The sequence below is a fragment of the Vicugna pacos genome, chromosome 1, assembly GCF_048564905.1.
Source record: "Vicugna pacos chromosome 1, VicPac4, whole genome shotgun sequence".
NCBI lineage: Eukaryota > Metazoa > Chordata > Mammalia > Artiodactyla > Camelidae > Vicugna > Vicugna pacos.
In genome coordinates, this window is record NC_132987.1 from 7371102 (window position 1) to 7657362 (window position 286261).

Below are 286261 nucleotides of genomic sequence, written 5' to 3' on the forward strand. Positions count from 1 at the left end.
TAATCCCCAGTACCTCCATTTGAAAAAAAAGTAGAATGAGGAGCTCTGCTCAAAGAGAGAAAAGTGCTAGGCAGGCCATGATGGGTATTCTGAATGACCTGAGCTATAAGCCAGTGGGGATTGTCAAATCTGCCAAAGTCAACAATGGACACCTAGTTAAGAAAAGTAAGAATCATGGAGCCGAGGGCAAAGTCAAGAGGTCAACGTGATGATTATACTAATTGATGAAGAACAAGGGGGTACTTACAAGTGGGTGGGATGAGCTATGACCTATTCTAGGCCTTCTGATATTTTCTGAGCTAAAACGGTGCAAGGTACTCACCTGCCTACTATCTCCATAACCATCGAAACCACCTTACAAGCTGAGGAGGAGGCCCTTGTTGCTTCTTTGTCAGTAAGAACACAGCACAGCTTCGTAAGGTTAGGTGTCTTTCCCAAAGTCACAGATGCAGTGAATGACAGATTTATTTTTCATGTCTAATGCTCCCAATTTGCTCCTCAGAAGGGATCTGATTGATGAACCAAAATTGCTAAGCCTTGTAACTCTCCGCAGTCAGACTTAGTAAAGCACAAGGTCCTGCAGACTGTGTCATCCTAGGGACTGTGGTTCCTGCAGGTGGGAATCAAGAAGCCAGCACCCCACATCTGATGCAATACAGCTTAGGAAAAGGGTGTCATTGTAGCAAAAAGCAGCTGTTTGACTCCAGGGGTCTGTGTGGGGCCACACAGCTGGGTTCACAGGAGGGCCGCTCGCTCCCTGCTGAGCCCTGCGTGATTCACAGGCTAAAGGCTGCTTCTTCAGTCACAGGACCATGTACGCAAATGGCATCAAGCAAACAGCAGAGATGCTGGCCTTAACTGCAGATACACTAGACAGTTTCCAATTGCTCATATGTGGGGGGGGGGGGACTTTATTATAAAGCCACAAGGAGGCCTTGGTGACACCACAAGCTGGGGAGGTGTCTCAGCCAGGCTTCTGTAACCAGCAGAGGTGGCTTCAGGGTGCAACCTGCTGCTCCTTGACTGCCTTTCAGTTAGAACATGAGTCTGCTTGTTAGTGGCAGTGACCTCAGCTTATGGCAGATTGCCAAGACCCAGTAAGCAGCCACTAAGGCAAGGATTCAGTCCTGGAAAAGGGTCTTTCCATGTACATTTTTAGGCATTAGGAGATGAAACTTTTAAATGGTAAGTCATTCAGATGCCTTTTTGCCACAGAGCTTGGGAAGAGATTTTAAACAGGGCTCACACAGATAGGCGTCACCAGGTCCCTGGTCCCAAAGCCACCCTCCATCAGCCTCACCTGGACTCGTGTGGTTCAAGGGTCACCCCCACTGTATACCCCGTGACTCTAGACTGTTTAATTCATTGAAGGAAAAAGCCTTCACAGGAGGTAGGTTTCTGAACCGTAAGCAATTCCAATGCACAAAGCAATGGAAGCAGCTCGTGGGAACAGCACTGAACAGGCCCCCTCACAAAGGCTATGGTGTAGCAGCGCCCACACACAGCTCAGGCCCCCAAGGCTTGGACGGCATCCGCAGTCATGAAGCTTAAAGGCAGAAAAGTTGTTTCAGATTAATGGAAACTAAAGAGACATGACAACTAAATGCAGCCTGTGTTTGTAAGTTGGATCCTACCTAGGTCAAGAAGAGTATTTTTCAATATAAAGGATTATTGGAGAGATTTGCATAAAGTCTGTAGATCGGATAATAATGCTACAGTAATGACAGTTTCTTGGTATTGAAAATTGCACTGTGATTGGGTAACAGAATGTCCATGTTTTCAGGAAACATAAACCATAGTATTTAGAAATAAAGTCATGTACACATATGTGAGTGGGTGAGTAGGTGGATGGAAGGATAAATGAATGGATAGATATGTTAACATTTAAAACAAAAAAATGCAGAGGGGAAGAGTATAGCTCAGTGGTAGAGCGTCTGCTTAGCATGCACAGGGTCCTGGGTTCAATCCCCAGTACCCCATTAAATATGTATATGTGTGTGTATGTGTGTATATAAAATTACTTTCCCCTCCCCCCCAAAAAGGTAAGCAATTTATCCAGCAAAATCATGTTTATTTGGCAATAGGAGAGGAATTGCAATTCTGGACATGCAAACTATCGCAAACCTTAGGCAAGTCTAGAGAATACAAGAGAAGAACGTTCATCTATAGAGGAAAAGGAGAAAGTTGGGAGGGACTGTTTTGAGCAAAATGTCATTGGAGGAGAGTGAGAATTCGTGGTTGTGGCAACTTCTCATTGGCTGGGTTGTTGCTGGGCAAGGAGAAAACCTCCCTTCTTCCTGCTGGGGCACGCGAGGCAAGCTGCAAAGAGCGGGATGTTCATGAGCATTCCCCCTTCAGAGCTTCCTGAGTCCATTTTGAAGGAGGATGTTCATGAGCGTTCCCCCTTCAGAGCTTCCTGAGTCCATTTTGAAGGAGGTTTTCCTTTATTCATTGTTACAGATAGATGGATGGACGGATGGATGGAGTTAAAGAAGACAGAGCTGGACATTTGTTAAAACAACAAAAGACAGATGCAATAGGGGGAACAAGACCTCAGTATAGAACTGGGCTCATTTTTTAGTACAACAAGGGAAAAGGGGATTGGTAGCCAAGGGAGGTCGCTGGATGGAAAATTATTAAGCAGAGACATCAAGGTAGGAGGAATGCTCCTAAGCTTATGTAACAGTAGTTCTTGCTAAAAGCTGGTCAACATTTAATACATCCAAGATGAGGGATGAGGAATTTGATTGGCTATGGAGGGTAATGAGGTGTCATCAGTGGGAGGAGTCTCTGCAGAATGACACAGCGAGATTCTTGCTCTAACTGGGCAGTGCAAGCCCAGGAAGGACAGACAGAAGCCCAAGGTCAGGGGCCGACTGAGAAGAGGGTTCTGAAGAGCCTAACCAAAGTTTGGTCAAGGAGCCTGTCCTTGTCAACAGATGGATGAATAGATAGATGATGTGGATGGATGGAGGGATGGATGGGATGGATGGATGGATGGATGGATAGATAGATGGATAGATAAATAGAGGTATAGATGTAGATGTGCTTGTAAATGTTTAACAACTGGCTCTTTGGGGAGGGGGGATCCTTAATCTGTAGCATTTGTTGGTTTCCTTAGTGTACATACTCCCACTATAACTGGTTTCAAAGCATCCATCTATTGATTGATGGTTTCAAACCACCAGTGTGGGGTCACGGATGCAGTGCTGGGAAGAAAGGCCCACAGTTGACCTGAGTGGACAGCAAGAGTAGCCTCCAACCTACCCCTGCATAATTCTTTGTGCTAATTGTGCAAATCTTCTGTAAGTCTGGAATCATTGCATAATAAAAAGTTAAAATTTTTAATATAAATTACCTATAAGATAAATAGATTATAAATTTTTTCTAGGGTTTGAGTAAAGCAATTTTTTAAACCTTAGTAATTTTTTTCTTTTAAGTAATAGTAGACTACGGCATAACCCAATATCTGAGTTAAAGAGTAATTTTTTATAGTAATAGGCAAACAAACAAACAAAAGGTCAAGGTCTATCACAGAGAAATACTGGTAAGATAAATGTTATTGATCATTCAGTTAATCATGTGATATTACTGAGAAAGCTTTGGTCATGGATTCAACCCACACTGGTCCTCTTCATTACACAGAACACATGGGGTTGGGGTCACCCCCCCAACTGTCCCCATCTCATCCTGGCCCGGGCATCACATTTGTTTGTCAAAGAGCCAGGGCTAGAGAGAAGGAATGATTCAGCACAGTTTGCTACTAATAACTCTCGAAAGCTCCATCTAACGGTGTGGGCAGCTGTGTCCTCTTCAGACACTACAAGGAAATACGCTTTTCTGGCCATAGAAGGATGTTAAAAGCTACCAGCAGTTACGTCGTTGTTGGAACTCCAGTTTCTGCTCTCTAAACTCCGCTCCTTGTGATTAAATCCGTTTTCCTCAGAGGATGATAGACTAAAAAGCCCTTCAAATGTACGCTGTGTCATAGTGACACCTAAAGAGAAACATGACAAAGTGCTGAAGGCAAAATTTTGTGAACCTGATATCACAAGCCATACTTCAAATTTCAGGCAGCGAACTAAAATAAAATGCGTGGAATTCTTAAGCACACGGAACATGACAAACTTCTAGTAGCATTCTGAACTGTGCCTTTGGTGAGGTTAAAGGTTAACTCCAAGCGCCAAGTTGTCAACTTCTTTGGTGTTTTATAGGAAACAATAAAATAAATTTTAAAATCCAAAATCTGTAATTTATTAGCAAACCATCCAGGCATATGAGCCCTCCCATGGTGATTGCTGAATTATAACATAATATCGAAAACCAGAATGAACTGAACATTTTAGATGAACACGGATTTGTTTTGTGTAAATGCAGGAACTCCAAAAAGTTCACGTGGCTGTTTTGCACTTGGTCCGGTCTGCATGCAGTAGCTCATCCAGAGCATTTCTGATGTTCTCAACACAAACTTCTCCTCTGTGATGTTTTTTTGATGCAAGATTCCATACATTTTCAAATTCGTCATCAGAAAGCTTGACCCCAATGTTACAAAGTATCTCGGCAATCTAGAGAAAAAAAACTTTGAAAGTCAGACTAATATTTATGGGTTTTTAAGTTTGTATTTTTGACTATCTTTATAATATCTAAGAATATGAACATTTATCCCCCCCAAAAAAGGTGTGTGTGTGTGTGTGTGCACTTACTACATATGGTAAGCAGATATCAAAATTCCAGTACTTTCAGTTTAGGAATCATTTTGTTAATATGAATGAATATGACGGTGTTCATCTATACTAGCCTATGTATAAAATTACTTTCAACTCTAAGTATTTCTGGTTATTTTAAAGGGAAGCAGCCAAATTCAAGGAGAAAGAGTAGAAGAGTTACAGATGGAGGACTTGCTGGATTTGGGTTCCAACCCAGTCACCTCTCAAGTGCATTCTCTAAACCCCCTGCATGTCGTCTCTGCTTCTTCAAAATAAGAACATTTGTGAAATGTCTGTAGCTGGCCTGTTGCAAACTTTAACTATAGTTGTGGGTGTGCAAATGTCAGAGAGAGAGTGCATGCGTGAGCAAGGAAGCAGACGGAAATCTGAGCAGACTGAACTTGGCTTATTAATAATCTCCCCACAGTGGTAATTATTAAAAGGGTCAAGGGGGGGCATATTTTTATGTCCCAGGGAAAATTTAAGAAAGGAAAGATAAAACCAAGTAGTGGGAAGAAATATGAGCATGAGTAGAGGGAATAAAAGATTTGAAAAAAAAATTTAAAGAGGAAAAACATTAACTATGAACCACATAGGAAGAAAGAAAAGAAGGAAATAGAAAAGTTAGACAGTGATAAGAAAGCCAGAAAGTTAGATAGTTGCAGAATACATCTATAAAACAGAATCGCAACAGTTAAAAGATGCCCGGGATAGGATATGCCTTGTGGGAAATTAACAGTATAATCAGATACACCTGAGATGCTGAAGTGCCGTCCTTGGGCGTAGTCGCTAGTTTCCTGCACACAGTGGCAGGTAAAGAACGGCCCTGCAGTGTGAACCCACCACGTGGTCCGAGTCGGTCTCAGGCATCCCAGACCGTCTCCCCTGCCTCCCCTCCCACACCTCGGGGGGCATTCTACCCTAATTCAGCATTCCGGCCTTGGGTATCGATTAGCTAACACTTTTTCAGAAACCCATCTCTTCTCAAAATAATGTTAATACTCCAGCCAGGCCTCTGGGGTCTCACTTTCTCCATAGAACTGTGAGAAAAAGGATGCCTTCCTAGTTAAAAGAATTTTAGGCATCAGGAAACAAGCAGGAAATTTTTGTTTCTTTTGGCAGCCGTGAAGCCCTGCTTCATAGGCCCTTTAGAGTGATTGAAGGAAGAGAAAATGCAGTCTGCAAAGGGCTCTGCTCTGCTCTGGTCCTGGGTTCTTGCTTTGGGGGCAGCCAGCAGGCGTAGTCCTCTCTCCCCGAGTTCAGTGGGAATAATCTTTCAGGGGGTGAATCTGTGACTAAGTCTGCAAGTTTTCAAGGCATCAACCCTTCATCTGAAGTCCCAGAAAACATCATGTATCTATTCATATAATTTCTAGCTTTGGATTTGAAAGTTCAAAGAAGCCATTGCTCCCTCCATCACACCCTGCTCTCCACATGGCAGATCTAGACAGACTGGTCTGACCATACCCTGCTGTTACTCTGCAGCCCTCAGGACCCCAGTGGCCATCCTGACCTACCATGCCGCTCCTGCTTTATAACCAACCTAGTTAGACAATCACCTGGGATATGAGGACCACGTTTCTGAGTGAACAGACAAGATGTGCAGGCTAACATGCGATGTGGCAACAGGACGGAAGGTTTTCAGTCAGTGCTTGTTGCAGAGAGTCTGAGACGTATGCTAGCAGCACACGAGGAGGATGACAGAGTGGCCCTTCTCATGCCTCCTCTCTGGTTTTGGAGACTCACGACCATAAGGATACTTACACAAGGTTGGGGTTGGTCCTCTTTGCTTGTTCTCAACCAAGCATAGTGCTGAATGCCTTAGGAAAACACTTTTCCTCTTATACATAGGTCATAGTGAGTGTATGACACGAGTGTGATGCTTCTTACCAGAGTAAATTCTGCTTCAAGAATTATACCAAGGGAAGAGGGTGCAGCTCAGTGGTAGAGCCCATGCTTAGGATGCACGAGGTCCTGGTTCAATCCCCAGTACCTCCATTAAAAATAAATAAACAAACCTTGTTTAAAAAAAAAAGAATTGTACCAAATATGACAGCTAAATTGAACATTATCTTCATTATGGGGATCCTAATGACATCTGTGATACAAAGCTCAAGTTTTTTGAAGTTTAAAATTAAATCATTGTTGACAAACATTTCCAACTTTGTTTGGGTAAAGTTGGCCTTTCTTTCAACTCTTTTGAAATAACAATGCTGTACCTCTTTCTTTGATCTGGTCTTGAAGAAGTCTCTTTCAAACACTCCCTTCTGGCTGAAGATAGTAGGGTGTAGTAATGAATAGGCATTTCCATCTTCGCCATAATTAGTTCTGTCACTGATGCGGCGAATTCGGGGGGCAGGGATATCGGACCGAATGGTTGGGATGCCGTAGATGGGATGACCTGGGACACCGACGGGGAGGAAAACAGACATTCTAGATAAAACAGTTACCAGCCACAGGTGGCTATTGAGCACATGAGTTAGGGCTAGTGCCAATTCAGGTGTGCTGTGAGCATAAAATACACAATTTCAAAGATTCAGTACCCAAAAGAGAATGTGAAATATTTAATTAATCATTTTATATGGAGTACTTGTTGAAATGATAACATTTTGGAGATATATATATATATTTATTACATATATACTATTAGAATTAATCTCACCTATTTCTTTTTCTTAATGTGGCTACTAAAATTCTAAAACTACATGTGACACCAATTATATTTCTATTGGACAGCACTATTCCAAAGAGAATAGCAAGACCTCATTGCACAGAATGTACAGCGTGTCTATAAAATCCAGTTAAGAAAAATCTGTAAATCCTTAATCATGTCCTTAGTCCAAGAAAATGATCTTGACCAACATAAAAGAGTCTTTCTAAATAACAATATTCGTCATGCTTGATATTGAGATGTGGGGTGTTATGAGTTGAATTGTATCCTTCCCAGACTCATAGGTTGAAGTCCTAACTCCTAGTAGCTCAGAATGTGATCTTATTTGCAGACAGGGTCATTGCAGATGTAATTAAGTTAAGAAGAGGCCTTACTGGAGTAGGGTGGACCTTTAATCCAGTGTGACTGGAGTCCTTATCAAAGAGGGACATGGGGACGCAGACACTCGCACAGGAGAACACCATGTGAAGGTGAAGGCAGAGATCCGGGCACAGAAGTCGAGTAGTGCCAGAGCCTGCCAGGCAACCCCCAGAAGCCAGGAGAGGGCCAGGGACAGATGCCCCCTCACAGCCCTCATTAGGAAGCCACCCTGCCACTCCTTGAGCTTGGACTTCTAGCCACCTTGAGATGATCAGTTTCTGTTGATTAGCCATCCAGTGTGTGGTACTTGTTATGACACCCCTAGCAGACAGGGAACAGACAGGGAGTGAGGGTGTAAGGGATCGTCTCTCAAGAGCTCTTCAAGTATTGGAAGGCAGATCTGTTTGGAGCTAAGAATCACTTGGTTTAAAAGTCTCCTAACCCTTGATGAGGTCTGAATTATGACAGTGTAATTCAGTGTTCTGAGCTCTGAGCTATGCTGGTTTCAGTTTCATTAACACAGAGAGAATCATTTCACTTGGGTCACCATTAACAATTGTTCAATTTAGCCCCCATTTCTTGAGACCTGACCCCCCTGGGTGCTTAGAATACAGAGTTGAATGAAAGGCCGTGGGCTTGGAGAAACTTGGAGTCTAAGAGAGGCTGGGGACAATGCAAGGACAGACAGAGGGACACTCTGTTCTGTGTTTGCTGATCCTTTTTAAAACTCAGCAAATAATGGGACATACTCACAAGTAGAAGGAACAGCTCCTACCACCGCGCTGATCTCCGAAGAGGTTGTCTTGTAGTGATTAGAAACTTTATCGCTTGGCCTCAGAAGTGTCCGGACAGTCTTTTCTGAGCTCCCTGGTTCTCTGAAGACAATATCTTCAGGTTTTATCAGGAGAGCTGGTTCAGATTCTTCTGCATTAGCCTCAGCAGGGTTTGCACAATCTGACTTTCTACCTTTAAGCAGAGGGAAAGGGGAAAATATATATATAGGAAGAAGTTACTACCTGATGCTCGCTGCCCTGTAACAAGACGAGTTTTCCCAACTAGTCTCTCCTTGCTGGTGGAAACGGAGGCTGGACTGGTATGAACCCTCCGCTGACACCAGCACCCACTGTGGAAACCCAAGTTCAGGACAACGGACAATGTCGTACACCAGGAAATCTGAACAAGGTCTGATGTTTCTGTTCACCACTTGGTTCACTTCAGTCTGGAATAAAGCTTCTGAATCTGAAAGACCAAATGAAAACAGAGAATCTATTTTTTTTTTATTTCCTCCTTTTTAAAATTAAAGCTTATTTTCACGTTTCACTTGAACTACAGGATTACCAGAGTTGTTCCAGGACTGTGCCCTGGGGAGGGATAAGAGAAGGTATCTCTGGAGTTGTAAATTCCACACATACCCAATCCTGGTGCGGGGAGCCCCGTGGATTGCAACATTTGGAGAGGCGGTGAGAACTCGCTGTGAGCGCAGGAATCCATCGTGTAAATGACGCCCTTCAAATCAGTGTATAAAAGGAAACCCTGAGGTGGAACTACGATTGTAAGATTCTGTCCACTTTTGCAGATTTGTTTTGCTGAGTCAGTTCTCAAGTTTAGGAGGGAATAAATTCCTGGCATCTTTTTCACAGAGCTGGTAGGCACACAGCTAGCACTAGAGGGCGCTGTGGTCTTTCCAGCTCTAGAGGAACTCAAGGTGCCGAGGAAGGCCAAGCTCTGGTCGCAAAGGCAAATGGTGCCCCAGTGTCAGACTAGGGTGGTCAACCAGCAAAGACATGCCGTCTGATGTCAGCAAGCCTCCCTCAGCTCCCGCCAGTCGTCGTGGTGACAATGCTCAGGCCCGGCGTTCCGGATCCTCTGATCCCCTCCCTGCACCCCGCCCGCCCCCAAAAAGGGCAGAACTCTGGGCAAAGTATGAAAGACAGTTTCTCAGAAAACTGTTCGAAAGCCGTTGTCTTAAAGGACTCACCCCCTTTGCTCCAGATGTCAACAACAGTAAGATGGAATTCCATATAAGAAAATTCCTGGCCGAACGCCCCTGCACCCTTTCTGACTGATCCACTGGCCACTCACTACCTTAGAAGATGATGAAAACCTCAGGAACTCCATGGAAAATGGCTGATGAAGTCAGGCCCCCAAAACTGGGAACAGTTTGAAGAACCATCTGGTTTGAAAGCAGGCTTCTGCTTTCCCCACTACCTCATGAGCTGTGCCAAGAAGGAGAATCCTCTGTCATCCTCTCCTTTTTTGTGAGAGGATGAGGATCGAGCTGTTTTCTATAAAAAGCTTCATTAGGATGAGAAACTCCTCCTGCTTTCCTAGTGGACAGAAAAAAAAAGGCCGTCCCAGAACCTGGTAAGGGCTGCATCATCCAGAGAGCCCAAAATGTGATAACTAGCTTTGCAGGAATAAAAGTGAACACAGCAGGATCTTCACTTTTTCAGAAGAGAGATATTCCAAGAGCAGATAAAAATGTAAACAACCTTTTAAAAGTTAATGCTCTCTAATAATCAAGATTTGAAAATTAAAGCAAACGAGGTATCATTATATAACAGCTAAATTACAAGAATGTTTGAAATAACAGTGGTGGCAAGATTGGAGAAGAACCTTCTCACAGCCTTGACTGCTAAAATTGCCAATTGGTACAATCATTTAAAAAAGCAAAAAGAACAGAGAGAGAGAGAGTTACTTCTGGGACAATAATAACATTCGTAGGAGATGAGATATAATTAGAAACAGAAAGCTTTCTGAGAGATGATAATGATTATATTGTCACCTGTATGACTTTTAAAATACCTGGAAATAACCTAAATTTTAAAGAGTGAGGAAATAGTTTAGTAATTCATAATACATCAGCATGAGGGAAATGAAAATGAAGTTTACAGAAGCCATGAAAGTATTTCTTCGTTCCACAGAAATTTGAGAGCTAAATTTTTAAAAGCCAAATAAAAAGGGTACATTCACTGTGACTTTAGCTATTTTAAAATATTTCCATGCCCACACATGTAGGTATATATGTGTATCTATGTATAGTTTTAGTGATTCAGGAAGATAATGTATAACATGAAAATACTTGAATAAAGGTAAAGGTGATGTTTTTCCTTTTCTTAGAAAAATTTGAAAGATCGAGTTTTCTTACGTCAAATTCTATTTTACAAATTGACTTTTCCTGGGGGAGGGGAGCTAATTTCTCTGAGAAAATGGCTTTCAAACAGCTTTCTGAGGAACTCTCATATTTTTGGTTCCAGGTAAATTGTTTTGCATTTAATTTTTTTCTTTTGAATGAGTAATACACAGTTCCACACTCAAAAGATACAAAAACACAGATTAAAAACTGAATCTTGCTGCTACAAAAACAGATTAAAAAGTGATTCTTGCTGCCACCTTGTCCCTCAGCAACCCAGTTTCCCCTCCTTGGAAAGAATAAATGTTACAAAATTCTTTCCTTATGCATGATAGTCTATGTGTAATAAAATAAAATAAATGCATATATATGTGCATATTTTAAAATATATAATAATAAATTTGACAAGAGTTGAACTCCTAAAAAATATAAAAGTCCACTTAAGAATTTAGCAGACCTTCAAAAAATTAAATACCTTTAATAATGACCCTCTCTTCATACTCTTTAAGGGGGGTTTTATCTTTCCAGGTGAGAAAATTTGCAAATTCTAGGTAATTAATCAGCCCATCATTATCCACATCACAGTACTCAAATAGCTGGTCCAGGAGCTTCTCATCCAAGTGCAAGCTGGCCTGGTCACAAGCTTCCCGAAGTTCAGCTTTATCTATCGCCCCATCTCCTTTCTGTTGGACACAAAGAAAAAAAAAAAAAGTGAGCACTGCCTTCAAGAGCAGAGCATGCAACATCTGTTATTTCCTTAGGAAAAAAGAAAGAGCTCTATCACATAAATTCAAAGTATCCTTCTTATTTTTCACATAAGGTATAAAATCAAATACTGAGCCTTGAGTCAAATATTGGTCCTTATTGTGTCCATCTGAAATGTGCACAGCCATTTCAACCCTGGTTGGAGGGATGTGGCTCATAATCTTTGTTCATTTTAAAGTGTTTTTCATGGAAGTACTGGGGATTGAACCCAGGCTCTACCAGTGAGCTATACCCTCCCTTCAATGCTTTTTTCTTTAAATCATGCATGCTTACACTGCAGTAGAACGGGCATCACCATAATTCACGCTTGACATTTCATTTGACCAACATTGTGTACTTTTGACAGCTCTCTCCAAAGTTTCTAATACTTCTGGTGTTCCAACTGGGCAGTAAATGTCCCCCACTCCATTGCCTGGTGAAGAGGAGAAACTGGGCAAGTGGTTGCAGGCCAAAGACAGAGAGGTGAATTCAAGGACAGCTGCCTCTGGCTGTGAACACTCCTGTAGGCAAGAGGATTCGTTCACTAAGATTCATCCTGGTAGTAAGAAAGGAAGGGAAGTTTCCACCCCTTTCAGACAACAGGAGGGAAATTTAGGAAGACTCTGGGAAGAACCTGGCAGATTCACTTGGGCTTTGAAGGGGTGGAAGGCGTGATGCTTGTTAAGGAAGAATGGCTAGAGCTGGACGTCTCACCACTCGGCCCTGCTGCAGTCTGTCAGGCCAGCCTGAAATCCATCGGTGATGACAGTGAAAGGTCTGAGTGGGTCCCTGCTGCTAGAAGAGAGCTTTGGCCTCCCAGAGAGACTTCCCCGACACAGATGAACTCCCAAGGGAAGGCATTAAAGACTCATCGACTAGGAGTCAGCTCCTGCGCCCAGACCTGGCTTCACAGTGCTGTTGAGGGTCATCTCCTGGAGAGTGAAAAACTGAGCTGGTGAGCTCTGGGTAAGTTCCTGCAGTCAGACCCATAGGCCTGGGGAACGTCCCTAACCCTTCTGTTGAAACAGAACGAGAATTTGAAATATGTTATCTTGACATGGAGCTGCACGTGCCCTGGATTCAGGTAAACTGACTCATTGATGAACATCTCTGCTCGCAAGCCCAAGTCCACCAAAAATGCAACCTCCCTGCACCTAAGTCAGAAGCCATGTGGGATGTGGCTGCTGAATCGAGGGTCCTCAAAACTGAAATACGCGGTGGCAGTGATGACTCTGCTGCCATGGGCCTCGTGTGGATTGAAAGCATAAGTGACTTATTTCAGTGAGCTGCGTGCCACCCCCATACTGCTCAAAACCCAAAGTAAATGTTTCTTAAGGACTTAAGGAAATACCAGCCATCACTGTTTTGCCCATTTTTCGATATGTGTGCACATTTTGAAATCTTTTAATGACAGTAAAGTTACATGTCACTAACATCTTAACTCCAAACATCTGATCTGCAGTGTGTACGTCAGCAGCTCTCACCACACAATTATTAAGATGTATTTTTCTTCTTAGGAACCAGCAGCTTATGTTTTGTGTTTATTTTTCTGAAGTAAGAACTACTTCTTCTCTGGTAACTGGCTCATTTATCACTTTTCAGAAACTAAAAGGTGGGGGAGGAAATGTGATGGATTTTTAAAAATTATTTTTTAATGAGTAAGAAGCATTTACCACTCCCGGCCTCCGCACCCTTGATTTTTCCCTCCCACAGCCCCACCCTCAGCTGTTCTAAGGAGGATGATAACTGATATGGGACACCGTCTCCCTGTCCCCAAGGGGATCACAGGCCACAAGTATCTGTCCAAGAATGCTGTGGAGCTTCAGGGGGTGGAGACCCAAACTGCTTCGGCTTTGTTGGATATGGGTACCAAAGTCATCATCCTGCTCTGTCTGTAGGGAGAAGAGATGTCAGGATTCAGCTACGGGGGTCTGGGCAGGGTCGGTTCAAAGTGGAGAAGGAATGCTAACAATGTATTACTTCTGTGGCTTCTACTGCTGGATGTCTAATTGGTACTAATGCTCTCTGTACCTGTATTGGGAGTGTTCAGACACTTATGCCCAAGAGAAGCCACACGTGGAGAATGCTAGTAACCTAGGGGCCCCTCTTTGAGCTACAAGTCTCTACGAATAATGATTTCACCACGCAGAGCCTCTGGGCCCGGTTCACTGACCTGAAACCCAGTGGTGCTCACTGATCTGCTGTGGCTTCCAACCTCAGCGAGGGCTGTGAAGGACCAAACATGGGCATAGTCACTCTACTCCGTGGGCAGAACTCAAGGTTATTCTCACAGCTTTGGCCAATACGGCCCTGGATGAATCTGTTACATTTTTACTGACTTTTGGACTGTGGCCAATGGCCTGCCCATTTGGTTGCCACTTGGAAAACTAGAAACTGGAATATTCAAGACACTTCTTTTTGAGACTGAAAGCTAGGGAAACAAATCATGGCTGCTAATTGAACCATCCAGGTGATTCATAGATGCCCAGGATAAGGGCCCAGCCTCTGATGCGGATGACAAGAGTCAAGCTTCAGGCTGAGCCTGAACCACTGATGGCCACCGTCACTGCCTGGATCCACGGCGGCACCAGACACGGCGATACACCCACCGTCTGACCGGGCGCAGAGTAAAGTGGTCCACTTTTCTGAGGCACGGGCTGCCACCACATGCCAAACTTGTGACTCCTGCCACAAGCTGACTCATCTGCCTCATGGTCAGGGAGGACACTTCACACACGAGGCATCACATGCTCCTGGCACTCGGACTCCGTGGAACCTCTGTCCCCTCTCAGAACTGCTGGTGGTGCATCCCAGTGTTGACGCACTTTCAGGTGATGGAACTGCTCTTCCAGTCCAATCAGTCACAAGAGTATATGGCCTGCGAAATGAATCCGAGTCATGTGTTTTGCTTTCCGGACCGTTTTCAGTCTGACAGCGCCCGGTAGCACAGAGGTTCCCCCACAGTGAGCTGTTAGTCAGAGTATTCAGTGAAGCTCTCCTGCTCCCAGCCGTCCAGCGCCATCTGGTTTTACTGAGCTTTGGAAGAGCCTTCTCAAAAACTGCCTGCCTTCCTCACCAAGCCCCCGGCTCACGTGTCATTGTCAGCCAGTTCTGTCATTGAATTCAGCTGTCCCCAAAAAGGAACCATTGCCTCTCAGCTACTTCCTGGATAATTAGTATAAAAGGAGCTGGAATTATATATACCTATTTTAAAAAGTTGAGACTCTGCTGTGACCATTCTTGGACACGATGAGTCTTTTTTGTTTTTCCTCCCCTCTAGATTTTAAGTCCCCTACGTGGAAAGCCGACACATTGTCTGGAATAATGTTCAGTGTATTATGAGTGTTCAACAAATAACAGAATTAATCCTGTAAGCCAAGAAGATTCATTTAGGAAACCACAGTTTATTTGTTCTGCTTTGTTTTGCTTTTCAATTAAATTAAATCTGGGCATTCAACAATGTAAGATTCAAATCATCAAAAACCCTCCTACAGCTGTACTAGGAAGGCCCACGTCTTATTACCCTCTCAGAAAAAAACCTCCTCAAAGACACTGAGCACTACATTGTGCATATTAAAAGTTAACTGTTTAAGAGGTTTATCAGCATTAAATAATTCTCTGTAATTTCCTCCCTGCTTAATTTAATTTTATCGTAAGGAATGTGCCTGGTGGTTCACTAAGATAATCAACAGCTATTAAGATGATCGTCTTGCCTTTAATTACATTTAAAATGAAGAATTTTTAAAAAGCAGCGCTCCATGCATCGTGCTGGGTTCTCTGTGTCAGCTTCCCTGATGTCATCTTTGTAGCTACTTGGATCTGAGCAAAGTTTAAAATGTATGTTTTAGCTTATGTATTTCAATTCTGAAGAGTAACTTTAAAATTACCTGTAAAGAGCAATCAGTCTCTATTAAAAACCAGAGAAACAGTCAAATACTTACATTTTCTTTAAACACAGCTTTGTGAGAAATGTCGTCGATGACTGATTGGCGTTTGTCCCTACGTAATTAGTCCCAACTTAAATGGGATATTTAACCCACTTTTTGTTCATCATTACAACACAGGCACACAGGCCCTAATCTAAAACCAAGTAAAATGAATGGGCTTAAAATGAGTTAGCCAATGAGTGATCAAGATTTTTTTTTATAAGATAAAAAATGTGAAGTGTAACTTTCCTAAAACTGTACTTAACATTAGAATGGGTTAAGAATATTATATTTTCCTTTGGAGATAAACTAAAATTATCCTGCTCTTTTTTTTTTTTCTTCTCATACCAAGATTATGATGGACTACATCCTCACCAGTTTATTTACAAGCTTTTATTTGTTTACATCAGACTCATTCTAAAATGATTTTAAGGCCACTTAGAAAAATAAGTACAAGTAGAGGCAAGAAAAAAAAAAGTGAGGAAATCAGGGTAAAGAGAAAACAAAGTTGGAATAAAATAAGATGAAACCTGAAATAAAAAGAGCGCACAAAACATGCTATAAGATCATGTTCACAAACTAGATGTGTTTCTCCAAATTGGCTCTAAGCTTCCTGGCAGCCAAGTCAAAACATGTGCACAATCTGTGCAAAATTCATGCTTTTCATGAGGTAAAGACAACCTAGATACTTAGATGAAGCACAGTTATTTCCTTTAGAAGGACTGGGTTTCCTTAGAAAGAGGATGACAAAAGTAAACAAAAGCTGCATGGGTGTACTAATAAAAAATATGCCACATTTCACCGGCAGTTTGTATTACAGCATTCCTTGGTGTAACCTAAGGCTGTGCAGCTGGGTAAAAGCAACCCTTGGATGGCCTAAAATGATGCAGCCCCAGGTTAATCTAACTTGCTCAAAGAATAAACTTTAGAGAGGCTTGAAAACTGAACGAGCACGCTCTCTCAAAACTGAAGTATACACCTGCTCCCCCGGGGAGAGCATTGTAGACTTGACTTAGATCAGACTGACGGCACTCTGTGTACAGACTCAGAGTTGAGTGTAGGTCATCCGTCCCCCAGGCTCCCAGCACACGACAGTCACTGGTCTACAACAGTGGTTCTCAGACTTGAACGTGCGTCAGAATCACTGAAGGGCTTGTTAGAACACAATTGCTAGACTCATAGATACAAAGAACAAACAAGTGGGGAGAGGGGAGGGGCAGTAAAGGGGTGGGGGAGTGGGAGGTACAATCTACCGGGTGTAAGACAGGCTCAGGGAGGTGTCGTACAGCAGAGAGGAATATGGCCAATATTTTGGAATAACTGTAAAAGGAAAGTAACCTTTAAAATTGTATGAAAATTTTTAAAATTTGTTTCTTTTTTTCCCTTTTTAATTTTTTATTGAAGTATAGTCAGTTGACAATATTGTGTCAATTTCTGGTGTACAGCATCATGTTTCAGTCATACATATACATACATTTATTCCTTTTCATATTCTTTTTCCGTATAGGTTAGTACAAGATATTGAATATAGTTCTCTGTGCTGTACAGTAGAAACTTGTTTAAAAATAAAATTTTTTTTTAAAAAATCCACAATTGTGAGACCCCCCAACCCGAGCTCCTGATTCAGTAGGTCTGGGGTGGGCCTTAGAAGGTGCATTTCTAGTATGTTCCCAGGTGATACTGATGGTGGTGAAAGAACCACAGTTTGACAAAACTGATCTACTCAGGGGTCAGCAAATTTTTCCATCAAGGGCCAAAATGTAAATGGCATAGGTGTTACAGGCCATTCATTCTCACTGCTCTGCGTGTGGATAGACACATGCTACAGGCAGTGCTTAGAACAAATGGGCATGTGCAACTATTGACAAAAACAGGTGGTGGGCTGGATTTGTCCCGTAATCGGCTGACTCCTGATCCACACCAGCCTGTAAGCCCACGCACAGACCAAACACCTCCGCTTTGCTACTCACCTTGTCGTAGTGCCTGAAGGCGGCCAGCAAAGTGTCAAAGTTTTGGTAGTTAACTTTCTTCAAGTGATGTCTCACTGCCGCGACCAGGGCTCGCTGTCTGTCCTTGCCTCGGAGATACTCGCCGGGAAGTCTTCTGTGGATGAGATCACCAGCTCCTATTGGGGGGGGGGGTGCGGAGCAGTCTTTTATCTGAATTTAAAGTCTGTCACTATTATTCCCATCCTGAGAGAGAGAGAGAGAGATCTAGCAACTTCTGTGAATGAAAAAAAAAATCCTAACTCCAATACTATACATGGAATGACAGAAAATCCTTTTGTATACAAATACATATATACACAGTGATTGATAAAAATGAATTCTTCTCCTTTATGTGACCTCTCTGCTCAATGAAAAAATGAATTTTATGGGGGAATCATCAGCCTGCTCAGCTGTCAAGTCCTTTCCTGAGACAGCGAAGCCCTTGCCTGTCTGCGTTTTAGCTGAAATTTGTCTACAAGGCTGAGGGTCTGAAAACCAGGGGTGATTCCATGTGAGGGCCACTCTGTGCCTCAGGGTTGACTAAACCTTTGGGAAACCTTGTAAAAAATGACACAAATTCCCTGTCCCTCCCTAACATTTCCAGTCTGCTTTCAGTCTGCATATTCCAGTCCCCATTTCTCCTCCTGCTTCCCCTGTTCCATCACCAGCACAGGAGACCTGCCTCCATCCACTCCATCAGCTGAGTCCTGATGCGCAACCCCCTATAATGACCTCTCCAGTCCCCATGCTACAGCCCCCAGGCCTGGCCCACGCTTTCACTTTTCTTTCATGACTTAAAGGAACTTCCCTAAATTTGGACACACAGAAAGCACGTACACACACACACACACACACAAATACACACACACACACTGCCTATAAACCCCGTTCCTGGGATGTTAATGGTGACAGACCAGAGTTGACTATGTTGCTTCAGATGTGGTAGCCTGGTAGATGTCACCAGAAGAAACCTTCTGCCTCTGTTCTTTTTGCCCTGTGCTATACCCCTCCCTTCCTGCTTTCCTGGAGCAGGGTCATGCTGGCAGTTGGCTGTGATGTTTCAGGTAGATTAATTTACATTGCAACGTTGGTTGTAATTCAAGATAACTAATATTTACACCTACTCTGTACAAGGTCCTACATTAGGCTCTGTCAAGGTTCTCTTTTTTTTTTTTTTAATTGGTGTATAGTTGGTTTACAATGTTGTGTTAATTTCTGGTGTACAGCACAGTGATTCAGTTACACATTTTATATATATGTATATATATTCCTTTTCATATTTTTTTCATTATAGGCTATTACAAGATATTGAATATAGTTCCCTGTGCTCTACAGTAGGACCTTGTTGGTTATCTGTTTTATATATACTAGTGTGTATCTGCAAATCCCCAACTCCCAATATATCCCTCCGCCCACCCCTCTTCCCCCCTGGCAACCATAGGTTTGTTTTCTATGAAGGGTCTCTTTAATAAGTCCTTGTAGCACCTCTAAGTGTATTATAAAATCAGGAGCTAATCCTGCACATCCTGATAAAAGTCTCCTTTCTAAGGGTAGACCCTGAGGCTAGGTGAAAAGCCCACAGCCAGTGGTGCTTCCAGGAACGGGGCAGGTGCCTCAGAACAAAATCATGTGAGATGAGGTCAGCTACCGTCAGACCATCCTAAAGCGGGTTCTGCGAGAGGAGGTCAAAATGATGAGGGGTGAGTTTTTGTGGTTTTTTTTTAATCTGCGTGCTATTTTATTTCCATTAGAAAAATACTATCTATATAAAATTTTGGTCCAGTAGGGGTGATTTTTGAAAACTAAGTGTGATTTCCTTTTCTCCTCCACATCCCTTCCCTGTATAAACCCTTTAGGGGCTGCTCTGTATAAGGGAGGCCCTGCCTCCGCCACAGGATGGCTCTTGGTTGAGTTTTTTATCTTGAGAGATCTTCCCTCTCCATTAACATACAAAAATAACCATTTGAATGGTTGTATCTCCAACTCCCCGCTGGTTTTCCCACCACACGCCCCCCCCAGGTAAAACTGCCCGATGGGTGAGATAGACAAACGCTGACACCTTCTTCTGGCCTCGCCCCGAAAGAATATTTGTGAAGCTCATGTCAGATCACTGACAGTTACTCAAAAGCCATCTCTACAGAGTAAAATCAGGAGTACAAGCTCTGGCCCTAAGAGACAGACCCATGACTTCACTACCACAGCAGGGACATCAGAAAAGCCACTCTACCTGCAGCCAGTTCCCGTGATGCACCACTGCCCACCTGTCCTGGACTCCCTGTCAGGCCACCTCTGCCTTGGTGCATTCTGGGAGCTGGCACAGCCCTTACAGTCTTCCTAGAGGAATCTCAACATAACCAACAACCCCAGGGCCCCGGGATGAGGTGTTCTTTGTGCAGCTGCCTCATTTCCCTAAGTAAGGGTAATGGAGTAATCTAGGCCCAGTAAAGAAACCAATATGTCCTGTGAAGCAGGCCGACCCTGAATCTTTCCACGGAGTAGACGCTGTTAGTTAACCCCGATAGTTGTCACAGAAGGCAGCTAGAGTTCGTCTGTGTCTGTCCATGGGCTCCAGAAAAGACCTAGAGGGGACTTCCAGGCCCCTTTCACAGTTACACTGTGCAGTACCAAGGCTGATACTGATCATATTTTTTCAACTATTAATGTCAGTGTCCTTCCTTTTCATTTTATAGCACTATCTTATCATTCAATTTATAAAGATAAAATAGCTCAACTCTTAGGAAATTTGTCAATGTTGTCTAATTGTCAACATGATAAACTATGTGTTGGATTCAGCAATTCATGCTATAAATACCAGTGAAAACAATGTCCTGTGTGCTAGACCCCAGGAATCCAACAGACAGCAAGATGGGTCACCCACCAGCCTAAACCTGCCCTCAACTAGGCAGCTGACCGTGACTACCTACTTGTTTTTCAGGCTAACTGATGGGTTTCCTAAGTCATCCTTTACCTACCCCTAGGTGTATGAAGAGCCTCTCAGATGGGCAGGCATCCATTAAACATACAACAGTTTATCTAAAAACAGAACCAAAATATGATCTCCTAATGTGGTGATTCACGGTGCTCTAAAACACTGAGTTGCATAAGCTCGATAAACCTTTAATTTGTCAGGGAGTGGACTTTAGCTGACACATTTTCAATAGTGGTCCTTAAACTAACGTACATGAGAGCCTACTGAATCAGAATATCTGGACACGAGTCCCAGGAACCTGCGTATTTAATAAATTCCCTGGATGATTTTAACACAGGTAGACGGCAGACAGTATTTTGACAACCACTAATATGCAGTCCAATCCTGATAAGCTTTGGCATAGTTTTCCCTTTGAAGGGCTGCTGTGTAGCTTAGCACTGAAGACAAAATCCTGAGAAGTTTCTTTTGCTGATTTGTAGATTGATTAATTGATGGAATGATGGGTGAGAAGAGTGATTTATAATTACGTGATCATAGAGTACAGTGCTTTCTCGACTTTGAACATCCATCCAGTTCATCTGGGAATGTTGTTAAAATGCAGTTTCAGATTCAGTAGATCTGGGGTGGAGCCTGAGGTTCTGGATTCCAAGAACTTGCAGGAGATGCCAACACGGCCAGTCTGCAACCACATTTTGAGTCACAATGGCCTGGTACAATATTTGAATTCATTAAAAAGCTGCCTCACTTCACTTTGGCATGTATAATACACACTATATTTATTTTCTGAATAAATTCTGAGCCTTAACTACACGTAAGGAATTCATTACAAGGGCTTTAAACTGTACCTATCTCAAATGTTATGTGAACATTTTGTTTCCTTCATGTGCTACAAATTGTTCTCATTACAGTTAACATAATATTTTAAGCCTTTAAAATTGGAAGCTTTGAGAGGAGGAGATGGTGAACTCTGGGGGGATTTTGCTGTCGTCATTTGTTTTTTAAGAAGGGAATTCGTACACTTACCATACTCGTCCGGATGGAGACAAGCCCCAAATGTGTGGTCTGGGGGAACGTTCATTGTTTCTGCAATGCTATCAAAGAAAACAAATCCCTTAGTGAAAATACCCACCACATGGCATCCCTAGAATTTAAAATATGTTTGCCACATGTTTTTAATCGGCTAAGTTTTCTCCTACAACCAAACTATGAAGATCAAACAGAAGTTCTCCAACAGAGCTTTTGTGTAATCTTCCACTTGTATCAGCAATAGCTGAATGGTTTCACTGGCTTTCAGTAGCCCAGACTGAAAACGAAAAAACAGAACATACTCAAAGCAGAATTATGCAAGTATATATATATATAGAGAGAGAGAGAGAGAGAGAAAGGGAGAGAGAGGAATGTAGCACAATAGGTTAAATTTCTGATAGCCCAGAAATAAAGCTTTCCACAAAATTCTTCCTCCCTCTTCTCCAAATGCCCTCTCCATCTGAGAGGACTCAGCACTTTCCTGGAACCCCAAGCTCTGTAGAAGCTAATCGAGTTCCCTGAGTGACACAAAAGGATGATTCTTATTGAGAAGGTAGAATCTAATAGAACCCAAACCAAAATTCCGCAAGAGTACTTTTTAAATTTGAGCCGAAAAAAGTATCAATTCTAACTTAATTGTCGACTTACGGATCTAAAACTCTTCCAAGCTTATGCTGAAACTTTTCTTTGAAATCATCAACTCTCTTGGATACGATCTTAGCTCCTCTTTTCCTGTAAGATGAGAAAATTGTCAGGTATCTGTATTACCTAAAGTATTCTTGGCTACCTAATACACATATATGTGAGGACTACCACCGTATCATTTGGGCCATCAAAAAATAATTCCAGTTTTGGGGGGAGGGTGTAGCTCAGGGGTAGAGTGCACTGCTCAGTGTGCACAAGGTCCTGGGTTCAAGCCCCAGTATCCCCTTTAAAAAATAATAGTAACAAGAATAAATAAATGAACATAATTACCCCCCCAAAAAATAGTAATAGTAATTCCAGTTTCAAAAGAAGCTATATGCTAAAAAGAAAGCTTTATGTGTTTAGTGTAAAGATAAGTTTATAATAGAGTGTAAAATTATGATTAAAGAATAAGACAAGCAGACAAAAATATTTTTGGGGAAACAAAACCGAAGTGTTAATATCATTCTTCTAAGTGTAACTCCTAAAATTGCTAGAAGAAAAGTAAGCATCAAATAAATAACCAAAGGATATGAACAAATAACTCACATCTAGTAAACAAATATATGGAGAAATTACAATACTCTTCAGTAATAAGAGAAACTTGAAATAAAATACTTTTAAATGTAAAATAAAGTGCCACTTTTAACATAAGTAAATAGAGAGACTATCTAAGATTGGCAAAAAGTTTGGTAAGACACTTGTAGATTGCTAGTGCAATTGCTATAATCCTTTTGGAAATAAATTAGTAATATGATTCAGTGAGGATAAAAATCTTCATCCTCTCTTATGTACATCTGGAAACCAATCATAAGGAGATAATCCACATAATTAAAAGTGTGAAGAAGTTGTATTCATAAAAATGCTTGTAGCCTCATTGACTATAATGAAAAAAAAGCAAAGAATCTAAATGTTCAATCACGGAGGATGATTAAATTACATCACATTAACAGGAATACACTTTTTGCATTTTAAATGTTGGTTATTAAGAATAACACAGCAATATAAAATTATTTTATGTTAAGTGGAAAAGCAGGATATAAAATGAGGTTGCACTCTGATTAAAGCTATGCAGAAATCTACACAGGAAGCCACACTAGAAAGAAATAGATTAAAAAGATAATAATGGTTGAATGAAGGTGACAGGATTATGGGTGATTTTATTTTGCCAATTTTCTGTAATATAATTTCATTACTTCCATCACTGTGATTAAAAGAGTGTAATTTCTTTTGAGAACTGTGGAATTATACCACCGCTATTTAATAACATTAAAATTAATAAATTCTCTATTGTTTTGCTCAAACTAAAAACAATGAACATTAAATTCTTGAACTCCATTTGCTTTTAAAACTATTTCTTGTACTGTAGAATATGGAGCTGAATAAATTTCTGGAGAAGAGTGACACTCTGTGGAGAAACAAAAGATGAAATAAGTAATTCATCTCTTATGTCTTCGTTTACTTCCCCTTAGTTCAGAAAGGGGAAAAAGAACAATATGGGTAAAGTCAGAATAAATCAATGGCAGTTTAAAGGCTGTAATTTGAACAAATCTAAGTGTAAGGATCCCAAATCATGGATGCTACACTTTTCAGCCTAAAAGGGCTTGAATTATGTTTCTGGGAGAATCAGGAAGTATTTGTGAACAGCCATGTATGTCAGAATATCAGTAACTGTAACATCAGTACACACCTCGCAGCATTCCCCAGCCAACTCAGAGTAAAGTCTTTTGCATGCCAGTGAATTTTTTCACACACACACACACACATACACACATACACCACCTACCGTTTCAAGATTCTAAATGATTCTTCAGACCAAAAGTCACAAACAGAATATAGATAGAGATAGTTTTATGGAAGAAATACATCCCTTCATAGTTAAGGGTAAATGAAATAAAATGGTGCATGTCAAATTGAGAGGTAAATAAACACGCTTAGCTCCAAGTTTATAATAGAAATCACATTGAAGAATGAAATAGTAAGTTCTTTTTAAAATCCAGCAAACCAGGAGAATAATCTCTATTGTTTCAGCAGCAGTTTTCCAACTAAGTTTTGAAATACAGAAAGTATGATCAAATAAAACATTGTTCCATCAATGATGTTTCCTTGGGGATAGAGACAAATTGGAGGGAAATGTATCTTACATACTGCCTGCTTTTATAAATTCAGTGTGTTTTTCTATGACTACGCCAAGTCATTGATAAATATGTCCTTGTTCATGACCCAAAGGCTCTGCTCTTAGGACTTTCTTAAGGACTACATTGTCATTGTGTTTATTTCATATCTTTTATAAATTGATAGCAGGTTTATATTTCTAAGCTTTCAGAAATGGGTAAACCATATTTGTTATCTCCCTTTAAATATCAATTTCGACATTCTATTGAATTATAAATATCTACAGTCAAATATTTTAATTGTTTCTTCATGTTTTCCTTTACATATGGTTTAACCACTCTAATCATGATAAATTAATGAATATTTGTTTTATGAGCTCTTCTGTACCCTAAAGAAAACTGGGTTTACTTTTATTTTTTAATATATAAACATTTTTTTATTGAGTTATAGTCATTGTATAATGTTGTGTCTGGGTTTACTTTTCATGTGGGTTTACTATAATATTTTAAGAATTTCTCCTGTGTTTGTGTTTTACCATTATTGTTTTGAATAATTCAAGTATTAGAAACTCATATAATAAAGGAGTAGAAGGAGACTGGAAATCAATATTTGAGGCCTGTGATCACAGGGTCAAGTGCCTATAAAGCCGGTGTACGGGTTAGGGGCGGCCTCTGGAAACACACTGCCAGGTTGCATTCCTCCTCCAGTACTTCTTAGCTGCATGATCTTGGGCAGATGATTTAACTTCTCTTACCTCAGTTTCTTCATCTGTAAAATAGAAGGGATAAAAAGTATAGTACACCTACCCCGTCGAGTTGTTGGTAGGATGAAATTGATAATATATAAAGTACTTAGCACTTTGCCTCTGTAACCAGGAGCTGTTTCCACAGCGACCACACAGGCAAATGAGCAAAGCAGGCCAGGTGCCCGAGGGAACGCAAAGTCCGCGTGCACACAGGGGCCTGTGGAAACTTGGAGGGCTGGTGCATCCTTTAAAGAGAGCAGAGGGCAAAAGTAATCCACTCCCACCACTGATGTATAGAAATGCAGGCCCGGTATATTCATTTCCTGTGGTTGCTAGAACAAATTACCACAAACATGTGGCTTGACGCAAGAGAAAGGTGAGTTCTCTCACAGTACTGGAGACTGAGTCTGATTGAGATCAGGCTGCACTTCCCCCAGAGGCTCGGGGGGAGAATCTGTTCATTGCTTCTTCCAGCATCTGGAGGCTGTGGGCATCCTTTGGACTTCCTTGGCTTGATGCCACATCATCGCAGTCTCCTCTGTCTTCACAGCGTCTTCTCCCCCGTACGTCTCTCTTCTGTCTCCAGTCTCCCTCTGCCTTTTCCTTATAAGGACACCTGTCACTGGACTCAGGGCCCACCCACATAACCCAGAGTGGTCTCTTCAGCTCAGAATCTTTAACTTAGTTGCATTTACAAAGACCCTATATAAGATAACATTCATAGGTTCTGGGAATTAGAATATGGATACATCTTTCGGGGCCACTGTTCGGTATTTTCAGTCTTCTGATTTTTTAAGCATAGTAGGAAATACGGGTTTTGTGAGTAATCTCCCAATATTTGTTGATTTAGATATAAAATATAAGACAAGAAGTGAAAAACTAAGAAATTTTATTTTAATTTCTTAGGAAAGTGGTCATATATGGAATGCAGGCGTAAAGAGGTCACAGTTTGCAAGAGTTAAGTCAGATACTCAGGTGCTCAAATCTCTATTAAACAAAGCTGAACGACAGATGACAGGTCAGTTACATGTGACATGTTTGTAGAGATTTGAAAGCCCACCATCTTTAAGAAACATAACAGGGTTGATCCCATAGATTAAAAACATTCGTGTATGTAGAAAACAATCTTGTGGTTACCAGGGGGAAAGAGAGGTGGAAAGGGATAAATTGGGAGTTCGAGATTTGCAGATACTACTATCTATAAATAGATAAACAAATTTCTACTGTATGTAGTACAGGGAACTTTATTCAATATCTTGTAGTAACCTATAATGAAAAAGAATATGAAAAGAAATATATGTATGTGTATGCATGACTGAAACATTATGCTGTCCACCAAAGATTGACACATTGTCAACTGACTATACCTCAGTTAAAAAAAAGTCATGTATGTCTTCAGACCTGCTGAAAAGGCATAAAGTAACTTTAGAATCACACATACACAACATACACTCAAACACACACACACAAAACAGTATCATAGTTATCTTTGGGGGAACTAGATAGTTTGGAAGACATATCACTGTACGTCTTTTTCTGTTATTTTTATGTTTGAACCACGTCAGTGCATTACCTCTTCAGAAAATAAATTTAATAAATAAACTTTTCTTTATGTCCATATACCATGTATCTCACACTTGTTCCAAGACACAATATACTTGAACTTACATTTGTAGTTCCTGAAGCCAATATAACGTTTTTGCCATGTTTCGTCCATCATTAAAATGTGGCGTTGGGACCCCATACAAGTTAAACCTATGAAAACTTGATGGGTTATACTTTCGGTTCTTTGCTTCTCCTGTGAAAAGTAAAAGGGGAGGAGGGGAGACTTCTGACTTAAGCAACACAACTAACCTTATCTTGCATGAAGCACATTATGTTCTCATTGACAATGAAAATGAGAGTGAGACAAAGAATGAAGTTGTAACAGCGCAGGAGATTGCAAGCATTTGGGCATAGACGATAGAGGCCTTCTCCCACGTGAGGGGGGAAGACTGGTGGGACAAGAATTCCTTGTGTTAATATTTGGAAAGTGAATGGAAACATGATGTAGGAGAAAGATAAATATAAATGATGAAAAGATTTTACCTAGCATCAACACGTCAACAATTAAATTGTAGGCTACAGCACTTAAACATCCATTGCCTTTTAGTTATGCTACAGAATAATTCTAGTAATAGGCTACTTCAAGTCAAGATCAAGTAATAATAGTAATAACAGCTAATAGTTATTGAGCCCTTGCTATGTTCCAGGCATTATGCCAAGCATTTTTCAGGCACTCATTTAATCCTCACAGTATTATTATTCCTACTAAATAAATTAAAATGGATTGTGATAAGTAAAAAATTCAAAGTCTAAAAGATAATAAATGGACAAGCTAGGACTTGAATCTGATTGGATTCAAAAATTTCCTCACTTGATCATTATCTAACATTCCTCCTATAAAGCACTTCGAGTAACCCTGATATTTGAATAAGAGTGGTATTTTTTAAGCCTGAAGCCACTAAAACAAGATTAGACTAACGTTTAATCTTTCTTAGCTGTTTTATCATTTTGGTGATACATATTTTTCTGCATTTTATGCACAAAATGCATAGGTGTATGTGTTCCCAGCTATCAGGACTTATAACCTCATAAATAGTACGTTATTTTTATTGATCACCTATATATGCCAGGCTTTTAACTTTAAGCCCATTATCTCCTCTATTTGTGTTCACATCCCTGAGAGTCTCATGTGCTCAGACCTGTTTCACACACGAAGACACTTACCTACATAATAATCATTGTGAGAAACAATATACAGGTCATGTCCTTCCTGTCCTTCTTCAAATACTTCTTTATAGGATTTTGGTGGATTCACCACATCTCTAGCGGATAATCCTGAAGGAAGAATTAATGAAATCACTTTTAAGGTATTTTTGCCCGTATTTTTTTCTCTTTTTAAAAAATTTTATTTTTTTAATTGAAGTACAGTTAATTTACAATGTTAGTTTCAGGTGTACAGCAAAGCAATTCAGTTATACATATACATACTTTTTTTTTTCAAATTCTTTTAAAACTTTTTTTAATTGAAGTATAGGCAGTTTACAATGTGTCCATTTCTGGTGTACAGCATAATGTTTCAGTCATATGTATACAGACAGATACTCCTTTTCATATTCTTTTTCATTGTAGGTTACCCCAAGATATTGAATATAGTTCCCCGTGCTATATATGGTAGGTCCTTGTAGCTTATCTATTTTATATATAGTAACATGTATCTGTTGTAACAGATTATCTGTTTATAACATTTAAATCAACTAGAGCAAATGACAAACTAGGTATGCTGATTGCATAAGCTACATGGGCACAAAGCCAGCACAAAGATTTATCAAGAAAGACAGGAATAGCCCAGGCATTGCTGTCTTTGGGACCCACGCTCGAACAGGCTCACTCCCTAGAATTCTGAAGAATGTCAGAACTCTGTATCAGTTAACCACTTTAGTTGTCCTGAGCCATATTCCAAGCCCAATTTGGAATCTCTGGACAATTTTTATTTTAGTTTGCTCCAGACTTCCCAAGATGCTCTAGGCAAATTTGAATCACAAGTCAGTTTCAGAAACCCGGATACCCTGTTGAGAAAACTTGATGCAAATTTTACCAGCTGTAGACTGGAGCACACACCCTTAATCTGTTTTGATGTGAATATCCATCTTCAAAGTAACTGAAAGTGCCAGAGTAATCACTGGAATCAGGAAAAAATTCTTCTTCTACCAGTTCCAAACCTGGAGCAGGTGGAACAGTTGCTCTCCCAAGACTGGTGGTCCTGGGGATTTTATATCCAGTGAATTATTTTATTTTTATTGTTTTATGTAATGATTTTTCAATATAATTCCATTTACAATTTCACTCTTCTCTTTCAACCTAACGACATATATTAAGATGTTTTCTTTCTATTGACTTTCTCCCAAGAATTGGGGTCTGTAAGCAAACATTTAAGAATACCAAAAGGTTTTCTGACTCAGAATAATCCTGTAAATCAGTGCTTCTTTATGATACATGAACCATTACACCTGTTGATACACATATACACGTAACATTTTGGAACATTCCTTCTATTGCACATTTAAATGAGGTACATCTGGACAGTACTTTCCATATTAAATGAACTAATCCCAGATAGCCATTATGATATAATTAGTGAAATACTGTAATGCCACGTCTGCTTAAATACAATTCTTAATCCCACTTAAAAGAAAAACAGATATTTTACCCATTCTAAAATACATTTTTCCTGTTCCAAAGTTTAACAAATGTTAACTTTAGATCTAATACAATAAAGTCTTACTGCAGATTTTTCATCCCAAGAGAAAGGCATCATTTATCTCCAGAATATATGTCACTATGTTAAGGAAAATAATCTAATGGACCTTTTGGTGAAAAAAAAAAAATGATACAGTTCCTGGAACAGAGCCTTAATGGATGCAGAAAGACAAAGAGAGAAGTGAATTCCTCTGCAGGATGAAAAAGAAAAATGGAATTTTTTTTTTTATCTGAAGGGAAGGATGAGGGACCTGAAGAAGCTAGGAGAACTGGGTAAACGTGAAAAAAAAGGTGTCAAGGAGAGCACCCAACAACGTGGCAAGAGCTGCGTTCAGAAGAAATAATGACCTGTGACCAGTTCTATTCTAAGTCCTTTATTGAAAGATGTGCTCTACTCCCTCTCAAAATGAAAGGGGGATCTACCTGTTTGGTTAATATGCAGGTAGATATCATGAATCTGCATGAATGAGGAAGTATGCAGAATTTACCAAACTTCGTGGTCTGTTGTATGAAACAGCGGTTCACGAAGAGTTAACAGTTATGGGGGAGGGTAATAGCTCAGTGGTAGAGCACCTGCTTAGCATACACGAGGTCCTGGGTTCAATCCCCAGTACCTCCATTAAAAAAAAAAAAGGGTTAAGACTTATGAACACATCAGGGGCATTGGTGTGTAATAAATCACACAAATAGATGGGGGGTGGTAGCAGGTAACAGTCCTCACAGTTGGCCCCAGCGTCCACTTCCCTGGGTCTTTTTCCTGCCTTTATACCACCTCTACTCTGCCCCATGAGTCACCTCTCCAAACCCTGACATTTCACTGCCTTGACACACGTAAACCCTAAGGCTTCTGGGTCTGAGAGTAACTTTCTTGCTCCGACCCCATCTTTCATTCTTGGATCATAATTTACACCTGCACTGAACACCATCCCAAAGGGATATATAATCCCATTTTCTAAGAAAACTTCTTTCATCACCACCACCCCACCCCTTACTTTTTCGCTACCTCTGACGACTGCTGTCCCAAACGTCGTATTGAGTGTATCCAGGCCTTTGGGTAATCCCGGCGTCTGATCGTGAGATTTTCCCAGCGGTGCTCGTCGACTGCTAAAATATACTGATTCCTTTTTGTCTTTAATTTTCTGTTGAAATGTTGTAATTGGCTGTGGGTTTATCAATACCTTTGCCTAAAGAAATCATATAAAGCAAAGATGCCACAACAACAACAAAAAGGTAAAAATCTGAAAACTGAAACTCTAATCAGTACCCGGGGAGAAGAGAACAGGATTGTGGGAAAACATTTCCTTAGCGTTGCCTTTGCTCACCTTCAAATGAGCTGTCAGAACTGGGACTATGCAGCTTAAACATGTCAAAACATGGCTTTGCAATGGGGCTAAAAGGTTTATGAGGCCAGCTCGCTGGTTACTCAACTCAAATCTTCCAGAAAAGTGGGAATGACAAGCACAAGAATCCCATGATTCCCACAAGTGCCCTCCAGAGATGAAATCAGGGCTTCTGACCCTGGACTGTCCATTCAGTCACTGATTCAACGCCGAGACCCTGCACGCACTCAGTGCATGTACAAGCATGCGCAGTGCCTCTAGGCATCGCCCAGCCTTTGTCCGCACTGTTCTGTAATAAACCTTGACAGCAGCTCTCACTACTGTGAGAAAATGAAGTGCAACTCAGCTTTTATTATCTGAAGGGAGAATGTATAATTTGTGGCTCAAACCATTGATTTTTCTACACTCTCTTGGCTGCCATTGCTTGGGGTTTTTTTTCACTGCCCAGGATTAAGAGTGGGAAAGAGATTGGAACCGATGATTTCACTAACACCTCGTTTTGCATTTTCACCTTAGTAAATTATTAAGGTACAGGGAATAATAGAAAGGAAGTTACCGGTATTGAAATTTTAGATCTTATGCCATGTGTCAAATAAGGTGCGATTTGAGGATCATTTGCTCTGCCGTGAAATACTCTTTCGGCTCCAGCAGGTGGATATCTGAAGTTGAAAAATTTTTTTGCCTCAGGTGGGGTCACTGGCTACAAACAGTGAGACAAAAAAATAGGATTATCAAGTACAGTTGTTTCGATCTTAGCAAGACTGATCTATACCAATCAGTGAACACCTTTCTTTATATGAGTGTAGTAAGTACATGGGGAACCACAGTCCCAAATAATGAAACATCCTAAATTTTCTTTTGTAGTGAAAATAAACAACATATTTTAGAAGTCGTATTCAGAAAACAGTCAGTATCCAGGTTAGGAAGCATACCATAAATAATTTTCCTATCAAAAATAAATGGAATCTCCACTAATTTTAGTAGAGCTGGAGATTGTAAGCCTGGAATTTTCACTTGCTTGGACAAACTCAATAGAGGGCCTCAAAATACAGTTTAAAAAAAAATCCAAATTGATCACATTAAATTTACACAGCTTTCACAAGAAATGTTGAAAGTCATTTCTCTTATGTTCACACAGATGCATTTTGAAAACACTCACCCTGGGAAGTTTTTCAGTCAAGCAGCTTGCAACTCTGTACCCAATCGGAAGAACTTTTCCTGCCTAAGAGAAAAATAAGCAATAGTTGGTCATTGTCAGAGTAGAGGGGGAGAGTTTTGAAGAATGGAATGTATTTCACATTTGGTCTATGATTCTGATGCTACAAAGTTACTTTCAACTACTTAACAATTAAGAAAAATAGCACAAATAGCAAATTGAAAGCAATCCTCATGTAGAATATAAACATTAGATGCTGCATATATTCAAATACTTTTTTTTTTTACAGTGCATTCTCAGTGATCCATCCAATTACAGGACCTCTGTGACATGCTGAGGAATTCAACTTTCAGAAATAATCTTATCATCGTTCACAGGTTAATTATCGGCTGTCCTGTGCTCATCAGTACAGTGAGAGTAGGCTGAAGTCAAGCTAAATTCTAGATAAAGTGTTAGATATTTCTGAGCGCGTGTGGGTGCGTTTGCCTGGGGGTTACATTTCCACCAAGGCTCTTAACTTTTGGCACTTGGCAAACATCACCCCTGGCCAAGCTCCTTCCGTAAATGGCCCAAATCTCACTTGGCTTTGTTCATTTGATTGTAACTTGAGTCTTATCTGTCCTTCCTTTGCCCAAGCAAAGATAATAACTCTTCATTCCCAGCAATGTACCTCTTAACTATTTCCCCTTATCATTTCAAGGCAGCTGATAGTTATTTCTGCAAAGCATAAGCTTCTCTTTAAAAACTGAAAGAAAGAAACTTCCTGTAAAGAGTGTTCGAGGTCTCTGGAGGGGGATGGGGCAGAATGGGTGAGGACAGAGACAAGCAGAGAGGTTGAGTGAGAGTTGGGTGGATGGATGAATGTGTAGGTGTCAGCACGTGGGTGGACAGATTAGCTAAATGGAGGGATGGCTGGATGACAATATGGACAGATGGATATAGATGGGCAGATGAACTTCTTTATTACATTGAATATCAAGTGCAGAATTACTCTTAGAGGGAGAGCCATCAAGGATTATGAGAGTATCTTGATGACATCTCTGAATATCAAAGAGGAAGCCCACAGACATGGTCAGACAGAGAGGTTAATTGCATTGCTAAAAAAATGGGAGAAAATATAAACTATTGTTGGGATAGACCAAGGAAGGAAGAAGGAGAATGACAGATAGATTGAGAAAAGGTGTGAGAAGAGCAAGATCCAGCAACAATGTGAGAGGCCAGGAAGCCCAAGATGAGAAACTGGCCAGGGACGAGCAGCCCAGCCTTAATGCCAAATCTTGGGTAAATTCTACTTACATAGCTATGTGATAGAAGGAGAACCTGGTGTCAAGAAGGAAAGGGGCTGTATTCTAACTTGGTCTGAAGCAGGTCAGGAAAAAGGGAGGAGAAATACAATTTTTTTTTTGCATTCTTTTTTATTGAAGTATAGTCAGTTTACGATCAATTGTGTCAATTTTGGATGTACAGCATAATGTTTCAGTCATACATATAAGTACATATATTTGTTTTCATATTCTTTTTCATTATAGGTTACTACAAGATATTGAATATAGTTCCCTGCGCTATACAGTATAACCATGTTATCTGTTTTATATATGACAGTTAGTATCTGCAAATCTCAAACTCCCAATTTATCCTTTCCCACCTCCTTTACCCCTTGGTAAGTTTGTTTTCTATGTCTGCAAGTCTGTTTCTGTTTTGTAAATAAGTTCATTTGTGTCTTTTTTTAGATTCCACATATAAGCAATATATGGCATTTTTCTTTTTCTTTCTGACTTATTTCACTTAGAATGACAATCTCCAGGTCCATCCATGTTGCTGCAAATAGCATTATTTTTCTTTTTATGGCTGAGTAGTATTCCATTGTATGTATGTACCACTTATTTTTTATCCATTCATCTGTAAATGGACATTTAAGTTGTTTCCATGTCTTGGTTATTGTAAATAGTGCTGCTATGAACATTGAGGTGCATGTGTCTGTTCAAATTAGAGTTCTCTCTGGATAGATACCCAGTAGTGGGCTTGCTGGATCATATGGTAAGTCTATTTTTAGTTTTTTAAGGAAGCTCCATACTGACCTTCATAGTGGCTGCACCAATTTACATTCCCACCAGCAGTGTAGGAGGGCTCCTTTTTCTCCACACCCTCTCCAGCATTTATTACTTGTAGACTTTTTAATCATAGCCATTCTGACTGGTGTGAGGTGATACTTCATTGTAGTTTTGATTTGCATTTCTCTAATAATTAGTGATGTTAAACATCTTTTCATGTGCCTGTTGGACATCTGGATGTCATCTGTGGGGAGATGTCTATTTAGGTCTTCTGTTCATTTTTTTATTGGGTTATTTTTTCTTTGTTTATTTGTTTTGTTTGTTTGTTTTGATATTAGGCTGTGTGAGCTGTTTGTATATTTTGGAAATTAGTCCCTTGTTGGTCGCATCATTTGCAAATATTTTCTCCCATTCTGTAGGTTGTCTTATCATTTTGTTAGTAGTATCCTTAGCTGTGCAAAACCTTTTAAGTTTAATTAGGTCTCATTTGTTTATTTTTGCTTTTATTTCCATTACTCTGGGAGCTGGTTCAAAAAGATATTGCTGCCATTTATGTTGAAGAGTGTTCTGCCTATGTTTTCCTCTAGGATTTTTATAGTATCTGGTCTTACATTTAGGTCTTTATCCATTTTGAGTTTATTTTTGTATATGGTGTTAGAGAATGTTCTAATTTCATTCTTTTACAGGTAGCTGTCCAGTTTTCCCAGCACCACATATTGAGAAGACTTTTTTCCATTGTATATTCTTGCCTCCTTTGTCATAGATTAATTGACTATAAGTGTGTAGATTTATTTCTGGACTTTCTATCCTGTTCCATTGATCTATGTGTCTATTTTTGTGCTGGTACCATACTGTTTTGATCATTGTAGCTTTGTAGTATAGTCTGAAGCCAGGGAGTGTGATTCTTCCAGTTCCATTCTTCTTTCTCAAGACTGTTTTGGCTATTCAGGGTCTTTTGTGTTTCCATACAAATTTTAACATTTTTTGTTCCAGTTCTGTGAAGAATGTAATTCGTAATTTCATGGGGATTGCATTGAATCTATATATTGCCTTGGGTAGTATGGCCATTTTAATTATATTGATTCTTCCAATTCAAGAACACAATATATCTTTCCATCTATTTTGTGTCATCTTTCAATTTTTTCATCAGTGTCTTATAGTTTTTGGCATACAGGTCCTTTGTTTCCTTAGGTAGATTTATTTCTAGGTGTTTTTGTTTTTTGGGTTTTTTTTTTGATGCAATAGTAAATGGGATTGTTTCCTTAACTTCTTTTTCTGATATTTTGTTGTTAGTGTATAGAAATGCAACTGGTTTCCATGTATTAATTTGTATCCTGAAACTACCAAATTCATTAATGAGCTCTAATAGTTTTCTGGTAGTGTCTTTAGGATGTTCTATGTATAGTATCATGTCATCTGTAAACAATGACAGTTTTACTTCATGTTTTTCCCATTTGGATTTTTTAAATTTCTTTTTCTTCTCTGATTGCTGTAGCTGGGACTTCCAAAACTATGTTGAATGAAAGTGGCGAGAGTGGGATTTCCTGTCTCGTTCCTGATCTTAGAGGAAATGCTTTCACCTTTTCAACACTGAGTACGATGTTAGCTGTGGGTTTGTCATATATGGCCTTTGTTATGTTGAGGTATGTTCTGTCTTTGCCCACTTTCTGGAGAGGTTTTATCATAAATGGATGTTGAATTTTATCGAAAACTTTTTTTATGGACCTATTGAGATGATCATACGGTTTTTATTTTTCATTTTATTAATGTGGTGTATCACATTGATTGATTTGCAGATATTGAAAAATCCTTGCATCCCTGGGATAAATCCCATTTGATCATAGTATATGATCCTTTTCATGTATTGTTGGATACAGTTTGCTAATATTTTGCTGAGGATTTTTGCATCTATGTTCATCAGTGATATGGGCCTGTAATTTTCTTTTTTTGTGATATTTTTTGTCTCATTTTGGTATCAGGGTGATGGTGGCATCATAGAATGAGTTTGGAAGTGTTCCTTCCTCTGCAGTTTTTTGGAATAGTTTCAGAAGGATAGGTGTTAACTTTTCTCTAAATGTTTGGTAGAATTTGCCTGTGAAGCCCTCTGGTCCTGGACTTTTGTTTGTTGTGATTTTTTAAGTTACTGATTTGATTTCAGTACTGGTAATTACAAGTGATTTTTTAATTCAGCTGGAAATGATAAATGTCAGAGATATCAGGGAACATAAAGTCTCTTTTGCTATTCATGTTATAGAATCTCCAGCCATTCTTTTATTTTTATTTTTATTTTTTTGAGTGTTTTTAAAATTAAGATATAGTCAACTTACAATGTTGTGTTAGTTTCTGGTGTACAGCCTAGTGATTCAGTTATACATAAGTAAATGTTCTTTTTCATTATAGGCTATTAAAAGCTATTAATTCTAGTTCCCTGTGCTATACAGTAGGACATTGTTGTTTATCTATTTTATACATAGTAGTTAGTATCTGTAAATCTTGAACCCCCAATTTATCCCTTCCTTCCCTCTTTCCCCTCTGGTAACCATAAGTTTGTTTTGTATGTCTGTGAGTCTGTTTGGTAAATAAGTTTATTTGTGTCTTTTTTTTTTTTTAAGATTCCACATATAAGTGATATCATATGGTATTTTTCTTTTTCTTTCTGGCTTACTTCACTTACTTCACTTACTTGGATGGACTGATGGACCAATCAGTCCATGGCCTGATAGATAACTTTACTTGTCCCTCATCTGCTTCCCTTCCAAGTGTTTGACAGTGGGTATTCTAGGTTTCTACCATTATAAACATTCTATTGGACAGAAATGCCCTTGGTTATTCTTTATAGAGTTGCCCACTGGAAAAGTAATTTGATTGCAAATTAGGGTCTGTAATCAGGTTTTGATGTCCTCAGGCCATTTGACTGGGACACAAAAATGGAAGCCATTGTGTCTGTTTCCTGTCTGCAGTGTCATAATATGTGTGATGTCTCCCCATCTCCTTCAGTCATGGATCTCTTTTTATTTCGGTTGTTCTTAAGGATGCCTGTTCATCAGTTTGAGGTGTGAAGGGGAGCAGAATTTGCCACCCAAAATATGCCTCCTTGAGATAAGGATCGTTTTGAACCAATTATTTTAAGAAACAGCAGACATGAGAAAAGCTCTGAAAACAGAGTTGAAATTACCCTTTTCTAAGGAACATTTACATTTCACAAAGGAAATCATTTATAAAGGTGTCTCTCTGTACCAGAAAGAGAATGTTGATTCTAAGTGGCCAGAAACTTTTATCAGTAGAGAAGGCACTGATTTAACCTACATAAGAAATCTTACCCTTGTTTACCATGCTTTCCCTGGTAACCTCCCATAGCTGGCCCTACTTTTGCCCCAACATCTTATTTTTTTGTCTTTGGCTAAAGATGGTATTTAAAGTGGTGGCTTGGGCTATCTTGGGGATTACTCAGTTTTCCTGGGTATCTCCCATGTATACATGAGGTCTCCATGTTAATAAATGTGTTTGTTTTCCTCTTATTAACCTGTCTTTTGTCTCAGGAAGTCTCAGCCAAGAACTCAGAAGGTGAGGGGAAATTATTTTTACTCCCCTATAGTTTCTCCACCAAGCTCCACAACATAAACATACTCAATTCTTTATAGTCTGCACTTTGAACCTGGCCATTGTCGACTGAAATAAATGCATAGCCTAAAAGTTGAAAGTTATGTTTTATTTGGCGGGAGGACTTGAGCCAGGATGACAGCCTCTCAGATCGCTCTGAGGGACTGCTCCAAAGAGGTAGGGAAGGAGCTAAGATACATAGGAGTTTTACAACAAAGACCAGGTAGTTGGAATATTAAAAGATTACTTGTTAACTGAAGAAAACCAGGCATCTCAAGTTAAAGAATTTAGCCCTTTTCTATGTGTGGGAGGGAGCAAACATTTGGGCTCATTGAATTCATTCCTTTGACAAGCACCTAGCTATCTAGGGCCAGTATCCTGTCCTTTCTTATTCTGAGTCCCCTCAGAGGGCACCACTGTGACTGGCTGCAGAGGCCAGGCTGCAGGCTTGTCTTCACTGTGGGGGGGGGGGGGGGCGGTGGCAGCCGCTGATGACTTGGTGACTTCCGCATTCTTTGTTTACTGATATGGTTTGCAGTATTTTTCATTCACACCAAGCATACTCTCCAAGTTTGGTGAAAATCTGCTGTGTCATTTTTCATGTGGTCCAGTAAGAGACAAACAGAAGGGACTTATGTTTTATTTATATAAATATAAACATACTAAATATACAACAATAGGCAAATGGTTAAATAAAATATGGTACCTTCAAGTGATAGGTACACTAGAAATAAGAGAATCAATTGTGTGCAGAGCCAGGACAGAACTTAGGAGCAGTTTTAACAGCCACCTTGAGTTGATCCTAGTGACCCCCTAACCTGAGAAAGGGGACAATGATCTTCTATGAGACTTCCGTCTGCCTCAAGGGCATTTGTTTTAATGTCTAGGAAATGTCTTTGACTTCATTCTGCAATCCTCTGTTGAATTTTTATTTAGCCTGTCACACTTAAGTTCTAAAATGTTCTATCTCCTTCTTTGGCTGTTCTTGTAAAAGTTCCAATCTTGTCTTCTGGATGCAGCCTCTTTTATCTCTCAGGTTACTTTTCTGTGTGCTTACATCTTCCCTGTCCCCTCTGGGTTTTCTGTCAGCTTGTTTCAGCCTCTCCCTTCCAGCTGGCGTCGGATCAACAGATCAAAGTTAGGCTCCACGGGGACTATGTAGCTCCGTGTGCACAGGGCTTGTTGACTCTTGGGGCTTTCCTATAAGATGATCAGATGATGAGGCAGTCTTTATTTTGGTAGGGTCCCTAATGTCCTTTGTTTTTCCCTCTAGGCTATTCAGAATTTCCAAAAGATAGTAATGATGGTAATAATAGCTAATGATTATAAAGCACATAGGATATGCTGGACACTGTTTTAAGGGCTTTGTATTAATTCTTTAATACTCATAATGATTTCCGTGAGGTAGGTACTATTAGCCTCCCCACTGTAACAGGGTTACACTGCTCATATATGGGCAGATCTCTGAACCCAAGCAGGCTGGCTTCCAAATCTCTGCTCTTATTCCCAATGCTCTCCTGCCTCTCTCTGCACTGCCAACTGATGGAAGAGCTGGCTTTACACTGGCTACTTGCCCTCTAGGGGCCTATTGGGAGAGGAAGCTAAGGAAATTACACCACAGAAAGTACATTTTACAATGCCCCATTTTCAGCCTGGAGCTGCCCCTCTGCTTTTCCTTGGGCTTGGTGTCTTTTGACTCCAAAAACCCTGTTGGAAAAATAAATCCAGTTCTAGTAGAAGGGAGCAGGAGCTGGTGCAAAGAGGTAGGGAATCAGGTAGCATAGGATGGAGGGGAACCAGAAACCCAGCTACGCTGAATTCAGACTTTGAGCCAGTCCTTCAGTTTTCAGCTCCAAGCTTTACTACATCTTCTTCCAAGGGCTGATCCAGGCAAACTGGATCATTTCTGGTGGAAATTTCTACCTGGTTTCCGTCAGATTTCATTTTCTTCTGCAAAATCAGTTGCTGTAACTCCCTATTTTCTTCTGTTTTCTAAAGTGTATTGAAAATCTTCCTATTTTCTAAAGTATATTGAGAATTTTAAACTGTTGTCTCTTCTATTTTCTTTTATTTCTATTATCTTAAAAAAACAACCACTACAGGCCACAAAAATCAGGAAATTAGCATGGATATAATAGTAGTATCTAATGTAAGGACCCCTTTCAGATATCACCAGTTACCCTAATACTGTCTTTTATCGTAAAAGGAGCAAATCCATGGGTCACAGTGTGATTGTGTGTTTCCTTTGAGAAGCAGACACCATGATTAGCCATACAAGAGACTTAGGAAGGGAAACACCTGTGACAGATGAGGGCAGTGTAGGCAGGGGGAGATTTCAGACCATGACACCTTTGAAAGGAGAGCAGGAAGGCAGTATTAAGAAGGAAGGGCTTCAGAACACAGCATGGTTCTGAGAACACTTTGGCCAGGTCAATGTGTGGTCTCTGAAACTGTATTTCCCATTTAAGGAGTCTGTGTTGGGTAAACAGGTTCAGTTCTAGAGTCCCTGCTGAGCTCCATCACTGAGAGCGTGGCCGGCTAGTTACCACGGCCGTAGGTCCCTGAGGGCAGCAGGTAGAGGCTGTCAACTGGCTACACGCCCCGGAGCAGGTCCTCTTGAAGGGAGTCAGGATCCAGGCACCTGGGCAGCCAGCACCCACACACAGCATTTAGTCCTCATGTCTCTTCTGTCTCCTTTAGTCAGTTCCTAATGTTTTCTTGTCTTTTATGATCTTGACATTTTTTAGTATAGGCTAGTTATTTTGTTAAATGTGCCCCAGTTTGGGTGTGATTAGAGTTAAAGTTACACATTTTTGTCAGCGATATCACAGAAACGATGCTGTATTCTTCCATCAGGGAGGACGTGCTGTCAACTTGTCCTATGACTGGTAGGGTTAACTTTGATCACTCATTGAAGGTAAAGCCTGCTGGGATTCTCTGCTGTAAAATTTGTCATGAATCATTATTCTGTGTAAATATCAGTTCCTCACTAAACTTTTACCTGCTGTTTTAATATCCATTGATGATTTTTGCCTAAACCATTACTACTATGATAGTCACCAAATGATGACTTTCTAATTCCATCATTCCATCTACATTATTAATTGGCATTATACTGCAAAGAAACTTTCTTTTCTTGCTATTTATTCAATCGTTGATATATTATATCAGTATGGAGTCATGGATTTCTATCTTATTCAATGGTAATTTTTTAAAAATTGAAATATAGTTGATTTACAATATTATGTTAGTTTCAGGTATACAGCAAAGTGATTTGGATATATATATATATATATACACACACACATTTTTTTATTCTTTTCTGCTTATAGGTTATTACAAGATATTGAATGCAGTTCCCTGTGCTATACAGTAAGTCTTTGTTGTTTATCTATTTTACATATGATAGTGTGTATCTGTCAATCCCATACTCCTAATTTATCCCTCTCCCCTTCCCCTTATAGTCAAAGATGATTTTATTCAGTCCTCAAAGTATAACAGTTTGGGCCATTGGGGGCCCCTTCAAGCTTGTTTCTGCACCTCCTTTGCCATATCTGCATTATTCTTTGAGAATTTTCTTACTTTTTGGCTCTCTAAGGTGTTCCAAGTACATACTGTACTACACCAGCCCTAGAGTCAGCCATTCCTCCAAAGGGTCCTGATTCCTTTTAATAGAAAATAATATTTAGAAATCGAGATCTGGGTTCTAGTGTGCTCATTGCTACCAGATAAACATTGTTTCTTTTAGGTCCTCTTACAGGACAGAGCTAGGAAATGTGTGTGTATACTGCCCCCCCTTGTATCTGTATCAATTCTGTAATATTCTGTTCAGTTAAATGTGTCTAGTTTAGATACACAGATGTGGATTTTGACATGGTTTCCACCAGTACCTCCAATTACAATCCAACACAACAGGATTCCTTCTACCCTTCTCCTTTTTGTATTTGTAACTTGTTTCTCTACCAGTAAGAAACCTGGCTTCTATTGTCCTCAGTATATTTACTTATCTGCCTCTGGATGTTACCAGCTCCCAGCTTCACTGACCACCTCCCTCAGCCACCTCCTTCCTCAGTTCCCAACTACACCAGTGCCACCTCACTTGGCCACCTACTCAGCCCCCAGTATTACAGTTTTCAGTGACCAAGTACCTTTTTTTATTTGTCACAAGATTGGTTACCATGGTTCAAGTCAACTCAGGAAGGTTGATACCAGCCCATTTTCAGCTGCTGAAGACGCACTGACCCATAATCATCATGTCACCTTCCACTCTCCAAACTCAGTATGGGCTAGGACAGTGGTCCTATCTCTCCCACTGTGCCTTGGTCAAGATCACTCTGTTTTCCTGGTAGATATCCCTAACTCTGAATATCTCAGCAAAAAAGTTAGGCATGATAGCATCAATCTTTCTGCCCAGAAGGCCCTGAACCCGTTATGCAGTTGAAACCACCCACTTCTCAGAATTCTGCAGAGAATAGCTCTTTGCGAATTCAGACAAAATGAATTGTTGTGCCTTTTTTGTTTCAAAACAGGGTTTGTATGACTGTCTAGTTTTCACAAGATTTACAAATGGGTGACCCCTTCGCCTCTACCCATCCCCACATAGCCATCAGGTTCTCTGGGTGCACAACAGGAAAAAAATTAAGGCATCCCTTTGCATGACATTTACCATATTGTGAAATCATTTGTCTATTGGGCTCAAGTCTCTAGACTGTAAGTTTTTTGAAAGCAGATACTGTATCATTTTTCATCTTTGCAGCCCTAGCGCCTGACATACTATCTAGTCATTGTAGACAAAATAACTTTTTTAAAACTTTCTTTGAATCTTTCCTTCCTTCTTCCTCTTGGTACTTCAGGGCTCAATACCATTTACCAATGCACTTTGTAAAGTTCAGTTGTTTTGTCTTAATAACCCCAAGGTTTCTGTTACAGTCAGTGCATTAATGGTGATCAAGGGATGGCTTGATGGAAGACTTGTCAATTCTATTCATGTACTAGCATTACCCTAATACCAAACTCAAAGAAAACACAAAAAGGAAAACTACTGTCCAATATTACATGGGGTCATAGATGCAAAACTCCTAGTGAAAAACTGGAAGTCAAATCCAAGAATACATTATAATAATAATATGACAACCAAGTAGGGCTTAGCCCCAAAATATGAAGATAGTTCACTATTAGAAAATTAATCATGTTAATTCAGAAAAGATGTATTTCAACAAATATGGAGAAAGCTCTTCATGGTTCAAGCTCTATTCCTGATTTTTAAACATTCTTAGCAAACTAAGAATGGATATGGGTGTCCTTAACTTGATAGACCAAAAATCTTCAGCAAAAATAATACTTAACAATGAACCATTAGAATCATTCCCATTAAAGTTTGAAAAGAGACCTTTCAATATTATCTTATTTATCATAGGCAATGCAATGAGATAGGAAATTGAAATGAGAGCTATGTATACTAAAGAGGGAAAGACAGAAGTGTCAATATGATTGTCTACCTAGAAAATCCAAAAGAAATAATGGTAAGCAATTACCTCACACCAGTCAGAATGGCCATCATTCAAAAGTCCACAAATGACAAATGCTGGAGAGGCTGTGGAGAAAAGGGAACCTTCCTACACTGCTGGTAGGAATGCAGTTTGGTGCAGCCACTGTGGAAAACAGTATGGAGAGTCCTCAAAAGGCTAGGAATAGACTTAACATATGACCCAGGAATCCCGCTCCTGGGCATATATCCAGAAGGAACCCTACTTCAGAATGACACCTGCACCCCAATGTTCATAGCAGCACTATTTACAATAGCCAAGACATGGAAACAGCCTAGATGTCCATCAACAGATGACTGGATAAAGAAGATGTGGTACATTTATATGATGGAATACTGTTCAGCCATAAAAACTGACAACATAACGCCATTTGCAGCAACATGGATGTTCCTGGAGAATGTCATTCTAAGTGAAGTAAGCCAGAAAAAGAAAGAAAAATACCATATGAGATTGCTCATATGCGGAATCTAAAAAAAAAAAAAAAACCAAAAAACCTAAATACAAAACAGAAACAGACTCATAGACATAGAATACAAACTTGTGGTTGCCCGGGGGATGGGGGTGGGAAGGGACAGACTGGGATTTCAAAATGTAGGCTAGATAAACAAGATTGTACTGTGTAGCACAGGGAAGTATATACAGGATCTTGTGGTGGCTCACAGTGAAAGAGAATGTGACAGTGAATGTATGTATGTTCATGTATAACTGAAAAACTGTGCTCTACACTGGAATTTGACACAACATTGTAAAGTGACTATAACTCAATTAAAAAAAGTTTAAAAGAAAAAAAAAGATTGATCAGAGTTCAGCAAGATGACCAGCTATAAAAACTAAAAACAAAACAATTTTCAATCTTATTATAAATCAAATAAATGTGAATTAAAACAGTGTCTTGCAAATCATTAATTTTTCTCTTTCCTTCTTTTTTTTTTTTTTTTTTTTTGCAGGGGGGATGTAATTAGGTTTACTTACTTATTTGATTTTTCAGTGGAGGTACTGGGGATTGAACCCAGGACCTCAGGCATGCTAGGCATGTGCTCTACCACTTGAGCTATACCCTCCCCACAAATCATTAATTTTTAAACTTTAGTAGTACAATCTTTTAGGAAGGGATTTGGCAACAAGAATTAGAAAATAATCCATCCTTTGGCTTCTGCTGAAACTCTATGCTAAGGAAATATTCTAAGACATGTGCATAAAGAAGTTCATAGACTATTTTTACACAAAAATATGGGAAAAAATTAATATCCAACAAGAGGAAGTGAGTTAACTAAAGAAGTATATATTGGCTTAAAGAAATCTTATCCTTATTTAATCACTAAAAGATCTTTTAAGTTCTCTGTAATAACATCAAAAAAATATTAAATAATAGTAAGTGAAAAATCAAGACAATTCTTATGCTTGCTGTATAAGCTACATAAAAGTGAAATTGGAGGGAAGTGTCAGGAAGTGCAGTGCAGTTAAGAACTCAGCCTCTTGAATTGGAAATGGTGACTTCAAATCCTGGGGCTACCACTTCTTAGCTGTAAGACTTTGGCCAGATTATTTAATTTGCCTCAGTTTCCTCACCTGTAAAGAGCTCATGAGTAGTGATGTTGAAATAGCAAAGCCACCAATAACTGTTAACTAACGTGAATGCTGCAAAGTGCTAGTAGGCAAAGCGTTACGGTGATGAGATTAGGGGTGTTTTCATTCCTGTTTTCTAAATTTTCTATAATGGTATCTTCATTTTATAGTAAAAGTAGACAGTTTAATATTTAAAAAATTATTTTTAAAAGGGCCTCGTTTCTAGCCAAGGCTAATCTCTCCTCTGGCCTGTGATCCTATTTCCATACCCTCCTAGGTATCTGGAATCTAGTTATGGCCATTATCTCCTTTGCATTATCTCAAACTCCTCTACTGATTGGCTAAACAAATAAAAATACCTTTAAAAACTAAAAACAGACTTACCCTGTGATCCAGCAATCCCACATCTATCTGGAAGAAACTCTAATTCGAAAAGATACATGCACCCCAGTGTTCGTAGCAGCACTATTCACAACAGCCCAGACATGGAAGCCACCTAAATGTCCATCAACAGATGACTGGATAAAGATGATGTGGTATAGATATAATGGAATACTACTCAACCATAAAAAATAATGAAGCAATGCCATTTGCAGCAACAGGAATGGATCTGGAGATTGTTATACTAAGTGAAGTAAGCCAGAAAGAGAAAGACATATCATTTATATGTGGAATCTTTAAAAAATGACACAAATATTATTTACCAAACAGAAACAAACTCACAGACATAGAAAACAAACTTATGGTTACCAGGGGGAAAGAATAAATTGGGAGTTTGAGATTTGCAGATACTAAAACTACTATGTACAGAATAGAAAAACAACAAGGTCCTACTGTCTAGCACAGGGAACTGTATTCAATATCTTGTAATAACCTATAATGAAAAAGAATATGAAAGGGAAAATATATATATATATATGTATAACTGAAACACTATGCTGTACACCAAAAATTAACACATTATAAACCGATTATACTTCAATATAAAAAATTTAACTAAAAATTAAAAATATTCCTGAATAGAATCTTTACTCTGTTCTCTTCACTGCCACACTTCTTAAGGGAAAAAAAAAATTCACAGGAGTTTTCTTCAACTCTAATTTCACTCTTCAGTGTATTGGAATCTGAAATGTCCCTCCATCATGCCATTTTAACAATGTTTCTAATTCCCTTAAAGGCCAAAGTGAATGCATCTTTATTCTATGTATCTATCAGAGATATTTTAACACTGCTGGTCACTTTCTCCTTGAAACTCTCTTCCCTGTTGGATCACATTTAAAAGGAGGGTGTGAGGGGCAGGAGGAAGCAGAGGTTTTAGAATTGCCTGTATGGGGAAACTGGACACCTGTATCAGCTTCTGTGTGAGATCAAGTCTGAAGCCATAGACTGGAGAACCAATCGAGAAAGGGAAGCAGTCGTAGTCAAGTGAGAAGAGAGTGGCTGGGGAAATCCAATAAGGGAACCAGAAAGCAAAGTGGGTCAGATTTTTAAAAAAGAAAAAAGAAAACACCCGGAATCCCAAGGGGAAGAGAAGTCTGCAGATGCAGAAAAAATTCTGCAGAATCCCTGTGACCACTTCAGCTGAATTGTGTTCTCAAATCTCATTGTGTGGAATCCTTCATTCCCAGAATACTTAAATGTTGCTCAATACCACCGTCTCAGACTCACCTCTTTCTTCTCTGACTGTTCTTTCTCCCATTTAATCATCCAGCCTGCCTTCCTTTGATCAAACGTACATTTACTGAATGACCACTGTCTGCCATCTGCCAAGCATGGTAATAGGCCATGACACTACAGGATAAATAAGAGAAAATCCTTGTCCTCAAGAACTCACCTTGTTGACATTTCTTTCTCTGACCATCTCATATGTTTCTGAAGGTCCTTGCCTAGACCTTCTTCTCCCATCCCCACTCGTGGCTCCAGCTGTCTCCTATTACTGATGGTCTCCCTGGCTTTTTCATCTGATATCCTGTAGCTATCTCAAACTCAGGACAGCCAACACCAGATGCTCATTTGCCACCAAACAGGAAGAGATCTCATTATCAACCTAGAAACTCCTAAGTCACCCGTCAACTTCCCTCTTTCACCACATAGATGGACAACTGGATGACAAGTCTTCACAGCACCATCTCCTAAAAAGCTCCCAGAAATGCCCTCTTCTCTCTATTTTTTCTAACTCTACACTAATTTAAGGTCATCATTATGTTGGAGTAGCCTTCTAACTTTTCCCTGTTATCCAGGATCTCCTCCTTCGAGTCCACCATTTTTATCACTATCAGAATTACCTTTCCAAAAGGCGTATTTTACTTATTTCTTCCCTCATAAAAATCTACTATTGCTTCTGTTTTACCCCCACGTTCTGAACCTTTTGATTTCTTCTTCTTCATGTATTATCATCATGTTGGCTAAACAGAAGTACTTACACGTCTCAAACACAAGAAGCTTTGGGTATGCTCTTTGCCATTCTTTGCCCAAGATGCTCCAACCCTTTTTCCCATCTGACAAATACTGATACTTTTCTAAATTAGATCAAACATTATTTGCTCTGTAAAGGCTTTCCCATCGCCTCCAAACAGAACTGTCCAAACGTCATTGAGCTCCATGACTAAAGTGTACTTCTATTAAGGAAGAATCACACTTGTTGCTATTCATTTAGATGTCTGTATAATATTTGTTTTGTTATTGTTTCCAACACTGGCATGAGAGCCTAAACCCATAGGATAGGGATCATGGGCTTTTCATTTTATAGTGCCCTGTACCCAGCATAATGGCCTCCACAAGTCTTTGCTGGAAAGAATAAGTAACTCACAGAACAGTGAATGAAAAAAAAAGTTTCTGAAAAATGTACATGAACATTAAGGATAAAACATGTATTTCAGTAAGAGGGTTGAAAAAATGCAGACTGAGGAATGAAATGTAGATCAAAGGAGAAAGGAGAGAGAAATCAAGAGGAACCACTTATGTGCACAGAAAACAAAGCTGTCATCTAGGAAGGGAGGCAGAGTGTCAGAGGCGATCGGACAGAGGAACAGCTGGAAAGAGTCCAATGGGACAAGGAATATCAGAATCTCAACAAATTCTTTGCGATGTGACGCCACACATCCAAACCAGTCTCTCTAGTTTATCATCTCGATAAAGACATGGCTATACATTGTTCACAGGGAAAGTACTGGGGAAAAAACTTACACTTGGCCAACAAGGCATCCGATCAAAAAACTTGCCAGAGTATATGGGTCTGATGCGATCTGGAGGTTCGACTCCTGGTTCAATATTCACAGCCTCTTTTTGTTCTTCAGGTTGCTGGGCACACTGGCACTCAGGAGGTTCTATCACCAAGCCCATTTGGGGCTCTGTAGTCTTAGCGTCATCTGGCTCCTCTGGTCGGGGAAGCCCCGTGTCCACCTCCACAGGAGGCTCCATCTCTGCGCTGGGCTTCGTCACCACACAGGTGGACTCTCTTTCCAGTTCCTGTCTGGGTTCCATAGCCGGAGCAGGCTGCTTCCCCACGGGAGCCTCTGACCCTTCCGGGTCACCAGCCACAGGACGTCTCTTGCTTCCTAGAGTCTGTGGACTTTCACACACCCTGCCCAGTGAAGGCTGTGTTACCCTTCCAGGAGAACACCCTACCAGCAAACACTCACCTTCTAAACCCACTCTTCCTGGCAACATTCTCAGAGAAGGTTTTGTTTCCTGTGAGCCTAAGACCCTGCTGACTCCTAAATTACTCCTCTCCATGAAGGTCCCAGAAATATTCTGTCTTTTTAATCCTATTTCAAGCTTCTTGCTTGATGGAGATTTTGTTTTCAGTGATGCCATCCTGTCCTCATATTTATTACTACATGGGGAGCCTTCTCTTCCTAATCCCACTCTGAGCCCCAACTCTGTGGGAGAGTTTGTTCCCACGAAGACCCTCCTCTCTCCTAAGACATCCTTTCCTTCCTGGGCGAGCCCCACCTCCATGCTCAGGGGAGAATTCCTCTCAGACACCCTCATTCCTCCAGGGGCACCCCTCTCTAAGGGGTAAGCTGTACCTGGCTCGGGGGAAGATCCCAATCCCTTGGAAGGCCCCAACCCTTTGGAGGACCCTACTCGCACGAAAGAGCACATCTCCACTCGGACTTCCTGCTCTCTGCTTCCTGCCTATCACTTAACAGCTGGCGGAGTTCACTGGGAAAAGGCAGATGGTCTGTTTACCCGGTTACCTGGGAAGCGGGGGCGTGGCTTGGAGCGCAATTCTTTCTCGGGCAGGGCCCCGCCCATCTCTCTTCCTCTCTGTCAGGATCCTCTCCCTCATTACCTCCTCCTCCTCTCTTACTCCCTCTCTCTTTTTTCCCCTTCTTTACTAGATCTAGAGGGCAGGAAAACTTGAAGGATGAGGTCTTAGGTACTAGAGCAAATGATCACCAGCTTCTCTTTGCTTTCCCAAGCAGTGCAGTTTCCTTAGGATGGGTTCAGCCAGGGGCTTCCTCCTGGCCGTGGGCCTAGTAATCTCACTGGTGATCAGGGAATAAACAACCGCTTTCTGGTGGTGACCACCAGTTTTAGGTCCTTCCTTGTGAAAGTACATGCACACTGCTTGTGGTTCTTTCAGAGCTTAAGAACTTCAAAAATTCCGTTAAGTTTTATTTGGCCCCTATGGTAAGAAACATCTCAGTCTTTGAGAACATCTACACTTCAATAATTGGGCTTTAAATAGCATTTCAAGTATATATATTAAAGTTTAAGATGCATTATGCAATAATGCATTATTGAATCTTTAAAATAATGTGGCAAATTCAAACTTTTTAAGTATGAGATTTTCTTTAAATTCTCTTTAAACCCTTTCAGGTTTTAATGAATGTGTATTTGGTGAATATTATGTTCTACACATATAGGGGATATAGAGCACCTTGCCTAGAATTTGAATGAAATTTGTAAGATTCCACTTTTTTAACTGCCCTATGATAAACTTGTAAAATCCAAAAAATTTTTAAGTGATTAGGGGAACCTATTTCACATTTGTAAAAACTATGTACTGTAATTTTCTAGATAGTTAATATAAATATTCTTTTCCCCCAACCACTTTAAATGACTTGATAATATGTAAATCAAGGTATGTCTGTATAAGGGTTCATTCAGTTCTTTTGTTTACAATTATCTGTCGAGTCTCCACTTTGTGTCAGTCCTGGGAATTCAATGGAATATAAACCAAGCCCTGTCTCATAGACTATATTCTAGTGGGGATAGATAACCATCAAGTGCACCAATAAATAAGATCATTTCACCTGGTAACTGATGAGTGTTGTGAAGTAAACAGAACACGTTGGTATGGAGGGAAGCGACTTTAGAATTGGTGGGCTTAGAAATCCCTTCGGTAGGAGACATTTGTGCTGAGGCTTGCATGATGCCCTGCAAAGACACCAGCTTTTTGAACTTAACTAGCTCAGGTTTTCATTGCCTTTTCCTCACTGCCTTGCCACCATGCCTACAACTCCTTACATTAGAATGACCTTTTGGTTTGTCTCCCAGTTAACAGTCCCAGTTAGAAGTAAATGTTACCATTCATTACCATCTCTGCCAAGAGTCATTCTTCAACCACACAAGGGAAGAGAAATTTCCTGGAGGAGAAGGTAGAAGATATGGGGGAGCTGGAGGTGATGAGAGATGCAAGGTGCTGGGAATTAGTGACTCAGTGTTTAGGTTTGACAGCAAAGGCAGCACTAAGGGCAGTGTGCAAGTCTGTATGACTTTATTTAGGCTCCATCTATTTTGTAGCTTCCTTAACAAATTTTATCAACTAGTAGGATCACACATTTGATACTAAAATGTATCCAACTATCGGTCCTCTTCAGTTATCTGGGGTTAGGGAAAAAACACAGGCATACTGTGAGTGGCAGTACAGGAACAAAGCTTTACTGTGGTGTTTCAACCTCCCCAAAATTACCACTGGATCTTAGAACTACTAGCCACTGGCACAGCACTCCCCTAAGCAAACATTATGACTATGCTATAAATACCATGGAAGGCACTCCTGAAGGAGGTGCATTAAAAGACAAAACTGGTAGAAGTAAATGAATGAGGAAGCAATGTCCCAGAACAACAATGAAGTTCCTGAGAATTTACAAATTTCAGCATCCTTGTGTTATTTGTGAGGTCTTCTTAAATGTTCACCATTCTAAATGTAATTAAGCTCACAAATATTTTTGGGGTCCCTATCATATCAAAGTTCCTCTGGGAGGAATTGAAATGATGAATACATTATGATCCTGGCCCTTAAGAACTTTAAAAATCTGAATGTGAATAAAACTCTGAGGAGAAAAGGCTAGGCATTCTCTTACTGCAAAATAAAGCAAATAGATATTAGAACTCTTATGAGTAAAGTACATGAAACTACAGGAAAAAAGATAACTAAATCCAGTAGAAGTATCTTCAGATGCCATCCGGAGGAGCTGGCATCCTGAACAAGGTGAGTCCTGCAGCGATGGGCGGTAATGGTGTCGCCGGGGGACAGAGCAAAGTGCCAAGATGAGAACACACAGGCAGCTCTCTGGGAACACAGAGTAGACTGGCGTATGATGAGGGCATGAAGCAAGAGCTTGAGGAGAAGGTGGCTATAGAAACAGAATGAAAAAAACATGGATTGGGACTAGAGTTAAAGAAATTTGTACTCTAGCAATTGAACATTTTTGAGTAGGCGAGTGATGGGCTGAAGTGTAAAGAATGGATTGAAAAGGCATGAGTGTGTGTTAATTCCAGTTTCTATGAATACTGCCTTGGCCCAGGCACTGGGATTAGAGCTCAGATCTGGGGAGTAGAGGATTTGGGATGACAGAATGGACAAGAGTTGAAGATGATTCTGCTCTTTCAAGTCCAGGTGACTGGGAGGCTGTTAATACCAGTCACCAAGCAGAAGCAGGTTTGAGATGGAACAGGTTTGGTTTCCAACATACTGTTGACATGCCAAAACTGATGTAACACATCCTGTTTCCCGATTCTTCCTGGGATTGTCAGAGATACACTACCATGACTAACATACCATATTGGAACAAGCCACTTGGGATAAAGTGCCACAGATCCCATTTGCACATGACGCATAATGCTCTTCCGCTTAGTAACTGGGGAGTTGATCAGAAAGACTGGCTGTTCAAGGGTCCAAGGCATCTTCATTGCAAAATGTTGACTGAGCACCACAGGATACCTTACCCCAAGCACACATCTAGACAATCAATACTGATGTCCTCACAACAGGGCTATAAATAGTAAACAGCAAACTGAAAAAGCAGCTCTCATCCTGAGGGAAAATCGATTTAACATTCTACCAAATTCCGGGGGGTGGAGGGTGGGAAGGGATAGACTGGGATTTTAAAATTGTAGAATAGATAAACAAGATTACACTGTATAGCACAGGGAAATATACACAAAATGTTATGATAACTCACAGAGAAAAAAATGTGACAATGAGTGTGTATATGTCCATGAATGACTGAAAAATTGTGCTGAACACTGAAATTTGACACAACATTGTAAAATGATTATAAATCAATAAAAAATGTTAAAAAAAAAAGATGGGGGAAAATCATATAGCAGGCCCACTGTGCTTCCATTTTTATACCTTCTATTTCCGTTTAGGAGCCAAGTTGTATTTGCTTTTTCAAGGTATACCTACAATTCTAAGCATACCATTTGTTGAACAGGAAAAGGTTATTTCAGCATGAGAAATGTTAACTTCCTTGCATGACTGGGACATTGTGCTGTACACCAGAAATTGACACATTGTAATTGTACTTCAATAAAAAGTAAATTAAAAAAAAAAAACGAAAAACATTCTACCAAACTCCGAAAGGAATTTTGTTCTGTTTTATTTCAGATGCCAGCAAAAGGCTGTCTATTGTGCGAGATTTAACCAAAACAGCCTGTCTTAAGTAGGTCTGCAGTGGACGGTAATGCATATCTTGAGTTCTTTTTACTTGGAATAGTGCCTAAGAACGCGGGTCCTGGAGCCAGCCTGCAGGTTAGGACACAGTTTCGTCACCAACACCGCGGTCATGCTGAACAAGTTACACAATCTCTGTGCCTCAAATTGTTTACCTGTAAAACAGGCACGCCACATTCATTAATTCCACAAACATGACCCAAGACACCTGGCTGCCAGGCACTGTGCCTGACAGACAGCGTGGACCATTTTGGGGAGGTAATACTCAACGTAGTAGGGCAGACGATAAAGCCAGTTTCGAGCGAATGCCTCATATTGTACGAATTAAATGGGATAATTCCTGTAAAGCGCTTAGTACAGTAACTGGCGATAGAAAACTCTGTATAAAAGTTACCTATTATTTTAGAATGTGCCTCTCCCCACCCAAAACAGGTAAGCTGTTTTCTGTTTTCTCCAGAAAAGGAAGTTACTGTTGAGGATTTCCCCGCCTAAATACAACTCTGTGGGGGTGGGGGTGATCTCATCCTCCTCCCTGCAGTATATACCACTTACCAGCCTTTACCTACCCACCTACCCCCAGGGACGTGTTGGGAGGCTCTCTTGTGCTAGAAAAGTCGCCCCAAGAAAGGCCCTTAGCCGAGTTGGCAGAGTCGGAGTGTTGCGGAGTAAGGAAAGGGGGACTGTGAGCGCACAGCCATAGAGGGAACTTCACCGCCCACACTGGCTGGGAGCAACAAACCCAGGTCTCCCCGGCAGGTCAGTCAAGGAGTCCCCTGCACCCGCCCTGCGCCGCCGGGAGTCCGGGACCGCCGCCCAGATAACAATGGCGCCGGCGAGGGCGGGGCCGCCCTCGCCCCGGGGGGGTGGGGGAGAGGGGCAGGCGGTGGGCCCCGTGGCTCGCGGAGGCCACGTGACGTGCGAGGAGGGCTCTGAGAGGGGGCGGGGGAGCGGATGGAGCGGGCGGACTGGTGACGACCGGAAGTGACGAAGGGCCGTAGTTTACGACGTGCAGCGACGTGGCGGCGAGGCCGGCGCCGGGCGGCGGAAGTGGCTCCCGCGCTGGGACTGGAGTGTTTGTGTTTTGGTTTGCAAAGGAGCCGGCGGCCCGCCTGAGGGGAGGAGGGAGGAGGAGGCAGAATTAGTGGGAACTCGAGCGCCGGCGGCGGCGGAGGAGGAGAAAGGAAAGAGGAAGGCGGAGCGGAGAGAGGCGGGGACCGAGCCCGACAGGGGCGGCACCGCGGCACCAGCTCCGCACCGTCCAGTCTGAGGGGAGCGGCGCAAGGAGGAGACGCGCCGCCGCCGCCGCCGCCTCCTCGGCCTCCTCGGCCTCCTCTTGGGCTACGCCTGGGATCTGCCGCCAGGAAGCTTCGGGGCCGCGGCTCCGCGCGCTGCGGGCTCAGGTAACCGAGCCGGCCCCCCTCCGCCCGCCCGGAGCGGGTCAGGACCCGGGTGGTCTGCGGGCCGCTGCTGGCAGGGAGTCCCCCGCCCTCCCCTTTTCTTGCCGGGGCGCTGGAAGCTGCCGAACCCGGCGTCCCGTCCTGCAGGCCCCGGTGACTCATCCTTCAAGGGGCTCCGGAGGCCAGGATTTGGGGACCGGCCGAGGGAGCGACGGGTGTCACCCTCTTCCCTTCTCAAGATGGCGCCGCGAAGGAGGCCCGGAGGCCGCGGTTCCGCCTGCCCGGTCCTGGCGGTGCGGGGTGGGGGAGGTCCCCAGCTAGAGCCCGACCGGAATCCGGGGAGGCGGATGGGAGAGATGGTCCAGGAGCCCGGCGGGGCCTGCCCTTTCGGGAGATCCGGAGTTTGGTGTCAGTGACCCAGGTGCTCTCCGAGGAGGAACCGGGGCCTCCAGCAGGTGTGAATTTGGGGGAGCTCCGCCTACCTTCGACTTCCCGAGCTGGTAATGAAGGGAGGCGGCGGCTCGGGAAGACAGACTGTCTAGGGATTCTTGTCGTATCATTTCTGGAAGGTGGTGAACCGCAGGTTTAAAGAACTCGAGACAACTAGGCCGCTGAACACCATCAGAGGGTAGAGCCCTCTGAACGTGCTCTGCTGTCCGCCTCCCTGCATGCTGGTGAACGTCATAATTCACATACTTGGGTTTTGTCTTTTGCCAAAGTGGAGCCAAAGTGTTGAATTAGTTGTCTTTTACATAATTAGCAGGAAAAAACACCATGGACACCAGTGAGATATTTCAGGACAGCTCAGAAACTTTAGTCTTAATGTAAAATGGGAATAATAATAAGATCTTAAGAGGGTTGCTGTAAGCGTAATTGGTAGTATAGCGCTTGGCCCAAAATAAAGTGCCCAGTAAATGTTAGCTGCTGCCATTAATACAGTTTTGACCAAAGAGCACCTAGAAGACTATATAGAATACTAGTTGTTTTCAAAAGATTTAAAATATATTTTATGCGAACTCTGGTTTTGCAAAACAAGTTTAAGTAGTGAATACAAATGAATGCAAAAAGTACAAAATGTGATTTTTAACCTTAATGTTATGCTAGCTGTACATTTATAATTAGTTTTAGTTATTTTTTTCTTTAAGATCCTTAGCGGGGAACCGTAACCCAGAGCTTTAAACCTTAAAAGTCAAAGCTAAATCATACTTTTTTTTAATGGGCATTTGATGTTTTCCCTGAAATTGTGGAAACACCATGGAAATTCGGAGCATGTTGTCCTTGATGCATAATTCAATTTGCTGTTTTGTAGGTAATCAGACTCAGACCGTTGGGAAGTGTTTCAGTTGTTACTGTGTGTAATATCTGAAGGTGTGTTGGTGCATTTTCAGTCTACATGACGTTCTGTTGATATTTGGTCATTTCATTAAAGGAGCACTTTACCAGTTTTCAATCCCTACTATGTGTTGGCCACTGTGCTAGAGACTTTTCGCATATATATTCTCTTATTCTCACAGCAGCTGTGTAAATTAGGTATTCCGGAAATAGAGGCTTTGAAATGAAAGAACTTGCCCCTGCAGAAATTGGTATAGCCAATCAGGACTAGATCCCCAAATCTAGTATGTTTTTAGGGCAGTGAGAAGGTAGATGTGGGGTTGGAGCGGTTTTTTTTTTCTTACAAAAAGTATTGTAAATGTACAGAAGTAGGGAGAATAGTATAATGAACCCATCACCTACCTTCAGTTATCTTATGGCAAGTCTTGTTTTATCTACACCCCCATTGTTTGGAAGCAACTCAGACCTATTTCATTTGTAAGTGTTTCAGTATGTATTACTTAAAGATAAGGACTCTTCAAAGCTGTGTTTAGGTGAGGCAGAGGTGATTTTATTGTCTCGAGAATGTTAAGTCTTGTCGATACGTTTGTTAATGAGTTCATTGTCAAGAGGGATTCTTGTATAAACTCATTTCATGGGTAAGGCAAGTTTCTTATAAAGTACCTAAGTGAAATAAAACAGTGATTCGAGAAGGGGAATCATCAGATTTAATGTTACTAGCACATGATCAGATTTTGATTAAAGATGAAAGAAAACTGTTAACGATTGATTTGTGAGGAGATTGGAAGAGTTCTTTAAAAGTTCATAAATTCCTTTGAGATTGAATATTAGCATCATTAGATAATAAGAGAAGACACAGAAGTTACCCTTCTCTGACCAGTCTTTTCTAAATGTGTTAAATAGAAAATAATGACACATTTAATTGTTAGCTCAGAAACTACAGAAAAGTATAAGTAAATAAGACACTAATTAGCTCACTACATAGAGGACCACTGTTAACACTTCCATGTATGATGTACTGGAACACAGGAGAAAGCAGTTTTAAGTCTTTTAGCCACTAGACGCACAACCTGAGAGACTTAAAATATTTGTTGCTCCAAAGTTACCATAAATTAAAAAATATGTACCATTTAACAGGAGACTTTAAATAATAATGACCAACATTAATTGAGATCTTACTATGTTCTAAGAGCTTTCCATTTATAAACTTAAATTTACTCAAAACTGTTTTAACCTAAGTAGTCTGTTTCCAGAACCTTAAGTCTTGAGTCACCTCTCAGGTTGCCTGGGTTTGAAACAGCTCTGTTGAAGCTCAGTCAGAGTAAACTATGTGACCTCAATCAAGTTACTTAACCTCTCTGTGCCTGTTTCCTCATTTTCAAGGATTGTAATAGTCAGCATTATAGGATTGAGTGGCTGTGTGAAGTACTTAAAACCCCTGGCACAAAGTTGAGTCTTTAATAAATGTTAGCTTTAAAAATTTTAGGAAGCCTTGAAAATTACAGCATGATTTTAGGCTCAGTTCTCACTGAGTTTATATTACTTTCTTAATGAAGGTAGTGATTTAAACTGAATGGCATTCAGTGTCCAGTAGACGTTACAATTGTTATACAATAAATGTTAGAGGCAAAATTTATTAAAGTGATTAGTATTAGGGGATTTGCTTTGTTTTTCGGATTTGTATACTTAATTCAAATTTGTTTCTTTACAGGTTTCTTTGCCTTTAGAAAGAAAAAAATTGACACCTTGCATCCTGGAAGTTCATTTAAGAGACTGAAATTAGGGACTTCTTTCAAATTTGGACATGGCTAATCGAGGAGCAACAAGACCCAACGGGCCAAATACTGGAAATAAAATTTGCCAGTTCAAACTAGTACTTCTGGGAGAGTCTGCTGTTGGCAAATCAAGCCTAGTGCTTCGTTTTGTGAAGGGCCAATTTCATGAATTTCAAGAGAGTACCATCGGGGGTGAGAGTTTCTTTTATCCTTTCTTTGTTTAATTGAATCAGACATAGACAAGTAAGATTTTGCAGTTCCGATTGTATGATGAAGAATGCCGAAACAGGTCATAGAGTGGAGACAAGAGCTGTTCAGCAGACCTCAAACTTTATAGCTTGATTTTTGTTAAGATAACATTCTTTAATATTTTGATTTCCTGGTTATCCCCAGGATTGTTGTATGGAAGCTAAAATACAGGTGCAAATTGAATAGAATCAGTGTCCCAAGAATAAGATTTGATCTGGTATCTTTCTTGATAATGATTAGAAATTTCTTCAAATTAAAGAAGCTGAATTATATTGGCTGTATGTTTGTGCTGAGTTATATTGGCTTTAGAATGAATAGGTAAAATAATAAAAGTAAATAGTAAAAGAGTTAACCTTAAAATTCTAATTCTAAATAATGACTGTTTATAAATTACACCGATTTGTAAAATTAATTAAATTTTATTAAACCTGTTTAAAAATGCTCCTAGGGTGAGGGAAGAGAAAAAGTGAGTGATTAGCAGAGAGGAACATGAAAGGGGAATGGGCCCTGGAGAAAAAGATGAAAGAAGAGGGGAAAGAAGAGGAGTTAAGCACTGCATGCAGTGGTTGTCGGAGGACTGAGGTGAGGGCAAGATGAGGTGCCAGACAGAGAGGAGACAGCTAACAGTGCAGTGTTGTGAATAGAAGGCAAGAGATCAGCTAACTGAATTTAGCTAGAGAAATCCACAGCTGTGTACAGCAGCAGGGTTAAACAGCCTTTTTTGGGCCTGTTTCATCTGTCAAATGAAGCTTTTGAATTAGATAATGTCAGAGGAACCACACAGCTTTTAGATTCACAGTATTTTGCAAGGGGTGTATAATTAAGCAGTACTGTATTTTTCCAGGTACTCTTGAATGTATTTTTAACCTCGTATGTTTTAAAGTCAAACTCTTGAAAGGCATAAGACAGATAGCCGTTAGCATGTGTCAACTTCTTGGAGTCCACCTTTCAGAAGCATAACTTTATGCTGTGCATTGATTGTATGTTCTCCAGTACACTTGAGAAGTTTATTTGTTGTTTCAGATCTTTCTGATAAGATAAATTACAGAACTCTACTGTCTCCTGGCTTTTCCCTACATAGAGGAGATAAGCTGGATAAGTGGTATTTCCACTTTAATAGGCTCAGCAATATAACACTGATTGTCAGCCCTCTGCGTTTATGTATCTTGTGCAGTGTAGTCCCATTTTAGTTTAGTATTTTCTGTTTTTTTATAATGGATGAGCATCAGAAATATAGCCCATATAGTGTGCTTTTATTTTGATTCAGAAATCTTGGTATTTTTTAAAACTTTAATGCACATTATTTGTAGTTTCTTTGTTAATGCATTTGTGTGTGTGTGTATATGTATATCTGACTTAGTAATGAAATGTTACCTCTCAAGCTTTAGCCTCCTCCAGAAAGCAAATTGAGCCAAAGCTAACTAGTCACATGGTAGGAAGAGCTGTAAAGACTTAAAGGTTATGTTTACCCACCTTCAACTGGTGCAGAGAGTAGTTATAACTGCTTCTTGGCAAGTGATTGTCAATTGCAGCATTTTCCAAAGTACATATGCTTTGTAGGCTAAATACCTGGGCCCAGAGATGTTTGGGACTTGTTACATGCTTACTCTCCCTGCCTTCACAGTTGTATTGAAATAACAAAAGCACTGAAGCACTATAGTAAAGAACTTAATTCCTAGGAAATTTTAAAAGAGCCTAAGACTAGAATTTTTATTTTTGCTTTGAATACTTCCAGTTATTTTCTACGTATATTTTTCCCTAATGACATTTCAAGAAGGACATTTAAAAGAAAAGTTTAACCCCATATCAGCACATCATCATAAATATACATATCCTCTGATATGTGTGTGTGTGTGTATGTGTATATATATATATATATATATATATAAAATCTTCATTTCCATTTAATACCAATTAGATTGTCTACATTTCATTAATGAGATTATCAGAAGGGTTTCATTCTAACACATAGAACTTCCTTAATGTTTTCTGCTTGTACAGATTCAGTCTGACTCAATCTGGCTTTTTAAACCAACATTAGAAGGAATTTACATCCAAATTTCTGTGTTAATGGTTATTGGATACCTTTCACTGTGTTGACCACATATTAGTATCTTCAGGAGGTATGACAGTGCCCTTATGATATGGCTGTGAGCCGTGGCTTTTTGTTTTTTTTTGAGATATAATTGACATACAGTGTTGTGTAAGTTTAAGGTGTTAGGCATATTGATTTGTTTACAGAGTGAGCACTGTTCCTTTATGCCCTTTGCTAGCAGCTCATACCCTTAAGGACTAGAGTAGGTTTAAGGATTTCAGGGATTTTCAAAGATTTCAAAGTTTGAGCTGTGTAAGGATCAGTAGGTAATATGTATTTTTGTTTTGGCTGAGGTGTGGTAGGAGTTACCAAAAAATGAACCTGGCCAGATATTTTACATTTCATCTGTTCCTTATTTTTTACTTAACTGTTTATATCTTTTAACATTAGTTATGGTTTGAAGAGCTCACTTAAAATTTTCATCTCTGTTTGATTGTGTTGTAAGGTGGAAATCACGTACTGCACTCTTGAATTTGTATATTCGAGAACCTTATATTCATCAAGAATATCAAGGTTTCTTCTGTAGTTTTTGTGGTTCTTCCTAAACATGATAGCTTGATTTAAGAATCCCATGTTGTCCTACTGTACCGCACACCCCTGCCCCTTGACTCCACAACGTTCATAATGAGATTAGGTAGTTAGGGGTGGGTTTAGCACTTTAGGGAATTCTGGCTTATTTGTAAGAGTTTAAAGTGTACATGACATTTATATTCCTATTGGTTTGTCTAAGATCAGCCCAGGTTAGCAGGGAGCGTTAGCTCCAGAAGGTTGTCGTCCTTTTGTTACCTCATCTGGGGGCTCAGTAGCTCTTGAGTAAGTCCTTGTTGATGATAGGATAGGGCTGACCATCTTTCACTTAACATCTTCAACACCTAAAGACTTTAAACATTTCTAGTGAGTTTCTCTTGTCAAAAACAAAAACAAAAACTTGTTTAATATATAATGAAAAAGCATGCAATCATCCAGCCCTTTTTTTCTTTTGAAAGATAAATGTTTGATATTGCCGTCTAATTTTATATGTAGTAATCATCAAAGAAATATCTTACTCTAAAGTTCAGGTTACAGAACTCTTCATGAGAATAACAGCATTACTCTTGCTCGTACTCTAGTTTCTAAGTGTTATTTTAGAGCACATGTTCTCAAAGAGGGTTCCTGTTCCAGAAACATCTGCATTTCATTGGAACTTGGTAAAAATGCATACTCCTATATTGAGTCAAAATACTGGGGCACAGCCAGTAATCTGAAGTTTTAACAAGTTTAACACGTGATTCTAATACGTGCCAAAGTGTGAGAACCTCTGCTTTCTGTTTTCTGAGCAGTCAGTATACATTTACACTGCACATTTAAGTTCTCCCACAAATGGAACAGGTGCTTTTCTTTCTTTAAACTGTGATTTTTTTGAAGGATTGTTAAAAAACATATTGTTCATCTAACTACTCCAGTCTGAGAATTACAAGTATTGTGTGCTGATTACATTACATATTACCCCTGTCCCTTTGTATGGAAACCCCTTCCTGTTAACCTGCTGGGCCTCTTTGAAAGAGAGCGTGACTCCTTTGTCCCATCAAGGATACTCTGCCTTGTCTCTACTTACTTACGGGAGTTAAGAGTATCCATAGTTTTCAGTCATCTGTACCAATGCTGCTTCCTTTCATTGCCACAAATAATCAGGAACTGGTTATACATGAAATTAATTCAGTAAATAAGTGCCTTCTTTTTTTAAGCTATTTTCAGCAATTATTAACTCTAAGTAGAGTATCTAAAACAATTCAGAGTGGTTTTTACTGGAAGAACAAAGTTTATTCTGTATTTAACATCCGTTCAGTTTCCTCTAAGGGGCTAGCAAGACTTGTTTTTCTATTCAGATTCAAAAACATCTAATGAGGAAAAGAGTATTAAAATTACGAAAAACAAGATTAGTTTCAAAGTTATTAACAGTCTTTTACCTTATCAATTCATGGCCAGGACATTAAGAGTTAAGCATTGTGGTTAAGGAGGACTTTGGGGGACAGTGGACAAACTCTGTATTCACACTGTTTAATTTAAAATTCTAGTTCCGAAGGAAAATACCATATAATACCACTTATGTGTGGAATCTTTAAAAAAAAAAAACGCAAATGAACTTATCTACAAAACAGGAAGACTCACAGACATAGAGAACAAACTTTTGGTTACCAGAGGGTAAAGGGGGTGGGAAGGGATAAATTGGGAATTTGAAATTTTCACCACTTGGGGAGTGATGGAAATGTTAGCTGTCTTGGTTGTGGTGGTGGTGGTTTCATTGGTGTATACATTTGTCAAAATTCATCAAATTGTACCTATGAAATATGTGTAGTCTACTGTACAGGAACCATACCACAATAAAGGTGTTCAAAAATAAATAAATAAAATAAAAAAGTAAAGTAAAATTCTAGCTCCACAGCTACATAATCTTAGGCAAGTCATACTCAGCTTTATTTTCCTCTTATATTAAATGGCAATAATAGTAACTAACTTGAAAGGTTTTTTGTAAGGATGAAATGAAAGTACATGTACATTTCTTGGCACAGTGCCCAGTACAGAGTAAAATGCTTATTAAATGTTAGCTGTTACCCCTACCATCATGTGACACCATTACTTTCTGCTGAGTCATTTTTATCATTGTTGATATTTTTGTTGTATTGTCATGACATGCCATTATTTTAGAGTCATGACTGTTCCACCTAGTCCATAGCATTTGATTTAGGATTTGACAGTGTTAATGAATTTTATATCCAGATTTTCTTCTCCTGGAGGCTAAAGTTTCTCATTAAAAATTATAGGAACAGACAAGATGTAAAAAACTTCATGAGGAAGTACTTCCTAAATTTGAGCCTTCCTAAAAATGGAGTTTTTGCAGATTCCTTCAAATAGATAGCATGAACATTTACGACTAATTCTCTTTAAATTCTGTTTGGTAAATTCTTACCGATTACCCTCCCATTCATTGGTTTTCACAAGAGTGGTTAGTCATGCATATTAACTGCCTGCTACCCACATCAGCTAAGTTATTTGTTGAAGTTTTCTCAGAGGGAGAAATTACACAGTTAAGTAGAGTGCTACATGTATGCAGATATTAAAGTTGCTTCCTGAACTGAGAGATAAAAGCTAGCTAGGAAATTTAAATCTGAATAACCATGTTTTCCCTGTGGTTAGTAAGATTTCTATGACTGCCCTTCGCTTGTTAGCCTTCAGAAAGAGTTGTTTGTGTAAGTGTACTGTCTGCATTTGTTTACTTCTTTTATCTTTTTGCACCTGCATATTGTTTTCAACTAAAAGTACTTCTGAGAAGGGACAGAAGACCTGAGACAAACCACATTTGGCATATGATTTTCAATTCAGGAGAAAAATGGGTTTTGAAGTATTCATTATTCTTTCTGCTATGGTGAGCATTAAAATTTGTGGAAGTTAATCCTTTGGTTTCAAGTGAAAGAATATTATCTTTATGCATAGTAATATTTCCTTCTAGAAAATACATATTCAGTATTTGAGAAAGGTTGTAGTACTCAGAGAAGTTGGTAAAGGTTTGGTATTTTATACATTTGTACAAGTTTTGACCTAAGAAGTTTTAATAGCCTTAACATCAGTTATTCTTCAATGCCCCAGTAAAAAATGTTATCGTATATCACTACTTAAATATTGCTGTGAATTAGGAACCACTAAGCTTGGCTTCAGTCCTGGCAAACTCTTACAGACAGCCCTGTTTACACATTTATAAAATGGGAGGATTGAGCTAAATTAAGATTCTTCTAAAACAGACTGTTTTTAAAGTGTGTACTCTCTTCCACATTAAACAACACAATCAATACAGTTAAACTGTTTTTTCCTCTTTTGTTTCACAATTTGGGATTGTAGACGTCTGTTCTTGTCCTGTCTTACTTGATTCGTTGATGCCCTCTGTGCTGCTGAAGTATTCAGTGCTATTTGGTAGAATGATTTTGCCAATTAGCTCTAACTATGGTGAACCGCCTCTATTGAGTCACTAATTTGCTGCTTTTATTCTGTTATATACTGGGAAATAAGATTATAAAGCTTCTCTAAAACTCATTTACTCAAGAGATTTACCAAGCTCCTAACACTGTGCTAAGTACTAGAAATCAAAGTTGACCTTTCCCCCTTTTGGGTCTTAACACCATAATAACCTGATGTTACTTATGTGTAACCTTCCTTATGATGCGTGGTGCATTAATTCACCATAGGATAACATTTGGAGTCATCACTGAGAGCCTTTTGTTAATAGGCCTCTTGGTGGAGAATGGGGTGAGTTACAGTGAGAAAAACAACAGAAGTCATTCCAGAGGTTTTTGCTTTTTGATCACAGACTATTTTGATGTAAATATGAATTTTAACTGTCAGTTTACTAAATTCCTGTCAAGTAAGAGTGAAATCACATACTGGATTTTGAAAATGAGAAATAACCCTTAGTGTTTTACACGTGTTGCAAAACACTCTTGGAGGTAGGTGTTGATGAACAGTATTCACCCTCTTTTCCAGGTAACGTAGATGAGGAAGGGTAGCAGCCATATGAGGAACCGACCGTTCATGGTTATTTAGCCTGTTTCCAAAGTTAAATATAGGTGCTCTGTGGACTCAGAAAGACAAGAGAGAGTAATGTGATGATGTGGGACTGTAGTCACTCTAATTATCAGACGCCTTCAGCATTTCTCAGTCAAAAAATAGTTACTTATCCTTGCATAAAACTGGAGTCAGAAGGGGTTCCACTTAGTTGATACCAGTTCTATTTGAGGGGTAACATGAATGTATCTTGGACACATAGGTTACATTAACAAGAGGACTTGAACCTAGAGAATCCTACTATTGCATTCAAATCTATGTATTTTCTCTTTTTTATGAGATTTGAAATATATCAGACCGGGGGGAGGTAATAGTTCAGTGGTAGAGTGTGTGCCTAGCATGCACAAGGTCCTGGGTTCAAGCCCCAGTACCTCCATTAAAAATAGATAAATAAAAACCTAATTACCTCCTCTCCGCACACACACAAAAATTAGACCTACTAATCCTTTTTTATTTTTCACTTTAATACTGTCCCAGTTATCTACTGCTCAGAAATGAATGACTCCAGGGCTTAGTCATTTAAAACAATTATTAGCCGTTTGGTTCTGGGAGTTGAGCAGGCTTAGGTGATTCTCTGACCTCATGGGTGGCAGTCAGTGCTGGGGCCAGAATCATCTCAACACACCTGGCAGCTCATTCTCGCTGTTAGTTGGGACCTCAGCTGGGGTTGTCAGCCAGAACACTTACATGTGGCCTTACCACCTGGTATGGGTTTCCTCACAGCATGACGGCTAGGTTCAGACATGAATGTCCCCAGAATACCAGGCAGAAGCCAGGTAGCTTTTTATGACCTACCCCCAGAAGTCACATAGATAGCATTAGTTATGTTCGAGTCACAGGCTTGCACAGATTTGAGGAAAGAATGTCAGCATCATGTAAGAAGGATATGCAGGACCTTCTTGTGACCATCTTGGAAAATACAGTCTGATCTTTGATATCATTTTATGAAGAATGTCCTCATTTTTCTTGGCTGTAACAGTATTCTATTGAATGGATCATATCAATATATGTTTAATCAGTTCTGGTTTTATGTTTTGGGTGTTAACAGTGCTGCAGTGAATAATTCGTAGTCTTTTCTCACATATTCTAAGTATTTCTGTAGCATAAATTCCTCAAAGTTGATGGTTGTATCAAAAGTTATATACACTTGTAATTCTGATAAATTTTTTCCACACTGCCGTCCAAACAGCAATGCACGGAATACCTGTTAACCCTATTTTACTAACTCAAGGTAGTGTCATACTTACAGAATTTTGCCATTCTTACATGCATTGCTCTCTGCATTTTTTAATGTACGTTTTCCCATAACAGGAGTAAGGTCAAGCATCTATTCATTCATATTTTTAAGAGCCCATTGTGTTTCCATTCTCTGTGAACTATTGATAACTTCATGATATTTGTATGTAGTTTCATTTGTAGTAGTTATACTATAGTATTGTTTCATTTATTAATAAAACTTAATATCTCTATTGTATTCATATTTATTTTAGTAACTGGTAATCTATTTTTTAACAATACCCTTATTGTTGGACATTTAATGTTTGCATTTTTGTTTGCTGTCTTACATAATCATCTTATAGTGGCTTCTTGGACTTTTTTTCCTTCTGGGCTTATTTCTGTAAGATTAATTTCTCCATGTGGTTACTGAACCAAAGTACTTTTGTCAAATGATTATGGGATCAAAAAGATTCCAGTGTTTTCATCAGTTCTTTTTTCCCTTAGGAATAGATACTCCCAGTTTCTTTGAGCCTTGCTTGGCATAGATAATTATATTCTGGGATTACAGGTTTTCTGTAACTGTCACTCTGGGGTTTAGTCTTCTGTTTCTCTTCTCCCATCTTTAGCTTACCCTTTTCCATTCTTACATTGTAAAATTCTCAGATAGTAGAACTTTTATTTTAAGCTTACATAGTGGATAGGCTTATTGCTAAGCATTAAAGAGTCACTTTCAAGGCCAGTAGTGTTTTAAAGGCCTGGTAGATTTCCTTCAGGCCTGGGAAGTATTAAGTGCTGAAGTCATGAAGCAGATGCAGAAAGGGATATCTCCAAGGAGAAGGGGGAAAGAAGTTTCCTTTGCAGAATAGCCTGGGCACTATCCTTGCACATTATCTTTGATTTTCTGTAGTTTGCAAATGATACGCCTCAGTGTAGATTTTTCAGCATTTATCTTTCTTGGTGTTCTCTGAGCTTTCTAGATCAATAATTTGGTAACTTACGTTAATTTGGGGAAATCTTCGGTCTTTATTGATTCAAATATTCTATTCCTTTCTTCTTCTGGTATTCCCATTATGAGTATATTACACATTTTGTAGGTGTCCCACAGTCCTTGGATATTCCCTTCTGTTTTTCAGTCTTTGTTCTCTATATTTCAGTCTTGGAGGTTTCTATTGATATACCTCAAAGTCTGAAAGTCTTCCCTCAGCCATAGGCAGTCTTCTGATAAGCCTATCAAAAAAGGCATTCTTTCTGTTACAGTGTTTTTGATCTTTGACAGTTTTCGGGGGCCTAAGATTTCCACCTCTGCTGCTGCTGCCTATCTATGTTTGCTTTCTGTCTTCACCGTTAGAGTCCTTAGCACATTAATCCTAGTTGTTTTAAATTCTCGATCTGGTAATTCCATCTCTGCTGTGTCTGGTTCTGATGCTTGCTCTGTCTCTGCAGTCTGTTTTTTTCGCTTTAGTGATTTTCCCTTGTGATTTTTTTCTTGCTAGCTGGATATGATACAGTGAGTAAAAGCAACTGCTGTAAATAGGCCTTTAGTAGTGTGGTAGAGAGTTGGGGCAGGGAGGAACCATTCTGTGTAGTCTTATGATTAAGTCTGTCTTGCAGTGAGCCTGTTTGTTCAAACAGTGAACTTCACAAGTGTTCATCAGTTCTTTTCTCCCTCCCTGAGATGAGGCAGGATGGCTAGAATGGGCTGGAATTAGAGATTTCCCTTCTCCCCCATGGAGGGATAGAACTGGCTTGAGTTGGATGTATTTTCCCCCAGGTCAGTTAGAGTCTAATAGTATTCCAGCAGGTTATGTTCAGATTAACCAGTTTCTCATGGATTCAGGCTTTGTTAAGAACAAGGTAGTCTGGTTTATTTCAAATGGTTCCTTTTGCCAGAAGCACGAGGGGATTTTTCTCTGATATTTTCTGTGAGAACCTACTCAGATTCCTGGAGATAAAACTCACCAAAGTGTGGTGCCTCACCCCCACCCCATCACTACTGAGTTCCCCTAGAGTTTTTAACTCAGACTTGTCCATACCTAACCTCCAGCGATTTGTTGATTACAGTTCTAGTGTTCCTTCACCAGCACTGGTTTCCTCAGATTTCTGCTCTCAGATGTTGTGGGGGTTTTTGTATCTACTTGTCTATCTCTCCAATTTGGGGGGCAGCAGATTGCCTTGTGACCTCACTTCTCTTTCAGATCTAAGAACAACTATTAATTTTTCAGTTTGTTCAGCTTTCCGTTTGTCAGGATGGAGTGGCAACTTCTAAGCTCCTTATATGCAGAACCAGAAGTCATCTTTCCCTGCACATTATAGGAATTTTTTAAAGTACTGTTCAAACTATTTAACAAAATATCTGTTGTCCATAGATAAAATGCTTCCCAATTTAATATTTGCTACATCATTTTTATATCAATCCAATCTGGTAAGTAGACTTTATAAGGATTATGCCCTTGATGTGGTAACCACAGACTCTCAGCCTTGAAGGTTCAAATACTGGTTTTATCAGTTCATTCTAGGTGATCAGGTTTGATGTACTAAATAGTAACCAAATTCAAACTCCTAAGACTAATTTTAAAACAATGTGCTTTAGTGTGCTATGAAAAATACTAGTACAGTAATGTTCAGCTGGTGTCTTGTGAGCTTATGTCCTGGCTTAGTGGATTCCCTTAGAAGAGTTGGGTGTCCTTTAAGAGTAATTGTCAAACTATGATAGCAGAAACACTGACTTCCATTACTCTTGGATTATTTCTGAAAAAATTATAAGAATTAGGTCTTTTAAAAATAGTATCTTACTCCCAGACAGTGTTGGAGAAAAACTGATTATTACTTTTTACTTCATTTTACATGACTCTCCCCTTTATATCTTTAATATTTTCCAGGATTGCATTCATTTGGCAACAGTTACCTTAAGGTGTTGCTTGAATAATTTTTGTTATGGTAAAATATACACGATAAAAAATTTATAGTTTTAACCATTTGTAAGTGTGCAGTTCTGTGGCATTAGGTATATTCACATTGTGTAGACATCACCATGCCCATCTTCAGAACTTTTATCTTCCTTGGCTGAAACTCTACCCATTAAACAGTAAATCTCCACTTTCCCACACATGCACACACACACCCGTGGCAAATAACATCTTCTATGAATTTGACTACCCTAAGAACCTCGTGAGAGAAATTAGATGATATTTGTCCTTTTGTGACTGGCTTACTTAATGTAGTATGTCATCAAGATTCATCCATACTGTAATGTGTCAAAATTTCCTTCCTTTTTAAGGCAGGATAATATTCCATTGTAAGTATATACCATATTTTGCTTGTTCATTCATCCTTTGATGGACTCTTGGGTCTCTTCCACCTTTGGGTTATTATAGCAATGCCGTGAACAGTGGTGTACAAATATCTTTCACATCTTTTGGGTATATACCTGAAAATGGAATTTTCTGATCATTTGATAATTCTGTGTTTAATATTTTTGAGTAATTTCGATACCATTTTCCACAACAGCTGCACCATTTTTCATTCCCACCACCAGTGCACAAGGATTTCAATTTCTCCACATCCTTGCAAATTTTTGTTTTCTGTTGTTTTGATAATAGCTATTCTAATGAGTGTGAAGTAGTCTCATTGTAGTATTGATTTGCATTTTCATAATGATTAGTGATGTTGAGAATCTTATAATGTGCTTCTTGACCATTTATGAAATTTGGAGAAATGTTTACCAAAGTCCTTTGTCCATTTTTCTAATTGGGTAGTTTATGTTTTCATGTTGCTAAGTTGTAGGAGTTCTTTATGTATTCTGGATATCAATCCCTTATCAGATGCTTAATCCCTATCAGATGCTTACTGATTTTTAAGAATGAGCTCAGTGTGATGAGTATTTCCAGATCATCTCATAAGGTGGATTTTGGGCATATTGCTGTCTTTATACATGATCTGTATAGTAAAATATTTTACCTTGTTGCCAGGCTTTTGGAGTATTTTCTGTTTGGATTTAATGACTTTGTATACTTTCCTCTGCGCCAGTCTGTTTTTATCACCTTTCTTCTCTTCACCCTCTGATTAGTTGAAATGTGACTCTTCTCTGAATACATGGTCTTTGTCTTCTTTTCTGCCATATCTACTGGGTACTCCCTCCTATACTACACATACAATTTTAAAGGAAAATAAAAATGGCTTCAGGTTTTATTTTGGCTGTTGTTGGCTCTTACTTAGACCATTCATGTATTCTTGTCTGTGTGCAGTTTTATCATTTGAAGTCACTGCTCATCTGTCTGATAAAATTCATTATAATATTACTATTGCACTCATTTTTCCAGCAAACCAATTTCTGCCTTCATGGATAACTTTGATTACTGATTCTTGATGCCATTTTGATCAGTTCCTGCCGATCTTTCTCCCTGATTAGGTCTTCATCTTGGAGTGTGATCCAGATCCATTGAACTCATCCACTGACTTAACTTGGCTCTGAAAACTTTGCTTCCCCTAAACATCACTCATAAACAACCTCTAACTTGGATTTTATGATCACAAGCCTCTGATCTACATCTGAGATCTTGAACAAGGCCCTTTCCCTCTCTAACAACTACATCCTTTTTATAGGGCCCCAAATCCACCACTTTTGTGACAGTTTTATGTAAGGGAGAACATTCTGTCATATACATATATATTTACTTTTTGGGAATTAAGAGGCCACTTTATAACCATTTTAAATTTAATTGCTTCTTAATGCTTACCAAGCCACTGGTGCCTTTTCATATATATATTAGGTTATTTGAGTATAAAGATGTGTTCTCCCTGCTCTCCTGCTCCCTTGTCATCTTTTGGAGATTCCATGAGATACTAGATTAATGAATATTAGCATTTTCATGGCTTTGCCACATACTGGTAGAATTGTTTCCAAAACAGTTACACAGTATCTCCAGCAGAGCGTGAGTTTTTGCCACATGCTCTGTTTTATTTTAATTTTTCACTTTGCTGAGTAAGGGATAAAGCTTAACCATTTTTGCTGTGAGGATGATTTTGTTGATTACTAGTGGTGTTGACTTTTTTCTGTGTTATATTCCTTATGTGAACTTCCTTTACACATTTACCTTTGATGCTTTTCGAGTTTTCTTAAGATTTATATGAACTTTCTACATATTAAAAATTAATCTCATAACATCCACTGTAGAAATTTTCCTAACTGTGTTTGCCCCTGTGTTCTGAATGTAAGATACATGTTTCACAAACCTAAAGTCTCTTAAATTTTATGTTATCAAACCTGACAGTCCTAGAATTTTTGGTCAATTCTAGTAAAGTAATTCTTTCCTATCAAATTTGATAAGATAATAAGTTGAGAGTTGAGTGATACTGATTCCTTGGTTTTTCTCTTTTTTGTCCTATTTAGTTCAGGTAGAATCACTTTAGTTGCTAGTTTAACCTTTTTTTTTAATGAGTTGTTAACCTTGGGTTAATGCTGTTGATTCGGATGTTTTCTCCCTCGCCCTCTGTGTTGTAGGATCTCCTCCTTCCTTTTTAATTATCAAGGTCTTACACACTATAGGCCTTTGGTATTTGCAGATTTAACATTTACAGTTTCAGCTACTCTCAGCTGACCCTGAGGTCTGTCATCTAGTGATTTGTAGTTTTGCTGAGACTGAAATGTTACTTGCTTGCTGCCAGGCTTGCAGATAATTGGAACTGATCATGTGAGCTCAAAGAGGGAGCCTATTAGACAGGCCAGCACCCGCATCTCAACGCAGCTTTGTTTTTCTCTACTTGTCGTCGCGTACACAGTAACTCTCCAAGTGATAAAAGCTGTTTCTTTGTGAAATATGGGCCCGAAAAGAAAACCAACCGCTAGTGCTGGTGATGGAAGTGAAGAGAAAATGAAGAGGTCTAAGAAAGTGATGGTTCTTAGCCAGAAAATAGACGTTTTGGATAAATTAAAGTGGTTTTGCAGATTCAGGTAAGTTTGTGGTTGGTTAATGTCGCTACAGTATTTATGTAGTAATTTATATTTTGAGTGCTAGAATTTATTTTTATGACTTTATAAATGACCAGTAATGTATTTTTAGAAGCACCAAGTGTTTAAAGATGTCAGCTATACTTCACTGACTTTTATGGGGGAGATTAAAAGCTTTGGTAGCATTTGAAAACCTGAGAATTTGGGGAAAATCTTGATGCTTTTGCGGTACATAATGTTTACAGTACTGGGGTATCCTGTTCCTGTCATATTTCTGTCCTTGTGGCACTACAGCACTTTCACATGGTCTTAATGTGTTTTTGATGTGCTCTAAAACTCAGTCCCCTGGCCTCTAATATTGGTCTTTTTCTCCTCCCTCCAAATTACACTCTCTTTATCATACCACGTGAACAGGATGGTGTTATCAAATTAAAAAGATCTTACTGGTATTTTGTTTGAGATGCTGCTAGTTACATAATAACTTGAGAAGAGAGAGGCCTTTTGAAATACCTATTTTTTTTTTCCTATTTGGGAACTGTGTATCTAGTCAAATGTTACTGAAATAGCCCCAAAATATTTCTACATATCTTCTATGAACTTCACCAAACCAATTTGAACATTTATATGAACTGAGATTTATATTAGATGTTGGATATGGACGAGAGTAGCTAGTTTCTCAAGGAACTCCCACTCTAGGAGAAGAAAAAGATAATGTGTAAACTAGTGATTTTTGAAAGTGTAAAACATGTTCTTACACAGGCAACTCTGGGAGCCCAAAGGTAGGACCTACTGAAAGGGTGTGATGAAGGATGGTTTCTGAGAGGAACTGAGGGGTGAACTGATAATTCTTGTTCTTGGTTAATTTGATTAGGATCCATCTTCCTCCCAGCATAACACTGAAAACCTGGTCATTGTGTATTGTAAGCCTATGACTTTGATCTGTTCCAACCAATTTAAAAAACTTACCAGCTTTTTATTTTAACTGATGCCTTTGGATTTTCATTGTCTTGCCTCTTCCAAGTAATGTCTTTTTCTAATAATTTCTTACTTTATTTTAAGAATATCTGAAGTAATATTACATGATCTTGATAGTGGTCATTCTTTGGTTTCTAGGTTTAGAGACACTGCCTAAGAGCTTTGCTACTAAGCAAAATGCTGGTTTCAGGCTTAAGGATGGAATGCACACTTGATAAATTTTAAGGAAGAATTCTTTGTATATGTTAGGAGTGGGTATTGAATCAAATGACCTTTTGTAATTTTTTAAAATAATATATGATTTTTCTTTTTTAGCCTACTGGTATAATAGCTTTGTATTTTCTGCAAGAATCTACTTGGGCATGGACTATTGTTCTTTTAATGTATTTGTTGGAAATTTCCTTTTCCTGTATTTTGTCATTTTTATACATGCATTTATAAAAAAGATTGATGGCCTTCTGTGATGTCTTTAACTGGTTTGAGAATCAGATTATATTTTCTTTAAGGCAGCATAATTAATAATTATTTCCCTGAGCCTATAATTGACTTACAGAACTGTAAATGAATATTTTTGTTAGCAGTGTACTTTGTGGTTATGGAAAAGAGAAAACAAAGTCTGAATGCAAATTGTAATCCATTGTTTTTCAAGTTGTATCAAACTATACTTGTGAGAAAAGGGTTGTATTTTGTGATCCATTCCTTACCTATTTCCTCTTTTATTAAAAAGGAGTTCTGTCTTAGAGCTTAATTTAAATGTTTAAAACTATTAATTCTGCATAAGAACCTATCATGACTGAAAAAATGACATAGCACTTTCTTGGTATCCTTTACATAAATACAGGATTTTAAAAAATGGATGTTTTTGCTAATTTTGTATGGTAAAAGAAATTTGAAATAGAGTATAGTTCACTTGTGAGAATTCACAGAACTATTAATTTGAATTTAGGTCAAAATAAAGACATTTCCAATTATGTTTGCAAAATTGAGAAGATTATAGTTGCTGATATTAAAGCCAGCACAGCTGCCAGTTGACCTAATAAAAAGAAAAAAACATGAAAAATGTTATGTCTAATATAAAAGAGATATAATATCAAATTAGACTTGACATGTTCAGCACATTGGTATTAACTAGTGAATCTCGTAAGTTTGACATCACTTAATAAACTGCTACAATTTACAGGAATAGATCCTAATTCTCTTGCATGATAAGACAGAGTTTTAGAGAACTTTATAACAATTCTGTGCCAGTTTCAGAGGAATTGAATACATCTTGAGCTGAAAGAGGAAGAAGCTTATCAGCCACTGGTGGATGAGAGCAGCAGGGTTTAACTACCAGAGTCAATGAAGGAATGGAGCTGTAAGGTGTGCTGACCGTTGGCCAGCGTGCTGGGGAAAATGGCTCTGTATGGGTCTTGTTTAATCTTCAGTGCCACTAACTAAACCTAGAAATTTACCCTAATAGTTGACACTTTAAAGTTCAGTTCACTTGATTATTACCTACCTCTTAACAAATCAGTGGTTCTTCATGAGTATCCATGTGGTATCTTTCGTGATGTTTATTCCTAGACCCAAGAGAGTCATATTCATAATAGACATTTTACTTCCTACTTTTCTCATGAAGCGATTGTGAAATAAGCAGTACTGTAATTCTTTTGCAAGATATGACAGCAATCTCTTAATTTTAAAATCAAAAATATTGTTATAAAATGTTATGTATTAAAATCTGAGAAAAGAACGGATGAAAAAGTACAAATCAAAAAATCCTTGAGGCAAGGAATGAAAGAGCTATGAGTTAATGTTTAATGTACATTTAACAACTAAAGTCTCATAATGTTTGATGAAATAATATTTTTTAAAAATTGACTTAGTGATAATGGACTGAAACTAAATCCCCAGAGTATGCCAGTAAACCTCGGGGAAAAGGAGCAAGTGTCATGGGGTTGTCAGTATAGATGGTAGTTAGATAGGTGTGCTGATCCACCCTCCCCCATTTTTTCAGGAATATCAATATATGTATTTCTTAAATCATTTTACCATTTAAAATTCTTAAATTTACAATTTGTAAAATAATTTAAGAGCTGTATTAATAAACTTATTTAATATTACAACACTTTTTAAGAATGTAGAAAACATTTAATCTGTGATTTTGCTACAAAGGTTTTATATGTGAGCATATATTTATCTCGCATTGAAGCATAGCTCTTGCAAGTATTTAAAGCCACTGTTAACTGTGGGTGTGCAGTGTATCAGGTTTCCAGGTGTTTTCTATAGTATGAAAATATTAGGTGGAAACTGATAAACTTATTGCAGACATTTTCTTCTTTCAGCTGCTTTTCTAACCCAAACCGTGTGTCTTGATGACACAACGGTAAAGTTTGAGATATGGGATACAGCTGGTCAAGAACGGTACCATAGCCTAGCACCGATGTACTACAGAGGAGCACAAGCAGCCATAGTTGTGTACGATATCACAAATGAGGTACGTGGAAACACATTCTCCAGTGGAACTTGTCTGAATATTCATTTTTGGTATGCAGAATTTCAATTATAGGAAAGATTTTTTAAAATCTTTTTTTGTTAGCTAAGCATGACATTTCTGCCAAAGCTTTTATGAGATAGAAAAGCTGATTTTAAAAAATAAGATGAAAGTGTCTCAAATAATAAAATAGTCCTAATAGTTTCCTTCCAAGTGTCACATTGACAGTCTTTAAAGTCTCTTCTCACAAAGACGCTCCCTAACCATTTTTTGAGCCTGTGCCGAATAGCTGTTTCTTTGTTTCTCAGGAGTCTTTTGCCAGAGCTAAAAACTGGGTTAAAGAACTTCAGAGGCAAGCCAGTCCTAACATTGTAATAGCTTTATCAGGAAATAAGGCTGACCTCGCAAATAAAAGAGCTGTGGACTTCCAGGTACGTTGAATTAACTTTCACTTGTAAGCACATATTTTTCTTCCATATCCACACTTAAATTATAGTTACAACTTTAAAACCATGCACAATAGAACACTTTTAAAGAAATGTGATGTACTGTATGTAATAAAATCTCATGATAAACCTGCATTTTTAAATATCATTATGTAGTTACAATATATGTTGATTCAGAGATCTTGTTGACCTAAACAATTACAGAGAAATAATTGTTCACAAAAAGTGCAGAAACATATAAAGCAAGATGATTGCCTCTTGACCTAATCCCTCCACTCCTGCATAAAAGTCAGTATTCCTAACATTTTTTTAAATTTATGTATCTGTATATCAACACATATGTGCATACTCACTTTTACACGTACAACCTATGTGTTTGTTTTTAAAGGAGTCTTTGAAAATAAAGGCTTTTAAGAAATCCAATTTGTATGTTATCTAATGTAGCTAATTAGGCGTGTTCGCTGCTGCAAAGTAGAGAAAATACAATCATTCAAAACAAAACAAATGTCTCTAGTTTGGCACTTCTAAACTTCCTGTTCTCTGGCTCTTCACTTTCTCTACCAGAGAGGTTTGGTTGTGGCCAGTATACATATAATATCAGTGATAAGAGAATTGTCTTTTTGGATGATGGAGCACCTGCACCGGGAGAGAGGCAGTGATATTTCTTGCACCATTAGGTATTAAACTGAGCGTGCTGCACGTGTGGCTTCCTTTAATTCTGGTGAGAGCCGTGTGAGGTATAGTATCTGCTACTGTTTCTAAGGTAGCTCCTTCCCCAGCACAGAGTGGTAGGTGGAGCACTTAAATCTTAGTCAGAAGTGGCCCTGTCACACCACATTGCAGAGGAACCTCTTTTTTTTTTTTAAATCAAATTAGGAAGATAATTGGTTGTTCTTCTCAACAGCTGTGAGGATCAGTGGTAATAATACATGTAAACTGTGAAGCACGACAGAAATGTAGAGTAGTGACAGAATTTTCAAAGGAATGAGTCATGACAACTCAAAATTAAAATGTTGCTTGTGGAAGTCATTCAGAATTAAATATAAGGGTGCCATTTCGTGGTTTAAGCCAGTGTTAAAGATTTGGTTTCCCCTTTGTCTTCATTGCAAATAATGAGCGTAGGTAAAATTGCTGCAGAGATCAGAGTTTTATTTAGAATAGGATCATCGCCCCTCCCTCAAACTTGCCATTTGAAGGCAGATTTAATGTGTGACCAGAAGGTGCAGGATGGGATAGTGCAGGAACTTACGGCAAAAAGGAATGATAGACTTCACAGTACTCTTAGCTTTGCTTTACTTTTAACTAGAAATAATTGCTTATTACACAGTTGCCGCTTATAGGTGATCAAGTTGGAGCAATAATAAGGAAGCCTCTTTTTTTCTGTAACAAGATTGTATGCTATACTATGTGTGGTAATAGTATGTGCAAAAGATGTATCTCATTTTTTATCCTCTAAACAGGAAGCACAGGCCTATGCAGATGACAACAGTTTATTATTTATGGAGACATCAGCTAAAACATCAATGAATGTAAATGAAATATTCATGGCAATAGGTAAGATTACCTTTTTTGCAGACAATAAATACAGGTAAAACAGATTAACCTGGGAGCACATTTGGTTTGACTTCTTTTTTTCAATTCTTGGATTTTTTTTTTTAATGGTTATACTACTTACTATTCTAGATTTTCTCCACAAAGCATTACTTTGTTAGGTATATTGTTAAATTTGAAAAATTATTACCCATTAAGTTGTACCACTTCGTTAAATTTTTTCTGGTGAGTTGAGAGCCTGAACTTTTGAGCTGATGGCTCAAGCAGATAGATTTTTCTGAAGATACCACTGAAAATTTTGGATAAATATGTTTTTGTATTACAGTTTTTATATAAAAGGAAGATAAACTCAGTAATTTTTTCATTGCAACATGTAGGCATAATGAGATTTCTTTCCCACTGATCAGTAACTATTTTCACCTCACCTTTGCCCCAAACAGAACATTATTTTTGTTTATTTTTCAAGTTCTTTTTAAATCATTGATTATTGACAAACATAAGACAGGCAAGTACAGTGCACATAAGTGTACAGGTTGACAGAGTGTTTTAGTGCAAATATTGTGATGGAGAAAGTCTCAGAGCACTGAGGCTCAGAGAGGAGGAGTGAAGGCAGAGCGACACCCACACTTTTCTTTTCGTTGCCGCCAAGGGCGTTTAGTTCTTCACCGTGCTCTCCGCTTGCCTCTGCGTGCCCTCGGCTGATAATGATTACTGCTACACAGTGGTTGATGATAGGTCGTGACCTTGAGGACTTACAAGGAAGCTTCCTTTTTTCTATAACAAATACATTTTTATTGACCCTAGTCTTCTCCTAATTGTAAGGTGCAGGTTCTAAGGGAGGGGTCTATTCTGGTGGCTCTCCCTGTCTCCTGCCTTCACACTGTTCGTGTGCCACGCACTCATCTCATCCCATAGCATCTTTTGTTACACAGCGGTGATCACATCCTTGTCCCCAAATAATAAGTATTCTTTTATATTGGAGTCCTACAAATTAACCAGTATAAAGGCTGATTCAGAGGCTAAAGAAAACCGAGTAAGAGCTGCTGGTAGATGAGAGAGATGGTGGCTTCATTTAGGGAAAAACTTGCCTGTTTATTGGGTAAAATATTTTCCTGAGAAACTCAGACTTGCAGTTTATTAGGGAAATATTAGCACAGTTGTGAAGGATTATGTGACAGTGTATACTTTTTTTAAATAAATAAGACAGATTGTACACCCAGAACCACATCTGAAAAGTAACAGGAAACAAGGAGATAATAGGTCCCTCAAATGAGGCTGAACTTTAAATCTTTCTGATGATGTTAAGGCTCCACCAGATGGGCTTTATTGGATTTGTACCTTTTATTCAGACTTGCTAATAAGGTTATATTTTCAGTCAGAAAGTAGCTTACATATTAGGGCTTTCGGTTATGTTTCTGAAATTAGAATGTTTCTTTCCATGAAGGAAACTTCAAGTATAAATTGAATTCTGGCTTCTCTATTAGTAAGTTAAGTAAATCACATAGTAAACTCATGTTTTCACTTTTTTTAAATTGAAATATAGTCAGTTTACAATATTGTGTCAGTTTCTGGTGTACAGCATAATGTTTCAGTCATAAATATACATACATATATTTGTTTTCATATTCTTTTTCATTATAAGTTACCACAAGATGTTGAGTATAGTTCCCTGTGCTTTACAGTATAAACTTATTGTTTATCTATTTTATATATAGTGTATATCTGCAAATCTTGAACTCCCAGTTTATCATGTTTTCACTTTTGATGACTTCCCACTTGTTTAGTAGGAGAGAGTCTACAATAAATTTATCATCTGCTTTTAATCTGATAAGGTTGAGTGGCTTCTTTCATTGCATATCTTCATTAAATTGGTTCAGGATACTGAGCTTCTCACAGTGCTCATCAATTTAGGGTCAGATTGATCAGCTGCAATTATTTATGTACAAAACAGATAGTGCCAGCTTCACTTTGGTAACACTCTTTAAGATAGGAGACAGGAGACTACTTCTTTTGAGACTCCAAAGGCGTGTTTTACTTTATCTTCATACAATAAAAATTAACCAATAGAAGTTAAAGGCCCCTCATTCCAGTTTATTTCTTTCAGCCTCCTAATTTCACTCATCTAATTACAGAAAGCCCTTGGAGAAGTATGCTAAAGGGAGAAATGGTCACTCAGTCCAAAACCTATCTTGGTATTAATTATAGTAAAGTTATAATGCTAGCTACTCTTTGTCCCTCCAGACTTTGTAAATACATTTGACTAGAAATTTACCATTTTGTTACCATTTACACTGTCATTGCCACAGCCATTCCTAGAGAAGTAGACCAAGGGTGAAGGCGCTTCTTCCCAAACCTCAGCACTCCTGGCTCCCAGATCCAGCGCCCAGCCAGCATCTAGGATTCTAAAGAGGATTAGTGCTCTTGTGGAATATTACTACAAATAAAGGGTAAAAGATCCAGAACACAATGAGGCATTTAGATTTTGAAGTAGAGCATGTTTGGCTTTTGTGGCGCCTGAGCCAAGGCTAAGGTAAAGCTGGCGTCTTACTGTAGTGGTCTGTCCCCATGGTTGATAGACCAGCATGTCTAGCCACCCTTACAGTATGTGCTCTTAAAGGTATTTAATGTTTAATAAATCCCAACACATCCAGGATCTTGAGGTCCAGGCAGACTACATCTAGCATGTAAATTTTCTAATTAGTGGGAGCCACAGTCTAGAGAACAGCCATTAGCACTACAGGGCTTAGCAAAGCAAAAGCCATAACTGCCAGTTGTGGGGCTTTTTCCAGATGTGTCAGGCCATGCTTATCTGACTCAGAATTGGAATTTTTTTTTTTTTTAAATAGAGCCGTCAGGATCAAGTCCATTTTTATCAGGCAGAGCTACTGACGAATCAGATTAGAATTCTTAATTAGCCACAAGAGAGGAAAATGATAGACGTTTGAAGTAAAGTCTGTAAGCCAGGAAGAAAACAGGAGCTGTTATCTGTCATGAGTTGGGGTAATAATTTGCATAGTAGAGGACAAGTTCCACTGGAGATGGTATTTGTTTATATCCTGACTTGTTCCAAAAAGTTTGTGGCAGTCCAGACATCTCTGATGGGTAGGGGCTGAGCTTCTTGATTATAAACACATTGGCTGGTCATTATCTTTAGTAACTTAGGTATTCTTTAAATAACAGTAGTAATAATGATGATGAAATAAAGTACAACTTTTTCTGGTATTGTTAAATGACTCTATACAAAAAATTAAATATATCTCTAGTCAAGTTTTAATTATGTGTCTGCAACTGGCTCAGTTTTACCCTTCCCTCAACCTGCTAAACTCCTTAAGGACAGTGATCAGTGTTTTGGTATTTCAGAGATACTTAGTAAACATTTGAAAACAGTGAACACATGGTTATATGACACTTAGGGGTAACCTAACTGGAAAGAAAGATTACAAGTAAGCAAATAAAGTAATTCTCTTGTGAATATTCTAATGGCATTTGTTTTGATAATTTATCTCACAGCTAAAAAGTTGCCAAAGAATGAACCACAGAATCCAGGAGCAAATTCTGCCAGAGGAAGAGGAGTAGACCTTACTGAACCCACACAGCCAACAAGGAGTCAGTGTTGTAGTAACTAAACCTCCAGTTTAAACTAGCTGGAATATTCTTCTGCTTCCTAAATGTTAATAACCGTGGCATTGGAGCATTTAACCAGCCCAGTATGACTTCCAAAAAGAAGAGACTTACGATAGAGTCAAGTTTCTAATACAGAATTATTTTAAGTGTTTTGAACTTAATTTTTAATAACATGCATGTGGCCCTCCTGACTAATGTTTCAGCAGTGGAAGGGGGAAATGAGAGCTGTGTGTAAACTTGTTTCCTTGGAAGGTTAGGGGGACTCATTTCTCTTCACCAGGGATATTGACAGATGACTCTGAACCCACAGGTAACCAGCCAGTTCTGTGAAAAAGATTTGGAACTTATTCATTTGGGCTTTTCAAGAAAACATTGTTTAGAAGGAGGTTCTAAAGAGATTTATGCTTAACTACCATATTCAGGCAACCTATAATTTCTCTTAGGATCCATATTAAAAGTACACATTCCACATTTTAACAAATTAGCCACAAGAAAACAGTCCCACTTTTCTGGGGGGAGAAATGAATATTAGTGGCACCTAAATTATAGCCAATCCTGTTATTTTTTCAAATGGGGTTTAAAAAAATCAAATGTAATCCCATCTTATTTTAGGAATATGAAAACTGATAAAAATGCATCTTAAAGGATGGTGTTCCCTTCAAACATGTGAGCTCTTCAACAAAAATGAAACCAGGTGTCTGATTTCTGTTTAATCACTGCTGGCCATTACATAGGTTTTGTTGTTTGGGGGTAGGGAGGGGGCTTTTGTGCCCTTTGGACATAAATATAGTCAATGCACTAACAATTATGTACATTCAAACTTGATTATTTTAAATTTGATCTTCAGCTGTACTGTAAATAGGGTACTGCATTGTAGTCTCCATATATGTTTATTACTTTTCTGTAATATTTAAGAGTTGCTTAAAAGTATACAAAATGTACAGTTACTAAAACAGCTAATTTTTTCCTTCTCTGCCGCTTTGAAAGGAAGGGGCTTCAGTTGTTCCTGCCTGGTTAGAACCATAATAAACAATGTACCGGTAATTTGTAACATAAGTATTGGATATGTTAGTAACAATCTTGCAGCCTTGTTTTCCAAAGTTCATTTTATTTTGATCAGTTCAGTATATTGCACTAATTGTTTTAGGTATTTTCGTTACATGAAATCTACCATGTGTTGGAGATGATTTAATCTATTTAAGTGTTGAACTGCTAGGCGAACTTGTCCATTTACAGTCATTCAGAGTTAGCAAGGACAACAGTTCACCAGTGTTTAGTTTTATATTGAGGTGCTCAGGTTGGAATAAAGTGGTATGAAAAGCAAGTGCTGGTTTTTCTCTCTTTTTTGGCATGAAACAATGCACATACATAAATGGTATCGCATCACCTAGAATATGCTTTTGTATTTTCTTCACTACATTCTTTAAAATGATTTGCGTGATATTGATGTGTTGTCTTAATATCTGGTTCACTGAAGAACTGTCTTCATGTTTCTGTTCTCTGGATAATCTAAACTTTAACTTTTACATTTGAAACTGATACTCACTTCCGCTGAGCAGTATTACCATAACTGTAATGTTGTCTCTGGAGCCAGCCGCTAAAGCAGCGTTCACAAGTTCATGGCTAATGTACTCAGCAGCTCCTTCATAGAAACTCTTAAGGTAAGATTTTTTTTCTTTGTCACTTGCATCTTTTGGCACACTGTCCATGCTGGTTGGTTCATCAGTTTCTTTCTTACTGCAGGGACCAGGGTTACAAGTGAAGTGTTCAGAATCTTTTGAGTCCGACCTTTCTTTTGAATTTGTAGCTGACACACATTCTTCAAATTCAGATTTGCTCTGAAATACTATGTGGATATTGGTTTCTGATTTAGATGCGTTTCGTTCGTTGATTGGGGAAAGCAGGGGCCCCGTGGATGTTGACAGTTTGTTTCCTGTGGTAGAACGTGTTTCTGTATACACGTGAAATGCTGTCATTGTCAGTGCAGTGGCTTCCTTTATATCCAGAACTTCCCAGAGCCCATTGGTAGCTAAGATAAGGAATTGACATAAGTCATCGATAGGGACAGAAATAGTTTGAGGTGCTGGGATAATGAATTTTTTCAGTTTGGGATTTCCATGAAACCCAAGTCCTCGTGTGGTTTTTATTTGCTCTTCTACAAGCCCATACGGTTCATTTGAGCTACTTACTGCTCCGTTCTGAAGTACTCTTCTTCTTTCATTTATGTTTTGCATGGTGTGTTCTTTGGTTAGGCAAAAGCCTTTTCCATTTCTGCATAAGATTGCTTGCACGTTACCTAAAAGATTATTTTAAAAAATTGATCCTAGAGATTTATAATCAATTGTGTCAAAGCATGCTGTCAACTTCGTTGATTTGTTTCAGTACATAAACAGAAAGCAGGTCATTTAAAAATATTTTTTTAAATATGTGTAATATTGATACCATTATTAGAAGATACACAGTATTTCAGATATCAAACAAGGAGGCCAGTTTATTCCTCCTTTTTAAGCAACTTAGTGTTAAAAATACTGCATTTAGTATTAAAATAACTAAAACTACAGGTAATGAAAAAGAAGTAATTTTTTTTTATGAAACAGCCTCTGAGTGTTACATATATTGGTAGTGTCAAGAATTGAACGTTTTTATAACCAACATATCTTCCATAGAGCAGACATTTTTAAATGTTTTAATAAATGCCTTTTCAATTAAAAACACAAACTGACTTAAATTTAAGAGTGGAGTTTGATAATTTTTTAACTGGTCAGAGTTAAAACCTGAATGGATTGTAGGTGTGTGTGAGAATGGCACTGTTAGTCCGTCTTACTAGGCTTGCTATTTGTGTTAAAAAGAAGGAAAGTCAGTTAGCTCTGTGAAGAAAACATATCATTGTTTTAAATAGATAATAGCTAGCCAACATTAAAACCTCTTAATTGAAAACCGAAATCTTAAAAAGCTGACTGTAGTTTGTTCACGGTTCAGGCGAACCCGTGATGTGTGCTTTATTGAAATCTTAAGCAAATCTGAGCACAATGCTCTGAACAGATTGAAGGGTGGTTGTATTACCAGTTTTCTTTGGCATACAAAAAAAAAAGACTTTTTTTAGCTTGTTAGGGAAAATTGATTTCCCCAAGTCTTTAGGAACATAATTGTATATAATACCTTTGAGAATTAAAATTCCTGGAATCATAGGAAAATTTACATTAGAATATTCTGATTTGAAACATGATACTGTACCTGGAATCAGAATTTTGTGTTGCAGGCCTTCATTTCTAATCCCCTGATGTTTTAGGATATAGATTTCAGAGGGCTAAGGTTCACCCCACTAACATGGTTGATCAGAGCCTAATTTGGTGAAGCGTTCATGGCAGGCATAGGGGTGAGCCTATTGGCTCATTTACATAATGGGAATTGTTAATATCTGAGCAATTGGACCCCAAAAGAGGGTATGATGTAGTGGAAAATGTTTTGGAACCCTAATAACCATGAATGATGTAGTCCTCAAAACTGTGTGACCTCTTATTTCTTTGTGGTTTGATTATTAATATTTTCTATTAACTTCTCTGCCAGTCATGCTAAGTTTACACTCTGTAGAAGGTGAATCAGTAAGATAATTGTTGACTTTTGCTGAGCTGTAAATTGTTACTGTAGCAGCAAAGCAGCATGGATTGGCGTTGAACATGCCAACTGGGTAAAGTGAATTGTTCTATTAGGAGAACATTTGGTTCCGTTCCCCTTTTAAATTAGAAAATTTCTTTGTGTGTGTACCTACACGTATAAATAGTACAACCATAGCTCTGAAAACACAGGGGGACATAGTTTGGCTCAAAATAGTCAAGTCCAGTGACTGCCTACATGTTTTATTTGCATGTGGCAAGCCAAAGCTCACTCAGCAAGAAGAAAAGGCATTGTTTCTCTTCCGTGTGATTTGGAAAGAACTTAATACGATTATGTAGTTACAGTGAAAGTGTAGTAAATTGGTATTTTGATTTTAGTTGCCTCTGCAGAGAGCTTATGTACTATTTGTCTTTTTTTTTTTTTAATTGCTGTGCTATAGAGTAGGAAATGCCATTTTGGTTGATTTTATTATTGTGGACATCCCTTGTGATCAGCACAATAAAATTTTCTAGAAAATGGGGACCTTAAGTAATGGCTGCAGTTTTTGCTCTACCATTGACTTGCTGTGCCTGACTTACTAAGTGAGTTATTTAATTTCTTTGACAGTTTATTCATCCTGATAAATTGTGCCTTCCAGATAGCTCACATCCGTACCTGTGTGAATTTGCATGAAGGAAAGAGGAGATGACAGAGAGGTGGCCAGTGTTTCTCAGCTCTTCATGCATAGCCCAGGACATAAGAGGATAAGTAAGATTATTTTGGAAGAGTATTCATGGAATAGACTTGAGGAAACAGTGAATATGCAGTTAATAGTTTTATTTCCTGACCCTCAGGTTGCATATGCTGTCAGCTGCAAATGGGACTGTTGAAAGCAGGTGAAAGCTGAAAGCGAGAATAGATGAAGATTTAAAAATAACACTGTATGTCCATGTGTCACTGAAGGAAGAGAGAGGCTAGATTTGCTCTAAAGAAGGGTTCCTGTAACATCTGTTTGAAGGAAATGAGACTATGCAGTGAACCATGATGAAGACCCTTAGGCAAAAATTTTAATAAATCTGAGCATAAATGAGAATTTAAATTCCTGACATAAAGTTACCATCTTTTAATAGTTGGAGAGATCGTGCCCTTCAGAAACTTATCAGAACCAAAGTGGAACAGGGTTACTAGAGAGACAGCATGTTTAGGGACATTAATCAAATGGGAATTTAAAAAGAACTGCTGTGAGGTGATATTTAGGCCTTTCTTAAGATGGCGTATCCGTATAGTCAGGCGAAGTGTGCGAAGTGTTCCTTACGCGGGAGGCAATGGTGTAACTTGCCTCCTGCGGTTACTGGGTTGTCCCTAGTTTTATGAAAAGGAAGGGTGCTCCTCTGCATCTCAGAGGGACCTCTAGATCTGAGTGGGCAAGATCAATACTTTTTTCCAGGTAAGGCCATCAAGGTCCTTTACTGTTGAAAATAACAGGAAAGCTTTAAGAAAGTACTGGAGGAAAAGAGAATGAAAAATTTTATGCGGTGGTAAAAAAAAAGGAAGCATCCCTTGGATACATGAGTGTCCAGGGGTGAAAAAAAGGTGGCTTGGTGTGGATGCAGCAGCCTGGGGAAGAGGAAAACCTGGGGGCCTGACACAGTTGGGCTCTAACCCCAGTTTTGTCTGTGTGACCTTCATTAAGTCGCTCTATTTCCCTGAGTAGCAGTTTCCCGCCTGCAGTGTTATTTTTCGTCAAGGTTATTGTGAGGAATTAAGAAGAATTTAGTAAGTAGGTAGCTGATACTTTCTTTTGCTTTGCGTTCCAGTGAAGGGGGAAGCAGTGGAAGAGGGGCTGTCCGAAAGAGGTGGAGGGGGAGCTTGAAGTGTTTCATTTCAGACTCATTTAAAGAACTTGTAAGGAAAGCATTACTAAGAAGTACAGGCTTAAGGGAGTAGGGAGCAGGAACTTAGGAAATGAGGAGACAGTAACTGGAGGAAGAAAAAGGAGCATAAACTAAGGAAACGTGAACCCTAGTGAGGTGTACCTAAGAGGGAGGCGTGGTTGGAGTGCATGTAAGTGAGATCAGGAAGACAGCCTACATCCAATGTCTCTTCAGGACTAATTTTGGCAGAAGAAGCTGAAATTGTGTGCATGGGCATCAGGTTTATGACTCTTCCTACTGCTGATGAGCATGAGCGCCTTTTTGATATGGAGCTGGTTTTCACTGTATGTTCAGAAGATCCCTTTGTTTTGTAAGGTGGGTGAGCATGGAACTCATATTCACTGTTTTCCATCTGGAGCCTAACAGTCCTGTCTGTCCAATATGTGTTGATTGTGTTCTCAGAATCAGATTTGTATATATGTGAATCCACCACCAGTATATCGCAAAAAAAGGAAGATGGGGAAGGTTAAGTCTATAAAAGGTAAGTGTATATGTATATATATATATTTTTTTCCTACATAAGATAAGGTGATTCTAGAGCTGAATTTGGTTTTGGAGAAAAAGGATAGGGCTGGAAATAATTTTAAAAGCAACTTATTAAACCACTATGAGTGAGCAGAAATATTCACATCTTTCAGAACAACCACAAATCTAGATAGGAAAATTAAAAAAAAATTTTTAAATCTGCATATACAGCGCCAGTTGTGAGTGAGGAAGATGAAGACCACATAAGAATGAAGGGACACCTTAAAAACAAGAAGCTGCTGGTGTTCACTTGAATAATGAGACTGAGTCCTGGCTCACTCGCTAACAGTGTAACCTCGTATAAGGCTTTGGTGAAGCTCAGTCCTCGTGTATTAAAATGTGACTTCTTACCCTCAGAGGTTGTGAGAATTCATTAAAGTAGTCACTTGGTAACCTTGAGAAGAAGAGAAGGAAGGGGGCTTGAGGAAAAACTAAGGAATTGTGAGGAAGAGAGAAGTCTTGGGTAAGCCATGCTTGCTTGGTCTCTGGATCTAGAGTGAGCTCATGGGACAGAATGCTAGGACACTAGGGAAAGTAGTTTACAGGGCCTCATTAAAAGGAATTGTTAACAAATGTGTATAATCTAGACATAAAGACACTGGAATAGCAAATACACTAAAATACTCAACTATTAGGAAGGAACAGTAATGCACCAGTATGGGTCTTAGACTGACCCTCCCACTGAGGATAAGAAAATGCCCCAGATAACACATACACTTTTAAGTCATATAATTTGATGAGCTGGTAAGAAAGTAAGGAATTCTCAGGTCAAAAGAGTAATGGCTGAATCCTAGAGTGTGCCAAGAGCAAAAGCTAGCTTTTAACTTAAAATTCATACGGAAAAGCAGGAGACCCAAAATAGGCAAAAACACCTGGAAAAATAAAACAGAGCTGGAGACTCACACTTAACAAGTTTCAAAACCTACTACAAAGCTCCAGCTTTCAAGACAGTATGGTACTGGCCTAGGGACAGATAGAACAGAATTAAGACTTCAGCTCGAAACCTTTACACTGGCCAGTTGATTTTCAAGAAGATTGACAAGACAATTCAACGGGGAAAGAATAATCTTTTTAGCAGTTGGTGCTAAGACAACAGTATATTAACATACAAGAGAGTAAAGTTGGACTCCTACCCCGTCACACGTACAGAAGTGACTCAAAATGTGTCGTAGAGCTGAGTATAAAAGATAAAACTGTACATCTAGAAGAAAACACTGCTGTAAATTTTTGTGACCTTGGATTAAGCAGTGGTCTCTTACGTTTGACAACCAAAACTAAAAGCAACAACAGCATAGTTGAGAAATTGTATTTTGTCAAAATTAAAATTTTCTTACTTCAAAGGACATCAGGAAAGAGAAAAACAAGACATGGAATTAAAGGAAATGTAATATTTCATAATTTTATATCTGATAAAGGACTTGTATCCAGAATATAAAAAGAAACTTTCCAACTCAACAGTAGACAAATAACCCAATTAAAAACGGACAAGAGATTCGAATAGAGATTTCTCAAGGGGAGATATTCAAATGACTGATAAGCATATCAAGAAGTATTTGTCATCATTAGTCATCAGAAAGTGCAAGTGAAAATCACAGCAAGATACCACTTCATACCTGAGAAAGGCAGAATCAGAGACAGTGTTAGGAGAATGTAAAATTTAAAACACTCATACATCACTGGCAGGATAGTGAAGTTGTGCAGCCACTTTGGAAAATAGTTTGGCAATTCCTCACATGGTTAAATGCAGAGTTACCTAATAACCCAGCAATTTAACTCCTGGGTATATACCCCAAAGAAGTGCAAACATGTCCACACAAAAACTTGTACACAGTGTGCACGCCCACATTATTCATAATAGGCAAAAAGTGGAAACAACTCCCATGGCTAGCCGCTGATAAAGGGATAAGCAAAATGTGGTCTATCTATGCTGTGGAATATTGTTTAGCAATAAGAAGGGAAGGCGTACTAACATGCTACAACGTGGCAGAACCTCCAAAACATGCTAAGTGAAAGAAGCCAGTCAGAAAAGAACACACACTGTGATTGCACTGCTACAGGACGTCCAGAATGGGAAAACACGTAGAGACCCACTGGAGGTTAGACCTAGAGAAACAGGAGGAGGAGCTGGTTACTAAAGGTGCTGGGTTTCTTTCTGAGGTGACAAAAACTGCGGTGAAGGGCGCACGTGTCAGTGAGTGCACTAAAACCCACCGAACGGTGTGCACGCTTGACCGGGTGACGTGTGTGCTTTTGAATGCTATCTCAAGAAAGCTAATGAAAATAAAAGCACTGGGGAAAGGACATAAGGGTTCGAGTAAGAACCCCTTCTGTTTATAAGGAACTAGTGTGGTTAATTAGAAACGGAAAATTTGTTGTTTATTTGATGTTAGGAAAAAAGTAATTTATGTATTCTGTATTAATACGTTAGTGTTTTAATCCTAGTTAAAGTGAAATAAGACAGCTTCAAGAGACGTGGTAACAAAAAAATCAAGAATGTCAGTTTGGAAGTACCTTTTTCCACAAAGTGCAAGTTCAGCATTTATTCAGTGGCTTCATCCCTGCACTCATGTTTCATTATAAAGTGAGGGGGGGTTTGTTTTAATTCCAGAGTTGTGATGGCATAGGTATTTTACAAATTTCAAACAAGGAAAATGAATTCCCTTACTATCATTATAGGTCTTATTTTTATAAAATACAAAACATGCTCTTATAAACGTGTGAAAATGTATTTTTTTGTAACCCACTGAAATTGATTGCTTTCTTGTAGAAGCACTTCTGTATCAGAAATCATGACCTGCCTTTCACAAGTTGGGTATTTTTCCTACCATATTTGTTTCTCTGAAAATGAAGGGGGCCCAGATGAAAACATTTTAACACAGTTATGTCAGCCTGTTGACAACAAATGTCTGACCTGGAGAGTAGAACCTGCTGGTGAGCTTGGAACTAGTGAATCATAGTAAACTGACCACTTGGTGACAGTGTGTACTTTTTGAATGTCTCGTAACTTTTCCTCTAATTTTACAAGAACCCTGATATTGAATGATATTTTCTTTTTTAATGATATTTTCTAATAGAGGTCCCGAGTCCAAGAATATAGGTCAGTTCCCAGATTGGTGTGAAATCTGAAAACTCTCCACCCATGAAGCAGGCCTGCCCTGAAGCCCTTTGGAACCTCAGCGTAGAGCCTGAGCAACAGCAGAGCCTCCGGGAAGCTGGCACTGCACGGGGCTCCTTGGCAGTGCCTAATCTCGAGCTCTCCTTTTGGGCTCAGAACCAGAGCTGGCTCAGAAACTGGCTGGCTTCCAGGGCCCTTGACTCTGTCGTGGTCTCTGTGATTCTCTCTGGCCCTGGTGTGGAGCTGTGTCTGCCTCCAGGTTCCTGAGGCCCAGACTCACTCCTCAGGCTCTGGAATCAGTCCCCTTCAGAGGCAGCTCCAGTTCCTCTCACCTCTAACACCTTGAACAAGTTATTTCACCTCTCCAAGCTTCCATTTGCTCATCTGGAAAACTGGGTTAACAACACTTGGAAATGGCAGGGGGCGGTGGGGGAGATAGAGCACATGTTTCAGGGTCCAAACTTGCAGCGAGGAGTCAGTCAGTCCTAGACAGCTCATGCACAGAAGACGTGATTTTATCACCAAACTTGCTAAGAGTCTAGAACTTAATTTTTCCAACCACTAAAAAGGAGTGATAGTTACGTAACCTGGTAACAGTGCTTAATAGCGCCATGATGGCAGTCATGTTCCAATATAAAAATGTATCAAATGAACAGGCTGCACACCTTAAACTTACACAGTGTTATATGCCAAACATTTTTTTTCAAACAATACTTAGGTATCTTTAGATTTCAGGTTTCTCGTAAGACTACATGAGAAATAACTCTGTATTCAATATTCTATAAGTGGACACTGTCATTAATCTACCCATGAAAGGGGAACCCTAGTTGAGCATCTCACGGAACTCGGCATGGAATTCAGGTTATCTTAAAGCTGTTTTACCTCTGGGCTTTTCATTTTGGCAGGCTCCTTAGCTACAACTTTAGCGCTGAAGGTCTAAAGAATTGCTTTGTGAAATAAAATTAGAATATAGCCAATTTTTTTTTTTGAGAAGAGAATACATGCCTATAAAACGAAAGCAGGAACGATTGTTTTCTCTAAGATGAAACTGATGTTACTTGACCAGTGAGCACGAGAGTGCAGATACGTTAGTGACCAGAATAACTGACCCATTTGAGCAACTGTACTAATGACTCTCAAAGAACTTTCCATTCTCCTGAAAAAGGGAAGTGTGGGAAATGTTTTTAGCTTCATTTAGATCTAAGCAAGTGTAATGTATATGCTTTGCCTTTATCAACAGCTATATTGCTACCCCATTTGAAAACCGGATGCTTTGATCACCTTACTTTATATACGTGCCTCCTTGAAAAGTAGTTACAATTAACTTGGTGCCTGCAATCTGAATTCAAACTGGGGTTGTTGATTGTTTCTTAATTTAGTCAATGGAATATCTATCATCAGTCGCTCAATAATAGGTCACTAAATAATTCTGGAAGCAGGAGAGGTTTTGCTGCCAGGAATAAAACAAGGTTAAGGTGTAACCTGGCGCATGCGTACCCGTGTTTGCAATGTGTAGTACTCCAGAAATGACTTGTGGCATCTCCTGGAAAGGGAACCTGTCTGCCAAACCGTCACGGCCGCCCATCCTTCTCCAACTCCTCTCAGCATAGGGATTTTTAACGTTGCCTTCCAACAGACAGGTCACCGCAGAACAGCCACTCCATCGAACCCTGGAGGCTTCTTTCCTCCCGAGACGTAACAGCCTGTCCATCCTCCAAAACGCTTTTGCAAAGGCTGTGTGTATCTTCTCATACTCCCCTTTCAACTCTCTTGTCTTTCTCTTTCTGGAGAAGAGGTCTTCTACAGCCGTGTAGTCTGCCCTGAACACCGTGTGGAAGGAATCGATTGTGCTTTGCTCGTCAGAGGTCATTTGGTAGGAAGGATCAAGTGTGGAGAGCTGATGGAGAAGTAAAACTGGGAATTCCACGGATGTCAGGTCTGCCGCCGAGGCCCCGTGATGGCCATCAAACAAACCAAAAAAACACACGTTGGGCTTGTTGCCAAAATTATTCACTATCGTGAACTTATCGTTCATGTCAACCCTCCACGTAGAATTCCTGTCTTCACAGATGGCTGCTCCTTTAATTAATAGGTGGCAGATTTTCTGAGAGTATGTGGAACTCTTGGGAATGTTGTCAAGAATCTTATAGTATGATGGTATCTGCTTCTTCCGGAGTAGCTCGAAAGCACTATTAATGCTCTGTAAGGTCTTTTCAGTGAATGCAGAAGATGACAACAGCTTAGCGATGATGGACTGTCTCTGAGTGGCAATCACTGAGAGCCCCGGCTTCTTTCCGCCCATCCACTGAAAGCCCAGCGTGGCCAGGGCCACGTGCTGCTTTTTATGGAAGAAAATTCTAGGCAGGTCAATTTCATGGTTGCATATGGAACAGGGGAATGTGACTGTCTGCTTATTGTCCTGGTCCTTGTGGTTTTCAGAGTCTTTTGACGGTCTCCTCTTCTTCCTAAAATACTTTCTCCTCCATGAAAGCGGGACTTCCTCATCTGAATCACTTGTCGGTTTTCTCACAGTCAGTTGCTTAGGTTTCCAAAACATTCTGTAAATGAGATGAAAACTATTTACATGCCAGGAATGATGCAATGAAAACCTCTTCAACATCTATCTTTATTTTTTAGTGGAGGTACTGGGACGTGAACCCAGGACCTTGTGCATGCTAAGCACGTGCTTGCTCTACTGCTGAGCTACACCCTCCCCTCCACCCCAGGCAGGCCCCTATCTTTACATTTTTCTTTGCTCCTTGAGATTTTTATATCAGCCTAGAATTGAACGTTCTGATTCATCTTTCTGTGATTCCCAAAAAAACACCTAGTAAGTACTCAGTGAATTGGTGATTGACCTGTGTATGCCTCAATGAAATTAGGCAAAATCTCCATAAAGACAGCTAGGCATCTAAGAACAAACACTCAGAGAAATTAGCACAGTATTTTATCTAGGCATGTGAACGTGTATGCCTGAGCTCTAGGAATCTGATTTCAAGTATGAGCATAATTATTGTTGTATTCTATTTTGTCTTGCTTAAAACACTTTTGCCATAATAAAGAGTTCTCAAGAGAATGAACAGAGGATGTCAGAACCAAGCAGAATAATGAAAAGAATTGATAGTAAGGACAGAATTTTTAGGACGACAATGGGAAAGAGGTATGGCCTAAGGAAAGGAAAGAAAAGATGTGGTGCTGGATGAGAAATTTCCCAAAAGCAGAAACCGTTTCTTATGCTGCTTCCTCTCAGAAGCATCCACTCAGCACATGAGGCCACTTTTATCCATTTTATGGGAAATTCCTAGGGCAGGAGATCTTTGCAAGAGATGACGGAAATTAGAGACTGGAAAAAAAAATGCCTTTGTTATAAAATATTTTAAAACCTAAAAAAAAAAAAAATCAAAGTTAGTAGCTTTAGCTGTTTATGCAAAGTGACATTTTAAAACTAGTTAATGTCAACACAACTCATACATAAATTGTATTTGATACGAGTACATTCAGTGGGCTGCTCTTCTTGCTTGGACTGAATTCCCCGACGTTCACAACTCTATTCTCATCCCAACAGTAAAACTTCTTTTAAAAATTTCCACTCCATAAATGCCTGTACAACTGTTAACCTGTTAGCAAGCCTTCCTGGCTTTCCCTCCCCAACACGTTTTTGTTTCTTTTTTTCAGTGGAAAAATTTTTAAAATCACACAAAAATGGAAGGCCACCCTGAGCCCCCATCGCCCATTTCAACCAGGATCAACTTTTTCTTCACTCTCCTTTTATCCATGTCCTCAGCCACTTTATTTCATTTCATTTCATTCATTCATTACTGGAGTATTTGAAAGCAAATCCCAAAGTTATGTCATCTCACTCAGAGACTTCAGTAGTCAGCATCCATTTACTTCCTCAATACCCACAGCAGGCCAGCCACTGCATGCTGCAGCCTACACATAAGGCTGGTGTCCTGCCCTGGAAGCCACGAGGGAAGGACCCTGTAGCACCATCCATGCGCTCAAAGAATCAGACAGGTCAGAGGGATCCAGGACCAAGCCCCACCACAGGGCCCCAGCAGGGACCCAGCCCTTCCTCTGGCTAGCAATAGTTTTCCTGAGGCTTGTTGAACCACTGGGACGCTGATACTGTGATGTGACCTAAAGTCATCAAATCACAACAAAGTTATATCAGAACTTTATTTTTCTGTAATTAGGGGATAGCCATGATACAACTCTCTCACGTGGAACCATTCTTGGAATGTAATGTGTCTTGGGGGGAGGGTAGAGCTCAGTGGTAGATCGCCTGCTTATCATGCACGAGGTCCTAGGTTCAATCCCCAGTACCTCCATTTTTAAAAAATAGGATGTAACGTGTTTTCATATGTTCATTCATTCTTTCATTCATTCAACAAACACTTGGGTGTCTGCAATTTACCAGTTTAACTTTCTTGGGATAGAGAAGTAAACAAAACAGGCATTGTCTGGGATGAAGCTTATATTCTGATACAAAAGGCACACGATTATAAAGGAAATGTAAACATATAATATCAGATAAGTACTATCATGAAAAATATAGCAGAACAGGAGTATAGAGAGATGGAAACCCTTTTTGTATAAGGTAGTCAGAGGCATATGTCACTCCTCCCTGTATGTAGTCCAACAGGAAGCCAAGGTGTCATTTTATTACTAAGAAAATGGAGGGACAAGAAAACCACACGTATAATTATTCATTGAGTACATTTGTCATCCAATAAAAATGAAAAGCGTTTACCTGAAAGCATTATTAATGTCCATATTCCTTTGGAATTGCTACCTTCCTTTGCTCTCTACCACCTCTCTCCAGTCTCTGTTCCTCCAACCTGGGCAGCACTGGTAGTGGCAGCAGTGGAGGTGGTGGTGCTGGTGGTGCTGGTGGTGCTGGTGGTGCTGGTGGTGGTACGGCCCCACTGACTTGGCGGTAGACCCCTCTGGGTGGAATGTTAACTACCTCACCTGGAACCTCGGCCAGAACTCACTATGATTCTGAAAGACTGTGAGGCAATAAGGTCACAAATTGTATAAAGTAACAAACTTGACTTTGAAAGTTCTGAAAGAAGGATCATTTATTAAATATACTGTAATATTCCTGCATAATGGGATTTTAAAAATGAGAGGAGTGACTACCAATTAACATACAGTTACTTTCCCCCTGGGAGGTAAGGTATCTCAGCCACATCTCCCGACACCCCCTCCATCCTGCTCCCCAAGTCACCGCTTGGAGGTTATCAGCCTTCCTGAGACTCTGTTTCTTGAAGCTGCTTTCACTCCTGGCTGGTGTCTTTAGTTCCCAGGTTCCGAATTCACAGCCGCAGTTACTTTCTCACCCCAGGCTGGGTTAGAACCAGAGTCCTAGAGCAGCTTGTTTGCATATTGGAGGAGACTGGATAAACCCCACTACTTCCTAGTCATCTCCATGGCATGTATCCCAGTCAGTCTAAAGTTAACATATCCAGAACAGAACTCACCATCTTTCCTCCAGAGTCACCTTCCGACATTGGCTTAGGCTGGAAACTGTTTTCCAGAATCCCTTTCCCTGTGCGCTTCCAGGTTAGAACTGGCCAAGAAAGGAATCTGGGGGCACTACATCTGAACGCCGTCGTGGTTCAGGGCGGTGACCCAGGTGCAGAGGGGCCTGGAGGCTCCGGCCTGTCCTCGCGCCCCCTGCGCTGCCTGCCGTCGGACCTGCAGCGCTGCCGCTTCGCCGGGTTGTCCGTCAGCGTCCCCTCCGCGGTCCTACTGTAGCGGCTGCACGTCCTCGGCTTCTCGGACTGGCTGGGGGCCCCTTGGTCCCCCCTCCCCCTCCCAGATGTTCAGCTGCCCGCTCCTTCCACAAAGTGCGAGGTCAGGTTTCAGCGAGGAATTCTTTGCCCCGTAACCCCTGGGGTTCAGCTTTCCTGGCTGAACGGGCGTTGATCTGGGCACCACCACCGCGCCCCCATCCTCCCCGAGGACTGTCCGGTCTCGCCTCAGCATCCCTCTGCTCATCCTCGTCTCCTCTCCGCTGCTGTCACTTCGCTCCTGGGCACCAAAATGTTTGACCGCGCTTGGCTCCCAGCTGCGCTGCCGGCCCGGGGCTGCTCGCCTGTCGGGGCAGCAGCCGGAGGTGGGAGGGACCGGCGTGCTCTCTGCTCTTGCTCCTGGGGTAAACGCCCTCAAGCCCGGCCTCCTCTGACTTCTGCTAACCTGTCTAGCGTCACCTCCCACCCCTGCCCCTCCACGCCGGGCCATTAAAGCAAACCCTTGCCACTTTGGGAAGAAGCGGAATTTGATTGTTGTCATCTGAATTGCTTACTACTCAGTCGCTTTTCAACCCACACCACTTCCGCCGGCGCTGCACGGTCGCTCCCCGCAGCTGCATCCCCGCGCGTCACGTCGGCGTGGGGGTTAGCGGACGGCTCCTCCCTGAGCGGGTCCGGAGCCTCCCGCCGGCGCCCGCCCCCGCCCCCCGGGGCGGGCGCAGTCCCGTCTCCCCGGGCAGCCCTCAGGCCCGCTGGTGTTAGGGCTGCAGGAAAACCCCTTGAAGAGGTGACAGTGTCCGCTTCTTTCCAGAGAGGCAGAAAGAAAGAAAACCCAGTCCCAGAGTACTTCGCAGGGGACAAGGTGGGTTCCCAGTGGCTTGTTTTCTTCCTCAGTGCACTTGCTGTTAATTTCGTCCATGAATTGATGATTTTATTTCTGTTGTTACTAACAAATAAGAACATGCACTTTTATTATTTATTAGCTACCCATTTAACATATTCTCCTCTTAATAATAATCAAACAATACGGAAGTGTGTAGAGGAAAATCAGAGGTCTCCCTTTACCCCAAGTAACCACTGCCAAAATTTGGGCGTGAATTCATTGCTCCAGACCAGTTTCTACGTATTTTCATATACAGGTACATGAAAACATAGACACATCCTATTTTGAGATTTAGGTTCAATTTCATTACAGTCAGTTGCACAAAATCTAAATGTACAGCTGGATGAATTTTTACACAGGAATCCACTTATAGACTCCATTAAGTCTCCTTTTCTGTATTTTTAAAAATAACTTGGCAGCATAATCATAGTATTATTCTGTAAATGTTTCTACTAGTACGAGGTGGGGAGGGTGATGATTTTTTTAGGTCAGGACCTATCAACCTACCCCATTCTTGTTAATCACTGTGTTATATTCCACAGTGAGTGTAAAGATGTAACAGAGTATTTAGCCATTTACCTATAATGATGGAAGTGATTTTTTTTTAAACTGTAATGATCAACATTACAGCAAACACATCCAGGCCTCTTTGTGCAGATGTCGGTTCTCCCGGGATGTCCAGCCCACAGGAAGTCGATACAGCTGAGTAGAAGGAGCAAGCCTTAGGGACAGGCCACTGGACTCAGATCCCAGCTTTCTGCTGCCTTGCTGGTGCTCTTAGGTGAGTTAGCCAGTGTAGGCCACGGTTTTGTCAGCAGTGAAATGGAGAGAATACTAATAACCTTGCTGGATTGATGTGAAATGAGAGACATCTGCCTGACACTGAGCATGGCGTGCTGGATAGATGCTCCCTATGTGATTATTATTAATATTCACTGAGTAATATTATTTGGTATCCCCACATTCCACAAACACCTTTGCATGTATGTTTCCATTAAATTCTCTCCCCGTGATCCCCTTTCATTGATTTGTTTCTTCCTGCTCACATTTGGTCCTCCTTATGCCTGCATCTAAACTCACCACCCTGGCTCCACGTCACCTTTACCTGCACACACACACACACATCTGTAAATACATACGCAGATACACACACAGGTTTAAAAAGCAACTTAAAGGAGAGAGTGGGCAGGAGACATGGTGTCAAGCTATTGAAGAGTCCGAAGCCTTTAATATTGGTGAGGTATCATTGTGTCCACAAAAATGATAACTTGTACTCAGTCTGCCCAAATAAGGAAAAAGAATGAAGTAACCTGATAAGGTGGAGGATTGCATAATGTACAAAAATTAATTTGAAATACAAAAGAAAACAGAATCCATTGGATATTCCAAGAAAATAATTTAATTAGAAATAAACCCCAAAAAAGTATGAGGGAAAAACATTCATATGAAAAAATATTTAAACTCTGCCAAGAATATAAAAGAAAACATGAATAAAGGTGAAGACTCATTTACGTTTTGGACTGGAAAACTCAATATTGTGTAAACGTCACCATAAAAAGGGGGAAAGCGAACCATCTCTGGGGAGAAGATATTTACAACACATGTAATTGACAAAGTACTTAAATCTAGAATATGTAAAAATATAAATAATATGAACAAATCGATAAGAGAAAGACAAACATTCCCTTCTGCCCAAAAGACATAATACTTGAGGGACATGTCACAAGGGGAAATATAAGTAATGAACATGAAAAATTACCTCACCTCAGTACTTACCAAGAAGATGCAGGTTTAAACCGTAATGAATTCATGCTTCACATCCACCACGCTGGTGCAGTGCTCTGCTCTCATCCTCCCATACAGGACCCTAGACAGAATCCTCACCATGACCGGCCCGTCGAGGACATGAAGCCACACCACAACTAGGAGAAGCCTTGCTGAGGGCGACGGAGGGAAAGTTACTCACCTGCCGAAGAGTCTACAACATAGAAATGGCTCCTCAGATCAACCTTTTTTTTTTTTTTAATTGAAGTATAGTCAGTTTACAATGATGTGTCAATTTCTGGTGTACTGCATAATAGTTCAGTCATGCATACACATACATATATTCCTTTCCATATTCTTTTCCATTATAGGTTATTACAGGATATTGAATATAGTTTCCTGTGCTGTACAGTAGGACCTTGTTGTTTATCTATTTTATACATGGTAGTGTGTATCTGAAAATCTTGAACTCCCTTCCCCTTGGGTAATTCATCCCTTCCCACCCGCTTAGTTTGTTTTCTATGCCTGTGAGTCTGTTTCTGTTTTGCTTTTGCACCGCAAAGGAAACCATAAACAAACCAAAAAGACAGCTATGGAATGGGAGGAAATATTTGCAAATGATGCAAGTGACCAGGGCTTAATTTCCAGAATATGCAAACAGCTCATACAACTCAATAACAAAAAGCAACCCAGTCCAAAAATGGGCAGAAGACCCAAACAAGCAGCTCTCTAATGAAGACACAAATGGCCAATAGGCACATGGAAAAATGCTCAACACCGCTAATTATCAGAGAAATGCAGATCAAAACTACAATGAGGTACCACCTCACACCAGTCAGAATGGCCATCATTAAAAAGTCCACAAAAAAAGATCAACTTCTCGATGTGAAAGAATTTGGCAGCTCTTGGCAGGGATGTGGAGGCCGATGGAGAGAAGGCCCATATGAAAACCCTTTTCCAGTTGTCTCTGCCTCTTCTTCCTCCAACTCCATTTTCTCTTAACTTTCTTACAATAAACTCAATCACATATTTTTAAAAAAATGGATAAATTGAACTTCATCAAAATTAAAATCTGCTCTGCAAAAGACATTATCAGAATGAAAAGACAATCCACAATTTGGGAGAAAACATTTGCAAAATACTACATATCTGACAAATAATTGATATTTTAAACATATACGAAGAAGTCTTAAAACTCAACAACAAAACCCCAGTCTAAAAATGAGCATAAGATCTAAACAGACACGTCACCAAAGAAAATACACATACAGCAACTGAGCATATGAAATGGTGTTCAGTATCATATGTCACTAGAGAACTGCAAGTGGAAACAACAGTAAGATGTCACTACCTACCTATTAGAATGGCCAGAGTCCAAAAGACTGACAACAGCAAATGCTGGAGAATGTGTGGAGCAACAGAACCCTCACTCATCGCTAGGGGGAATGCAAAATGGTACAGCCCTTTGGAAGATGGTTTGGTAGTTTCTTACAAAACTAAACATATATTTGCCATACAACTCAGCTATTACGTTCCTAGATAGTTACCAAAATGAGCAGAAAATTTAACATCCACACAAAAACCTGCACATGGATGTTTACAGCAGCTTTACTCGTAATTGTCAAAACTTGGAAGCAACCAAGATGTTCTTCAGTTGGTGAATGGATAAATAAACTTGGTCCATCCAGACAACGGAATATTATGCAGTGATTAAAAGCAGTGAGCTATCAAGCCAGGAACGGACATGGGTGGATCTTAAATGCATATTACTAGGTGAAAGATGCCAGTCCGAAAAGGCTACATACGTAATGTGTGATCTGGCTACATAACATTCTGGAAAAGACAAAACTATGGAGATGCTAAAAGGATCAGTGGTTCCTAGGTGTTGGGGGGTGGGAGAGATAAATGAGGGAGTTTTGAAAGCAGTAAAGCTATCCTGTATGATGCTGTCATGGTAGATGCATGTCACTATACATTTGTCAAAGCTCACAGAATGCACAACAGAATGAACTTTAATGTAATCTGTGGGCTTAGTTAATAATACTGTATCAGTACCATCTCCTCCGTTGTAACAAATGTCCCACACTAGCACAAGCTGTCCATCCTGTAGAGGGAAGGGGGTGAAAGGGCACGTGGGAAATCTCTGTACTTTCTGCTCAGTTTTTCTATAACCCTAAAACTACTTTAAAAATAAATTTTCTTAATTTAAAATATATGTGTGTGTGTACATAGAAACATTTCTGAAAGCGTGTCCAATGATTTTTATTTTCTGAATTCGTCTCTAAATCAACAGTAAAGCTTGTAGGAAATTAGGAGGTTGACTCTCTCGGGAAGGGAGGGAAGAATTCCTTTACTGTAAGATGCTACGTCAACTATTCATTTCATATGCTGAGCGCCTGCAGGACAGAAAGGCCAGTGGTGGTTCTGTATGCTTGAGGAGCTCAGTGCCCTGGGGAAGAGAGACACGCAGATGCATTACTGGATAATAACCACGCCAGTGCTTATTTCTAGGCATTCCATCCACCTTGTGTCACATCCACACAACCCTGCCACCAGGCACCGGTGACCCATTTTACAGACACGGGCCCTGAAGTTCTGGACGGTGAGTTACCTTGCCGTGGACTGAGCAGCAGAGTTGGGCATCAAGGCAAGTGTGTCAACCGGCGAAACGGGTGGCTTTTCTCTGACGCCAGTGACGGAGGGAACATCGATTCCTTTGGAAGGAGGGGGCGACAAGGGGTTCACTTTGTGCAGGATGTCGGAGTCTCAAGAGTTTGAAGTTCAAATACATTTGCAAGTCTTCTCTCCCACTTCCACTCTGCATTTCTTGCCCTTCTCCCACTGGAGTAAATCCTTCGTCTTGTCACTCTCCCTTTTGAAGGCCGATGACTCCATGGAGCTCCATGGAAAGGTGGCCAGGAAAGAAAATGCTGAAAGTCAACTTCTGTCTCTGCCCTGGTTCAGCATCGACGGCCCGTCAAGTTCAAGTTTCCTAGATGTTCCACGGCTCGGATCGTGAAAGTGGAGGCAGCAGGCACCCGCCTGTGCGCGAGAGAGTTATTATATTTAGCCGTCCTCTCGGAGCTGTCTCTTTGGATATCAGAGATTCTCGTACAGCCTGTTACTGTATGTGGCCTCCTGGGCCCGAGGCAGAGAAAATGGGGTGGGTGGTTTGCTGACAGTTTTTATAAATACTCAGTATTTATTTAATGGCAGAAGCACACAGAGAGAGAACACACAGAGCATTAGGGGAAAAGAACACAGCTCAGCTCCATTCATCCGCTGGGCCCCAGACCAAGCCCTTCTCGTCTGCTGGGAGGCTGTGCCTCTGGAGTCAGCTGCAGCCCTGTGTCTGGGGAATCACCTGCCCGCCTGCCGGAGGAGGGAGGAAGGAAGGAAGGAAGGAAGGAACAGGGAACAATGAAGCCCTTGTTAAAAGCCAAGTTTTGGGGGTTCGGTTTTATTTTTCTAAGTTGATTTTCTAAGCATGTCACTCCTCCGCTTAAACCCTTTCAGTCGCTGACCGCTGCTTTTAGGATAAAGGTCAAAAGCCCTGATGCCACAGACGAGGCTCTGGGGAGCCAGCCAGCCCCAGCCCCATCTCTCCCCACCGTCCCGCTTTAAAGATCCTCCAGCACGTCTGCCCTCTGCCCACCTGCAGCCTGTCCATGCCGTTCCCTCCATCTTGCGTGCTTTTCCTTCCTTGTCACTCAGTTAATTCTGCCTCCCTTTTAGTGTCTCAGCTGAAACATCACTTCCACAAGCTGAACTTGAGCTTCACTGGAAAAGTGCTTCCCGGTGCCTCACACAACTCCTCCATCCTTGTCAAACGCCTTCACCACTCCTTGTACTTTCCCTCTGCTTGAGTTTCTAATGATGCATTTGTGGGATTGTTTAATTAACGTCTGTCTCTCCAGTCCTGCTGCCTTGTTTGCCATTTTAACCCCAGAGCCAAGGCCTAGACTTAGAATAACTCGATACGCCTGCCGTCTGGGAAGGGTCCCATAAATATGTGTTAGAGAAATGAAAGAATGAAATAACTGTTTTAACACTTAAATATTTAGCTTTGTATAAAGGGAGTGAGAAAGACCCTGATTCTTTTCCTTCTTCCTCAGTCCTGGGCAGTGCCTCAGTCCAAAGATACGTGTCCCAAGGCTGACCCACAGAGGGGAGACTGCAGTAGCAGAAATTCTTAGATTCTGCTGGGAACGTGGCCACCAAGCAGCCTTCCCCTCGACAGCTGTGCCGTCCAGTACGGTAACCACTAACCACATGTGCTATTCAAATTTAACAAGTTAAAGTGAAATAAAATTAAAATTTTAGTTCATCAGTGTCATCGGCCACGTTTTTACACGCTCAATGGCCGCATGTGGCCGGCTGCTACCATATTGGACGGTGCCAGTGCAGACCATGTTCATGATCACAGTGCTGCTCTGAAATAAAACACTCCCTCTTCTGCACAGAAGAGACGAGGTCGGGGAGAGACTCTGCACTCATTACTGTCATTGTCTGTGTGACACGCAATCCGGCTGAAGTTCCTTCATCTATAGACGGGACTCCTAAGTGCTTCCCGCTGGGATTTCCAAAAAGACTAAAGTTGCTATAACACCTGTTCAGGCCCTAAGTCAGCTCGCAGTAAACAGTGGCCACCCTCGTCCTGGGCTGAAAGTTAAAGTGGTTCAAAGCAGGAGAGACTCAGGTGCAAATTATTTAACTTCTCTGACCCCCAAGGTCCTCACCTCTACGCTGGGGATAAGAGCTTTAATATCCTGGCAAGGATTAGATAGGATATTTTGCAAAAAAAAAAAAAAAAAAAAAAAAAGGGTTAGCACGTTGCCTGGCATGTAGAAAGTACCCCCAGACTGTTCATTATTCTCGTTTTACTACTGTCGAGTGCTAGGACAAATTTGATTTTCTCAGGCACCAACTCAGGAATTGGATTCCAGCTGTTAAAACACTCCAGGTGTGTGTCTAAAGACGTGCAGACGTGGCCGGCAGTGCTAACTTCCTGAAGCTTTCATTTGGTTTGCTGAGGGCTGGCTGCCCAACCGGTAAGTCAAATTATTAGTAAGAGGCCGTTAGATTCCCTTTGGTCACATCTATATTTCTGAGATGCCCAAGGCTTCTCGGTAGGCCAAGAAGTGCCTGACATATGTTGTAGGTCAGAATTCTGCAAAAAGAATTGGTCATCTTAAACAACTGAGCTTTGATCTCATTTCTCTCTTCCTCAACTGAATTCTTCTGTCAGTTCTGTTGGCTCTGTTTTCTTCCAAACTTTACACTTGTTTCCATAAGGCAACCAAATTCCGAACAGGATCTGTATGTTTGTATTTACAGAGTGGAGGGTGGGAAAAGGAGCCAGGGAAAGGGTGCTGAATCTGGTATCAAGCTAAAACCAAGAGAGGAAAAGTGTGGGTGGTCAGAAAGGGGTCCCTAATATTTACTGAATACCCATCATTTGCCAGATAATGTTCTAAGCACATTTTTCTCCTGGACTTTCTTTTTTCTTCCTTTTTCTTTATTTTTTTTAATCCAAAATAATACACAACTACTTGGTCAAAATGTAATTGTACTCAAAGTGTGCAAATTTTAAATCTATTTTCATCCCCAAAATGTGAATGACATGAATGTGATACAAATTTTTAAAATTCTGATTTCTTATGTTTTTAAAAAGGTCATCTTTCTTCTACAATATACAAAACCTATCACAATTCAAAGGCAAAATGACATTGCAGTTAACCACTAGCACAGTTTTAGTCAAAGATATTAAAATAAGCTGAATGTCTTATTAGCTGTTTAGAAAATTCAACGCCATCTTCCGAAATAATTTTATAAAACCATTCACGGTTTTCGCATTCAATGTGCATCTCTTTGCCAATGAAAAAAATCTATGTCGTGTTTCCCATATGCAGTGTTTAGATCTACAAACGCACAAATTTAAGGGAAAGATGAATCCTTTAATTTTACAAAATATTCCTCAAACATTGCGCAGTGTCAGTGAATACTGTGCTTATTTATGAGGCTCTTCAGAACCGTGAATTGAAACACAAAGACAAGCAAGGAACCGGCTGCCTGACACTCTGGGAAACAGTCCTCGGTTATGCAAGAATCTTTTGCATTCATGCTTAGAAGGAGGATTTGACAAGTTAATTAATTTGTCTTTTCTCTTACCTAAGCATTCCTGCCACTCAGATCCTTCCCGCCCTCCCAAACTGTGCCTCATTCACATGCAAAACCTCACGCTGCTCTGAGGCGGGTGCCTTCTGCTTCCAAGATCTAGGACAAGAGATGGGAGGAAATGAGTCTCCCGAGGGCTCCATCCTGTTAGGTAGAAGGTAAAGTCTAGGTTTACAGGGTTGCCCTGTCTGGAGCTCAGACCAAGTGACAAGTGACAGAGAAGTCCCCGCCCCCACTTTGCCGCTGAGTGTTTGTGACAGGAGGGATTCGGTGGGGCCCAGAGTAGGGGCTCCTTTTGCCTGAGGCTAAGGGTTATCCTGCTTTAAGAACTAATTAAAGAGCACACACTCTTTAATGGGGTATAAGGCGGTTCTTTTAAGCAATACTAGGGTGAACTCTGAGTAAAGATAAAAGAGCTGGAAGGTCATGCTATAAGGCACTCCTTCCGCTCCAAATATTTAACATGATAGTTTAGAAATAAAACACAAAGGGAAAGTTTAGTAAGACCGTGCCCATGACCGCTGCTACCTGAACCTACCCTCAGCAATTGATTGAACTGCAACAGAGACGTCAACGTGAGAGATCAGAACAATGAAAGTCAGCGCACAGGAGAGGATCTTTATAAGCACAGTAGGCAAAGAGTTTTGAAGTGGAACACAAAAGCACTGAACACAAGACAAAACACTGACAAATCAGACCCATAAAAGTAAGAGCTTCTGCTCATCCGAGGACACTGCTAAGAGAGTGCAAGGGGAAGCCACAGACGGAGAGAAGAGGTTTGCAACAGATACATCCATCGAGCAATTCAAATCCAACTCTGTTAAAAATCTACCACGAGTCAATTTAGAAAAGACAAACTAATGTAGACATGGGTAAAAGACTTGAACAGACATCAGTTTCACAAAGGAGGATATCCTAAACGCCCATGCGCAAATGAAAATGTGCGCAACATGATCTCACGTGTTGTAAATGCTAGTTAAAACAACAAAGACATACTGTGGGGGCGGGGACGGTACAGCTCAGTGGTAGAGCGCATGCCTAGTATGCGCGAGGTCCTGGGTTCCATCGCCAGTACCTCCGTTAAAAAACAAAACAAAACAGGCAAGACTAATCTAGGGTAGTGACTGGAAGGGGGCAAAGGAAGCCTTCTTAGGGGTTCGGAATATTCTGTGTCTCTATCTGCATGGTGGCTGGCCAAGTATTTGCATATATAAAAATACACTGAGCTAGACAATTAAAATTAGGCCACCTACTACACGCACTTATCTTAAAAAGAAAAGAAGTCTACTTAAAAAAACAGAATATTCCAAAACAGAAGGACAAACGGCTAGAAGCAGCTGAAGATACAAATGTGCTGGTCTCTCTTTTCCTTTTCGTTCTTTCCTTCTTCCTTTTGATGTGGAAAAAAATGCCAATGTTTAATTTTTAAAATTGACATCAAATACCATGTAAATGTAGAAGAGGTCATTTTTCTTTACAGGCTTTTAAAAAATATGAAATTCATCCTAACTAGATAGAACGTATTTGTTTCAAGTGTTTCACCTCCTAGAGATTTAAGGCCTTCCCTCAACAGAAGGTTGACTGAGTAGTGGTTTAGGTCCTCTTTGAGAGAACTGCTCAAAGGTATGTTCAGCAAGAAAAAAAGCAAATCTAGATTGAGGGAATACAGCGCAAGAAACAGTGATCATGGGCATTGTTAAAATATATTAGTGAAAATATGTGAAGTGTGTTAATTAACTATTCACTGCATGTTAGGGACTGAATCATACCCACTGCCCCAAATTCCTATGCTGAAGTCCTAAACCCCGCACCCCAGACGTGATCATACTTGGAGATCGGACCTTTAAAGAGGCAATTAGGTTAAATGAGGTCAGTAGGGTGGGCCTTCATCCCACCTGACTGGTGTCCTTATAAGAAAAGGAGATTAAGACGCAGACACAGAGGGAAGGCCACGTGAAGACGGCGGAGGGAAACGGCATCTACAAGCCAAGGAGAGAAGCCTCAGGAGCAGCCAGTCCTGTCTACACCTTGACCTTGGGCTTCCCGCATTCGGAACTGTGAGGAAAGAGATTTCTGCGGCGTCAGCCTCCCAGTTTGTGGTGCTTTGTTATGGTGGCCTAGCAAAAAGCAAATATTCAAGTAGTTACATAAGCTGCTCTTTGTCGTAAAAACCATAGATTGGATAGTCTGGGCAACGGGAAGAAGAGGGATGGGGGTGTTCGATGGGGAGAGTGTGAGAAGGTGCTCATGTCCTGCTTGGCTTCCAGCTGTGTGGGAGGAAGCAGTGCTCTTTCCCAGAACACTGAACCTTGGCGGAGGTGAGCAGGTGTGACGAGGCTGAAAATCCTCGAATATCTACACTCCGGCCCCTTACAGTAAAGGTTCCCCTAACCCTTCTCTGCGGGGTTTATTCCATAAATGTTAAAAGAAAACATGAACAGGGAAGATACAGACTGCACTTCTGGGGAGGCAGGCACTTGGCAAATGAGATAAGGAGAGTTAGGCAGGAGGAGCTTTTAAACTGATAATCTCTCTCTCTCTGGCAAATGAACACATGAAGGAAATGGGGTTGGTGAATAGAGATTCAGTCACTCCCTGAATTTTTCTGTATGTCTGAAACATAACAAAATATTTTATAACAATGTATACATTTTTGTGCTTTGGGAGGATATCCTGTTACCATGCTTCACACCTTTTGTTTTGTTTTGTTTTGTTTTGTTTTCACCCAAAGTGGTTGCTGATGTATAGCAACTATTTTATAAAGTGAAACACTCTGCTCTGGGCTTTTTATTCTTCTTACCATTGAAGTGTAGTTGATTTACAATGTCGTGTCATTCAGGTGGACAGCAGAGTGACTCAGCTCTACACACATTTATATATTCTTTGTCATAGTCTTCTTTATTATATTGTAGTTCAAGCTACTGAACATAGTTCTCTGTGCTGTACAGTATAAAACATACTGAGTTTTGATTTTAGACCCAGAGGGTCAGCCACAGTGTGTTCGGCCAGCCAGGACATTGAGGAATTGAAGGAGCGGGTGTGCCCTTCACAAAGAGACCCTAAACTAGAAAACTTGTCCTGTTAAAATGCTTTTCTTAATCTGTGAAATTACGTGTATGACATTTTTATAAAGTGAGGGAATTAGAATCCCTCTTAATGTTAATTTTTTTCTTTCTAGTATTTTTTTTTGTTCTATGCACTTTATATGTTTTTTCTTTTTTGTTTTGTTTTCTCTTAGGATTATTTAATTTTTTTTATTTTTCATTTGATTAAAATTTTTTTTAAACACCTTTATGGTGGTATGATTCCTGTACAGTAAACTACACATATTTCAGATGTACAATTTGGTGAATTTTGATAGATGCATGCACCAGTGAAACCACCATCTGAAGTTTATTTTAAGCAGTTATATGGTACTAACAAGAGTAAAATTTATAATATTCAGATTGTCACAGAAAATCTAGGTCATACCAAAGTTTGGTTCTTTGGAAATTTCACTTTCTCATATAATTTTCAAGTGGCTCAAAGAGATAGATGCTCACATATTGCTTCAGAAAAGCAGTCAGCCATTTATCCCGCGTTCAGAAGAAGGAGACTTCTTCTTTTACTTACTTTGTACCTTCCTTGTAAACGGTCCTTAGGCCTAAACAACAAGCATATGTGTTAGTAACTGTAAATAGAAAACAACAAAGAAAAGCTTTCTCTCTTTCCAAGGGCAGTGCTCAGCCAAACCCATTTAGACCTAACCATATTAGATATGAAAACTGTTATTAAGAACAACTAAAAATAAAAAAATGAACAAAATACCACTAATGTTATTTGGGGGCATAGTTCTAAAGCCTCACACTGGAGATCATAATTTAACTGCAAAAAAATGCTTGAAAACTAGGGAAGGAGAGTTTATGTCTTCCCATCCCAGGATTCATTTCATAATTGCTTTCCAGTATTTTTTCCTTAGAAGGCTAGATTTTATTTTAGAGGTTATTAAAATAAATGTCCAGTGATCACAACCACTTTCTTTAGTGAGAAGCTGGCTCAAGGAGCTCCACCCTAAGGCATCTGCCTCACCTGTCTTTATTTTATGCTCCCGTTGAGCCGCTGTCTCTAAAAGCAAGTGGCTGTGCTGGGAAGGATGGCAGCCACTGACCACACGCTGGGCTAAGCCTGTTCTGATACCGCCTGGTCCAGACTCGGTGCTGCAAGACTGGGCCCTCACTGGGGACATTTCCAATCCACCTGTGGGCTTCAGGGTGTCGGCACTTTACAGAAGCTGTGTAGGCTGGGTAGGAAGGAATAGGAAGGAATACGGCAAAATGGTACTGGATGTTGGAGTAGCAATAGATGGTCCCAAACTTTCCTTTCTTAGATGAGAAGGTATCACCGAGCAAGAGACACTTCATGAAACAGGGGCCAGCCATGCTGCTGAGGGGAGGGTGTCAGGCAAGACAGCAAATGCAAAGGCTGATGCAGAAAAGAGCTTCCTGAGTTAGGCTGGAGTATACCACCCACCTGGGAGAAGGGCCCGAGAGGTGGGCCTGGCCAATCAGGTTGGGGGTTGAGATTGTATTTGTTTTTTTAATAGAAGTACCATCAGTTACAATGTATCAATTTCTGGTGTACAGCACAATGGCCCAGTCATGCAGATATATACATATATTCATTTTCATTTAAAGTTATTACAAGATATTGAACATAGTTCCCTGTGCTATACGGAAGAAACTTTTAAAAAAATCTATTTTTATGTGTAATGGCTAACATTTGCAGATCTCAAACTCCCAAATTTATCCCTTCCCACCCCCTTACCCTGGTAACCCTAAGATTGTTTACTATGTCTGCAAGTCTGTTTCTGTTTTGTAGATGAGCTCATAGTGTCCTTTTTTTTTTTTTTGGTCCTTTTTTCTTCTCTTAGATTCCACATATGAGTGATATCATATATTTTTCTTTCTCTTTCTGGCTTACTTCACTTAGAATGATGATTTCCAGGTCCACCCATGTTGCTGCAAGTGGCATTATTTTATTCTTTTTGATGGCTGAGTAGTATTCCATTGTTTAAATATATCATGGAGATTATAGTTTAAATGTTATGAGACGACATTGAAGGGTTTTGAGCAGCGGGGTGTGGGATGAGGTTTGCATTTACAGTTTTAAAAGTCTGTACCATGGAGAGGGGATGGTGGCAGAGTGAGGGTGGAGACCAGTTCGGAAGCTGTGGTTGGCAGCCTGGGCAAGAGGTGATGGCCATGGAGACAGATGTGAGCAGACGGAAGATGGAGTTTACAGGTATAAATGACTACTAGTATTTATTGAGAACTTTTTTTGAGGGAGGAATAGGGAATATAAAAATGAGAAAAATAAGTTTTACTCTCAAGGGAGCCCAGTGAAAGGCAAGCACATTTAGGAGTTGGCTGTGTATCTTTCTACCTCTTTCTCTTGCTTTTGCTTCTTCTTTAAAATTGAAGTTTAGTTGATTTACAATGTTGTGTTAGTTTCTGATGTACAGCATAGTGATTCAGATATATATATATACACTTATTCAGTATAGGTTATTACAAGCTATTGAATATAGTTCCCTGTGCTATACAGTAGGACCTTGTTGTTCATTTATTTTATGTATAGTAGTGTGTATCTGCAAATCCCAAACTCCCAGTTTACCCCTTGCATGCTTTTTCATTTTATATGCACTAATTGAACATATACAAAATTGTGCTTATACGTCAGTGTGTGTTTGCTTTTAACACAGACAGTATTATACTGTATAGGGTTCATTCAACAGTATTTCCTGGAGACCTGCCTATGCTCTTACATTTGTGTAAAGGTCATTCTTTGTAACAGCCACATACTATTCTATAGCATTAATATGCCAGAAGTAACCTTGGTGGGGCAATGGGGAGCACACCTGCTCCCTGAGTCTCTACTCACCAAGACCTTTCTAATTGTTGTTTTCTTATCTCAGCAAGTGGTGTCAACCTAAATAAAGAACTAAAGTGAGGCAAGCTGGAACTACCAGAAATTGAGTTTATTCTGGAATAGCCTAGGAATTGCAATCTGGGGAAATGCGGACCACAGCAAGCTACAAGTGGGCGTGTTGAGGGTGTGTGTGAACTGTATTCAGGGGCAGGGAGCGCAGACAAGTAGGGGTCTGGCTGGAATCCAAGCAGTGAGTTCATTGGCTTGAGGATGGGGAGAGACTCCTGGCGGTTGTTCACGGGGCAGGAGGGAAGTCAGGGTCTTCTGTAAACCAGCCTTTACGACTAATTGGTCTCTCAGCTCTTCGGTTCCAAGTTCCATTCTTCTCAGGGCATTTGCGTGAGATTCTCTATTTCATATCCTCTGGTTCCATTTTAGATCACAGTTGTGAATACTCTGTCAGTGAAAACACTGCTTTTTATTTTCTTGATGTTCACTTTGTAAAAGGACTGCGCACGAGAGCTTACTAAATGCTCACAGCAGTCTGATTGTGCAGAGGCAGCCAGCCTCCTGAATCCTTTGCCCTTGAAATGTCCCTGCCTGGTGCTCAGAACACACTTTGAATAGGCCTTGAAATGGTGGGCCTTCAGCCTAAGGCAGTATGTCATCTGGGTTCTCTGAGCAGGGAAATAATGAAAAATCATGCTCAGTTTATGTCACAAGCCATTCGCCATTCAGACAAGTGATGGCTTTCAGAGCGGACTGAAATGAGGTTGTTTTCTTCTGCCTCAAAACATCCTGGGAATAGTCTGCCTCCTGAAATCCAGGGACAGCTTGGGAGGCAGAGGTGATGGATAGGTTGATATTGAAGCTTGGTTTCCCTCTGCCCCCAAAATTTTATGCTCTGTTTTTGTTGTTGTTTGTTTGTTAGTTTTTAATGGAGGTATTGGGGATTGAACCCAAGATCTCATACATGCTCTATCACTGAGCTGAGCTATACCTTCCCTCCCCTATTTTATGATGAAAACTTCAAACATACAGAAAAATTTACGAACTGCACAGTAAACACTTCTATACCTGCTACCTAGATTCAATTATTAACATTTCACTCTAGTTGCTTTATAGTATATCTGTTCATCTGCCAATTTGCCTATTCACAGCTGCATCAGTTCATCTTTTTTTTTCTTTTCCTGCTCCAGGCACATTGCATATATCAGGACACTGCACCCTTAACCTTTCAGCATGAGCGCCATCGACTAGATTTTACTATTTATATATTTTTTAATATATGAGGGAAACTGACATCCAGTGAAATACACAAACCTCAAGGAGAGGATGAGTTTGACAAACGCCAAACGTGGAACCCAAACCCCTATCTGTATCTGCTGACACCATGTTGGACTTTGCTCATGGGATCTCAGCTGTTAAGTCTCCCATTCTGCTTTATTGAGAATTGCAAAAAAGAAAGAAAAAAAAAATCGGTAAACCTCTCGGTAGAGACAGAGGGACTAAGGGTGATAAAGTGAAGCACATCAAGATAAGAAAGGAAGCCCCAAGTAATTGCCCGAAGGAAACAGAGTCTGTGATGGCGAACCTTGAAACTGGACTCAAGCTGGGAGAGGCTATTTCCTTTTATGCTAACGTCACTGTTGGGATCTACAAACTTAAACAAAAAAGTTCACTTTTACATACCATTCTGCATTAAAAGTCAAAAGAGGGGAGTGGGTGTAGCTCAGTGGTGGAGTGCATGCTTAGCATGCACAAGGTTTTGGGTTCAATCCCCAGTACCTCCATTAAAAAATAATGTAGATTTTAAAAAGTCAAAAGAACATAAGAGAATCTAGAAAAGGGATAGAGAAAATTAACCAGAACAAAATGGGACGGGAAGGGGAATGTTTTCAGAGAAAAAGCACATTCCTGCGGGCATTTCTGGCCGGAGTTGAGGGTGAGCTAGACAGCATGCAAAAAATTTTATAATACGCACATTATGATCCTAATTATGTAAAAATTATGACCCATATGACAAAAGCAGGGCACTTGTGAAGGGTCCTGAGATAGAGCGCTGGGCTGTAAAACCTGCTTTAGACAGGCAGATCAAAGGTGCACAACTTTCAAATGTTAAACAGAGACGTGCCTTCTAAACACCACCCTCCTCGTCGTCAACAATGAAAACGACAGTTTTCAACAGTTTCAACAAAGTTGAAAACGCTGAGTTGAGTTTTTTGTTCTGTTTTTAAGTTTGAGGCCAAAATCAACACATTCTTTTGGACACGGCTTAATTTTTTTCATGGTTAATATGCATGCTGGTGATATCAATTCTGAAAACTATGGAACGTTATAGGAAAGAAAGTAGCAAGGGTGCAATTCCACACTGCAGAGATGAGCCCGATGGACAAACTTTTACCACTGCGCGTAGTTTTCATTCTGACAGGGGTTTTCGGACAACCGTTCTTTTACCAGCCAGCACTTTGAAACAAAAATGACAAAAAATATTTCCTTTCTCTGGCAGATGGGATTCAGAAATTGCTTAGAGGGAGAAAGCGTTCTTAATTAAAAGAAAGACGTTGGACCGAAAAGTAACTAAAAAGAGAAACAGAAAACATCACGCCTCTATTTCGGTGAATTAGCAACAAAGAAAAGGATTAGCATGGACGGGTACTTTTCAAAAATATTTTTTTTCCTCTGGCTCCCGCTAGGGTGGAGGAAGTTGTCTTGGTTCCAAGAGACGGTGGAATAGAGGGGGGAACCAACGATGGGAGCCTCGCCCCGCGCCCCGCGCCCCCCCCTCGGCGGGGTCGGCGTTGGGTGGGGGGTGGGGGCTGCGGAGACGGAGGCGGCCAGCAGGTGCCTGGGCTCCGGCCCCTACCCCCACCCTCCTCCCCCTCCCTGTCCCCCTCCTCCCGGGCTTGGCCTCGCCCCCTGGCGGGCGAGCGCCGGGTGCTGGGCGCGGGTGGGGGGCGCACGCCCCGCGGGCAGCGGGAAACAGCCGGGGTGGGGGCCCGGCCCGGCCCCGGAGGGAGGCCGGCCCCCGCCGCCCGCACCCCGGGAACATGTCCGCGGCCCGGGCGCGGAGCGGGGCCCCGGGGAGCAGAGCCCGGGGAGGGCGGGTGCCGGGGCGGCGGCGGCCGCGGAGCCGCTAGTCCCCTCCCTCCTGGGGGAGCAGCTGCCGCCGCCGCCGCCGTCAGCGCGCGGGCCGCGGCCGGAGCGAGCCGGGCGGGCGGGCGGCGCGCGGGGGAGGGCGGGGGCGGGGAGGGGGGTGGGCGCAGGGGCGGGAGGGCGCGGGGGGAGGGTCTCGCGCTCCCGGCGACCAGAGCCCGAGAGGGAGACCCTGGCGGCGGCCGCGGCGCCTGACACTCGGCGCCTCCTGCCGTGCTCCGGGGCGGCATGTCCGAGGCTGGCGGGGCCGGGCCGGGCGGCGGCGGCGGCGGCGGCGCGGGGGCCGGGCTCGGGGCGCTGCCCCCCCCGCCCCCCGCGCCGCCGCCCGCGCCCCCGCAGGGCTCCCCGGGCGCCGCGGCCGCCTGCGGACCGGCTACGGCGGTGGCGGCGGCGGGCACGGCCGAAGGACCGGGAGGCGGCGGCTCGGCCCGGATCGCCGTGAAGAAGGCGCAGCTGCGCTCCGCTCCGCGGGCCAAGAAACTGGAGAAACTCGGAGTGTACTCTGCCTGCAAGGTACGCGCTCGGCGCCCGGAGCGCCCGGGGGACCGCGGCCCGGCCCGCGGGACCCCCGCCCCCTCCCCCTTCCGCCCCCGCCTCCCGCCCGGGGCCCAGGCACCGCGGAAGTGCCGCTGTCGCCCGCGCCCAATTAGCTGCTCTCAGACCAGAGTCCTGCCGGGTGGGAAGAAGGGATCGCCAGGACCGAGAGCCTTTCATTCCTCCTTCTTGGAAGGAGTTGCCTCTGCGTCCGCGCTCCTGGGCTGCCCTGGGGCTTTGTTGCTCTGTAGGAGCTCGCCGGAGGCGCCTTGGCCAGGGAGCAGAGCTGGGCTCACTGAGTGGCGAGCGCCTCAGGGCCAAGGAGACGTCTCCTGGGGGACCTGACCGCCCCCTCTCCGCCCTCCTCTCCCGGTGATCCATTGGGCAGATCTGGAAGGAGCGAGGCTGGACTAGGATCCCGGACTCCCGGCGCTTTGGGAGCTCGAGGGGGCGGAGCGCGCCGGGTGGGAGGGTGGGCGCAGCCCGAAGCAAGGGTCCTGGAGCTCCGGGCGCCCTCGGCTGTGGGCGGAGGCGTTTCGGCGCGCGGTGACGGCCCCGTCATTACTGTATTATTACTTGTTTAGTTACAACGCTGTCCCAGCCTCTCGGGGTGTAAACAGGATTTGGCAAGGTGACAGCCCAGCGCGGCGGACACTCCTGCTCAGTTTGAGGACACTGGTTTCTTGCCATCCCCTCTCCATCCCAGTTCTGGGCACCCCGTCGCCCCTCAGCTGCGGCTCCAGATGTGGGCACCGTGCTGCCGGGGTGGGAGGATTGCCCGAGGCCGCGGGGCAGGCTGGCCCTGCGCTGTCAGCAGCCGCTTTGTTTTGACAGGGTGACAGCTGAGGGGGGCGGGGACTTGGCCTTGTCAGCTCCTGCGGCCTGTGGCTGAGGCGGGGAAGAGACACACTCACACACTCACACCCTCCCCTGTGTTCCTCCCGCCCGCCTGCCGCAAACAGGGTCAAGTTCCCAGATTCCAGATTCCCACAACCCAGCTGCAGTTGGCCACGTCTGAATTTTGGTGTAAAGATGATGAATCCTGCTAGAACCTCTCTCCCCGGTGATGCTGTTTTTAGTATTTACGTGAGCTTCTCAACCGCAGTGGAATGTCTGTGCTTTACCTTTTCCCACCCCATTCACATCCTCTTGTGTCTGTGGAACACCTACTCTCTATCCTGCACTGGCTCAACAGACATTTGTGGAATGAGTGTAGGATCTAGCCCAGTGCTTCTCAAACTTTCACGTGTTTGGGAATCATCTGGGGAGCTGGTTAAATGCGGATTCCGAACCAGTAGGTCTGGGAGGAGGCTGAGATTCTGCGTTTCTAACTAACTCTCGGGTGGTGTGATGCTAGTCCACTGACCACACTCTGAGTTGCAAGACCCTCGTTCAGATGTGGACGATACAGTGTTAAGGCTCCTTTGAATTCCGCCAAGAATACTGAAACTTTGCCATCCAGTTGCGGTTTCTGAAGAAAGAATGAACAAATAATAGCGTGGGGATTGTGCTTCTAACCTAGCGCTTTGCATTGGGTCCCCATCATAAACAGCTTTTCTCCTTGCTGCCTGTTGCTGCCTTAAGGTGTGAAAACTTCCCTAAAGTTTTGGTCCTATCTGAAACTTTCCATGAGCGTTTGTGCCCTGAATCGATATTTCTGATCCTTTCAAATTTCCACCAGGGAAATGTAGCACCTTTTGTAAAGTTTGTGACTCCCTTATTAAAGGTCCGTCTTCCTGCCCCGGGAGACTCTGAAAGTGTCAGTTTCTATTTCCTCATTCATTCAGTAAGTACTTAGAGGGGTCCCAACTGGGTGCCAGGCACCGTGCTGGGTGCTGGGTGCTGGGGCTGTGACGCCCAGAATCTGTCCCTCTGGGGCTACTGACCACAGGTGTGCATGCACTTTCATGCATGTGTTGAAGGCTGGGGGAGGTGGGCAGTGAACCAGTCACAATGAAGTTCAAAAAGACTGCTTTCTTAGTGTGGTTTTGGATCTCAGGACAGGGCATTCATGGGCTGGAGCACGGGTTGAGGGAGGAATGGCTTCCTGGAGGAAGTGTCAGTGGGTGCTAAGGATTCTCAGCCATGCAGGGTGGGGTGAGCTGGAGCTCCTTGTGGTGGAGAAACTGAAAGCAGTTATGAAAGCTTGGAGCTGCGCCAGCAGGAGCTAGAGTCCATTGGCTGAGGCCACTAGGATGGTGGTGGTGGTGGTGGTGGGGTGTGTGTGTGTGTGTGTGTGTGTGTGTGTGTGTGTGTGTGTGTGTGTGTGTGTGGTGTGACCCAGAGGAATCCAGGAATCTTAACAATATCTCAGATTTGCTTTTTTTTTTTTTGGACTATACTTGATTGAGTGTGAGCAGGTGCAGGAGAGCGGGATCTGTGTTTCCTTCTCAGCTCGTCTCTCCCCTTCACGTAAGAAAGCCTAGAAGGACAGATGCCCCTGCCTTTTGTCACTGACTGGCCACTTGGCCAGTTGGAGAACACAGCGAGGTTACAGAGCGAGGAAAGAGTTGCGATACTTTGCTGGGGGCAATTGAGAGAAAACAGGTCCCAGACCTGAAAAAAGGCCTTTCAACTTCACAAACGAAACAGAAAAAGAAGGGAGCCAGTTCACAGCCAGGGTGGTGCGCCACACCCTGGAGAGAAGTTAAAAAAAAAAAAAGAAACAAACAAACTTGTTTTGCAGGATCCCAGGTAGAGCTCTTTGAACTCTGTTCTGGCAAAGGTTGCTTCAGTGTCACTTTGTTCCTGCGACACAGCCAGAGTGGTCATTAAAAATGTGGATCTGACAGTGTTAGGCCCCTGCTTGGGACCCTTCAGTTTTCTTTACAGGGGTCCACAAGGCCCTGCGTGGCCTGACCACTGCTGTCTCTAGCCCCTTTTCAGGGCCTTGTATGCTTGGTTCCCTTCTACCTCAGGGACTTTGCACCATACACTTTGCATATTCACTAGGACTAAAAGCTCTCGCTTCACTTTCTAATGAACTCAGCTCTTCCTGCAAATCTCAGACTCCTTGCATTTCCTCTACAGCCCTGGCCAGCCTTCCCATTATAAATTTTCTGAACCTCTCTGTATCTGCTTTTTATTCTTGGTGCTTTTATCATGATTTTTAATTGTGTGATTATTTGATATGCATTTGTCACTCTGAATTGGTTCTAAGTACTGTGGTTACTGACTGGATGGGTGAACTAGAGAAGAGAACACTGAAGAAAATGATTAACTGTCAGAACAGCAGTAGTGAAATTGTAGCCTGACCACTTCTTGACAGCTGGGCAGAGGGGTTTATTTTTGCACACAGGGCATTTCCAGGTCTTGTGCAGATGTGCCCAGGGCTGGAGTTTTAGTGTTATAAAAGGAGCCCTGAGTGAGTTATGAGTAGCCTAAATTTGTATCTCCTTGCACTAAACCATTGACTGAGTCTTCCTAGTGAAATAGGCCATTTCTACATGAGTCGGGGCGTAGCGGCCCCTTCTGAATCTGGACTAACCTGAGTTCATATTCAGGTTCAGCTGTGTGACCTTGGACAAGGACTTTACCTCAGCCTCCATTTCCTTGTCTGTAAAGTAGGACTGATACCGCCCCCCCCCCCCGCTGCCTCCAGCTTAATGGTGAGGATTTTAAATGGGCGCCTGTGTACAAGGCATTCAGCGGGGTGTCTGGTCCCTGGCAAGTCCTCCCAGCAGCTCAGAGGAGGGGATGCACTGCCAACGTGGATGTCAGGAAAGGACACAGGGCTTAGTCTCCAATCCCAGCTCTGCCACCTGTGTGACCCGGGGTGGAAATCACTTAGTTTTTCCTCTGAGCCTTGACTGCTTCATCTCTGAGATAGTGACTGTAACTTCACCCTTGACGTTAAAAGAGAGAAGGTCCCCTTAGAGTTCCTGGAACCTGAAAGTGTGGGGTGGATGCTGGTGAAACGAAATTGCCTGATGCTCTACTTGTCTGTCAGAGTCAGGGGCCACAGAGCGTCCGTGGGGAACTCGGTTGCTTCGATTCTGGGCTGAGTGCCATCCTTAGAGACTGAAAAGGGCAAAGGGCTACACAATTATTTAGAAAATAATGGTTTAGAGATAGACTCACAGATGCAAGAAAACAAACTGTAGTTACTGGGGGGAAAGGTGAGGGAGGGATAGATTAGGAGTTTGGGATTAACAGATACACATTCCTATATATAAAACAGATAACAAGGACCTATTATAGAGCACAGGGAACTATATTCAATAACTGGTAATAAACTCTAGTGGAAAAGAATCTGGAAAATTATACATACATATTTGTGTATATATATAGATACAGGAAACTATATTCAATTTCTTGTAATGAGCTGTAATGAAAAAGGATCTGAAGAAACATATCTATATATATGTATGTGCATGTGTAACAGAATCACTTTGCTGTACACCTGAAACTAACATTGTAAATCGGCTACACTTCAATAAAACGTAAGAATTAAAAAAAATAATGGTTTATAATCTCAAAGTGATACGTGGCTGTAGAATATGCAGAGAGAGGTAAAATGCAGTTTCGTGAGAGGTACCTTGGAACAGTCAGAACATCCGCTTCTCAGGTGAGAGCTCTGGATACTCAGGGCAGCGCCAATAAAACTTGCATTTCCAAGTGGCAGAGGCACCAGTGCAAGAGAAAAAGTGACCGCCTTTGGCCGGAGGCTGGTGGATGGGGCACTCAAACAAGCCTTAAAGTGAGGGAGAGTCCTGAACGCCTTTGTTTGTATTTGTCTGTCTCTCCTCCGGGGAGAGCAGATTAACTCAAGTGTTAGCAGCGGGAAGAGCAGTGGCTCTTACTCAGGAGCTGTTTTGCCCCCCAGGGGATATTTGACAATGTCTGAAGACATTCTTGGACATTGTAATTGGGGGGAGGGAGTGCTACTGGCAACTAGTGAATAGAAGCCAGGGATGCTGCTAAAACGGCCCCCTCCAGCCCCGTGCACAGGACAACCCCACACAACAAAGAATCATCTGGCCCCAGAAGACAATAGTGCCGAAGTGGAGAAACTGCCCTAGAGGAAAGTCGTATTGCCCCATAATACGGTAAATACATTCCAGCATAGGAAAAACAAATGCTTTTCCTGTTAGTTTGAATAACTCTCCAAAGCTGAAAAATCTTGCTTTGTTTTTAAAAACCTTTATTATGGTAAAATGGATAGATCATCACACTCACTGTAAGTGTACAGTCAGGTGCTGTTGAGTAAATGTGTCAGTTCATAACCACAGTCCAGTTCTTCTTCCTTTTTTTTTTTTTTTTTTTAGAGTACTGGGGATTGAACCCAAGACCTCATGCCTGCTAGGCACACACTCTACCACTGAGCTCTACCCTCCCCTCATCGCAGTCCAGTTTTATAACTTCCATCCCCACCAAAGACTGGTTGTTCCCACCCCCACCACCTTGGGCACTTTTAAGGTGACAGTTTGTATCAACTGATTATTGGTTTGCAAATAGAAACCAATTAAAAGTATCTTTTTGGAAACTCTTTGATATAAGTAGTATTGTTACAGCAAAGCTCAACAAGGAGAAGGGGGTAGATAAAATGTTTTTTAAAAATCAGACTCTAGCTGCATAAATCTATTGCATACATGTAGAACAGATAAACAAGATTACACTGTATGGCACAGGGAAATATACACAAAATGTGATGAATCACAGGGAAAAGAATGTGACAATGAGTGTGTATATGTCCATGTATGACTGAAAAATTGTGCTGAACACTGGAATTTGACACAACACTGTAAAATGATTATGAATCAATAAAAATGTAAAAAAAAAATCTATTGCATACAATGATTTCATGTGTGGTAACTTCTCAAAGGTGGTGTCATGGAGCCAAGCACACAGGAAACATGATTCGTTTGGCAGGCACGGTACAAAAAGCTTGAGAGAAAGATGACCAAATTTAATTCTATTTCCTCCTAAACCTTCAAGGAAGATGGAAATCAAGCCTTCAGATTGCAATTTGCAGTTTGATATAACTGAGAAAAGCAAGTTTATAGGGGAAACAGTACAGAATCTGTAGAGCACTGTTTTGTTTTGAGAAGCTTGTGCTTGCAAATTGCTTTTTGTGATTCAGCGCTGGTGGGTTTTGGTTGTTGTGGCTGTTTTTGTTCATTTGTTTTTTAACCACTCGGTGTATTTAAACCTGGTTACCTGTCTGCACCGGCTGGATTTAATTGTGTCTATCAGGCAAAGCCAAAACTGACCCATCTTAGAGGACATTGAGGGTAAAATGCAGTTTCGTGAGAGGTACCTTGGAACAGTCAGAACATCTGCTTCTCAGATGAAAGCTCTGGATACTCAGGGCAGCGCCAATAAAACTTGCATTTCCAAGGCTCGGTGGCTTCTGTTTGAGTTGTTTGTTTCTTCACAAGAGGAAGGCAGCAGTTTAGGAACGGTGTCAATGGTTTCCTGCTCATGATGGTTTCCTCCTCCTCATCTGATTCGAACAGATGCCACCTGCCACCCGTGGCATGAGTGCAGGCCTGCTGACCACCTGGCACCTGGACAAAACCCTGGAAGATCATCCCCCACCCCACCACCACCCTGTGCCCCCAGGCAGCCCCTGAACTGCCTTGTCTTCCAGTTTCCTCACTGTGGAAGTGGGAGGCAAGGTCCCACCTCCCCCAGTGTTGTGAAGATGAACGTGTCTGGCATATGTGAGAGTTCTTAGAACGCAGGCATTACACAGACGGCGGTTTTAGTTTGAAACGCTTTCCGCTGGCATCAGCGGTTTTGTTGCGGTGTTTTGCTGCCAGTCATCTGAGTCTTCTACCTGGGGTGAGAGACAGGTGAGGAAGGTCATTTTCCTAGCAGGAAGCCGAGACCCAGAGAAGTTAAATTAAGCAGCTTCTTCCAGCTGCAGGGCTGACTCGGCGGAAGGTGCCCCCGGAGGCTCTGTCCCCAGCGCGCTGTTGGCACTCTCTTCCCGGACTTTCCCATGGGGTGGAAGGGACGCCGCTCTTCCAGATGCTTCACAGAGGGGACCTCGTTTGTCTCAGGCAGTCTCCTGCTCCCGTTTGATGTTAATGGTGCTGCTGTTGAGAGGTATGTTCAAAGGCTTTTCTAGTTCACTGAAAACTGTGCAGGCCATAAAGCAAACAAAATAAGTGTGCTTTATGACTGGCCCAGGACAGACAGATGCATGCCCCTGATGGTTTTAAAGCTGACAATTGCGGACTGTCACTGTGCTGGCCCAACAGAATTCCCTGCCGAAGGGAGATGAAAGAGATACCTACTCAGGCTGTCCAAGGTGCCAGACGTACTAGAGATGTAAGGAATGGGCCCTCCCGGATGTTCAGGGGTCCCCACTCAGCTCTGTGTAAGACTACACACCCAACAGTATTTCAGCACAATCCAGAGGAAAGTCTTTTTAAAAAATCTTTTAATTGCTGAGTTGTTTTTTTAATTTTACTTTTTATTGAAGTGTAGTTGATTTACAATGTTAGTTTCAGGTGTACAACAAAGTGATTCAGATACACACACACACACACACACATATATGTATATATGTATACACACACATATATTTTCAGATTCTTTCCCATTATAGGTTATTCTAAGAAATTGAGTATAGTTCCCTGTGCTACACAGTAGGTCCTTGTTGTTTATCTATGTTATATATAGTAATGTCCGTCTGTTAATTCCAAACTCCTAATTTATCCCTCCCCTCTTTCCCCTTTGATAACCATGGTTTATTTTCTGTGTCCATGAGTCTTTTTCTGGTTTGTAAATAAAAATTTGTATCTTTTTTTAGATTCCACATGTAAGTGAAATCATATGATACTTGTCTCTCTCAGTCTGACTTACTTAACTTGATATGATCATCTCTAGGTCCATCCATGTTGCTTCAAATCACATTATTTCATTCCTTTTTATGGCCGAGTAGTATTCCATTGCATAAATACACCACAGCTTCTTTAGCCAGTCATCTGTTGGTGGACATTTAGGTTGCTTCCATGTCTTGGTTATTGTAAATAGTGCTGCTATGAACATTGAGGTGCATGTAAGTCATTTTTTTAAACTTTTAATTTTACTATTCAGATGGGAAATTGCTCATGTCATCAGTACATATGATGATTTTGGATGAGTTTTTACTTTTGCACATATCCCTGCAACGGCCATCCAGATAAAGCTATGGAGCGTTTCTGGCACCTCACAGGCCTCCTTGTGCCCCCTCCCCACTCCTGGTAACCCTCATTCTGATCTTTATTACTAGAGATTTTCTTAAACATCACACAAATGCAGTCACATGGGGTGAACGCCTTTCCCTCTGGTTTCTGTCGCTCTGTGGTGTCTGAGCTACACATGTGTATTGCTGCAGATAGCTGCAGTTTGTAAACATATTTTTAAAGACCTTTATTGTGGTGTAGTTCCTGTACAGTAAACTACACATATTTCAAATGTACAATTTGATGAATTTTGATAGATGTTTACACCCATGAAGCCACCACCACAATCAAGACAGCTAATATCTCCATTACTCCCCAAGAGATGAAAATTTCAAACTCCCAATTTACCCCTTCCCGCCCCTGTTACCCCTTGGTAACCATAAGTTTGTTCTCTATGTCTCTGAGTCTGTTTCTGTTTTGTAGATAACTTCATTTGTGTCCTTTTTTTTAGATTTCACATGTAAGTGATATCATATGGTATCTTTCTTTCTCTTTCTGACTTACTTCACTTAGAATGACATTCTCCAGGTCCATCCATGTTGCTGCAAATTTTATTCTTTTTAATGGCTGAGTAGTATTCCATCGTATAAATATACCACAGCTTCTTTATCCAGTCATCCGTCAGTGGACACTTAGGTTGCTTCCATGTCTTGGCTGTTATAAATAGTGCTGCTGTGAACATTGGGGTGCATGTAAAGACACATGTTTTTAAGCGAAAACAACAAATTCAACATTGTTAACCATTCTCAGAATGGAAGTCATTGGTTGTGGACACCCTTCTAAGATGAATGTTAATTAGGCTTTTGAAAGAAAAGATGGGGATCTGATCTTCGGGTGTGCTGTGCAGGCACGTGGGCAGGAAATCCAGGAGGTGTGCTGGCTGAGCCGGTAGAGAAGGTTTGGAATGGAGGAGAGGTGGGCTGTTGGGGGCCTGTGATGTCACAGCCACGGAATGGCCAGTCTGCATGGTTCCTTCTCCCTGGAGTCTGTCTCGGTGAGCCCTCACTGGTAAATATTCATGCTAAGTCCTGCTGGCACCCTCCCTTGGTTCTGGAAGATGACTCGAGTTATACAGTGTGTCCTGTAAGCCATGCAGAGCCATGCATGGTGGGGGCTGTGGGGGGTCCCTGGAAGGCTGGCACGTGAAGCCCAGGTGCACACCGGCACCTCTGTGTTATCGGCCCAGGGGATGGAGACATGGGACAAAGAATGCTCTGGTTCGTCTTCACACGATCTCTTCAACTGTGGGCTGAGGCCCCTATGGGCCACCTTCTCCCTAGGAGTGGCAGTGAGGGACACAGATTACTATGCAGCCTACAGTTTTTGCATGACAACTCGTCCTTGAAAACTCGTATTAAATGTATAAGAGAAGCTTACTATTTAGTGCAGTCGTGTGGACCATTCACTGAGAAAGCCATCGCTCCTGTGATTGACGGAGCTGGCGATGGGAGCTTCACCCGTTTTACTTGCTTGTGTGTGGGCACGGCGGGGCGGGGGGGCTGTTATACCCCTGCCCTTTATTTATTCACCTAACATTTGTTTCCATGGGCTGCTTTAGAAGGTTTCTGCTCCAATAGCTCCTGTCCAGACTCCATGTGCCAATTCATCACCAGGTTATAGTTGAAATAGAATTGCATCCTTTATGATGTTGAATTGCTTTCTTCGCTGGCATCTGATTGCCTTGTGGTGCCCCCGGCACTGCACACTTTTCTTCCCCGGGTATTGGTGTGGCTCGTTGTCAAAACCCATTCCCGTCTGTTCTCAAATGCCAGGTTCTCAGAGAAAAGCCTTCCCGACCCAGCCCTGCCCGACCCTTCGCCCCAGCGAAAGTGGCCGTCCCCCATCGGTCTGTCATCTTCCCTGATTTTGCTTTCTTTTACTGCAATTTATTTTCAAATTTCCTGTCAGTTTCCTTTATGACAAGAGAAGTTCTGTGAAGCAAGGACTTTGGTCCATTCCGTATCCCCAATCCGCAGACCACGCCTTGCACACAGTAGAGTTGAGTGAATGGGTGATTTCACATTCACAGCCTTCGTGAGGTTGGGGGAGAGGAAATTTTGTTTTAAAGACAAGGAAACTGGGCCCCAGAGAGGTTTAGCAACTTGCCCACAGCCGTGCGGACGGCAGCAGGGCGGCCCCCATCAGGGCTGGAACGGCGTCTCCTGACACTCAGCTCATGGGCACCTGATGACACTTGGTGTTTGTCTGATGGCCTGGACTTCAGCTCACGATGGAGCAAGGAGAAGCCACACCCGCTTTTGATTCTCCTCTGAGTGGATGAGGTGATCTTCTCTGACCCCATTTCCTCTTCAGCAAATTTAAATTCACACAAGGGGGTTGTGAGTATTGGAAGACCAGTGGGCTTATGGAGGGAGAAAAGGCCCCACCATATATGCTGAACATCCAGATTATGTTGGTGATCTAGAAAAGGAAAAAAGATTCAATCGCCTGTGAAGTTCTGTTTTCTAACAAGTTTCTATTTTTTGTGGCTTTGCTGGGCACTCAAACAAAAGCCCCACTAGGCTTTATTTAATTTGTTCTTCTGTTTGTACCCTGAGGCCCAGACGCAGGGTTTATTATTTTTTAATCAGGAGACAAATGCATTTATTTTGGAAAAAAGTGTGAATAACATCTCCAGTGATCCATGTGGAAGGTACACCCCCTGACCTCAGCAGGGGCTCTTGGTCCCCTCTTCTGTGACCCCAGGATGGGCCACCCCCTGACTGGGGACGTTTCCATCAGTTCTACACCATCCTAACCAGTCCCCGTGCATTGCGAGCTCTCGGCCCAGCTTCGGTGTTGTGCAGGAGATTCCAGAAGTCCAGGGGTGCGACCTGACTAATGTCCTAGTGACTGATGGCGACCGCCCCAGCCTGCCTCTGCTCTAACGAGCTAGTGTTGAAACTGGCTGGCAGGATGCCACGGAGGCCAAGGTCAGTGTCCTCTGAGACAGCGAAGTGAGTCACATCATCTAGGACCAGCACACACTCACAGGACCACCTGACTCAGCCCACCTCTGAGGGAAGGTGTCTGCCGGTGCTGGCTAGGTGCCTGTGCCCAGCTCTGTGCTTGGTGTGTGGCGAGTGACCAAAGGGTGTGACAGCCACCAGGAGCCCCTCTTCTTGAGGGGGAGACAGACACGAAGGGAAAGAAAGACAACTGTGAATAATCAGGCACAGTTAGTCCGTGTGGAGAGAGAAGCCATGCAAATAAGTCCGTGCAAAGAGAAACCATCCCAAGCTGGGGCGGGTAGAGCGGGGAGCGGGCCCAGCCCAGCTGGGGTGAACAGGATGCAATGGAGCGGAGAAGCGAGCAAGGCGTGGGGTGGCTGGGAACGCGGACCCGGGCAGCACAGGACCCGGGTCTGAATCCGACACGCTGCTTTCTTGCTGGGAGGCGGTGGGGACGTGGTACCCTTATCCAGCCCCGGGTTCCGTGGCTGTGCAGTGGAGGGAGGAATGCTGCCAGCTCTCTTATTCATTCAACAAATTGTTCCTGCATGTGCCAAGCGTTGACTTAGATCTGGGGACACAGTGACAGATGGGCCCTCGCCCTGGTAGAGCTTGCTTCCCGGTAGCAGAAGCAGACAGCAGACAGGAAACTAGCAGAAAGTGGTAGGTGCCACACGCACAGAGGATGAGGACAGAGCCGTCAAGGAGGGGGTGCCTGGGGAGCTCCTTCAGGTGCAGCCTGGGAAGGTCTCTGCAGAGGGGAGGAGTCCTGGACGAGCATCATGACAGGAGGCCAGCTGTGCGTGGGGAGCGGGGGGAGAAGGGCAAAGACGCTGGGTCCAGAAAGGGCCGCCCGGTGGCCCCGGTGGCTAAATGGTGAGGGTGGGAGACGAGTGAGTGTAGGTGAGGTAGGAGAGGTAGATGGGGCTAGGTGAAGTGATCCAGTCTCCACTTCTGGGCAGTTCAAACAAATGCCCATCAAGACCCAGAACATTTTTGTCACCCTAGAAACTTCCCTCCTGCTCCTTGCCATTCAAATCCGCCCTGCCGTCCCCCCCACCCCCGCCCCACGGGGCAACCACGGTTCTACTTTATGTCACCACAGGTTAGTTTTGATGTTCTAGAGTTTCTTATAAATGACACACAGTCTGCATGCTTCTTTTTTTTTTTATTTGTAACTTTTTGTTTTTTTAAAAATTGAAGTCTGGTTGATTTACAGTATTAGTTTCAGGGGTACAGCATAGTGATTTAGCATTTTTGCAGACTATATTCCATTGTAAGTTATTACAAGATAATGCCTATAATTCCCTGCACTATACTGTGAATCCTTGTTACTTATCTACTTTGTACATGTAGTTTGTATCTGTTAATCCCATACCCCTAGTTTGCCCCTCCCCCTTCCCTCTCCACTTCTTTTTTTAATCCACTTTTTTTTTTTACTGAAGTGTAGTTGATTTACACTGTTGTGTTAATTTCTGGTGCACAGCATAGTGATTCATTTATACAAGTGTGTGTGTATATATTTATGTGTTCCTTTTCATTATAGGTTATTACAAGGTATTGAATACAGTTCCCTGTGCTGTATGGTAGGACCTTGTTGTTTATCTATTTTATATATAGTAGTGTCTATCCGCAAACCCCAAACCCTCTTCCCTTTGGTAACCACAAGTTTGTTTCCTATGTCTGTGCACACTGTTCTTTTTTCACTCATCTTGGTAATTTTGGGATCCATCCACGGCGTTGCATGCATCAGAAGTTAACTTCTTTTTATTACCGAGAAATACTCCGCTGTATGGCTGAACCACATTTTGTTTACCTGTCTACTTGTTGATGGGTACCTGGGCTGTTTCCAGTCGATTCAGAGAAGATCTGCATTTTGAAGCACCCCTTCTGGCTGCTCTGAGAGGAATAAAGTGGACAAGAAGAGGACCAGCTGAAGTGATTGCCGTGTAGATACGAGTGGATGGTGGCTTGGAGGAGGGTGTGTCGGGGAGGGGGTGAGGAGGAGAGAGTATGACGAGTGCACAGGCAGCGGGATTTGATTTTATTGCTGAGTTGGTGATTCCGGCATGTGAACAAAAGACACACGTGAACGTAATGTCTGGGTTGCTGGCCTGAGCAGCTGAAAGGATGGTCATTCCATTTACCAGGAGGGGCGAGACCCAGGGAGGAGCACACTGGGGTGGGTGGGAATCCCAGGTTCTTTTACAGATGTGTTAAATTAGGTACCTCTCTTAGTGGTCAGGTGCTGTCTTGATGATAAAGTGAGATAATCCATTTAGCAGTTGGGTAGGGAATCTGGAACATTCTACATGCTCGGTAAATGGTAGCAACCATTACACTTAAAAGCTGTGCTAAGCCATCATCGTTGGTCTTAAGAAAGAGACCAGCCAAACTGGAGAAGAAGGAAAAACGAGGAAACGATCATAGCAGGAAGTGGGATCGATCCACTGGGTAAAGAAGAAAACAGTTGTAGGTCTTGAACTTCGGGTCGGAAACTTGGAACTGAATCCCTCTTACTGACAGCGAGTCTCTGCGCTTCAGGGAGGAGGAGACACGCGGTGTCTCGGGGCGAGGAGTGTTAGGTTTCGGGCTTGAGTGCTTGCTCCTTGGCAGCTGGGGGAACGCGGACAAGCCACAGCCCTTCCCTGAGCGCTGAATCACGGATCCTCTGGGTTATCGGGTGGGGAAACAGGGTGATGCAGGCGAACACTGCCTCAGGAAGTAGCCGGCAGAAATGTTTGACGGTGTTAAGTGGCAGTTCAGGGTTGAGCCCTGTGTGCGGTGGGTGTTACATGGAGGGTGGGGGTGGGAATGTATCAAAGGGGTGGGCTTCTAACTGGCTATTAAGGGCCTGGCCGAGGGCCTGGGCAGTGGGAAGGCAGAAGGTATGAATCTGGGAGAGACTTTGCAAGGAGAATCACATGGCCTCAGGTGAGGGCATTGAAGGCAGATGGATGGATTGCGTTCGGGAGCTGGGGGATGGCTAACGCCAAGGTGACGAACAGGGCAGTTGAAAGGGGGTGTTCACCTTAATGTGAAACCTCCCTCGCTGAGATGCCAGGTGCAGACACTTGGAAACGTGGGCTGGACCTTCTGCTCCGCAGGTGGGGCTTGTTCCTTGGATCTGGGCGTCATCAGCCCAGATAATGACTGAGACAGAAGACCGGGAGCTTCCGAGGAAGCGGCTTATTTTGCTCATCCTGGTGGGGCCAAGACGGCAGGCGGAGGAGTGAGAGATTCCGTCGTCACCGGGTGGCCCGGCTGCTGGGGGCCAGCCAGCCAGCGTGAGGAATCTCTGCTGTGCTGGAGGCTGAGCCGAGGCTTTGGCAAGTTCACCAGTTTGAGGGGAGGGGAGGTGTATGAAAAAATTCCAGGAATTGTCAGGGCTTCAGGGTTCTGGGCACCAGTTTCTTGACTCTGGCATCTCTCAGGACCTCTTGAGGCCCTTCCAGGGGTGATGCATGTTTGGGTTTGGGCCTGGAGAGGTGACTCAGACGTAATGAAGGGTCTGGCCCAGCCCTGGGTCATTTGGTGATGCTGGAGTCATTCTGGCACCTTCTGAGGTAATGCCTGAGGGACCTGGGCCTTGGGGGTCAGCCAAACCTGATTATTAAGCGTGAAGAGCACAGTTCCTTATTCAATCCCAGCTCAGGCCCGGGGACGTCTTGCAGACCCGGGTGCCTCCTGCCCAGAGCTTTCTGTTGATGTGGTGTTGGGGTGAGTCCTGGAGGGCCTGGGAGAGCCTTGTTTGAACCGGGTGTTTGCACCTGGTTGTCTCGCTCTGGGTCGCCCCTCATGGCGTGATTTCTGTTCCCCTGCACCCTCGACACTCTCTTCAGCATTTGATTTTGTGGCTCCTTGTGGCTTTCCCCACCAAAATGGCACTGTTAATTAAGGTCTTCAGAGCTGCTCCTGCTACTGAATTACCTCACCGGTTATCCATTCTCTGCTTCCAACCCAGTTTCCCTCTCGGCTCCAGGAGGATTTGGTCTCCCGAGGGAGGAATCCCCACTCCCACTTAATTCGTTTCACTGGTGCCCAAAGTCCCCCAGTTCAAGACTCCCAGTGTCCGGTCAGAGCCCCATGGTGTCCGCTGGCCTCCCGTGGGCACCTGTGGAGCCAGGAGGATGGCCACACGGTGAAGAGAGCAAAAGGGTTCATGTCCCAGAAAGGATTATTTTTTTCCTTCAGATCGTTGCGGCTCTGAGTGAGGTCCTCACCTGGGGACTTGTTAGAAATGCAGGCTCTCAGGCCCCACCCCGGACCCACTGATTCTGAATCTGCACTTTAACAGGCTTTCCTCAGTTGTTCGGGAGCAGGTTAAAGTTGGAGCAGTGCTGCTCCGGTTCCTGGGAGCTTTACTCAGACTGCTTCCAAAGGGTTCACTGTCAGAGAGGAAATTTATAAGGACCACGGCTCAAAACAGAGGACTCCAGGTGTGGCTGCTGTTTGAAAATAGGATTAAAAGAATTTTTTTTTTCCTCAGAGTGACACAGGCATGCAGTTAAGAGCCAAATTCAGACAGCCCACAGTGGTAGCAAATAAGCTCTCACTCCTATCCCCTCCACCCCCTGTTTCACTCCTCCCTCCCCGGTAATCATTTCCAGAAAATTTTCATCCACCCGAGGCTGCATCTTGGATTCTATACTAGAATTCAATCAGAGAGGGGGACTAGATTCACTACAAAAACCCATTTTCTTTTTTAAAAATTTATTTTCATTTTTCATTTTTTTTAGGGGGAGGTAATTAGGTTTATTTTTATTTATTTATTTAAAGGAGGTGCTGGGGATGGAACCTTGTGTGTGCTAAGCAGGCGCTCTCCTACCGAGCTATGCCCTCCCTCCTCACCCGCCGAAAAAGCCCATTTTTGATTCCTGTTAGGCTTGAGTGGATTTGGGAGCCAGCCAGGCAGCTGCGTGTGAGCAGGTCAAGGTGTGAGTGAGGTTCCCCGAAAGGAGCACCAGCAGCACGGCTTTATTATTAGCAAGTTTTAATTGTTTCAAGCTCTCCACTAATTTTAAAAACAGGGCGACCCACTTAATGACCGACTTAGTTCTGTCACTTGCTGTTTCCCCTTTGCTGGGACAGATTCCAACAGTGGAGGTGCAGCCACCCAGGTGCTGCCACTTCTGTCGCTTTCTTGGGTCAGAAGAGACAGAGATGGCGATACCCACGTGCTAGTCTTCCATTAGTTGTGATATAGCTTATTAAGCCTCTTTAATTTGTACTTGAGAAAATAAGCTTCCATTCTGGCACGTGCTGTGGGGAGACTTCGCAGAAGTTCCCTATTTGAAGTGATAATTTGTTGGCAAGGTCTTGCCCTTTTCAGAAACAATTTTATTGAGCTGTAATGTGCGTGCTGTAAATTCCTCTGGTTGTTAAGTGTGCGATTCAGTGATTTTTAGGAAGCTGAGCTGTACGGTCATCACCAAGAACCCAGTTTTAGGAGGCTTTTCATCACCCCAAAAGGGTCCTCATGTCTGTTTGTACTCAACCCTACTTCACCCCCTGCTCCAGACCACGAATCTACTTTCTACGTCTATGAACTTGCCTTTTCTGGACGTTTTTATAAAAGGATTATGCAATATGTGGTCTTTTATGACTAGCTTCTTATGCTTAATGATTTTGAGGTTCATCCACTTGGTAGCTTGTATCATCATTTTGTTCTTTTTTTTTGCTGCTGAATAATATTCCAATCTATGGAAATCCCCCATTTTGTTTATGAATTCACCAGTTGATGGGCTGTTGGGTTCCTTCCACTTCTTGGCTACTATGAATAATGTTATGGTGGGCATGTGCATGCAAGTCTTTGTGAGATTTATGTTTTCATTTCTGTCAGGTAGATGCCTGGGAGTGGGTTTGTTGGGTCAGGTGATAAACTGATGCTTAACTTTGAAAAAAAATTATTGTTTTGAGTGGTAGAATACGCATCACATGAAATGTATTATCTTAACCATCTTTCAGTGTGCAGTTCAGCGGCACTGAGAAATTCATGTTTCGTGCAGCCATCACTGTGGTCTGCGGTCCTCTTTTCATTCTGCAAAACTGAAACTCTACACCACGCACTGGATGACAACGCCGCGTTCCTCCGAGCACTCAGCCCCTGCCAAACCTCTGTTCTTCTTTCTGTCTCTATAATTTGGCTGCTTTCCACTCTGTTGATTGTGTTTGTTGACGCACAGAAGTTTTACATATTGCTGAAGTCCACTTTGTGCATTTTTTGTTGTGGTTACCTACGCTTTTGGTGTTCTATCCAGGAAATCATTGCCAAATCGAACGCTGTGAAGTTTCCCCCTACGTTTTCTTCTCAGAGTTTTGTAGTTTCAGGTTTTACATTTAGGTCTTTGATCCAGTCGAAGTCAGTTTTTCTGTATGGTGTAAGGTAAGGCTCCAACAGTTTCATTCAGTTGCATGTGAACATCCAGTTTTTCTAGCATCGTTTGTCGAAAGACTGCCTTTTCCCACTGGATGGTCTTGGCACCCCTGTTGGGAATCACTGGACCATATATGTGAGGCTTTATTTTTAGATTGTCTCTTGGTCTCTATTTAACTTCTTAAGAAACTGCCAAGCCGTTTTCCAAAGGGAATACACTGTTTTACAGTCCCCTCCAAGGATGTGTGCAGATTCCTGTTTCTTCATATCCTTGGCAGTGTTTATTATCTGCCCTTTTGATTACCGCCATCTGCGTGGGTGTGAAGTTGTATCTCATTATGGTGTTAGATCCTGACCTTTAAACATTCTGCCTTTGTCCGGCCTGGAACAGAGAGGTGGTAAAACAGAGTGAGCCCCCTCCTCCACAGCCACAGGACCAGTTACCTGCCTGAACACACTCAGTGCTCCTGCAGGTAGACGGAATAAGCTCAGGCAAATGTCTTAACGTCTGGGAGCCTCAGTTTTCTGTGCTGAATAATGGGCGTAATCCCTTCCGCATACAGGGGGAGCTTGGAACATGTATACAAGCGCCTTTTTTGTTTTTGATGGTTAACGAGTGTTGGATTCACAGTTTTACTCCATACATTTCCCATCAGGGTTTTTTTTTTTTTTTTTTTTTTTTTTTTGCCCTGGGGCATCCCTGTCACTGATTTAAGTTTTCAGCCAATGTGACTTTCCAGCATTTTAAGCCCGACCGAATCCTGCTGGACAGCTTGGCTGTCTGTCTCCTGCTCCACTGAATGTCACCCAGATATCTTCACACCCATCTCACTCGGCGACACTGTGCGACCTGGGGGCACCCTGCTCCCCAGGCTGCCTGTCAGGTGGGTCACCGTCCCTTGTTGATCCAGTTTTGCTTCCTTCTCATCCTCCATCCCGGCTTCTGTGGACTCTCACAATATCTGATGTGTTCTCTTGACCTCTCACCCTGGATCCTATTGGGGCAAAACTATTTTTATCCCAGGCCTGTCGAAACCAGAAGGTGGCCTTTTTTCTGTGGGCTCCGCTGCCTCTGTAGAGACTTGCTCCTGGCGAGGTGACCTCACCCTGCCCGGGGGAGCCGGCTGCCGTGGTAATTGGCCGGCCTGGCAGCCAGCTCCCTAAGAGGCTGTCCTTCAGCTGATACTTTGTTGAGGCTGCAAGCCAGCCCCCTTGGGAGTTCCCTGAGATAGCAGCTGTCTTGTCTAATTAAGGAGAGACATGGGCAAGGTGTCTGGACAGGAGACCTCTTATCTCAAAGAGCAGTAACTGGGCCTGAACATCTGGAAGGCCCAGGCAGAGGGCGGGGGGGGGGTGGCAGCTCGGGACACTTGCCAGAAAATGCTATGCTGGCCATCGAGGATAGCATTCGAGGGTTTTTTGAAAGGACTCAACGTGTCCTATTTAGTGAATCGGGCAGTACGTCCCATGCATATTAAAAATGTTGTGCACTTAAGTTTCCAAGTATCCCCCTATATTTGTACACATGTAGGAAGCACTTCTCATATTCTACCAGAATGAAAAGTCCTGAAACAAGTGAGCAAAAGTCAAGAGGCTTCCAGATCTTTCAATGGGGTATTGCTTTAATCAGTTAGAACCACTTAAGAAATACTGGGACTCTTCTGTGCCTAAGCTGTTAGGGTCCACAGTGAAGACGTAGGTGTTAGGGGTGGATTCCCTTCAAAGTCTCGGGCAGCAGTGTCCAACAGAAATAGAATGTGAACCCCCACATGTGACTTACCATTTCCTAATAGCCACATGTGTAAACTTCCTGGGGATGCTGTGAACAAATGGTCACACACAGGGTGGGTCCAGTGACAGGAAGTTCCTTTAGTTCTGTTTTGGAGGCCAGAGATCTGAAATCAAGGTGTCAGCAGAGCCATGCTCCCTCTGAAGGCTCTGGAAAGAATCCTTCCTTGCCTCTTCGTAGCATCCGGTGGCTCCTGGCATCCTTGGCGTCCCTGGTCTTGTAGATGCTCCGTATCTCCGCATACGTCTCCCTGTGTCATCTTCCGTATGTCTGTCATTCCACATCCCCTCTCTCCTTTCTCTTACAGAAATACTTGTTACTGGTTTTAGGGCCTAGGCTAAACCAGGATAATTTTATTTCAAGATCCTGAAGTAGTCAGAGCTGTTTCCAAATAAGGCCCCATTGTGACGTTCCAGATGGGCATAAACTTTGGGGGACACTGTTCAGCCCACCGCACTTCACTAAACAAAATGAGAAAGACCAACAGCTACATTTCTTCAATTTAAATGTTCTAGTTAACCTCATATTCTAAAATACTATTATAGCATGTAATCGATATAAAATAATTCTTAATGAGATACATATGTATTTTTTGATGGTTAGCTTTTTCTAGCAATAAATTTTTTTATGATTGTCTTTTTTATTGAAGTGTAGTTTTTTTATGATTAATTTTTTAAAAATTTCTTTACTTTAATAGAGGCACTGGGGATTGAACCCAGGACCCCATGCATGCTAAGCACACGCTCTACCACTGAGCTATACCCTACCCCCTGCTGAAGTATTTAGTATCTGCTAATCCCAAACTCCCAATTTATCTCTCCCCGCCACCCCTTTGCCCTGTGGTAGCCATAGTTTATTTTCTGTGTCTGTGAGTCTGTTTCTGGTTTGTAAATAAGATCATTTATATCCTTTTCTTTTTTTTTGGATTCCGCATACAAGTGATATCATATGATATTTGTCTTTTTCTGTCTGACTGACTTCACTTAATATGATCATCTCCAGATCCATCAGTTAATGAGATATTTTAACCTTTTTTTCCCCTTGGCACTAAGTCTTTGAAATTCAGCACACTTATGGCGCATCTCAGCCTGGACCTGCCCGAGGGCTGGGCGGCCCCCGCGGCTGACCTCCGCGGCCTGGCCCGCGCAGGCGGGGCGCTGTGCTGCGGGCTTCAGCGCTTCGCCTTGTGTTTTCACCCTCTCCCCTTTCTTCTCTCCCTCCCTTCATCCTCCTCTTAGTTTCCATGGAATTTTCTGTTTATTTGGAAGAAGTCTCGGTCAGTTCTGAACAAAAGAAATACAAGCCTACTTTGTAGAAGCTCCTGGGTTCCCAGGACTCAGTGGGAGAGGCAGAGTTAGCCAGTTTCGGAAGAAAAGTCCTGTGCTCAGTTCCATTTTTAAGTATCAGGCTTTATCGGTGTAGTTTATTAAGCGTTTCTGTCACAAGTGGCTTAAATACGTGTGGCTAATATTAGGGACACAGCATATTTTATTGAGCAGGGGGCATAAGGGACTGTTACTACTCATCTCCCTGCCGTGAGATTTGTGACCCATCCATCTCTTGGCCCCCCGGGAACACGGGCATTATGCTCCCATGTTAAGACAAGAAGAGGCATAAATTTTTCTTTCGGCCAATTGCTCTAAGCCCGTTGCAATAATGGAGGCAGGATTTATATCTCTCAAAATCAGTATTGTCTTCTCCAAGAATTGCAAGCTTGTTCTTTTTTGGCTTGGACTTCGCTGAGGGGAGGAGGCTGGTTTATAAGCAGCCCCACAGGGGACCAGTTTTGGCTCCTTGAGTTCTTTAGTGTGGTTTGTGATAAGGATGTGGTTTCCACCCTCCCTCCCCCAGCTGATGCGTGCTGAGCCTCTGTTACTGTGGTTGGAATTTCTCTGGAACTATGTTTTCCCCAGTGAGGAATCAGCATTAGAGAGAATTAGCAAGCAACCCATGAATATGAGTACCAGAGAAGAAAACAAAGTTCAGAGTGAATGTCCCTTCCCTTCTCCAACTTTTGCACCGCCCCCCCCGTAAATGTATATCTATCTTGTTCCTCTGTACACCCACATTCATGTATATTTAAATTGATTATTCATTTATTTAAAAAATACTTTCAATGATGCTATGTATTATTCTATGGTTTGCCTTTTCTTCTATTCACCAGGACCTAGAGAGTTTGTGTCAGCACAGATAGTTGAGATTTGCAAAATATTAACTACTATATATAAAATAGATTTTAAAAAACCCCAAGATTTCTTTTGTATAGCACAGGGAACTATAGTAAATATCTTGCAACTTGTAATGAAAAAGAATATGGAAACAAATATATGTATGTATCTGCACGACTGGGACATTGTGCTGTACACCAGAAATGGACACATTGTAACAGACTGTACTTCAATTAAAAAAAAGTTTTTTTCACTCTTTTTTTTAATTGAAGTATAATTGATGTACAGTGTTATGTAAGTTACAGGTGTACAATATAGTGATTCACAATTTTTCAGGTTATACTCCGTTTATAGTTATTGTAAAATATTGCCTGTATTGCTTGCACAATACATCCTTGTAGCTTATTTTATACCTAATAGTTTGTATCTCTTAATCCCCTACCCCTCTGTTGCCCCTCCCTGCTGGTAACCACTAGTTTGTTCTCTAAATCCGTGAGTCTGCTGCTTTTTATTATATTCACTAGTTTGTCATTTTTTTTTAGATTCTACATGTAAGTGATACCATACAGTACTTGTCTTTCTCTGCTTGACTTATTTGACTTAGCATAATAGTCCATTCATGTTGCTGCAAATGGCAAAATTTCATTTTTTATGGCTGAGTGATATTCCATTGTCCTTATATACCACATCTTTATCCATTTATCTGTTGACGGGCACTTAGGTTGCGTCCATATTTTGGCTATTGTAAGTTAGCCTGTAACAATCTATATAATTGAATAAGTTTCCTCTCTTGTGGATCAAATGTTAGATGACCTATATATATGTATTTGCTGTATATAAGATGACATATATATTTACATTTTGCTTTAATAAACAGCAGACAAATGTCATTGAGCACATGTGAATTATTTCTGTAAGAGAGTTTCCCAGTAGCGCATTCGGGCCAAAGGGCAGGAACATTTCAACTTGTCTTCTGAAAGGCTGCACCAGTGTCCCCTCCCATACGTGTGTATCAGTTGCATGCATGTTTCCTCACATCCTGGGTGCTTTAGATATTAACAGTGTCAACCTTTTATTTTTATTTTTTGCCATCATAATTACTGTGAGGAAATATCTCACAGGGCTTTTAATTTTTCATTTCTCCATTACCAGCTATGCTGACCACTTTGTATAGGTTTATTTGCTATTAACATTTATTTTTCTTTCACTTAGGTTTGCTGTTTTCTTTCTGTCAAACCTTTTTATTGTTCTGTAGATGATCTTTTTATGTTCTGGATCTTAATACTTTGATAAATGCATTGTAAGTGTATATTCTCTCAACTGATCTGACTTAACAAAATTCATAGATTATTTGGAAGAGAATTGATATTTTTACAATATTGAGTCTTCCTTGAGAATTGATAGCTTGGCAATATTGAGTATTCCAAGAATAATGCATATTTCTTCATTTATTGGTCTTCAGTAGACAGTTGTAGTTTTCTGTTTATGGGTCTTACTCATTTCCTTGAAGATTTATCCCTAAGTATTTGATGGCTCTTGCTATTAAGATTTTTTTCCTATTACATTTTCCAAGTGGTTATTTCTGATATAAAATCTGTGTGTTGTACGTTGATCTTATATCCAGCCAATTTATTGATTTTTTTTTTTTTTTCGTTTTGATAATCTCTAAGCATTGCCTGCCAATTTTCATGGTTTTTGTGTACTGATAATACAGTGTTGAACTCTGGGCGTATTCAGGGCTTCCTTGTTTTGGTAACTTTAACAGGAACAGTTTCTTGTCTCTGTTCAGTATAATGTTTATTTTCAAGTTAAGATAATTTTCTTCTGGAGGGAGAGTGTAGCTCAAGCGGTAGAGCGCATGCTTAGCATACACAAGGTCCTACTAGGTTCAATCCCTGGTACCGCCTCTAAAAATAAATAAGTGAACCTAATTACCCCTCCAAGAAAATTTTTTTAAAAATTAATTAAAAAAAGATAATTTTCTTCTGTACCAAATTTGCTATTTAAAAAAAAAATCTGAAATTGTGCTTGCTTTGGCAGCACATATACTAAAACTGAAGCGTTACAGAGAAGGTTAGCATGGCTCCTGCGCAAGGATGACGTGCAAGTTTGTGAATCGTTCTGTATTTAAAAAAAAAAAAATCAGAAATTGCTGCTGAGTATTATGAAAAGTTTTTTTGGGCATCAACTATAATTCTTTTATCTTCCTTTAATTTCTTAACATAATCAATTTGTTTCAAATGATCTATCTATGCATTCCTATAACAAGCTTTAGTTATTATGTACCAATCAAGATGCATGATTTTATTGGTGCAGCCACTATGGAGGACAGTATGGAGGTTCATTAAAAAACTAAAAATAGACTTACCATGTGATCCAGCAATCCCACTCCTGGGCATATACCTGGAGAATAATACAATTCAAAAAGACACATGCACCCCAATGTTCACAGCAGCACTATTTACAATAGTCAAGACATGGAAACAATCCAAATATCCATCAACAGATGACTGGATAAAGAAGACATGGTACATATATATGATGGAACACTACTCAGCCATAAAAAAGAACAAAATAATGCCACTTGCAGCAACATGGGTGGACCTGAAGATCATCATTCTAAGTGAAGTGGGCTGGAAAAAGAAAGAAAAAAGCCATATATCACTTATAGGTGAAATCTAAAAAAATAAAAAATAAAAATAAGGACACAAATGAATTACTTATTATTAACAACTTAGATGGTTGATTTCTTGAATATGTGTAAGCACATCTAACTGTCCTTTATGATTGAATTCCTGCATTCTGTTGATTTTTATTTTGTGGTTGACTTTATTCCTTTGATAACTATGTAAGTTTAAAAAGCTAAAGCTCTAATCTGTTCTTAGAAACAATGATCAGTACATATATATAAACTAAAAAAATGCAGTATATTGTATATATGTATTTACATACAATATATTGTACACGTGCAGTCAGATTGTAACAATTCTACTAATAAAACTGAAAAAGAAAAAAAAGATGCATGATTTTGATTGTGTACTATTGGATTTGATTGACAAATATTTTATTTCTGTTTTTGTGAGGTTGAGCTGGTGACTTTTTCCATGCTTTTTGCTCTCTGTATTTTGTGTTAGTGTCAGGGTTATACTAAATTCATAGAATGACATGAGAGTTTTTAAAAAAATTCTTTTTCTCATGCTTTGCACTTTGGCACAGTCTACAATACATAGCAACGAACTGGTCTCCTGCTGGCTAATATGGTAGCCACTAGCCACAAATGATTTGAGCACCTGACACCGTTTGAATTGAGATGTACCATGTCAGACATAGCTTGGAATTTTGAAGACTTAGCATAAAAAAAATTGGTAAAATGTCTTATTCATAATGTTTTTATACCAATTCACATGTTGAGATGATAATATTTTAGACATTATAGGCAATATATATATTAATTAAATTAGTTTTACCTACTTCTTTTACTTTTTAAAATGTGGCTACTGGAAAATTTTAAATTTTTTCTGTGGTTCACATATTTATGTTGGACAGCCCTTGAAAGTAACTACAACCTTCCCATAAAACCATCTGGACCTGGGTCCTTTTTTAGGAGCAGATCTTTGACTACTTTTTTCTTTCTTCTAGGGTTTTTAGAAAGTTTACTACTTATTAAATCAGGGTTGATAATTTATGTTTTCCAAGGAACTCACTGGGTTTCATCTAGTTTATCAAATTGATTGGCATAAAGTTCTACAGAGTACTTATTTAGCTATAAAATAAATCTGTAGTTTTATCTCCTTTTTTTTTTGTTTGGTATGCTCTCCTGACCTTGATTAGACTTGCCAAGAGTTTAATGTTTTTTTTCAAAAACCAACCATGGTTATACTGGTTAGGTGTATGATTTTGCTCATTATTGATTTCCTTAAAAATTTTTTACCTTAATTTCTTTCATCTGTTTTCCTTGAGTGTCTTATTTTCCCCCTAGATTATTGAGTTGAATGATTAGTTTATTTATTTTTAATCTTTCTGTTTTTTCCACAAGTTCATTGAAGGATCTATGTTTTCCTTTAAGTGTGGCCTTAACCATGTCCCATGGACTTTGATACATGGTGCTCTTGCTGAGGGATTGTATACATGAAACCTGGCCATTTCTCTGTCTTCGCATCCAGTCAGTTATGAAAGTGTCCCCTGCGATCACCCAGTGAGCATTTTGAGTAATTTCCATCGTTCTCACGTATCGTGGGAATGGAGCTGATCTGTTCTGTGAGGAGCATGACTTTTCATTTGTAAGCGGTCCAGTCTTGTTCAGTCAGAGCTGTGGCCAGTTTCACAGTGACTGGGGCCAGTATCCTCAGGCTGCTTTCATTGGTTGCATACTCTTCAAGTCCTTGCTTTAAAGTATTAACCGTCATAGTTCATCATGGCTTATAAAGCTCTTGTCCCATCTCCTCCTTCACCCGACAGGCACTCCTAGCGTATTATCATCTTCTTTATTACCACCTCCATTCGTTCAGTGCCTCCCACATTAATTACTTAGCGCCCCCAACAGTTTTGTGAGATAGATATTTTTATACTCATTATATAGGTTTATACTCATTATGTAGATTTTTATACTCATTATAGAGATTTTCTTTCATTTTTCAGTTTAATTAGGTAAAATTGATACAACTTGACCGCACATTTACAATATTGCATGTAAATACATATATACAATATACGGCACGTATTTTTTAAAATGTACATGAACGTACTGTTCGTTGTTTCTAAGAACAGATTAGAGCTTTAGCTTTTTAAACTTAAGTAGTTATCAAAGGAATAAAGCCAACTAACAAAATAAGAATCAACAGAATGCAGTCATCCAGTCATAAAGGACAGTCAGACGTGCTTACACATATTCAAGAAATCAGTCAGCTAAGTTATAAATGTTAAGTAGTTCACTTGTGTCATTTTTTTAGATTCCACATGTGAGTGGTATCGTGTGGCATTTTTCTCTTTCTAACTTACATCGCTTGGAATGACGATCTTCAGGTCCATCCATGTTGCTGCAAATGGCATTATTTTATTCTGTATTTATTTATATATATACACCACATTTTCTTTATCCAGTCATCTGTTGATGGACTTTTGAGTTATTTCCATGTCTTGGCTATTGTCAGTAATGCTGCTGTGAACTCTGAGGTGCATGTCTTTTTGAACTATATTTTTCTCTGGTTATATGCCCAGGAGTGGGACTGATGGATCATATGGTAAGTCTGTTTTCAGTTTTTTAAGGAAACTCCATACTGTCCTCCTTAGTGGCTGCACCAATTTACATTCCCACCAACAGTGCAGGAGGGTTCCCTTTTCTCCACACCCTCTCCAGCATTTGTCGTTTGTAGACTTTTTAATGATGGCCATTCTGGCTAGTGTGAGGTGATACCTCATTATAGAGATACTTTTATACTCATTATAATCATTATAGAGAGTACATTTTATATTCTATATTTTTGTACTCATATAGGTATTTCTATACTCATCATACTCATTATATTTTACTCATATAGTTATTTTATACTCATATAGATTTTTTAACACCCATTATACATTCATTATATTTTATACTTATTAGATAGATATTTTTTCACATACTCATTTTATACTCATTATATTTTATACTCATGATATATTTTTATATTCCTCATATAGATTGGGAAGCTAAGGGAGATTAAGTGATTTGCCCCGGGTTCATACAGTTAGTAAATTTTGGAGCTAAGACTTGAAACCGCATTTATTCAACTGCAAGGCCCACCCCCGTGAGCACGACTTGATGCTGAGTACTGTCCCCTGCAGCCTTTCTCCCCGCTTCCAGCTAAGACGAAACACTTTGCTGACAGTGAGTTGGCCTCCTTTCCTTCCCCCGTGGCTGCCGTGGGCTGATTCAGGGCAGGGTGCTGAGCAGTGGGAGAGGGAGGGAGCCTCCCTTGCAGGAGGCCGGACAGGACCCCTCCCCGGAGTCTCCGGCCAGCCTCTCGTGATGGAGGCGTGTGTCAGCCCTCCGTCCCTGCCCCTGCGCCCTTCCCTCCATCCAGCTCTCTCCACGCCTGCAGAGTCTGAGGGAGGCAGTATGTCCTGAAAGGACTTTCTAGTTCTTAGGCTTTGCTGCAGGAAGATCCAGTCTCCTCCTACCAGGTTATCTGAGGAAATTTCCAGACATCTGTTTGCTCAGCAGGACTTGAGGAAGAATAGGTATGCGTTACCTCTGTGATTCAGTCCCAAAGTCTTATCTGTTTTAGGCTAATGGATCTCAACCTTTTGTTTTTAATTTAGGTTTGAGTTTTAAGGTAAATATTATGACATAAGAAAAGTAAGGGTTGTTCTATTTGTGATGTATTTGTTTATGTTGGTAATTCTATTTTATTTTTTATTTTTATTGTTTTTATTGAAGTTTAGTTGGTTTACAATGTTGTGGTAGCTTCTGCTGTAACAGCACAAAGATTCAGTTATACATAAATATGTATTTCATATTCTTTTTCATTATAGGTTATTACAGGATATTGAATATAGCTCCCTGTGCTGTACAGTAGGTCCTTGTTGTTTATCTGTTTTATATACAGTAGTTTGTACCTGCTAATCCCAAACTCCTAATTTATCCCTCCCCACTCCCTTTCCCCCCTGGTAACCATAAATTTGTTTTCTGTGTCACTGAGTCTGTTTCTGTTTTGTAAATAAGTTCATTTGTATCATTTTTTTAGATTCCGCATATAAGTAACATCATATGAAGTTTGTCTTTCTCTGACTTACTTCACTTAGTATGATCATCTCTAGGTCCATCCATGTTTCTGCAAATGCTGGTGATTTTAGAATATTAAACAATACACGTTCTTCTGTCCCCCTCACCAACATTCTAGAAAATTGTGACACGGAGGAGGAGTAGACCACCCCCTACCCCCCGTTCTGCCTCAGTCTCTCCACATTGCTGCTCTCGTGCTGCATGAAAATGATCTGGAGGAAGCAGGTACCCGTGTGTTTAACTGTACAGGAGGCGGGAGGTTACAGGTGTGCTCAGAACAAGTGCACATGCTATTTCCTCTTGACTGAGCTGCCCTCCCCTCCCTGCTCGAAGGGCCCGTGTCTGCAGAGATCTCTCTGACGTGCCCCTATGAGCACTGTCTTTTCAATGGATCCATTACTAGTATCCCTTCCTTGGAGATCAGAGATGCTGTACCTTGGCTACACGTTGGGAACAGTTGCTAAAAGTACTGGCGCGTGGGTCTTATCCCCTGAGCTTCTGATTTCAGTGGTCTGGGTTCAGGGGTGGGCCTCAGGCTTTAAAGAGTGCTCCAGCCACGCCAGGTGCCTCCAAGGTTGAGAACCCCCGGGGTGGACTTTTCATTTCTGCAGAGGTTTCTTGTGTCCTCAGCATCCAGTCCCGTGAGTGACACGCAGTGGGAGTTCTGTGTCTGAGAGTCAGTAGACGGTGCCTGAGAGAGTGGGAAAGGCTGGTGCTTTATCTGCTCCTTCCCCTCTCCTCCCTGGCTTTCTTCCACCCCCTCACCGCGGCCAGAGGCAGGGAAAACACACCCCATTCGCCTTGTCTTCTGAGGTAATCCAGTCCTAACACCGTCTGTGTGAGAAGCCTCGGGGAGGTCCCGGGACAGTGACGTTTCGTCCAGGTTGGTGGCTCTCTGAGGGGAAGTGGAGGATGCGGGCCAGCAATTGCTTTTGGATCGATTCTCAGCAAGCTGGCTCCCGGAGCTCCCTTGTAAGGCGGAACTTTGTGCTTAACTAGGTCACCGTCTCTCTGAGAATCTGGAGTGACAGCTGCTGGCTCTGGTGGGTTTGATTCTGGTCCATGCAGAATTCCTGCCAGTTTTGCTTCCTGCCCGGAGCCAGCCAGCCTGCCAAAGAAGGAGACTTGGGCTGCGGTTGCAAGTTTGCCCAGATGCAAAATCCATCCTGGTGGTCAGAAGCTAAAGTGTTTCCTGAGGCAAATGAGGACAGCCTCCCAAGTCACGCGCTTCCTTGGGGTTTTGAACCTCAGTCATTATCCAGCTGCCCCCAAGTTGTGGAGTAAATCTGGATCCTTCTGAGGTTATGAAACCCTTGGCTAGGCAACTTGGCATCTTTATAATTCAAGGAGCGCCCTGTGCACTCTCGGTGGGCCTTGGTGGAGGTGTGGCATTCCTTTCCACCCAGGTGTCAGAGAGATGCATCCGTTCTGGGTTGTAGTAATGATTGTGTTTCCCTGTGTACCAGAACACACTGTGGTTCCTGGACTGGATGTTAAAAGGAGGAGGAAAAAGGATGATTTGCTCATGTAAATTAGAGACCGAAACCTGGATGGAATTTTTTTTTCTCAATGATTGCTGTTAAAGAAAATAAGGAAGTAAGGGTGGTTTACCCTAATGCCTAAAGGAAAAAGTGAGAGAGAGAAATGAATGAGTTTGGAGACATCCTGTCTCGCCCTGGTGATCTGTCTCTGTCCCTGTTTCAAGCCTGGGGGATCCTGTCTGAGAGCAGGAGGAGAGATCAGGGAGCCAGGAGAAAGGCCTTATCATTGCCTGGATGCCTTGTAGGATAGCCACCACTTCCACCCCCCCTCACCTCCTCCAGCTCTTCCCCTTGCCCCCCGGGCTCTAGCCTCACTGGCCGTGGCTCCTTGTGGAGCACACCGGGCTCGCCCTCAGCGTGGTGCAGGCTGTTCCCTCTGCCTGGGATGCTCTTCCACCCGATCGCTAAGTGGTCCAGCCTTTGCTTGATGCCGGCTTCTCAGAAAGGCCTGGTTAGAACTGCACGTTCGATCTCCCTCTCCCCCGAACTCCCCTGTGTCCGTCTCCCCATCTTGCTTTCCAGGTGCAGTCACCCTCTCATGTACTGTATGATGTGCTTATTTGTGTTGCCTGTTTGCCCCGTCCCCGCCACCCCAGTGTCAGCTCCGCGAGGACAGACGGGATCGCGCTTCGTTTCCTTTTACACCCAGCAGAAGTCGCTGGCAGAGCGTGGCCCTCAGCGCGTGCTGTGGCGTGAGTGAGTCGACGTGCGTAGTAATTCTTTGGCCAAGAATGTAGCTCTCCGAACTCAGAGTGTTCTGGCCGGCGCTGCTTTCTCATTGGAGGTCGGGCCTGCTGTACTCGGCTGGCTTGCTGGGACTCTTCTGTTGTCACTTTCCTTCCTCTAACCAGAGGCCTCTTTGGAAAGGGCAGCCGGATCTGCCCAACTGCTCAGGGCAGCTGGAGGCTGGGAGCTCTCCCACCGCCGGGAGAGGAGTGGTCCTCGCGGGCTGGTTCCCTCCACTCCTGCGGAGATGGTAGGGATGCTTTCTTGGGAGCAAGTCCTCAAGAACATGGCCTCTGAGACCTTCCCAGTCTCTAAAGAGGTGGGTGGCTCTCTGCAGAGAATGTCAGGGCCCAGCTGAGCCAAGTAGCAGAGCAGTGGGGGTGACAGCTGGTCCTGCCTGATGCCTGGCCACGCGAGAGGCTCACCGGAGCTACTCCGGGGGTCTGCTCTGCTGGGGTTGCTGACGTGGGGCCCTTCCCCCGGCCCATCCGTGCCCATCTTGTGATGACATGTGAGGAGCAGTCAGGTGGGGCTTGCCAGAGTCACTGGGCCTGCTGAAAGGGCTTATGATCAAAAGCCTTCTTCCACCTTGACCTTTTCTTCTTTCACCTTCATCTTTGACCCTTCTTGCCTTGCCAATTATTCTTTCTTTTTTTTTTTTAATTATTTTTTTAATTGGAGGTACTGGGGATTGAACCCAGGACCTCATGCATGCATAAGCATGTGCTCTACCACTGAGCTCTCCCCTCCCCACTATTCTTTCCTTTCTTACTCTCCTAGACATGTGTACCCTTCGGAAACTGTTCTGTCTTGGAGAATTGTCTGTGTGATGTCAAGGCAGCAGGCATTCTGGAATTTTCTGCAATTCAGACTTCCATTAACTGCAGCCATCTGGTCCACGAGGATGTGGAGTGTGGGGACATCTAAAGCAGGGAGAAAAGATGTCTCAGGGAAAAAAAGATTGACTGCAAAGCTCAGGAACAAAAGTCTGTACAGTTTGTTTAAAGGCCAGTGCTGTCCAGTTGAAGTGTAATGGGAACCACGTGGGTAATTTTGAATGTCCTGGCAGCCACATTAAAAAAGGAAAGAGAAACAGGTCCAATGAATTTTAGTGTCTTTTATTTAACTTCATGTATCTAAAATATTGAGATTTCAACATGTAATGAATGTGAAAATTATTAATGAGTTTTTTTTGCACCTGTCTAACTCTGGTGTGTGTTTTACACCTACCATGCATTTCAGTTTGCACAAACCATATTTCAGGTGCTCAATGGCCACATGTGACTTGTGACTCCCGTATTGGACAGTGTCCCTAGAAGTCTCTTAACGCGAATGAATCAGCCTGTGTTTCTTCTTATTCTAACAATTAATTTCATAGTTTTCCAGCCATAGCAGATTGAAGCAGTACATAGATGGAGAGAGGGGTGGAGGGGTAAAGAACAGAGGGGAATGGGCAGAAAAATTCTAAGTGGCTGGAGTCACTCAGTGCAAGCCTGCTAGCCTCCCACCCCTGCTGACCCCCAAGTCCCCAGTGTGGTAGCTTGGCAGGATCACTGGGAACAATTGATATCTTTCCATGCTTGTCCTCTACTCCATAACCCACGTCATCACAAAAAGGCTAGATTTGTATTCAAATTTGTGTCCTCTAAGAAGGTAGGGAAGTGTGAAGTATATGTGGAAAAAGTTAAGATTCTGTCAAGTGTTGGTAAGATAATAGTACAGGGAATTTGGGAGGTACACACGGCTCCCAGACTGTGATGAGCTCTCTCCACTGCCGCAGAGGGCTTGGAGGAGCCTGCAAGCGTGGCTTCAGCTCGGCTCAAGTCCCTGAGATTGCTGGCTTCTTCAGTTCCACGGGGCAGGGTTGGAGCTGGCGTCTTGGGGCCTGTGAGGCTCAGCTGTGACCTGGGCCCCAGCTCTGTTGCAGGGACTTCAGGGGTCTCGCTTGTCCCTTTGGGAAGCTTAATGGATGGGCTCCCTTGGGATCCACTACTCCATGGATGCTTGCTGGGGGCACTGGTACCAAAGTGGGTGGGTCTGCTCTCTGTGCTGCAGTACGCAGCTTCCAGCCAGCAGAAAACAAACCAGTACCAAAACCCCAAATGCCCAAGTCGCACACCCGCTTTGCCTTTTGTCTGCGCTTGTTTCTTGTGGATGTGTACAACACGGCTAACTCAGGAGCGGGGAGGGTAGCTGTCATGTAACTAGTGTGTACGGCTCGTGTGTAAAACATTCAGACCACTGCTGCCTGTTACCTGATTCTGCTTCTCTCTTTGTTCATTTTGCAGGCTGAGGAATCCTGTAAATGTAATGGCTGGAAAAACCCCAACCCGTCTCCCACGCCCCCCAGAGCTGATCTGCAGCAGATAATCGTCAGTCTGACGGAATCCTGCCGGAGCTGTAGCCATGCCCTGGGTGAGTTCCTAAACCTTCACGGAAACTCTGTGTCCTTGTTGCCTGAAAATTGTAACTTACCAAATTCCGTAGCTTGACCAAACTTGTGTGCTTTCCCTCTATATGAGGCCACAACAAAAGAGACTTTTTTTTTCCTTTTTTGGGGAGCAGAGGGGAAAGTAATTAGGTTTGTTTACTTATTTAATTTATTTATTTATTCATTATTTTTTTTTAACGGAGGCACTGGGGATTGAACCCAGGACCTCGTGCATGCTCAACACGAGCTCTACCACTGAGCCGTACCCTCCCCGCCAGGAGAGTCTCGTGACTTTGCCGGGAAGGCTTCATGTGAGAGGCAAAGCCTGCGCTGTTTGCATGGATTCCTCATCTGTCTCCTCCCCATTTTCCCCAAGAACGTGGTTGCGTGGGGCTGCGGGGAGAGGGAACTGCCAAATAAGATGCAGCGCGGCAACTGAGCTGGTCAGAGTAACACGGAACACGTCCTGATTCATTCTGAGTCTCGTTAGCGTTATGAGTCTCCGATTCCCTGAACTTTCTGGGAGTGCTTCGTCTTATCTTCACATTTTTTTTTTTTTTTTTTTTAGTTTCCTGTGTCTGGTAGCTCTTGTCTTCCTTGGGGCTGTGTTTGGTAAATATTTACTTGTGTTTTCCCTTTCAGCCTTATCTGTCCCTGCTAGATAATCATTGTCAGCCTGGCGAGATAGACTCAGGGGAAAGGTGCTAGTATGTTCTGTGTCCCAATACTCCTCTTAGGATAAAACATGTTTTTAAATTGTATTTTACCGGAGTGGATAAAAGTTACTGGGTAATTAGTGTTGCCTAGAAATGGAAATTCCAGGTCACGAGGGATCTTGGAACATTATACTTCCTTTTCTTTTTTTTTTTCCTGCCTTCAGTTATCCAGTCTGTAACTATGAAAAAACGTGAAAGCAGGAATGAATTCAAGAGCAAGCCATAGTAAAGTGAAAGCAAGTTTATTTAGGGAGACACACATTCCCTAGGCAGAACGCAGTCTGTCTGAGCAGGGAGAGTGGCCCCGGGGTGCGGGGGTGGCTGGTTTTACGGGCTGGGCAGTTTCACAGGCAAGTGGGAGGATTATTTAGCTGTTTTGTGTAAGGGGCGGGGATTCCTAGGAATTGGGCCCCCACTCAGTTTTTGGCCTTTTATGGTCAGTCTGGGAACTGTCAAGGCACCAGTGGGTGTGTCACCTGACAGCTAATGTACTGCAGTGAGCACATAATGAGGTTCAAGGTCCACTGAAGCCGAATCTTCCGCCATCTTGGGCCTGCTTGGCTCTGACCCGTTTATGTCGTATCCTGGATGGCTGTGTCATTCTTCTGGTGGCTGTGCCCTGCCCCCGCCCTCCTGTCTCACGTGGGCCTTGCCCGCTGACCCTTTGGAAGCGGGTGGCTTCTGTTAGCCATCGTCTCTCTCTCAGGCTTCCTGTGTGTATGAGAAGGTCGCAGCATCAGCCTCCCTTAGCCTGGTGTTCCGTCTAGTTTGAAGTGTTAATTCTGTCCTCAGCTGGAGAGGATTTCAGTACTTACAGAGCAAAAAAAAAGTAGGCAGTGTGGTCTTCTCAGGAAGTTACTGCACTCGAGTGACCTTCCGAGAAAAGGAAATAGAGAACATTGATCTCACAAAAGAAATAAACACACCGATGATTACATCACTGTGTTGATTTGTCTGGTGTCTCAGCAAACGTCCGTTCTGATTTCTGAAGCTGCCAGAAGGAAAGGGCGAAGGAAAGATGCCAGAAGTCACAGAACCATCTTTGCTCATAAGGTACCTTTTCACAACTGGTCCCTGAGTGGCGCCCTTTAGAATTGCTTCGGGAAATATGACGCAGTAAAGATCTGCTCCGACTGGGCTAGACCTGTGCTTGGTACGATCGGGAAATCCTATTATCCTACAGCAATTAACGTTGAAGAACAGAATCTTCTTCCTTAGTTAGCTGAACAGACTGTCTCCATTCTGAGCTTGTAAACACACATGAATGCCCAAAGGCAGGAAAAGCCTTTCTCAAGGAAAAGCCAACTTAGTTCCCTTTTAAATTTCTTAACAAGCTGTGAATACAAATACCCTTATTTGACAACACATGACCAGGAATGGAAGGAAAAGGGACATGTCCCTTGACCTGACGAATCTGAGCCACAAATTTCACCGAAATATAAATTAAGATGTGCCTTCAGTTTGAACTAAAAGGACAGCTATTATAGCCTTATGCATGATATTAAAAAACTGGAAAAAGCGTGGAGGGTGTAGCTCAGTGGTGGAGCGCATGCTTAGCATGCACGAGGCCCTGGGTTCAATCCCCAGTACCTCCATTAAAAATAAATAATAAATAAACCTAATTATCCCCCCATCAAATAAAAACAAATAAAAAACTAGAAGCAACCTAAATATCCCAGTGTAGGAGATAATTGGTTGAATTATGAAAACCTATATTATAATATTCAGTATGGCTATTAAAATGTATTTTCCATCATCTTAACATGGATAGAATGGAAAGACATTCTTAGCACATTATTAATGAAAAAAAGCAGGTCAGAAAGCAGCTCAATGGGAGGTTTTACAATTTAGGACCAAATGACAAGATCCACCAGCCCATGTTCAAATCGCAGCCAGGAGCTGTGAGCGGGGGCTGTTATGTAATATTATTGAATGTATTAGATTAAATGTAATGTATTATTATTGGGGCATATTATTGAATCTGCCTGGACCTCCAGTTTTCCAGCTCTGAAAGGAGTTAATAGTAGTATTTCCCTCCCAGGAGCGCTATGAGAATTAAATGAATTAAGGCAGATGAAAATTTTCGCCCTTTTCTTGGCCGATTAACTGCATCCTTATTAGCTCCTGTTAGCATAGCATTCCAGGACTCTCAGGGTTCTTCACTTCCGATGACAGACGTGAACTCTGCCTAATTTACGCGAGGAAACAGTGTTTCTGAGGGTCGTGGGAGCTTCCACAAGCTGCAAACGAAGGGAAACCCGGCATCAGCCTGGTCCTGGGATCCCGGTGGCAGGAGTTTGTGGACCTTCTGTCTAGGACACTGGGTGGTCCAGCTCCAGCTCCCTCGGTCCCTGGGAGTGTTGGCTCAGGATTTAAATCCTTACCGGAGGGGCCCTGATGAGCGCAGTTATCTGTCACTCGTCTGACCTTGAGTTTCCCTCTCCGAGAACCAGCTGGACGGCTGCCAACACAGAAACGGCGCTACACGTGTAACCTCATTTCGTTGGTGCAGGTAATGAAACGTATGCTGTACTGCATACGAACAGGAGAAGGTCTGGAAGGACGTCTGCTGAGCTGCTGACGGGAATTTTCTCAGGATACTGGGGTTATGGGCACTTTCAAAATATTCCCCCCTTTTCCTTCCTTTCTTCTCTGTCTTCAAGTCTGCTTCCTTAAAACTGACATGTCTGCACATTTTCAAGTGATCTTAGGGTCTTCGCCGGAATGCGATAGTTTATTTCTTGGTCTTAGTGTCAGGGCTCTAGGGCACGTTCTCCTGTGATTATGTCTCCCCCTTCTACCCTTAAAAAATAAATTTTTTTGTGGAAAATTTCACACATACATAAAGGTAGGAAGCATCGTTTAATAAACAGCCTTGTATCCATCACCCAGCCTTGACAATGATTCACGTCTAATTTCCTTCCCCTACTTTTTTTTTTTTTTGCCAGAGTATTTTAAGCAAGTTTCAGACATCTTTTCTTATTCATGCAGATTGCTGCTTAAATCTTACCAACAGACTAGAGGTTGGGGGAGTTCTGTTAAGCATCAGGCAAGCTTGGATTCTCAGAAACGTTTCAGTTTGTGGACATTGTGCTTCTTCCCAGTCCCTGCTCCGAGCATGGAGATTTTAGTCTCCAGCAGTCATACACGGGTGTCAATCTATGTAATGCGCCCGGACTTGTCGAAACAGAACATTCAGGCCTATCGATTGAGAATGGTGTCTGTTCTGTTGATTTGCCCTGGGTAGCCTTTGCCCAGCCAGGCACAGTCTTTTGACAGTGAGCTCCGGTTTCACGTGGTCTCCTGACAGCTACTCCCATCTGGCTGTCCTTGGCCTGCCATCATTTGATACTCCTCTGTGTCTCCTGGTGTGAAACGCAGGGCTGAGTGTCATCAAATGGAAAGAACATTCCGCTGCAAGCTGGGAGATAAGAAGTCCAGGCCCGGCTCAGCGGTTTACCGGTCCCTTCACTGTTTTGCCGTCCATTCATATCTTCATCCGCAGAATGAAACTGTTCACCTGGACCTCTGCTGTCCAATATCATAGCCACTCGCTGAGTTTGGTAATGAGCACTTCAATGGTAGTGAGTCCAAACTGAGATGAGCTGTAGCTGTGAAATACAGGCCAGACTTTGAAAGCTTAGTGTGAAAAAGAAAAGTGAGATATCTTATTAAAATTGATTACATGTTGAAATGATACTCTGTGGGGTGTATTGGGTTAATGAAATATTATTATTTTTTAAGTAATTAATTATTTTTATTGAAGTACAGTCAGTTACAATGTGTCAGTCTCTGGTGCACAGCATAATGTCCCAGTTTTGCATATACATACATATATTTGTTTTCACATTCTTTATGAAATATATTATTAAAATTAACTTCACACTGTTTCTTTTTTCAGTGTTGCTACTGGGAAGCTTAAAATTACGTGTGTGGCCTCCATTATATTTCTTTTCTTTTTTTTTTGAATCACTATGTTCTTTTTTTTAAAACTTTTTTTTATTGAATTCTAGTCATTTTACAATGTTGTGTCAAATTCCAGTGTAGAGCACAGTTTTTCAGTTATACATGAACATACACATACATTCATTGTTACATTCTCTTTCGCTGTGAGCCACCATGAGATCCTGTATATAGTTCCCTGTGCTACACAGTACAATCTTGTTTATCTGCTCTACATTTTGAAATCCCAGGCTGTCCCTTCCCACCTCCCCGTCCCCCTGGCAACCACAAGTTTGTATTCTATGTCTATGAGTCTATTTCTGTTTTGTATTTATTTATTTTTTTAAGATTCCACATATGAGCGATCTCATATGGTATTTTTCTTTCTCTTTCTGGCTTACTTCATTTAGAATGACATTCTCCAGGGACATCCATGGTCCTGCAGATGGCATTATGTTGTCCGTTTTTGTGGCTGAATAGTATTCCATTGTATAAATATACCACATCATCTTTATCCAGTCATCTGTTGATGGACCTCCATTATATTTCTATTGGAGCGTGCTGGCCCAGAATGTTCTAGTCCATTGTCTGAAATCATTTGATATTTGGGACTGGTATAATCAAATTCAGTTTACAAAAATTTGACAGAATGTCCTGCAGTGGGCCCCACACACTCCTCCTTACTTTAGTTTTAATTAAAATTCCTTTTGGGGACTGCTTGTTGGAATGGTGATCTGCTTCTGTGACCAGGACGGGAGGAAACACACTGTTGTGATCAAAACACAGTTGGAATTTTTGTTGTCATTTTGCCCCTGTTTTGAACTATGATGGAACATACTGATTATTAAATTTGACTAGTGAATATATATTTTTTTAGTTTTATGTAAGTTTCTGATTATTTTTCAATGTCATCATTTTTTTTCCTGATACACACACCTATTTAAACATTACAGAAGTGGAAACTGGTGTTCCTTTATTACTGTGGTTGCCTCCACTTACCTACTTATTTACAGTAGAAATTTTCCAAGGAAAGTAAAGACCAACATGAACAATGTCCCCAGATCCCATGCTTAGCATGCACTGGTCCTAGGTTCAATCCCCGTACCTCCAAAAAAAAAAAAATGAAATAAACAACGACCTCAGTATACAATATGAAGGGCCTTACCAGCGCTTTTCTCATGGACAGCTGACCCAGCACCTCTCCTCCGGCCTTGGACATGTGCACAGCCCTCCCCTAGTCCATCATGCCTGGTCCCCATTTACACGTGTCCCCTGCAGATGCCACGGGCCGTAGCTCTGGGGCCGGCCAGCATGCGGGCACAGTCGCCTGGGTCAAGTCTGCGTATTCCTCTTGGCTGGGGGACCTGTGTCTTCCTCCATCTTTTCTACTCTGATGTCAGAGCCAGGAGCTGTGAGGCTGGGACAACAGAAATTAAGGGGATAAACCTGGTGGTATTTTTCCTGATGACTTGGTGTAAATTCTTTTCCCTGCTCTCCTTGGGTCTTGAAGCCCTGTTGCTTTTCTCTGAGTGCACCTCCTGCTCGCACTGCCCAAATCAGGCTGCTCCCCTGTATGTTGTGGTACCCACAGCAGCACCTGGAGTCCCCATCCCCACTCTTGTGCACCTGGCTTCCCGAGAAGGTGCTTGTGGTCCAACCTGACCCCGTTCTCCTCTTCCACCCTTTGGGCATCTAATCATTCTCAGGATGGAGTCTGTCTTCAGCTGAGTGTGCGGGTGGCTCTGGCCTCTGTCCCTGGCCTTCCCCCCTCTGCCTGTGTTGCATTTTGGTCCCCGGGCCGCTCCAGCATCTCTGAGGGTCCCTCACACTTTCTCCCACCCCTGCCTTGGATGTGGAGGCCACAGCTCCTGCAGGGCCTCTGCTGCTTTCCCCACGGGGGGAGCCCTGTCCACCCCCAAGGCCTGACCATGCCAGCCCGTGGTGCAGAGAATAAAGACCCCCTCGGAGCTGCGTCGCAGGGTTTCTGCTTGTATCATCTAGTTATTTGTATCCGCGTTGGTTTTCTGTACTGGACTGAGATGAAGGGCTGACTTTTCCTCTGGTTCCTAGTATGTCTGGCTTCTTGGGTGTAATTGGATTGGGAGGTGTTCATTGAATTTGGTAACACTGACAAAACAGCTGGTCACGTTTATTTATTTGAAAGCTTTTGTGGTATTCGATCGGAACCTCATGTAGGTGCTGTTGATGGTGTCCTGCCCAACACAGGCGCCACCGGGCACGTGTGACCAGCGAGCACACTGAAAGTGTGGCTGCAAGAACTGAAATGCGTTGCTGGTGGAAAATGCATACTGCTCTTGAAGCCTTAATATAATGAAAGAATGTACAATATTGTTTATACTGAGTACATATTAAGTGACTGATCTGGTATATATTAGTTTAAATAAAATTAGTTAATTAAAATTAACTTCACCTACTTCGTTAACAATGTTTTTTTATTGAGGCGTAGTCGGTTTACAATGTAGTGTTAGTTTCTGGTATACAGCATAGTGGGTCAGTTATACATATATATACACACACATATTCCTTTTCATGTTCTTTCTCGTTATAAGCTATTTCAAGCTATTGTATATAGTTCCCTGTGCTGTACAGTAGGACCTTGTTTATCTACTTTACATAGAGTGATGTGTATCTGCAAATCCTGATTCACCTGTTTCATTTTACCTTTTAAAAGTGGCTACTAGACTATTTAAATGTATCCATGTGGCTCACATTATATTTCTGTTGGACTGAACTCCCTGAAGGGTTCTTAATCTTAAACGACCCTTTCTCTCCAGTCCAGGTCTCAGATCACTAACGATGAGACCGCTTATAAATGATCAGCCTTTTGCACATAATCAACTCAAAAGGTGTCATCGAGGGACTTCCTTTGACCTTTTCTGGCCTTGACCTCAAATTCCCATGAGCAGAGAATACTAAAAAGACATCTGTAGGCTTTGAACCGCATACAGACCCTTCCGGGGCAGGGCCCTTTGCTGCTTCCTGGTGTCCGGGGCCCACCCAGCTGCTGTCCATTGGCCCGCGGGGCACAGAGGACCAGCCTGGAGCCTTGCAGCCAGAGCTCAGTGAGTGAAGGTCATGGCCCACAGAGACAGCGTGCCTCCTGTTCCCAGCGAGGCCGCCACTGCGCCATGATTCTTGGCAGCAGGTGTTGGCAGGTCGCTCTGGCACCCTGGGTGTTTGCAGGTCTGACGCAGCACTGTCAGTGGCAGGATCCGCCCCGCTGGAGATGTAGGCCAGCAGAGCCTCCCTGCCCTTGATGCACACCCGCCCCCAGCCCCGTCCCCGCCCCGTCCCCGCCCTGCTGTCCGCACGTGGTGGCTGACCCCCAGAAGTGTGCTTTTCCCGCAAGTCAGGGGTTGGCCATTCTCGGGTAATTCAGTGCTTTGCACCAGGCTCTTGGAAGGTGATTTGAAGTGAAAGCAGAGTCCTTCACCTTTGATGATCAAATTCCAAGTGGAAGAAAGTTTTTTTAAAAGACTTTTTATTTGGACGTAATTTCTACCTTACGGAAAAGTCTTGAGGATAGTAACAAGGAACAGCCCGTGTGTCTTTTGCCCAAATGTACCAATTGGTAACATTTTGCCCTGTTTGCTTTGTTGTTTATTCTCATACGTGCCCCCACCAGACTGATACCATGTATGTGCGTCTGTGTGTGTATTTGTACGTGTTATACTTTTTTCCTGGACCATATGAGAATCGGTTACATTTACATTGTGGCTTTTCCCTCCTAAATACTGAAGTATTAGCTTTTCTAAAAATAAGAATATTCTTTTACATAACCTCAGTCTAGTTACTGACTTCAGTACATTTTAACGTTGATGTAATGCTTAGTCTGCTGTTTGTATTCCAGCTTTATTAGTTGACCTCAGAATGTCTTTTAGGGCATAGTTTCCTCTCCACTAAGCATCCAGTCTAGAGCCACATATGTATTTAATTGTCATGTGAAAGGAAAACATGGTTTGTCTGCCCTCCTCCTCACACCTACCACTTCCAGACGCTTCTAACATCAGACGTGTGGGGTTTCCACACCGAGCAATCCTCCAGCTCTCCAGCGGACACCGACGGGCGGCCTACGATTTAGCTCAAGTCTGGCACTATCTGCCTCTGGTTAGTGCAAACCCCACAGGGTGAGGGCTTGGTCTGCACCCTGCCCCCGCAATGCCAATTCCAAGTTCAAGTTATCATTCACACTTCTGATTGACTTGCTGCAAATCAGAGATTCCTATGACCCCTCCTTGGGTTAGATAGTTTCCTACAGTGGCTCATGGAGCTCAGGAAAACAGTTAACATTCTAGACTTCGAGTTTGTATAAAAGGATGCAGGTGACGAAAGGCCAGATGCGCGGAAGACATACATAGAGTGGGGTTGGGGAGGAACATAGGGGCTTCTCTGCTCTCTCTGAGCAAGTCACCCTCCTGGCACCTCCAGGTGTTCACCAACCAGGAAGCTCTCCAAACCCCTTCCATTAAGGTATTTATGGAGGCCTCCTTACGGAGGCATAGTGGTCAAATCATTGGCTGTTAGTGATCAGCTCCACCTCCAGACCTGCTCCCTTCCCAGGGGTGGAGAGGATGGACTCACCTGTTTGGCTTCCTTGGCAACCAGTCTCCATCCTCAGGGCTTTCCACGAGTCCATTCACTTAGGTGTGGTTGAAAGGGGCTTGTTGTGAATAACAGCAGACACTCCTGTCACCTTTATTGCTGTCATTACTGATGAGACGCCAAGGGTTTTAGGGAGCATTGTGCCAGCAAAGGGGACGAAGGCCAAATACATGTTTCTTATAAATCACAGCACCACAGCATCATGGCAGGCCTCTGTAGTCTCCTCTGCTCTGGCACAATTCCTCTGCCTTTTTGTTTTGTGTGTTTTTTTTTTCAGTCTTTTATGATACTGACGTTTTGGTGGAGGACTGTTTTGTATTTTAAATGTTCTGGGAGAACATCCATTTTCGTCATCTTTTGGTTGTATGGGGAAGACCTCTTTGCAGGCCAGGCCTTGAAGACATGCCAAACATAGATTCGGCTTTCTAAAAAATTTACAAGTCCCGTCTAACCAAACCCAAACCCCAGCGAAATCCAGGAGCATTTGCAAAGAGAAGGACAGACAGAGGTCTCTTTCAAGGCAGGAAGGAAAAGACCCACCTCCTAAAAAAGCAGGCAGAAGATGTGAATAGGCAGGGCACAAAAGAGCAAATGCAAATGGACGGTAACGGGGGAAAACAAACAACTCTAGGGTGTCCGGTGAATGCAGACTGAAACAGTGGGGACCCTGTTTAATTTTCAAAAGGCTGATTAAATGACTGAGTATGATTCTCCGCTGCTGGCGAGAGTGAGGAAGGAAGTCTTCTCTCACAGGGCTGGTACTGCGGACACTGATGCAGACTTTATTGGAGCAGGCGGATTCGGGAGCATGTCTCACAGCTTTAAATAGCACTGATTCAGTGTTTAGTGTTACGAGTCCTGTGGCAGGTTCACTGCTGTAGATTTGTGCTTTGGAGTTTACAGATTTTTATTTTATTTTCTTTAATAGTATGCCTCCCAGCTGGTAAATAATAGAGGCATATCTCTTCAAGAAAATATATTTTTGGTTAATTGAAGGGAACTTATTTGCATCAAAAAGATTTCTTTGGAAAAGATTAAGCAAGTAATTTTTTTTTTCAATAGTAAGTGGCTCTTCTGGGTTAAATATGAGTTCAGTAAGTAGCTTTGCAGTCAGAGTGAAGTGTGTCTGCATGTTGATGTATCTTGGGAAGGACTATGGGCTTCTGAGTGAGTCCTGTCTAATTCTGATCAGCCACCCCGAAGAGTCAGAAGTCATCTTGGGTTTGGTAGAAATGGGGTTGCTTGAGGAAAGTAGGGGGCTGTTTTGGTCTGAAGGCTTGAGATCCCAGTGACCATAGTGGGAGCCAGGGGAGAGGGGTGACAATGAGGAAGCTCTGCTGAGTCCTGGCTGGTCCCCCATGGAGGGTAAAGGACAGTAAAGGAGTGAGTGGCTGGCTCCTTGGCAAGGGGAGATCAAAATTTTGAGGATGGCCATGAGGATTGCAGTCTGCAAGTCAAATCTGCCGTGAGGGTGGGGCCGCTGGTTGTTGGGGCGGGGAGGCACTGAGGCTGGGTGTGGGGATGGCGTGAGCTGGAGGGGAGGTTGGCTGGTGACGTGGATTTGGTGAGAGGGGAAAGCTGAGCGCTGGGCGCTCAGAGGCTGAAGAGAAGTCTCGGTGAAAGGGGCCCAGAGTCGCAGAGTCGGAGAACACGGCAGGTCCAGGTGACAAGTGTGTTTACACTGAGCACCACTGTCCTTGTCCCCTCTCATTGCAGGGGAGCTTCTCTTTCATGACAACTTGTCCAGACCTCTTTTCCCTTCCCAAGCAGATGGTCCATTCCCTCTATTTTCATCCCATCTCCTCCCACCACCGATTCCGTCATTCATTCTAGAACGTTTAACCCTTTCCATGCAGTACCATCCTTCTGCCTCAGTGTACCCTCTTTCACCCCAGTCCCACCCCTCCTTTATTCTGGGGGAGATTCCGCCCCTCTTCTGCGGTAAGTCCTGCCCCAGTTGTCCAGCAGAGCCTGACCCTTCCTCCCTCTGGGAAGGTGCTGCTTCATTTACACGCCCCCTCCAGCTCCTCGGTCCCCTGGACGCTGGGTCACACACAGAGCTTGGAGGAGAGAGGGCAGATTCCCTTATGGGCAGCATCAGAGGGAAACTAATCTCCTTAAGTCTCATTTCTTAAGCGTTTTAATTTTTATCTAGTCTCCTCTTCAGAATATGCTAGAAGATGGTTCTAAACACTGGTCTTCCAACCATGGAACCCCAGCCAGGGGAGGGGATGCTGGACCCCTGCCCCACCTCCACCACCCCATCCTGAAAGTAGGAGCTTCCAACCTCTTTCTGGTTGAACACTCTGGTGTTTCAACCAGAGCAACTCTTTCTAATTCTGCTGACAGGATTCCTCTGGGCAGTGTTGGTGGCTTAAAGAAAGTGAACCACCAGTTTCAAAAATAAATCATGGCATGTACTTGTGTAAATTAAAGACATTGTATGTTAGCACCTTAATTAAACTCTTTCACATTATGGAGAATCGGAAGGAATTTATACTCTGTTGTAGACTGATCGCTTTCATGGCTTATCACTGGAAAGAGATTAAAACGTGGCAAGGCAAAAATAGTCTTAAATAAAATTGTTTCTGGAAGTAAGTGACATAAATATTTGTGACCTAGTTGTCTCCAGAATAAGGCCCATCTCCCAGAGGCTACAGACTGACTTCACGAAATATTTTGCCTCCTTAAAAAAAAGAAGGTGACTCTGCAAATGTTCCACCTAAAAGGGCATTTTTCAGAAAGTGATGGAGCCATGGGTTGTGTAGCCAAGTAGGAAGTAGTAGCTCTGAATTACTTTTTGTGTTTCTGTAATGTAACAATTCAGTGTGGGCGTCGGCAAGTGGAGCTGCACCCACAGCGCCTAAGGCAGACCTCTTCAAGTCTCCTTCCCCTCCGTACCTTGTAGAAACGGCCTCTTGGGGTGCATGTGCGCGCACACAGAGGGGTGTGCACGTCCGCGCGCATCGCCAGTGGCCCGTGACTTGGGCCCTTCCCCCTGCCTTTCCCTTACTTTTCTGCATTAGAAAAGGATGAAGCAGGGTAGGGGCTGCATATAGCTCGGTGGTAGAGTGTGTGCTTAGCATGCACGAGGTCCTGGGTTCAATCCCCAGCACCTCCATTAAATAAAGAAGCGAACAAACCTAATCACCCCACCCAAAAAATACCAAAACAAAAAGAAATTTTTTATAATAAAAAATTTGAAGGTAGGCATGAAAGGTGGGAGGCCTCTGCTCCTCTGATGTGAACCCCTTTAGTCTGGCTTCCTGGTGGACACGTGGAAGGCCCACCCTCTTCGTATGTAATCCTCTTAACTCCCTGGAATGATGCGATGCCTTAGTGTGAGCTCCTACAGAAACAGAATCCAAGACAAGGATTTGGGTGCAAGTCCTGGTTCATTTGGGATGAAGGTAGGGGAGCGGAGAAGTGAGACAGGGAGGAGGAGCGGCCAATAAGGGGTGCATTACTAAGCCAGCTCCCCCTGAGGGCGACGGGTGTGGAACTCTGCGGGGGGGATATGGAGACTTACCCCAGAGTTACTCCCCTGAGAGGGGACGAACTGGGGTCACGTCTTCCTTCCATCTTTGGTTGAAGGCTGTTCTTGACGGTGTGGTGGCAGCAGATTACAGTGACGGGGGAGATGGGGCTGCCGGCGGGTGGAAGCAGGGGGTGTGCTCCCAGGTGGGGAAGGAAGGGGACCTGGGAGGGGACCGGCAGGGCTCTCTGTCCCAGGCCTTTGAGTGAGCTTCATGGTTTGATGACAGAGGCACGGTGGTCTCTGGCGTGGACTGCCCCACGCCTGACACCCGGATCGTCCCTTGAGCACCTTTAGTTCCATCTCCCCTTAAAAAGGCAAGGGAAAGCCCGTCACCCTTCTCCCCAGTTTAGTCTTTGTTTAGAAACCGTCCCCAGCACCTCTCCCTGCAGGCGGTTTCAGCCCACGCCCCGAGGGCCGCCCCTGAGAGGCTCACTCTGGAGCTGGCGCTGGCCCCGCGCAGGCGCAGTGGTGAGAGACCAGGGCCGCCGCCCCGCGCAGGCGCAGAGCTCCTGGTCCGCTGCCGCGTGGCTCCCCAGGCGGGGAGCCCTCAGCGGGGAGTCAGCTGATCATCCCGGACTTGTGGGTGTGGGCACCTTGGAATGCGGGTCAGGCGTTCTTTGCTTCCGGACCCGGCTCTGCCGTACTGGCTGGGTGGCACTAGAGGAAACGATGTTCCATCTCTCTGAGCCTCAGTTTCCGGAACGTTAAAATGGGATTACTGAGACCCACTTCATGGCATTTGTTGAGGATAAAATGGGTTAACCTTGAAATGGACTGGAATTGGGTAGAAGAGGGGGTGGGGGCATAGAAAGGAGGAGGCCAGTGGAAACGCCACCTACCCTCAGTGAGACCACAGGGTAAGGGCGGAAGAATGGGTTTGGGGGCGTGATTGTGGAGGATGTTGAATCTCAAGCTCACACAGACCTCGGGGCTTTGCTACAGAGACGGGGTGGTGTCCACACTGCGTCTCAGAAGGGCTGAGGAAAAGGGCTTCATTCAGTCTCGACGGATACGGGATGTTCTCAGCCAACGGGACCACTCCCAGGGCTTAGAACCACACCTTTGGGGGGCTTGGTTTTTGTGTCCCTCTGAACCCCCAGTCCTCAAATCCTGACTCCACCTCGAGGACCCTCTTGGTGCGGTGGAGAATCAGCTTACATGGAAAGTTACTATAAGAATTTAACACTCTCATGTCCAGACATGGTGCCAACAAGTTCCAGATCTCAAAACCATACATTCGCCACTAGTGGTGGAGGCAGGCTTGTGCTTGACAAGGTGGTAGCCTCTTAGTCATGAGTCAATTTTGAGAGAAGACCTCAGTCTTCCAGGAGTTCCACAAGTTCCTGTATGTGCAATGCAATCTGGTGGATCACATTCCAGAAGGTTCCTGAGAGGGAACTTCCCATTTTTATTTTAATTAAAATTAAAAAAAATCTCTTTGTGTTTTTTTTTGGGGGGGAGAGGGGAAGGTAATTAGGTTTATTTATTTTAGCAGAGGTGCTGGGGATTGAACCCAGGACCTTGTGCCTGCTAAGCATGCACTCTACCGCTGAGCTACACGCTCCCCCAAGAACCTCCCACTTTTATAACAGAGACTGTCCTTGGTGTCATCAGTTTCTCACACGTGTTCCTTCACTCTTTGTCTGCAGCGGCTCACGTTTCCCACCTGGAGAACGTGTCTGAGGAAGAAATGAACAGACTCCTGGGAATAGTGTTGGACGTGGAATATCTCTTCACCTGTGTCCACAAGGAAGAAGATGCGGATACCAAACAGGTGTATTTCTACCTATTCAAGGTGAGACCTGAACGTTCTGAAAGGCTCTCCTTCTTCCTCTCACGGTTCATCTGTGCGCATCTGCCACCCGCCAGCTCAGGTGGGAAGGCGCTCAGCCTCAGGTTTGCTGAAGCGCGTGCTTCCTCGTGCGGGGCTCTCTACACAGACCCAGAGTCCTCTGGGCACGTCACGCCCCTCGAGAGCCTTCATACTTGTATGCTGAGTTGAGTATATTTATTTGTGTGTGCTTATCGACTTCTTGGCAGCCAGCCATCCGTCCAAGGACCACCTCCTGTGCACCTGCTCTGTGCATGGTGCTCGTGTAGGTGTGAGGGATGGATTGGGGGCAAAAGAGGGTCCTCGCCCTTGTGGAGTTAGCATTTCAGTAGAAGAGGCAGACCCTCAACAAGTTAATAGTGTATTTGCAGATGGTGAGAAGTGCCTTGAAGAGAAACAAAGTAGCTTAAGTGGAGTCACAATGGCAGGCACGGGGGAGGGTGTGGCGACATGGTCACAGGAAGGGCAGTTAGGGAAGGACTCTCGGAGGAGGTGACAGTTAAGAGTCAGGAGCATAAAGGGCTGGGGGAAGCGCCTTCCAGGCAGTAGGAAGAAGGAGCGTGCAGCTTGGGTGCTGAGTGAGCGTGACTGGATGCAGGAGTGGTAGGGGGTCCCTCATGGGGGACCGGGGCAGCAGGGGGGGTGCAGAGGGGACGTGATTGGAGGGGTGGCGCCATGCCTGGACTCTTCCACTTCCAGGGGTGGGATCAAGAATTTCCAAATTGGTTCTGGCGTCTCACTGCTGTTCTCTGTGTCTTGTTGACACCAGTCACCTTGTCTTGCTGCCATGGCCCCATCATGGCTCTGCCTCAGCTCTGTGTGCACCCGACCCCTCCCTTCCAAAGACAGAGGTCTCCCCATGTTTCTGATTATGGCCAGGACAGACAGATGTTGGGGAGAAAAACAGGTGGTGGGGACAGATAGAAAAAATTCAGGTTGCCAAAAATAGACTCATAAAAGAGACTGATAGATGGAATAATTAAAAAACAAAGCAAAATAAAATGAACACAACGTTGTAAATTAACTATACTTAAACAAATAAAAATAATCTACTTTTTAAGTTCAGATATGTCCCATGTAATATTTAGGACAAACTGGTGTAATATTAGGGGCATCTTACACTAACAATTATTTATCTGAAATTCACATTTGCACTGTCTGTATTTTATCTGGAAACTCTATTTAGTACATTCATCTATTGAAAAAAACAACCCTGCTACTGAGGGCACAGTTGATTATGTTGTGTTGTGTGACCCTTATAAGGATCTTTAAAAACAAAAACAAAACCCAAAACCCTCCACTCAGGGCTTACAGCCAGGAGGAGCCTGCATCCCCAAATGGGTGCTGTGTTTCATCTTGTAATGATGAGGAGAGAGACATTTTCCTTTGTGTTTCCCCTTTTGCTTTGGCTGCTAGGAATCTCAGGGCAAATTTGATATGAATTCCTATAGCTTTTTTTTTTTTGGTGGGGGGTTGGGTGATCTGAATTGACTTGATAGATGATTTTCCCTTTTCCCCTTTTATTAACTTTTTTTTGTGTGTGTGCTAATGGGGGTTTTGGGGTTGATAGAGAACAGGAGTGGGACAGAGAATTCTGTTTTTAAAATTTGAGGTCATGGGGGAAAATTAACACTAAAATGGCAAATGGTGGGGGAGGGGAGAGAGAGAGAGAACACACAGCTGAGTCCCCCATGCCGTGAGCAGGCGCTTAGCTACTCCAGGTGACAACTTTTGACATGACTGTGGGGCCTGAGTCACCTGGATTAAACCCTGGCAGGTTCATAGTGTTTGGAGCTTCTTTGGGAAAAGATCTCAGTTGGAGAGAAGCAACATCTGCATGGCTGCAGCTTTTGTTTGTCTTGGAACCCCGCTCCCTGGCAGGCGGTCCCCCACCGCCCTGTTGGAAGGGAAGGTGGTACTAAGGTTTCCATCCTGTTGGCCTCCTCTCAGTCCTGTTTATAACCCAGCGGCAGGCTAGAAAACAGTGCTGCACTTTGAAGTTCATTTTCTCTCTCTCTCTCTCTCACTTCCCTCATATTTAACAATGCAAGTATATTTGCTCCCGGGGACAAAATCCAAAATATTCAGCCTTCTCCCCTTGCCCCCCCCCCCAGAATCATTCTTCAGGGCAAATACATTCTCAATCATCTGTTTCTTAGCTTATGAAAAGCAGTTCCTTTGTCTCATGTCTCAGTGATGAAATTAAATGAAAACGTACTTACCCATTTTAGCGGCATTTTAGAAACTTCCTCTTTTGAGGTTGAAAGTAAACTCAGTGAAAAGCTGCTTGTTAAATAAAGGCTCCTGTGTCCTGGTGCTGAGTCCAGCTCTCTGGGTTCCAGTCCTGCCTTCATCACTGAGTGACTGTGACCTCGGGCAAGTCATTCTTTCTCAGTGTCCTTACCTGTGAAATACAGACAAGGATAGCAGCTTCCTCAAAAGGTCATTAGGAGGATTAAGGAGATAAAACGGTACAAAGAACTGCCCAGGGTGGGAGGGTATAGCTCAGTGGTAGAATGTGTGCTTAGCATGTACGAGGTCCAGGATTCAAACCCCAGCACCTCCATTAAATAAATAAACAGCCTAATTACCTTCCCCCTACCCCCCCAAAAAGTAACGAAACAAAACAAAACAAAACTGCCCAGAGTGCCTGGCAAAAGTAAGGATGCACGTGCTTGCTGCTGTCAACATTTTCGTTTACACCCACTTATCCCAGCTGCATCCTTGTAGATGAAGAAGACGAGATTCAGCCTCTCCCCGGTCCACCCATTTACCCACCCCCAGTTGAAACCCACCATGGGTCAAATTCCCAAATGGTCTTGTTTTAACCAGGCAAAGAAAGTAGGCAGCCAGAATTATTTGTGTCTAATTTTCTTTTGTTTTTGATGGAGGTACTGGGGATTGAGCCCAGGACCTCGTGCCTGCTAAGCATGTGCTCCACCACTGAGCTATTTCCTCCCCCTATATTTAAATTTTATGATCAACCTTTTCTTTATATGCATCTCTAGAAGGGACTGAGGCCCTTGTAAGACCTGGCCCCGTGGGGGACGTGGGGCGACCCTCAGCCTTGGGGTTCATCCGTTTCCATTAACTCTTGGGAGAAATGTTGCTGTGTTTTGTTCCTATTGACAAGGCAATCAGTGGAGAAAGGACGGAAAGATGTAATGAAATAAATGCGCTGTCATATATCATAACTGGCCCACGTGTAAGGGTCACAGAAATTCATGCAAAGGTTGAAGGCGAAGAATTTCAGTATCAGTCCATCAGCAGATGACTTGATAGAGAACTGTGGTATATACACATACATGCAATGGAATACTACTCAGCCATAAAAAGAACAAAATAATGCCATTTGTGGCAACATGAATGAACCTGGAGATTATCGTTCTGAGTGAAGTAAGTCAGACAGAGAAAGGAAAATACCATATGATCTCACTTATATATGGAATCTATAAAAAAGATGAATGAACTTATTTACCAAACAGAAACAGACTCAGACCTAGAAAACAAACTTACAGTTACCAGAGGGTAGAGTGAGTGGGAAGGGATAAATTGGGAGTTCGAAATTTGCACCTCTTGGGGAGTGATGGAGATGTTAGCTGGCTTGATTGTGGTGGTGGCTTCATGGGTATGTGCATCTATCAAAGTTCATCAGATTGTACATCTGAAATACGTGCAGTTTACAGAAATTATACCACAATAAAATTGTTCAAAAATTTAAAAAAAAAGAATTTCAGTATCAAATTTATTTTCAAATTCGGTGTTGATCCGTGGTTCGGTGTTCCCTTTTCTCGCTGATGTTTGCTCTTTGAGGGCCTTACGTTCCAGTGGCAGGGATTAAGAGCAGTGTTTTATTTTGTGGGCACAGAGATGCCAGAAGGCTTGGCCTGCATTCTGTGATGGAGAGCCGATGGGAAAAGACCTCAGCAGCGAGTGTTGCCAGTTGAGAGCCTTGCAGGATTCCTTCCTGGGCCCTGGATTACGCCCATGACACACAGCTGCGGCACAGGCAGCTCCCTGTCCCCCGGCCTTGTTTGTGCAGGATGGACCTTGGCCTTTCATGGGCTTAAATAAGACCCTTCAGGGTGTGAGCACCCCGCGGCGGCCTGGATGGGCATGTTCAGAGCCTGCGCGGTGCCCCTGGGTCTCTGGCCCAGCCGAATCCTGGAACAGAGAGGACAAGGGAAAGTCCTCAGGAGAGAGGTGGCTGTGGCCACTGCTGGGTGCTCTGGGCTGCCCAGAACATGCAGGTGGCCGGCTCCTCACAGCTCTGGTTGTGGGCATGAAGGCCAGTTGGGTTATCTGATAGTCACCCATTTTACTGATGTAAGGATTTATTTCCTTGTAACAAAGATAAATAGAATGCAATGACTTTCCTTCAAGGCTCTGTGTGTGTGACACTGATTGATTTTTTTTGCAGCTCTTGAGAAAGTCTATTTTACAAAGAGGAAAACCTGTGGTTGAAGGCTCTTTGGAGAAGAAGCCCCCGTTTGAAAAACCTAGTATTGAACAGGTAAAAAGATAAAAGAGCAGCCCCCCCCCCCTTTTTTCAATTACTTTAAGGCTGAACAAACCTCATCTTTCTTCCATCCTTCTCCGTAGCTTAGAGATGTTCATCACATTGGTAGAAATTGTCCTGAACTCTTTGGATCAGAAGTAAATGCTTAATGTAATAAATGATCTAGCTTTTGTCTTGTCGGGTTGAAGAAAAAAATTAAGAAGAACATGGAGTTCGTGAGAACACACAAAATGGGCTTTTTCTTGGTGTTGATGTTTTAAAATCAAGTCTTTGTCCCTTTCTTTGGCACCGTCTAAAAAAGTCTTTTGAGGTGAGGGAATTCAGTCGCAATGTGAAAAACAACACTGTAGGTCAAGCAAAAAAAGCACAAAAGAGAAATGGGATTTTGTATCCAGAAATTGACTCCCTGCCACAATATGATTCCTGGATGGAAGCCGAGATTTACGTGGGGAATCTGTTGACATGTGCAGACCTTTTCCGTTCGGTGTTGTCAGTGTCTGATCAGTGTCACTTTCTGTCCAGTCACGATTCAGCTAAGTAAATCTCACATATTCCTGACGGCATTTCTTGATGAGACTGATTACACAAGACATGATATCAGAGTCCTTGCAAATACAAATAAATATATTTTACCGGTCAGTTTTTAGTAGAAGAAATTTTGTCTTCAAGCCCTACTAAATAAGAATTTATTTTTCCTTTATTTGAAATTAAATAAAGATTAAATCAATCTACAGATTCTTATAGAAGCCCATGTTTTATTTTCTTTTCCTTTTCCTTTTTTTTAAGGGAGGTACCGGGGATTGAACCCAGGAGCTCATGCACGCTAAGCATGTGCTCTACCACTGAGCTACACCCACCCCCAAAGCTCGTAATTTTGAATAAGATTTTTTTTTATATAAACTTGATGAAACGGGAAGAGTGATAGGTAGTAAAGAGTTTAAATTCTATTGGTTTAGTTCGTTGAAAGATCCGCTACCAGCCTTTTGATTTGTTACTGTAAAAACATTATATTCATCCAAGGATCTTTATTATATGTGAGCTACTGTGTTGATAGCACAGCAGCAGTTATGCTGCAGAATAGCCATATTTTATTGTTTCAGGGGCATTGACCTTTTCAGCCTGCGATTTTGATTTTCTCTTTAGCGTGGCCCGTTTGCACCAGCCATAGAATCGCAACTCACAGCCTCTCTGTCTTGTTGCTTTGCATCCACTGGGATCTGAGGCACGATTCCCTCTGGGCATTCCTGTTTTCTCATGGGGAAAAGGAAGAGATTGGTGTGAACAGAGAAATGTCTATTCTTTTGCTAACGACCACCAATAGTGCTGACTGTGTGGCTGTTCAGAACTGGGATGATGGCATAGCTGTGTGAATAAATTGCCTTTGCTCCTTTTCAGGGTGTGAATAACTTTGTACAGTACAAATTCAGTCACCTGCCATCCAAAGAGAGGCAAACGATTGTGGAGCTAGCAAAAATGTTCCTAAACCGTATCAATTATTGGCATCTGGAGGCACCGTCTCAGCGAAGACTGCGATCTCCCAATGATGACATTTCCGGATACAAAGAGAACTACACCAGGTAAGCCGGTGACCAGTGCCTTTTCTTTGGCGCATAAAGCATGTTTTGGACGTAACATTTGCTACTTGCATCTGCAAGTAAAGGGTTGCCCAGTTATCATGAGACTCCATCAATTCAGAGAGAATGTCTCTAATTTAACTCCCCAGACTCTTCATTAATAACATGATGTTTTGTGGGGTAAGGGATCCAGATCATCTAGACCTGTGCTCTCAATACGATAGTTGCAAACAATATGTGTCCACTGAGCATCTGAAGGGTGGCTGGTAGGAACTAAGATTTCTGAAATTGTACCAGAAAAAGAATGTAAAGTGTTTCATTAATAGTTTTTTATACTGGTTGCATGTTGAAATGGTAATATTTTGAATATATTGAATTAAGTAAAATATATTAAGTTAATTTCAGCCATTTCTTTTGACTTTTTTGATGTGACGATTGGAAGATTTAAAATGACATATGTGGCTTGCATTGTGTTTCTTTTGAGCACTGCTGACCTAGATAACTATTCTACACAGTTACACAAAATCTATGGGGTGCAGCAAAAGCAGTTCTAAGAGGGAAGTTCGTGGTGATACAGGTGATACACAATGAAACTTTCTTCAAAAAACAAACAAGCAAAATCTCAAACAACCTAACCCACCACCTAAAAGAATTAGAAGAACAACAACAAACAAAAACCTAAAGTCAGCAGAAGGAAAGGATAAAGGTCAGAGAGGAAATAAATAAACAGAGATTAAAAAAGCAATAGAGAGTGGGGAGGGTAGAGCTTAGTGGTGGAGCCCGCGCCTAGCGTGCTGGAAGTCCTGGGTTCAATTCCCAGTCCTCCATTAAAAAGAAATAAATAAGTAAACCCAATTACCTCCCCCCATGAAAAAAAAAATGGAGAAAATCAATAAAACCAAGAGCTGTTTTTTTGGAAGGGCAAACAAAATCAACAAACTGCTGGCCAGGCTCAGCAAGAAGAAAAGAGAGAGGAGCAAATAAACAAAATCGGAAACGAAAGAGGAGAAATTACAGCTGATTCCACAGATACACGAAAAAAAAAAAGGGAATACTGTGAATAATCACATGCCAACGAACTGGACCACCTAGAAGAAATGGACAAGTTTCTAGAAACATACAGTCCACCAAAATGGAGTCAAGAAGAAATGGATCATTTGGACAGACCAATCACTAGAAGTGAAATGGAATCTGTAATAAAAAAAAATTCCCTGCAAGCAGAAGTCCAGGGCCAGATGGCTTCACTGCAGACTTCTACCAAACACACGAAGGTGAGCTTAGTCTGACCCTTCTCGAACACTCCCAAAGTCATTCTATGAAGCCACCATCACCCTCATATCAAAACAAGACAAAGACACTCCCCCCAAAATAGGTAACTATTCTATGACTCTGTAATTATGATATAGAGACCTCACTCATTAAAAAAACAAAGCAATCACCATGAATAGAATAGTGTTATATTTTTTTTTTTTATAGAAGGAAAGACCACCATAGTCCCAATACCAGGATGAAACTAATCTCATTATACATATTCTCTTATGGTCTTTGTCCCTTTAAATAAATATTGTATGTTAGTTAGAATAAAAGAAAACATAAAACTTGCATCCTTTTGTCCCCTATTGAAATGGTATTATAGACCGTTGAGTTGATGGACTGTAATTTACTTAATTCTTCCCCTATTTGTGGGCATCAAACTCTGAAAATATTCTTGAATTGAGTGTATATTTTTTTTTCCTAAAGTTGGAATTTATATTTATTACTTGTGAACTGCAGAATAATAGAATTGACTTTGAAAGTGAAAAAGCATGGTCACACAAAATAGAATGACCTACACTGGGTTTTACTTTAGTAAGAGTGACTTGGATTATCCATTCTATTCACTTTTTAAATATTTTCCATATTATACATATATAGAAGTACAGTTAGTTACAGTGTGTCAGTTTCTGGTGTGCAGCACAGTGTCCCAGTCATGCAGATACATACATATGTCCGTTTTCATATTCTTTTTCATTGAAGGTTATTGCAAGGTAGTGAATATAGTTCTCTGTGCTATACAGAAAAAAACTTTTTTAAAATCTATTTTTATATATAGTAGCATTTATGTTTTATAGGCACATCAAGCTTGCTTCAGGGGATATACTTTTTTTCTGATTTAAAATAGGCAGTGTTTTTTGACAGCCTGTAAAAACCACTTGCAGCCAGGTTATTTTCTGTAACAGCTGGTGATAGTAGAAATGGGTGTAGTTGAAGGTAAGTTTTCTCCTCTGATCACTGACCTGATTTGATGAGTAATATCCCTTTTTTTTCTCTCCTTCCCCTTTTACAATATATACAATTTGAAGTATAAAGTATTTTCTCCTAATGATTGACTTTTATAGAAATTACAGATTTCTTCAAAATTGATTTTTTCCATTAATATCTTCATTTTCCCCCGTTTCAGAGTTTTACATTAGCAGTTGTTCCTAGATTATTGTAACTCTTGTTTATAATGAGTTGAGGTACTAGAACCCTCAAAAATTTCTCTTTTAACTCCATCACGAATGATGGATGAAACTGAGTATTTGTCAAAGCCAACCCCCTGAATGTATTCACCACTCTTAATAGAGGAAAAGTTGTTTCATCTGGAAGGAGAATTAAATGTGAAACAGCCCGGGAGTTAATGCTGTGTTTTAGAAAACAGAACAAAAATATTTTGTAGCCCTTGGGGATTACCAAGAAATGGGCGGCACTTACAAATTCTTCAGGAATTGTGAAAACAGAAGTCGGGTTTTGGAATGAGCGAGGGGTTTCAATCCTGGCTCCATCCCCCCTCAGTTCTGTGCACGTTGGGCCAGTCACTTGGCCTCCTTGACCCTCAGTTTCTTCCTCCGCCCAGCCAGGGGTGTTGTGGTGTATGGCACACAGCACGGCTGCTGGGAAGATGCTAGTCATGTTTTTCCTCCCACACACGTTCTCCAAAACCCAGTCACTGCCAGCGTGCGACTTTTAAGCTGGAGCGTGGACAAAGGCTGAGAGTGTAATGATTTGAGCATCACGTTAGAAAGGAAGATAACGGCACAGAGAGATGGCGGCAGAGTCTTTCCTAGCCCAGCCTTCTGAGCCAGCAGCTGAAGGCAGAGGAGTGGAGACCGATGTGAATGAGTCTGTCCTGCCGAGTTCTGCAACCTGCTGATTTCTAGGCGAGATGGAGACCAAGAGCCTCTGAATAATAAATAAGGAAATGAAGGTAGACGACAGCCTCTCCCCCCAACCCCCCGCTCCCCTGTCGCCCGGTGGTGATGAAGAAAGCGAAGGAGAGGAACACCCTGTGACCACGATGGGAAGCAAGACGTGTTTCAAAGCAAAACCTCACTGTCACGACCACTTGGGAATTCAGAAAACTCATGCCACGTGAGCCTGGTGTCTCACTGATTGCATCTTCTCAAAGATGGGTGCCGTTACAGCTGCAGGCACCACGGGGCCTTATCTTGATGGTAAAGGAACCTCAGACCTGAGCTGCCTGTTCAGCGTGTGATGTGCAGCAGTCGTGGCAGTTAGAACAAAGGGGCCGAGCACGTCTGGAACATGCATCAGCACGAAGATGGGGAGAGGTAGGGTTGTCCGTGGAGAAGACTGGACTGAACAATGATTATGAGGGGAGAGTGTAGCTCAGTGGTAGAGCTCTTGCCTAGCATGCACGAGGTCCTGGTTCAATCCCCAGTACCTCCTCTAAGAAATAGATTAGTAAGTAAAACCTAATTACCTCCCTCCACCAAAAAACAAAACAACAAAACAAACAAGACAGCAACAAAAAAATGATTATGTTCCTTACAAAGCCAGCCTGCTCAGATTTATCCAATAAATTAAATGCAGACTGAACAATGGGACTGCTTAAATTACTTATACTCTCTGTTCTGAATTAAGGGAAAATATAAATATTTTATATGTTATAAGTATCTGGTACATCAAGGTTAACATATACTTAACCTTAAAAATGTCTTGTAAGTGTTTATGGTGGGGCATGATATAGCTCAGTTGGTAAAGTGTGTGCTTAGCATACACGAGGTCCTGGGTTCAATCCCCAGTACCTCCATTAAATAAAGAAATATACCTAATTACCTACCCCACCTCAAAAATTAATATCAAAAACATTTAAAAAATATTATAAGTATATATGAAATAGATCTTTATATATCCTCCAGAAATCACTGTGGTTTTAGGAAAAAAAAAAGCTGAACAAATATTTTGGAATTCCCTGAATTTCACGATGGTGTGCTTATATAATGCCAGGAGGAAATAACCTGAACATTAAGTATCAGAGGAATAGGACTTCTGAAAATAGACCTGACCCACAGAGTACGCTAAGGGAAAGTGGCAAATAATTAGCTTTAGATTCTGAGTTGTGCAGAACTTCTCAAAATGAAAGATCCTACAGCAGGGTTTTAAGGTTAATCTCGAATCTAGGTGAACTAACACTGATGAAAGTTTTCTTCCCCAAAGATGAAACACCCGTCACCCCCCACTCAGAAGAACTATGAAGTAATACAGAATAAAAAATAAGTCCATAAGCCTGAGTGTAAGTTAACATTATCCGCTCTTGCCTGAGGGGGTGGCGGTTCACTGGGGCATCCTCCCCACCTTAGAGCAGATCAGGAAGGCACACAGGGAGGCGAGGGTTTTACTGGGGGAAGGCGGTCCTGTCCTGGCAGAGGATGGGTTTGGATCTGCTGCTAAGGCACAGTGGCTGGGCAGTGACGCTCCGACCCCTCCCTGGTCTGTGCAGCCCTGCGGGCCCCACTCTGGGCCATGTCACTGGGTCCTGGGAATTGCAGGCCTTGCATTCGCTGGGAGACCAAAGAGAAGGCAGGTCGATTGTGAATGGATGTTCATTTTCTAGCATCTCTTGGCCAAATGAGCTTTCTTTTCTTTTTCCTTCCCTTCCTTTCCCTTTTTTAAAAAAAAATTTTAATTGAAGTGTAGTCAGTTTCCAGCATTGTGTCAATTTCTGGTGCACAGCATCATGTTTCAGTCATACATACATATATATTCCTTTTCAGATTCTTTTCCATTACAGGCTACTACAAGATACTGAATATAGTTCCCTGTGTTCCACAGAAGAAACTTACTGTTTATCTACTGTGTATATGGTAGTTAGTATCTGCTAATCTCAAACTCCCAGGTTATCCCTCTCCATTCTGAGTCGTGTGCCCTAGGTAGCCCGGGGGCCCCGGAGCTGTGGTCAGGGCTCAGGAACGCTCTGCTTTCCCTTGGGGCCCCGGCACTCCTCCAGCCCCGTGCGATGAGTGCATTTTTCGACTTTGGGTCTAAGTGAAAATACACCCAAGCAACAGATGGTGGAAGCTTATTACTTCCTGCTTTTTGACTGAGTTTTGCACAGTCTGAAGATCTTTATCTTCCCACCAGAGCTCGGGGGTATGTGAGTACTGCCTTCATGAAGCCTGAAATTTCACTCAGAGGATTAGACGGTGGGGTTCTGATTCTTCCCCAGAAGGGGCTTCCTTGGTTCCCCTTGTAATTTCTCCTCCTCTCTAAAGGATGCTGCAGAATGGAATGATTCTAATAGAATTGGACCCAAGCGGTGCGCCAGCCTGATCCCCAGGTGTCACCAGCTGGTAGAGATGCTTCTGCTGGTCCCACAGACCTCGTTCCTCCCGCCGACCTCGTTCCTCCCGCCGAGGTTACTGGGATAGAGTAACCGTACTTGGGTGTTTGGTGTCTGGGACGGCCTGGGGTTCATGGGATGCTGATGGCACGGGTCTCCTCTGGTTGCAGGTGGCTGTGTTACTGCAACGTGCCGCAGTTCTGTGACAGTCTGCCCCGGTACGAGACCGCCCAGGTGTTCGGGAGAACCCTGCTCCGCTCTGTCTTCACCGTCATGAGGCGGCAGCTCCTGGAACAGGCGAGACAGGAAAAAGACAAACTGCCGCTGGAGAAACGGACCCTAATCCTCACCCATTTCCCGAAGTAAGGGAGCATTCCTGTGGGTCTTTGACGCCAGGGCTTGAGACTGCGGGATGAGTGGCAAAGCCCACATCGATGTGAGGTCAGGAGGGGTAGGAAGAGTGCCCGCCTCCTTCTCAGCGTCCCCCCGGGGTCTCCTTGGGTGCTTTCCAGCCCGGCTGAGAACAGCTTGACTCTGTGTCACTCGCCCCCCTCGCCCCCCCCCCGACCCACCTGCACCAGTGTCTCCGAGCCTCACAGGTGGGGCAGAGCTTGGTTGTGTGCATTCAGCTGCCAGGATGCGAGGGGGCACAGGGAGACTGCACGGAAGCAGTTTCCATCTCATCAGAAGCGGTGCAGGCAACTCGGGGTCTGGTCCTCCCATCCCAGGTCTCCAGCCCGTCCTAAGCCAGGCTGATCTCTCCTGTCTCAGCCCAAGTGAACTAGGTCCCAGGAAGGGGGGCCTTCTTCAGAATGATCTCTGCACCTCCGCACCCAGATTCTTGTAGACCATGCACGCTCTTGCGTGCCGGAACCCCAACATATGAGTAATCATTTAAATATTTTTCCAATGTGGGAAATGTGTCACAGGCGTAGGAAGTCACAGGGCTGTGCCGTTGGCCTTGGAAGTGCATTTTCACTGCAGAGAACCACAAATTTAAGCTCAGAGTCTGGCTGCTGGTAAGAGGCTGAGGGTGCAGATGACAACGTGTCATGGAGCAGTGATGACAAGACATGAAGGAGACAGTCCATTCTGCCCGGAGTAGCACTGGGTGGAGGAGGCGGAAACCATCATTTGAAAAGGCTTCCTGGGTCTGAGAGAGGATCGAGTGAGGGCTTGGAGACCAGAGGATAGAGTGGAAGAGAGGAGCTGTTAAAGTCTTTGAGCAAAAGATTGAGGAAATTCTGTTTTATTTGAGAAACTAGATTTTTTTATTACTGTAACTATTACTGGATTTACCCAGTGTGTGTCTCAGGAAAGGTGATGGTTTTAATTTGTAGAAATAAGTGAGGACCAAAACAACAACAAAAGTGGTTTTGCGATAGAGGTTAACCGCAGTTTTTTTTTCTTTTGTTTTTGCAGTTTAACACGAACCCTCAATCTTAGTTACAGAATGTGTCTAACGAGCTTTAGCTAAACGTCCCAGTATTTGCACATAAATCCCAGCCTCTGATTTGTGGTATTTCCTTAAGGCCACCAGCGCACAGGATTGAGGCCTGACAGGAACATTTTGATATCCTCCAGGGAGGAAGGTTCAGAAGCACTTAAACTGCAGTTTGCATTTTTTTCCCTTCTGTTGATAGAGGGAGATACAGGGGATGGAGCCCAGGACCTCGGGTGTGCTGAGCATGCGCTCTGCCACTGAGCTCTGCCCTCCCCTGCTAAGCTGCAGTTGGGATGCTGCCCTAAACGGGTTGTGAGCCCTGGGTGTGCTCATGTGTTTCAGTGGCTGCCTTGTAACTGGTCTCAGCAACTTTCCTTAGAGATGAAAGCAGTTTTCTTATTTCTCTCTTACATTTGCCACATAAGTAGCATTTTGTGTTTGGATTATAGTTGTCATTTGGTCTCTAAGCCAAGGGACAAAGAGGAACCCTCTTCCCTCACACCTTTTTTTATGGTGCTTCAAAAGAAATTTTAATTACCTTGCACGGTAACAATTTTTTTTTCCTGTAGCAAATTCATTTTTCTAATTACAGTGCGTTGTTCCTTCAGCCCAGGGTCTGGCATGCTTTGGCTGCTCAGCCAAAAAATCAGTATCGCTTTCTTCCCTTCTCTGTTACTAATGGTAGGGTACAGCTACCACCCACTCCTCTGTTAAAATCTCTTTTTGTTGAATATGACAACATATGAGGCTCCGAGGGGCTGATAACCTGCAGGTTTGGCAGCAGAATCGCATCTATTGAAGCTGGAGCTGCCACCTGGGTCTTGGACTGACTCTCAGTGACAGCTCTGGCCCCTCGCAGCACCCGGGGAGGTCGCTGGGCGTCCCAGCTGCACCTTCAGGGCTGCATCCTTACGATCCTGCTCCTCACGTGGCGCCTTGGCTTCCGCTTGGCTTTCCCCCCATCCACCTACTGACACAGTTGTTGTTAAAAAAGAAACAACTTCAGTATTTGATTCTCAAAGTGATAAACAGACATGTTGATGAAAATTTGGAACCAACATGCAAAAGAGCCACAATAGCCCTGCCACCGTGAGAGACTGTCAGTGCCTTTAGATCTGTTTTTTCCCCAGGTGTTGCATTCTTTTATTCTACATACAGTTTTGTATCCTGTGTGTATACAAGCACCTCCTATGGCATTACACGAGATTGTTCTTTATTCTATTGAAATAACTATATATAACTATATATAAAACACTATATATATATAACCATATATATATATATAGATGCGTATACATATGTAATACACACATGATTATTTTCCTAATTTTTTTTAAATGGAGGTACTGGGGATTGAACCCAGGGCCTCATGCATGCTAAGCACACACTCTACCACTGAGCTATTCTCGTCCCCCACCGCCTCCATTTTCCTAAATTATTAATGGCATTCTTCTTTGGTGAGTCTCTGTAGGGCTTTGTGAAGTGTTCTGACTGTATAATTACTGATAAAGGAGGAGCCTGGGGAAGGAAAGAGAGTGGACTTCCACGATGAAGGGCAGGCGGGGAAGCACTGAGGGCTGTGGCGGGTACAGGCAGGCTCTTCTTAGGCAAAGGCGGAGGTCTTCCCTCTCATCTGCAAGATCAGAGCGTGATCTTAGGAAGGACTTCCCCTCCTATTGCTGCCAGCCTTGCTGTGTCCGCTAAGGCACATACTAAGTGTTTTAAGGCGTAAGCTGACGGTGGCTTGCTTAGCAAGAAGTGACACATGCTATGCTGTGTCTGTGAACCGTGGAGTACAGGTGGATAGGTGTTCATTCTCCTGGTCCCTTGTTCTTAAATCCTCTGAGCATGAGCGGCAAGTTGGAAGACCCTCGTGACCTTTCCCAACCGGTTCTCACTTCCCAAACCCCAACTCCTCCCCTCTCTGAGACCTAAAGTCTTGTGGATTTGACTAGTGAGCAGAGCAGTGGTACTCTCTCAGTAATAGTCACTGTGGTGGTGATGTTGTAGGTCCTTGATCAGTTATCCAGACCTCACAATTCAAGTTTGAAGGTGACTTGACACCTTTATGAAGGTAACACAACACATGTTCTATATATATATATCATAGCTTTAGGGGTGGGGCAGTTTCCCCAAAGCAAATCCATCTGTAATTATAAAGACTGTGGTCTTATGTGCGTTCGGGTGAGAATTTGTTGCCCAAATGGGTTAGGGAAAAAATATTTTTAACGGCTTTTGGATTTCAGAATTTCGGAGAAGGGATAGTGGACTTAGAAGAGCGGACCTTTATGATGTCACTGCAACGTCAGCTTCATGAGGCCGGGCCCGGCTGTCTTCACTCTGTCCTCCAGCGCCTCCCACAGCGCCTGGCACGTGGGGAGGCGGTCAGGCAGTGTTTGTTGAGTGAAGGAATGAGCACCTACCTGGGGTCGGCACCCCTTGAAGCCTGACATTAGTGTATTCCTTACTGCTTCTTTGTGCAGGAGTTACTGTCGATAGTCCTGTTATGAAAGGAGAACTGAAGAAGCAGAAAGTTAAGAATTTGTTCCAAGGTCACACAAATAACAAGGAGCTTAGCACCGGGATTTAGAACCCAGGCTCTTGGCTGGTCTCATTATGCTGCTCCCCTCCATGAGAAGTCACGCACCTTACAGAGAGGCTCGCAGGAAGGTCCTCCAGTGCCGGAAGCGTAGACCTGTGTATTTACTTTCATCATGGTTCTTCCATTTGAGAGTCTATACGAATTGTCCTCGGTATTTATCAGAAGTCTGTTGCCCTGGCCATGCTCACAGCCTCTGTTTCAGTAAACCTTGGTTGGGCATCGGTATCTGTATTCCTAACAAGGTACCCAGGTGACTTCTGTGGGTCCCCAAAACTTGAGGTCCCTTTAGTTTAAAACATGACAGGAAATATAATACAGTAATTAATCACACATTCTAATCTTGGCCCCGCAATTTACTGGTTGTAGGACTTCGTACCAGTTCTTGAGCCTCTCTGTGGCCTGAGTTTTTCCATCTGTAAAATGGGTACAATACTACATCCTGTCTCCTGGGGTTGTTATGAAGATCAAGTGAGTTAGTAGACTTCAATTACTTAGAACGGTGTCTGTCACATAGTAGGAGCTGTGTGTGTGTGTGATAAATAAAAATAAGAAAGGTACGAGGGGAGGGTATAACTTAAGTGGTAGAGTGCATGCTTAGTGTGCACGAGGTCCTGGGTTCAATCCTCAGTACCTCCTCCATAAAAATAAGAAAACCTAATTACCTCCCCCCACCAAAAGAAAGAAAAGTAAAAAAGAAAAAAAACATAGGAGCAAAAGAAAAAGTACTGGAAAAAAAAATAAGGAAATAAAAAGGTAACTCACTGGCTTGATGGAGATTTCAATAAAAGTTTTTAGAACAGTGCAGGCACAGGGCCAGCGCTCAATAAATATTAGCACCTTTGTGATGGTAATGACGGTGACAACGACAACTCGGCAGAGGGCTGTAATCCTGTTTGGAGACTCGCTGAGGGGGAGCCAGGGGAATGCATTTCCACCGCTGTGATGCTCTGTATAGTCTGTGTTGTGTCTGTCTTTGCAGAGCCAGAAGAGAGTCCCTTTGCAGAGATGCATTTCTGTATTTGAATATCCCAGGGCTGTCCAACTAAATCATCCTTTGAGTCGTCATTCCCTAGCGTGTTTCTGAATCGAAGAGGAGATACGGATGTGGCGGTGACTGCCGTGGATGGCGGGGTCTTTGTCCCTCTGGTAGGACGGTAGTTTTGATCTCACTGTTGCTTTCACTCTTGTGTCTAGGTTTCTGTCCATGTTAGAAGAAGAAGTTTATAATCAAAACTCTCCCATCTGGGATCAGGATTTTCTGTCCGCTTCTTCCCGAACCAGCCAGCTAGGAATCCAAACAGGTAAAAAAAAAAAAATTTTTTTTTTTGTGTGTTAATCAGAAAACAACCAGGGAGGTGTTTGTTGCAGTTCAGTCTGCATTCATTTGTATTTTTCATCAAGACCTTGAAGGCTGGAGCCAGCAAGAAAGCAAACCCTTGGGCAGACGTTGCATCTCTATCTCTGTTAGTGAGGAGAGCCGCTGTGGCCAAAGTTAAAGCAACAGCCATCACTGCTCCTGCTGTGGGGTTCCCCTGCCCCGCACATCTCAGTTGTACGGGAGGTTTCAGTTCTGCAGGCAAATGCTGGCTCTTCCTAAAGACACTGACAATCTCAGCCAATGGCCGGATACGCCCAGGAATCAAATCTCATCCCAGTGCCTGAATCTGTGAGGTCTGTTTTGTGCATCAAGTTGCTCTCGTGGATAAAGGTAGGCTGGTGAGTGGAAGAGAGTGGTCTTGAGTCTCGGGACGTAAAGTCCTTCCCGGTGGGGCAGGGCACCCGCTGGCCTTGCCTTGGGTCAGCCAGTGGCCTCAGCTGCCATCTTGTGAGGAAGGAAGGCGTGTGACTTCTGGCGTCACACTGATCCTGGGGGAAGAATGTGCAGTCCCGCCTCAGATGCTAGGAAGATCTGGAGACGCTTGGCGAGAGATGGTGCCAAAGCAGTCATTTATATGTGGCCGTGGGGAAGGACAGATGCGGAATTTCAGTGTCGCGTTTTCGGTAGATCTAGTTCAGTGTGTAATACGGGGGCTCGTGAGTGTGACCTCCAGCAAAGGTAATTTTATTCTTGCCATTTCCCCACCCCCCCAATTTTTTTTTAACATTCAGTGAAAGTCACTCTTTTTAGTATATGGTTCTGTGAATTTTGGCAAACACACATAGTTGTGTAAGTATTACTGCCATCAAAATACAGAACACTTGCATCACCCCAGAAAACCCCCTATTCTTTTTTTTTAGTATTTATTTGCTTATTTACTATTGTATCATTTTATTTTATTTTATCTTGCTGAGGAGAGGTAATTAGGTTTATTTATTTTTAGAGGAGGTACTGGAGATTGAACCCAGGACCTCAAGCTTGCCAAGCATGTGCTCTTCCACTGGAGCTACACCCTCCCCACCCCGTCTTCTCTGTAGTCCGTTCAGCGCTCTCACCCCACTGACTTGCTTTTTGCTCGTGTAGTGTTGCGTTTCCTAGAATGCCGTGTGTGTGGAACCATACAGCACGTAGCTTTGAGTCTGGCTCCTTCCACTCAGCATCATGCATTGGAGGAGGTGATTATTATTTTTTTTTTCCATCTACAGCCCAGGTTTGGACCTAAGTATAATTAAGTCCTACCGAGCAGAGTTACTTAGGGAAGAGGAGGTGTTTTGGTTTGGATCCAGCCCTCTTTGTCTGGATTCTTGTTGCTAAAAGCTTGTGAAAAACATCTTCTGTGTTGTTTTTTTTTTACTTTAGATCATAGAATATCGTTTCATGTGTCTCTGGTTCAAAACCTGCTGTGCTCTGGCCCTTCTGTGCGTGACGGAGCCCCAGACCCACGCGTCAGCACTTCCTGGACGTGCTCTCGGTGGCGCCAGGGCAGACGTCCTGCCTTCCTCCCCCTGTCTCGTGCTGTTCACTTTCTCTCGGTCTTTCTCTCACCTGACTTTCAAATGGCCTCTCTCCCACAGACTCTTCCCCAGTGCTTCCCATGCCTGCCTTCCAGCAAGGGCTGGATCTCCTGTCTTCCAGATGTTCCTAGAACCTCGATTACATCCTATTCTTGGTTCTTTAACTTGGCTGCACCATGGCATCACTCACGTGATTTAAAATAATACTGATTTCAGAGGTCCTCCTCCAGAGAGTGTGTGTGATGTCATTGGTGCAGGGTGTGCCCTGGACATCGAGACTTTTGAGAGCTCGCCAGGGGACTGTGACGCGCAGCAGCCTGAGAACTCCCGTGTCGCAGGGCGCCTGCCCCGTGCTGTCCCAGCCGCCTCTCCCAGTTCATCTCTCTTTCCCGAGAGCATGACTCCTGCACAGAGTCCACAGTCGTAGCGGACACGTCCAGGAAGTGCTTGCCCGTGAGATTTGCTTCATGTCTTTAAGTCTTAGCACAAACCATGGGAAGTTGGTATGATTATCATGATGTGTATTTCATTATCTACCTCTTTATATGGATGGGAAACGAGGGCTCAGAGAGGAGCAACCAGTTGCCCCAAACCGGAGCTCGTGAGCGATGGAGCTGGTTTCACACTGGGCCTGTGCCTCCCTGCGGCGCTGCGTTAAGGGCCAGCGCTCTGACCACTGCTTTGCACGCGCCAGTGTCCTTTGCAAACGTGCAGGCAAATGCTTGTGGAAGGAATGGGTGAGGAGCACAGGCAGGGGACGCAGAGCTCTCGGGTGGGGTCAACTTAGGCTTGTGCGGAGGGTCCTCCGTAGAGGATTTGCCTCTGTGTGAAAATCCCCTTGGCCCCGGCCTGCTCACAATGTGCCCAGTCCGGCACGCTGTCTGCCACTGCCCAGGATGGAGAAGGCAGGTTGTCTCCGATCCTCTGGGAATTTCAGGTTTATTTCTGTGGCTCAGGTTGTAACCCAGTTAAGCTGGAGGGGACTCTTCAGTGTCACCTGCCACCGTTGGAAGCAGGCTGTCTCCTCCTCTGATGTAACTGCGGTGTGTTCTCAGGGGGGGCGGGTGGTGGTGGGGAAAAGTACAGTCATCTACTTAATTGGCGTGTCTGAGCATCAGTGTGGCTGCCAGACATGACATTCGTAATGATGGCTCTGAAGTTCTGCGAGATACTGAGATGTCTTCTGAGTCACCAGAGCTCCCCTCTGGGGAGAATTGCTCCGGCGTACTTTGAAATTCAGAAAGCCTGTGTGCCGGAGGGAAGACCACACGGCTCGGCGTGTTAGCGTATTCTGAATTTTTGCGGACCATGGCGTCATGTCTCTCTGTTGCTGGGATTACTTACTCCATCACTTTCTTGGCTGCTGGGAGTGTCCCCTGTGGACCGAACTGTGGCTGCATTGACTCCGAGATGAACACGCTTTCTAAAGGGCACCTGTCTGCACGGCCGGACTAGGTCTGTGACCAGTGTCACCGTCATCAGCTGTCCCTCATCAGCTACGGATGAGCAGCCCACTAGCAGACCACGTCCTGTTTCCTACAGTGGCTTTTTTTTTTTTTAAAGCAAAACAAATAGTTTTTGTTTGGAAATACTCTCAAACTTACAGAAAAGTTACAAGTGTAGGACAGAGAAGTCCTGTGTACTGTGTATCTTTCGCCCAGATTCACCAACTGGTAACATTTTGTCACACTTGATTTATCAGTTCTGCCTCTCTCTGTCTCTCTCTCATAAATATGTGTGTATTTTTTTTTCTAAACTATTTGAAAGTTACAAACATCATGCCCCTTTACTGACTTCAGCAGGTTATCTCCTAAGAACAGGGGTGTCCTCTTATTTATCCACAGCATAGTTATCAAAGTAAGGAGTTTTAACCTTGATGCACTAGTATTATCAAATCTACACGCTGTTTTCCATTTTGCCTCTCAGTCATGCGGTTCGTAGCACTTTGGGGCCACATCAGGGGCCACACGGCGTTGGCCTCTCCCGTTGTTGCTGACGTCAAGTTCGATCCCTGGGTTAAGGTGGTGTTTATGATGTTTCTCCAAGGCAGTGTTACCATTTCTCCTTTTGTTTAAAAAATTAAAAAAAAAGTACTTTTATGGGGAGATGCTTTGAGACTATCTTGTCTTTATCAAAATTACATTCACGAGGTTTTTAGCCTGTACAGGTGATTCTTCCCTGAATCAATTATTATATACGGGCTGCTTGCCCCCACCCCAACCCCAAACTTGCATCATTCCTTCCTTCCTTATTTATTGGTTGACATTCATTCTCCTGTAAGGAAGAACTTTACCTTCTCCCCACAGATTCATGTATGCATTTATTTTATTTTACCAGTGTGGACTCAGATCATCTTGATTCTATCCAGTGGGTTACAATCCATCCCTGTCTTTTCATCATCCTCACAGGGTCCCCATAGCTCTTATTTTAAAGATGACTTCTGTGTGCAGCTGGGTGGGGATGAGATGGTCTCACGTGCACTTGGTTCTCCGTTGCCTAAGAAAGACATCATTTAATAGCTTCTTTTCCTTTTCCTGGGGCAGTTATCAATCCACCTCCTGTGGCCGGGACAATTTCCTACAATTCCAATGCATCTTCTCTGGAGCAGCCGAATGGGGGTGGTCCCAGTCCTTCCTGTAAAGGTGCTTCTGGGCTTGAGGCAAACCCAGGTAAGCTCTTGGAGGGCACAACCGAGGGCTGTGATTTGCCTTAGAAGGTCTGTTATCCCAGGAGTGCCAACCATAGACTCAGACCAGCTGCAGATGGTACCTGTCCAGGCTTTTCATGGCTGGAACTCACTCTGAGCTGTATTGGTTAGTTCTTGCTGTGTAACAAACCAGCTCAAAATGCAGAGTCTTAAAACCATAATGGTCTGTTATCACAGCTCACTCATCTCGTGTGCTGCCTGGGAGGTGGCTGATCCCAGCTGGTCTCCTTCAGGCTGGGCTTGTGTGTGTCTGCCCACTGGCTGGGGCCTCTGTTCTGGGCTCGGCGAGGACACTTAGGCTGGAGCATCTCTGTTCCACATAGTTCTCATCCTCCTTCTAGGATTACTGGATTACTTTCCTTTCCTTGGGGCAGTGTATGTCCTCCTGGCGGTGGCACAAGCACCAGAGAGTGAGAAGAAATAGAATTTCTTGAAGTCCACTCTCGGAACTGGTATACCAGCCTCTCCCCTGCTTAGACTCATTTTTTGTCACGTCATTGAATCACATGGTCAGACTCAGAGTCAGGGAGTGGAGAAATACACTCTACTCCTTTTGTAGGAAGAGCTGCAGAATCACTTGGCACGGTGTGGATACCGGCGGGGAGAGAACTCTGCCGTGAATGGAACCTGCCATGTGGGCAAAACCATCTCTTCGTCCTAAAGGCATTTCACAGATGGAGAACGTTATGAAGGCAGCCAGCAAGCCAGTCTTGGGCACGGCCAGAGTTTGACGTTAAAGACGTGGCATGAAAGGGGGAGAGAAGAGGGCTTCAGATGATGTGCTAAGCATTTAACATGCGTGCCACCACTCTCTCGCCCACTTCCAAGGGGAGACGTCACCCGTCAACCTAGAAACTCTTTGCCAGGGAGCTTGGGTGTGGCCTCAGATGCTTTCTTATCGCAACACTTAGCAATCTGCCCAGTTTGGGGCTTATTAGGTTTAAACCTCAGCTACAAAATAAATAGTTCACAACAGTATTCTTGGGGAATCGTGGGATTGGAAGTCTTGTTGGTCAAATGGCTAAAAATATTCTCACTCCCCTCCAGTAACAATGACTAAAAAGTTATAAAAACAAGAACTCGACAGAAGCTATTTACTAAGTAACACGTACTGCCTGGGGGTGCGTCTTACGCAGAGAAGACACTTCGCTCTGCTCCTTTCTAACTAAAGGTCATGCTTGCTGGGCTTCACACCTGAGGGACACATTAGACGTGAACATCTGGGGAATTTTAATTGTAAAAATAAATACGTTATGACAGAAGGGAGAACGAAAGGGAGAAACCAAATGTGATAATAGAAAGGACAGAAAGCCACTGTGTCATCTAAGGAGGGAAGTGGGAGAAGGTTCTCCGTGCCTTTGCCTGGCCTTTCCCAGCTTGTGTCATGTTGACAGTGTCCCTACTTCATCAGCCAGTGGCCCTGCTCACTTTGTGAGGCATCGTTTTAAGGCAGGAAAGCATTGTGAGAGATAATGAGGGTCATTTTGTAATGCACAAATTAAATTTCACTAGCAAAATAAAACAGTTCATGAGTATATGTCAAATAGATATAGACACATGTACATTGTATGCACCCCCCACACACACATACATACAAACACATATGAAAGAGAATTAAGAGAAGTACAAGGAGAAATAATGAACTCAACCACCAGTCAAAGTCTTGAAGAAACATCTCTGGTTAATTCATCGATCAAGCAGACAAAACCGTGTGTAAGGACACAGAAGCTCTGCAAACACGATCAACAGTTTTCATCTAATACATGTAGAGATCACTAAAAATCTGAAAACATAATGTTCGTTCCAAGAAGATGCTTAGTTTACAAATAATTAATGAACAAATAATGGGTCAAATCTTAGGCCATAAAGCAACTTTCAAAAACTGTTGACCTTTGGTATCACATGGACCACATCCTCTGGCCACAAAGGGACTATTAACCTCCAAGTTGGACACTAACAACCAGTAGGAACTAGACTCACCCCTTAATGTGCAAATGCAGGAACGCACCCCTCAGTAATGTGTATACTGAGTTAAAAAGTTCTCAGGGTAAATAGAAACTGTTTAGGGCAGATCTGTGGTTGGCGGGTCCTGGGACCACTTCCCTTCTCCCCACTTCCACTCCCGCCCTCCCCCGTCCAGGAGAGTTGACTTCATGTTGACACCCAGCATTGCTACTAGAAAATTAGTTGGATTCACTGGCCTGTATTATTTGCTTTGTGTTTAAGGTAACTCATCATTTGCTCTTTTATTTTGACTGTCAAGGAGAAAAGAGGAAAATGAATGACTCTCACGCTGTGGAGGAGGCCAAGAAACCCCGGGTGATGGGTGATATTCCCCTGGAATTGATCCACGAGGTCATGTCCACCATCACGGACCCCGCAGCGATGCTCGGGCCAGAGGTCAGCAGGGTGGACCTGGGCAGCCAGCTGGGGGACCATTGTGCTCTCCGGGCCACCCCCTCTGTGGGGAATGGGGGCGGGGCTGCGGAGGGAGAGGGTGTTTATTCTACCTTGCTTTGCATTTTGCCTGGTGGTCGGGTTGGGGAGGGCGTGGAAATCGATGCTATCACATTACAGGGAGACATCCTCATGATCGCACACGGCTAAAGGCATTCGTCCTCCTTCAAATTTCCATCTTGAAAAATTTAAGCCCTCCTAAATGTTGCAGAAATTCCCTGATAAAGATCTGCAGACTCTGTTTAGATTCCCCAGTTGTTAACATGCCCCATTCGATTTCCCTCTGTCTCTCTCTCTCCTGTGAACCATTTGGAGCCATTTCTAAATTACGTACAGAGGTCCTAACACTTCGCCCCTAACTATTTTTGCTTGTATCTCCTAAGACTGAGACTATTCATTTCCATGACCACAACGTGGTTATCACTACCAGAAAATTTAGCTATATTACCATATTATCTAATACATGGGTTGGCAGTCTACAGCCGGCAGGCCAAATCCAGCCCACTTGCTGGTTTTGGAAATAAAGGCTTATTGAAGTATATTATCTGTGTCTGCCTTGCACAAGAGCAGATCTGAATAATTAAGACGGGAGATGTGGTGGGGGAAGGCATAACTCAGTGGTAGAATGCATGCTTAGCATGCACAAGATTCTGGGTTCAATCCCCAGTACCTCCATTAAAATAAATAAATCAAAGTCTAAAAAAAAAAATCTAATTACCCATCTCCTCCTCACCACCAAACTTTTTTTTAAACTTAAAAAAAAGAAAAAAAAGACAGAGGATCCATGTTCCACAAAGCCCAAGATATTTGTTATCTGGCCCTTTATAGAAAAGCTTGCTTGGACAGAGTTACAGTAGACCCTTGGTCTGTATACAGCCCACATCCAAATTCCCTGTAGATCCAAATTCTGTCCTTGATAACGTGTGTGGCTGTTGCTGAAGGATCAGCCACGGATCATGCATTACATGTAGTCCTTATCTTTTCATCTCCTCAGCTCCTTGACTCTAGAATGGTTCCCTAGTCCTCTTTTGGTCTTTTGTGGCCCTGCTGTTTGTTGAAGAGTCCGAGTCATTGGCTTTGCATGATGTCCCTCTGTTTGGATTTGTCTGTTTACTCGCGATTAGACTCAAGTGAAGCATTTTCAGGAAACGTACTGCTGTTATTTCATTGTGTCACACCCAACAAAGCAGGTTAAGACATTTCTGACAGCTTCCGGGAAATGAAGAAACGGCTTGGAGATGATTTTGCATCTTTTAAAATCTTTTTAGTATGCTTCTGCCAGATTAAAGTACCAATTTTTAATTTGTCATGTTTCCTTAGAGATTTCTTTCATGCTATTGAGGATAATTCAGAGAACTGGAAAGTCGTTAAGAGAAAGATCTTAAAAAACTGCTCTTTCTGTTTCCTTTTAGAGAGCCGGCCCTGGGGACTTCAAACCACAGTACCTTTTGCATACTTGTCTTTCAGGGACTTAGTAACTTCACAGATTAGTTTAGCTCCGTTTTGTTCAGCCATAAAATGTGGGTGCAGTCACACATTTCAGAATTTGTTGGGTGTGTTTTGTAGGTACTGGAATGGACTTGTACTGGTGTGCATGCGGCCGCTATTAGGTTTTCAGGGATTCTGGGAGCTGGTTGTTAAATACCTTGGTAGCTTGAAATCAACCACGATGGCATCTGGTCACCTGGGCAGCCGGCTGTAGACCAATGAAATGAGCAGGTTCCACAAAGCATTTGGGGAGATCACAGTATTGTATGTGTACATAGATGTTTGCTATAGAGTAGGAGTCACCAAACTTTTTTTTTTTAAATAGGATTTTCTTTTCTTTCTTTCTTCCTCGGGGGTGCTGTATGTTGAACATGTATCTGTGCAGCACTGAGTAGGTTAATAGGTTGTGCGGCCTGCTGTAGTTGAGAGTGGGTCCACAGTGGTCTTCTGCAAAGAATACTGTGCTCCGAAAAGAGGTACTGACAGGATAAACGTGACTGCCACTCTTGGGTCCAGAATGAGGATTTGGGATCTGTCACCCCCGCGGGTGCTGTCAAGCTCAGCCAGGTGGGATTCCTCTAACTCAGGGTTTGGCAAACTCAAGTGCGTGGGCCAAATCCAGTCTGCACCCCCAACCCCCCACCCCACCATTAAATAAAGTCTTACTGGAACTTCTTTCGCATTACAGCACTGTTGGCGGTTATCCAGAGACCTTATGACTTTCAAAGTCTAAAATATTAGCTATCTGGTCCTTTACAGGAAGTTTAGGGGGAGGGTATAGCTCAGTGGTAGAGGATGTGCTTCGCGTGCACGAGGTCCTGGGTTCAGTCTGCAGCACCTCTGTTAAAAATAAATCAATAAAATTCTATTAAAAAAAAGTTTGGTGACCCCTCATCTACACCAGATATCCATGTACACATACGATGCTCTGGTCTCTCAAAATGCTTTACCTGCTGTCTCTTTGGTTTTCATAACTCGCATGTATTGTTTGGGACCCCGAAAATCCACAAACACGTGTCTGATTGGAACAAAGACGAGAAATGTTTCTGTGTCCCAGCCCCTCGCCACCCTAAGAGAAGAGCCCTGTGTAATTCTCTCCCGACTCCCGCACCCCAGACCAACTTTCTGTCAGCACACTCAGCGCGGGACGAGGCGGCCAGGCTGGAGGAGCGCAGGGGTGTGATTGAATTTCACGTGGTGGGCAACTCCCTGAACCAGAAGCCCAACAAGAAGATTCTGATGTGGCTGGTGGGGTTGCAGAACGTCTTCTCGCATCAGCTGCCCCGGATGCCAAAGGAGTACATCACACGGCTTGTCTTTGACCCGTAAGTCCTGCTTTGCTCTCCCTGCTTCCTTTTTCCCGTCTTAAACGAAAGAGAAACTACTCAGATAGCGAGAGTCTGCCTTCATCACCCGCCCCACCATGGATACACAGCGGCATGGCGGTAGTTGCCTTGGATACAAGCTTTTAGAGTAATTTCGCATTAAGTCATCAGTTTTTTGACCGTGAAGCTTTGTATTTTAAGTTGCTGGTGACTGTCCTGTGCTTCATTCATTATAGAAATGAAGGAATATGAAGACTCAGAAGATGTCCCACTTTTTTCACAGTCTAAATGTTCTTGATTTTGGGATCTTAATTACGTGCCATTGTTGCCTGGGTCTGTGAGCAGGGGGAAGATTACTGGGGTATCATATAGGTTAACTCTGACCATCTATTGCTTAAAAAAAAAACAACCTGCAAAAAAACACAGAAAAGTAAGCCTCCTTAATTGACTGTATTTTAACCTGAGCGCCTGGCGCCCTGTGTGGACTGCAAGCCTTGCAGGCGACTGTTCAGAGAGAGAGCCTGGCAGGGGTCTGTAATGCAGGTTTTAGCAAATTGTATGTGTGGACTTTTCTTTTCCATATTATTTCTGTGATATTTTTGAGTGAGATAAACTCTTCAGAAATATAGTCACGTTTGGCTGTGATGCTGCTCTCCCGCTGGCCTCACCGTGGTTCTGTGGGAATCGGGGGTACCCTGTTCCCCTCCCAGCAAGCACCTCCACACATGCTCTGTCACTTTTTTTTTTTTTTAAATGGAGGTACTGGGGATTAAACCCAGGACCTCGTCTATTCTAAGTACATCCTCTACTACTGGGCTATACCCACCCCCACCTTTTTAAAAAAATGCATTTATTTATTATTATTTTTTTTAAATGGAGGTACTGGGGATTGAACCTAGGACCTCATGTATGCTAGGCATACACTCTACCACTGAGCTGTACCCTTCCCCTGACACGTGCTCTGTTCTTTATAAACCTCAGACCCTGCTTTGGTGACTGGCATTTTGTCCTCAGGGGAGCTCTGATGAAGTCTTGTGCAGGCAAGCTTGCTTTAAAAAGTCCACATTTAAGACTGGTCTGGCAAGACGCTGGCTACATAAAGGGAGGTTTCCATAGAAAATCAAGAACCCCCACTCCCACCCCAACTTTTCCTGGTTGGTCAGTGAGGAGCACCCCAAACAGTGTATTTCCAGAACCAAGACAGAGGGAACATTGACATCATCTTATTCTTTCAGGAAACACAAAACCCTAGCTTTAATTAAAGATGGCCGTGTCATCGGTGGCATCTGTTTCCGGATGTTCCCATCCCAAGGGTTCACAGAGATCGTTTTCTGCGCTGTAACCTCAAATGAGCAAGTCAAGGTAAGGGCAGCCCAGGGCGGAGAAAAAACGCAGGATGTGGTGCTTCTCGCTGGCGATGCTGAGCTTGGTCCGGTCTCTCTGAGCCGTGTCCAGAGAGCGTTCCCAGTGGCGTTCAGGACTTTAGGAGGAGAGTACTCTTTCTACAGGGGTGTCTGTGTGTGTGTGTGAGTGTGAATGTGAGTGTGAATGTGTAGGGCACATGCTTCCACAGACCAATAGTCAGGCTCTACCGGGCTGGGTTGGACTTTGGGGCAGGGTGCCGGGACACCACGCAGCCCCAGGTGCAACTCAGGAAGACTTTGCAACAGGTGAAGGGATGCTTGAAAGTAAGTCTCAGTGTCACTGATGGTTTACACATGCAGACATGTGCACACATGCCTGGCGACGCTACCCTCCAGAGTGGGAATGATGCCCTGTGGATTAGGAAGATGATTTAGGAGGCTTACACTTCAGGAAGATTTCTTAGGATCTTGTGCCTGAAGGGGGACGAAGACTAAAGAAATTTTATAAGGGAAGTCATGAAAAATTTGAATAAATTGATGACCGAGTTTCCAAAATATTCATGCAGAGTGTGGAACGTGGGGTTTTTGGGGAGTGTGTGTGTGTGTGTGTGTCTGCCCACCTGGCCTTGGCTCACGTCCTTTCCTCCCCTGGACCCAGAATGTCCATCCCATCGATGCTGCAGTTGGCATTGCAGTCCGACTGGAATAAAGGAGTGTCTCAGTTGGCAGAAAGGTCTGGATTATGTTGTGTTCTGCTCTGCTGCTTTTATGAAAGTGGAACCAGAAATATGTCTGTTATTCATCGGTATTTTCGGAGTCCTAAAATCACGAGCAAGCAGTAGAAAGACGAGCAGCTCAGGATTGGATGACTGTTGAGAAAAATGACTGGAAGGTGTAAGGGCCCGTCGACCAGTGAACTAGACTGTGATGTGCAAATGGGAGCCATGTGTGTGATTTTAAATTTTCTAGTAGCTACGTCGAAAAAAAAAAAAACAAATGAAAATAGGTGGTCACTTCTACAAATATATTTAATTTTTCTCAATATATCCAAAGTGTGGCCATTGTGACAGGCACTCAGCGTCAGAGTCACTGAGACATTTTACACCCTTCGATTTGTACTATGAGTGTATCTACATCCTTTGATCTGTACTGAGTCTCTTGCACGCATCTCTGTGTGGACTCGCCACATTTCACATGCGCCCTGGGCTTGGACAGTGAGGGTCTAAGGACGTTGTCGCCTTCTTCCACTACAGTGAAGCAGTGCTGTTTACAAGACCCAACAGTGAGCAGCTGGAGGGGCCCCTGCCCGGCGGGGGCTGCAGCCGGTGCGATGGGTGTTGCGCCTTCATTAACAGCTCTTCTCTGTGCGCGTCCCAGTGCCAGTTACAGTGGCTGCGATTTATTCTCACAGGGCACGGACGGGGCTTCTGTCTTTGACTCAGGGTACGAAGCATCAAAGGGCAAACAAAATCCATCCATCTCACATTCATCATTCTGACTGGGGAAGGTGAGGGCCGGACTTTGCTGGAACTGGTGTCTGGCCCTCTTGCAAGCAATTTTGACAGCGTCGTTTTTAGATGGGGCTGTTGCTGTGCGTACCGTGTTTTTCTCTCCCTCTCGCCAAAGTCAGAAACAATTCCAAGCGTTCAGGATTTAGGAACTTACTTAAGAGGAAAATTTTGTCTGGCTTTTCATAGGGAGAGGAGCTGGAAAATATGTCTTTGGTTTATAATTTCATAAAAAGATGGCATAATTTTTGTTTGCAAAGCAAGCTACACCAAGCAGCTTGTTTGGAAAGGTTGGTTAAGGTTACCTTGGACACTTTGAGGATACCAGAGGGAAACTAAAGGTGTTTAATAATGAATTGGATGCTTTGTCTTATTATTTCCCAGAAGGGCAATTTATTTTTTTGCCCCCAAATTATGTAATTTTCTAAAGACTTAAAGAAAGGTGGCCAAACATCACAAGCTGAGTAGGAAAAACTAAAAAAAGAAAAAAAAAAACACTTTAAAAAAAAAGTGAGTTGAAACTAGTTTTAGAAAATGAAGATGAGTCTTTCAAAACTGAGTAGAATGGATGAGTCAGGGAAGCCAGTGCTGGGAGCACGTATTTGTGAAAACAGCAAGTTCATAAGTGGAGGTTTAAAATTTTTCTGTAATATAGTCAAAGTCTTGGCTAAATGATACTTCAACATTTGCATCCACTCATTTTGGAGAATTAAGCTTCTATACAAATTCCTGTGAATGTTTTAAACTAGGTTTGTTTGTGAATTTACCTTGGTCAGAGAACACACAGGATAACATTTGAGAATTTACTTTAAACTCACCTGGTTTTAGAATAGCTTATCTAAGAACTATTTGGCTTTGATATTACGTGCAATACTACATACAATTCGTGCATATCTAATACTTACCATAATAAATGCTGCTATAACCACTGAAGTTACCAGGTGGATTTGGAAAGGGGTCCTTTTGGTGACAGTTAAAAATAAAAGCATAGCAAATAAGGGAAATGGTTCTGGGGTGAAAATCTGAGCATTTGCATATAACAGCTTAACGCTGTAAATGCGTGTTTAACCAAGGAATGAATTGTTGATTGATTTAATTGAAGTATAGTTGATTTATAACGTTGTGTTAGTAGTTTCTGGTGTTCAGCATAGTGATTCAGTCATATATACATATATGTGTGTGTGTGTGTGTGTATATATATATATACACATATATATATGCACATATTCTTTTTTTAACTTTATTTTTTATTGAAGTGTATATATATATATGCACATATTCTTTTTTTAACTTTATTTTTTATTGAAGTGTAGCTGATTTACAGTGTTGGTTTCAGGGCACAGCAAAGTAGCTCAGTTATACATATATTTTCAGATTATTGTCCATTATAGCTTATTACAAGCTATTGAACATAGTTCCCTGTGCTACACAGTAGGACCTTGTTGATTACATACATATAGTAGTGTGTATCTGCTAATCCTAAACGCCTCATTTATCCTTCCCTGCCCCTTTCCCCTTTGGTAACCATAAGCTTGTTTTCTACATCTGTAGTGTTTCTGTTTTGTAAATGAGTTCATCTGTCTGATTTTTTAAAATTTCACGTACGTGGTATCATGTGATACTTGTCCTTCTCTGTCTGACTTGCTTCACTTCGTACGATCATCTCTAGGCCCATCCATGCTGCCAGGGACATATTTGAGTGTCCACTCCTGCCAGTCACAGTACTAGACACAGAGAGGGTTCGAGTGGAAAGACACAGCCCCTACTCGCAAGCACCTGGAACCTGGAACCTGTCTTTGGAGAGGTGATGAGTTAGTGGCCACTGATGGAGAATCTCTTATGGAGGTTTTGGGAAGCTGTTTACTAAAGAACCGTTATTGTTCTTGAGGAAAATCCTTGGATTGTGGGTGAAGGGGAGAAGAGGTATAGGTCTGTGAACTCCTTGCCGGGTGGTGTACACAGTGAAAGCTGAGCTTCGTCAACCACATCTATGTGAAAGTGAGTTTCTTCAGAAGACGCATTTCTACTGTATATCAAATAGGTAAATGACAAGGTCCTAGTGTACAGCACAGGGAGCTATATTCTGTATCTTGTAATAACCTATAATGGAAAAGAATCTGAAACAGAATATATATATATATATATAAACTGAATCACTATGCTGTACACCAGAAATTAACACAACACTGTAAATCAACTATACTTCAATTTTTTTTGAGGTAGGGGAAGGGTAATTAGGTTTATTTATTTATTTTTAGAAGAGGTACTGGGGATTGAACCCAGGACCTTGTGCATGCTAAGCATGTGCTCTACCACTTGAGCTATACTCTCCCCAACTGACTATACCTCAATTAAAAAAAAAAAGAGATGCATTTCTTACTGATTGCTAGACATTGCTATTCCCATGCACAGACAGTTCCCTCAACTAGCCAACCCTTCTCTTTTCTTCAGTTTTTTTTTCCTTTCACTTTTCTTTAAAAATAATGTTTAATGACATAGGTCATGCACAAGGACATTTTCAGATCAAGCAAAAATCCCTGTCGCCCATCCCTATGCCATCCAGCCACTGTCAGCCTGGTGTGCATCCTTCCAGGTGGTTCCCTGCTGACTCACGTATGTGGATGAGTACCTGTGTGTAAGAGGTGACTGTGTGGTGTGCTGTTCACATAAACAGAATTCATCCTGTACCTAATTGGAAAAAAAACCCCAACACTTTTCCATTATATCTTAGGGGTCTTTCAGCTTTAGTGCATAAATGTGGTTATTTAAATTTATATTTAGATCAACAAAAATGATGAAACACAATTTAAGTTTCAGTTTTTCAGTCACTCAGTACTCAGTAGCCACATGCAACTATGTTTCTTTTTTTAGTTTAGTTTTTCTTTTTCTTTTTTTTTGGGGGGGGTGGCCGGGTGGGGGAAGATAATTAGGCTTATTTGTTTATTTTTTAATGGAGATGCTGGAATTGAACCTAGGACCTCGTGCATACTAAGCATACGCTCTCCCACCGAGCTCTGCTCTCCCCCACGTGTGACGATGGCTGTCATTTTGGACGGCATAGATGAAGACTGTTTCCATCCTTGCAGAAATCCCTTTTGAATGTGCTGATATAGAGGTCTTTTATTCTTTTTATATAAATTTGCATAATGCAGAAAGACCGTAATTTGTGCAATCATTCCCTATTGAAGGCATTCATGTTTATTTCCAGTTATTTTCTGTCACAAACAGTGCTCTGTTTGGAAATGATTTCTAGACACCGAGAAGCAGCATTGTTAGATGAATGAATATGGCCACAGTCTCGATTTTAAAATTTATGTCTAGATCACCCTTCTCAGTGGGTTTTCTCATTTACACTTGCCCCAGTGGTGGTGGAGAGTACCATTTTGCCTGTCCCACTGACACTGGGTATCATCAGCCTTAAAGAAATTTGCATACTGCTGAGTGAGATACTCCATCTCCTGATGGAGCGCCCTGATTACTACTGGGATCGAATATCTTTTTTATATTTATTGGCTATACTTATTGCTTGTTCCTTTGATGATTTATCTTATAGGCTGTCTCTCTCTTTTTGCAGTGATCCTGTAGAAGATTCTTGATGTCAGTTTCTTGTATCCCTTACACCTGTACCCTCCCTGTTTGTCATGTGTCTTTTGTTTATGGTTATCTTACTTCGCTTACGAATTCTTTAAGTCTTAAACTTTGAAGTTGTCTCCTTAATAATCAGTCCTTTCCTTTATGCTTTTGCATTTTATATCTTCTTTAAGAAGTCTTCTTGTGTCCCTAGGTTATAAACCCACCTTCTTGCTATCTTTTTAAAATACTTTTGTGTACGTTAAGTTTTCCATACATAAATGTATGGGTTTCCAGGCCATCTTCTTACCTTGTTTCCCATTTGACAAAACTCCTTTAAGGCATAGCTTATTTTCTCCCTCTTAATTATCTGACACTATTGTTCGTTACTTCCTCATGTCTTCTGGCTCACTCAGAGGTTTGCGGCTTCTCAGATCTTGCTTGGAAAGGTCTGAGAAGACCAAGTGGAAAATCCTGTGCACATGATGGTACTGTTCTGTGGAAGGATGGCTGATTTGGAGTCTTGCAGGAAAACACTTGAGTTAGTTAATATCCTAGTAAAGATCAGCACTTCTCACTTATGTGGCTCTTTTCACCTCAGGTTCTCAAATACTTTGAAGATAAGCAGAAATTCATAATCAGTATTTACTCCAGAAGCCTCTTTATCAACATCCAGCATGTAATCTCCAGGACCGAACCAGCAGCTTGTAGCCTCGGTGTGTTCTTCTCAAAGAGCCAGAAACTTGTTTTTGCAAATGATGACCGTATCTCAGTTCAAGGAGTTAGAACATTTTGGTTCTGTATCTCGTTTTCAAAGTCGGGAAATGCAGCAGAGGGTGTTAGCACTGTATCGGTGATAACAGTCTCTTAAATTTGCCAGTATTTTCCAGTGAAAATGTAGGGCTTTCTTTTCTCCAGAACCTAATATATTTGTCTGTATACTGACCTGCACACAGGGCTACGGAACGCACCTGATGAACCATTTGAAAGAATATCACATAAAACATGACATCTTGAACTTCCTCACCTATGCAGATGAATATGCGATTGGATATTTCAAGAAGCAGGTCGGTTGTTTTTTTTTTGTTTTTTTTTTTTTTACTGTGCAACCCTGTCTGTCATTCTTTTTCTTAGTATGTACTCAGGGAGCTTTCATGCAAATAAGCCCCTCTCCCCTCCCTAGTGTTTTCTGCTTATAAGAAGGACATACATTTATTTTTCAAGCCTTTAGCCAGAGGTCAGCCTCAGACCAGATCAGAGGGTATGACCAGTACACCGTGAGTACTAAATAAATGTTGAGTGCAGGGGTGAATGCCATCTGTAAGTGAAGGGTGATACTGCAGCCTGAAATTCTAAGATATGGTGTCCCCAGGCCAAGGAGACATTCCCATTGCTGGGGAATTGGAGTTCCCTGTGAGAGAAATCGGCTTGGTCTCTGGGAGGCCTTCATTTCTGACAGCAGAGAGCAAATCCTAACATTTGCAAAGGGCTGCTGGTTCCGCAGCACACAGAGGCCTAGGGGCTTAGTTCTTTTGGTCAGAAGTTCTCATCTTAGCTCTCTGAGGGTTACTCTTTCCTACATTTTTTTTAAAATAGTGCTTTATAATTCCTAAACATTTCTGTTTACTTTTCAGACTACCAAAGTAATGTATAGTTACCGTAGAAATTTGGGGAAATGAAATAAAGGACAAAGGGGGGAAAAAAAAAGAAAAACTGCTTATAATTCTACCACCCAGAGAAATTTACTGTTAATGTTTTGATAAATAGCCTTCTAGTATTTTTTTCTGTGTGTTTGTATAAATACAAAAGTTGGCTCATGCTGTATGTAATTTAATTACTTGCCTTTTTAACTTAATACAGTCTGATTTTTTAAAATATGATTTTTGATGGTTCTCCGAAGTTTTGTTGTGTAAATGGAAAATAATTTATTAAGCCAATACCGCATTTTGGGACATTTAGGTATTTTTTGTAAGTAACTGCCCATTTGTAAGTATATGCTTGCAGACATATTTAAGATTTTGTTATTCACTGCCAAATATTGTAACAACTTCTTTTCTTCAGCAGCATTTCAGGGGGCTCAGGAAAGGAGTTGACAACTGAAAAATATTTTTTTTTACCCCTTTCCTAGTTAACAAATTATGCATGTTTGTATTTATTTGAATATTGTGAGGTTTGACTTTTTTCCCTCATTGACACTTTGTTCATTCCTTGTTCATTTTTTTTGACCTGCCACGTCATTGCATTTTGCCTCTTTTTCTATTGAAATGTATTAAATTCTTTTTTGTTTTTCATATAAGTCCTCATATGACTAGAAGGCTTTCCCTCCTCCAGTGTTGGATAGTTAACCTATTTATTTTCTTCTCGTTCTTTGGGGTGCATCTATGATTGTTACAATAAAACTCACTAGAGAGAGCTTGGGGGATTGTTCTACTGAGGGCTTGAGTGTCAGCTGTCCTAGGCTGGAACTGCATCGCAGAGATGAAGTCCCAGCCGTGCTTCTTAAATGACTTGTCTGTCGTCCTCTTTCAGGCCTATGGCAGTTATTGCCTGGAAAATAAGTTTTTGCTGAAAGAGGAGAAAGGACACTGAAGTCCAAGTCATTTTCTCCAAAACTCTGAAATAGGCACTGTGAGGCAAATTGTTACAGATATGTGACTGTGTACCCTGTAGAGCTATGTTAACACAGCTTAAAGTATGTAAATGAATGTCCTGCGAAGCATTACTATCACTGAAACAGCCACAGTTGTGATGGTCTGGAATTTTTTTGCCTGTCAAGTGGGTGTTTCATTTCCTCAACATCAGGGTTCTAATTGGTGTATGTATATATATAGATATATAGAGATTTTTTTTTTCTCCTTCTTCTTTATACAGGCACTGTGGATTGAACCCAGGACCTCAGGCATGCTAAGCATGTGCTCTACCACTGAGCTATAACCCTGCCCCTAATTGCTCTATTTTTTGACAAACTTTTCTTTCAGAATTTAGATCCATGTCAGTTTTTGATTTGTTAGGACTTCTAGAGGCCCCGTCTCCACTTTGGGAGAAATTGTGTAGTTGGATACAAAATTAAACCTTAGTTTTACTTAACAGCCTCTTAAAAAACTTTCTAATCTTATGTATGTTTTCCTAGGATTATTTTTTTATGTTGAATTGCTTCCCATTTGCACAGTGTTATTTTTGATGTTTCTGAGCTTCTTGGAAGGGTTTCATGCGAATCCTTCCCGGGATAGGCGAGCTTGGATGTGAGCTCGGCGTGAAGGCGTGCCCAGCACGCACGACAGGTCTTTGAGACACAAGGCCCATCTGAATGAAGTTATTTGCCTTGCAGGGTTTCTCCAAAGAAATTAAAATCCCTAAAACCAAATATGTTGGCTATATCAAGGATTATGAAGGAGCCACTTTAATGGGATGTGAGCTAAATCCACGGATCCCATACACGGAATTTTCTGTCATCATTAAGAAGCAGAAGGAGGTAAGCTTCTGTGTCACTCACATTCCTGCCCCAGGCTCAGTCGGGGTGAAACGCACGTCACCCATCGCCGTGCTCCGTGTGTAGGGTCTGTGGGTACCATCGCCTCAGGGTGCCGTGGTTTGTTTAGGTTCCTTCTTTGAAGGTATCCTTCCTCTCCTCTCTAAGTCACCACTTCTAAGAGGGTCAGCACATGCTAAGTTGGTGTGAAATACAAGACTTGTAAACTATGATGCACATCTTAATTTTGCCTTCAAGGCCTTTTACACTCTGGCCTTAGGCATCCTTTGCAAACTCACCTCTTTATTTCCCTTTCTCAACTCATCTCCAAAGGCTGTTACTGACGCTTCAGCCCTCTTGCTTGGTGTCTTCATCCATCACTCACTTGCTCTCCTAGCACGCATGTGCGTGCGTACACACACACACTGGACCACATACCTGCCTTCCTTTCCTCTTCGAACTTCTCAAGTGTTAGGTGAGCCACGTGTTTGAATTTCAGTTACTCATCACCTGACATATTTACCTTAGTGCGCATCAGTCTCTCCTTTTGCGCTGCACGTTCTGAAAGCTTATCCTTCCTGATATTAAGCGATTTGTTATCTGATCCCGGAGTGAGGTCTTTTATGCACATGAACTGAAAGAGAAGCAGTCAAGGGAACAGTTGATAGAGAAATGTAAAAATTGCCACGTAGTCAAGACAGCAAAAAGAAACACAGAAAGAGCATAATTGGGGTGTGCACACTGGCTGTCTGTGAAACCAGTGAACTTCATGCCGTAAGCCCAGGACCACCCCCACCCCAGTTCTTTGGAATTCAAAACCTGGGAATTTGCCCTGTCAGTTCCACTTTTTACTTCTGCTATTCATTCTCGTGGGCTTTTCTCTAGCCAGTGACCAAAAAGACATTTGCCTTCAGCCTGTCTGTGTCTTCTGGTTTCCGCTGATGTCCCTTGATCCCATTTCTTAGTGGCTTGTCAGATGTCGGTGACGTCGCAGCCATGAAGCTCCTTACGCCGTGTCTGGTGCAGGGTAGGTGCCCCATGAGGATTTTCCTTCTCCTTAAAGCAGCTCAGACTTGTTCTTATACTTCCCGCGGAAGTGAGCAAAGGGCTCTTGCTAAATTAGAAAATAAAAGCAGCCTGTGTTGTTTCTCGGTCAAAGATGTCAGCCTGAAACAGAATTCCATGTCGGGTGCTTGGAGAGTCAGTGGGAGCACCGCAGGCCCCTCTCCCTCCTTGTCTCTCAGGAAAGGCTCCCTTGCTCATTGTCCTCCAGGGGCTTAAGGAGCAGGTCTGAACTCACAGCCCATTGTTCACATCTGGGGCTGCCGTCCACCACAGCCGCTGCGCCCACTCCTCCGGCAGCCCCGGCCCATCTCCACGGTAGAAGCCGAGAGCAGGATCCCCCGCAGGGTCTGCAGGTTCAGAGTCCACACCGCTGGCTCTTCCTGCATCGAGGGGGGCGCGTCCACACGAGCTGCGTTGGATGGCAGCGCCCAGTTTTTAGTAGACAGCGCTCCGTCCCCTTCCCCGCTCTCTTGCCTTTTGGGTCTCTTTCCCCTTCTCCCCTCCATTCTTCTCTAACACACCCTAGAATGGATGATGCTGGCCTGCAGCTGTTAACCTAGTTTTTTTTTGTAAAACCCAGTCGTTTATTTCAAAGTATAAATTTCAGGCTTGCTGGACAAAATCCCACTACAGTTAACATTTATACAGACACTACTCTACTGTACAATTAAAAAAGAAAAACCCACATAAACCTTCAAAACCTAATTTGAAAAAAAGGGTAATTTGCTATAGCCCGGTTTATATTAGACATTAGGAAGATCTTCGACTGTCTTCTTATTTACAGCTTCACCTGCAATAAAGAAAAGTCAGGAGGCAGTTTAATCTAGTTCTTTTAAAAGAACTCTGAAGCCACCATAATAAGATATGTGGGTTCACACATTGTTTTCTTCTCCAGAGTTCAGATGATTTTTACAGGTGTCGTTTATTCCAACTTTGGAAACGTGCCGGAGGAAGGTAGAGACCAATGGTGGTAGGAGACACACTAAATATAGGGAGGGCCTCCCCCGCCCTGAACGCGAACAAGAGCAGAGTGAGCTGTGCTTGTGGGGAGTGGAGAGGACCCGAGTGCAGGTGCCCCAGTGGAGCCGCTAGGGGAAGGCGGGTGGGGTGCTGTTGGTGAGTGTGGGCTCCAAGGAAAAGTGGGGCTCCTGAGAAAGTGGGAACAGGCCGTGAGCAGCAGTGAGGGTGTATGTGCGGGGGCTGGGAGGTGGGGTAATTCTTAAATCTTAGTTCACATGTGGGACTCCAAGAGACTGGGTGTGAAGGAGCCAAAGTCAGGGTGAGGGAAAGCAGTGGGGGTTTTTGTAGGAGGACACGCTGCGGCTTGGTGACGTGTTAAAGATGGGGGAGTCCCCCCAGTTTTCTGTTTGGGAAGACCAAGACTGACAGCAGTGGAATGAGAGGTGGATTTGAGGAGAGAAAGATGACATGATGACAAAGTAAAGACAATTTCTGGGAAGGTGAAGAGACTGGAAAGAAGTAAAATGTCTCTTTTCTTCAAAGTGATCCTCGGAGGTGCAGTGAGTTTGGAAGCGCCTGCTCCCATTACCAGTCACTTCCCAGGGGCTCCGTGAGGGGTAGGGAAGCCACCTGCTGGGTACTCACAGTAGAGAGAGCATCCTTGGTGAAGTGAAACAACTTTAAAAATTATATTTGAAATTAAATTTTCTGAAGGCGTCCATTTAAGAGGTTGCCATTGGGATTCTTTTTTGAGAAGACTTGGACTTTCAAATAAATGCAAATCACCCTTCGAGATCTGTCCTGTCCAAAGTGGCAGCCGCTGGGGGGAGGGTGCAGCTCAGTGGTAGACTGTGTGCTTAGTATGCACAGGGTCCTGGGTTCACTCCCCAGTACCTCCATTAAAAAAAAAGCAAAACATCTAATTACTGCCCCCCCCAAAAAAACCACAAACAAAACAAAAACCAAAAAACACGCAGAAAAATAAAGCGGCAGCCGCTAGCCATATGTGGCTGTTGAGTGCTTGATATGTGGCCAGTCGAAATTGAGATGCACCGTAAGTGTAAAAAATACATTCCAATTTTGAAGATCTAGTATGAATAAAAGCATGTGAAATATTTCATAATTTTTTCTATTGATTATATGCAGAAATGATAATATTTTGGATATATTGGATTAAATACAAATATATTGTTAAAATCAACTTCTTAAAAAAAGGGAGAGGCTACTGGAAAATTTAAAATTACATGAGTGGTTTGCATTATATTTGGACAGCCCTGGGTAGATTTACCAGGAGCATACTTTTGCCGGTCCTATTCATTTTATTCAGTTCTTTGTTTAGTTGTTAGGATTGTGTATTCATATGGTAGCCTTTACCAGCCTTCTGTTTGAAATCAAGCAGTTACGAGCTGGCATTTTTTGTTTTCCTTCATGAAGTCAATGAATGACTGCTACTGTTGTTTTTTTTTTCTTTCCCAAAATTCAGTTGTGAGATGGTTAATTTCAGGATGGTGACATCTGAGTGTTTTTTTTTTCTTTCCCTTTTAGGTAAAACTGCACCATTCTGGAAACAGTTAACTCAGGACATTAGGGATTATTTTTCAAAACAGTCACCTCTCAAAATTCCCTCACTGGTCCTGGCAGCTCACACCATGGCTGTGTTGCTCTTTAGAGCTGCGTTTTTGTTTTTGTTTTTATTTTTATTGACGTGTAGTTGATTTACAATGTTGTGTTAGTTTCAGGGGTACAGCAGAGTGCTTCAGTTATATGTATGTGTGTGTATGTGTGTGTGTGTGTGTATATATATACTTTTTCAGATTCGTTCCCATTATAGGTCATTACAAAAAAATTGAACATAGTCCCCAGTGCTGTACAGTAGGTCCCTGTTGCTTATCTGTTTTATATGCAGTGGTGCGAATCTGTTAATAGAGCTGCCTTTTGGGGCTTGGACCCTTGAAACCCGTGATCACTAGTAAGGCCACCCTCCCAGGCTTCGGGGTCCCTCTGAGCTCCGCCCCTCCAGGGTAAGGGGTGGCTCCTGTCCTGGGGCCTGATGGTGCTTGGGCAGCTGGGCCGTGTCCTGCAGCCGGGGTGGGGCTCCTCGGGGAGCAGGGTAGGGTACCTGGTGCTTATGCAGAAGAGGACGGTGGATCCTGGGGACAGTGTGTTCTCTCAATACGGCCTTTTCCTGGGTGGCAGGGGACAAGTGTTCGGCAACAGCTGTGTGACGGACAAGGAATGTGCACGGTAGGGTGGCCTTTTGCATCTTACCTCCCAGATAGCAGTCACCTTTTCCTTCCTTTTTGTTCTGAGAGACTTTATGTTGTTGGGAAGACGACTCCTTAGGAGGACTGACTGGGCACAGCCTTCTGCCACTGAACCCGTTTTCCTCTTGTGCTTTCCAGATCATCAAGAAGCTGATAGAAAGAAAACAAGCCCAGATTCGGAAGGTCTACCCTGGGCTTTCCTGCTTTAAAGACGGAGTTCGGCAGATTCCAATAGAAAGCATCCCGGGAATTCGTATGTACCCGTCTTCTTTTAAAAGCAAAACCTTTTGGTACTGAAGTGAGATGTGTTTGAAACAAGCTTTTTTGGTTTTATTTTTTTGGTGGGGGGTAGTTTGGTTTATTTATCAATGGAAGTGCTGGGGATTGAACCCAAGACCTCGTGCACGCTAAGCACGCGCTCTACCACTGAGCTCTAACCTTCCCCCATTTTTACACACATACACACACCCACCCACCCCAAAAGGAATCGCAAAAGAAACAACATCACCTCAATTTTAGAGTTCTGTTTAATAGATTGGTAAACTGAGAGGCAAAGGTCAAATGACTTATTTAGAGTAAGTTAGCTTTTAAGGAGAGAACAAGAAATCAAGTCCAGGTCTGTTGGACTCCAGGCTATGTCTTCTTTCTGCAACACTAAACCATCTTGCATTATAAGCGGGGTCTTCGCCAAATAAAATAGAAACCAGGGCAGAGTTGGTTTCCAACCTAAAATAACAGCTTAACGCTTCAACATGGTGATTAGCAAAAAATATGACTTAGGGTTTTAAAAATATCCATGCCCACAATACCAGACGTGTGTTTTTTTATGCTCTCCTCTGAAAGGTTGGAGTTCCTGCTTTAGAAAACACTACCACAGCGTTGTCAGTCTTGGAAACGTTTCCTGTTGTTAGCTGTGTGAGGGAGTAAATGAAATGTAGTTCCTTCCATTCAGTCTCTTTTCAGAAATGGACTTGCCTTGAGTCATGGCTGTAATTCATTGCATTTTTGATAAATATTAACTGTGTTATTCTCTTGACTGAAAGCAGTTCTCATTCGTTGTTCAATTTCATTGATATATAGGAGAGACAGGCTGGAAACCGAGTGGAAAAGAGAAAAGGTAAGTATGTTCCTGGGCCAGAGAATATTAGCGGAAGTGGGTTTTTTTTTTGCCCCCCCCCCCCCCCCCCGCGAACTGGAGAAAACAGGCAAACTGACTGTAATCACCATTACAACACGTCTTAGGTTTCAGTTTTCATAAAAATTTCTGGAATGGATCCAGATCTGTTTCTGTGAAAATGAGCTGGATGGGAATCCCCCCAGCCACAGGGTAAAAAAACTAATCATTGCTCCTTCTTGTTTCCTCTTTTCCTTTCAAGTAAAGAGCCCAGAGACCCTGACCAGCTCTACAGCACCCTGAAGAGCATCCTCCAGCAGGTGAAGGTGGGTGTGTGCTTTCCCTTCACCTCACGCAGGTATTTTGCAGTGATTTCCCACGTGGAATTTCCAGATTAGATACCTTACTTTTTTCTTTACTCAAGAGCCATCAGAGCGCTTGGCCCTTCATGGAACCTGTGAAGAGAACAGAAGCTCCGGGATACTATGAAGTTATAAGGTTCCCCATGGGTAATGCCATTAACCTTTTCTAAGTATAGATTTAAAGCTCTCTGGATGGCGGTGTGGGGGACAAACGGTTGCCGAGGTTGGTTTGTGCTCGCCTGTGGTAGGGTAAGGCGCGTCTGGTGGGCAGTGGGATCCACGTGCCTGCGGAGGGCCAGCGCACCAGAGCAGGCTGACAAAGGAGCGGGGGGTGGCCGTGTTCACAGAGACGGCCTGCCCCTGTCCTGCCAAGCCCCGCACCACCAGCCCTACATGCAGACAGCCTGGGCTTGGGGGAACCTCAAAAGGGGAGAACTGTGGAATTTGCTGCTAAGTCTGCACCATGCTAAAACAGATGATTAATTGGCTCAATTGAAAAGCCCCAAATTTGAACCAGTTTGCCATTATGCAGAACATGCGGTTGAATTCCAAAGGGAAGGGTGACGTGGGATTCAGGATTTCCCACGGTGTGAAAAATGAGCCATGTCAGCCCGGCAGTAGTAGTGATGGCTCCTCCTCTTCCCACCTCTGCCCCCACGCCCCCATCGTTGGTCAGCTGGTGTTCAAAGGGAGTCAAAGATGGCTAATATTTTTGTTTTTTCCTGTGCAGATCTGAAAACCATGAGCGAACGCCTCAAGAACAGGTACTACGTGTCTAAGAAGTTATTCATGGCAGACTTACAGCGAGTCTTCACCAACTGCAAAGAGTACAACCCCCCTGAGAGTGAATACTACAAATGTGCCAACATCCTGGAGAAATTCTTCTTCAGTAAGATTAAGGAAGCTGGATTAATTGACAAGTGATATTTTTCCCCCTCTGCTTCTTAGAAACTCATCAAGCAGTGTGCCTAAAGCATGGTTTAGTTTTACAAAGAATTGGACGTAATGTGTTGAAGATACTTGTAAATGTAATAATTAGCACTTTTCAAATGACAAACAAAAAAGCCTCCTCTTAGCCTTTCAGATATGTATTTAAATTGGAGTCATAGAACATTTTTATTTTATGGAATAGATTTTAATCTATTTACTACTATTAATGTAAATTGTCTATGGCATGTCCATTAGCTGAAATATTCCATCATAGATGATCAGGGGTTTCCTCAAAACTTGTATATGAGGAAATTGCACATAGTACCGCGAGATTTGGGGGAATGCAGAAAATTTTCAGACCGTGAATGTTTCCATTTTTCTCTAACAAAATGTGAGAGTTTATTTTTATTTTATTCTGAAGGACTTTAAGGAAGGGATACATGATAAAAAGCCCGCAGAAAGTGAAGTATGTGATGTTCGAAGTCTCATGGTAGACTTTTTATATATATTTTTAAACACTCATCTAGATGAGGTGCTTTGAGCAGTTCTGAAAAATACAGTTCCAGAAAAGCAACTGCTTTGATTCCTAAGGAAAAAATTCTAAATGCAAACTTTTTTATAAGCATCTGGGTTTTTGATAATTCTATCTACCTGCAACAAGCTTGTGAGTGCATAACCACTATTTTAATAATTATTTCCTCTACACAAATGTGGAATATTATATTTGACTTTGCTTATGCAGGCCATAAGTTCCCAAAGGCAATTTCCCGGGCCACAAAAGCATACATTTGAAAACACTTGAGACTGAATCAACATGCTTTAACAGGAAAAAATGTATCATCTATATATATGTATCAAATTTAGTGAATCCTTGTTCTAATAAGGATTTTCCCTTTTCTGTGCTATACAACCCCACTGATGACGTATTTATGAACCTTTTCCTTCTGCACCTCCAGATTACGTTCATTGTCTGAGGTCAATCAGATTACCACCCATATTTGCTGTCAGTATTTTAACACCTCCATTGGTATCTAGACCCAGGGTGATATCCCACAAAAATCCATCATACAGCCTTATTAACCTGACTTGGGGTTCCAGCTTAGTGCTTGGATTTATTTCCTGATTAACACTACATTGAAAAGTGGGACGTCTGTCATCCCAGCTCTGGAAGAGAACCAACTCGTATAAAACAAACGAAGGCCATCTTGATGGTCTCGACACTAATTTTTATGATACAAATTTATAAACTGATTTTTGTAAAGGACTAGGTTTTAAAAGTGTATTTAACTTGATGTTTTCTATCAGCATAAATGACTTAAAATGATCATTTAATAGTCATTAAACACAGTTGCCAGAGATAATCTGCGTGAAGGAAGGAAAAAAACCCTGCAGATGACTGAAGCTGGAAGTATTGTTTCTCGTACGTAGGGGATGTTCAGAATGCTCACACTGAGAAATGCCTCAACTTTTTTAAGTATAAGAAACCACCTTGAGTGGCATCTAGATTTCTAATGAAGAATGGTGATACAGTTTGGATTAAGTATCTTGGACTGGGTTTAAACAGTGCTTTGTACTGGGTCTCCCGAAGCATCTGTCCAGCTTGGTAATCCTGTGAAAGTTTGTTATTTTCTGGGTAGACATTCTTATAGAGTATTGTCTTTAAAATCAGATTGTCTCTTCTATATTGAAAGCATTTTTATGTTTTCTAATTTAAAAATTAATATTTTCTTATAGATATTGTGCAATAAAGCTGAAGTAGGCTGTGTGGTTTTTGCAAATGCTTTAACAGCAGATAAAATTTTACATTTGTAAAATTAATATATTGTACTGGTACAAAATAGTTTTAAATTATATTTTAAAAAGCTCTCAATCTGGTGGTGTGTTTTCTTCACCTAGCAGATTAACAGGGCAGATGTACCATCTGACTGATGACCAACTCCTTCCTTAAATCTTAGGCCTTAAGCATTTTGAGGATGTTTAGAATCGCTGCATTTGCGGGAAGTTTCATAACAACTCCCAGCCTGTCAGTGAGAGATTTTTCAAGAGGAGAGAGACTTACTGTTTTTCCTGGGTGGTCCACTGTGTCTTGCCAGTTGTCACTCACTAAACGAAGAAAAAAAATTCAGCTAAAGAAGAGTCTTAAATGGGTTTTAGAAACTGAGCTTCCTACCCCCACCCCTACCCCAGATACTCTGTGTCTGAGACAGAGGGAGGAGGGGAGACCTGAACGTACAGCTGATGTTCAGACATCTCCCGTGTGAGCTCCCGGTGTTACTCACAGTGCTGAGTGTAGGAAAGGATTCTGTCCTGTTGGGTGGGCGTGTACCCACTCAGGAGCATCCCTCTTCCTTTCTGAATTCTGAGCCAGCTAAGAAGTCAAAAGAGTAAGGCACACGATGGACAAAATGCCCTTATTAGTAATAGAACGGGTATTGGAGAATGTGACTTACTTATGGATCTGGAAAGTGGGCTTTCTAACGCTGAACCCCAGGATGCGACTGACTTGACTTGCCAGCTGCCAGCAGCTCTGCATCCCTGGGTCCCCCCTCCAAAGGCAGGGCCTTTGCCACGAAGCCTAGCGCACGGCCGAGGGCAGTGGAGCTCTCGGGAGGCAGGCCCACCCCCGAAGAGGCACAGGAGAAGGAGCAGAACATGTAGGCCAGCTCCTTACCTTAACTCATCAGTGAGGTGAGTCCCTCCCAGGGGAGCAGGGAGCAGGCAGCGGCTGGTGGGTGTCCTTCAGTGGGGGTGGAGGCCACGTCTCCCTCCCACCCTACCCCATTTCTATCCTCAGTCAGAAATCTTTATAAAAATAGTAGCTTTTGATGACTCAGTACTGGTTGTTGTCACTAGAAGAGTGAAAAGACAACTTTGTGGTTTTCACATCATGTCTTTTCACTCTTTTGTCTTTTATTACACATACCTTCTTGCACAAATGCTCCTTCTCAGCACCCTTTCTGGATGAAGCACAGTGTACACTCCTTGGGAAGCCAGTCCACCTCCCTCTGTCTAGTCCCTTGTCAGACACACACCTTTTGGCTCAAAGCTGTAGTGAGAATGTGTTTAAGTAATATTTATGCGGATGTTTCAAAATCCATGTGAAACATAGAATATTTAATACTACCCATTTGTGAATTAGAAAGGCCTTTTACCTAAAACAGTTTTTAAGTATTTGTAATAGAATGTGAAATTTAGAAACTCTGCACAGATACTAAGCAGGTTTGAACTAGCAGGGGTCCGTCCAGATGAGTCAATCTGTGGCTGCTACTTGGATTCACATAATCAAGCCATGTCCTCACTCAAGAATCTACCACTTACCAAGCACTGACTAGGTGTCAGTCACTCTTCTCTAAGCATTTTACTTAAGTATATTGTCATTAAATCCTGGCAACAATTTAATGAAAACACTGAGGTACAGAGAGGCAGTTTTCCTAAGAAGTCACATGCCAGGATTCTTGATCGTGAGTCAGCGTTCTTAAACTCTGTGCGAAACCAAGCACATCTACAGCTACAGTAACGGTCCTAGTGCGTTGCATGAAGTATCCAGATATTAACTGTAGTTCCAATTCCTTTTACACTATGAATTCTTATTTCACTCCACATTTCTTGAGCGTCTCTCATGTATAAAATGATAAAGCTACAAAGGTGAGTTGCCAGCATTTAAGACTAAAGTCAATTACTGGAGATGGAATGGAAACCAGCTGATGGGGTAATGTCTGTGAATTCAGAGGTGAGATTAACGTGAAGTTGGGGTGAAGGCTGATGATGTGTTGTGGGGAGGGTCATACCTTTCAGGTTGGATGGGTCAGCAGACACCTTGCTAAGGAGGCTGTGCTTTAATAGTAGGCCCAGGAGAGCCGCTGAAACCTAGGGGGTGTGCAGGTACAAAATGAACAACGTTGTGATGACATATTCCTGAGCCAGTCAGACATTTGATAAGCAATTACAAGTGTCAAGGGAGCTACACTGGGACGTGGAGCTTGCAGAGGTGGCACAAAGGGTGGCTTCATTCCACATACAAGTTAAATTAAAAAGGTACTTGTTGGAAGGGGTTCAAGATGGCAGAATACAAGGGCAAGGAGTGCTTCTCCTCCCACAAATACATCAAAAACACATCTGCCTAAGGAACAGTTCTCAAAGAACACCTGCTGAACTCTGGCGGAATATCTAACACAAGCAAAGCTACAAGACGACCCTCCAGGTAGCCAAGTAGGACCAAAAGTGAGGGGAAAAATATCAAGATGAGACCTGCACCTCAGGCCAGGAGCAGAGAAACAGGAAAAGTTCCCTGACCCTGGGAAGCCCCTTCACCTGCAGGGAGCCCAGCTGGGACAGAAAGGGAGCTTCAGAGGCTCAGAGGAGAGTGTAGCAGCCGCTTTGCATGGGCAGAAAGGAGAGAAACTGCAGAGGATCCATGCAGTCCCCATCCCAAAACGTGAGCCTTCAGAATGTTACATCCAAAAAACCCATAATATACATTCAAGTGCACATGGAACATTCTCTAGGATAGACCACATACTTGGACATAAAACAAGCCTCAACAAATTTAAGAGGATAGAAATTATTTCAAGCATCATTTCTGACCTCAATGGCATGAAACTAGAAATCAACCACGGAAAGAGAAACAAGAAAAACAATAACAACAACAAAATGACTGCATGGAGACTAAACAACATGCCACTAAAATACCAGTGGGTCAATGATGAAATCAAAAAGGAAATTTAAAGACGCCTTGAGACAAATGACAGTAAAAACAACCAACATAAAATCTGAGAAGTAGCAAAAGTAGTCCTAAGAGGGAGGTTCAAAGAAATACAGGCCTTTCTCAAAAAATAAGAAAAATCTCAACTAAACAACCAAACCTACCATCTAAAAGAATTAGAAAAAGAAGAACAAACAAAACCTAAAGCCAGCAGAAGGAAGGAAATAATAAAGATCAGAAAGGAAATAAAAGACAGATTAAAAAAAATCAATCAAACCAAGAGCTGGGCTTTTTTGAAAGAGTAAACAAAATCGACAAACCTCTGGCCAGGTTCACCAAGAAAAGAGAGAGGACCCAAATAAAATACAAAACAAAAGAGGAGGAACTACAACCAACACCACAGAAATATAAAACACCATAAGAGAACACTATGAACAATTATATGCCAACAAATTGGACAACCTAGAAGAAATGGACAAGTGCCTATAAAATATGGTCCACCAAAGCTGAATCAAGAAGAAATAGATAATTTGAACAGACTGATCCCTAGAAGTGAAACAGAATCTATAATTAAAAAAAAAAAAAAAACAACTCCTTGCAAACAAAAGTCCAGGGCAGGGATGGCTTCATTGGGACATTCTACCGAACATAAAAAGATCTTATACCAATCAATCCTTCTCAAACTCTTCCAAAAGATTGAAAAGGAGGGAACACTCCTAAACTCATTCCATGAAGCCACCATCACCCTGATATCAAAACCAGATAATGATGCTACCAAAAAAGAAAAGTACAGGCCAATATCTTTAATGAATACAGATACAAAAACCTCCACAAAACATGAGCAAATCAAATCAAAAAACACATAAAAAAGATCATACACTATGATCAAGTTGGATTCATCCCAGGGACACAAGGATGGTTCAACATAGGCAAATCAATCAATGTGATACACCACATCCACAAAAGGACAAAAGCCACATGATTATCTCAACAGATGCAGAAAAATCATTTGATAAAATTCAACATCCATTCATGATAAACTATTACCAAAATGGGTGTAGAGAGAACATATCTCAACATTATAAAAGCTATTACGACAAACTCAGCCAAAATACTTAATGGTAAAAAGTGGAAAGCCTTTCCCCTAAAATCTGGAACAAGACAAGGATGCCCATTCTCACCACCTCTCACCATTTGTTCAACATAGTATTAGCAGTCCTAGCCATAGCAATCAGATAAGAAAAAGAAAAGGGATCCAAATTAGAAAGGAAGAAGTAGAATTATCACTGTATACAGATAACATTATTCTATATATAGAGAACCCTTAAGATTCCATGCAAAAACTACTAGAGCTGATACAAGACTAACATACAGAAATCTACTGCATTTCTTTACACTAACAAATATCAGAAAAGGAAATTAAACAATCACTTTTAAAATCACATCAAAAAAAATTTATGAATAAATCTGACCAAGGAGGTGAAAGACTTACATGCTGAGAGCTATAAAACACTGATAATGGAAATAAGAAATGGAAAGATATCCCATGCTTTTGGATTAGAAGAAATTAATATTGTTAAAATGGCTATACTACCCAAAGCAATCTACAGATTTAATGCAATCCCTATTAATACACCCAGGACATTTTTCACAAAATTAGAACAAATAATCCTAAAATTTATATGGAATAACAAAAGACCCAGAACTGCCAAAGCAATACTGAAGAACAAAACTGGAGACATAATCATCCCAGATGTCAGCCAATACTACAAATCTATAGTAATCAAAAAACAGTGGTACAAAAACAGTCACATGGATCAATGGGACAGAATAGAGCCCAGAAATAAACTGGCCCACCTGCAGTCAATTAATCTTTGACAAAGGAGGCAAGAATATGCAATGGAGAAAGAAAGTCTCTTTGACAAGTGGTGTTGGGAAAGCTGGACAGCTGCATGTAAATCAGTGATGGTAGAACACACCCACACCATACAGAAAAATAAACTCAAAATGGCTGAAAAACTCAAACGTAAGACTGGACACCATAAATCTCCTAGAATAAACTGTAGGCAAAACATTCTCCGACATAAATCTTAGCAATGTTCTCCTAGGGCAGTCTACCCAGGCAATAGAAACAAAAGCAAAAATTAACAAATGGGACCTAACTAAACTTACAAACTTTTGCACAGCAAAGGAAACCATAAGCAAAATAACAACCTATGGAATGGGAGGAAATATTTGCAAAAGATGAAACTGACAAGGGCTTGATTTCCAAAATATATAAACAGCTCATACAAATTAATAAAAAAAAAACCCAATCCAAAAATGGACAGAAGACCTAAACAAGCAATTCTCCAATGAAGACATACGAATGACCAATAGGCCTATGAAAAAAATGCTCAGTATCACTAATTATCAGAGAAATGCAAATCAAAACTACAATGAGGTATCACCTCACACCAATCAGAATGGCCATCATTCAAAAATCCACAAATGATAAATGCTGGAGAGGCTGTGGAGAAAAGGGAACCCTCCTACACTGCTGGTGGGAATGCAGTTTGGTGCAGCCATTGTGGAAAACAGTATGGAGAGTCCTCAAAAGACTGAAAACAGACTTACCTTTTGAGCCAGCAATCCCACTCCTGGGCATATATCCAGAGGGAACCCTAATTCAAAAAGACACCTGCACCCCAATGTTCATAGCAGCACTATTTACAATAGCCAAGACAGGGAAACAGTCTAAATGTCCATTGACAGATGACTGGATGAAGAAGCTTTGGTATATTTATACAACAGAATACTACTTGGCCATAAAAAATGATAAAATGCCATTTTCAGCAACATGGATGGCCCCAGAGAATGTCATTCTAAGTGAAGCCAGAGAAAGAAAACTACCATATGATATCACTCATATGTGGAATCTAAAAAATAGGGCAAATGAACATAAACCTAAAACAGAAACTGACTCATAGACATAGAATACAAACTTGTGGTTGCCAGGGGAAAGAGGGGTGGGAAGGGACAAACTGGGAGTTTGAGATCTGCAGATACTGACTGGTATATATAAAATAAACAAGTTTATACTGTATAGCACAGGGAAATACATTCAATACCTTGTAATAGCTTATGGTGAAAAAGAATATGAAAATGAATGTATGCATATTCATGTATGACTGAAGAATTGCGCTGTACACCAGGAATTGACACAACATTGTAAACTGACCAAGCGTCAATTAAAAAAAAAGTGTTATATATACACAGAGGAATATTACTAAGTCATAAAACAGAATATCCTGCCACTTGCAGCAACACGAATGTACCTAGAGATCATACTAAGTTAAATAAGAGAAAGACAAATATCATATATCATTTATATGTGGAACAAAAAAATATGATACAAATGTACTTACATACAAAATGAAAATAGACTTGTAGTCATAGAAAACAAATTGGGTTACCAAAGGAGAAAGGAGATGGGGAGGGATAAATAAGGATAAATTAGGGATTAACAGATACACATTACTGTATATAAAATAGATGAACAACAAGGACCTACCACATGGCACAGGGAAGTATAATCCACATCTTGTAATAACCTACAATGGAAAACAATCTGAAAAAGAATATATACATATACATACACACACACACACACACACACACACACACACACACACACACACATATAAAACTGAATCACTTTGGTACATACCTGAACCCACAGAACATTGTAAATCAACTATACTTCAATAAAAATTAAGAAATAATGTATTTAAATTTTAAAAACTGTTAGGAAAATGATATACTCCTTGTATCAGCAGAATTGATAACAACCACTTACAAAGCAATCCCACCTCCGGGTAGTAACTCCATGGAGACTTATTCACACGCATACAGGAATGGAGAATATTACCTGCAGCACTAATATGTAACAATGAAAAAGTGGAAGCAAGTTTGTTTCTCAAAAGAATATGTCTGGTTTATTTACAAAATACTGAGCATGGATGAAAATAATCTACATCTGCCAATGTGGATAAACCTAAAAAAACAATGTTGAGCCTAAAAAGTCAGTTGCAAAAAAGAGACGTACAACGTAATATTCATGTAAAATGTTAAAATGCAGAACAATGAACTGTCTATGGATAAATATTACAAGAATAATGAAATATTAAAAGTACAAAATTATAATAGTACAAAACCACCAAGTTTAGAAAAGTCATTGATTCTGGACAGAAGGGAAAGTGAGGATCAAAGCTAGATCCAAAAATGTCACAAAGGAAAGATTTATAAAGTAAAAGAAAAGGCAGTCAATGGTCTAGAGCGGGAGTTGGCAAACTTTTTTGGCAAAGGGCTGGATAGTAAGTATTTTAGGCTTTGTAGGCTAAGGGGTGACATCAAGGACATTATGTAAGCACTCTATTGGGGTTCGGAGCTAATGTTTTCTATCATCAAAATCAATAGCAAGTGTTTGACTTAAGAACCTAAAAACCATTTTTAGCTTGCAGACCACACAAAAGCAGGTGAACAGCTGAATCTAGCCTGCAGACTGCAGGTTGCACGCTGTGGGCCTAGAGCAAAATTGCCCAATAGAACTGTCTGTGGTGACAGAAACGTTCTATGTACATGTTGTCCCCAGCGTGGTAACCACCAGCCACGTGTGGCTACTGAGTGCTTGAAATGTAGCAATTGTGACTGAGAAATTAAACTTTAAATTGTATTTAATCTTAATTAAGATAGCCATTCTAGAACGTTCATGAATTTAAAGAACAGGTGTAAGGGGAGTGCTTGAACAAACTGGAAAAATAAGAGACTACGATGGGAAGGCAGGATGTATGCATCAGTGACTCCATCAGGGAGAGCCAAATTCTGGCTGATGGAAAGGATGACAGCTGGTAAGGAATGCAGGAAGATGTGCAGACGCAATCAAGAAAATGGGAGGTCCGGGTTGGAAGAGTCACCAGTGAAATAAGACGAGTTGATCGTGGACCTGGAGATTGCACAGTGAGCAGTGGGAGGAGGAGAAGTATGAGGAGGGGGTGTGCTGGGGCGGTGACTGCAGAGAAAAACCAAGGTCCAGGAGAGAAACGTCCACGAGGGGCGAGACTGGTGAAGACTCAGAGTCAAGACCACCAGAGCCAGAGAGAGATTCCACCTCTGATGTTTAAAGAACAGACAGAAAACACAAGCAATATCTTATACAAATTTTATTGCTCTTTAAAAATGAGTAACTAAAGTTTAAAGAGGAATACACAAGTACAGGCTTCAAACTTTCAGAACCAAACTAATTCCCTCTCACTGGTTCACCAAAAACACAAAAGAGTCCTTGGCATTTACACATTCCACATCTGGGATTTCTGACCAAATGAGGCGCCATCCTGAAAGGCCAGAACATCATCATTTGTGGTTTTGCTGAGGCACCAAGTACACGGAGAGCTGGCGGTTCAGAGCTAGTCACTTACCTGGTCCCTGAGCCTGAGAAACATTGACTCTCTCATCATGATTTACACGTTTTATCTGAAAAGTCAAATACAACGGCTGTACCCTACTGTGAGTGCCAAGGGTTTATCTTATTCAAATATTATACAGGGAAGTGTCAAAAGATCCTCAGCCTGTCTTCAAAAATCATTCATTCAATTATAGTATTACCCACTTAAGGGAAAAAATAAAGATGCCTTATAATTAAAACATCTTAATTTGAATGAACATTATTAATTTCCAAATGTTGGTCTAAGATATGTTTTGACTACAATACAGTTTTAGGCAGTGTAAGAATTCTAAACTATTATAATGCTTAAGTCCAATTATTTATCTTTAAAAGGAAAAAACCCCAAATTTATTAAAGGCTGAAGGAAAAAAAATCACATCTGATGTACAGTTCTGAAGAAATGTTCATGATTGAAGAGTCTTGTCAAGAGAGTACTCTACGGAAAGAGTTCCACCCACTTGAACGCTATCTTACAGATTCTCTCGTGGCGCCATAGAAGGGGGTGTAGGATGAATTTAAATAGCATCCAACAAATGCTTCATTGTATCTGCTTCGTACTTTTTTTTTTTGAACTGCATCTGGAATCCCTTTTCTGCTTGAAAATAGGCGAATTCAGGAAACACAAATCTGTAAAAGGGTCTCCTCTTCTCAGTTTCCTGTAAGGGTGAAAAGAACCCTTAGGCCTAATTATAAGCTTCCCAATATTAACTTACTCTTCAGTAAAAGTTATTGGAAAGAATGCCATTGTGAATATTCCTACTTCAGTTTTTCATCAAAATGGTGTATTTCAAATAACACTCACAACCTCACTCCCCCCAACACGTAACATTAAAAGTCAAATACTTACGAGGCGAGCGTGGGTTCCTTATAGTTCACAATGGCTGTGCACCTGCGCTTGCGCAGAGATACCGGTGGGCTTTCTATGTTCTTTTTTGGAGAAAGAGAAAGTTTTCTGGCTTTCACTGCAGGATACAAGGGGACATTTGTGATATCCTTCAGGCTAAAATGAGGTGACCGGCGAGTCTCAGGTAGTGCACCTACAAAAACAACTTGTATTGAATATGGTTTCAAAAAAAACAAAAACAAAACCAAAAAACACAGGAATTAAAACTATGCAATTATACATCCTAAATGTATACACAATCCAGCATTTTATAATACAGATTTTTAAACACTTGTTCATCACTTTTTCATCCTAGATAATATTAATTACTGTGGATGTGAAGAACTGACTAAAAGCAACAGTTTACTGAAACTTAAAATTCTTAAAAATTAAAGAGAAATTACAATTCTCCTGGGATAGCCTGGGCACAAAGAATTAGTTTAAACTCTGCAATTTCGTTTAGTCACACTTTGCTCTTCAGAATCATCAGGCCTCTATTTCAGTTCCAAAGTTTATCATCAGATGGCTTCATATGGTCTTAAAAAGCCACTTGAACTCACTTCTTAAATAAGTGAAAATTTGAAATCACAGTCTGTGTAAACCAGGAGAAAAGGGGTTCCCTCTAGTAAAGCTAGTAGGTTAAAAAGATTCCAATGGTTTTTTCTATCATAAACATCCAAATTATTCTACCTGGGAGCCACATCTATATTGGGAGACAGGTACCCAGTACACAGTAAGAACACTGCAAGACAATCTCTGAAAATTGCTTTAAAAAGCAAATCATTTCCCAAGAAAAACTACACTGGAACTGTAAAATGACTTCATACTTAGTAACCATTCTCCAGGGTTATCTGGGTTTCAAATACTCTGTCTTTCTTGTTCCCACATAAGCATATTGTACTACACTAATTATTCCAACTTTCAGTTTGGAAAACATGGTTAAACAAGAATCAGATCAGTTGCTATGTTCTGGAACAACACTTCTAACACTTTAATGCATATATAAATCTTCTGGCGGAATTTGTTAAAAGGATGCAGATTCTGATTCAAGAATGTAGGGTACGGTCTGAGATTGTTTTTTCTGAGAAGTTTTCAAAGTAATGTTGATACTGATGGTCTGAGGACCAAACTCGGAACAACACTATTTTAGAGTATATTTTTTTTCCTTTTAAGAACTTACTATGAAAAATTTCAAGTATACACAAAAATGGAGGCAACAGTGTAATGAACCTCCAGCCACCCTGCTTCAATAATTATCAACATTTTGCCAATCTTGTTTGATTTACTGTAACATCATTACAGCACATTTTCCAAAAAGATACTTGCATGATACCATCACCTAACTGGTTGACCTTGGAAAGTCATTTAACTTTTTTCGGCCTTAGTTTTCCTTATAAACAAAACAAGCATGGCGTCACTGACACTTCACAAAGTTGTTCTGAGGACCAAATGAACCAGCATCACAATATTTTGAGGATGATACAACCCGTTTATATTAGCTTTAGCACCCTAAGGAAAAGTCCCAGATGAGAATCTGTGGGCAGGTGCAGGCTGTATCATCAGCATTTGAACCACGCCTATTTTTTGATCTAACTAATCTACGTGAGATTTTCTAAGCCACAGTTTTTGCATGTCTTACAAATATCTTACAAAAGAATCCTAAGTCCATCAATTGAGGGAAAGACTTTCTTGGTCTCATTAGTCAGCCTTCACTAAACAGAAAGTTATGTTAAATCACGGTCCTGTTGAATACCAAACAAGGCCGTTAAAGTTACGGGTCACTGGATTCAAGTTTGATTTCATTTTCAAGGGGATGTTTCAGGGGAGTGTATAATAGGTATTTTAATTCAACCCAATACCACCAAAGTTTTTTCCTCACCTTGGAAGCCTTCATTCACTGAAAGTAAAAATGTTTTCTCCAAAACTGGTAGTATTTGTTCTTAAAGAGGATTTAAATTAGCTTAAAGCAGGTCAAAGCAACACAACTGTGATTTCCACCCACCCCTCAATCCCCCACTATTTAATCAGACTGTAATTTCCTCCAAAGAGACAGATGGTAAGTCTCTAACCTCCCCCAGAGAAACAGATGGCAAGTACAGTACCTAATACCAGGAGTGATCATTTATCATAAACATTAAAAACGCAAGCAAACAAGTAGATCACTTACTACTAGGAGTTTTTGTTGGCTCAGAGCCTGCTGTCTCCTCCTCACCACTATGTTTCAGTGCTCTTTTAGATCGAGGCCGGGTGACCGGACTCTTATGTGACTCACTGGTGAGATCCTGACGGCTCCTGCACGTGGGCAAATAGAGGTCATCAGAATCATCACCGGAGCTGCTGGATTCACAGATGCTCGCTTCAGATTCATTGCTGTTTTCTTCTCTTTTAGAATCTTCGCTCGTTTTTTGTCGGAAAGGAGTAAGATGAACACCCTCTTCCAAATTAAAATTGTAAGCATCCTTGCAGGTGACAGATTTACCCAACTTTTTTTTGGAAACGTTTTTTTTATTTTCACTTTTGCTCCCCTTATATTTTGATATAGGTTTTGATTTCCTCCTTCTGTTAGCTTTTCTTCTCCCTTCTCTTTTTCCTCCTAGTGCGTCTCTGTGCTTGTTTTCAGTTTGTTCAGATTTGTCCTGTAAAATGTCCTCTTTTGTTTCAGTAAAGTGTCCTGGGTGAATCAGCTTTGGTGGTAAGTTGATTTGATCCTTGTTCCATCGATAAACATTCTGTTCTACATTTTCAGGTATTTGCATGTTTCCTGGTGGGTGTACACATCTAATTCTTTTCAGTTCAAAAGACTGCTCTGACAAATGACTGATTCCAAAATCATCCAAGCTACTGAACTCACATAGATTATTAACAGGTTTCTTCAGACTGCGACGGAGAGACACAGTTCTAGGTAAGACACTGTCAGCTGACTTCTCTTCACCTGTATCCACATCAAATCCCAGTCTGTCTTGGGAAATAGTAGGTATTTGCTCTGATAATTTAAAAAACAAATGAGAAAAATAGTTTTACTTTATGGGAATTTTAATTTCAAGAATCTCAGAATTCAAAATTAAAAATGGAAAAATTGAAAGTCATTCTGTAGTTTCCCCACGTTTACTGTAAGTAAATGCAAATCTGGGAACTTAACCTTTCCTCACTCCTTTGAGTTTATATAGAATGGGGCCGTGCCTGTACTCCAAGGCTGTTATGAGAGTTTAGTAAGATGATGTAAATAAAGTGCCTAACACAGAGCCTGACACACAGCAGGCTCAGTAAACTACAGGCATCCTTATAGCCAAGGTTCCTGATTATACATTTGGCAAAATAAATGGATGTATTTTAAAACTCTTACATTCTGTATAAATAAACAGATATTTGCTTTGAGCAGAAGAATACCAGACAAGCAGATTTAAAAAGGTAACAAAATCAGACTTAGAGAAATTTAATTATGTTACTTGTTCTCAAATATCTTATCTTGACCTTAACAATATTTTTAGATTTTCATTTGAATCACCTTCTATTTGGGATGATTCTCCTTGTCCTGGAAAGTCAGCTTCCTGAAGAGGAACTTGCCTTGGAAAATACCAATAAAAAATTTATTTAACAATTATGCAATAAAAACAAATTTTAAGATTTTCTACAAATCAAGTTTCTTCCTTTTCTTTAGTATCATAATTCCCATCTAAATCAGTATGTCTGCTCTGTTATCAAAAGAAACCAAAAACACTTATCCTGAACACATGGAGGCTGATTTGTTACGGCTGACACTCAACTCTCACTGGAGGAACTAACATACCCCACTGGACAGTTCCTCCTGAAAACATGCTGTAACTTGTAATTTCATTTAACTGGAGAAACAGACAATCAGATTGGTCCATAAAACACACTAAAGAAATTCAATGTGATTATTCTTTAGGAGCCCGCTTTATCATTACCTGAGCTGTGATTTTTTTCTGGTAATGCATACTTTCATGGTGCTTAACTACTGACTCCTCTGAATGTTCACTTTCTTCAAAAATCTTGTCCCCCTTTGGTTCATGGAACAAGAAATTTCCATTATTTATGCTTTAATATGGCTGTTTCATTCTAATTATCATTTTATTCTTTATGTTCTGTACAGAATTTCCCTCTGGACATCAAAACTTAAGTACAAGTATAGGTAACAGAGTTATGGTAATCAACTAATAACAATTTCAGAAATTCTCTAAAAACTCAATCATCTCATTTTACTTTTTGGTCATGACATAAATATTTCATCAGATCTTAACATTCAACAGTTTAAAAACTATTCATGATTAAAACTAATGTGGAGGGGGTAGAGGATAGCTCAGTGGTAGAGCACGTGCTTAGCATGTATGAGGTCCTGGGTTCAATCCCCAATACCTCCTCTAAAAATAAATAAACCTAATCACCCCACCCTCCAAACAAACACAAAAAAATAAAAAACTAATGTGAGGACGTAAGTTGTATTAGTGACTACTTCTGCAAGGAGAGGGGCACAGACTTGAAAGGGACTTGAGGGAACGGTTTATGGCAGCAGCTCTCACCTGGGGACTGTTAACCCCCCCCCCACCCAGGGGATACCTGGCGATGTCTAGGGGGCACTTTTGATTCTCATAGCTGTGGGAGGCAGGGTGCTACTGGCATCTAGTGGGTAGTGGCCAAGGATGCTGGCAATATCCCACAACAATGCTTAGAACAGTGCCCACAACAAAGAATGATCTGGCCGCAAAAGTCGGCAGTGCTAAGACTGAGAAACCCTGGGCCAGAGTGAGGGTAGTATCTTAAGTCTGTGTCTTAACTCAGGTTTTGGATCACAGGAGTGTACATTAGTCCAACTCACCGAACTGTGTACCTAAGATTTGTGCATTTTACTGTATGTAATTACATTTCAATAATTCATAAGCAATCAAAGTGTGCTTAATCCTAGAAGAGAAGAGGGTGTTTGGGGTCTGATGGTATTTAAGAATCACTTGGATTAGCCAAAGTGACAGCTGTGTTAAATATGGTATTTTATTAGATTTCTTTTCTAAATCAAACTATTTGTAGTACTGGCAAAACACCATCATTTGAATAACCAACCCTCCTTAGAATAAAGACATGATACCAGAAAAACGTAATCGAAAGGAGTAGTTCAAAAACTCGAGAGAAACTTCTCACTTCTAGACATCAAAAAAGTAACTAAATATTAGAAAGCTTTGGCTTGGCTTTATAGAACAGAATTTCAACATACCAAATTTTCTGAAATACATTCTTACAACTCAGACTCCAAATACAAGGGTCAGTATGATGCTAATTTCCTTTCGTAAATGGATCACAGAATTAAATATTTCTTGGCATTAATAATCTTGATAATGAATTTGATACTAACGGTGAATCCTCCACAAGCAGATCCCCAGAGTCGGTGTCACTACTGCAGTCCATTCCAGAGGGACATACTTTCTGGTCCTGTTAATGTGTTAAAACAGAGAAAACACTGGTACGGCTGAAGTATTCATAATGGAGTATTCATTTACTCAACAATAAATGCTTACTGACAGTCTGCTGTGGTGCCAGAGGCTGTTCCAGGAACTGAGTCCACAGCTAGAAACAGATTAAGGACCATCCTCTTAAAGCTTCCACTCTAGTGCACGGAGAGAACACGGTAAAGAGAAAGGAAAGTTACAGCGATAAATGCAATGAAGGAAATACTCCGGTGAAATGACGGCGAGTAACTGATGTGGGAGGGGGGCTCTCATCCAGAATTCTGAAGAATGCAAAGAGCCAGCCATTGAAAGAGCAGGGGGAGGAGGAAGCAGTGGAAACAGCACACACAAAAGTCATGATGTAGGGAAGACCTTGCTGCATTTAGAAAAGAAAGGCCACTGGGGTCGGAACACAGTCAGTGAAAAGCACAGTAGGGGGTGGGCACGCAGAGGCCAGATAATGCGGGGCCTTGAGAACCGAAGGGTGAGTTTGGGTTTTAGTCTAAGTGTGATGGGGAGTCACTTAAATGTTAAGTAGGGAAGTAAAATGATCTAAGTTTTAGAAAGACTGGTCTGGCCACTGTGTGAAACACGGACGGCAAGGAGTCAAGGGCAGGAGGAGTTAGGAAATTATCACAGTAAATTCAGCAAGACATAATACTAGCTTGCACGGGAAGGCTAGGGCTGTGGTGAGGGAGCCCAGCGGAAGGTTTTGAGATAATGGAGTGTGCTCGCACTGACGGGGTCAGGGTAGGGTAGGGTGGGGGGGAGGTAGGGACAAGAAGGGAGAGGGGAGCCTCTGACTGTTCTGACTTGAGTAAATGGGGGTGGGGGTATAGCTCAGTGGTAGAGTGTGTGCTTAGCATGCACAAGGTCCTGGGTCCAAACCCAGTATCTCCATTAAAAAAATAAATAAATCTAATTACCCGCCCCCTCCAAAAAAACAAAACAAAACAAATAATGACTTGAGTCTTGAGTAAATGCGTAGGTTGTTTTGTTGAGTTGAGTTAAAATTTAGGGAAGCAGAAGTACGTGATATCCTTGGGAGGTGGAAAATGAAGAGTTGCGCTTTGTACAAAGTATGTTTGAGATCCTTTATAAATACATAAGTGGATATATCAAGTAGTAACTGTGTGTGTGTGTGTGTGTGTGTGTGTGTGTGTGTATCTTGTGCTACAAATTTGGAAGTCACTAGTGGGCAAACAATATTTAAATCTATGGGAGAGAATAAGATGGGTCTAGAACAATTGATGGTTACAAGCAAAGACGTGAGTAAAAGAGAGGGACATGAACAGCCAGAAAGGTAAACGAGAATAAGATGGTGAGAAAGCTAAGAGATCAAATTATTTTGAGTAGAGTAATCCCTGTGTTATAAAGTACTTCAAGGCCAACAAGAAAGAGATGTGACCACGGAAAGTGGTAACATGGAGGTTTTGGGGACCTTGACACACAGTGACAACAGAATGGAAGGGAAAAAAGCCTAATAAGAGTGAGTCCAAATGGAAGTGGAGACGTGAAGACAGGAAGTCCACTGTTCTCTCTGGCAGCGTTCGGCTGTGAATGGAAGCAGGGACTGGGGAGACAGAGGGGTCTGGGAGCAGGAGAGGATGCGTTTATTTTCTCCTCCTAAGGTGAGAGCCACCGAAACGCATCTGTAGCAGCGAGAATGATTCAGCAGAGGGAGATACATCTTGGAAGCAGGTGCAGACTCCCAGGAGCGAAGTCCTAGAGGAGATGAGAGGAGGGAACCTGGGGCACAAGGGGAGGGTTGGCCTTCGACGGAAGCAGGGACACTTCTGCCAACAGAGCCAGAGGAAGGACGGGAACTCAGTGTAGACACGGGCAGACATGTGGAGCTGTGCTAGGAAGACCAGACGTGCAGTCTGATTCCTTAAAAGCCATTCTAATTCAGTTCAGTTGCTTTTTGAAATTTGATGCACATATACTATGTAGACATTAAAAATAGGTTAGTACTGTTCATCAGAAACAAAACAACTAGACATTTAACGCTGTTAAAAGTTTTAAATTTAGAATCAATATAGCTAATGTTCTAAAACTATTATTATCACTGAAGGTAAATAAAGGAGAATAATTAATGATAGAGTGATACAAAAATTATTTAAAAGATCCATCATAAAATGAAGGGAACAAAAGGCTATTAGAAGTTACATTCTGATTAATCCTTATAAGTTAATTATTAGTAGGTAAGAAAAACATTTTTCTTATTAAAGCATTTTAAGCTTTTCCATCACTGCTAAATTGACTTGATAAACACGGACACACAACTGCTGAATGATGGTTGAGATTGTTTGACACACTCAACAGGAAGCAGAAAACACACTTTGATGTTTTAAATGCTAAGAACACTTTCACCCAGCAACTAACACTTTAATCAACACTCAAAAATCATTGATAAATGTCCAAAGGCCGACAAAAACAGAATTTGTTCACCAGTTTTTCTGATTATCTCATTGAGTACTCATGTCACACTATTCTGTGTGATTTCAGCAAAAATGTGAAAAGGGAGAAGATTCAAATGTCTTTGGAGAAATTTTTTTCCTCACTAGTTGACCAAACAATGAAAAAAAAATTAGGAAAGATTACATTCTGAAGGGGGAAAAGAAATTAAAAATAATCTGACCTTCACATGAAGTTAAAGAAAAACCACATCTAATCTTTATAGAGAATTCTCTACATTACACATGTATATATGGCATTTGTGTATTATATATGGGACTCCACACACATACACGCATTCTGTATATCATAGAGAAACAGCACGGGGTCACCTTAGTTGCACGGAAGCAAAAAGTCTTTCAAACTGACTCCTCCTGTCCATGGGAGGTGACTTGATTTCCTTTCTCGAGTCCACACCCTCTCCCTCATCACTATGCCCTGGCTTCCTTTCCTGGCCTAGATGCCAACACAACGAATGGTCTGCACTGGCGTGGCGAACAGACAGCCGGGAAGGAGGTAAACTGTCCAGGTAACACCTGACACTCCCCACTGCTTCTTCCTTCCTCTGCTCCAGGCAGTGACCCTGGCAGTGGCTTCCGGGAAAAGGAGAGAGGGGACCCTGGCTCGTCACTGCTCTCCCAGGGATTACATGCAACGAGACAAAGAGAAGACTGTAAATTAAACTATCTCCATGACCATTATAGTTTGGCTGGCTGGTCTAGACATCCCTGGACACACAAAGAATAGACTGAAATGTGGATAGCAAAATGTTCAGGATTTCCTTGTTTGGGGGTTAATGGAGAGCTGTCCTTATTTAGCAAACTGGGAGGTAACAGTGATTCTCCGCAAAGCACTTAAATACTTCCCATCTCCCCAAGAAGACAGTTATTACAAAACCCCACTGGATGGAACAAAAGCTGCTCTCAGCTCTATAGCACTTCAGGACCAGTCTGCTTCCACTACAGCTCTCAGACCTCCAGCTTAGCTGCCCTGCCTTTGACTAACTTCGCTGACCACTCAAAGGGACCCACTGTGCAAAAGGCTAAGCTGCTTCTTCTGTACCCTGTCTTGCTGCCTGCTTTCAGAAGCGAGTTGTGCAAGTCCAAGCCTCCATCACCTCCTTGCCGGAAACTTCCCCAGCTGGCCACACACAACAACTGTGCTGGTGCCCTGGCGACAGATGTGCCGATGAAGTCACTGATAACAGAGCTGCTGATAATTAATTTAAAAAACACAACTGATCTAAACTACTAATTCATGGCTTTAACATTTTTTCCTAAGAACTTCAGCCCTTGTGATGAAAATACCTGGGCACGTTCTTCTGCTCCTTGTGAAGTCAGTTTTCCTCTCAACGTGTACAGCTCGCACGTGAGGTAGTAACACTCCCTCCTCAGCTGTAAGATGATATCCTGGGCTTCTCTCACTTTGCACTTCTCATTTTCCAAAGCTAAGACTAACATTCTGTTGTTGTCTTGGTAGTTTCTCAGCAGTGTAGAAGTGTTGGCTGAAAGAGGATAAAAAATGTTTTATTAGTTATTAAATGTAACCATAAAAAGTGACGGAAAGGAGAACACCAAGGCCTCTTACTGATGATCTGGCCTGGCGCAGCTATCAGAGACTTCCGTTTGCCAATCTCTGCCAAGTTTTTACTCCTTTTCTCCTTCATGCGTTTCTTTATGTCTTCAAGACTATCTTGAAAGGACTTTTTAAGGCATCTTTCCTTGGCCATCTTCTGCCTAGGAATTTAAAACAATAAAAATATTTAATTTTCCTATGAGATGATGTCATCAAATATAAAACATGATTGAAAAACACAGTGTTCATAAAAGTGGATTAAATAGAGACTTAGTAACTGTAGAATTAGCTCAAAGTAGACAGCTAACCTGGTCATTACCTAGACTTTGCAGCTTATAAATCTCATTAATATTTTTGGCATAATTTTATCCTCCTTGGGTACTTTATAGGGACGGTTTAATAAATACAGATTTCCAGCTCAAAGACTCTGTAATATGCCACTTAATTATTCTTTAACAGATACTCATTGGGAGCTTAGTATGTATGAGGCACTATGGAATTGCTTAATATATCTGATGTTTTCACTATGTTTCTGACGACAATACTTACGGCCCACTTTTAATGTTTATTATGCTTACAGTGTTAGTTCAGAGGCAATCATGTATCTGGGCTTTGCTTTCCAGTTACTTAACATATGTACACTCTCAAGAGAGTCAGTGATCTTCAGAGGTTTAGTCATACTATGTAGCACTATATACAATTTTACTAGGCTGTTATTAGCAATCATTGAGTTAGAAAAAGCAGGGACTGGGGCAGAGGAACATGCCAGTTTCTCAAAATTATTTCTAAACTCGGAGCAGCTAACTCCCAGTAAATCACGAGTACAGCAAACAAGACGTTGTATAAGTACTATTCTACATACAGTTTAAAGTACCAAACCTCACATCAGTGGACTATGCTATTGAGTATATTAATACCTAAGCATCCTTAAATCTTTCAATGCTGCAAATCACACGTGGGGTATTTTGCTACTACGCATGTCAAACTACTTTTCATGAACATCTTTTGCTGTTAGATTGTACTTTGCAGATCTTAAAACTGCAAAAAAAAAAAAATCTTGACATACATGTTTTTCACTATAAAGGATACCTTCATCTCCTCTAAGTTAGTCAAGTATTTTCCTGAAACTTACATTTTCTTGAAAACTTTCTCCAAGCCTTCCTTATTTTCCTCTGGGGCCTTAAATATAGATGTTACAGATTTCACGTAAATATTTTCTTTCTGCCGATACAGATACAGTATATACTGGGATGTTTCCAGTAGAGCAAGCACAACATTTTTTTAAAAAGCACTAACGTTAAAGGGGTTGTATAAAATTTCCTGCCACAGTGAAGTTTCTGGAGTGCGAACCTGGAGATGTTTGAGAGCCAGACAGATTAGGTAACTGATCAAGTTAGTCTAGTTAAGGTATTCTACTTTTTAATATTTTATTTAGTTACTGTGTTATTTAATTATTTCATTTTGGCGAGGGTGGTAGGCAATTAGGTTTTATTTATTTTTAGAGGAGGTACTGGGGATTGAACCCAGGACCTCCTGCATGCTAAACATGCACTCTACCACTTGAGCTGTAACCTCCTCCTTATGGTATTTTAAAAGCAAGGCTTATCTAAAAAATAACTTTCGTCATTACATGCGATCAATAAAACTACAAAAGAAATCTGCCGTATCAGAAGTTTCATTCCAGTCCAGGTCGACGGTGTTAAAAGGGGGTGTGGCGGAGAGAACAAACGAAAACAGCGCGGGATGGTAGTCTCAACCTGTACAGCATTAGGGGAAGGGGTCTGGATTCAAAAGAACCTAGTATATCTGATCTCCGTCATAATTCTTTCAACATTCCTGGTGCTGAGGCAGCCAGGTAGGACAATGGCCCCTGCCAGCTTCTCCGTGGTAAGAGAAGCAGCAAAAGAAAAGGCCGTCAACGGTACCGCGCTGCACAAAAAACAGCTGCTGGTTTGCGTGCCCTCACGTCGAGCGTGGCTTTTAACTACCGCAAACGCTTTACTTACACATCACAAGTCACACAAGTCCGCAAGGCGGGAGGTGCGGGTCCCCACTTAGCAGAAGAGGAAACTGGAGCAGCGGAAAGCGCAGGTCGGGCGGCTCAGCAGAGGGGGTTGACTCCGCAGCCTGAGCTTTTGGCCACCGAACTCAGCGCGACAGAGAGACCCGAGGGAAGGGGAACGCGGGTCACGACGCCCCGGTTCCACGTTCGAGAACCCTGCGGCCTCCTCTTTCTCGGAGAAAGCGGAGCGGAGGGGCAGGGGCCGCCGGAAGAGGGTCGGAGACCCGCCTCCCGCGGGGACGTCCCCACCGTACCTCGGCCACCGCTTCTGCCACGGCTGTCGCCCTCCTCCTCACATCCCACGGCTCCGCGAGGCTGTCCGGCCGTGCGCGCCCCGACCTCCGGGGCCTCGGGTTCGCAGGCACCGTGTCTCGCCGCCCGCCGACTGCCGCCGCCACATTCGAAATTCTCCACCGCGCTCTCCCATTGGCTGGCTGGGGCGGTCACGTGGCGCGACTGGGGCCGCCCCCGGACGGGCTCCTCACGTGACGCACTCTCGCGGAGACTCCACATCCGGGCATCCGCCCCGCCCTCTGAGGGGGCGGGGCTACTTGTCGGGCGGCGTCAAGCCCGCCGCCCTTCTCCACCCCTGAGTCGGTGGTTTTTACGGGGTGGAGCCGCTCCAGCACCTGTAAGCGGGGAGTATTTTGGGGCGTTCAAACACTTCCTGTGTGTTCGGTCTTCCCGCTGGCAGCCTTCGAGCTTGTGCGCAAGGGCTCCCTCTTGTGAAAAGAACCTTCTTGGTTGGCTGCCCGCCCGGTCCACCTGCAGCACAGAAGCCGCTGAAGGGCTGTTCCAGCCAAAACAGGGGGCGGGTTTTGGATTAACGGGATTTCCTTAGGGAAGTTGCGGAGACCTGAAGTAGTCAGCTCCAGGTTCTTTCTCTTTGCCTGGCTATCTCTGGCTCTTTAACCCTCGGGAAGGGGCACCAGCATCCCTCCCATTACATGCCCAGAAACCTGGGGAATCTTCCATATTGATTCTTTATTCTCCCTTGGATTTTCCACGTCCAGTCAGTCACCTAGTCTTGTCAGTTCTACTAAGTATTTTTCAAATCCCAACCCTAGTATTTCCCTCCCCGTCCCCAATCCAGGCAACTATCCAATCTCGTTCTATGAACTGCACCGGTACCTTCTCTGACTACATACTCCACCCCCTGATGTTTTTAGTGTGTTTGACAAAGCAAATATGATTGAATAGGAAGCTCTTAAATGGCTCCCTCTGCATTTAAAATGAAGTTCCAGATGCGCACTACTACATACTAAGCAGATAAACAAGGACCCACTGTATAGCACGGAGAACTATATTCAGTATCTTGTAATAATGTATAATGGAAAATAATCTGAAAAAGAATATATATATTTATCTGAATCACTTTGTTTAATACACCTGAAACACAGCATTGTAAATCAATTATACCTCAGTTAAGAAATGTATCATGAATTTAAAAAAAAAGACTGAAATTCACGCTCCTTTAGGTGTTTGGCCCTTAAAGAACCCCATGATTCCTGGGTCCATCTCTTCTGAATTTGCTTTCATTTCCTTGCAATTCCTCCTGCTGTTTTTGGCCATGAAGAAGGTAGGAACTACATCTGCCTGTTTATAGTTAAATCTTCAAGGTCTGTTTAGCGTTTTAAAGTAAGCCGATAAATATTCACTGGGACCATAAGAGAATGAATAAATGACACATGAATTTGAATTTAGGCATTCAATTCATTATGAGGTTTTTTGTTTTTTTAAAGGGTACATATACATCTTCTCCCTAGACTAGGCCTCACTTCCCACCTTCCTGGTTTAAGTGGAAGAGATTAGAACAGCCATCTCCAGCTAATAACAGCGTTTTCCAAGTGTCACCCACAGCTCCTCTCCATGAGTCCTCAGTTTACCACCACCAGGCAGCATGGCTCATCTGTGCAGAAGCATTAAGAGGGAAGGAGAAGAGAGGTTCTCTTATGGCTTGAGGCCAAGGGTATGAAGTGGATGGTGACAGCAGGGTTGACCACATGGACGTGTGACCTGTGCTTAGAAAGTCCCTGCACTTGGTTTCATGCTCTGCTCTTGCCATCTTGAAATGCTTAATAATTTATCTTTGAGCTTGTGAATTGTAAGTGAAGTCTGATGAGACACATGGAATATATGTGTCCATCTGTGTCTCTTGCTGCCCCATTGCCATACAGTGTTCAGGGTGGTCACTAAATGGCTTCTGTGACACACTGTCCTCGTCCTCAGGGCCCCATACTCAGAAAGGCTTCATATTTGGTTTGATGCTTTGCTGCTGTCTTGAAAGTCTTACCAATTTTGTCTTTGAACTTGTGTACTCACTTTGAATCTCACTGAACTTTCATACTTCTTAGCCTGAAGACTTAAAAAAATCTAATCTGGGATTCTTTATTACCAATTTTAAGAAACTAGAATTGACCCTTTGGAGTGAATAAGTCCCCTTGGATATTAGCAACCCTTTAACTCAAATATTATATTTTATTTTTATGAAGTTTAAAAAAATTTTTTGTTGAGGGTGGAGGTAATTAGGTTTATTTATTTAAGATAGAATGTCATACACTCACACACATGCACTCAGCAGATGAGTAGAACAAGAAAACTGAGGAAATCTCATTAAAAATGTTGGACTGTATCAATGTCAACATCCTGGATGTGATATTATCCTGCAGTTTTGCTAAATGTTACCATTGGGGTAAACTGGCCAAAATGTATGAGGGACTGCTGTATAATTTCTTACAACTACACAAGAATCTAAAATTTTCTCAATGCAAATTTCAATAAAAAATACTAATCTGTAGAAATTGCTGCTTTTTCCTTTCTTGCCCAATTAGTGGTAGTCAACTTTTAATTTTCTTTCCTTTTTGTATCTAAAAGAAGGGAACATAATAGCAATTATTGCCAGGTGAACTGGGAGCATTATGTGGGTATAGGTAATTCTTGTCTTTTTAAAACTAAGTGGTAGGCATATAAAAGTTTTAGTGTAATTTTACATACATTCCTGTTTCAACATGTAGTTTTTTTTTTTTTGATTCTTATTTTTTATTGAAGTGTAGTCAATTTACAATGTGAGTTTCAGGTGTACAGCATAGTGATTCAGTTACACCGTATACATACATACATATATTTTTTCAGATTCTTTCCCATTACAGCTCATTATGTAGTATTGATTTTGATTTCCACCAAATGCTTAATCATAATGACACAGGTAAGTGAAAATTTGGTGACTAGGAATAATTTTAGGGGGGGACAAAGCTTTTAAAAATATATCCTCAAGTTGGAATATAGTATACTTAATACACAAGTAAATAAAAGCACAGGTGACCAAATTACCTCTTGAAATTTTAAAATCAGATCTTGTCTGAACAATTTTATTTTTGCTAAGCTTTAATCTTTCTTTTTTTTTACAGGACAACTGTTGTTAATGGGCAATTAGCTGCTTTCTTGAATATAATGAGAAAGCCATCGCATACCACATGAATGTAAATTATTATAATAAGTACAAGGCAAAAGGGCACAGTAATCCTTTGTGGCTTTATTTGTTGAAAGAGGAGACTATTGGCTTGAATTCTGTCATCCCATCTACTTACTTTACTGTGTTCTTGAAACACTGTTCATAAAACTTCTTAGGTGACAAGTTGAGCATTAAATGGAATGTTAATGGCAAATTATTTGCAAATGTCTATCTTAAGTTTTTTTCTTAAATGAATTAGAATTTACCATGAAATGTAAGTCTTGTTTTTCAAGAATTTTCTTTTGCTTTTCTTTAATCCCGGTCTCTAACATTAGAAAAGTTTGTTTTTGCCCTTTGGTAATTTCTAAATGCAAGTTGAGTTAAAAGATTGTTCCAAAATCTGCTGGATATTGTTCTGCAGGTGGGTGACTGTGGCCACCAGGATGTTGGAGAGGCTCATAACCTGGGTACACTGGGTGAAGCCAAAGGGTGAAGGGCTCGTTTTAGCAGGCTTGTACCAGGCTGGCGTGCAGTCCTGCCCAAGTGCCCAAAGGGCTGGGATTGACCTGGCGCAGGCAGAGGAAAAGCAGGCAGGATATAGACTTGCGGATGTAGTGTGCGTTGAAGTACTCTAAAATTAGGCTGGTCATGTGATGTAGTATTCAAAAGGAAGAGGGCTTGGACCTCAGTCATGGGTATGGACTGGTCTCTGCTATGACGTGGTTGTTCCCTTCTCCGCTGGTGTCTAGGCCATCTGCCAGGCTTGAAGACGAGGCGCTGTCTGTGTATCAAACGCTTTAGCTAAGGTATCAAAGCCTGAGTAATCTCACCTGCAGGTTGGTCCTTTGGTGGTACTTCTGAAGCATCACCACTGATAAGGGATTCACGGAGACTGGCAAGGGAGGCTACTACATTTACCAGCGTGCCCAGAGCTGGCTTGTTTCAGCCTTGGAATACATGGTCTGAAGAGGGGTGCCATCCTCATGTGTGAAAGAAAGGCTGCTGGATGTTCACAGCCTCTGGGATTCAGATCTGTTTGTCTTGTTCCATCTTCATCTGCCACAAATGCAGGAGTGGCTCTCAGAGGATTTCTCAGATCCTGGATAAAGATTTTCTCAGCTGAAGCAGCACAGTTGCTTGGTTTCTCCCTTTGCACATCAAAGGGCTTTCATTCCCTCTGTCCAGAGTCCATTTTCATGCCAACCACTAAGCTTTTTTCCACTGGGCAAAACTGATGGTGGTTCTGGTGGTTATTGATGCCATCCTGGTTGCTCTGACGCTGTAGATCACACTTTTCCTAATGCTCCTTTGCAATGTTCACCACTACCAATCTCTGAGTACTGGCCAGAGGCTTTGTCGCCACAGACCACACAGTGTTCTATCACCTGGGGCCGCTGGACCTGGACCTTCCGCAGGAAACGCTTCACAGAAGCAGGGTCTCTGACGATTGGAGCCTGCCAGGCATGAGGTTGCCCGAGGCAGTGAGTGTGAACTGCTTGGCCCAGGAGGTCTCCAGCATCAGGATCACCTGAGTTCCAGCTCCATCTGGGCTGGTCAAGATGACCTGCTGCTCGGCAGATCTGGAGGTGTCCATTTCGGTGACTGCATCTTCTGTCCTGTTTGCTGTGTGTCACAACCTCAGTGCGCTGAGCTGAGGCCACCGCAGAGTTGCGGAGATGATTTGGATGTGTGGGGAGAAGCTGGTCAACCCTGGAGATTCCGCCCAGAGATCTGTGTCCATGGTCCCTCGTTTAGCTGCTGGGTCCCCACTGTGTGCTGAACCAGCTGCTCTATATTTGCAGCAGTGGGGAAGCAAGATCATTAGGGAATTTCAGGATTTGGCGCCCCAGCTGCCGGAAAGTAGGCAGTGTCGGCAGTGAGGGGATGCAGCCCACCTCCTCATCTGAGAATGGAGGGGCCGAGATGCGGGCAAGAGACTGAGCCCCGAGATTGGGGGTGGGGATTGGTCCTGAGGATGGGTGACATGTGGTGAAAAGTCAGGGTTCTTGACCCTCATGCAGCTGCCACCCAAGCTTCTTTATTTTCCCAAGGTTGAAAAATTATTTCATGAAGACTTAAGAAGTACTGAGTATAATTAACTGTAGTCCAGAGTTAGATGCAATTGGATAATAGTTCAATTCCAAAATACAAGTTGTAGGTGAGACTGTGAAATTTCCTGACCCTTCATTTTAATATGTTGTGCTAATTACCTAAAATAACTCAGAGGAACTAATATTTACAGTTGATGGAGTATTTATGAAAAACGTGGCCCCAAGTATTGTGCATGTCTATGTACACGTGTGTGTATGTGTATTTATATACAGTTGATATGAACTAGGAAATGAATGTTTCAGAACCTGATGTTTTCCTCAGGACTGAAGTCAAAATTGACTGAAGTCAAAACTGACATGGAAAAGGAAAAAGAAAAAATGTGAATGTGGGGCGGAGCAACCTGGCCCTGCTCACCTACGATGTGCGTAGTGAAGGTACCAATGGATAACCCAGTGTTTATCCAGAAAAACATGTGCATGAGTGATTCCAGCTGTGATGCCCTGCATCGCTGGCCGGCGGCTGCACCTGCGGCCAGATGTGGACAATTATTGGGTGTTCTGGGACTTTGTCGCCTACGGTGGCTTGATCTGTAAGCATTTTAAAATAACCACTAACAACATGCAGTCCTGGATTACCAGGCCCTTCACCAAGAGCTGGGCGGACTGAGAAGACTCTGTGGACAAATTGGTATGGAAAGTGTAACAATTTTAACTCATTGAATCACACTGCTTGTGAGATAATAAACAATCTTATGGTTACTGGGGAAAGGGGGTGGGAAGGGATAAATTTGGGGGTTTGAGATCTGCAAATGTTGGCCACTATAAATAAAAACAGATAAAAAAAAGTTTCTTCTGTATAGCACAGGGAACTACATTCAATATCTTGTAATAAACTTTAATGAAAAAGAACATGAAAACGAATATATGTATGTATATGCATGACTGGGACATTGTGCTGTACACCAGAAATTGACACATTGTAACCAACTATACTTAAATAAAAAAAGTCATACTGCTTGTTTGTAATTATGAGGGTTTTCTGTTTGCAGCAAAAGTGGGCTTTTTAGGTGCATTCAAGATTCTTAGTTTGTCCACATCTAGTGAGAGAATTCCCTAAGGAGCTTTGCTCTTGTACGTCCATGGAGGAGTGTTCTTGAACGATTCTTGTAGTTCATTACCTGTACCCGGGGAAACTGCTGAAGACCAATTCCCTGCACGTGGCCTTCTTTTTCAGCAAATTCCATGAATAGGAGAAGAGCATTCAGCAATGTTGTGTACACAGTAGGTTTGTGACTGACTTTTGGAGCACTTGGGTTGGTAGTGCTGGTAGGCACCTTTGTCAGATGGCTCTCAGTGTTTGAGGGCTGTTGCTGTAGGGAGACATGCTGCGCTGATATCCAGGAACCTTATTTCAGAATTACGTAAGCCCTCGCTGCAACTTGTAACATGCGCTGGTGAAATAAAATACTCAAATGAAATATAATCTTTGTTTAAACGCCTTTTGTGGCCTTTTTGTGCAATTCAAGCGATTGCGTACTTAATCCCTCACGTGCTTTTCTTAAGTCAGTGCACAGTTCCACCTCCCCTCTGAATTTCTGGATGGAAGTCTCCCTTCTGTGAGTCAGTAATCAGGAAAGGCCAGAAGAGAGAAAGTAAGGAGACAGGAAGGGATTATTCTATGACACTGGCTGCTAAATGACAGCTTAACTGTATGATTTTACCAATCTTTGTGGATCAGAAAGAGGATGGGGTAGAGGGGAAGATCTAGTGAAGAACAATTTTTTTGCAGTTAAAATTTATTACCACTTCTGCCTACATGATATTTTGAATCTTGAATTTGCTGAGGATGTTACCCTATGTTGATAACAAACAGAAGAGAGAACCAGGAATGTAGAAAATGATTGAAATGTGGTCAAGATTTTAAGTGTCTCATAGGAAATCATTTCTATTTTATTTTGTGAGAAAACAAACATTGTCTTAAATAAAATAATTTAAACCTTTCAAACAGTTGTGAATAGATAGTAAATGTATTGTGAAATTGCTCATGATTCATAAATTCTAAAATATTAAATATTAACCAATAAAAAGTTACTTTTTAAAACATTTAAAAAACATTTTTTGTTGAAGTCTAGTTGATTTACAATGTTGTTAGTTTCAGGTGTACAGCATAGTGATTCAGTGATACATATATTCTTTTTCATATTCTTTATCATTATAGGTTATTATAAGAAACTGAACATAGTTCCCTGTGCTATACAGTAGGATCATGTTATTTATCTATTTACATATAGTAGTTTTTATTTGCTAATCCCAAACTCCTAATTTATTCCTCCCCCCAAAAGTTACTTTTAAATCACTAAATCTAATGTTTTAAGAGAGGGATTGGTTTTAAAATCTGGAAACTTAATTTTTTTTTAACATTTTTTATTGATTCATAATCATTTTACAGTGTTGTGTCAAATTCCAGTGTTCAGCACAATTTTTCAGTCATTCATGGACATATACACACTCATTGTCACATTTTTTTCTCTGTGATTTATCATAACATTTTGTGTATATTTCCCTGTGCTATACAGTGTAATCATGTTTATCTATTCTACAATTTTGAAACCCCAGTCTATCCCTTCCCACCCTCTACCCCGCCCCCCACCCCGGTAACCACAAGTCTGTATTCTCTGTCCATGAGTCTATTTCTGTCCTGTATTTATGCTTTGTTTTTGTTTGTTTGTTTGTTTTTGTTTTTTAGATTCCACATATGAGCGATCTCATATGGTATTTTTTTTTCTCTTTCTGGCTTTCTTCACTTAGAATGACATTCTCTAGGAGCATCCATGTTGCTGCAAATGGCATTATGTTGTCGGTTTTTATGGCTGAGTAGTATTCCATTGTATAAATATACCACTTCTTCTTTATCCAGTCACCTGTTGATGGACATTTAGGTTGTTTCCATGTTTTGGCTATTGTAAATAGTGCTGCTATGAACACTGGGGTGCAGGTGTCGTCCTGAAGTAGATTTCCTTCTGGGTACAAGCCCAGGAGTGGGATTCCTGGGTCATATGGTAAGTCTATTCCTAGTCTTTTGAGGAATCTCCACACTGTTTTCCATAGTGCCTGCACCAAACTGCATTCCCACCAGCAGTGTAGGAGGGTTCCCCTTTCTCCACAGCCTCTCCAGCATTTGTCATTTTTGGATTTTTGAATGACGGCCATTCTGACTGGTGTGAGGTGATACCTCATTGTAGTTTTGATTTGCATTTCTCTGATAATTAGTGATATTGAACATTTTTTCATGTGTTTTTTGATCATTTGTATGTCTTCCTTGGAGAATTGCTTGTTTAGGTCTTCTGCCCATTTTTGGATTGGGTTGTTTATTTTTTTCTTATTGAGTTGTATGAGCTGCTTATATATTTTGGAGATCAAGCCTTTGTCGGTTTCACTTGCAAAAATTTTCTCCCATTCCGTAGGTTTTCTTCTTGTTTTATTTCTGGTTTCCTTTGCTCTGCAGAAGCTTGTAAGTTTCATCAGGTCCCATTTGTTTATTCTTGCTTTTATTTCTTCTAGGAGAAAATTTTTGAAATGTATGTCAGATAATGTTTTGCCTATGTTTTCCTCTAGGAGGTTTATTGTATCTTGTCTTATGTTTAAGTCTTTAATCCATTTTGAGTTGATTTTTGTATATGGTGTAAGGGAGTGTTCTAGCTTCATTGTTTTACATGCTGCTGTCCAGTTTTCCCAACACCATTTGCTGAAGAGACTGTCTTTATTCCATTGTATATTCTTGCCTCCTTTGTCGAAGACTTAATTTTTTTAATTAATGAAAGGATCACTGAAGGTTTCCCTCTGGAAGAGTTTCATAAAGAAGAGGATGGGACAAATATCTATAACTTTTAATATTCTCATATTTAAAAAGGTTATTAGTATTTTAGTAAAATCAATGCATTGCTTTGTACTATTATAACTGGAATACTTTAAAACAAGTTTCTATTTTTGTGTCATCTTTTCAAAGGATTTTTTGGTTTTGTTTAGGGGGAGGTAATTAGGTTTATTTACTTATTTGTTTTTTTAATGGAGGTGCTGGGGATTGAACCCAGGACCTCACACATGCTAGGCAGGCACACTACCACTGAGCTATACCCTCTCCACTTCAAAGGATTTTTTGTTCTGTTTGTTTATATTAAACTTTTAATGTTTCTTGCTTTGAATCAATTTCAAATTTCCAGAAAAACTGCAAAAATAGTGCAAAGATCCATAGAGTCCTGTATACCCTTCAGCCAGATTTTCTAATCGCTAATATTGTCCACATTCACGTTCTTACTCTCTCCCCCGACACACACAGATACACTGACTGCGGGTTTTGTTTTTTCCTGAACTACTTGAACACAAGTTGCATACATGATGCCTATACTTCTTAATATTTAGAGTGTACTTACAATGCAAAAATCAAAATTATGAAATCGACATTCATCTGAGACTACCATCGAATCTACCGATTCCACTCCAAGTTTACCTATTTTCTCCAAAATTTCCTGCATGAGTTCAAGATGCTACCCAGGATGGTGCGTTGCCATTCAGTGGTCACTCCAATGTGGAACAGTTCCTAAATCTCTATCTTTCCTGGCCTGGACATTTTTGAAGAATAAATGCCACCTACATTGTAGAATCTCTTTTCATTTGGAGTTGCCTGATGTTTCCTCATGATTTACACATTTTGGGCAAGAACTGTCTCATCTTTTAAATCCACTTTTGTGTATGTTACATAGGATAGAAGATTTGTCAGAAGTGTAGCACCTGTGTATAACTTATAATCAAATAAAAGGAGTTGTGTGCTTAAACACCCTTTTTTTTTTTTTTTAAATTGATGGTGATACATGGAGATAAAGACTTGGAGGCCACTGTACTAAGTGGTGAGGGAGGCTAACCAGCCACAGTCTAGGAGCTGGAGCCTGGAAAGAAGAGAACGGGCATTTCAGCTGGAGAATTGTTATGGGAGCCCAGGAGCACTGAGCTGCTGGGTTTGCCTGGTTCTGGGTAAGTATACAATTTAAGCCTCACATCATTGTGTGATCAGAAACTTTCTTCTAATTTAAAGACTTGGCTTAGCATTTTGTAATACAGAAATTCAAAAGCCTATGTTTTCAATTTATTTAGTTACTTTTGTTTTGTTTTGTTTTTGGGGGGCGGGAGGTAATTAGGTTTATTTATTTATTCACTTATTTTAATGGCGTTACTGAGGACTGAACCCAGGACCTCATGTAAGCTAAGCCTGCACTCTACCACTGAACTATACCCTCCCCCTTTACACACTTGATTTTAATGGCTATTGTGGTTGGAAAAGCTCTTTCAACTACACATTAACCCAAATGGAAAAAGTCTAGCTTTGACTCTGCCTTCCAAATGGTAATTGCCATTGTTTAAAGTTAATTCAAAATTACACAAATATTATCATTAAAAAACAACCAGGAAATTTTTATCTAGTGGAGGTTTATAAATTTAAAAGTTTTAACAAGTAGTTTTTTCACCTTTTTTATAAACACTGAAGCATAGTTGCTGTACAGTAGTATATAAGTTACAGGTGTACAGTATAGTGATTCACAATTTTTAAAGGTTATACTCCATTTATAGTAAAATATTGGCTACATTCCCTGTGTTGTACAATATATCCTTGTAGCTTATTTTATACCTAGTAGTTTGTATCTTTTAATCCCCTACCCCTATATTGCCCCTCCCTCCTTTTTTCTCCTCACTGGTAACCACTAGTTTTTTTCACTACATCTGTGAGTCTGCTTCTTTTCTGTTTTACTCATTAGTTTGCTGTATTTTTTTAGATTCCAAATGTAAGTGATATCATGCAGTATTTGTCTTTCTCTGTCCAACCTATTTCACTTAGCATCATACCCTCCAAACCCATCCATGTTGCTAAAAATGGCAAAATTTTGTTCTTTTTTATAGCTGAGTAATAATATATATATACACACCACATCTTCTTTATCCATTCATCTGTTGATTGATGGACACTTAGGTTGCTTTCATACCTTGGCATTAAAAATAATGCTGTCATGAACATTAGGGTGCATATATTTTTGTGAATTAGTTTAACATCAACATTTAACATGCACTGAAGCTACTGAAAAAATTTTGTAAATTAAAACAATTTTCCAGATTTCTTAAGGGCACATGTATTAGAGGTTTTATAGGCTGCATAATTTTTGGAAATAACAGCATATAACAATGAAAACACTTCCAAACTTCTGTTTTCCACAGCATAAATGTCTTTCAAAAAGTAGCTGTTTTCTCATTTATTGTTGGAGTGAATTTTTTTGTGGTGTGTCACATTCTTGTGTTCTCTGTCATCACTATAGCAAAGATGGGCACAATTTGGATCACTTGATTTCTTTGCAAGAGAGAAATGAAGAACTCATCTTTAAGTTGGCCAGTTCTTTCAAGGACTTCACCACAGTCTCTCCTGCAACCTGCTACATGGTTGCTTTAGTGGACACCGAGGTGCACTCTCCCAGCCCTTCACATCATGTTGGTGGCTGACAAGTCATCCCCTAGGTACTGCACTCAGTGGAAGAAAGACACCTCCCCCAAAGTGACATCCCCTCCCAGGGGCAGCTCTCATTCAATAACTGGTCGGTGCTGGGTTAAGTCCAGGCTAGCTTGCTGCAACATGGGACAACATCGAAGGGCCATCCCAGCTCCAGTGCTGCTCAGGGGACTGGTTGAGGATGCTGTCCTAACTGCATCACGGTTCAATTCACCCTCTGCCTAATCCTGCCTCTTGCACTTCCCCGGAGTTAATCCTGAGGGCACTCTTTAAGCAAGTTTCTATATGTGACTCTCCTTAGAATCTGCTTCCTAAGGAACCTGATCTAAGAAAGTTACCCTTCATAAAGGAGTGCAGTGAGTCCCTTACGTTTTGTAAATCCAACTGCACCTGCCATGTCCTGCCGCACGTGGCTCTCTTTCGGGGTCACCATCTTTGCTGCCGAGAGCTTGTCTGTGAATGGCAGCAGGGATGCACTTTAGGTGGGATGCTATATCTGTACCATTGCTTGGGAATTTAAAAGATTCCAACTCAGATCATTGACTGCAACTTTCCACATACAATTTTTCTAACAGGAGTTATTTATAACTGAGAGAAAATTGCATTTGGCCCTTCATTTTAGCAGCTCACCAAAAAATGTAGTTCTTCACGTATTTTATTATTGGAAACAGAATCCAGAAAATACCGTAAGCTGAAATGTGTTAGAAACATCAGTGTTTCATCCAAATATATAGCAAAAATTTGACACAGCGTAATTCGTTCCTACATTTGTTTCTTTACTCTTCTATAATGCTTTCCATCCATCATCAAAAAATACTTGCTGACAAAGATATACATTTTAGGTTTTACCATATGCTTTTGGGGCGGTATTATTTCAGCCACTTTAACTGTGACAGAAAGAACAAGTGTTTCCCCAGTCAATGTGGCCATGCTTCTTACCTTTGATGTAAAATGAGAAACCTCAAAAGAAGCTCCTAAATATTTATTACCACATTTCATGACACTGTAAAATTCTGCATGACTTTATAAATCACTGAAAAATTGTCATGGCTTTGTCTACAGTTTTGAGATGCTCAGTTTTAACTTATCCTGCTGATCTAGGTTGCATTGTGTTACCATGCGCCATGTCTATTTCTGGCAATTTGGCAAACTAGATTACCCATGAAGATTTCTGCTGTAGAACACTCACACATGTTAGAAAATATAAAAAGATATCATTTTAAAATGTGTAATCAAGCCAGGAAGCATGTAAGGGAATTCCCAGTGGGCAAAAAATGAAGTACAAACTGAGAACCAAAGCTGAAACACACTGGATGGTTTGACAGCCGGGGAATGGGATCAGGGGAGGGGGCAGGATCCTCGTCTCAGTGGCATAGAGGTTTAGCTCTTAGGGCTACACAAGAATAGAAGATAATGCGTTGGCATTCCATGAGTTTAAAGATTGTACTTGGAACCCCCTGCAGAAAGCAAGAGCCTTTGAAGACTCACACTAGAAAAACAACCTACTGGTGCAGAATAGTGTCTGAAGGACATTTGCAGGTCTTCATGTAGATTTTAGATAGAAAAGGTCTTTCCTGAAATTCCTAATTATATCCTTTTCCTCACCCAGAGGTGGGATTGAAATCTTTCTATCTGGAAAGATGGTTCTGGAAACTCCAAGCCAATGAATTAACATAAAAGTGGTCTGAGCCTGTGAAAACCCTGGGCTTTTGGCAAAATAAATGTAAAACCCCTCAGAGGAACACCCTCCATCTGCATAGTATGAGGTTCCCACCAAGAAGAGTCCCAAAGAGCATGAAAGAGTTCACAATCCAAAATTACAAAGCCTGGAAGAAAACACTGTACCACCATCGAGAGTCAGCAGACACAACGAGCAGCAATAATATACCATCAAGATATATTCAGACAAGAGAACTACTCAAGAGTAAGGATTAAATAAGGATGCTTAAAACAGTGAGAGTCGCAGATGACTCCTAGAGCAGTAGGAAGGATGGCAATGAGACTTACTGAGGTGGGAAAGACTAAAAGAGGAAGAGAGATTTTCTTGGTAGGGGTGGGGGTACAAATCTGGAGTTTTGAGTTTTTACATCATAGTTTTGAACTATTAGCTATTGAAGAAACAAGATCTTAACAGGCAGCTGGATTGATCTATCTATTTATCTATCTATCTGTCCATCCATCCACCCACTCCCTTACCCACCAGGCATCTCTGTTTCTATCTATCTGTGTATATATAGCCAGACTTCCTAGTATGGAAATTTGATATATGATTGGCATCTGCTGACTTCTCCCATTACATTTCCCTCCAATTCCCTGCAGGCATTGGGTCCTCTTTTGGCCCTTTGAATGCTAGTGAATCTCACATATTGTTACGTATAGAACTACCTGGGGGAGAGTTAAAAAAATCCTGATGCCCGGGTTGCATCCCATACATATTATATCAGCATTTCAGGGTGGAGCCAGGCATCAGTGCTTTAAAAAAAAATTTTCCCAGTTATATTGAAAAATGCTTGACATACACCACTAGAAAAACAACCTACTGGTGCAGAATAGGTGTACAGCACAAAGGTTTGATTTACAGATATTGTAAAATGATTATTACCATACATTCAGCTAATGTCCATCATCTTGTGTAGGTACAATATGAAGAAAAGAAAGAAGAAAAGAGAAAGGAAGAAAAAACGTTTCTACTTCTGGTGAGGAGTCTTAGGATTTTATTCCCCCAAAATTACCTATATATCATACAGCAGCGTTAACTATCCTTAGCATGTTGTACATTACATCCTAGGACTTACTCTCTTATAACAGGAAATTTGTATCTTTTGGACCACTTTCCTCCAATTCCCTCTCCCTCCAGCCTCTGCCTCAGGTAACCACATGTCTGATCTTTTTTTTCCTTTGAGTTTGTTTTTGTTTTTGTTTTTAGATTCCACATGTAAGTGAGATCATACAGTATTTGCCTGACTTGTTTCACTTAACGTAATGCCTTCAAGTTTCATCTGTGTTGTCACAAAATGGCAGGATCTCCTCCTTTTTTATGGTTGAATAACATTCCATTACTTACACACACACACACACACACACACACACCCCACATCTTTATCCATTCAGCCATCAATGGACACTTAGGTTGCTTCTGTGTTTTAGCTATTGCAAATAATGCTGCTATGAGTATGAGGGTACAGATATTCTTCTGAGTTAGATTTCATTTCCTTTGGCTGTATTCCCAGAAGTGGAATTGCCAGATCATATGGTAATTTTGTTTTTAATTTTTTGAGGAACCTCTGTACTGTTTTCCATAGTTACTGTACCAATTTACATTCCCACCAGCTGTGCACAAGGGTTCCCCTTTCTGCATGTTCACTCCAGCATTTGTTATTTCTTGTCTTTTTGATGATGGCTATTCTACTAGGAGTGAGGAGTGATACTCATTGTGGTTTTAATTTGCATTTCCCCAATAACGAGTGATGTTGAACATCTTTGTAATACCTGTTGGCCTTTCATATAGAAAAATGTCTATTTAGGTGGTCTGCCCATTTTTAATAGAGTTATTTGGGTTTTTTTTAAACTACTGAATTGTATGAGTTCTTTATATATTTTGAATATTAGCCCTTTATCAGATATATCTGAGACATACCATATATATCATATAAACCATATTGTTTGCAAATACTTTTTCCCATTCCATAGGTTGTCTTGTCACTTCAGGCATCAGTAATTTTTAACATTTTTTTTTTAATTGAAGTATAGTCAGTTACAGTGTGTCAGTTTCTGGTGTACAGCACAATGTCCCAGTCATGCATATGCATACATATATATTCATTTTCATATTCCTTTTATTAAAGGTTATTACAAGATATTGAATATAGTTCCCTGTGCTATACAGAAGAGATTTGGTTTTTATCAATTTTTATATAGTGATTAACTTTAGCAAATCTCAAACTCCCAAATTTATCCCTTCCCACCCTCTTTCCCCCAGTAACCATAAGATTTTTTACTATGTCTGAGAGTCTGTTTCTGTTTTGTAGATGAGTTCATTAGTGTCCTCTTAGGTATCAGTAATTTTTAAAAGTCTCCAGGGGATTCCAATGTGCAGCAAGGTTCAGAAACAGGCTGCTCTGGCCCCTGGGTGGCTCAGAGTGTGGCTCTCCATCCAGCAATGCGGTCCTTCCCGGTAGCATCGGCATCACCTGAGAGCTTGTTAGAAATGCAGGATCTCAGGCGACACCCCATCTGCCTGAATCAGATCCTGCATTTTAGCCAGCTCTTCCAGGGATTTACGTCCACATTAATGTCTGAGAAGCACAGTGTCTGTCTCTTGTTTTTATCCCCCTCCTGGAAGCCTTGCCCCTTGTTCCTTGTACATCCTCTGGCTAGTCTTCTGGGGATGGCCTTACTGTGATTGTTGGCTCAGACAGCAGTCTCCTAGATTTTGAACCCATGGCAGCAGGGACGGCTTTACCGATCGTAGGTGCTCAGTCGGCGTGTGTTGAATTGAGTGGCTAAGGCAGAAATTGGTCCGGTGGGACTCACAGCTGTAGATGGCAAAGCCCTGGGTCTGTCAGATCCAACCCCCTGGAGAAACGGGTCTAACAGGCAGCGGGCTCTGATGTGATGAGCTATGACCCAACGGCTGCACTGGGCTATTGATTCTCTCCTATCTTCCTTGCTGTGGGGGAGTTGAATGTGGCTTGCAAGGTGCGTGCTCCTAGCCAGAGGGGAAGCCTGAATTCTTTTGGTATAACTCCTCACAGGTGTGGCAGAGAATGAGGGGTTCGGCTAGCTTGAATTTCTCCTAAGATTTTCTTAAAATTGTTTCCTACGATAACTTTTTTTCCTAATTATGAGACGGGTACAGAAAGAGGCACAGTTGGAGGAAGGTGGTCAAAAGGCACAGTCTTCCGGTTATAGGTAAATGAGTGCTAGGATGTCAGGTACAACACGATGACCATGGTTAACACTGCTCCGTAATACACAGCTGACTCCCGACCAGCGCAGGGGTTGGGGCGCCTACCCCCGACACCGTGGAAAATCCAAGTGTAACTTTCGACTCCATAAAAACTTAACTACTAATAAGCCTCTTATTCACCAGGAACCTTACCAATAAATAGTTGATTAACACATATTTTGTATACATACTATTTGCTGTATTATGTTGGGCCCTACTCCACAAGACCACAAGGCCTGAACTCGCCCAGTTCTAAGACCAAAGGAATAGCCGGGAGCAGTGACAGAGCCATCAATGAGTTAATAGATGGGGGAGCTTACTTGTCTGAAGGAAGGTCCTGGGGCGACTCCCCCAGCGTGCGGTGGACCGCGGGCAGCGGCTGCAGTCTGTGCTCCTGGGCCAGGGGAGCGGGGAGGTTAGCAGTTAAAAGGGAAACTGACATCAGGTTGGCTCCTCGGTTGCCAGGGAAACCAGCAGAAGGGCACGCCCCTTCCCACCCCCTGCAAGAACAATCACCAGCTGGGGCCTGGGGCCCCGTCACCCGAGCAGGTGTATGACGCAGACGCCTACTGAGCAGGGGACAAACAGAGCAAGGGGACAGCCATCGTGAGTGACCGGACTGTACATCTTACAATTAAATAAGCTAGAGAAGAAAAAATGTTATTAAGAAAATCATGAGGAAAATACATGTACATTACGGTATTTACCAATCCCATTAAGTTGGTGTCTGTTTACCTGCCGGTACCCACATCAATATTGTCTTATATGGAACAAAGCACTGTAGATGTTATTACTAACACTAGACATCAAACGTGAAAAGCTAATGTGAAAAAGAAATTCATATTTATTTACAAGTATAAAAATTCATGCATTGATACTGAAGCAGCAGCAATATGATTGCTTTATGGTAGCCTAGCTCATACACTAACGGAGGAATTATTATAAAATTTTTATGACACACAGTATTACAGTCACATTCACAATATAGTATCGGAAACATTGTTACATAAAAGAAAAAACAAAACACCTACCTGTGATGACAGGCTGATAACGCAGTCTCTCCGGTTACAAGAGAGAGAGAGACACCCTGTGTGGTCACGTAATTCCCTGAAAGGGAAGTTATAAAACAGTAAGAACACATTATGAATTCCATATTAAATACCACTCTCATGCCTACGTAAGGGTAGGTTATTCAGTTCAAGGCTAGGCTATTCAGTCTTGCCCATGACAGTCTACAAGTATATTTTCATATGTTTATTGAAAAATATCTGCTTGTAATGGACCCACACAGTTCAAGGCCATGTTGTTCAGGGGTCAACTGCACAGGAAACCTAGATTGTATTCTCATCACAAGGGGAAAAAAACCCTTTTCTGTCTTTTTTTTGCTTTTCCTGGGTGGACCCAATATGGACGCTAACTGAACATATTGTGGTGATGATTTCATCATATGTGTGGGTCAAACCTTTATGCGGCACACCTTAAACCTATACAGTGATGTATATCAATCAAACTGGAAAAAACAAAGAAAAGCACATAGGAAAAATGAATTACTTGTTATCCTGTCACTCAGAAAAAAGAAATCCACCTATTTGGCTTACATTTTCTAGCATTTTTGTGGAGACAATACTACCACACAGTGTCTTAGGAGACCCCTGGCGTCTGCCCGCCTCGTCCCTCTCTGACTTTGCTGGTTTTTCCCCCAACGTGAGCCCCACCCTCCCACTGCTGATGCTTGTGCAGGCAGCCACACCACCTTCAGGTCTTTTTTCAGGCTCTTTCCCAAGCGGGCCATCTCCTTAAATACCCCTCCCCTTCTAGTCTTTGCTCAAATCTCACATTCTCAAAATAGCCTAGCTCGACAACTCTGTTTCAATCCTAAACCCACCCCTACATTTCCTCAAACCCACGACTTCCAGGCCTCCTTAGTTTGCTCCACTCTGCTTTTCTTAACAGAATTTGGGATTTTCTAACATGCTGGAGAATGTACTTATTTAATTCCATCACTGTTTATTACCTGGCTTGCTCCCCCCCACCCCCACCCCCTTCTAGAATGTAGCTGTTCAAGGGTAAAGGATCTTTGTGAGTATAGCAGTGATCAGCAGAGTAGGTGGTCAATAAAAATTTGTTGAAGGAATGAGTGAATGTATAACTGTCACCAAAATTGCCACATACTGTGACATGCTCTTTTGTAGACTCAGTGATAAACTGCTGTTGTTTTTAACTTGTTACTGAATGCAAGGTCACGTGCCCGACATACAGTGAGGCCAAACTGAAATGTGAGAGTTTGGAGCAGAGAAAGGTTCACTGCAGGGCTGATCAAGGAAGATGGGGGTGGTGCATGTGCTCAAAACCCCTGACCGCCCTGAAAGGGTTTCAGCTGAGACTTTTTAAAGACCAGATGAGGGAGGGGCATGCCCACGTCTGTGATCAGCTGTGCACAATTCTCGGGACTGGTTGCTCAATCCTTAGGTGCCAGAAGAATTATGATCATCAAGCAGTTGATTTCTTCCATTTGGTGGTGGTGGTAGCATCTGAGAAACTCAGGAAATATTCATGAGATACTATTATCTGAGTGTTTCCAAGAGGAGCTACAGCGGAGGACATGGGGAAGGAATCTGTCCTGGGAACACCTCATAGGGTACAAACTTGGCCATAAACTGCATCCATCTCATCCCGTTAATAAACATTATTTGACATGGCTATATCCCTGAAAGTTTTCATGATTTATTGCAAAGAGTTTCTGCAAACATTATTAAACACAAACATCGGTAAAGATTGGAAGCAAGAGTAGGGAAGAGCGGATCTCACCCCATTCATTACCTTTATTCATATATATTTGCTGAAAATAAACGAATCTATATTTATTGCAGACATATATAATATTTTAACAAACATTATATCTTTATATATTTCATATAATAGGATACACCTATTCATAATTATATATATTCATATATATCATGAAAAAATGGTGGTGGAGAAGCTGAGGGAATAAAAATTCAAATTATATATTGAAATAATATTCTTGAAGGCAGAAGCCATATGTGACTTAACTTTTTTCTCCCCAGTCATTGTGGAGCCAAGCAGGACCCTGTGGGGCTTTCGGGGGTCAGACCCCTCCCCCATATCCTCTTCTGTAGCTCCTCTCTGAAGGACCCAGATAATAGTGTAAGAGTAGGCAAACTGCTAGATACGAGCAAAGAAAGAGGGTCGCAGGCCAAATGCAGGAAACCACACATCATGTGAGAACCAGGGGTCCCTGGGCAGAGAAAGAAAAGCAGGAAGCTCTGGGTTGATAAGTGGTCACACCTTTTGGGGTGATGGGCAGCTCAGGCCGACAAAGAAAGGTAGGAAAAAGCAGGAATCTCCAGGGTCTGAATGTAATCTTTTGCTCATTGTGCCCTCATTACAATAAAATTAGCCTTGCAGATGAGAAGTACCCATCATGCACTGAGGCCATGACAATGATGATCCAGAATAAATAAGGACAAAAATCCCTCCTCCCTTTGGAAAGGTGGAGCTGGGATTGTTACGGAAACGACAGGCCAGTCAAGAAACAAGCACCACTTGGAGGGTTGGAGTACTCAGATGTATTACGCCGGCGGGCTCAGAGGGGCTTCTGCTCCGAAGCTCTGAGCACCTCCAAGACGTGCGCATGAGGTTTTATAGGGTAGATTACAAGCTTGGGGTATTCGGCTAATAGGCATGGAACAGCTTTAGCAGCATTATCATCACAAAAGTGGAGGTGGGGAGGCAGCAAACCAACATTCCAAAGCCAGATATGTATCTTTGAAAATCCAGCTGGCTAGCAAAAAACATAAACAGCAAACCAACCCTAATTAACTTAGATTTACAAGTTAGTCCAGCAGAACTCAGATCAGTATTTCAATACTTAGATTTGTGAGTTATCTTGTTAGCCCAGCCCAGCCTCTCCTTCACATCCCTAGACCTGTGAGTTATCTTGTTAGACCAGCCCAGCTTTTCCTTCACAGGATGAAAATCAGGAAATATGACCCCAAACACTTCCCTCCCCAATGAATATTTTGCCCATTTTTATACTCTATGTAACTAACTTGGCCAAAGAAACTCAGGGCAGCTGCTCACCTGAGCCTGCCCGCTCTGCCCTTGAGAGTGGCCTATCCATTACTTAATACATCCCCACTTTACTTTCTTAACCTCTGCATCTTGTCTCTGAATTCTTTTTGGGACGGGACAAGCACTGATCACTAGTTACATCTACCAGCAACAATAGTATCTCATGTATATTTCCTGAGTTTTTCAGATGCTTAAAACCACCACCAAAGGGAAGAAATGAACAACTTGGTGATTGAGAGCAGGTGGCCCCAGACCCACTGGCGCCTAGGGGTTGATAGTGTTGGCTGCCCTGTTACCTCTACATCAACACATCAGGAAATTGTGCACGAGCTGATCGTGTACCCTGTGACCACCCCCCACCTCTGACCTGGCCTTTAAGTATGCCTGGCTGAAACCCTTTGAGGAGGTTGGGGTTCTCTTGGGCATGAGCCACACCGCCCTCCTTGCTTGGCCCTGCGTAAAACTTTCTCTGCTCCAAACTCATGTTCCAGTTTGTTTGGACTCATGGTGTGTTGGGCACTTGAACTTACCTTCGGTAACAATTGGGATATAGTCCAAGCTCTCTCCAGCTCTGATGGGGTCAGCCCATTCTCCCTGCAGTGGCTGCCACTTGCCTTGGAGGTGTGTGTGACAGCAGCTGTCCACCCCCAACCCCAAGCAGCTCCTCTTCCTCCCCTGCTCCTGGTTCCAGGGCTGATGGCACCATGTTATTCTTAGATACCATTTTCAGATTTGGGGGCAAATCGTATGTGTCAGGGGGAGGAAAGAAGCAAAGATTCTGGTGATTAGAGGAAAGAGTCCCATTTTGCCACTAGTCCCTTCCTCTGCTCCTTGGCCAGGCTCCTTCTCCCTTCTCATTGTTCTGCTACTGACTGTTGTGACTGTGTGACCACCTGCCATCTTTTCATCTGTTTGGTAGCATGGTTCACACGTTCTGGATGACAGCAGAGACCGTGAGGAACTATATAACTCAGCCTGGGACAATGGCCACCTTTCTTTATTGTTCTTCTTTGGCATTTGTGTTGTTTTTAATTGCTCTTTCTTGCTAATTATCCTGGGAGACAGCGAGTGTTAAGGGCCTTCTATCAGACTACAAAAGAAGTTAAAGACTGGCATCTTCCATTTTCAGAAAGGAATTAAAAGAAAATGAACCTTCTGAAGTAGACATTGCTCTTTTTACTAAATGAGGAAAATTTTCGAGAAGGCACGCACGCTGAATGCGTTAAAGGAGAGCTTCAATTGCGATGCTGGATGAAAGTGTAACAAGAATTTCTTAGAGCTGAAATGACTGGAGAGTAAGAGGCATCTGTTATTACTATCATGCCCATTTTTTACTCTTCATCTTTTATGTATTGTGTATTTGTCATCTTTTTTTAAAGTGCTTTTTTAGGGAGGAGGTAATTAGATTTATTTATTTATTTTGATGAAGATACTGTTAGAGCAGGCAGAGAGCTAGATATGAGCAGAGAAAGGGGAACACAGACCAAATGGCAGGAATTGGGCAGAAAGGAGGGGCACAGGCCAAATGCAGGAAAACCACAACATCATGTAAGCAGCAGGGATCCCTGAACAGAGAAAGAAAAGCAGGAACCTTTGGGCTGATAAGTGGTCAGACCTTGCTGGGTGATGAGTGGCCTGCAGACTGACAAAGAAAAGTGAGAAAAGGCAGGAATTTCCAGTGTTCGAATATAACCTTTTGCTCATTATGCCCTGATTTCAATAAAATTAGCCTTGCAGATTAGAAGTACCCATCATGCACCAACGCCATGTCAATGCTGATTCAGACTAAATAAGGACAAAAATCCCTTCTCCCTTTGGGAAGGTGGAGTTGGGATGATAAGCAGGGAATATGACCCCAAACCGTTCCCTCCCCAATAAATATTCCGCCCACTCATTTTTACACCCTATGTTGCTAACTTGCTAAAGAAACTCAGGGCAGCCGCTCACTTGAGCCTGCCCAGTCTCCCCCTTGAGAGTGTGCTATCCATCCTTTAATAAATCCTCACTTTACTTTTTTAACCACTACGTCTTGTCTCTGAATTCTTTCTGGGACCGGACAAGAACCTGGAACACCGGTTACATCCACCAGCAACAATACTGGGGATTGAACCTGGCCCTCGTGTGTGCTAAGCACATGCTCTACCAGTGAGCTGTACATTTCCCCCTGCCCCATCTCATCATCATTTTTTTTAGAAACTGCATTACCTCTTTCAGAAAGATTTCTGAGAAGTCCAGTTTGTGACAGAAAGATGGATTTACTGAATAAAATATAATTCATAAAGATAATTTGAACACAAAGTCGAGTCCAAGTTTATCTCTTCTAGAGTTGGAAGGTGAATCTGGTAAGTCAGACATGTACTCATAAAAATTGTATAAGACATACTTGTGTGGAATGAGATAGATGTCAGTATTCCTTCTGCGTAGTCTAGTTAATTAGAAAAGAAGCAGAGAGGGGGAAAAGCTCCTGGAAATAAGATTTAATTTCATATGTAATCAGAAGAAATATGCGAAGTAATTCATCACTAATTCAAATAGTCAAGAAAAATTTAGGAAGAGCCCTAGGAAACAGAATTAGCTATGCAGAGGTTGGAGCATTGGCAAAGTGTCACAGTTACAAATTGCCATTTTTTTCCCCCATGAGACCTGAGTAATGCTTCGTCCACAAATCCCAGAAGACTTTTCAGCACGTCTCAGCAAGGAACACTTGTACTTGATGCTGGACTTTCCAGCTAGAGAGAGAAGAGGCTGACTTTGGAAGGCCGGCTTCTTAGTTTTTGAAAAGCTTCCTGGAAGTCTGCCACTACCCTTCATTTCCTCCTCATGAAAAATGGGACGACCTGTGCCTGTCACCCCTTTGTCTCCCGCAGGTGCTGTAGGCCATCCGCAAGGGTCCATTTACACACAATCCTGTGCTGTGAAGGATGGCCCGTGGGCCTCTCTGGCCCAGTAATAGGTTCCTGGTTTCTTCTGCTTCAGGGAAGGGAATGCCTTATTATCCCCTAACCTCCTACTGACAGTGCTTTTTTGCTACAGTTCAGATAGCTAGTGATTGAATACAGAGCTCGAAAACTTATCTTAGACAGGACCCCTGACCAGAGGACTCATTCCTGGGCCTGGCTGCCGGAAGTTCCCTTCAAAGCACGCTGGGAATGGCCCCAAAGTTCTGATCCTGGAGGCTTCTCAGTGTGCTCAGGACTCTTCCCGGCTGACACTGGTTATGGCTGAGGCTGGAGATTCGCTTGGGGTAAGGGGGAGGCAGGGAGGTCTAGGTTCTGTGGGGTGCTGTTTTACTTCCTAATTTTTCTTCCTGATTCCTTTGGAGCCACTGGAATCTGTGGCTTTGCATAGCGGCTGAGGGGCAATTAACCTTTCCCATTCCTGGATCTGCATTAAGAGGAAACCATACTATGGCATTTGAGGTGGAATTGGCATCAGTTTTCCCTGAGGAACGATACTGTCAATGGTTAGGTTCTGTGGGCCTGTTGGTAACACTATAATTAATCGATGGTCTGAGTTAAGTGGGCTTCAGTGGGCTGTTCTACACTGTCTGTAACATTCTTTCTATGAGAAGAATATATCCTGAGTTAAGAATGGACTTAAAAACATTTGGAAGGTGAATCATTTCTCTGTGGGAGCCTGGGGGGCTGACATGTGGCAGCCATGATGGAGAGCTGAGGGAAGGTGGTCCCAGGTGGCATTCTCTTTGCTTGCAAGTTTCAGTCTCCTAGCTTTAAGTGCCTCCATAGCTCCTCATTTCTCTGATTGGTTTAGGAGTCTGAATATGCAATTCTCCAGTCAGGTGAAGAGGATTATTTTCTATTCATTCCCCCATCAGTGATTGCCCTAGAACTTGCTGCTTCTTTTTTTTTTTTTTAATACAATGCCATTTCATTTTTGTAGTTTGGTGAAAGGAGGGCATTAAAAAACATTTTCTTTTAACTTAAATGATTAAATTACTGAATGAATGCTGAATTTTCTTAGTTGCATGGGTCAAACTTTTGGAATCTTAACCCTTTTTTTCTCTCAGACAATATAACCACCAATTGTCAGCAAAGAATGTTGTCTCTACATTCAAAATATATTCAGAATCCAGACACACACACACTTGCTCGTGTGTGCGCACACACACTAGAATATTACTCAGCCATAAAAGAAAATAAAATGCCATTTGCAGCAACATGGATGGACCTGGAAGTCATCATTCTGAGTGATGTAAGCCAGAAAGAGAACGAAAAATACCATATGATATCACTTATGTGTGGAATATTAAAAAAAAAAAAGGACACAAATGAAATTATTTACAAAACAGAGACAGAGTCCCAGACATAGAAAACAAACTTATGGTTACTGGGGGTGGGGAGGGATAAATTGGGAATTTGAGATTTTTAGATACTGACTACTTTATATGAAATAGATAAACAACAAGGTCCTACTGTATAACATAGGGAACTATATTCAATACCTTGTAATGGCCTATAATGAAAAAGAGATATTTATATATATGTATAAATGCAGCATTATGCTGTACACCAGAGATTAATACAACATTGTAAACAAACTATGCTTTAATAATATATATATGTAAGAATTCAGTGACTTGTCAGTAGTCCCATCATGGGTATTTTTCCCAGCCCCTGGAACAGTGCCTAGCACATAGTAAGCACTAATAAATTACTTATTAAGTGAATGAACAAATGAATGAATGGATGGATGAAATACTTTTCTGATTCTATTGAGAGAATCATAGGATCTGTCCTCCTTAAATGTCAATATACTGAATTGTATAATAGGCTTTCTAATGTGAAACCAACCTTACATTCTTGGGAGGAAACACAACCTAGTCAGGCTGTATTATCTTTTAAAATAGTTGCTGGATTCAGGTCTAAATGTTTTATTTAGAATCTTTTTTTTTATCAAGTTTGCTAGTGATATTGCACTTTTTGCTACACTCTCTTTGATATCAAAGTTGTACAAGCCTCATACAATGAGTACAGAGTGTACCCTGTTTTTCCTATCTCTGTAAGAATTAATGTAAGACAGGACCAGGATATACTTAGATTTTTGGTTAAAACTCACCTGTTAAAATGTGTAGGCCTGTTTGTGTGCATATGTGTGTGTAAATATTTTGGATCATTGACTGTTTCTTTAATTAACTAGTGGGATTAATTAGTTTTTAAAAATTCCTCCTGATTCAGTTAGGATGAAGTTATATGTATGTGTGATTGTGTGGTTGTGTATATGTGTGTGTTCATGTACATATGTGTATATATGTATTATATAAATACATATGTATGCATGGAAATTGTGCACTTCAAGTGTTTACATCTATTGGAGTCAAGTTATTCATAATAGTCTCTTTTTAATCTCTGTAATGATGCGTTTGTAATAACTTCCATTTTTTCAGTTTTAACATTTTTAGGAAAGGTCTTTTACTCTTTATCAGTCTTGCTAGAAGGTTGTCAATTTTATTAGTGTTTTCCAAGAGCCAACTTTTAGTTCATTTATTCTTTCTCTGATTTTTTTTTATCCTATTAAATTAGTTTCTGTTATTTTATTTTTATCTTTTTCACCTTTATTATTTTATTTTTTTCTAGCATCTTAAGTTAAAGCTCAAAAGATAATTTTAAGGTTTTCTTTTTTCTCACAAACAAAATAATGAAATTTTAATAGATATTATTTCACTTATAATTCAACTCTATATATTCTCTAATTTTCACTTTGATGCTTTCTTTTAGTCTGAATTACTTAGAAAATTTCTCAATTTCCAGATGCATTAAAAATATCTTTGTCATGTCATTCTAAAATTGCATTATGATCCACATGAAAATAATTATTAAAAATTACTGAATTTTGCTTTATTGGTAGCAACTGGTCAATTTTTATATAAACTTTTATGTTCTCAAAAAGGCTAGGTTTTTTTTTTTAATTTCATTCTCGAGTTTAGTATTTTTTATATGTTCTTTTAAATATACTTGTTAATTATGTTATTCAAATTTTCTATATTCTCACTATTTTTTGGTAAGTATAATAATCTAATATAGGAATAGCCAAAAGCATGTAAAAGTTCCATATATAATATATATTTTATATAATGTAAATTTCCTTATATAAATTCTTTATATAATGTCAATATATTTTAGTTCTGTCAAATTTTGCTTTTATTTTAAAGCTATGCTTTAGACATGTACAAGTTTAAAATCTATATCATTTTGGTGAAATGATCCTTTTAGTCATGAAGTAGTAATTCTTTTTTTCTAATAATGCTTTTTGTTTTAAAGTTTTTTGATATTAATATAGATATATTATACAAAATAGCCTATTTACAGTTGTCTGTTGTGGAGAAAAATTGGCACCAAGCAACAAAAATTTTAAGACATTGATATACAAAGGATAATGTATTTTTTATTTTGGAACATTATGCATCTGTATAAAATAACATTACACATTATAAGTAACCTTTATAAAGAAAAAAGAAAAGTAGAACATAACTTGCATTATATTGATACAATTTTTGTGCCCCCTGGATACAGATGTGAATGTATGTAGCAAATAGCCCGATATTATCCACTAGAATGTACTACTGGCTACTTTGGGTGGAGGAATTATAAATAGTTTCTAAATCTTTTTGTTCTCTTTGAAAAATGTATTTCTGTATTATAAGTTAATTATTTATTTTGAATACTGAACATGTTATTTTTATTAATAGAAATAGAATATGGCTTGTTATTTGACAAAAAAAGCTCCCCCCATTATTCTGTAGTTTCTGAGCTAGAGAAACAGGAATTTGAGCTAGAGAAACCTTGTTTTTCAAAAATTATATTTTAAAAATGTTTAAAAATAAAATAAATATATTTATAAAATTTACATATGTTAAATATATAAGTATATATTTAAAAGTTTAAAAATATAAATAAATATATTTAAATATATCTATACTTTATAATAATTTATATATTAAAATATATAAAAATATAATGTATGGTATACATAATTTATATATACAACATATAAATATATAATAAATATAAATACAAACATAAAGTGACTACTGTGACTTATATAAACTTTAATTTCTAAAACACAAATATCTGGGATGAATAGGAATCTTGCATCCATCTTTCTTCCTCAACAAACATAACGATAAGCTCAGAATGGTATGTGACATAATGAATTTCAAAAATCCTATTATTGTATGACTTTCTATTTCAAGCTGATGTATTTTAGAAAGACAGAGTGGAGGATAGAATTCCAGAAGCTCAAATGCAAGATTGTTTTTTGAACCATGAATGAATAGAGAAAAATCCCCTCCAGTTTGACCAGTTGCATGAGTGTGTTGTGCGTAGAATGTCTTATTTTGTTGGTACCCCTCTCAGAGGTTAGCAGATGAATGTCAACATAGCAACAATATGAAACTGTCACTTGGTGGAGCTAGAATACTACACAATTCCAATATACTCTTTCAGCAGATTTCTTGGGAAAAGTGGCTTCACTGGCAAAATTCAAGACTAATACCCCCAATTGTCAAATATTGGGAGACACAGCCTTCGGGGAAGCCTGTTTTTATGGTTTTCTTTATTATTGTGCCAGAGTTTAAGTAAATGTCAAATTTATTGGGCACAGAGGTCTTTTGCTTGTTGCAGTCAGTACATGACAGTCTTTTTAGCAAGCTGAATCAACGCTGTAACTCCTCCCACCCCAGGAGTCAGGTAAATGGGTATATCATCTAATGATTGAATGATACCTTAGCACATTTCATATGGCACCTAAAAGGCCATGATAATTTCACTTGCTACGTCAATTACTGTAAGGTCAAGATGGGCTTTCAGGTAGTTTGTGATGCTGAGAACACAAATGCTCAATAGATGTCACAAAAGTGCTGATGGATGGCTGCCTTGAGGCTTCTCTGGGCACACTGGAGATTTTAGGGCCACCCAGATATTGACCAAATCTTTAAGATGACATGTTAAGGTGTCCATTAAATAAAGGCTTCTACAGACATGTGAAGTCCTTCCCAGGAATGAATTGAACTCTTGGAAAATTCTGATCACAGCCTCTCTTACTTCGATCTCTCCCAAATTGAAAAATCAAAGTCAGATTTTTCTATTTATGTATGGGTAAGTATAATTTTGTACCTTTATCCAGGTTACATTTTGCCAACTTTTTCTCTCAGGTGATGGATATATTCCAAAAGGAATGATCTTAAAATAAGATTAATACCTTTCTTACTTAAGAGGTCTTAGCTAAGATACCTTGACTGCATGAATAGAATGATGAATTTAACATAGATATGGGGGATTATAATGACACATGAAAAAGAATAATTGAGGGCTTTTAAAGATGTCTTAATTTGCCTTGATTCTGATACTCTCATATCTTTTCTTTCTCTTTTTTCACAGAAGGCTTGTTTTTTTGCAGTGAGAAAGATTTCATTTGACTCTGTCGGTGACCCTATCTGGGAGAAGTGTGCACACAGGACAATTAGCCTTCTATTATTGTCAGGGTAGGTCCAGGTTTTGCGGGACTTGACTTTGAAGCCCTATACAGGTTACTGCTCTTTTATGTAAAAGGACACAAAATTACAAATGCAGAATTAGGCATAAAAGTCTACATTGGTTTAAAATGAGAAGAAAGTAACAAATTGAAAATGTAGAAAAGCTGAAAAAAACCCTAGAACATCACAAGATCCATAGAAATAATATTTTTGTTAATTAACTGCCAATACATCTGTATTATAATTTCCCACAGACTGTCTTCTGGCTCCAAATATTTGCTGTCTTGTTTCTTCTCCGCTATGCCTACAATTCCAGTCCGGATACCACAGCCGTGTTTCTATCGCTGTATGAATTCTGTCTCTCATCTTAACAAAACAATGCTGGATAATTCACTAGAGTGGGCAGGAGTATTTTGGAATCCATTTGTATATCAGAAATGCCAATAATAACTTAGCTATACAAGGAAGTGACTGCAAACCACGTAAATAACTCCCACTAAACTCAAATTAAATGTATCTCTAACTCAACATCCCAGAGTTCTGGAAGGGCCCAATGCAAACGAAGAGCCTTTCATGTGAACTTCATTAGCTCCACAGTAATTTTACCTTAAAAAAAAGTCATTCTATCATAATGTACCTCATCTGGTTAACATTGTCATTGTCTTTTAGGGTGATTAAAAATCTGGAAACCACTAACGCTAATGACACTCGCAAATGAAGGGATGGCAACTTTAGGCAAATGTAATCTTAATATTTATCGTATAAATGAGGACATCCCCACAGGGATGTTATTTCAAGATGTTGTTTTTCTGAGAATTGTTCCTTGGCTTTAGTAAACAGTTGCTGAAGGAAATAAAGGCATTAGGACTTTAATTCTTGCATATTTCTCTGATTCACTCTCATTCCTTCTGTATACCATTAGAAAATATCATTAAAAATTTAGCTTAAAAGGCACAGATACTGTTCTATTATTTAACTTGTATTTTTTAAACTGAAGTACAGTCAGTTACAATGTGTCAGTTTCCAGTGTACAGTCGTACATATACATGCATGTATTTGTTTTCATATTCTTTTTCATTATAGGTTACTACAAGATATTGAATATAGTTCCCTGTGCTATACAGAAGAAACTTGTCTTTTTAAATCTATTTTATATACAGCAGTATTTACAAACCTCAAACTCCCAATTATCCCTTCCCACCCCCTTCCCCCCGCATTTAATTTGTATTCTTAATCTCACAGATCTTCAGCTCCCACAGGGAAGATCACTGGTTATGTCATGGTGCATATCCACATTATTGAAAGAGTCTCCCTTTTTGTGATCAAATAAAAAAAAACTCAAACCCAAAACAACACAGCTTTGCATCACACACAAAACTGTGTTTGGTTTGACGATGTAGGAAAATCTGACCCCTGAACAGAGGATCCTCTGCATGCCCTCCTTTTGTCGAACATTAAAGCCATCTTTATAACAGTCAATGTTGATCAAGTGCTTGCTGTCAGCCCGGCTCTTAGGTAAGTGCTTTACGTGCATTCCTTGTTTAATCCTCAAGACAGTTCTAAGGAAGTCGGTATTACTTGACAGATGAAGAAACTGAAGCTTAGAGGGTTTAAAAGACAAGCCTTGATCCATGCAGAATAAGTGGCAGGGCTGGTGTCTGAATACAGACTTTAACAAAATCCACCCTGCAATATTGTCCCCGTAGCTGTGAAGAATGGCAGGAAAGTTTGAAACTCATAGGTAGCACTTGAATGACCACAACTTGGGAAATGGAGAAGCCCTCAATTGAAGAGAAAGAACAGCGAGGAAAGACAGGAGAAGCCCTGCACTAGGCTCACACCGTGTGGGTTTGTATCTTTGCTCCATCATTTACTAGCTGGTTGACTCTTGGCAAGTTACCTAACCTTCCTGGACCTCAGTTTCCCCTTCTGCTAAGAGAGGATAATGCGAATATGGTGTGAGGATTTAATGCGCAACCAGTGCCTGGTATATGAAACCCTAGAAAAAGAGTACACCATTATTGTCCCTTAACATTTAAGCTTATTTGTCCTTTGAAATAGAGTATGTGGCATGTGAAATGCTAAGTAAACAGTATGAAACAATTTCTTCATCTTTCTGACTTTTATAATACATACATTATTTGGTTACGGAAGCTGTAGGTATATTGGAGAATGTATTTATATAATATTTATAGCAATATTATAATATCAATATAAAAACGCATTCTAGTTTCAAAAAAATGAAAACACTTCCCGGGGAAAATAAAATTTAAGAAGTTTATACCTTATTTATATTTGACTTTGATTTAGAGGCTCTTGCCACCATGTGAAAGAATTTCCAGTCCAGGTATGCTCCAATAGATGGTGTGACTTTTCAAAGCTTAATCTACTATTTATGTTATAAAATTATTAATATCTTGTAGCTCAGCAGAAACAGTAATATAACATAATGAGAAAAGTTGCATCTCCACTCCTGATACTCTTAATAAACACATTATTCATTTTTCATTCGATTTAACTGCAAATAGCTATACTGAAAACATTGCCACAGGGCACGCTTCTATTTTAGGGTGACAGGAAAATAACTCCTCAAGAGTCTCAGAAGTGAGAAACAAAATATAAATTGTGCAATAGACAGAAACACAGGAAAGATTCTGATATCTACGAATAACTATATTTCCCAGAGGAGTAAACATGACTGGCTTTAATTAGATTATAACTGCTCATGAGAGCACGCTCTTGAACAAGATAAAAATACCTGACAGTCCATGACTGAGCTTTTCTGTCAGCAACGTAGGATGGATTAATGCAAGTACCATTTCAAGGCGGGGCATTGCCTAAATGCAAACTAAGGCCTTAATCAGCGCCAACATGATGAAAAGCCACTCTTATAATTAGGTCAAATTCGATTCCATCTTGACAGTTTTGCATTATGCTGAGGTTTAAGATAGGATTGTTTCTGTGGAATACTCCAGAAGGTTATTTCTTACAAATATTTCTCACTTCACAAGTGGTATAAAAATAAACAAAAATATTTTTTTCTTTTCTGGAAGTTTCTTTTTAGTATATACATATACCAAAATATATATATATATACACACATATACCAATATATATATATACACACACACACATAGACTTATATATATATACACACATACATTTAATATATATACTTATATATATATGTAAAAATATATATTTTAATGGAGGTACTGGGGATTAAACCCAGGACCTTGCACATGCTAAGCAGAGGTTCTTCCACTAAATTACACTCCCACCCCCTACTTTCTAGTATATTGTTCCTCTCATTTGCTTGGAGAAACTCTCTGAACATAATCTGGTTTGCAATTAGATTTAGGAATTTTCTTTTATTTCTTGGGCACAGTGTGAGAGCCCATATCTACTCCCTCAGTCACCCTTGATCTTAAGAATAGATGAATTTTGCAGTTTCCTTATTTTTTTTAATGTTTTATTGAAGTGTACTTGATTTACAATGTTAGTTTTAAGTGTACAGCAAAGTGATTCAGTTATACATACATATATATAATTTTTCAGATTCTTTTCCATTATATGCTATTACCAGAAATTGAATACAGTCCTCTGTGCTAAACAGTAAGGCCTTATTGTTTATCTACTTTAAATATAGCAATGTGTGTCTGTTAATCCTTAGGTATTAAACTGACTCAGTTTTAGGCTAAAAGACTTAGTCAAGGATTTTCAGGTCTTATTGGAAAAATAGATAATAGTCATTGACATGCTAAAAAACTAAATTCTCTATGATTTTTTTTTTTTTGATGGAGGCACTGGGGATTGAACTCAGGACCTCATGCATGCTAGGACTTGTGCTCTACCACTGAGCTATTTCCCTCCCCCATTATGATTTCATAATTTACTTTGTTTTTGATACTCTTATAGGAGAAAAGGCATCCTGCGTTGGGCAAATCTGGTCCTTGTAGGACCTTTATAAGTTATGATGTTTTCAGATCCATCTCGTAGTGGCCCAGGCTAAACATTTTGCATAATGGATTTTATTGAGATCTTGTAATGAGTCCATCTGTCACCAGACTCACCATATTTTGCTGTGTTGAGTCAAATTTCCTGTGATACCTTTCAGAGCCCATTAAGTTCTTCCAAAGCCACACATGCCGTCTTCGACACAAATCAGTCAGGTAATACAGATCAGTGAAGCAGGTGAGGGGAGACAGTGGTAAAGTGGCGGTGCATCCTCCGGCCAGTGGGGACAACAGATAGTCATGTGGCGTCCACTCTAACCAGACCTTATGATTGAAAAGACACTGCAAGTCTGTTCTTTTATGTAAACTCTTTGATAGTTAAATGTTGGCAGCTAATTACAAGAAAAACTTAGGAAACCAATCATGCCGATGTCTGATGGCCTTTTATGAAATCTAATAAAGAATTTGGAAAAAAAAATCTGTCAGTCTCTACACTACGATCAGCTAGCCAAACCAACATTATTGTCCCAATCTCATATTCTACTACACAGTTCGCTTCTGGGTAATTTCTAAAATTAATGCTGTGGTATTTCAGCTACATATGTTTTTATATGACTAACAGTACAGTACAGCAGTGATAACGTGCCACATTCAAAGGGGAAAGATAAGTGAGAAATACACGCCATCGATGAAGATCTGGCTCTCCTGTTTATTTAAACCTTTGGGCGTCTATGCTGCTGGGTGGTTAAGGAACAGATGGGGGAGCTGTGATTTAATAGCACAGAATTCCAGTGCCAATTCTGCCTCTAACTCCAGGTGCCCCTTGGCAAAAAATATCATCCTGTGCTATAGTATCTTGTTTTGAAAATTCACTCGAAACAATGAAGATGCTCTGCAAATATAAAATGTACCTAAAAGCTTTTAAATTGTAGAGGATGTAGTTCTTTTTAAAAATTTTTAATTGAAATATAGTCAGTCTACAATGCTGTGCCCATTTTCTGGTGTACATGCATGTACATGCATATATTCCTTTTCATATTCTTTTTCATTATAGGTTACTACAAAATATTGAATATAGTTCCCTGTGCTATACAGTATAAACTTGTTGTTTATCTATTTCATATACAGTAGAGGATTTAGTTCTTGATAAAATAATTTTTTGTTTAATAAAAATAATTTTTATACAGTTAATAGAGATGCGTTATACAGAAGGGCAGACACATAGTCACAATACATGTGGAAAAATCTATCTCCATTTGGAATGAAATTCTGCATTACTGCACCATAAATGCCTGATGTGGACTTAAGAGTGCAAGGAGAAAAGAATATTGAGGTCACAGTGAAGCACAAAATTGAAAATGAATCAGCAAGCAATGGAAGTAAATGAAGAATAAATTAACTGAGGATAAAAGTGGAAGATGCTGGCCAATTGTTAGTAAGATATATCTTGGTAATGTCCAGTGGTAAGGGATAAGTTGTTCATCAAAAGCAATTATCTCCCTTTAAATCAATAGCGTCTACCTGTAGTTTACTGATAGATTACTATTAATTTTGCAACATGTGACCTTGCAATGAAGTTTATTTTTCACCTACTGTGAGATCAAACGTAAATTAAACACAAGACCCAACTTCATTAGCTTGGCAGTGACTAAGCGTAGCATTTAAGGGTTTTGCCTGACAGCTCTGGGCATGAATCCCAGTTCTGTTTCAGATGAGGTGTGTTGGGAAAATACTGCACTTTTCCAATCCTCAGTTTCCTTATACACAACTGGAGACAATAATGTTATTTACATTATGGAGTCATTGCAATGTTTGTAGAAAACAGAGTATGTTTCCATGTAGACAAGAGCACCAGACACATGGAAAGGGCTCAGTAAGTGGCGGCTGCAATTACTGTTACAAAATGAGTGACCCAACCTGTCCAGATCTGTTCTAAGGAGTACAGTGGGGGGAACTTGATCTTCATTGATTCCCTCACTAAGCAATCAATAAACAATGGGAGGAGCAAGGTAAAGAACTGACACACTACTGGGGACACTACCAAAGGGATATACATTATTTAGCAAGGAAAAGAAAGCGTGATATCTGTCCTAGTATTTTAAATAATATTAAAAAGGATTTGAAGAATTATGGAAAGGACACTTCTATGTATTTGCAGTGATTGAAAAGAAAAAAAATTGACATGCACGTAGACTGCGTTAGGAGGTATTTGGAATAAAATGGAAACTTGATATGAACCACTGAAATGAATTTATGTGACAATTTTAAGAATCTCTTTCTCTGGAGAGTTTGTAGTTTATATTACTTAGGTGGGTTGAAGACCCTGAGGATTAGAACTCTTAACCTTGAGGTTAATTCCACCAATACAATATTTTTTTTGTCTGATGGCAAAAATGTAATACTCTCAATATAAAATTTGACTAAGAATAGATATACTTGTAGATTAAAATGAACAATGAGCTTTTTCACTTGAGATAATATGAACAATTCTGGACTGCTACAACATTGTAAACTTCAGTCTTCAGGGGAACATAAAAAGGAGACAAAGGCCCCTTGGTAGTAGTGTGGCTATAAATTCACACTGTGTGGTTTGTGTAACTAAATGATTTCAACCTGGGGTTTGAAAAAGTAGCCTCTGGGATAAAGATCAGAAGTTTCTATAAGTGGATTTGGCCAACAATTTAACATAGAAACATGTGGTAACAGATTTAGACTCTGGAATACAACGTGGAGACAAATTCCAGGTGCAAAGCAATTTGAAGTTTGCAGCTGAACATTTTTGAAATCACTAAAGAGCATGCTTGGTGAAAGAGTCAAGGGAAGTAACTAAATGGGCATGTGTCTTCATTTCCCTGTAAGTAAACTTCTTATCGAGAACGTCATTGATGCCACACAGCAAGACCGCATCCGAAGTTGTTGGCGGGCCTTGTGCGATGGTGTAGATATTACTATGTGAAACGGGAAGGTGTTGGAGCCTAACATCTTAAGCACACAAACGGTATATTAGATTTGGCAACACAGTTGAACTCAAGGGCATTTTGGCAAACTGGAAGTGGCAGACAAATTATAGGCCCAGGAGCATCTGCAAAAAGCTATGAAATTTGTCTGTGGTTAGAATTCAATCATGCACCAGGGTGGAAAACTGGCAGAAGCAACGTCGGGTAGTCAACATTTGTTGAGCACCCTTTACTTAGGCAGTGAGAGCTGGCAGGAGGTGGAATGAGGTCGGTGTAACCTGCGAGTGGGTGTGCAATCACCACGCGGAGGCGTCTGAGGGCCTGTCAGTTTGCACGCGGCCCAGGTTGCCGAACCAGCGGTAAAGAGTGACTGTGAGCCGGGCACTGCTCATTCCGACTGCAGGCACTCTTCTCACCATCATGGAAATCTCTAAAAATAGTAAACCTTTAGAAGTGAATCTGTCTGTGTTTAAACATGAACACTTTTTTTTTTTTTGGCCTTTTTTTGGTCTCTGTTTCACGTGGTCCAAAGACCACCTTCATGTACCCCGTTTAATATTTATATAACAAATATTGTCAAAACTGATTCACTTTTTCACTTTCTTTTTCGTATGTGGAAAGCTAATATCACTAGTCACAAATACTTGGTACTCAAACATAAAAACAATGGAAATTTAAAGTGTCACTTAAACATAAAAACAATGGAAATAAAAGAAGTGTCCTTAAAGTCTAGCTTCCTTCTGTGGCTTGTTGAAACCTCTTGTTCTGAGGTGTACTCTCTGTTAATATAAGTGTAAAAAGTGCCTATACACTTTTACCCAGAGAAAATGTACATACTTCTGTGAATCTATACTGGAGATTTGCTTATGCTGTGCCTTGACTTATGTGCTAGGCTATTTACTGAATGGTTTGACACAACAAAAATCAGAATAAAATAAATGCTCACTGATAGTGATTAGTAAGAAGTTATGTTGTGTCCGTACACTAGAATGCAATGCAGCTGTTAAAACTCTGTGGAAGATTTTATGGAAAGTACACTGTGATGTGAAAAAAAATTCATTGGTAATTTATACACAAACCCATCATTTCCCCCCTTTTTTACAATTGAAGTATAGTCAGTTTACAATGCTGTGTCAGTTTCTGGTGCACAGCATCATGTTTCAGTCTTACATATACACACATATATTTGTTTTCATATTCTTTTTCATTACAGATTACTATAAGATATTGAATATAGCTCCTTGTGCTGTACAGTAGGACCTTGTTGTTCATCTATTTTATATATAGTAGCTAGTATCTGCAGATAATGGACTTCCAATTTATCCCTTTCCACCCGCTTTTCCTCCTGGTAACCATAAGTTTGCTCTCTATGTCTCTGAGTCTGATTCTGTTTTGTAAATAAGTTCATTTGTGTCTTTTTTAGATATGAGTGATATTATATGGTATTTTTCTTTCTCTTTCTGATTTACTTCACTTAGAATGGCAATCTCCAGATCCATCCATTTTACTGCAAATGGCATTATTTCACTCTTTTTTATGGCTGAGTAGTATTCCATTGTGTAAATATACCACATCTTCTTTATCCAGTCATCTGTTGATGGACATTCAGGTTGCTTCCATGGTTTGGCTATTGTAAATAGTGCTGCTATGAACATTGGGGTACATGGGTTTTTATTTGTTTATTATACATATAGAAATCTCTGGAAGGATTTACAAAAACACAGCACAGTGGTTGTATCCTATGGGAAGAAGTGGGCAGATGGCTGGGGCGGAGCAGAAGGGAGTCTAACTTTTCACCATGGGTGGTTTTGGACCCTTTCCATCACAGACTGGCAGTTAAGAGCACAGGCTAGCTTGTCTGGGGTCAAATACTTGCTCTGCCACTTATCAGCTGTGTTACCTTGAGCAAGTCAATTTCCTTCCATCTTAGTTTTTTAACCTGTAGAATGGGAATATTGACTATATTTACCTCACAGAATTATAATACAGGTGAAACAATATATGTGAAAAGTGGTTAGAACAGTGCCTGGCATGCAGCAAAGCTACGTAAACTTTCACCATTATTTTCATTGCTGTTCCATGTGCATATTTGATCAAATGAAAACACACATACTTTTGAAAAAGAGGTTTCCCTAGCAAGAATGGACAACTGTGGCTTTGCATATATGATAATCAGAAGGAATGAAATACAGCCAGCCCTGCCCAAGAATGGACAACTGTGGCTTTGCATATATGATAATCAGAAGGAATGAAATACAGCCAGCCCTGCCCAAGAATGGACAACTGTGGCTTTGCATATATGATAATCAGAAGGAATGAAATACAACCAAACCTGTGGAATCAGGGCTGACTATTCATCTTATGGCTGTACTTGTAGGACTGCATTGATCATATCTAAGGAACTTGAGCATCCATGGATTTTGATATCTGCAGATTCCCATATACACAGATTTCAGTATTCGCAGTCGGAGAGGGCTGTGGGGGGGGGGTTCCCAGAACCAACCCCCTGCAAATAGCAAAGGACGACCATAGAACCTAAAGGAAACTAACTGCCTCGCTCAAATATTCAATGTTATTTAGTGTTAGGTCTGCATAGCACCTACAATTGTTTTAAAAAAGAATCCCTACTTCTAGAAACTCTTCATAAAAGTGCCAATACTGATGGATACCCCATTCTGCATAGATCAGTCCTTTGCTGCATTTCTGAACACATGACTGTGAGAATTTTTGTTATTTGCTTCCTTTCCTTTCCTTTCCTTCCTCTTTTTTCTTTCCTTCCTTCCTTTTTCCTTCTTTCTTAACTAGCAACCTCCATATTTTCTGGTCCAGTGTTTTTTACCCTTAGTATCAGAGCTCATTGGAAGCTTATAAAATCAATTTAGGAGGTTAAAAAAAAGAGAAAACAACAGAAAAGAATAGAATAGAAAATGCCAAAGTATTTACCACAGTAAAGCTAAATATTGTTTCTAGTGTCAACCTTTGCATAGGGGTCAGGAGAATGAGCTGAGTGGGCTTTGCCAGAACTGGTGGTCCAGGAGTCAGGAAGTTTCATCAATTATCACAGGGGAGGTCTAGTGATGAAAGCTCAAGTGTGGAGCAGCAGACAGGAAAGAGGTGAAGTCTGAATGTTAGAAAGGTACAGAGAAGTTGCCAATTTCATATAACCACACACCACCTCCGTCAGTCTGAAAATAAACTCTCCTGAATCAGAAACAAATATTATCTAAGTATGATCATCCATCATCCATCCACCCATCTTCTATTTATCTATTTATTCATCCATTTAAGGGGATGTTGTGTATCTCTTTTAAGGCATCATTTAAACTTTTGATAATTAGGGTGGGATATTATTTTCATATGCAGTTTTATATTATCTGTGATTCATCTATAAAGTAATCCTGAAATAAACGTTTTGCTTCTTCCTCCCCTGCCAAAAAAAAAAAAGAAAAAGAAAAATTTTGAAAATTGTCACTTATTTCTGAAAAACCAGTAGCAATTCACCAACATTCAGGAGACAATGGTGAAAGAAGTGTTGTGTGTTTGAGGATAATATTCACATCCAACTAGGTGGTCCCTGGAGCAGGTTGGAATCTCCAGTAATCCTGGAACTGACCCAGCCATCTAAGGCCCGAGTGATCTCTGGCCCGTGGACCCCAGAAGCCTCAAGAAATAATGGAAGAACCAGAAGGAGTATTAGAATTTATCAACCAGAGGTTTGAGTCTATGACTGGAAAATAGGAAATGAAAGACCTAGAAACTATATACAATTGATTGGTTTCTCCCTGAAATGAGAAGGTGCCCAGTAGCCCAACACGATTAAAACAAGTTCTCTTATTTTAATATGTTCTCACATTTAATACGGCTGTCTATTTTATTGCCTCCTGTGGGATATCAAAATATCAGCCCACAATAAAATATCTTGTCCTATATTTTTGAATGCTTAAAAATCTAGGTGCATTGAAGTATTTCTTATATTCCTCCATGTATTAGACTCAATTTTCTCTGTGTAAAAACTTTGCATTTCTCTCCCAATCACAAGAAAAATTGGAGAAGCATTAATGAACAGAGAAAAACACAAAGAACCTAAAATTATACAATAGATGCTACCAGAGATTAGGAAATTTAGAGAACTAAAAGGAAGAGAAGTAAAATTTACTCATAATGTCACCACTGAGCAATAAATACCGTTAATTGTGGTTTTCCTTCTAGTTCGTGCATGCGTGTGTGTGTGTGTGTGTGTATGCATATACAGATATGTAGATCATTTCTGGTTTTTGCTATCACTAACAATTTGACAAGTGGTCATATACATAAATCTTCACCAATATACAGACAAGCGGAAATGGCCATTCTAAAGGCTCTGTTGTTCCATTGCCACATCTCTTTCCAGGAGGCTTATCTAACTTACATTCTCATCAGCCCTGGTTATTACCATTTGGATATTTGCAAATATAACGGCAAAGCATATTAATTTTTTTAAATTTAAAAGTATATTTGTTAGCCAGTTTAATTTCTCTTGGGGTTGTTTGCTCATGTACTTTGCCTTGGTTCCTACTGCCTATGAATGATTCCGCATTAATTCTTGTATCCTGATTAAATCAACAAAGTCAGGCCTTAACCTTTTCCCTCTTATATTGTGACAAATAACTTTCCAGACATTTCTTTTAACCTTTCAATTATTTTGGAGGTTTTAGACAGAAGTTCTAAATTTTTCTCCAAACTTTTTTAAAAATTGTTTTTCATAGTTTTTTTTTCTTTTGTGATTGTTATTCTTAGAAATTCCTCTTATATCCTGTGATCAGGTAAGTATTTACTTATATTCTTGTTTGGTTTTGAAGAAAAATGGTTTATTTTAAATGTTGAGCTGTACACTCCAGTTAGAATTTACTTTGCTTTGTTGCTTTGGGTAATAATCTAAACTTGATTTCCTATCGAGCCCATAATTAACTTACTGATTTAGCACCATTTGCTGAATAATCCTTCTCCACTGATTGTGATACTGAATGCATCTGTTTTACTCTGTTTAATTGCTTCATCTACCTCTGTTTAATCCCTATTATTTAGATTATTGTAGCTTTACTGTATGTTTTGATATCTGTTTGGAAACTTCCCTGCTCTTTGTTAGTTTACTTATTTACACCTTTACTTTGAAATAAGTTTAAATTCATAGAAGATTTCCAAGGAAAATACAGAGAGTTCCCTGATGTTCTTCACTCAACTTCCCTTACTATTAACATCTTTCATAACCATAGGACAATTATTAAAACTAAGAAATTAACACAAGCATATTATTAACTAGACTTCAGACTGTATTTGGATTTCCCTGGTTCTGCCACTGATCCTCTCCTGTGTGGCTTGTCACAGCTTTTTGATAGACTTGAGAACCATTTTAACACTTTGTAGAAAGTGTCTTATTGAGATATTGGTTAGAATTTTATTAAACATGTAGATGAATCTGTTCAGATTGACATCTCTATGATACTTAGGTTTCTAATCTAGAACTGTGGTATCTAGTTCTGTAACTAAGGACTTCAGAAGCTGTCTCCGAACTTTCCATAGGCCATTCACTTCCTATTTTATTTTGGTTTCTGATTTTGTCATCTTTCATATCTCTCAGTAACAGTCAGTATTTCCCCTCACTTAGGAACTACAAGTTGTGTGTTAAAGTTATTTCTGGGTCATTAAAATTTTAAGTAGATAATCCTGTATTCATTATAATAATTTTGTTTTCTCCATTTAGGTGTCTTTGCTTCTTTTTTCCTTATTGTTTTATTGACTTGCCTAGAATTTTCAAGATAACAGAAAATAACAGGAATAACAAATAATAGAAATGGTGATCTTATAATGCCCTTATTGAACTATCCTTGCACTCCTGGAATGTAGGTGGAGAATCAGAGGAAGTGATGCCTTTTTTGGTCAAATGAAGAAAGAGAATGGATAGGCAGTCTTCAGTGCTATTTATAGTTCAAATAAGAAGAGAAAAGTAGTCTTTGAATTTAGCAATGTGGAGGTCAAAAATGAAGATGGCATGATTGAGGGTGGCCTGGATGGAATGCTCTAAGAGAAAATGAGAGAACTTGGGACACCAAGTATAGACAAATTTTTCAGGAGTTTTGCTTAAAAGGACAAGAGAAATAGGGTTGCAGGTAGAGAATATGAGAAGAAACAGATTATATTTTTTAGGGTGGGAGAAAACTATGAAGATTGGAGATAGCAAGTTTGTATCCTGACAGAAATAACCAAGTAGGGAGAAGAGTAGATGCAGAGAAGAGAGGATAGGATTGTTGGAGAAATATCACCTTGCAGGGAGTGAATGTAGTATACAAGTGTAGGGTTGGCCATTGCTGGGAGTTAGATAATTCATCTGGGAAGAACAGAGTTTATGAATACAGATGTCGGCAAGTGGGTAAATGTGGTGGGAGCAGGTCATGGAAGATCTCTTCTGATTCCTTCTATATTTTTTTCATTCAGCTAAGAAAGAAGATGGGGCAGGATGAGGTATACTTTGCAGAGAGAACAGAAGGCATGGAGTAGTTGGCCGGGAAAGTGGGAGAATGGGTGAACTATGGACATGAGGCACTATTAGTGGGTTCCACAAAGGGCCCCCTAGAGTTGGTGGGAAGGAGTTTAAGTTGGCCCTGGCCAGTCTGGTGGAGTGATTTTCTCCATCAGCTTTCAGGTGCATGAGAATGTTGCAGCGTCAGAACATTTAATCAAGGCTGGGGATATTCCAGGCAGTAAAATGAAACGAAAGGACAAAGGAGAGATTGTGGAGACTGACAATGTAATTTCAGGTAAATTAGGGGAGAAGGCAGAGGGTTGAGAGCGAAAAGGATTGAAGAATTCTCAGTTGATCAACTAACTGATCACATGGCCAACTACGTCTTTGATTTTGGTTCTGTTTGGAATATATGTTGAAATATGAGGGCAAACAGAGTTCTTGGGCCACTGCTGACAGGAAATATCAGTCACACAGTAAAGGACCTCCATCCAGTTCTCTGTTGGATGAGGACCTGGATCCACAAACTAGGCTCAGGAAATGTAGTCCCCAGTTTTAACATCCCAATCTGTAGAACTAGTAACTCCCAAAGGGAATATATCTGGAAGTCCATCTCTGAATGATAAACTATTTTTAGAAGGTTTCAGAATAATTTATTGAGAAACAATTTTCAGACATGATCAACAAATGATGAACACTTCAGCTGTCCCAGATAAAAGTGAGATTTTGAATGCAGAAAGTCAGAAACAGAAAGAAATGGAGAAAATTAGAGAGAGAAGAAAAATCAGGCTGTGGAAAATAAGAAACAGAGGTAAGTGTGCTGTAAATATTTGTATTTGGATCTCCTTGTGTTATGTAAGAAGAGATTGACCATGGGTATGTGTAGGGGAGGTGAGTGAGTCAGCGACGGCAAACAGAGTAGGCAGAAGATACATCCTACAGGGAAACTTAAGAAATTGGAAAAGCTACGTTGTTACTGAATTAGATTTACCCCTGGGAGGAATGGAGGTGACAAAGTGAAAAACGGTGACAAATTTCAACAGAGTATTACTCAGTTGATCATATGTGTATTTCATAATCACACATGCACGTGCACACACACACACACGCACAAAACTGGTGTTTGGGAGCTAGCCTGAAGATGGAATTACACCTTTTTTCTTGAGCTTCCTATCTTTGCCAGGTTTCATGGAATTTTAATCAAGATCCAGACATCCCAGCCATAATTTTTAGACAGCTTCTGTTAAAAATATCAATCTATATATTTAATGAATTCAAACCCATTTCTTTGAAAGTAATGCCTGTTTATTCCCAGTGTTTATGTTTTGTAAAACAGAGACATGACGAATAATTATCGTAAAATACTTTAATTTTGAACGTCACTGGCTCCACTGAATAACAGAAAAGTTATCTAATTGTTGTGATTACTTCCAAGGAGTACCATTCTCCCCCAGTCTCCATCTTTTGGAGTATTTTTATTCTGTTGAACTTTTTAGAATACATGCAAAACATGCTGTTAGTTATTTATCTTTAAATCCTGATCTGATGATTTTTGATATTATATATGGAATCTAATTAGCAAACTGTATATTATTCAATGGCTTTTATATTGAACTTTTTGCTTAACATTTTTTTGGGGGTGGTAATTTTAAGTGGCAAATTATTTTTAAAACCCTCAATTATGTATACATGCTTAAGCATTTTAAGGGGAAAACAGATGGCATATTTTTCCAGGGAAAGTTGTACATCTTCTTTGTTTCAGATTCTAAAATACACATCAGGCTAAAATAATGGAAAATCAGATTTAAATAATGAAAAATTACACTTACAGTATAGATGTATTTTTCTGGGTGTGATTGATTGCAATTTTAGGTAAAAGCCACTGTTATTTAAAATAATCCCCTCTCTGAAGGGTTTATAATATGCTTATTTGAAGTCTGATTCAACTATTTTCAACACAAGAAGGAAAATATGAATCAAGAATATGACACTGCAGTAGCAAAAAATACAATTCTAGAAATGTGACAATAGATAAATTATTGTCACACGGTTGCAGGGGAAACATGTGAGCAGGGAAGTTATGAGAAGAATTCACAAACGCAGTGGATGTTTCTGGGAATCACATGGCCAAATATTGCAGAGTCAAATTTATTTCCCAGGATAACTTTATTTTCTGTTTATTGCCCACTCTTCAATTTCTGAAATCATTAGAATGAGGCTTAAATGCTATAAGAATGACTTTTAAACTACCTTTTGTTATAAAAGAGTCTAAAATAAATGGAAATTGAAGTTCCTCATTTTTTCCCCCATGTTGAATGTTGTTAAATTTGACCAGGGCAAAACCTGGGGATTTGGGTCTTCCTCAGGCTGTTTGATTCTTGAACCTATATGATGGTTTATGATTTTTCAAATGTTGCCACAAATTATATGGCTCTGATTTCAGTGAAAATGTTTGAAAATCTAGGGTGATCTAGGCTGATTTTGTTTAAATTATCTCCTCAATATTTATTAAATCAGCCATCATTACACATTGCAAAAAATCGCAGAGTGTTACACCAGAAAGTCATTTTCAGAATAATCACCTTGAAGAGTCTATGTTTGTATTTGTGTTGCTCAAATTATTTTTAGAATTGCATGTATCCATGCATGTGTGTAATGATCTTTTGAGAAGATTCAGTGTAGATTCAGGCAAACGTTTATTCTGAGGATAAATTTTTTAAAAAAATATAACTTTTTGCCTGATTATAAAAGTAGGAAAAGTTTATCTTAAAAATATTGAAAAGTGATAACCTTTTATATAGTGGGAAACAATCTTTGGAATCCGAAGAGACCCACACCAAAACACATTATAATTAAAATGTCAAATGTTAAGGATAAGGAGAGGCTATTAAAAACAAGAGGAAAACAACTTGTTAACATACAAGGAAATCCTCATAAGACTATCAATAGCTTTTTCAGCAAAACTCTGCAGGAGTGGCACATTGTATTTAAGGTACTGAAAGTAAAAACAGCCAGAGGTTAGAGGACCATAGATTCCAGGAAAAGAGAATGTTTCAATTGTGATGGAGAAATCAGAGATGTAAAATGCATTGATGAAGCCAGCAAGCTAAGAACAGAAAGGTACAATGTTTATCAACATAATTTTTTTCTAACTTTTGTGAGACTAGGGTCAGTAGGGAAGTGCTGAGCAGGATAAATTGTGTAAGATAAATGGGGGCTGAGTGGGAGATGCACACGTGGAAACCACGGATGGAGAAACATTTTTCAAAAAGCTTGGCTATGAAAGGAAGGGAAAAGGAAAGAAATGACAGAGAAGGTTGACATAGGGTTTTCCTTTTGACCAAGAGTGACTTCAGCCTGCTTAAACAGGAAGGAATCTGTGGGATAGGAATGTTAAGGACTTAGGAAAGGGAGGTAAAGACAATTGATGAATGGAGACATCTGAGGAAGCCAGGATGTACCAGACTTATCTCAGAGACAAGGAAGGCGATATCTGCTCCACCAGGAGGAAAGAAGCCAAGTTGGCTGTACATTTTGAACTGAGGAAGGAGATGACATCTGAGTATGTTCCCAAGTGATGAATTCTCTTTTTTCTGTGACGTAGGAGATGGTTTCATGACCCAAGATTAAGGAAGCAGGTGGAGGGTGAGGAGCTTGCAGTGAGTGGAGGTGTTTTGAAAGAGTCATGCTAGGAAACAGGGGAAAGGATTTTCTAGAACAAATATGATTGTTGGATAGAGCTGAAACACATTTGTCCTGGGAACTGTGAATTGGTAGTGACACCAATCTATGAAAAATGAGCCAGCTAAGCATGCTGTGAGGGCAAGTACCTCGACTGTCTTGTTCACCAATATACCTTCCAAATCTACCAGAGAACCTGGCACATAATAGGTACTCTAAAATATTTTTTCATTTTCTCTGAAGGTACTCAACTTGATATAGGAGAAGAGACAGCAGAATACTGGCATGAGATAGAGGGGTTTCCCCCCTTAAATCTGAGTGTTTTATATTACTGGATGCACTAGAATGTATTTCTAAAGGTAGTTACAGAATCCAGTGTATTTGGTTGCTGGAGAGGATGTGGAGAAAAGGGAACCCTCCTACACTGTGTGTGGGAATGTAAATTGGTGCAGCCATTATGGAGAAAAGTATGGAGATTCCTTAAAAAACTAAAAATAGAGTTACCCTATGATCCAGTTATCTCACTCTTGGGCACATATCCAGAGGAAGCTTTAATTAGAAAAGATATAGGCACTCCAATGTTCATAGCAGTACTATTTAAAATAGCCAAGACATGGCAACAACATAAATGACCATGGACAGGTGATTGGATAAAGAAGCTGTGGTACATTTATACAATGGAATACTACTCATCCATAAAAAAGAATAAAATAATGCTATTTGCAGCAACATAGATGGTCTTGGAGATTGTCATACTAAGTGAAGTAAGCCAGAAAGAGAAAGAAAAACACCATATGGTATCATTTATATGTGAAATCTAAAAAAATGAGACAAATGAACTTATTTACCAAACAAACAGACTCAGACATAGAAAACAAACTTATGGTTACTGGGGGGAAGGAGGGTGGGAAGGGATAAATTTGGAGTTTGGGATTTGCAGATACTGACTACTTTATATGAAATAGATAAACAGTAAGTTTCTACTGCATAGCACAGGGAACTATATTCAATATCTTATAGTACATAATTTAAAAGAATATGAGAAAGAATATATGTATATATATGTATGATTGAACTGTGATGCTATACACCTGAAATTGACACATTGTAACTGACTATACTTCAATTTGAAAAAAAAAAAAAAGAAACCAGCATATTTGGAATCGTTGATCCATCTATAAAAAGAGAGAAAAGAATTACCTGTCTGAATCAGACATTGGACAATGACAGCGTACATTAGGAGAGGACAGACAGGGACAAAGTAAAGAGATCTAGTAGAGAGAGCAGAATTGAAAATTTTGAATGTGCGGTTATGGCTCGGTCAGTCATTCTAGGGCGTGGTCTCATGAAAAATGGATCCAAAGTTACTTTCCAAACTGAGAGATTCAACTTGGGAGGAGGGATCTTGAAAGATGTGCAAAGGACTCTATAAAATCTAAATAGAGTTCCAGGTTGAGTGCCATCAATTCAGGGCAGGACAGAAATACTCTGAGCTTCAAGTAATAGGAGAGGTCCAGATGGCACCTCAGGGCAGTCATATGCCAGATCTTAGAAACTCGGACGTGGGCAATAATGCAGTTTCTGAGGGACTAGGGCATGAAGCAGGCACACTAGATAAGTGTGGGGAACCTTATTTGGATTCTTTTATTCACCCATTTGTGTGACAAGTATTTATTGAAAAATGAGTAAGGCATTGTGTAAGGCAAGGGAGGAACGTAGGCCCTGGGGAGTACGACCACAACACAGTGACAGAAAAATTGTGGTGTTAAGTTTAGAAGTGGTTCAGCAGCAAAAATGATCTGGAATTTATCCACTGTCTGGGGTGGGCTGACCCCTCAGGTAGGATTTATGCTCCTTAGCTCAGCTGCTGAGGTTATAGAGAGCTGAGTGAGGCAGTGCAGAGAGTCATTTGTTTTCAACTGCTTTGGAGGATGGTGGCTTAAGGTGGTCAAGTCTTTTGAATAGACCAAGGAAACAACTTTCTCAAAGAGCCTTGGTTCTGTGGACCCAAAGGACAAGTACTTTCTTGTTAAATCTCACAGATAAACAGAGTTCTAACCTGGTAAGAAGGAAATTATTTTTAGAAAAGTCTTAAGTCACTCTAACGGGCCAAGGATAAACAGAGTTCTAATTTGGTAAGAAGGAAATTATTATTATTGTTTAATTTATTTTTTTATTGAATGAAAGATTCTTCAAATTCTATAGTGCATTACAATTTTCAAAAGTTTCACACACATGATTTCATACAATCCCATAATAACCTCTTTTTTTAAAATCCCTTACCATTATATTGCCCCTCCCCTCCCGTCTCTCCCCACTGGTTACCACTGGTTTGTTCTCTATATCTGTGAGTCTGCTTCTTTTTTTGTTTTATTCACTAGTTGGTTGTATTTTTTAGATTCCACATATAATGATATCATACAGTATTTGTCTTTCCCTGTCTGATTTATTTCACTTAGCATAATACCCTCCAAGTCCATCCGTGTTGCTGCAAAGGCAAAACTTTGTTCTTTTTTATGGCTGAGAAGTATTCCTTTGTATGGATATACACCACATCTTCTTTATCCATTCATGTTAATGGACACTTAGGTTTCTTCCATACTTTGGCAATAGTAAGTAATGCTGTTATGAACTTTGTGTGTGTGTGTGTGTGTGTGTGTGTGTGTGTGTGTGTGTGTGTGTGTGTGTGTGTGTGTGTGTATTGTTTTAGTGGAGGGACTGGGGATTGAACCCAGAACCTTGTGCATGCTAAGCATGGGCTCTACCACTGAGCTATACTCTCCCTTCTGGGGTATATCATTTTGAATTAGTGTTTTCACTTCTTTGGGATACATACAAAGAAGTGGGATTGCTGGATCAGATGGTAGTTCTATTTTTAATTTTTTAAGAAACCTCCATACTGTTTTCCACAGTGGCTACACCAATTTACATTCCAAATAACAGTGTAGGACGGTTCCAGAAGGAAATTAATTTTAGAAAAGACTTAAGTCACTCTAAGGGGCCAGAGCAGACTTCCACATAGATGACTGCCAAAACTTTGTCATTTCATGGGAAAAGGAAGATCGTCCTCAAACTAGTCTGCCAAATATTATTCACCAATTTCTCAATGATGGGTGTAGATGCTCAAAATTCCACCATGACTCCTCGTTAGTCAAGCTGGGAACATATGAGACTCGGGTAGGAATCAGTTCACTGTGATCTTTATTACTTTGGTCGGTGAGGAGAGGGTAGGGAGGGTGCTTTAAAAGGCTGACTCTCTCATAGACGGAGGGGAAATTTTACTAATGGACAACTAAGATAACAAAAGGAGAAGAATGTAGAATGCCCCCAAACCATCTCTGACTATTTAAAAAGTCTACCTTCCAGGGGAGACAGAATCAAAATTCTTGAGTGGATCTCTGTCATCCTATGCTCTTTAAAATGCAAACTGTATTTTTGCATTATGCGGATGCTGTTCTTGCTCATGGATTCCAAATTCCCCAGTGAACCTGCTGGAAAGTTATTTTTGTTGCACCTAGAGCCCAATAAAATGATTGATTTCTACAGTGTTTGTAAGGTGAAGCTCAATTCATGTGAATAAATTAATAAAATGAATAAATGATAAATGAATTGAAACATAATAAATTAATAAACTCTCCATATAGTATGCCTTTTAATATGTTCAGGAGGGAGTGTTTCAGCTGTTAAATGGATTGCAGTTAAATGAATTAAAAAACAAAATAAATTTTAAAATGCTCCATTATTCATGAAAGTACTTTAGGGCCTCATTAATCTATTTTAGATCACTCAGGCCCGTAAGTGCCTATTGTCAAAAGCTGATAAACTACGAGGCATTGCTTTTCATACTCTTGAGTCAACTGAAATACCATCACTCTTAAGAGTGTTAAGGTCACGTCTATAGGGCACAGAGTAAGTGCTTTTGCAGCTTGAAAACCCTCAGAAGTTTCAGAGGAGTCATTTTCACGTTTTGCGGCAGCAACTCCTTAAAAGTTGTTCTTTAAAAAAATTTAAAAATGAAGTGGGAGAAGCTACTCAATTTTAAACAACTCAGTTTCCCCCTTTATATCCAAAGAAAGCATGGTTGAAGTAAGATGCATCAATGGGCCAGCCTGCAAGATTTCCCGAGTTAAAACTCAGTTGTGACTTCATTTTATTGAGTTGCAGTCTCTGAGAGGTAAGTTACATGTCCTTGAAACTTTGGGAAATTTAAAATGATTTTATAGGCAGAGGTGCACTTTTCAGAGGTACAAACCTGGGTGGTGGAGACAGTACTGCGTGTTACTTCTGTTCTTTGAGACCCTGGGTCTTTCAGACCGTGTGAAGCTGGTTTACCCTATGAGGTGAACAGTAGTGGGGATGGCAGACTGAACAACAATCATCCTTCTGTCTACACCTAATGATCTCTGGTTCTTTTATAAGAAATGTAGAATAAGCCAAATCGTAGAGGATAAAATTTTAACACCCAGAGCACTAAAATGGTCATGAGAAAACAAAACAAAATAAACCAAGAGATGTGTTCTTAGAATGTCTTTGGCTGAACTGATGGGCGATGTCTAAAGATGGTGACTCTGTTTTGGACACCCATAAGCAATCAAGAACACCTGCTTTTACCATAGGAGGCTAAGGCTATCTTGAACGCTCTTCAGAGCAAGCCATTTTACTGAGGCCCAGCTCTCTTTGAATAAGAGTTGGAAACCCAAACAGTGGGAAAATCCATTCCATTTAGGGTTCTTTTTGTACAGGGTCACCTAAAACAGAGCAGTGGAAATCCAAGTCTTCTTTCAGTTACTACACCTGGTCCTCCATTCCATCATAATCTGGGGCTTTTGCCAGACCAATCAGGAAAGATACTCTCCCATCCTTGAATAAAAACTCTTAGAACCAAGTAATCTTTTAATTGCTAGTGAATGGTCAGTTTTCCTGCCACTTGGTGATAGCCTGCCAGAAAAACAAAACAGAACAAAACAAAACTCCCAAACTAGAGGCGATTTGGTAAGAGAGGTAGAGTCTTAAAGACATTAGTCAATTCCTGGACCAAGTCAGATGCCAAATCCTGAATTTTCCATTATGTGAGCAAATAAATTTCCTTTTCAGCATTAGCTAGATTGAATTGTTTTTCTGGCATTTGCTCCCCAAAGAGCTATTATTAAAAAAGAAAATAGTATGGAATACCAGCCATTTATCTGTCAATATTAATTACTGTGTTTCTCCCATTCTAAGATACCAGTGATTACAATATGTAGCATTTATTTAATAATAATTGAGGAGAAAAAAATGCTACCGTATTAAACATACAGATCTATTTTTTGGATACGTCTGTATTTCAAAAATATTAAATGCAAAAGCTATATACCTCAGAGTGAGGAAATATGGAAATTTAAACACAATTTTTTCCTTAATTATAATAGTTAAAATGATTCCTTTGATTAAATGAGGGGTTTGAAGGGACACTAGAAGGACAGGAAGATAAAGCGGAGAAGAGATTTGAAACAGGAAATCTCTTCGATGAAATGAGATCTCGCGGGAAGAGACTGGAGTGAGGACCGGCCAATTGCAAAGCATAGGGAAGACCCTGGGGAAAAGTACTTGGATGCAAGACGCAAGTGGAAAGGAAGGTAACAGGACTGCTGTGCACTGTGCCGGGCACAGACGACGTTGCCAGGGTGTTCGTGGTTCCTGCCCGCACCAGGCTCCCAGGCCAGCGGGCCAAGCGAGAGGCTCTGGTCCCTTTCTGCTGAATCTCCTCCTCCAGGGAGCCCTATTGACGAGACCCACGTCATCCTGTGCCGGCTCTCTCTTGAGATATCTCTTCACCTATCTCTGCAAAATTTACTGCCTAAGAGCCTCTTTTCATAGCCTTGATCTTCCTTGGGGATCTGTGAGTCATTAAACAGGCTTTCTTGGTTCTCATTTAAAGTCTACATATGAGGGTGAGTTTATCTTATTCATCTTTGTATCCTACCGACAAAACCAAGATTGGAGGAGTTCCATTCTACCTTTATTTACTGCATGAATCATGCCTACAATTTATATTTATTAAAAAACCTCCCCCTTTTAACTATGTGTGGTGATGGATGTTAACAAGACTTACCGTGGTGATCATTTCACAATACATACAAAAATTTTTAAATGGAATTATAGTCAGTTACAATGTGTCAATTTCTGGTGTACAGCACAATGTCCCAGTCACCCATATGTATACATATATTCATTTTCATATTCTTTTTCATTAAAGGTTATTACAAGATATTGCATAGTTCTCTGTGCTATACAGAAGAAATTTGTTTTTTTTAAATCTATTTTTATATATAGTGGCTAACATTTGCAAATCTCAAACTCCCAAATTTATCCCTTTCCCCCAGGGTTGTAAACAAATGAGGTTGTTTACTACGTCTGCAAGTCTGTTTCTGTTTTGTAGATGAGTTCATTAGTGTCCTCTTATTTTCTTTTAGATTCCATGTATGAGTGACATCATATGGTATTTTTCTTTCTTTTTTTTTTTTTGGCTTACTTCACTTAGAATGACAATCTCTAGGTCCATCCATGTTGCTGCAAATGGCATTATTTTATTCTTTTTTTATGGCTGAGTAGTTCACAACATATAAAAATACTGAATCATTATTTTGTACATCTGAAACTAATGTATGTTAAATGTCAAAAAAGTTCTCTGAAAATATACTTACAAAACGTATAATTAAATACATTTAAAATAACATTGCTTAATGATGTCTATAATAAGACTATTATTGACTCTTAAAATCATGTTGCTATATGATAAACTCTTCTTATAATTCAGAATGACTAAAGTTTTCTTATAAACTTCTGTGATGGTCTGCTTTTTCTTTAATTAGGGAGTACTAATTTTAAAAGCACTTGTGTGTTTTCTTTCTTCTTCTTATCTTGGATGGAAGAATTTCATAGCTAAGTTTTGTGATTCACTGTGGTATTGTCTCTTTCATTGGTTTTATTTTTCCAGATTTAACCTTTTCTCTCTCTTTCTCTCTCTCACCTTCCTTGGTTCTTTTACTCTTCTTTAGAAATTCTTTTAAATGTGTGTCTCTTTAAGCTGCTTCAAATTCTTTCTACAAATAAGCTTCTTGTAATGGGTATAGAGAGTTTTACACATCAGGCTGTGCTTCAGAATACAACTTGGAAATTAAAATAACATATTGTGCAATTTTGGAAAACAATTTCAATTCTAATTTGTCTATTTTATTATTCATTCATTCATTCCTTTACTTCCTTATAGACATAAAGTGGAAATATAAATAATGAAGATGTGTAGGGTTTTCCAAGCCATATTCTGAGATGTTGATAGGTATGAAAAAATTGCTCTGTGTTCAAATTTGCTTGGAATTTTGGTTAAATGAACTTCAGTGGGTTTCTTTAAAATTTAGTACAAAATGATCCTTGGGGATGGCACAGGGCTAAAGTTAAGACGCAACATTTACTTAACACATTTAAAAAGCAATCTTTTTTTTTTCAGTAAAACATCTATTAACATGTTTAAGAACTAGTGTTCTAGGAAACCCAGTAGGAGAGATGCTTAATTAGTTAAGTATAAATAAAATCAATAGCAGAAAAAACCAAAACAGAATAAATTATACCAGAAAGGAAAAAAACAAACAAACACTGTAAAATCTCATGTGATTAAGCTGTAAATCTGTTTCTGACCTTCCTGGAGGTCAAAGCAAAAAAGAAACATGGTTTACTACATAATTCCCACTGTGTGGGAAGAAAAAAGAATATGTAATTTCCCTGGGGGCAGACACACTGCTACTGGATTATGACAAATGTGTTTCAGTTAGATCACATGAGTCTTTTTTTTTTTTTTTGTAGCTTTTCTAATGTCAGCTGTTGCATAGGTTACAGGAGAATAAGCTGGGTAGGTTTTGCCAGAACCAGTGGTCCAGGAGTCAGGAAGTTTGATCAGTTATCAGAGGGGAGGTCTAGTGAAGCCAGCTCGAGTGTGGAGCAGCAGAAAAAGGCAGAGTCTGAACGTCAGAAAGATACAGAGAAGTTGCCAGACAGTTTTATATAACCACACACCACCTCCCCTACCTGGGGTTCAGTCTAGAAATAAACTCACCTGAATCAGAAACAAATATTATCTATCTAAGTATTATCATCCATCATCCATCCGCCCATCTTCTATTTATCTATTTATTCATCCATTTAAGGATATGTTGTGTATGTCTTTTAAGGCATCATTTAAATTTTTGATAATTAGGGTGGGATATTTTTTCATATGCAGTTTTGTATTATCTATTGTGAACGAAAAATACTGCAAACCGTATCAGTAAACAAAGAAAGCTGAAGCCATCAAGTCATCAGCGGCTGCCGCCACCCCCCAGTGAGGACAGACCTGCAGCCCAGCCTCTGCAGCCACTCACAGTGGGGCACCATGAGGGGACTCAGAATAAGAAAGGACAGGACACTGGCCCTAGATGGCTAGGTGCTTGTCAAAGGAATGAATTCAGTGAGCCCAAGTGTTTGCTTCCTCCCATACACAGAAAGCGCTAACTTCTTTCACTTGAGATGGTTGTTTTTCTTTAGTTAACAAGGAATCCTTTAATGTTCCAACTACCTGGTCTTTGTTGTAAAGCTCCTATATATCCTAGCTCCTCCCCTCCCTCTTCGGAGCGGTCCCTCAGAGCGATCTGAGAGACCGTCATCCCGGATCCAGTCCTCTCGCCAAATAAAACATAACTCTCAACTTTTAAGCTGCACATTTATTTCAGTCGACACTGTGTTTCATCTGTAAAGTGATCCTGAAGTAAACTGTTGACCCAATCACTAAGTTGACAGACGTTTTGATTTGTCTAGGATATGGAAGTTAAACTACTTTCTTACGGAAAAGGGACTTTTTTTTTTTAAATGAAACTTGTCAACTTTCTAAATATTGGGTTGACTAACCTTAATTTTTTGCAACAGATAATAGAACTTGATCATTAGTTCTGTAGTTTATTGATGATCTTGTGGAAGGATAATTATATGCTATATTTCTTTATGTCATGAAAATAAATAATTCTTCATTTATCATTCTTTATGAATTATAGCATAGGGGCTCAAATGAAAACCTCAGAAGTCAGAGTACATTTTCAACATTAAGAAGTATTAAATTTTGATGGAGCTGACCTCAGCTACACCATCTACTTATAATAATTGTGTGAACTTAAGGCAATTGCCTGAATCTTTCAGAACCTCAGTTTCCTTATCTGAATAATGGGAAAATATTAGTACACCCCTTACAAAGTTGCAGTGAGGAATACACAAGACAATATAAGCACATTATTGGAGACTGGTACATAAAGATCACTCAGTAATTTTTTGGTATTGTGATGATGATGATTAGGTATTTTATGCTGAAGCACTGTCCCTTTGACCACTGCAGCACTGTTTTTAAGATTGCATAAACAGCAGACTATTCAGTTGTACCCCAACGAGGAAAGATAATATCAACTCTACCCCCCCTTTTAAAAATTATTATTTTAAAGAAGTTGATTATTGTGAAATGATGGAGATAGATCTATATTCAAACAGCTTATTTTCAAAGGGCTCTCTTTTCCCAGACTTGACAGCCCTGGAGGATATTGGCATTCAGCACTGACAACATTCTGAAGATCAAACTGTGTTTCCACCATTTATTTAATGAAGATTTGAGATTTTCAGAGATTGTAGTTTTGTTGTTCCTGTGTCAACTTCCATTAAGAATGTCATGTTCTCCTAATCTTTATGGCTGCTTTTAGAATTCAATATCATTTTAGGATTTGGGAGAGTATTTATGAACTGGATTGAAAGAAAAGAGGCAGTTTTAATGTAGCAGGCGGGAAACATTAGAAAGAGAGGGAGCAATGAGAAAGGAAAGAAAGTATTTCTTATGGCATCAATGCATTTTTTTGTGAACATTTTTTAAGAACACATTTGTCACTTAAAATAGCCTTACTGTATTTATGTATTTTCTTATAGATAAGAGGCATTCATGGAAGAATAAATCCTTAAGAAGAGATCAAATTAAATAACTTATTATAGGAATTATTTTTACTGTAGATCACTTGTAAATGGAAAAAAAATCATAATAAGTTTAAGACAGGAGAGAAGGGGGCAGGGCACAGCCATTAACAGAATGACACAACAGTTAGCACCAAGATGAAAGATGCAGCTCCCGGTAGTCCTTGAACTTCATGACGCACTCATTGTAATGCAATAGCTGCTAAATGGTACTCCCATAGGTGCCATGGCAGTGCCAAGGCTGACCATAAAAGGTCAAAAAGTGTGTGATGGTCCAGTTCCTGGGAATCTCTGCCTCTTCCCCAAAGTAGTTGGAATAATCCTCCCACTTGTTAGCATGTGATGTTACTGAGCCCATAAAAACTAACAACCTCGCACCTTGTGGCCTTTCTCTTGTCTTTTGAGATGGCCCACAGTCTGTCTGTGGAGTGTACATCTCTCTGAATAAATCTGTTTTTACTTAACTGTGGCTCGCTCTTGAATTCTTTCCTGCACAAGCCAAGGACCCTTACTTGGTGGGGCATGTCCCAGGGATTCAACCAAGACCTGGGCCAGGGCCATCCTCTCATACCCCACATTTTTCCTGTATCAGGTTTGCCTCATATTCAGAGAAGATTCCAAAGCAAAATGATCATGGTTATATAATGCTGGAAGATTGTTTATCCAGACCATGAATATGCTAACCTGCTCTAGGTTAGTATTGTGTCTGGAATTCAGAGAGCACAAATTCTATAGGGCACAATGATTGACAAAAGACATTTTGTCATGTCATATATGTCATCATGGTTGCACCAACATCCACCCCTCTTATGCCACGTGGTACCTCAGCATCCCAGAAAGAGATACTAGGCTACAGTCTCTAGTTACTTCAAAGTTTTAAAACATGTCCCACAAAATTTTAATTCTCATTAATTGATATAGCTATTTACTAATTTCTAAATTCAAAGCCTAAGAGAAATAAAAAATTTCAGCAAAGTGAAAAACTCCCCTCCTATTCTATATAAAACCACGGTGGTAATTATACTGATTATGAGTAAACACTGTGCATGTATGTTCACAATAGGACGTTATGCAGCTACTTATTTGTTCTGTAGAGTTTTATTAAAAGTAATAATTAATCAACACTTAGTTAGTGTTCGCATTTCATGAAGAGCAGGGATGGTTAGTGCCATTGCTTCATATAGACCCAGATGTATCGTTCAGCGGAAGCCTGTTTACCTGACTTCATTGATCTTTCCTTTCTTTTAAAATTTTCAAATGGAATCTCAAGTGAATAAATTAGTAAATTTATCATTTTCTCTATAGTACTGTCATAAGGACACTTTGATAAAATAGCTCATTATACTCAATGATGTGAAATATGAGTTCCATCAGCATGTTTTCAGCAAATGCAGCTACAGAAATTAGTTTGCTATTATCGAGGGCTGTGGGATGCAAAATAAAATTAAGCATGCTATTATACTGGTTGAATTTGGGATTGACCAAAGTGAAGTAAAAAAAGAAAACTTGTAGTGACAAAAGAAAATAAAAGAAATCATCCAAAATTAGTTGACAAGCGATAACGCTAGTCATGTAATGACTGTCTTAGAAATAAGCTGTCATCTCCTTCAAAGGTAGTCTTCAGGTCTACTGTTTTTTTAAAACATGATTTTTAAAGTCTTCTTTTGGTGAAGCAAATCAAATCCTATATATAATATTCTATATATAATACAGGGTACTTGTTATTTATAATGATTGTTTATATGAATTAAACAGTTGGTTTAATTGTGTATGTACCTATTGTGTCTGTAATTTGAACCCTCATTTGCTTAAAATAGTACATTTAGGAGGTAATGAAGTTAATGGAAAATAGTCTGAAAAAGAATACATATATATATATACGTATATATATAAAACTGAATCACTTTGCTGTACACCTGAAACGTTATAAATCAACTACAATTTAAAAAAATTTGGATGACTCCAAAGAGAAAGACCTCACCAACCCCTGGCAAAAAAGAAGTAATAGAGAAATCTCTTTGATTTTGCCTGATGTATGATTGGTTTATGATGAATATACATACATCCATTCTGACTGCAAATATTAGAACTTTTCACTCCTATAAAGATCTGTATTAGCTATAGTTACAAAAGTAGCACAAAGCTAATGATCGCAAAACGTTGTGGCACACTACAGTAAGTGTTTGTGCCTGTTTGTATGGGGGTGCCTGGGGGTTGATGGGGTTGGCTGTTCTTAGCTGGGTAGCTGGCTGGGTGAGTCAGCTCCATGAATTTTTCATCCTCCTCCTGGAATTAGCAGGATTTTCTAGGCAGATTCCTTTTATGCAATAGTAGGAACACAAGAGAACAAGTGAGAACACGTGACGTCTCAAGGTCTAAGCTCAGAACTGGCACATAATCTTGAAAATACTGGTCAAAGTCATACAACCAAACCCAAAGTCAGAGGGCAGGGCAATATACTTCACTACTTGAATGAGACAAACTGCAAAATCACACGGCACAGAGCATGGATGCAGGGAAGGGTGAAGGACTGGGGATGGGGAGGAGATTGACCATAACATCAATTCCATTAAGATGACAGTTAACGTTAAACACTTTGGGTCAAAACATGATGAAGATAAAAGGAAATAAAAAGTTGGAATG

The 286261-nt window shown here is 41.3% G+C and overlaps 5 protein-coding genes, 1 non-coding gene and 1 pseudogene across 17 annotated transcripts; 3 read left to right on the forward strand and 4 right to left on the reverse strand.

Moving 5' to 3' along the window:
- Positions 1-4230: 4230 nt before the first annotated feature.
- EFHB (EF-hand domain family member B) lies at positions 4231-48750 on the reverse strand. 2 transcript variants are annotated; one of them, XM_072947354.1, is made up of 14 exons: positions 48620-48697; positions 47775-48171; positions 31829-31891; positions 31226-31369; positions 30333-30513; positions 27797-27907; positions 26696-26825; positions 22132-22215; positions 21481-21548; positions 17511-17665; positions 11346-11553; positions 8491-8703; positions 6926-7107; positions 4231-4565 (listed from the first exon to the last, which is right to left on the reverse strand). In XM_072947354.1, exons 2-14 carry the CDS (start codon positions 48069-48071, stop codon positions 4392-4394), a joined length of 2010 nt encoding a protein of 669 aa, XP_072803455.1. In that variant the 5' UTR covers positions 48072-48171; positions 48620-48697; the 3' UTR covers positions 4231-4391. The 2 variants fall into 2 exon arrangements, with proteins under 2 accessions (XP_072803455.1, XP_072803397.1); XM_072947296.1 differs by having other exon boundaries at positions 47775-48750.
- Positions 48751-53496: 4746 nt separating this feature from the next.
- RAB5A (RAB5A, member RAS oncogene family) lies at positions 53497-81502 on the forward strand. 2 transcript variants are annotated; one of them, XM_072947993.1, is made up of 6 exons: positions 53497-53900; positions 56941-57196; positions 74409-74560; positions 74866-74988; positions 76464-76557; positions 80065-81502. In XM_072947993.1, exons 2-6 carry the CDS (start codon positions 57034-57036, stop codon positions 80178-80180), a joined length of 648 nt encoding a protein of 215 aa, XP_072804094.1. In that variant the 5' UTR covers positions 53497-53900; positions 56941-57033; the 3' UTR covers positions 80181-81502. The 2 variants fall into 2 exon arrangements, with proteins under 2 accessions (XP_072804094.1, XP_006205358.1); XM_006205296.4 differs by lacking the exon at positions 53497-53900 and adding an exon at positions 54244-54352.
- PP2D1 (protein phosphatase 2C like domain containing 1) lies at positions 81441-94317 on the reverse strand. 3 transcript variants are annotated; one of them, XM_006205329.4, is made up of 3 exons: positions 94100-94317; positions 90844-91904; positions 81441-82474 (listed from the first exon to the last, which is right to left on the reverse strand). In XM_006205329.4, the coding sequence occupies exons 1-3, from the start codon at positions 94120-94122 to the stop codon at positions 81702-81704; spliced, it is 1857 nt and encodes a 618-aa protein (XP_006205391.2). In that variant the 5' UTR covers positions 94123-94317; the 3' UTR covers positions 81441-81701. The 3 variants fall into 3 exon arrangements, with proteins under 3 accessions (XP_006205391.2, XP_072803999.1, XP_031533484.1); XM_072947898.1 differs by lacking the exon at positions 94100-94317 and having other exon boundaries at positions 81441-82207; positions 90844-91966; XM_031677624.2 differs by lacking the exon at positions 94100-94317 and having other exon boundaries at positions 90844-91966.
- Positions 94318-112752: 18435 nt separating this feature from the next.
- KAT2B (lysine acetyltransferase 2B) lies at positions 112753-206184 on the forward strand. 6 transcript variants are annotated; one of them, XM_072948251.1, is made up of 18 exons: positions 112753-113505; positions 146306-146432; positions 160917-161062; positions 165519-165611; positions 167013-167194; positions 172964-173155; positions 178034-178140; positions 182275-182400; positions 184702-184838; positions 187500-187708; positions 188944-189070; positions 195107-195217; positions 197479-197622; positions 202047-202161; positions 202989-203025; positions 203285-203348; positions 203447-203531; positions 204115-206184. In XM_072948251.1, exons 1-18 carry the CDS (start codon positions 113221-113223, stop codon positions 204306-204308), a joined length of 2481 nt encoding a protein of 826 aa, XP_072804352.1. In that variant the 5' UTR covers positions 112753-113220; the 3' UTR covers positions 204309-206184. The 6 variants fall into 6 exon arrangements, with proteins under 6 accessions (XP_072804352.1, XP_072804495.1, XP_072804551.1 ...); XM_072948394.1 differs by lacking the exon at positions 112753-113505 and adding an exon at positions 127856-127983; XM_072948450.1 differs by lacking the exon at positions 112753-113505 and adding an exon at positions 128274-128374.
- Positions 137012-137118, forward strand: LOC116281537 (U6 spliceosomal RNA). The gene has a single exon (XR_004191004.1). It is a non-coding gene; the product is annotated as a U6 spliceosomal RNA (small nuclear RNA).
- Positions 206185-214202: 8018 nt separating the features above from the next.
- Positions 214203-244321, reverse strand: SGO1 (shugoshin 1). Of its 3 annotated transcripts, none has more exons than XM_072948630.1 (8): positions 244249-244321; positions 224882-225030; positions 224602-224798; positions 220744-220820; positions 218887-218945; positions 217549-218364; positions 215346-215535; positions 214203-215154 (listed from the first exon to the last, which is right to left on the reverse strand). In XM_072948630.1, exons 2-8 carry the CDS (start codon positions 225021-225023, stop codon positions 215037-215039), a joined length of 1599 nt encoding a protein of 532 aa, XP_072804731.1. In that variant the 5' UTR covers positions 225024-225030; positions 244249-244321; the 3' UTR covers positions 214203-215036. The 3 variants fall into 3 exon arrangements, with proteins under 3 accessions (XP_072804731.1, XP_006205359.1, XP_031533497.1); XM_006205297.4 differs by lacking the exon at positions 244249-244321 and adding an exon at positions 227186-227336; XM_031677637.2 differs by lacking the exon at positions 244249-244321 and adding an exon at positions 226876-227171.
- On the reverse strand, positions 230444-232182 carry LOC102527660 (nuclear receptor subfamily 2 group C member 2 pseudogene; annotated as a pseudogene).
- Positions 244322-286261: the final 41940 nt, after the last annotated feature.

What these genes read in the sequence shown, in the direction of transcription:
- RAB5A (XM_072947993.1), top strand. Translation starts at nt 57,034, where the DNA reads ATGGCTAATCGAGGAGCAACAAGACCCAACGGGCCAAATACTGGAAAT. An exon ending in TCAAGAGAGTACCATCGGGG is followed by an intron (nt 57,197 to 74,408) that starts GTGAGAGTTTCT and finishes TTCTTCTTTCAG; the next exon opens with CTGCTTTTCTAACCCAAACC. An exon ending in AAAGAGCTGTGGACTTCCAG is followed by an intron (nt 74,989 to 76,463) that starts GTACGTTGAATT and finishes TCCTCTAAACAG; the next exon opens with GAAGCACAGGCCTATGCAGA.
- SGO1 (XM_072948630.1), bottom strand. Translation starts at nt 225,023, where the DNA reads ATGGCCAAGGAAAGATGCCTTAAAAAGTCCTTTCAAGATAGTCTTGAA. An exon ending in CTGCTTGTGGAGGATTCACC is followed by an intron (nt 218,946 to 220,743) that starts GTTAGTATCAAA and finishes GTATTTTCCAAG; the next exon opens with GCAAGTTCCTCTTCAGGAAG. An exon ending in AAGGAACCCACGCTCGCCTC is followed by an intron (nt 215,155 to 215,345) that starts GTAAGTATTTGA and finishes TCACCCTTACAG; the next exon opens with GAAACTGAGAAGAGGAGACC.
- PP2D1 (XM_031677624.2), bottom strand. Translation starts at nt 91,966, where the DNA reads ATGTTGAAGAGGTTTTCATTGCATCATTCCTGGCATGTAAATAGTTTT. An exon ending in ACTACACATTGCAAACACGG is followed by an intron (nt 82,475 to 90,843) that starts GTACGCATGCGC and finishes ATAATCTTTTAG; the next exon opens with GTAACGTGCAAGCAATCTTA.
- EFHB (XM_072947296.1), bottom strand. Translation starts at nt 48,695, where the DNA reads ATGTGCTCTTTCGTGCGAGTAGGGTCCTCCAAAGGGTTGGGGCCTTCC. An exon ending in GGATGCCTTGTTGGCCAAGT is followed by an intron (nt 31,892 to 47,774) that starts GTAAGTTTTTTC and finishes TTTTTCTCTTAG; the next exon opens with GCAGGAAAAGTTCTTCCGAT. An exon ending in TCACAATGATTATTATGTAG is followed by an intron (nt 26,826 to 27,796) that starts GTAAGTGTCTTC and finishes TACTTTTCACAG; the next exon opens with GAGAAGCAAAGAACCGAAAG.
- KAT2B (XM_072948251.1), top strand. Translation starts at nt 113,221, where the DNA reads ATGTCCGAGGCTGGCGGGGCCGGGCCGGGCGGCGGCGGCGGCGGCGGC. An exon ending in TTGGATATTTCAAGAAGCAG is followed by an intron (nt 195,218 to 197,478) that starts GTCGGTTGTTTT and finishes TTTGCCTTGCAG; the next exon opens with GGTTTCTCCAAAGAAATTAA. An exon ending in CCGAGTGGAAAAGAGAAAAG is followed by an intron (nt 203,026 to 203,284) that starts GTAAGTATGTTC and finishes TTTCCTTTCAAG; the next exon opens with TAAAGAGCCCAGAGACCCTG.